This window comes from Lemur catta, chromosome 13 (genome assembly GCF_020740605.2).
Source record: "Lemur catta isolate mLemCat1 chromosome 13, mLemCat1.pri, whole genome shotgun sequence".
Classification (NCBI taxonomy): Eukaryota; Metazoa; Chordata; class Mammalia; order Primates; family Lemuridae; genus Lemur; species Lemur catta.
This window is the reverse complement of record NC_059140.1, coordinates 34,295,390-34,583,747: the sequence shown is the minus strand read 5'-3', so window position 1 is coordinate 34,583,747 and position 288,358 is coordinate 34,295,390. Positions and strand designations below refer to the sequence as shown.

The following is a 288,358-nucleotide window of genomic DNA, read 5'->3' as shown; positions in this document are numbered from 1 at the left end:
ATGATTTTCAGAACCCAAGCAGGTTTCTCGCATTAGCATAAGAATCCTGCCTGGTAGTTTAGATTTCTGGGTGGGGTATAAGTGTGGGGCTCCTGTCAGTCCTGCCTTTGATCGGTTTACCTCCAGAGTTGGTAAGTGCATATTTGCGTGAGACAGGAAAAGTGTGGTTCGTGCTTCAGATTTCCTCCTGACCCTTTTGAAATCACCAGTATGTTGGTAATTCTTGGCCAGTTCCATAGAGTTTTGCACCGTAATAGTCATGGGGTCGGTCTCTGCATCCTGAAGCCTATGATGCTTTTCGCAGAGAAACCTCTGCTGAGGCCCAGGTAACTTGGTATTTCCCATACATGGCACCGGACCTTGGAAGATTGGATTGTTTTCAGTATTATTTGACCATGCTTTCACCACTGTTTCAAGAACGGGAGCCCTTTTCAACCATTAGCGTAGGAATCCTTCTTTGGAGATGAGATATTTTTCTGGGGTGGCAAGTGCAGGGCCTCTGTCAGTCCTGGGGTTGTTGGACTGGTGCCAGACATGAGAAGTGCGCCTTTGTGGGAGAGGTGAATAGTGCGGATCCTGTTTCAGTCTAAAGACTGAAACAGGATCCGCACTTTTCACCGTTCCTTTCAGAATCATTTGATTCATCAGCTAGGAACGGCGATTCCTTCTCTAGACCAATCGAAGGCTAGGCCAAAGTAACTCGATCTTTCCAAGAGGTGTGTGGCACAACTTTTGAAAGAACCGCTAGGTGGAGAACTATTTGGTATTTTTCCGTAGCACTTTTCACCGTAATTGTCATAAGGTTGGTCTCTGCATCCTAAGCATACGAGCGTGTTCACAGAGGAAAGTAGGCTGAGGCCCAGTAAACTTGGCATTTCCAACAGTCGGTCCTAGAGACTACAAAGAAAGTGTTCTTTTAAGTATTATTCCACTGTGGTTTCACCATGATTTTCAGAACCCGAGCAGGTTTCTCGCATTAGCATAAGAATCCTGCCTGGTAGTTGAGATTTCTGGGTGGGGTGTAAGTGTGGGGCTCCTGTCAGTACTGCCTTTGATCGGTTTACCTCCAGAGTTGGCAAGTGCATATGTGCGTGAGACAGGAAAAGTGTGGTTCGTGCTTCAGATTTCCTCCTGACCCTTTTGAAATCACCAGCATGTTGGTAATTCTTTGCCATTTCCATAGAGTTTTGCACCGTAATAGTCATGAGGTCGGTCTCTGCATCCTGAAGCCTATGATGCTTTTCGCAGAGAAACCTCTGCTGAGGCCCAGGTAACTTGGTATTTCCCATACATGGCACCGGAGCCTTGGAAGATTGGATTGTTTTCAGTATTATTTCACCATCCTTTCACCACTGTTTCAAGAACGGGAGCCCTTTTCAACCATTAGCGTAGGAATCCTTCTTTGGAGATGAGATATTTTTCTGGGGTGGCAAGTGCAGGGCCTCTGTCAGTCCTGGGGTTGTTAGACTGGCGCCAGACATGAGAAGTGCGCCTTTGTGGGAGAGGTGAATAGTGCGGATCCTGTTTCAGTCTAAAGACTGAAACAGGATCCGCACTTTTCACCGTTCCTTTCAGAATCATTTGATTCATCAGCTAGGAACGGCGATTCCTTCTCTAGAATAATCCAAGGCTAGGCCAAAGTAACTCGATCTTTCCAAGAGGTGTGTGGCACAACTTTTGAAAGAACCGCTAGGTGGAGAACTATTTGGTATTTTTCCGTAGCACTTTTCACCATAATTGTCATAAGGTTGGTCTCTGCATCCTAAGCATACGAGCGTTTTCACAGAGGAAAGCAGGCTGAGGCCCAGTAAACTTGGCATTTCCAACAGTTGGTCCTAGAGACTACAAAGAAAGTGTTCTTTTAAGTATTATTCCACTGTGGTTTCACCATGATTTTCAGAACCCGAGCAGGTTTCTCGCACTAGCATAAGAATCCTGCCTGGTAGTTGAGATTTCTGGGTGGGGTGTAAGTGCGGGCCTTCTGTCAGCCCTGCCTTTGATTTGTTTACCTCCAGAGTTGGTAAGTGCATATTTGCGTCAGATGGGAAAAGTGTGGATCCTGCTTCAGGTTTCCTCCTGACCCTTCTGAAATCACCAGTATGCTGGTAATTATTTGCCATTTCCATGGCGTTTTTCACCGTAATAATCATGCGGTCGGTCTCTGCATCCTGAAGCCTATGATGCTTTTCGCTGAGAAACCTCTGCTGAGGCCCAGGTTACTTGGTATTTCCCATACCTGGTACCGGAGCCTTGGAAGGTAGGATTGTTTTCAATATTATTTCACCATCCTGTCACCACTGTTTCAAGAGCAGGAGCCCTTTCCAACCGTTAGCGTACGAATCCTTCTGCGGAGATGAGATAATTTCCTGGGGTGGCAAGTGCAGGGCCTCTGTCAGTCCTGGGTTTGTTGGACTAGCGCCAGACATGAGAAGTGCGCCTTTGTGGGAGAGGTGAATAGTGCGGATCCTGTTTCAGTCTAAAGACTGAAACAGGATCCGCACTTTTCACCGTTCCTTTCAGAATCATTTGATTCATCAGCTGGGAACGGCCATTCCTTCTCCAGACCAATCCAAGGCTTGGCCAAAGTAACTCGATCTTTCCAAGAGGTGTGTGGCACAACTTTTGAAATAACTGCTAGGTGGAGAACTATTTGGTATTTTTCCGTAGCACTTTTCACCGTAATTGTCATAAGGTTGGTGTCTGCATCCTTAAGCATAGGAGCGTTTTCACAGATGAAAACAGGATGAGGCCCAGTAAAAGTGGCATTTCCAAGAGTTGGTCCTAGAGACTACAAAGAAAGTGTTCTTTTAAGTATTAGTGCACTCTGGTTTCACCATGATTTTCAGAACCCAAGCTGGTTTCTCGCATTAGCATAAGAATCCTGCCTGGTAGTTTAGATTTCTGGGTGGGGTATAAGTGTGGGGCTTCTGTCAGTCCTGCGTTTGATCGGATTACCTCCAGAGTTGGTAAGTGCATATTTGCGTGAGACAGGAAAAGTGTGGTTCGTGCTTCAGATTTCCTGCTGACCCTTTTGAAATCACCAGTATGTTGGTAATTCTTTGCCATTTCCATGGCGTTTTTCACCGTAACAGTCATGAGGTCGGTCTCTGCATCCTGAAGCCTATGATGCTTTTCGCAGAGAAACCTCTGCTGAGGCCCAGGTAACTTCTTATTTCCCATATATGGCACCGGAGCCTTGGAAGATTGGATTGTTTTCAGTATTATTTCACCATCCTTTCACCACTGTTTCAAGAACGGGAGCCCTTTTCAACCATTAGCGTAGGAATCCTTCTTTGGAGATGAGATATTTTTCTGGGGTGGCAAGTGCAGGGCCTCTGTCAGTCCTGGGGTTGTTGGACTGGCGCCAGACATGAGAAGTGCGCCTTTGTGGGAGAGGTGAATAGTGCGGATCCTGTTTCAGTCTAAACACTGAAACAGGATCCGCACTTTTCACCGTTCCTTTCAGAATCATTTGATTCATCAGCTAGGAACGGCGATTCCTTCTCTAGAATAATCCAAGGCTAGGCCAAAGTAACTCGATCTTTCCAAGAGGTGTGTGGCACAACTTTTGAAAGAACCGCTAGGTGGAGAACTATTTGGTATTTTTCCGTAGCACTTTTCACCGTAATTGTCATAAGGTTGGTCTCTGCATCCTAAGCATACGAGCGTTTTCACAGAGGAAAGCAGGCTGAGGCCCAGTAAACTTGGCATTTCCAACAGTTGGTCCTAGAGACTACAAAGAAAGTGTTCTTTTAAGTATTATTCCACTGTGGTTTCACCATGATTTTCAGAACCCGAGCAGGTTTCTCGCACTAGCATAAGAATCCTGCCTGGTAGTTGAGATTTCTGGGTGGGGTGTAAGTGCGGGCCTTCTGTCAGCCCTGCCTTTGATTTGTTTACCTCCAGAGTTGGTAAGTGCATATTTGCGTCAGATGGGAAAAGTGTGGATCCTGCTTCAGGTTTCCTCCTGACCCTTCTGAAATCACCAGTATGCTGGTAATTCTTTGCCATTTCCATGGCGTTTTTCACCGTAATAGTCATGCGGTCGGTCTCTGCATCCTGAAGCCTATGATGCTTTTCGCTGAGAAACCTCTGCTGAGGCCCAGGTTACTTGGTATTTCCCATACCTGGTACCGGAGCCTTGGAAGGTAGGATTGTTTTCAATATTATTTCACCATCCTGTCACCACTGTTTCAAGAGCAGGAGCCCTTTCCAACCGTTAGCGTACGAATCCTTCTGCGGAGATGAGATAATTTCCTGGGGTGGCAAGTGCAGGGCCTCTGTCAGTCCTGGGTTTGTTGGACTAGCGCCAGACATGAGAAGTGCGCCTTTGTGGGAGAGGTGAATAGTGCGGATCCTGTTTCAGTCTAAAGACTGAAACAGGATCCGCACTTTTCACCGTTCCTTTCAGAATCATTTGATTCATCAGCTAGGAACGGCCATTCCTTCTCCAGACCAATCCAAGGCTTGGCCAAAGTAACTCGATCTTTCCAAGAGGTGTGTGGCACAACTTTTGAAATAACTGCTAGGTGGAGAACTATTTGGTATTTTTCCGTAGCACTTTTCACCGTAATTGTCATAAGGTTGGTGTCTGCATCCTTAAGCATAGGAGCGTTTTCACAGATGAAAACAGGATGAGGCCCAGTAAAAGTGGCATTTCCAAGAGTTGGTCCTAGAGACTACAAAGAAAGTGTTCTTTTAAGTATTATTGCACTCTGGTTTCACCAGGATTTTCAGAACCCAAGCTGGTTTCTCGCATTAGCATAAGAATCCTGCCTGGTAGTTTAGATTTCTGGGTGGGGTATAAGTGTGGGGCTTCTGTCAGTCCTGCGTTTGATCGGATTACCTCCAGAGTTGGTAAGTGCATATTTGCGTGAGACAGGAAAAGTGTGGTTCGTGCTTCAGATTTCCTGCTGACCCTTTTGAAATCACCAGTATGTTGGTAATTCTTTGCCATTTCCATGGCGTTTTTCACCGTAATAGTCATGAGGTCGGTCTCTGCATCCTGAAGCCTATGATGCTTTTCGCAGAGAAACCTCTGCTGAGGCCCAGGTAACTTCTTATTTCCCATATATGGCACCGGAGCCTTGGAAGATTGGATTGTTTTCAGTATTATTTCACCATCCTTTCACCACTGTTTCAAGAACGGGAGCCCTTTTCAACCATTAGCGTAGGAATCCTTCTTTGGAGATGAGATATTTTTCTGGGGTGGCAAGTGCAGGGCCTCTGTCAGTCCTGGGGTTGTTGGACTGGCGCCAGACATGAGAAGTGCACCTTTGTGGGAGAGGTGAATAGTGCGGATCCTGTTTCAGTCTAAAGACTGAAACAGGATCCGCACTTTTCACCGTTCCTTTCAGAATCATTTGATTCATCAGCTAGGAACGGCGATTCCTTCTCTAGAATAATCCAAGGCTAGGCCAAAGTAACTCGATCTTTCCAAGAGGTGTGTGGCACAACTTTTGAAAGAACCGCTAGGTGGAGAACTATTTGGTATTTTTCCGTAGCACTTTTCACCGTAATTGTCATAAGGTTGGTCTCTGCATCCTAAGCATACGAGCGTTTTCACAGAGGAAAGCAGGCTGAGGCCCAGTAAACTTGGCATTTCCAACAGTTGGTCCTAGAGACTACAAAGAAAGTGTTCTTTTAAGTATTATTCCACTGTGGTTTCACCATGATTTTCAGAACCCGAGCAGGTTTCTCGCACTAGCATAAGAATCCTGCCTGGTAGTTGAGATTTCTGGGTGGGGTGTAAGTGCGGGCCTTCTGTCAGCCCTGCCTTTGATTTGTTTACCTCCAGAGTTGGTAAGTGCATATTTGCGTCAGATGGGAAAAGTGTGGATCCTGCTTCAGGTTTCCTCCTGACCCTTCTGAAATCACCAGTATGCTGGTAATTCTTTGCCATTTCCATGGCGTTTTTCACCGTAATAGTCATGCGGTCGGTCTCTGCATCCTGAAGCCTATGATGCTTTTCGCTGAGAAACCTCTGCTGAGGCCCAGGTTACTTGGTATTTCCCATACCTGGTACCGGAGCCTTGGAAGGTAGGATTGTTTTCAATATTATTTCACCATCCTGTCACCACTGTTTCAAGAGCAGGAGCCCTTTCCAACCGTTAGCGTACGAATCCTTCTGCGGAGATGAGATAATTTCCTGGGGTGGCAAGTGCAGGGCCTCTGTCAGTCCTGGGTTTGTTGGACTAGCGCCAGACATGAGAAGTGCGCCTTTGTGGGAGAGGTGAATAGTGCGGATCCTGTTTCAGTCTAAAGACTGAAACAGGATCCGCACTTTTCACCGTTCCTTTCAGAATCATTTGATTCATCAGCTAGGAACGGAGATTCCTTCTCTAGACCAATCGAAGGCTAGGCCAAAGTAACTCGATCTTTCCAAGAGGTGTGTGGCACAACTTTTGAAATAACTGCTAGGTGGAGAACTATTTGGTATTTTTCCGTAGCACTTTTCACCGTAATTGTCATAAGGTTGGTGTCTGCATCCTTAAGCATAGGAGCGTTTTCACAGATGAAAACAGGATGAGGCCCAGTAAAAGTGGCATTTTCAAGAGTTGGTCCTAGAGACTACAAAGAAAGTGTTCTTTTAAGTATTATTGCACTCTGGTTTCACCATGATTTTCAGAACCCAAGCTGGTTTCTCGCATTAGCATAAGAATCCTGCCTGGTAGTTTAGATTTCTGGGTGGGGTATAAGTGTGGGGCTTCTGTCAGTCCTGCGTTTGATCGGATTACCTCCAGAGTTGGTAAGTGCATATTTGCGTGAGACAGGAAAAGTGTGGTTCGTGCTTCAGATTTCCTGCTGACCCTTTTGAAATCACCAGTATGTTGGTAATTCTTTGCCATTTCCATGGCGTTTTTCACCGTAATAGTCATGAGGTCGGTCTCTGCATCCTGAAGCCTATGATGCTTTTCGCAGAGAAACCTCTGCTGAGGCCCAGGTAACTTCTTATTTCCCATATATGGCACCGGAGCCTTGGAAGATTGGATTGTTTTCAGTATTATTTCACCATCCTTTCACCACTGTTTCAAGAACGGGAGCCCTTTTCAACCATTAGCGTAGGAATCCTTCTTTGGAGATGAGATATTTTTCTGGGGTGGCAAGTGCAGGGCCTCTGTCAGTCCTGGGGTTGTTGGACTGGCGCCAGACATGAGAAGTGCGCCTTTGTGGGAGAGGTGAATAGTGCGGATCCTGTTTCAGTCTAAAGACTGAAACAGGATCCGCACTTTTCACCGTTCCTTTCAGAATCATTTGATTCATCAGCTAGGAACGGCGATTCCTTCTCTAGAATAATCCAAGGCTAGGCCAAAGTAACTCGATCTTTCCAAGAGGTGTGTGGCACAACTTTTGAAAGAACCGCTAGGTGGAGAACTATTTGGTATTTTTCCGTAGCACTTTTCACCGTAATTGTCATAAGGTTGGTCTCTGCATCCTAAGCATACGAGCGTTTTCACAGAGGAAAGCAGGCTGAGGCCCAGTAAACTTGGCATTTCCAACAGTTGGTCCTAGAGACTACAAAGAAAGTGTTCTTTTAAGTATTATTCCACTGTGGTTTCACCATGATTTTCAGAACCCGAGCAGGTTTCTCGCACTAGCATAAGAATCCTGCCTGGTAGTTGAGATTTCTGGGTGGGGTGTAAGTGCGGGCCTTCTGTCAGCCCTGCCTTTGATTTGTTTACCTCCAGAGTTGGTAAGTGCATATTTGCGTCAGATGGGAAAAGTGTGGATCCTGCTTCAGGTTTCCTCCTGACCCTTCTGAAATCACCAGTATGCTGGTAATTCTTTGCCATTTCCATGGCGTTTTTCACCGTAATAGTCATGAGGTCGGTCTCTGCATCCTGAAGCCTATGATGCTTTTCGCTGAGAAACCTCTGCTGAGGCCCAGGTTACTTGGTATTTCCCATACCTGGTACCGGAGCCTTGGAAGGTAGGATTGTTTTCAATATTATTTCACCATCCTGTCACCACTGTTTCAAGAGCAGGAGCCCTTTCCAACCGTTAGCGTACGAATCCTTCTGCGGAGATGAGATAATTTCCTGGGGTGTCAAGTGCAGGGCCTCTGTCAGTCCTGGGTTTGTTGGACTAGCGCCAGACATGAGAAGTGCGCCTTTGTGGGAGAGGTGAATAGTGCGGATCCTGTTTCAGTCTAAAGACTGAAACAGGATCCGCACTTTTCACCGTTCCTTTCAGAATCATTTGATTCATCAGCTAGGAACGGCCATTCCTTCTCCAGACCAATCCAAGGCTTGGCCAAAGTAACTCGATCTTTCCAAGAGGTGTGTGGCACAACTTTTGAAATAACTGCTAGGTGGAGGACTATTTGGTATTTTTCCGTAGCACTTTTCACCGTAATTGTCATAAGGTTGGTCTCTGCATCCTTAAGCATAGGAGCGTTTTCACAGACGAAAACAGGATGAGGCCCAGTAAAATTGGCATTTGCAAGAGTTGGTCCTAGAGACTACAAAGAAAGTGTTCTTTTAAGTATTATTGCACTGTGGTTTCACCATGATTTTCAGAACCCAAGCAGGTTTCTCGCATTAGCATAAGAATCCTGCCTGGTAGTTGAGATTTCTGGGTGGGGTATAAGTGTGGGGCTCCTGTCAGTCCTGCCTTTGATCGGTTTACCTTCAGAGTTGGTAAGTGCATATTTGCGTGAGACAGGAAAAGTGTGGTTCGTGCTTCAGATTTCCTCCTGAACCTTTTGAAATCACCAGTATGTTGGTAATTCTTGGCCATTTCCATAGAGTTTTGCACCGTAATAGTCATGAGGTCGGTCTCTGCATCCTGAAGCCTATGATGCTTTTCGCAGAGAAACCTCTGCTGAGGCCCAGGTAACTTGGTATTTCCCATACATGGCACGGGAGCCTTGGAAGATTGGATTGTTTTCAGTATTATTTCACCATCCTTTCACCACTGTTTCAAGAACGGGAGCCCTTTTCAACCATTAGCGTAGGAATCCTTCTTTGGAGATGAGATATTTTTCTTGGGTGGCAAGTGCAGGGCCTCTGTCAGTCCTGGGGTTGTTGTACTGGCTCCAGACATGAGAAGTGTCCCTTTGTGGGAGAGGTGAATAGTGCGGATCCTGTTTCAGTCTAAAGACTGAAACAGGATCCGCACTTTTCACCGTTCCTTTCAGAATCATTTGATTCATCAGCTAGGAACGGAGATTCCTTCTCTAGACCAATCGAAGGCTAGGCCAAAGTAACTCGATCTTTTCAAGAGGTGTGTGGCACAACTTTTGAAAGAACCGCTAGGTGGAGAACTATTTGGTATTTTTCCGTAGCACTTTTCACCGTAATTGTCATAAGGTTGGTCTCTGCATCCTAAGCATACGAGCGTGTTCACAGAGGAAAGTAGGCTGAGGCCCAGTAAACTTGGCATTTCCAACAGTCGGTCCTAGAGACTACAAAGAAAGTGTTCTTTTAAGTATTATTCCACTGTGGTTTCACCATGATTTTCAGAACCCGAGCAGGTTTCTCGCATTAGCATAAGAATCCTGCCTGGTAGTTGAGATTTCTGGGTGGGGTGTAAGTGCGGGCCTTCTGTCAGCCCTGCCTTTGATTTGTTTACCTCCAGAGTTGGTAAGTGCATATTTGCGTGAGATGGGAAAAGTGTGGATCCTGCTTCAGGTTTCCTCCTGACCCTTTTGAAATCACCAGTATGTTGGTAGTTATTTGCCATTTCCATGGCGTTTTTCAACGTAATAGTCATGAGGTCGGACTCTGCATCCTGAAGCCTATGATGCTTTTCGCAGAGAAACCTCTGCTGAGGCCCAGGTAACTTGGTATTTCCCATACATGGCACCGGAGCCTTGGAAGATTGGATTGTTTTCAGTATTATTTCACCATCCTTTCACCACTGTTTCAAGAGCGGGAGCCCTTTCCAACCGTTAGCGTACCAATCCTTCTTTGGAGATGAGATACTTTTATGGGGTGGCAAGTGTAGGGCCTCTGTCAGTCCTGGGGTGGTTGGACTGGCGCCAGACATGAGAAGTGCGCCTTTGTGGGAGAGGTGAATAGTGCGGATCCTGTTTCAGTCTAAAGACCGGATCAGGATCCGCACTTTTCACCGTTCCTTTCAGAATCATTTGATTCATCAGCTAGGAACGGCGGTTCCTTCTCTAGACCAATCGAAGGCTAGGCCAAAGTAATTCGATCTTTCCAAGAGGTGTGTGGCACAACTTTTGAAAGAACTGCTAGCTGGAGAACTATTTGGTATTTTTCCGTAGCACTTTTCACCGTAATTGTCATAAGGTTGGTCTCTGCATCCTAAGCATACGAGCGTGTTCACAGAGGAAAGCAGGCTGAGGCCCAGTAAACTTGGCATTTCCAACAGTTGGTCCTAGAGACTACAAAGAAAGTGTTCTTTTAAGTATTATTCCACTGTGGTTTCACCATGATTTTCAGAACCTGAGCAGGTTTCTCGCATTAGCATAAGAATCCTGCCTGGTAGTTGAGATTTCTGGGTGGGGTGTAAGTGCGGGCCTTCTGTCAGCCCTGCCTTTGATTTGTTTACCTCCAGAGTTGGTAAGTGCATATTTGCGTGAGATGGGAAAAGTGTGGATCCTGCTTCAGGTTTCCTCCTGACCCTTTTGAAATCACCAGTATGTTGGTAATTATTTGCCATTTCCATGGCGTTTTTCACCGTAATAGTCATGAGGTCGGACTCTGCATCCTGAAGCCTATGATGCTTTTCCTTGAGAAACCTCTGCTGAGGCCCAGGTAACTTGGTATTTCCCAAACCTGGCACCGGAGCCTTGGAAGATAGGATTGTTTTCAGTACTATTTCACCATCCTTTCACCACTGTTTCAAAAGCAGGAGCCCTTTCCAACCGTTTGCATACGAATCCTTCTTTGGAGATGAGATAATTTTCTGGGGTGGCAAGTGCAGGGCCTCTGTCAGTCCTGGGTTTGTTGGACTAGCGCCAGACATGAGAAGTGCGCCTTTGTGGGAGAGGTGAATAGTGCGGATCCTGTTTCAGTCTAAAGACAGAAACAGGATCCGCACTTTTCACCGTTCCTTTCAGAATCATTTGATTCATCAGCTAGGAACGGCCATTCCTTCTCCAGACCAATCGAAGGCTAGGCCAAAGTAACTCGATCTTTCCAAGAGGTGTGTGGCACAACTTTTGAAATAACTGCTAGGTGGAGGACTATTTGGTATTTTTCCGTAGCACTTTTCACCGTAATTGTCATAAGGTTGGTCTCTGCATCCTTAAGCATAGGAGCGTTTTCACAGACGAAAACAGGATGAGGCCCAGTAAAATTGGCATTTCCAAGAGTTGGTCCTAGAGACTACAAAGAAAGTGTTCTTTTAAGTATTATTGCACTGTGGTTTCACCATGATTTTCAGAACCCAAGCAGGTTTCTCGCATTAGCATAAGAATCCTGCCTGGTAGTTTAGATTTCTGGGTGGGGTATAAGTGTGGGGCTCCTGTCAGTCCTGCCTTTGATCGGTTTACCTTCAGAGTTGGTAAGTGCATATTTGCGTGAGACAGGAAAAGTGTGGTTCGTGCTTCAGATTTCCTCCTGAACCTTTTGAAATCACCAGTATGTTGGTAATTCTTGGCCATTTCCATAGAGTTTTGCACCGTAATAGTCATGAGGTCGGTCTCTGCATCCTGAAGCCTATGATGCTTTTCGCAGAGAAACCTCTGCTGAGGCCCAGGTAACTTGGTATTTCCCATACATGGCACGGGAGCCTTGGAAGATTGGATTGTTTTCAGTATTATTTCACCATCCTTTCACCACTGTTTCAAGAACGGGAGCCCTTTTCAACCATTAGCATAGGAATCCTTCTTTGGAGATGAGATATTTTTCTTGGGTGGCAAGTGCAGGGCCTCTGTCAGTCCTGGGGTTGTTGTACTGGCTCCAGACATGAGAAGTGTCCCTTTGTGGGAGAAGGTGAATAGTGCGGATCCTGTTTCAGTCTAAAGACTGAAACAGGATCCGCACTTTTCACCGTTCCTTTCAGAATCATTTGATTCATCAGCTAGGAACGGAGATTCCTTCTCTAGACCAATCGAAGGCTAGGCCAAAGTAACTCGATCTTTCCAAGAGGTGTGTGGCACAACTTTTGAAAGAACCGCTAGGTGGAGAACTATTTGGTATTTTTCCGTAGCACTTTTCACCGTAATTGTCATAAGGTTGGTCTCTGCATCCTAAGCATACGAGCGTGTTCACAGAGGAAAGTAGGCTGAGGCCCAGTAAACTTGGCATTTCCAACAGTCGGTCCTAGAGACTACAAAGAAAGTGTTCTTTTAAGTATTATTCCACTGTGGTTTCACCATGATTTTCAGAACCCGAGCAGGTTTCTCGCATTAGCATAAGAATCCTGCCTGGTAGTTGAGATTTCTGGGTGGGGTGTAAGTGCGGGCCTTCTGTCAGCCCTGCCTTTGATTTGTTTACCTCCAGAGTTGGTAAGTGCATATTTGCGTGAGATGGGAAAAGTGTGGATCCTGCTTCAGGTTTCCTCCTGACCCTTTTGAAATCACCAGTATGTTGGTAGTTATTTGCCATTTCCATGGCGTTTTTCAACGTAATAGTCATGAGGTCGGACTCTGCATCCTGAAGCCTATGATGCTTTTCGCAGAGAAACCTCTGCTGAGGCCCAGGTAACTTGGTATTTCCCATACATGGCACCGGAGCCTTGGAAGATTGGATTGTTTTCAGTATTATTTCACCATCCTTTCACCACTGTTTCAAGAGCGGGAGCCCTTTCCAACCGTTAGCGTACCAATCCTTCTTTGGAGATGAGATACTTTTATGGGGTGGCAAGTGCAGGGCCTCTGTCAGTCCTGGGGTGGTTGGACTGGCGCCAGACATGAGAAGTGTCCCTTTGTGGGAGAGGTGAATAGTGCGGATCCTGTTTCAGTCTAAAGACTGAAACAGGATCCGCACTTTTCACCGTTCCTTTCAGAATCATTTGATTCATCAGCTAGGAAAGGAGATTCCTTCTCTAGACCAATCGAAGGCTAGGCCAAAGTAACTCGATCTTTCCAAGAGGTGTGTGGCACAACTTTTGAAAGAACCGCTAGGTGGAGAACTATTTGGTATTTTTCCGTAGCACTTTTCACCGTAATTGTCATAAGGTTGGTCTCTGCATCCTAAGCATACGAGCGTGTTCACAGAGGAAAGCAGGCTGAGGCCCAGTAAACTTGGCATTTCCAACAGTTGGTCCTAGAGACTACAAAGAAAGGGTTCTTTTAAGTATTATTCCACTGTGGTTTCACCATGATTTTCAGAACCGGAGCAGGTTTCTCGCATTAGCATAAGAATCCTGCCTGGTAGTTGAGATTTCTGGGTGGGGTGTAAGTGCGGGCCTTCTGTCAGCCCTGCCTTTGATTTGTTTACCTCCAGAGTTGGTAAGTGCATATTTGCGTGAGATGGGAAAAGTGTGGATCCTGCTTCAGGTTTCCTCCTGACCCTTTTGAAATCACCAGTATGTTGGTAATTATTTGCCATTTCCATGGCATTTTCACTGTAATATTCATGAGGTCGGACTCCGCATCCTGCAGCCTATGATGCTTTTCCTTGAGAAACCTCTGCTGAGGCCCAGGTAACTTGGTATTTCCCAAACCTGGAACTGGAGCCTTGGAAGATAGGATTGTTTTCAGTATTATTTCACCATCCTTTCACCACTGTTTCAAGAGCAGGAGCCCTTTCCACCGTTAGCGTACGAATCCTTCTGCGGAGATGAGATAATTTCCTGGGGTGGCAAGTGCAGGGCCTCTGTCAGTCCTGGGTTTGTTGGACTAGCGCCAGACATGAGAAGTGCGCCTTTGTGGGAGAGGTGAATAGTGCGGATCCTGTTTCAGTCTAAAGACTGAAACAGGATCCGCACTTTTCACCGTTCCTTTCAGAATCATTTGATTCATCAGCTAGGAACGGCCATTCCTTCTCCAGACCAATCGAAGGCTTGGCCAAAGTAATTCGATCTTTCCAAGAGGTGTGTGGCACAACTTTTGAAATAACTGCTAGGTGGAGAACTATTTGGTATTTTTCCGTAGCACTTTTCACCGTAATTGTCATAAGGTTGGTCTCTGCATCCCCAAGCATAGGAGCGTTTTCACAGACGAAAACAGGATGAGGCCCAGTAAAATTGGCATTTCCAAGAGTTGGTCCTAGAGACTACAAAGAAAGTGTTCTTTTAAGTATTATTGCACTCTGGTTTCACCATGATTTTTAGAACCCAAGCTGGTTTCCCGCATTAGCATAAGAATCCTGCCTGGTAGTTTAGATTTCTGGGTGGGGTATAAGTGTGGGGCTTCTGTCAGTCCTGTGTTTGATCGGATTACCTCCAGAGTTGGTAAGTGCATATTTGCGTGAGACAGGAAAAGTGTGGTTCGTGCTTCAGATTTCCTCTTGACCCTTTTGAAATCACCAGTATGTTGGTGATTCTTGGCCATTTCCATAGAGCTTTGCACCGTAATAGTCATGAGGTCGGTCTCTGCATCCTGAAGCCTATGACGCTTTTCGCAGAGAAACCTCTGCTGAGGCCCAGGTAACTTGGTATTTCCCATACATGGCACCGGAACCTTGGAAGATTGGATTGTTTTCAGTATTATTTCACCGTCCTTTCACCACTGTTTCAAGAACGGGAGCCCTTTTCAACCATTAGCGTAGGAATCCTACTTTGGAGATGAGATATTTTTCTGGGGTGGCAAGTGCAGGGCCTCTGTCAGTCCTGGGGTTGTTGGACTGGCGCCAGACATGAGAAGTGTCCCTTTGTGGGAGAGGTGAATAGTGCGGATCCTGTTTCAGTCTAAAGACTGAAACAGGATCCGCACTTTTCACCGTTCCTTTCAGAATCATTTGATTCATCAGCTAGGAACGGCGATTCCTTCTCTAGACCAATCGAAGGCTAGGCCAAAGTAACTCGATCTTTCCAAGAGGTGTGTGGCACAACTTTTGAAAGAACCGCTAGGTGGAGAACTATTTGGTATTTTTCCGTAGCACTTTTCACCGTAATTGTCATAAGGTTGGTCTCTGCATCCTAAGCATACGAGCGTGTTCACAGAGGAAAGCAGGCTGAGGCCCAGTAAACTTGGCATTTCCAACAGTTGGTCCTAGAGACTACAAAGAAAGTGTTCTTTTAAGTATTATTCCACTGTGGTTTCACCATGATTTTAAGAACCTGAGCAGGTTTCTCGCATTAGCATAAGAATCCTGCCTGGTAGTTGAGATTTCTGGGTGGGGTGTAAGTGCGGGCCTTCTGTCAGCCATGCCTTTGATTTGTTTAACTCCAGAGTTGGTAAGTGCATATTTGCGTGAGATGGGAAAAGTGTGGATCCTGCTTCAGGTTTCCTCCTGACCCTTTTGAAATCACCAGTATGTTGGTAATTATTTGCCATTTCCATGGCGTTTTTCACCGTAATAGTCATGAGGTCGGTCTCTGCATCCTGAAGCCTATGATGCTTTTCGCTGAGAAACCTCTGCTGAGGCCCAGGTAACTTGGTATTTCCCAAACCTGGCACCGGAGCTTGGAAGATAGGATTGTTTTCAGTATTATTTCACCATCCTTTCACCACTGTTTCAAGAGCAGGAGCCCTTTCCAACCGTTAGCGTACGAATCCTTCTGCGGAGATGAGATAATTTTCTGGGGTGGCAAGTGCAGGGCCTCTGTCAGTCCTGGGTTTGTTGGACTAGCGCCAGACATGAGAAGTGCGCCTTTGTGGGAGAGGTGAATAGTGCGGATCCTGTTTCAGTCTCAAGACTGAAACAGGATCCGCACTATTCACCGTTCCTTTCAGAATCATTTGATTCATCAGCTAGGAACGGCGATTCCTTCTCTAGACCAATCGAAGGCTAGGCCAAAGTAACTCGATCTTTCCAAGAGGTGTGTGGCACAACTTTTGAAAGAACCGCTAGGTGGAGAACTATTTGGTATTTTTCCGTAGCACTTTTCACCGTAATTGTCATAAGGTTGGTCTCTGCATCCTTAAGCATAGGAGCGTTTTCACAGACGAAAACAGGATGAGGCCCAGTAAAATTGGCATTTCCAAGAGTTGGTCCTAGAGACTACAAAGAAAGTGTTCTTTTAAGTGTTATTGCACTGTGGTTTCACCATGATTTTCAGAACCCAAGCAGGTTTCTCGCATTAGCATAAGAATCCTGCCTGGTAGTTGAGATTTCTGGGTGGAGTATAAGTGTGGGGCTCCTGTCAGTACTGCCTTTGATCGGTTTACCTCCAGAGTTGGTAAGTGCATATTTGCGTGAGACAGGAAAAGTGTGGTTCGTGCTTCAGATTTCCTGCTGACCCTTTTGAAATCACCAGTATGTTGGTAATTCTTTGCCATATCCATAGAGTTTTGCACCGTAATAGTCATGAGGTCGGTCTCTGCATCCTGAAGCCTATGATGCTTTTCGCAGAGAAACCTCTGCTGAGGCCCAGGTAACTTCTTATTTCCCATATATGGCACCGGAGCCTTGGAAGATTGGATTGTTTTCAGTATTATTTCACCATCCTTTCACCACTGTTTCAAGAACGGGAGCCCTTTTCAACCATTAGCGTAGGAATCCTTCTTTGGAGATGAGATATTTTTCTGGGGTGGCAAGTGCAGGGCCTCTGTCAGTCCTGGGGTTGTTGGACTGGCGCCAGACATGAGAAGTGCGCCTTTGTGGGAGAGGTGAATAGTGCGGATCCTGTTTCAGTCTAAAGACTGAAACAGGATCCGCACTTTTCACCGTTCCTTTCAGAGTCATTTGATTCATCAGCTAGGAACGGCGATTCCTTCTCTAGAATAATCCAAGGCTAGGCCAAAGTAACTCGATCTTTCCAAGAGGTGTGTGGCACAACTTTTGAAAGAACCGCTAGGTGGAGAACTATTTGGTATTTTTCCGTAGCACTTTTCACCGTAATTGTCATAAGGTTGGTCTCTGCATCCTAAGCATACGAGCGTTTTCACAGAGGAAAGCAGGCTGAGGCCCAGTAAACTTGGCATTTCCAACAGTTGGTCCTAGAGACTACAAAGAAAGTGTTCTTTTAAGTATTATTCCACTGTGGTTTCACCATGATTTTCAGAACCCGAGCAGGTTTCTCGCACTAGCATAAGAATCCTGCCTGGTAGTTGAGATTTCTGGGTGGGGTGTAAGTGCGAGCCTTCTGTCAGCCCTGCCTTTGATTTGTTTACCTCCAGAGTTGGTAAGTGCATATTTGCGTGAGATAGCAAAAGTGTGGATCCTGCTTCAGGTTTCCTCCTGACCCTTCTGAAATCACCAGTATGTTGGTAATTATTTGCCATTTCCATGGCGTTTTTCACCGTAATAGTCATGAGGTCGGTCTCTGCATCCTGAAGCCTATGATGCTTTTCGCTGAGAAACCTCTGCTGAGGCCCAGGTTACTTGGTATTTCCCATACCTGGTACCGGAGCCTTGGAAGGTACGATTGTTTTCAATATTATTTCACCATCCTTTCACCACTGTTTCAAGAGCAGGAGCCCTTTCCAACCGTTAGCATACGAATCCTTCTGCGGAGATGAGATAATTTCCTGGGGTGGCAAGTGCAGGGCCTCTGTCAGTCCTGGGTTTATTGGACTAGCGCCAGACATGAGAAGTGCGCCTTTGTGGGAGAGGTGAATAGTGCGGATCCTGTTTCAGTCTTTAGATTTCTGGGTGGGGTATAAGTGTGGGGCTTCTGTCAGTCCTGCGTCTGATCGGATTTCCTCCAGAGTTGGTAAGTGCATATTTGCGTGAGACAGGAAAAGTGTGGTTCGTGCTTCAGATTTCCTGCTGACCCTTTTGAAATCACCAGTATGTTGGTAATTCTTTGCCATTTCCATGGCGTTTTTCACCGTAATAGTCATGAGGTCGGTCTCTGCATCCTGAAGCCTATGATGCTTTTCGCAGAGAAACCTCTGCTGAGGCCCAGGTAACTTCTTATTTCCCATATATGGCACCGGAGCCTTGGAAGATTGGACTGTTTTCAGTATTATTTCACCATCCTTTCACCACTGTTTCAAGAACGGGAGCCCTTTTCAACCATTAGCGTAGGAATCCTTCTTTGGAGATGAGATATTTTTCTGGGGTGGCAAGTGCAGGGCCTCTGTCAGTCCTGGGGTTGTTGGACTGGCGCCAGACATGAGAAGTGCGCCTTTGTGGGAGAGGTGAATAGTGCGGATCCTGTTTCAGTCTAAAGACTGAAACAGGATCCGCACTTTTCACCGTTCCTTTCAGAATCATTTGATTCATCAGCTAGGAACGGCGATTCCTTCTCTAGAATAATCCAACGCTAGGCCAAAGTAACTCGATCTTTCCAAGAGGTGTGTGGCACAACTTTTGAAAGAACCGCTAGGTGGAGAACTATTTGGTATTTTTCCGTAGCACTTTTCACCGTAATTGTCATAAGGTTGGTCTCTGCATCCTAAGCATACGAGCGTGTTCACAGAGGAAAGCAGGCTGAGGCCCAGTAAACTTGGCATTTCCAACAGTTGGTCCTAGAGACTACAAAGAAAGTGTTCTTTTAAGTATTATTCCACTGTGGTTTCACCATGATTTTCAGAACCCGAGCAGGTTTCTCGCACTAGCATAAGAATCCTGCCTGGTAGTTGAGATTTCTGGGTGGGGTGTAAGTGCGGGGCTTCTGTCAGCCCTGCCTTTGATTTGTTTACCTCCAGAGTTGGTAAGTGCATATTTGCGTCAGATGGGAAAAGTGTGGATCCTGCTTCAGGTTTCCTCCTGACCCTTCTGAAATCACCAGTATGCTGGTAATTATTTGCCATTTCCATGGCGTTTTTCACCGTAATAGTCATGCGGTCGGTCTCTGCATCCTGAAGCCTATGATGCTTTTCGCTGAGAAACCTCTGCTGAGGCCCAGGTTACTTGGTATTTCCCATACCTGGTACCGGAGCCTTGGAAGGTAGGATTGTTTTCAATATTATTTCACCATCCTGTCACCACTGTTTCAAGAGCAGGAGCCCTTTCCAACCGTTAGCGTACGAATCCTTCTGCGGAGATGAGATAATTTCCTGGGGTGGCAAGTGCAGGGCCTCTGTCAGTCCTGGGTTTGTTGGACTAGCGCCAGACATGAGAAGTGCGCCTTTGTGGGAGAGGTGAATAGTGCGGATCCTGTTTCAGTCTAAAGACTGAAACAGGATCCGCACTTTTCACCGTTCCTTTCAGAATCATTTGATTCATCAGCTAGGAACGGCCATTCCTTCTCCAGACCAATCCAAGGCTTGGCCAAAGTAACTCGATCTTTCCAAGAGGTGTGTGGCACAACTTTTGAAATAACTGCTAGGTGGAGAACTATTTGGTATTTTTCCGTAGCACTTTTCACCGTAATTGTCATAAGGTTGGTGTCTGCATCCTTAAGCATAGGAGCGTTTTCACAGATGAAAACAGGATGAGGCCCAGTAAAAGTGGCATTTCCAAGAGTTGGTCCTAGAGACTACAAAGAAAGTGTTCTTTTAAGTATTATTGCACTCTGGTTTCACCATGATTTTCAGAACCCAAGCTGGTTTCTCGCATTAGCATAAGAATCCTGCCTGGTAGTTTAGATTTCTGGGTGGGGTATAAGTGTGGGGCTTCTGTCAGTCCTGCGTTTGATCGGATTACCTCCAGAGTTGGTAAGTGCATATTTGCGTGAGACAGGAAAAGTGTGGTTCGTGCTTCAGATTTCCTGCTGACCCTTTTGAAATCACCAGTATGTTGGTAATTCTTTGCCATTTCCATGGCGTTTTTCACCGTAATAGTCATGAGGTCGGTCTCTGCATCCTGAAGCCTATGATGCTTTTCGCTGAGAAACCTCTGCTGAGGCCCAGGTAACTTCTTATTTCCCATATATGGCACCGGAGCCTTGGAAGATTGGATTGTTTTCAGTATTATTTCACCATCCTTTCACCACTGTTTCAAGAACGGGAGCCCTTTTCATCCATTAGCGTAGGAATCCTTCTTTGGAGATGAGATATTTTTCTGGGGTGGCAAGTGCAGGGCCTCTGTCAGTCCTGGGGTTGTTGGACTGGCGCCAGACATGAGAAGTGCGCCTTTGTGGGAGAGGTGAATAGTGCGGATCCTGTTTCAGTCTAAAGACTGAAACAGGATCCGCACTTTTCACCGTTCCTTTCAGAATCATTTGATTCATCAGCTAGGAACGGCGATTCCTTCTCTAGAATAATCCAAGGCTAGGCCAAAGTAACTCGATCTTTCCAAGAGGTGTGTGGCACAACTTTTGAAAGAACCGCTAGGTGGAGAACTATTTGGTATTTTTCCGTAGCACTTTTCACCGTAATTGTCATAAGGTTGGTCTCTGCATCCTAAGCATACGAGCGTTTTCACAGAGGAAAGCAGGCTCAGGCCCAGTAAACTTGGCATTTCCAACAGTTGGTCCTAGAGACTACAAAGAAAGTGTTCTTTTAAGTATTATTCCACTGTGGTTTCACCATGATTTTCAGAACCCGAGCAGGTTTCTCGCACTAGCATAAGAATCCTGCCTGGTAGTTGAGATTTCTGGGTGGGGTGTAAGTGCGGGCCTTCTGTCAGCCCTGCCTTTGATTTGTTTACCTCCAGAGTTGGTAAGTGCATATTTGCGTCAGATGGGAAAAGTGTGGATCCTGCTTCAGGTTTCCTCCTGACCCTTCTGAAATCACCAGTATGCTGGTAATTATTTGCCATTTCCATGGCGTTTTTCACCGTAATAGTCATGCGGTCGGTCTCTGCATCCTGAAGCCTATGATGCTTTTCGCTGAGAAACCTCTCCTGAGGCCCAGGTTACTTGGTATTTCCCATACCTGGTACCGGAGCCTTGGAAGGTAGGATTGTTTTCAATATTATTTCACCATCCTGTCACCACTGTTTCAAGAGCAGGAGCCCTTTCCAACCGTTAGCGTACGAATCCTTCTGCGGAGATGAGATAATTTCCTGGGGTGGCAAGTGCAGGGCCTCTGTCAGTCCTGGGTTTGTTGGACTAGCGCCAGACATGAGAAGTGCGCCTTTGTGGGAGAGGTGAATAGTGCGGATCCTGTTTCAGTCTAAAGACTGAAACAGGATCCGCACTTTTCACCGTTCCTTTCAGAATCATTTGATTCATCAGCTAGGAACGGCCATTCCTTCTCCAGACCAATCCAAGGCTTGGCCAAAGTAACTCGATCTTTCCAAGAGGTGTGTGGCACAACTTTTGAAATAACTGCTAGGTGGAGAACTATTTGGTATTTTTCCGTAGCACTTTTCACCGTAATTGTCATAAGGTTGGTGTCTGCATCCTTAAGCATAGGAGCGTTTTCACAGATGAAAACAGGATGAGGCCCAGTAAAAGTGGCATTTCCAAGAGTTGGTCCTAGAGACTACAAAGAAAGTGTTCTTTTAAGTATTATTGCACTCTGGTTTCACCAGGATTTTCAGAACCCAAGCTGGTTTCTCGCATTAGCATAAGAATCCTGCCTGGTAGTTTAGATTTCTGGGTGGGGTATAAGTGTGGGGCTTCTGTCAGTCCTGCGTTTGATCGGATTACCTCCAGAGTTGGTAAGTGCATATTTGCGTGAGACAGGAAAAGTGTGGTTCGTGCTTCAGATTTCCTGCTGACCCTTTTGAAATCACCAGTATGTTGGTAATTCTTTGCCATTTCCATGGCGTTTTTCACCGTAATAGTCATGAGGTCGGTCTCTGCATCCTGAAGCCTATGATGCTTTTCGCAGAGAAACCTCTGCTGAGGCCCAGGTAACTTCTTATTTCCCATATATGGCACCGGAGCCTTGGAAGATTGGATTGTTTTCAGTATTATTTCACCATCCTTTCACCACTGTTTCAAGAACGGGAGCCCTTTTCAACCATTAGCGTAGGAATCCTTCTTTGGAGATGAGATATTTTTCTGGGGTGGCAAGTGCAGGGCCTCTGTCAGTCCTGGGGTTGTTAGACTGGCGCCAGACATGAGAAGTGCGCCTTTGTGGGAGAGGTGAATAGTGCGGATCCTGTTTCAGTCTAAAGACTGAAACAGGATCCGCACTTTTCACCGTTCCTTTCAGAATCATTTGATTCATCAGCTAGGAACGGCGATTCCTTCTCTAGAATAATCCAAGGCTAGGCCAAAGTAACTCGATCTTTCCAAGAGGTGTGTGGCACAACTTTTGAAAGAACCGCTAGGTGGAGAACTATTTGGTATTTTTCCGTAGCACTTTTCACCGTAATTGTCATAAGGTTGGTCTCTGCATCCTAAGCATACGAGCGTTTTCACAGAGGAAAGCAGGCTGAGGCCCAGTAAACTTGGCATTTCCAACAGTTGGTCCTAGAGACTACAAAGAAAGTGTTCTTTTAAGTATTATTCCACTGTGGTTTCACCATGATTTTCAGAACCCGAGCAGGTTTCTCGCACTAGCATAAGAATCCTGCCTGGTAGTTGAGATTTCTGGGTGGGGTGTAAGTGCGGGCCTTCTGTCAGCCCTGCCTTTGATTTGTTTACCTCCAGAGTTGGTAAGTGCATATTTGCGTCAGATGGGAAAAGTGTGGATCCTGCTTCAGGTTTCCTCCTGACCCTTCTGAAATCACCAGTATGCTGGTAATTATTTGCCATTTCCATGGCGTTTTTCACCGTAATAGTCATGCGGTCGGTCTCTGCATCCTGAAGCCTATGATGCTTTTCACTGAGAAACCTCTGCTGAGGCCCAGGTTACTTCGTATTTCCCATACCTGGTACCGGAGCCTTGGAAGGTAGGATAGTTTTCAATATTATTTCACCATCCTGTCACCACTGTTTCAAGAGCAGGAGCCCTTTCCAACCGTTAGCGTACGAATCCTTCTGCGGAGATGAGATAATTTCCTGGGGTGGCAAGTGCAGGGCCTCTGTCAGTCCTGGGTTTGTTGGACTAGCGCCAGACATGAGAAGTGCGCCTTTGTGGGAGAGGTGAATAGTGCGGATCCTGTTTCAGTCTAAAGACTGAAACAGGATCCGCACTTTTCACCGTTCCTTTCAGAATCATTTGATTCATCAGCTAGGAACGGCCATTCCTTCTCCAGACCAATCCAAGGCTTGGCCAAAGTAACTCGATCTTTCCAAGAGGTGTGTGGCACAACTTTTGAAATAACTGCTAGGTGGAGAACTATTTGGTATTTTTCCGTAGCACTTTTCACCGTAATTGTCATAAGGTTGGTGTCTGCATCCTTAAGCATAGGAGCGTTTTCACAGATGAAAACAGGATGAGGCCCAGTAAAAGTGGCATTTCCAAGAGTTGGTCCTAGAGACTACAAAGAAAGTGTTCTTTTAAGTATTATTGCACTCTGGTTTCACCATGATTTTCAGAACCCAAGCTGGTTTCTCGCATTAGCATAAGAATCCTGCCTGGTAGGTTAGATTTCTGGGTGGGGTATAAGTGTGGGGCTTCTGTCAGTCCTGCGTTTGATCGGATTACCTCCAGAGTTGGTAAGTGCATATTTGCGTGAGACAGGAAAAGTGTGGTTCGTGCTTCAGATTTCCTGCTGACCCTTTTGAAATCACCAGTATGTTGGTAATTCTTTGCCATTTCCATGGCGTTTTTCACCGTAATAGTCATGAGGTCGGTCTCTGCATCCTGAAGCCTATGATGCTATTCGCAGAGAAACCTCTGCTGAGGCCCAGGTAACTTCTTATTTCCCATATATGGCACCGGAGCCTTGGAAGATTGGATTGTTTTCAGTATTATTTCACCATCCTTTCACCACTGTTTCAAGAACGGGAGCCCTTTTCAACCATTAGCGTAGGAATCCTTCTTTGGAGATGAGATATTTTTCTCGGGTGGCAAGTGCAGGGCCTCTGTCAGTCCTGGGGTTGTTGGACTGGCGCCAGACATGAGAAGTGCGCCTTTGTGGGAGAGGTGAATAGTGCGGATCCTGTTTCAGTCTAAAGACTGAAACAGGATCCGCACTTTTCACCGTTCCTTTCAGAATCATTTGATTCATCAGCTAGGAACGGCGATTCCTTCTCTAGAATAATCCAAGGCTAGGCCAAAGTAACTCGATCTTTCCAAGAGGTGTGTGGCACAACTTTTGAAAGAACCGCTAGGTGGAGAACTATTTGGTATTTTTCCGTAGCACTTTTCACCGTAATTGTCATAAGGTTGGTCTCTGCATCCTAAGCATACGAGCGTTTTCACAGAGGAAAGCAGGCTGAGGCCCAGTAAACTTGGCATTTCCAACAGTTGGTCCTAGAGACTACAAAGAAAGTGTTCTTTTAAGTATTATTCCACTGTGGTTTCACCATGATTTTCAGAACCCGAGCAGGTTTCTCGCACTAGCATAAGAATCCTGCCTGGTAGTTGAGATTTCTGGGTGGGGTGTAAGTGCGGGCCTTCTGTCAGCCCTGCCTTTGATTTGTTTACCTCCAGAGTTGGTAAGTGCATATTTGCGTGAGATAGCAAAAGTGTGGATCCTGCTTCAGGTTTCCTCCTGACCCTTCTGAAATCACCAGTATGTTGGTAATTATTTGCCATTTCCATGGCGTTTTTCACCGTAATAGTCATGAGGTCGGTCTCTGCATCCTGAAGCCTATGATGCTTTTCGCTGAGAAACCTCTGCTGAGGCCCAGGTTACTTGGTATTTCCCATACCTGGTACCGGAGCCTTGGAAGGTACGATTGTTTTCAATATTATTTCACCATCCTTTCACCACTGTTTCAAGAGCAGGAGCCCTTTCCAACCGTTAGCATACGAATCCTTCTGCGGAGATGAGATAATTTCCTGGGGTGGCAAGTGCAGGGCCTCTGTCAGTCCTGGGTTTATTGGACTAGCGCCAGACATGAGAAGTGCGCCTTTGTGGGAGAGGTGAATAGTGCGGATCCTGTTTCAGTCTTTAGATTTCTGGGTGGGGTATAAGTGTGGGGCTTCTGTCAGTCCTGCGTCTGATCGGATTTCCTCCAGAGTTGGTAAGTGCATATTTGCGTGAGACAGGAAAAGTGTGGTTCGTGCTTCAGATTTCCTGCTGACCCTTTTGAAATCACCAGTATGTTGGTAATTCTTTGCCATTTCCATGGCGTTTTTCACCGTAATAGTCATGAGGTCGGTCTCTGCATCCTGAAGCCTATGATGCTTTTCGCAGAGAAACCTCTGCTGAGGCCCAGGTAACTTCTTATTTCCCATATATGGCACCGGAGCCTTGGAAGATTGGACTGTTTTCAGTATTATTTCACCATCCTTTCACCACTGTTTCAAGAACGGGAGCCCTTTTCAACCATTAGCGTAGGAATCCTTCTTTGGAGATGAGATATTTTTCTGGGGTGGCAAGTGCAGGGCCTCTGTCAGTCCTGGGGTTGTTGGACTGGCGCCAGACATGAGAAGTGCGCCTTTGTGGGAGAGGTGAATAGTGCGGATCCTGTTTCAGTCTAAAGACTGAAACAGGATCCGCACTTTTCACCGTTCCTTTCAGAATCATTTGATTCATCAGCTAGGAACGGCGATTCCTTCTCTAGAATAATCCAACGCTAGGCCAAAGTAACTCGATCTTTCCAAGAGGTGTGTGGCACAACTTTTGAAAGAACCGCTAGGTGGAGAACTATTTGGTATTTTTCCGTAGCACTTTTCACCGTAATTGTCATAAGGTTGGTCTCTGCATCCTAAGCATACGAGCGTGTTCACAGAGGAAAGCAGGCTGAGGCCCAGTAAACTTGGCATTTCCAACAGTTGGTCCTAGAGACTACAAAGAAAGTGTTCTTTTAAGTATTATTCCACTGTGGTTTCACCATGATTTTCAGAACCCGAGCAGGTTTCTCGCACTAGCATAAGAATCCTGCCTGGTAGTTGAGATTTCTGGGTGGGGTGTAAGTGCGGGCCTTCTGTCAGCCCTGCCTTTGATTTGTTTACCTCCAGAGTTGGTAAGTGCATATTTGCGTCAGATGGGAAAAGTGTGGATCCTGCTTCAGGTTTCCTCCTGACCCTTCTGAAATCACCAGTATGCTGGTAATTCTTTGCCATTTCCATGGCGTTTTTCACCGTAATAGTCATGCGGTCGGTCTCTGCATCCTGAAGCCTATGATGCTTTTCGCTGAGAAACCTCTGCTGAGGCCCAGGTTACTTGGTATTTCCCATACCTGGTACCGGAGCCTTGGAAGGTAGGATTGTTTTCAATATTATTTCACCATCCTGTCACCACTGTTTCAAGAGCAGGAGCCCTTTCCAACCGTTAGCGTACGAATCCTTCTGCGGAGATGAGATAATTTCCTGGGGTGGCAAGTGCAGGGCCTCTGTCAGTCCTGGGTTTGTTGGACTAGCGCCAGACATGAGAAGTGCGCCTTTGTGGGAGAGGTGAATAGTGCGGATCCTGTTTCAGTCTAAAGACTGAAACAGGATCCGCACTTTTCACCGTTCCTTTCAGAATCATTTGATTCATCAGCTAGGAACGGCCATTCCTTCTCCATACCAATCCAAGGCTTGGCCAAAGTAACTCGATCTTTCCAAGAGGTGTGTGGCACAACTTTTGAAATAACTGCTAGGTGGAGAACTATTTGGTATTTTTCCGTAGCACTTTTCACCGTAATTGTCATAAGGTTGGTGTCTGCATCCTTAAGCATAGGAGCGTTTTCACAGATGAAAACAGGATGAGGCCCAGTAAAAGTGGCATTTCCAAGAGTTGGTCCTAGAGACTACAAAGAAAGTGTTCTTTTAAGTATTATTGCACTCTGGTTTCACCATGATTTTCAGAACCCAAGCTGGTTTCTCGCATTAGCATAAGAATCCTGCCTGGTAGTTTAGATTTCTGGGTGGGGTATAAGTGTGGGGCTTCTGTCAGTCCTGCGTTTGATCGGATTACCTCCAGAGTTGGTAAGTGCATATTTGCGTGAGACAGGAAAAGTGTGGTTCGTGCTTCAGATTTCCTGCTGACCCTTTTGAAATCACCAGTATGTTGGTAATTCTTTGCCATTTCCATGGCGTTTTTCACCGTAATAGTCATGAGGTCGGTCTCTGCATCCTGAAGCCTATGATGCTTTTCGCTGAGAAACCTCTGCTGAGGCCCAGGTAACTTCTTATTTCCCATATATGGCACCGGAGCCTTGGAAGATTGGATTGTTTTCAGTATTATTTCACCATCCTTTCACCACTGTTTCAAGAACGGGAGCCCTTTTCAACCATTAGCGTAGGAATCCTTCTTTGGAGATGAGATATTTTTCTGGGGTGGCAAGTGCAGGGCCTCTGTCAGTCCTGGGGTTGTTGGACTGGCGCCAGACATGAGAAGTGCGCCTTTGTGGGAGAGGTGAATAGTGCGGATCCTGTTTCAGTCTAAAGACTGAAACAGGATCCGCACTTTTCACCGTTCCTTTCAGAATCATTTGATTCATCAGCTAGGAACGGCGATTCCTTCTCTAGAATAATCCAAGGCTAGGCCAAAGTAACTCGATCTTTCCAAGAGGTGTGTGGCACAACTTTTGAAAGAACCGCTAGGTGGAGAACTATTTGGTATTTTTCCGTAGCACTTTTCACCGTAATTGTCATAAGGTTGGTCTCTGCATCCTAAGCATACGAGCGTTTTCACAGAGGAAAGCAGGCTGAGGCCCAGTAAACTTGGCATTTCCAACAGTTGGTCCTAGAGACTACAAAGAAAGTGTTCTTTTAAGTATTATTCCACTGTGGTTTCACCATGATTTTCAGAACCCGAGCAGGTTTCTCGCACTAGCATAAGAATCCTGCCTGGTAGTTGAGATTTCTGGGTGGGGTGTAAGTGCGGGCCTTCTGTCAGCCCTGCCTTTGATTTGTTTACCTCCAGAGTTGGTAAGTGCATATTTGCGTCAGATGGGAAAAGTGTGGATCCTGCTTCAGGTTTCCTCCTGACCCTTCTGAAATCACCAGTATGCTGGTAATTATTTGCCATTTCCATGGCGTTTTTCACCGTAATAGTCATGCGGTCGGTCTCTGCATCCTGAAGCCTATGATGCTTTTCGCTGAGAAACCTCTGCTGAGGCCCAGGTTACTTGGTATTTCCCATACCTGGTACCGGAGCCTTGGAAGGTAGGATTGTTTTCAATATTATTTCACCATCCTGTCACCACTGTTTCAAGAGCAGGAGCCCTTTCCAACCGTTAGCGTACGAATCCTTCTGCGGAGATGAGATAATTTCCTGGGGTGGCAAGTGCAGGGCCTCTGTCAGTCCTGGGTTTGTTGGACTAGCGCCAGACATGAGAAGTGCGCCTTTGTGGGAGAGGTGAATAGTGCGGATCCTGTTTCAGTCTAAAGACTGAAACAGGATCCGCACTTTTCACCGTTCCTTTCAGAATCATTTGATTCATCAGCTAGGAACGGCCATTCCTTCTCCAGACCAATCCAAGGCTTGGCCAAAGTAACTCGATCTTTCCAAGAGGTGTGTGGCACAACTTTTGAAATAACTGCTAGGTGGAGAACTATTTGGTATTTTTCCGTAGCACTTTTCACCGTAATTGTCATAAGGTTGGTGTCTGCATCCTTAAGCATAGGAGCGTTTTCACAGATGAAAACAGGATGAGGCCCAGTAAAAGTGGCATTTCCAAGAGTTGGTCCTAGAGACTACAAAGAAAGTGTTCTTTTAAGTATTATTGCACTCTGGTTTCACCAGGATTTTCAGAACCCAAGCTGGTTTCTCGCATTAGCATAAGAATCCTGCCTGGTAGTTTAGATTTCTGGGTGGGGTATAAGTGTGGGGCTTCTGTCAGTCCTGCGTTTGATCGGATTACCTCCAGAGTTGGTAAGTGCATATTTGCGTGAGACAGGAAAAGTGTGGTTCGTGCTTCAGATTTCCTGCTGACCCTTTTGAAATCACCAGTATGTTGGTAATTCTTTGCCATTTCCATGGCGTTTTTCACCGTAATAGTCATGAGGTCGGTCTCTGCATCCTGAAGCCTATGATGCTTTTCGCAGAGAAACCTCTGCTGAGGCCCAGGTAACTTCTTATTTCCCATATATGGCACCGGAGCCTTGGAAGATTGGATTGTTTTCAGTATTATTTCACCATCCTTTCACCACTGTTTCAAGAACGGGAGCCCTTTTCAACCATTAGCGTAGGAATCCTTCTTTGGAGATGAGATATTTTTCTGGGGTGGCAAGTGCAGGGCCTCTGTCAGTCCTGGGGTTGTTAGACTGGCGCCAGACATGAGAAGTGCGCCTTTGTGGGAGAGGTGAATAGTGCGGATCCTGTTTCAGTCTAAAGACTGAAACAGGATCCGCACTTTTCACCGTTCCTTTCAGAATCATTTGATTCATCAGCTAGGAACGGCGATTCCTTCTCTAGAATAATCCAAGGCTAGGCCAAAGTAACTCGATCTTTCCAAGAGGTGTGTGGCACAACTTTTGAAAGAACCGCTAGGTGGAGAACTATTTGGTATTTTTCCGTAGCACTTTTCACCGTAATTGTCATAAGGTTGGTCTCTGCATCCTAAGCATACGAGCGTTTTCACAGAGGAAAGCAGGCTGAGGCCCAGTAAACTTGGCATTTCCAACAGTTGGTCCTAGAGACTACAAAGAAAGTGTTCTTTTAAGTATTATTCCACTGTGGTTTCACCATGATTTTCAGAACCCGAGCAGGTTTCTCGCACTAGCATAAGAATCCTGCCTGGTAGTTGAGATTTCTGGGTGGGGTGTAAGTGCGGGCCTTCTGTCAGCCCTGCCTTTGATTTGTTTACCTCCAGAGTTGGTAAGTGCATATTTGCGTCAGATGGGAAAAGTGTGGATCCTGCTTCAGGTTTCCTCCTGACCCTTCTGAAATCACCAGTATGCTGGTAATTATTTGCCATTTCCATGGCGTTTTTCACCGTAATAGTCATGCGGTCGGTCTCTGCATCCTGAAGCCTATGATGCTTTTCGCTGAGAAACCTCTGCTGAGGCCCAGGTTACTTGGTATTTCCCATACCTGGTACCGGAGCCTTGGAAGGTAGGATTGTTTTCAATATTATTTCACCATCCTGTCACCACTGTTTCAAGAGCAGGAGCCCTTTCCAACCGTTAGCGTACGAATCCTTCTGCGGAGATGAGATAATTTCCTGGGGTGGCAAGTGCAGGGCCTCTGTCAGTCCTGGGTTTGTTGGACTAGCGCCAGACATGAGAAGTGCGCCTTTGTGGGAGAGGTGAATAGTGCGGATCCTGTTTCAGTCTAAAGACTGAAACAGGATCCGCACTTTTCACCGTTCCTTTCAGAATCATTTGATTCATCAGCTGGGAACGGCCATTCCTTCTCCATACCAATCCAAGGCTTGGCCAAAGTAACTCGATCTTTCCAAGAGGTGTGTGGCACAACTTTTGAAATAACTGCTAGGTGGAGAACTATTTGGTATTTTTCCGTAGCACTTTTCACCGTAATTGTCATAAGGTTGGTGTCTGCATCCTTAAGCATAGGAGCGTTTTCACAGATGAAAACAGGATGAGGCCCAGTAAAAGTGGCATTTCCAAGAGTTGGTCCTAGAGACTACAAAGAAAGTGTTCTTTTAAGTATTAGTGCACTCTGGTTTCACCATGATTTTCAGAACCCAAGCTGGTTTCTCGCATTAGCATAAGAATCCTGCCTGGTAGTTTAGATTTCTGGGTGGGGTATAAGTGTGGGGCTTCTGTCAGTCCTGCGTTTGATCGGATTACCTCCAGAGTTGGTAAGTGCATATTTGCGTGAGACAGGAAAAGTGTGGTTCGTGCTTCAGATTTCCTGCTGACCCTTTTGAAATCACCAGTATGTTGGTAATTCTTTGCCATTTCCATGGCGTTTTTCACCGTAATAGTCATGAGGTCGGTCTCTGCATCCTGAAGCCTATGATGCTTTTCGCTGAGAAACCTCTGCTGAGGCCCAGGTAACTTCTTATTTCCCATATATGGCACCGGAGCCTTGGAAGATTGGATTGTTTTCAGTATTATTTCACCATCCTTTCACCACTGTTTCAAGAACGGGAGCCCTTTTCAACCATTAGCGTAGGAATCCTTCTTTGGAGATGAGATATTTTTCTGGGGTGGCAAGTGCAGGGCCTCTGTCAGTCCTGGGGTTGTTGGACTGGCGCCAGACATGAGAAGTGCGCCTTTGTGGGAGAGGTGAATAGTGCGGATCCTGTTTCAGTCTAAAGACTGAAACAGGATCCGCACTTTTCACCGTTCCTTTCAGAATCATTTGATTCATCAGCTAGGAACGGCGATTCCTTCTCTAGAATAATCCAAGGCTAGGCCAAAGTAACTCGATCTTTCCAAGAGGTGTGTGGCACAACTTTTGAAAGAACCGCTAGGTGGAGAACTATTTGGTATTTTTCCGTAGCACTTTTCACCGTAATTGTCATAAGGTTGGTCTCTGCATCCTAAGCATACGAGCGTTTTCACAGAGGAAAGCAGGCTGAGGCCCAGTAAACTTGGCATTTCCAACAGTTGGTCCTAGAGACTACAAAGAAAGTGTTCTTTTAAGTATTATTCCACTGTGGTTTCACCATGATTTTCAGAACCCGAGCAGGTTTCTCGCACTAGCATAAGAATCCTGCCTGGTAGTTGAGATTTCTGGGTGGGGTGTAAGTGCGGGCCTTCTGTCAGCCCTGCCTTTGATTTGTTTACCTCCAGAGTTGGTAAGTGCATATTTGCGTCAGATGGGAAAAGTGTGGATCCTGCTTCAGGTTTCCTCCTGACCCTTCTGAAATCACCAGTATGCTGGTAATTATTTGCCATTTCCATGGCGTTTTTCACCGTAATAGTCATGCGGTCGGTCTCTGCATCCTGAAGCCTATGATGCTTTTCGCTGAGAAACCTCTGCTGAGGCCCAGGTTACTTGGTATTTCCCATACCTGGTACCGGAGCCTTGGAAGGTAGGATTGTTTTCAATATTATTTCACCATCCTGTCACCACTGTTTCAAGAGCAGGAGCCCTTTCCAACCGTTAGCGTACGAATCCTTCTGCGGAGATGAGATAATTTCCTGGGGTGGCAAGTGCAGGGCCTCTGTCAGTCCTGGGTTTGTTGGACTAGCGCCAGACATGAGAAGTGCGCCTTTGTGGGAGAGGTGAATAGTGCGGATCCTGTTTCAGTCTAAAGACTGAAACAGGATCCGCACTTTTCACCGTTCCTTTCAGAATCATTTGATTCATCAGCTAGGAACGGCCATTCCTTCTCCAGACCAATCCAAGGCTTGGCCAAAGTAACTCGATCTTTCCAAGAGGTGTGTGGCACAACTTTTGAAATAACTGCTAGGTGGAGAACTATTTGGTATTTTTCCGTAGCACTTTTCACCGTAATTGTCATAAGGTTGGTGTCTGCATCCTTAAGCATAGGAGCGTTTTCACAGATGAAAACAGGATGAGGCCCAGTAAAAGTGGCATTTCCAAGAGTTGGTCCTAGAGACTACAAAGAAAGTGTTCTTTTAAGTATTATTGCACTCTGGTTTCACCAGGATTTTCAGAACCCAAGCTGGTTTCTCGCATTAGCATAAGAATCCTGCCTGGTAGTTTAGATTTCTGGGTGGGGTATAAGTGTGGGGCTTCTGTCAGTCCTGCGTTTGATCGGATTACCTCCAGAGTTGGTAAGTGCATATTTGCGTGAGACAGGAAAAGTGTGGTTCGTGCTTCAGATTTCCTGCTGACCCTTTTGAAATCACCAGTATGTTGGTAATTCTTTGCCATTTCCATGGCGTTTTTCACCGTAATAGTCATGAGGTCGGTCTCTGCATCCTGAAGCCTATGATGCTTTTCGCAGAGAAACCTCTGCTGAGGCCCAGGTAACTTCTTATTTCCCATATATGGCACCGGAGCCTTGGAAGATTGGATTGTTTTCAGTATTATTTCACCATCCTTTCACCACTGTTTCAAGAACGGGAGCCCTTTTCAACCATTAGCGTAGGAATCCTTCTTTGGAGATGAGATATTTTTCTGGGGTGGCAAGTGCAGGGCCTCTGTCAGTCCTGGGGTTGTTAGACTGGCGCCAGACATGAGAAGTGCGCCTTTGTGGGAGAGGTGAATAGTGCGGATCCTGTTTCAGTCTAAAGACTGAAACAGGATCCGCACTTTTCACCGTTCCTTTCAGAATCATTTGATTCATCAGCTAGGAACGGCGATTCCTTCTCTAGAATAATCCAAGGCTAGGCCAAAGTAACTCGATCTTTCCAAGAGGTGTGTGGCACAACTTTTGAAAGAACCGCTAGGTGGAGAACTATTTGGTATTTTTCCGTAGCACTTTTCACCGTAATTGTCATAAGGTTGGTCTCTGCATCCTAAGCATACGAGCGTTTTCACAGAGGAAAGCAGGCTGAGGCCCAGTAAACTTGGCATTTCCAACAGTTGGTCCTAGAGACTACAAAGAAAGTGTTCTTTTAAGTATTATTCCACTGTGGTTTCACCATGATTTTCAGAACCCGAGCAGGTTTCTCGCACTAGCATAAGAATCCTGCCTGGTAGTTGAGATTTCTGGGTGGGGTGTAAGTGCGGGCCTTCTGTCAGCCCTGCCTTTGATTTGTTTACCTCCAGAGTTGGTAAGTGCATATTTGCGTCAGATGGGAAAAGTGTGGATCCTGCTTCAGGTTTCCTCCTGACCCTTCTGAAATCACCAGTATGCTGGTAATTATTTGCCATTTCCATGGCGTTTTTCACCGTAATAGTCATGCGGTCGGTCTCTGCATCCTGAAGCCTATGATGCTTTTCGCTGAGAAACCTCTGCTGAGGCCCAGGTTACTTGGTATTTCCCATACCTGGTACCGGAGCCTTGGAAGGTAGGATTGTTTTCAATATTATTTCACCATCCTGTCACCACTGTTTCAAGAGCAGGAGCCCTTTCCAACCGTTAGCGTACGAATCCTTCTGCGGAGATGAGATAATTTCCTGGGGTGGCAAGTGCAGGGCCTCTGTCAGTCCTGGGTTTGTTGGACTAGCGCCAGACATGAGAAGTGCGCCTTTGTGGGAGAGGTGAATAGTGCGGATCCTGTTTCAGTCTAAAGACTGAAACAGGATCCGCACTTTTCACCGTTCCTTTCAGAATCATTTGATTCATCAGCTGGGAACGGCCATTCCTTCTCCAGACCAATCCAAGGCTTGGCCAAAGTAACTCGATCTTTCCAAGAGGTGTGTGGCACAACTTTTGAAATAACTGCTAGGTGGAGAACTATTTGGTATTTTTCCGTAGCACTTTTCACCGTAATTGTCATAAGGTTGGTGTCTGCATCCTTAAGCATAGGAGCGTTTTCACAGATGAAAACAGGATGAGGCCCAGTAAAAGTGGCATTTCCAAGAGTTGGTCCTAGAGACTACAAAGAAAGTGTTCTTTTAAGTATTAGTGCACTCTGGTTTCACCATGATTTTCAGAACCCAAGCTGGTTTCTCGCATTAGCATAAGAATCCTGCCTGGTAGTTTAGATTTCTGGGTGGGGTATAAGTGTGGGGCTTCTGTCAGTCCTGCGTTTGATCGGATTACCTCCAGAGTTGGTAAGTGCATATTTGCGTGAGACAGGAAAAGTGTGGTTCGTGCTTCAGATTTCCTGCTGACCCTTTTGAAATCACCAGTATGTTGGTAATTCTTTGCCATTTCCATGGCGTTTTTCACCGTAATAGTCATGAAGTCGGTCTCTGCATCCTGAAGCCTATGATGCTTTTCGCAGAGAAACCTCTGCTGAGGCCCAGGTAACTTCTTATTTCCCATATATGGCACCGGAGCCTTGGAAGATTGGATTGTTTTCAGTATTATTTCACCATCCTTTCACCACTGTTTCAAGAACGGGAGCCCTTTTCAACCATTAGCGTAGGAATCCTTCTGCGGAGATGAGATATTTTTCTGGGGTGGCAAGTGCAGGGCCTCTGTCAGTCCTGGGGTTGTTGGACTGGCGCCAGACATGAGAAGTGCGCCTTTGTGGGAGAGGTGAATAGTGCGGATCCTGTTTCAGTCTAAAGACTGAAACAGGATCCGCACTTTTCACCGTTCCTTTCAGAATCATTTGATTCATCAGCTAGGAACGGCGATTCCTTCTCTAGAATAATCCAAGGCTAGGCCAAAGTAACTCGATCTTTCCAAGAGGTGTGTGGCACAACTTTTGAAAGAACCGCTAGGTGGAGAACTATTTGGTATTTTTCCGTAGCACTTTTCACCGTAATTGTCATAAGGTTGGTCTCTGCATCCTAAGCATACGAGCGTTTTCACAGAGGAAAGCAGGCTGAGGCCCAGTAAACTTGGCATTTCCAACAGTTGGTCCTAGAGACTACAAAGAAAGTGTTCTTTTAAGTATTATTCCACTGTGGTTTCACCATGATTTTCAGAACCCGAGCAGGTTTCTCGCACTAGCATAAGAATCCTGCCTGGTAGTTGAGATTTCTGGGTGGGGTGTAAGTGCGGGCCTTCTGTCAGCCCTGCCTTTGATTTGTTTACCTCCAGAGTTGGTAAGTGCATATTTGCGTGAGATAGCAAAAGTGTGGATCCTGCTTCAGGTTTCCTCCTGACCCTTCTGAAATCACCAGTATGTTGGTAATTATTTGCCATTTCCATGGCGTTTTTCACCGTAATAGTCATGAGGTCGGTCTCTGCATCCTGAAGCCTATGATGCTTTTCGCTGAGAAACCTCTGCTGAGGCCCAGGTTACTTGGTATTTCCCATACCTGGTACCGGAGCCTTGGAAGGTACGATTGTTTTCAATATTATTTCACCATCCTTTCACCACTGTTTCAAGAGCAGGAGCCCTTTCCAACCGTTAGCATACGAATCCTTCTGCGGAGATGAGATAATTTCCTGGGGTGGCAAGTGCAGGGCCTCTGTCAGTCCTGGGTTTATTGGACTAGCGCCAGACATGAGAAGTGCGCCTTTGTGGGAGAGGTGAATAGTGCGGATCCTGTTTCAGTCTTTAGATTTCTGGGTGGGGTATAAGTGTGGGGCTTCTGTCAGTCCTGCGTCTGATCGGATTTCCTCCAGAGTTGGTAAGTGCATATTTGCGTGAGACAGGAAAAGTGTGGTTCGTGCTTCAGATTTCCTGCTGACCCTTTTGAAATCACCAGTATGTTGGTAATTCTTTGCCATTTCCATGGCGTTTTTCACCGTAATAGTCATGAGGTCGGTCTCTGCATCCTGAAGCCTATGATGCTTTTCGCAGAGAAACCTCTGCTGAGGCCCAGGTAACTTCTTATTTCCCATATATGGCACCGGAGCCTTGGAAGATTGGACTGTTTTCAGTATTATTTCACCATCCTTTCACCACTGTTTCAAGAACGGGAGCCCTTTTCAACCATTAGCGTAGGAATCCTTCTTTGGAGATGAGATATTTTTCTGGGGTGGCAAGTGCAGGGCCTCTGTCAGTCCTGGGGTTGTTGGACTGGCGCCAGACATGAGAAGTGCGCCTTTGTGGGAGAGGTGAATAGTGCGGATCCTGTTTCAGTCTAAAGACTGAAACAGGATCCGCACTTTTCACCGTTCCTTTCAGAATCATTTGATTCATCAGCTAGGAACGGCGATTCCTTCTCTAGAATAATCCAACGCTAGGCCAAAGTAACTCGATCTTTCCAAGAGGTGTGTGGCACAACTTTTGAAAGAACCGCTAGGTGGAGAACTATTTGGTATTTTTCCGTAGCACTTTTCACCGTAATTGTCATAAGGTTGGTCTCTGCATCCTAAGCATACGAGCGTGTTCACAGAGGAAAGCAGGCTGAGGCCCAGTAAACTTGGCATTTCCAACAGTTGGTCCTAGAGACTACAAAGAAAGTGTTCTTTTAAGTATTATTCCACTGTGGTTTCACCATGATTTTCAGAACCCGAGCAGGTTTCTCGCACTAGCATAAGAATCCTGCCTGGTAGTTGAGATTTCTGGGTGGGGTGTAAGTGCGGGGCTTCTGTCAGCCCTGCCTTTGATTTGTTTACCTCCAGAGTTGGTAAGTGCATATTTGCGTCAGATGGGAAAAGTGTGGATCCTGCTTCAGGTTTCCTCCTGACCCTTCTGAAATCACCAGTATGCTGGTAATTATTTGCCATTTCCATGGCGTTTTTCACCGTAATAGTCATGCGGTCGGTCTCTGCATCCTGAAGCCTATGATGCTTTTCGCTGAGAAACCTCTGCTGAGGCCCAGGTTACTTGGTATTTCCCATACCTGGTACCGGAGCCTTGGAAGGTAGGATTGTTTTCAATATTATTTCACCATCCTGTCACCACTGTTTCAAGAGCAGGAGCCCTTTCCAACCGTTAGCGTACGAATCCTTCTGCGGAGATGAGATAATTTCCTGGGGTGGCAAGTGCAGGGCCTCTGTCAGTCCTGGGTTTGTTGGACTAGCGCCAGACATGAGAAGTGCGCCTTTGTGGGAGAGGTGAATAGTGCGGATCCTGTTTCAGTCTAAAGACTGAAACAGGATCCGCACTTTTCACCGTTCCTTTCAGAATCATTTGATTCATCAGCTAGGAACGGCCATTCCTTCTCCAGACCAATCCAAGGCTTGGCCAAAGTAACTCGATCTTTCCAAGAGGTGTGTGGCACAACTTTTGAAATAACTGCTAGGTGGAGAACTATTTGGTATTTTTCCGTAGCACTTTTCACCGTAATTGTCATAAGGTTGGTGTCTGCATCCTTAAGCATAGGAGCGTTTTCACAGATGAAAACAGGATGAGGCCCAGTAAAAGTGGCATTTCCAAGAGTTGGTCCTAGAGACTACAAAGAAAGTGTTCTTTTAAGTATTAGTGCACTCTGGTTTCACCATGATTTTCAGAACCCAAGCTGGTTTCTCGCATTAGCATAAGAATCCTGCCTGGTAGTTTAGATTTCTGGGTGGGGTATAAGTGTGGGGCTTCTGTCAGTCCTGCGTTTGATCGGATTACCTCCAGAGTTGGTAAGTGCATATTTGCGTGAGACAGGAAAAGTGTGGTTCGTGCTTCAGATTTCCTGCTGACCCTTTTGAAATCACCAGTATGTTGGTAATTCTTTGCCATTTCCATGGCGTTTTTCACCGTAATAGTCATGAGGTCGGTCTCTGCATCCTGAAGCCTATGATGCTTTTCGCTGAGAAACCTCTGCTGAGGCCCAGGTAACTTCTTATTTCCCATATATGGCACCGGAGCCTTGGAAGATTGGATTGTTTTCAGTATTATTTCACCATCCTTTCACCACTGTTTCAAGAACGGGAGCCCTTTTCAACCATTAGCGTAGGAATCCTTCTTTGGAGATGAGATATTTTTCTGGGGTGGCAAGTGCAGGGCCTCTGTCAGTCCTGGGGTTGTTGGACTGGCGCCAGACATGAGAAGTGCGCCTTTGTGGGAGAGGTGAATAGTGCGGATCCTGTTTCAGTCTAAAGACTGAAACAGGATCCGCACTTTTCACCGTTCCTTTCAGAATCATTTGATTCATCAGCTAGGAACGGCGATTCCTTCTCTAGAATAATCCAAGGCTAGGCCAAAGTAACTCGATCTTTCCAAGAGGTGTGTGGCACAACTTTTGAAAGAACCGCTAGGTGGAGAACTATTTGGTATTTTTCCGTAGCACTTTTCACCGTAATTGTCATAAGGTTGGTCTCTGCATCCTAAGCATACGAGCGTTTTCACAGAGGAAAGCAGGCTGAGGCCCAGTAAACTTGGCATTTCCAACAGTTGGTCCTAGAGACTACAAAGAAAGTGTTCTTTTAAGTATTATTCCACTGTGGTTTCACCATGATTTTCAGAACCCGAGCAGGTTTCTCGCACTAGCATAAGAATCCTGCCTGGTAGTTGAGATTTCTGGGTGGGGTGTAAGTGCGGGCCTTCTGTCAGCCCTGCCTTTGATTTGTTTACCTCCAGAGTTGGTAAGTGCATATTTGCGTCAGATGGGAAAAGTGTGGATCCTGCTTCAGGTTTCCTCCTGACCCTTCTGAAATCACCAGTATGCTGGTAATTATTTGCCATTTCCATGGCGTTTTTCACCGTAATAGTCATGCGGTCGGTCTCTGCATCCTGAAGCCTATGATGCTTTTCGCTGAGAAACCTCTGCTGAGGCCCAGGTTACTTGGTATTTCCCATACCTGGTACCGGAGCCTTGGAAGGTAGGATTGTTTTCAATATTATTTCACCATCCTGTCACCACTGTTTCAAGAGCAGGAGCCCTTTCCAACCGTTAGCGTACGAATCCTTCTGCGGAGATGAGATAATTTCCTGGGGTGGCAAGTGCAGGGCCTCTGTCAGTCCTGGGTTTGTTGGACTAGCGCCAGACATGAGAAGTGCGCCTTTGTGGGAGAGGTGAATAGTGCGGATCCTGTTTCAGTCTAAAGACTGAAACAGGATCCGCACTTTTCACCGTTCCTTTCAGAATCATTTGATTCATCAGCTGGGAACGGCCATTCCTTCTCCAGACCAATCCAAGGCTTGGCCAAAGTAACTCGATCTTTCCAAGAGGTGTGTGGCACAACTTTTGAAATAACTGCTAGGTGGAGAACTATTTGGTATTTTTCCGTAGCACTTTTCACCGTAATTGTCATAAGGTTGGTGTCTGCATCCTTAAGCATAGGAGCGTTTTCACAGATGAAAACAGGATGAGGCCCAGTAAAAGTGGCATTTCCAAGAGTTGGTCCTAGAGACTACAAAGAAAGTGTTCTTTTAAGTATTAGTGCACTCTGGTTTCACCAGGATTTTCAGAACCCAAGCTGGTTTCTCGCATTAGCATAAGAATCCTGCCTGGTAGTTTAGATTTCTGGGTGGGGTATAAGTGTGGGGCTTCTGTCAGTCCTGCGTTTGATCGGATTACCTCCAGAGTTGGTAAGTGCATATTTGCGTGAGACAGGAAAAGTGTGGTTCGTGCTTCAGATTTCCTGCTGACCCTTTTGAAATCACCAGTATGTTGGTAATTCTTTGCCATTTCCATGGCGTTTTTCACCGTAATAGTCATGAAGTCGGTCTCTGCATCCTGAAGCCTATGATGCTTTTCGCAGAGAAACCTCTGCTGAGGCCCAGGTAACTTCTTATTTCCCATATATGGCACCGGAGCCTTGGAAGATTGGATTGTTTTCAGTATTATTTCACCATCCTTTCACCACTGTTTCAAGAACGGGAGCCCTTTTCAACCATTAGCGTAGGAATCCTTCTTTGGAGATGAGATATTTTTCTGGGGTGGCAAGTGCAGGGCCTCTGTCAGTCCTGGGGTTGTTGGACTGGCGCCAGACATGAGAAGTGCGCCTTTGTGGGAGAGGTGAATAGTGCGGATCCTGTTTCAGTCTAAAGACTGAAACAGGATCCGCACTTTTCACCGTTCCTTTCAGAATCATTTGATTCATCAGCTAGGAACGGCGATTCCTTCTCTAGAATAATCCAAGGCTAGGCCAAAGTAACTCGATCTTTCCAAGAGGTGTGTGGCACAACTTTTGAAAGAACCGCTAGGTGGAGAACTATTTGGTATTTTTCCGTAGCACTTTTCACCGTAATTGTCATAAGGTTGGTCTCTGCATCCTAAGCATACGAGCGTTTTCACAGAGGAAAGCAGGCTGAGGCCCAGTAAACTTGGCATTTCCAACAGTTGGTCCTAGAGACTACAAAGAAAGTGTTCTTTTAAGTATTATTCCACTGTGGTTTCACCATGATTTTCAGAACCCGAGCAGGTTTCTCGCACTAGCATAAGAATCCTGCCTGGTAGTTGAGATTTCTGGGTGGGGTGTAAGTGCGGGCCTTCTGTCAGCCCTGCCTTTGATTTGTTTACCTCCAGAGTTGGTAAGTGCATATTTGCGTCAGATGGGAAAAGTGTGGATCCTGCTTCAGGTTTCCTCCTGACCCTTCTGAAATCACCAGTATGCTGGTAATTCTTTGCCATTTCCATGGCGTTTTTCACCGTAATAGTCATGCGGTCGGTCTCTGCATCCTGAAGCCTATGATGCTTTTCGCTGAGAAACCTCTGCTGAGGCCCAGGTTACTTGGTATTTCCCATACCTGGTACCGGAGCCTTGGAAGGTAGGATTGTTTTCAATATTATTTCACCATCCTGTCACCACTGTTTCAAGAGCAGGAGCCCTTTCCAACCGTTAGCGTACGAATCCTTCTGCGGAGATGAGATAATTTCCTGGGGTGGCAAGTGCAGGGCCTCTGTCAGTCCTGGGTTTGTTGGACTAGCGCCAGACATGAGAAGTGCGCCTTTGTGGGAGAGGTGAATAGTGCGGATCCTGTTTCAGTCTAAAGACTGAAACAGGATCCGCACTTTTCACCGTTCCTTTCAGAATCATTTGATTCATCAGCTAGGAACGGCCATTCCTTCTCCAGACCAATCCAAGGCTTGGCCAAAGTAACTCGATCTTTCCAAGAGGTGTGTGGCACAACTTTTGAAATAACTGCTAGGTGGAGAACTATTTGGTATTTTTCCGTAGCACTTTTCACCGTAATTGTCATAAGGTTGGTGTCTGCATCCTTAAGCATAGGAGCGTTTTCACAGATGAAAACAGGATGAGGCCCAGTAAAAGTGGCATTTCCAAGAGTTGGTCCTAGAGACTACAAAGAAAGTGTTCTTTTAAGTATTATTGCACTCTGGTTTCACCAGGATTTTCAGAACCCAAGCTGGTTTCTCGCATTAGCATAAGAATCCTGCCTGGTAGTTTAGATTTCTGGGTGGGGTATAAGTGTGGGGCTTCTGTCAGTCCTGCGTTTGATCGGATTACCTCCAGAGTTGGTAAGTGCATATTTGCGTGAGACAGGAAAAGTGTGGTTCGTGCTTCAGATTTCCTGCTGACCCTTTTGAAATCACCAGTATGTTGGTAATTCTTTGCCATTTCCATGGCGTTTTTCACCGTAATAGTCATGAGGTCGGTCTCTGCATCCTGAAGCCTATGATGCTTTTCGCAGAGAAACCTCTGCTGAGGCCCAGGTAACTTCTTATTTCCCATATATGGCACCGGAGCCTTGGAAGATTGGATTGTTTTCAGTATTATTTCACCATCCTTTCACCACTGTTTCAAGAACGGGAGCCCTTTTCAACCATTAGCGTAGGAATCCTTCTTTGGAGATGAGATATTTTTCTGGGGTGGCAAGTGCAGGGCCTCTGTCAGTCCTGGGGTTGTTGGACTGGCGCCAGACATGAGAAGTGCGCCTTTGTGGGAGAGGTGAATAGTGCGGATCCTGTTTCAGTCTAAAGACTGAAACAGGATCCGCACTTTTCACCGTTCCTTTCAGAATCATTTGATTCATCAGCTAGGAACGGCGATTCCTTCTCTAGAATAATCCAAGGCTAGGCCAAAGTAACTCGATCTTTCCAAGAGGTGTGTGGCACAACTTTTGAAAGAACCGCTAGGTGGAGAACTATTTGGTATTTTTCCGTAGCACTTTTCACCGTAATTGTCATAAGGTTGGTCTCTGCATCCTAAGCATACGAGCGTTTTCACAGAGGAAAGCAGGCTGAGGCCCAGTAAACTTGGCATTTCCAACAGTTGGTCCTAGAGACTACAAAGAAAGTGTTCTTTTAAGTATTATTCCACTGTGGTTTCACCATGATTTTCAGAACCCGAGCAGGTTTCTCGCACTAGCATAAGAATCCTGCCTGGTAGTTGAGATTTCTGGGTGGGGTGTAAGTGCGGGCCTTCTGTCAGCCCTGCCTTTGATTTGTTTACCTCCAGAGTTGGTAAGTGCATATTTGCGTCAGATGGGAAAAGTGTGGATCCTGCTTCAGGTTTCCTCCTGACCCTTCTGAAATCACCAGTATGCTGGTAATTCTTTGCCATTTCCATGGCGTTTTTCACCGTAATAGTCATGCGGTCGGTCTCTGCATCCTGAAGCCTATGATGCTTTTCGCTGAGAAACCTCTGCTGAGGCCCAGGTTACTTGGTATTTCCCATACCTGGTACCGAAGCCTTGGAAGGTAGGATTGTTTTCAATATTATTTCACCATCCTGTCACCACTGTTTCAAGAGCAGGAGCCCTTTCCAACCGTTAGCGTACGAATCCTTCTGCGGAGATGAGATAATTTCCTGGGGTGGCAAGTGCAGGGCCTCTGTCAGTCCTGGGTTTGTTGGACTAGCGCCAGACATGAGAAGTGCGCCTTTGTGGGAGAGGTGAATAGTGCGGATCCTGTTTCAGTCTAAAGACTGAAACAGGATCCGCACTTTTCACCGTTCCTTTCAGAATCATTTGATTCATCAGCTAGGAACGGCCATTCCTTCTCCAGACCAATCCAAGGCTTGGCCAAAGTAACTCGATCTTTCCAAGAGGTGTGTGGCACAACTTTTGAAATAACTGCTAGGTGGAGAACTATTTTTTTCCGTAGCACTTTTCACCGTAATTGTCATAAGGTTGGTGTCTGCATCCTTAAGCATAGGAGCGTTTTCACAGATGAAAACAGGATGAGGCCCAGTAAAAGTGGCATTTCCAAGAGTTGGTCCTAGAGACTACAAAGAAAGTGTTCTTTTAAGTATTATTGCACTCTGGTTTCACCATGATTTTCAGAACCCAAGCTGGTTTCTCGCATTAGCATAAGAATCCTGCCTGGTAGTTTAGATTTCTGGGTGGGGTATAAGTGTGGGGCTTCTGTCAGTCCTGCGTTTGATCGGATTACCTCCAGAGTTGGTAAGTGCATATTTGCGTGAGACAGGAAAAGTGTGGTTCGTGCTTCAGATTTCCTGCTGACCCTTTTGAAATCACCAGTATGTTGGTAATTCTTTGCCATTTCCATGGCGTTTTTCACCGTAATAGTCATGAGGTCGGTCTCTGCATCCTGAAGCCTATGATGCTTTTCGCAGAGAAACCTCTGCTGAGGCCCAGGTAACTTCTTATTTCCCATATATGGCACCGGAGCCTTGGAAGATTGGATTGTTTTCAGTATTATTTCACCATCCTTTCACCACTGTTTCAAGAACGGGAGCCCTTTTCAACCATTAGCGTAGGAATCCTTCTTTGGAGATGAGATATTTTTCTGGGGTGGCAAGTGCAGGGCCTCTGTCAGTCCTGGGGTTGTTGGACTGGCGCCAGACATGAGAAGTGCGCCTTTGTGGGAGAGGTGAATAGTGCGGATCCTGTTTCAGTCTAAAGACTGAAACAGGATCCGCACTTTTCACCGTTCCTTTCAGAATCATTTGATTCATCAGCTAGGAACGGCGATTCCTTCTCTAGAATAATCCAAGGCTAGGCCAAAGTAACTCGATCTTTCCAAGAGGTGTGTGGCACAACTTTTGAAAGAACCGCTAGGTGGAGAACTATTTGGTATTTTTCCGTAGCACTTTTCACCGTAATTGTCATAAGGTTGGTCTCTGCATCCTAAGCATACGAGCGTTTTCACAGAGGAAAGCAGGCTGAGGCCCAGTAAACTTGGCATTTCCAACAGTTGGTCCTAGAGACTACAAAGAAAGTGTTCTTTTAAGTATTATTCCACTGTGGTTTCACCATGATTTTCAGAACCCGAGCAGGTTTCTCGCACTAGCATAAGAATCCTGCCTGGTAGTTGAGATTTCTGGGTGGGGTGTAAGTGCGGGCCTTCTGTCAGCCCTGCCTTTGATTTGTTTACCTCCAGAGTTGGTAAGTGCATATTTGCGTCAGATGGGAAAAGTGTGGATCCTGCTTCAGGTTTCCTCCTGACCCTTCTGAAATCACCAGTATGCTGGTAATTCTTTGCCATTTCCATGGCGTTTTTCACCGTAATAGTCATGAGGTCGGTCTCTGCATCCTGAAGCCTATGATGCTTTTCGCTGAGAAACCTCTGCTGAGGCCCAGGTTACTTGGTATTTCCCATACCTGGTACCGGAGCCTTGGAAGGTAGGATTGTTTTCAATATTATTTCACCATCCTGTCACCACTGTTTCAAGAGCAGGAGCCCTTTCCAACCATTAGCGTACGAATCCTTCTGCGGAGATGAGATAATTTCCTGGGGTGTCAAGTGCAGGGCCTCTGTCAGTCCTGGGTTTGTTGGACTAGCGCCAGACATGAGAAGTGCGCCTTTGTGGGAGAGGTGAATAGTGCGGATCCTGTTTCAGTCTAAAGACTGAAACAGGATCCGCACTTTTCACCGTTCCTTTCAGAATCATTTGATTCATCAGCTAGGAACGGCCATTCCTTCTCCAGACCAATCCAAGGCTTGGCCAAAGTAACTCGATCTTTCCAAGAGGTGTGTGGCACAACTTTTGAAATAACTGCTAGGTGGAGAACTATTTGGTATTTTTCCGTAGCACTTTTCACCGTAATTGTCATAAGGTTGGTGTCTGCATCCTTAAGCATAGGAGCGTTTTCACAGATGAAAACAGGATGAGGCCCTGTAAAAGTGGCATTTCCAAGAGTTGGTCCTAGAGACTACAAAGAAAGTGTTCTTTTAAGTATTATTGCACTCTGGTTTCACCAGGATTTTCAGAACCCAAGCTGGTTTCTCGCATTAGCATAAGAATCCTGCCTGGTAGTTTAGATTTCTGGGTGGGGTATAAGTGTGGGGCTTCTGTCAGTCCTGCGTTTGATCGGATTACCTCCAGAGTTGGTAAGTGCATATTTGCGTGAGACAGGAAAAGTGTGGTTCGTGCTTCAGATTTCCTGCTGACCCTTTTGAAATCACCAGTATGTTGGTAATTCTTTGCCATTTCCATGGCGTTTTTCACCGTAATAGTCATGAGGTCGGTCTCTGCATCCTGAAGCCTATGATGCTTTTCGCAGAGAAACCTCTGCTGAGGCCCAGGTAACTTCTTATTTCCCATATATGGCACCGGAGCCTTGGAAGATTGGATTGTTTTCAGTATTATTTCACCATCCTTTCACCACTGTTTCAAGAACGGGAGCCCTTTTCAACCATTAGCGTAGGAATCCTTCTTTGGAGATGAGATATTTTTCTGGGGTGGCAAGTGCAGGGCCTCTGTCAGTCCTGGGGTTGTTGGACTGGCGCCAGACATGAGAAGTGCGCCTTTGTGGGAGAGGTGAATAGTGCGGATCCTGTTTCAGTCTAAAGACTGAAACAGGATCCGCACTTTTCACCGTTCCTTTCAGAATCATTTGATTCATCAGCTAGGAACGGCGATTCCTTCTCTAGAATAATCCAAGGCTAGGCCAAAGTAACTCGATCTTTCCAAGAGGTGTGTGGCACAACTTTTGAAAGAACCGCTAGGTGGAGAACTATTTGGTATTTTTCCGTAGCACTTTTCACCGTAATTGTCATAAGGTTGGTCTCTGCATCCTAAGCATACGAGCGTTTTCACAGAGGAAAGCAGGCTGAGGCCCAGTAAACTTGGCATTTCCAACAGTTGGTCCTAGAGACTACAAAGAAAGTGTTCTTTTAAGTATTATTCCACTGTGGTTTCACCATGATTTTCAGAACCCGAGCAGGTTTCTCGCACTAGCATAAGAATCCTGCCTGGTAGTTGAGATTTCTGGGTGGGGTGTAAGTGCGGGCCTTCTGTCAGCCCTGCCTTTGATTTGTTTACCTCCAGAGTTGGTAAGTGCATATTTGCGTCAGATGGGAAAAGTGTGGATCCTGCTTCAGGTTTCCTCCTGACCCTTCTGAAATCACCAGTATGCTGGTAATTCTTTGCCATTTCCATGGCGTTTTTCACCGTAATAGTCATGCGGTCGGTCTCTGCATCCTGAAGCCTATGATGCTTTTCGCTGAGAAACCTCTCCTGAGGCCCAGGTTACTTGGTATTTCCCATACCTGGTACCGGAGCCTTGGAAGATAGGATTGTTTTCAATATTATTTCACCATCCTGTCACCACTGTTTCAAGAGCAGGAGCCCTTTCCAACCGTTAGCGTACGAATCCTTCTGCGGAGATGAGATAATTTCCTGGGGTGGCAAGTGCAGGGCCTCTGTCAGTCCTGGGTTTGTTGGACTAGCGCCAGACATGAGAAGTGCGCCTTTGTGGGAGAGGTGAATAGTGCGGATCCTGTTTCAGTCTAAAGACTGAAACAGGATCCGCACTTTTCACCGTTCCTTTCAGAATCATTTGATTCATCAGCTAGGAACGGCCATTCCTTCTCCAGACCAATCCAAGGCTTGGCCAAAGTAACTCGATCTTTCCAAGAGGTGTGTGGCACAACTTTTGAAATAACTGCTAGGTGGAGAACTATTTGGTATTTTTCCGTAGCACTTTTCACCGTAATTGTCATAAGGTTGGTCTCTGCATCCTAAGCATACGAGCGTTTTCACAGAGGAAAGCAGGCTGAGGCCCAGTAAACTTGGCATTTCCAATAGTTGGTCCTAGAGACTACAAAGAAAGTGGTCTTTTAAGAATTATTCCACTGTGGTTTCACCATGATTTTCAGAACCCGAGCAGGTTTCTCGCACTAGCATAAGAATCCTGCCTGGTAGTTGAGATTTCTGGGTGGGGTATAAGTGTGGGGCTTCTGTCAGTCCTGCGTTTGATCGGATTACCTCCAGAGTTGGTAAGTGCATATTTGCGTGAGACAGGAAAAGTGTGGTTCGTGCTTCAGATTTCCTGCTGACCCTTTTGAAATCACCAGTATGTCGGTAATTCTCTGCCATTTCCATGGCGTTTTTCACCGTAATAGTCATGAGGTCGGTCTCTGCATCCTGAAGCCTATGATGCTTTTTGCAGAGAAACCTCTGCTGAGGCCCAGGTAACTTCTTATTTCCCATATATGGCACCGGAGCCTTGGAAGATTGGATTGTTTTCAGTATTATTTCACCATCCTTTCACCACTGTTTCAAGAACGGGAGCCCTTTTCAACCATTAGCGTAGGAATCCTTCTTTGGAGATGAGATATTTTTCTGGGGTGGCAAGTGCAGGGCCTCTGTCAGTCCTGGGGTTGTTGGACTGGCGCCAGACATGAGAAGTGCGCCTTTGTGGGAGAGGTGAATAGTGCGGATCCTGTTTCAGTCTAAAGACTGAAACAGGATCCGCACTTTTCACCGTTCCTTTCAGAATCATTTGATTCATCAGCTAGGAACGGCGATTCCTTCTCTAGAATAATCCAAGGCTAGGCCAAAGTAACTCGATCTTTCCAAGAGGTGTGTGGCACAACTTTTGAAAGAACCGCTAGGTGGAGAACTATTTGGTATTTTTCCGTAGCACTTTTCACCGTAATTGTCATAAGGTTGGTCTCTGCATCCTAAGCATACGAGCGTTTTCACAGAGGAAAGCAGGCTGAGGCCCAGTAAACTTGGCATTTCCAACAGTTGGTCCTAGAGACTACAAAGAAAGTGTTCTTTTAAGTATTATTCCACTGTGGTTTCACCATGATTTTCAGAACCCGAGCAGGTTTCTCGCACTAGCATAAGAATCCTGCCTGGTAGTTGAGATTTCTGGGTGGGGTGTAAGTGCGGGCCTTCTGTCAGCCCTGCCTTTGATTTGTTTACCTCCAGAGTTGGTAAGTGCATATTTGCGTCAGATGGGAAAAGTGTGGATCCTGCTTCAGGTTTCCTCCTGACCCTTCTGAAATCACCAGTATGCTGGTAATTCTTTGCCATTTCCATGGCGTTTTTCACCGTAATAGTCATGCGGTCGGTCTCTGCATCCTGAAGCCTATGATGCTTTTCGCTGAGAAACCTCTGCTGAGGCCCAGGTTACTTGGTATTTCCCATACCTGGTACCGAAGCCTTGGAAGGTAGGATTGTTTTCAATATTATTTCACCATCCTGTCACCACTGTTTCAAGAGCAGGAGCCCTTTCCAACCGTTAGCGTACGAATCCTTCTGCGGAGATGAGATAATTTCCTGGGGTGGCAAGTGCAGGGCCTCTGTCAGTCCTGGGTTTGTTGGACTAGCGCCAGACATGAGAAGTGCGCCTTTGTGGGAGAGGTGAATAGTGCGGATCCTGTTTCAGTCTAAAGACTGAAACAGGATCCGCACTTTTCACCGTTCCTTTCAGAATCATTTGATTCATCAGCTAGGAACGGCCATTCCTTCTCCAGACCAATCCAAGGCTTGGCCAAAGTAACTCGATCTTTCCAAGAGGTGTGTGGCACAACTTTTGAAATAACTGCTAGGTGGAGAACTATTTGGTATTTTTCCGTAGCACTTTTCACCGTAATTGTCATAAGGTTGGTGTCTGCATCCTTAAGCATAGGAGCGTTTTCACAGATGAAAACAGGATGAGGCCCAGTAAAAGTGGCATTTCCAAGAGTTGGTCCTAGAGACTACAAAGAAAGTGTTCTTTTAAGTATTATTGCACTCTGGTTTCACCATGATTTTCAGAACCCAAGCTGGTTTCTCGCATTAGCATAAGAATCCTGCCTGGTAGTTTAGATTTCTGGGTGGGGTATAAGTGTGGGGCTTCTGTCAGTCCTGCGTTTGATCGGATTACCTCCAGAGTTGGTAAGTGCATATTTGCGTGAGACAGGAAAAGTGTGGTTCGTGCTTCAGATTTCCTGCTGACCCTTTTGAAATCACCAGTATGTTGGTAATTCTTTGCCATTTCCATGGCGTTTTTCACCGTAATAGTCATGAGGTCGGTCTCTGCATCCTGAAGCCTATGATGCTTTTCGCAGAGAAACCTCTGCTGAGGCCCAGGTAACTTCTTATTTCCCATATATGGCACCGGAGCCTTGGAAGATTGGATTGTTTTCAGTATTATTTCACCATCCTTTCACCACTGTTTCAAGAACGGGAGCCCTTTTCAACCATTAGCGTAGGAATCCTTCTTTGGAGATGAGATATTTTTCTGGGGTGGCAAGTGCAGGGCCTCTGTCAGTCCTGGGGTTGTTGGACTGGCGCCAGACATGAGAAGTGCGCCTTTGTGGGAGAGGTGAATAGTGCGGATCCTGTTTCAGTCTAAAGACTGAAACAGGATCCGCACTTTTCACCGTTCCTTTCAGAATCATTTGATTCATCAGCTAGGAACGGCGATTCCTTCTCTAGAATAATCCAAGGCTAGGCCAAAGTAACTCGATCTTTCCAAGAGGTGTGTGGCACAACTTTTGAAAGAACCGCTAGGTGGAGAACTATTTGGTATTTTTCCGTAGCACTTTTCACCGTAATTGTCATAAGGTTGGTCTCTGCATCCTAAGCATACGAGCGTTTTCACAGAGGAAAGCAGGCTGAGGCCCAGTAAACTTGGCATTTCCAACAGTTGGTCCTAGAGACTACAAAGAAAGTGTTCTTTTAAGTATTATTCCACTGTGGTTTCACCATGATTTTCAGAACCCGAGCAGGTTTCTCGCACTAGCATAAGAATCCTGCCTGGTAGTTGAGATTTCTGGGTGGGGTGTAAGTGCGGGCCTTCTGTCAGCCCTGCCTTTGATTTGTTTACCTCCAGAGTTGGTAAGTGCATATTTGCGTCAGATGGGAAAAGTGTGGATCCTGCTTCAGGTTTCCTCCTGACCCTTCTGAAATCACCAGTATGCTGGTAATTCTTTGCCATTTCCATGGCGTTTTTCACCGTAATAGTCATGAGGTCGGTCTCTGCATCCTGAAGCCTATGATGCTTTTCGCTGAGAAACCTCTGCTGAGGCCCAGGTTACTTGGTATTTCCCATACCTGGTACCGGAGCCTTGGAAGGTAGGATTGTTTTCAATATTATTTCACCATCCTGTCACCACTGTTTCAAGAGCAGGAGCCCTTTCCAACCATTAGCGTACGAATCCTTCTGCGGAGATGAGATAATTTCCTGGGGTGTCAAGTGCAGGGCCTCTGTCAGTCCTGGGTTTGTTGGACTAGCGCCAGACATGAGAAGTGCGCCTTTGTGGGAGAGGTGAATAGTGCGGATCCTGTTTCAGTCTAAAGACTGAAACAGGATCCGCACTTTTCACCGTTCCTTTCAGAATCATTTGATTCATCAGCTAGGAACGGCCATTCCTTCTCCAGACCAATCCAAGGCTTGGCCAAAGTAACTCGATCTTTCCAAGAGGTGTGTGGCACAACTTTTGAAATAACTGCTAGGTGGAGAACTATTTGGTATTTTTCCGTAGCACTTTTCACCGTAATTGTCATAAGGTTGGTGTCTGCATCCTTAAGCATAGGAGCGTTTTCACAGATGAAAACAGGATGAGGCCCTGTAAAAGTGGCATTTCCAAGAGTTGGTCCTAGAGACTACAAAGAAAGTGTTCTTTTAAGTATTATTGCACTCTGGTTTCACCAGGATTTTCAGAACCCAAGCTGGTTTCTCGCATTAGCATAAGAATCCTGCCTGGTAGTTTAGATTTCTGGGTGGGGTATAAGTGTGGGGCTTCTGTCAGTCCTGCGTTTGATCGGATTACCTCCAGAGTTGGTAAGTGCATATTTGCGTGAGACAGGAAAAGTGTGGTTCGTGCTTCAGATTTCCTGCTGACCCTTTTGAAATCACCAGTATGTTGGTAATTCTTTGCCATTTCCATGGCGTTTTTCACCGTAATAGTCATGAGGTCGGTCTCTGCATCCTGAAGCCTATGATGCTTTTCGCAGAGAAACCTCTGCTGAGGCCCAGGTAACTTCTTATTTCCCATATATGGCACCGGAGCCTTGGAAGATTGGATTGTTTTCAGTATTATTTCACCATCCTTTCACCACTGTTTCAAGAACGGGAGCCCTTTTCAACCATTAGCGTAGGAATCCTTCTTTGGAGATGAGATATTTTTCTGGGGTGGCAAGTGCAGGGCCTCTGTCAGTCCTGGGGTTGTTGGACTGGCGCCAGACATGAGAAGTGCGCCTTTGTGGGAGAGGTGAATAGTGCGGATCCTGTTTCAGTCTAAAGACTGAAACAGGATCCGCACTTTTCACCGTTCCTTTCAGAATCATTTGATTCATCAGCTAGGAACGGCGATTCCTTCTCTAGAATAATCCAAGGCTAGGCCAAAGTAACTCGATCTTTCCAAGAGGTGTGTGGCACAACTTTTGAAAGAACCGCTAGGTGGAGAACTATTTGGTATTTTTCCGTAGCACTTTTCACCGTAATTGTCATAAGGTTGGTCTCTGCATCCTAAGCATACGAGCGTTTTCACAGAGGAAAGCAGGCTGAGGCCCAGTAAACTTGGCATTTCCAACAGTTGGTCCTAGAGACTACAAAGAAAGTGTTCTTTTAAGTATTATTCCACTGTGGTTTCACCATGATTTTCAGAACCCGAGCAGGTTTCTCGCACTAGCATAAGAATCCTGCCTGGTAGTTGAGATTTCTGGGTGGGGTGTAAGTGCGGGCCTTCTGTCAGCCCTGCCTTTGATTTGTTTACCTCCAGAGTTGGTAAGTGCATATTTGCGTCAGATGGGAAAAGTGTGGATCCTGCTTCAGGTTTCCTCCTGACCCTTCTGAAATCACCAGTATGCTGGTAATTCTTTGCCATTTCCATGGCGTTTTTCACCGTAATAGTCATGCGGTCGGTCTCTGCATCCTGAAGCCTATGATGCTTTTCGCTGAGAAACCTCTCCTGAGGCCCAGGTTACTTGGTATTTCCCATACCTGGTACCGGAGCCTTGGAAGATAGGATTGTTTTCAATATTATTTCACCATCCTGTCACCACTGTTTCAAGAGCAGGAGCCCTTTCCAACCGTTAGCGTACGAATCCTTCTGCGGAGATGAGATAATTTCCTAGGGTGGCAAGTGCAGGGCCTCTGTCAGTCCTGGGTTTGTTGGACTAGCGCCAGACATGAGAAGTGCGCCTTTGTGGGAGAGGTGAATAGTGCGGATCCTGTTTCAGTCTAAAGACTGAAACAGGATCCGCACTTTTCACCGTTCTTTCAGAATCATTTGATTCATCAGCTAGGAACGGCCATTCCTTCTCCAGACCAATCCAAGGCTTGGCCAAAGTAACTCGATCTTTCCAAGAGGTGTGTGGCACAACTTTTGAAATAACTGCTAGGTGGAGAACTATTTGGTATTTTTCCGTAGCACTTTTCACCGTAATTGTCATAAGGTTGGTCTCTGCATCCTAAGCATACGAGCGTTTTCACAGAGGAAAGCAGGCTGAGGCCCAGTAAACTTGGCATTTCCAATAGTTGGTCCTAGAGACTACAAAGAAAGTGGTCTTTTAAGAATTATTCCACTGTGGTTTCACCATGATTTTCAGAACCCGAGCAGGTTTCTCGCACTAGCATAAGAATCCTGCCTGGTAGTTGAGATTTCTGGGTGGGGTATAAGTGTGGGGCTTCTGTCAGTCCTGCGTTTGATCGGATTACCTCCAGAGTTGGTAAGTGCATATTTGTGTGAGACAGGAAAAGTGTGGTTCGTGCTTCAGATTTCCTGCTGACCCTTTTGAAATCACCAGTATGTCGGTAATTCTCTGCCATTTCCATGGCGTTTTTCACCGTAATAGTCATGAGGTCGGTCTCTGCATCCTGAAGCCTATGATGCTTTTTGCAGAGAAACCTCTGCTGAGGCCCAGGTAACTTCTTATTTCCCATATATGGCACCGGAGCCTTGGAAGATTGGATTGTTTTCAGTATTATTTCACCATCCTTTCACCACTGTTTCAAGAACGGGAGCCCTTTTCAACCATTAGCGTAGGAATCCTTCTTTGGAGATGAGATATTTTTCTGGGGTGGCAAGTGCAGGGCCTCTGTCAGTCCTGGGGTTGTTGGACTGGCGCCAGACATGAGAAGTGCGCCTTTGTGGGAGAGGTGAATAGTGCGGATCCTGTTTCAGTCTAAAGACTGAAACAGGATCCGCACTTTTCACCGTTCCTTTCAGAATCATTTGATTCATCAGCTAGGAACGGCGATTCCTTCTCTAGAATAATCCAAGGCTAGGCCAAAGTAACTCGATCTTTCCAAGAGGTGTGTGGCACAACTTTTGAAAGAACCGCTAGGTGGAGAACTATTTGGTATTTTTCCGTAGCACTTTTCACCGTAATTGTCATAAGGTTGGTCTCTGCATCCTAAGCATACGAGCGTTTTCACAGAGGAAAGCAGGCTGAGGCCCAGCAAAATTGGCATTTCCAAGAGTTGGTCCTAGAGACTACAAAGAAAGTGTTCTTTTAAGTATTATTCCACTGTGGTTTCACCATGATTTTCAGAACCCGAGCAGGTTTCTCGCACTAGCATAAGAATCCTGCCTGGTAGTTGAGATTTCTGGGTGGGGTGTAATTGCGGGCCTTCTGTCAGCCCTGCCTTTGATTTGTTTACCTCCAGAGTTGGTAAGTGCATATTTGCGTGAGATGGGAAAAGTGTGCATCCTGCTTCAGGTTTCCTCCTGACCCTTCTGAAATCACCAGTATGTTGGTAATTATTTGCCATTTCCATGGCGTTTTTCACCGTAATAGTCATGAGGTCAGTCTCTGCATCCTGAAGCCTATGATGCTTTTCGCTGAGAAACCTCTGCTGAGGCCCAGGTTACTTGGTATTTCCCATACCTGGTACCGGAGCCTTGGAAAGTGGGATTGTTTTCAATATTATTTCACCATCCTTTCACCACTTTTTCAAGCGCAGGAGCCCTTTCCAACCGTTAGCGTACGAATCCTACTGCGGAGATGAGATAATTTCCTGGGGTGGCAAGTGCAGGGCCTCTGTCAGTCCTGGGTTTGTTGGACTAGCGCCAGACATGAGAAGTGCGCCTTTGTGGGAGAGGTGAATAGTGCGGATCCTGTTTCAGTCTAAAGACTGAAACAGGATCCGCACTTTTCACCGTTCCTTTCAGAATCATTTGATTCATCAGCTAGGAACGGCCATTCCTTCTCCAGACCAATCCAAGGCTTGGCCAAAGTAACTCGATCTTTCCAAAGGTGTGTGGCACAACTTTTGAAATAACTGCTAGGTGGAGAACTATTTGGTATTTTTCCGTAGCACTTTTCACCGTAATTGTCATAAGGTTGGTGTCTGCATCCTTAAGCATAGGAGCGTTTTCACAGATGAAAACAGGATGAGGCCCAGTAAAAGTGGCATTTCCAAGAGTTGGTCCTAGAGACTACAAAGAAAGTGTTCTTTTAAGTATTATTGCACTCTGGTTTCACCATGATTTTCAGAACCCAAGCTGGTTTCTCGCATTAGCATAAGAATCCTGCCTGGTAGTTTAGATTTCTGGGTGGGGTATAAGTGTGGGGCTTCTGTCAGTCCTGCGTTTGATCGGATTACCTCCAGAGTTGTTAAGTGCATATTTGCGTGAGACAGGAAAAGTGTGGTTCGTGCTTCAGATTTCCTGCTGACCCTTTTGAAATCACCAGTATGTTGGTAATTCTTTGCCATTTCCATGGCGTTTTTCACCATAATAGTCATGAGGTCGGTCTCTGCATCCTGAAGCCTATGATGCTTTTCGCAGAGAAACCTCTGCTGAGGCCCAGGTAACTTCTTATTTCCCATATATGGCACCGGAGCCTTGGAAGATTGGATTGTTTTCAGTATTATTTCACCATCCTTTCACCACTGTTTCAAGAACGGGAGCCCTTTTCAACCATTAGCGTAGGAATCCTTCTGCGGAGATGAGATATTTTTCTGGGGTGGCAAGTGCAGGGCCTCTGTCAGTCCTGGGTTTGTTGGACTGGCGCCAGACATGAGAAGTGCGCCTTTGTGGGAGAGGTGAATAGTGCGGATCCTGTTTCAGTCTGAAACAGGACTGAAGACTGAAACAAGACTGAAACAGGATCCGCACTTTTAACCGTTCCTTTCAGAATCATTTGATTCATCAGCTAGGAACGGCGATTCCTTCTCTAGAATAATCCAAGGCTAGGCCAAAGTAACTCGATCTTTCCAAGAGGTGTGTGGCACAACTTTTGAAAGAACCGCTAGGTGGAGAACTATTTGGTATTTTTCCCTAGCACTTTTCACCGTAATTGTCATAAGGTTGGTCTCTGCATCCTAAGCATACGAGCGTTTTCACAGAGGAAAGCAGGCTCAGGCCCAGTAAACTTGGCATTTCCAACAGTTGGTCCTAGAGACTACAAAGGAAGTGTTCTTTTAAGTATTATTCCACTGTGGTTTCACCATGATTTTCAGAACCCGAGCAGGTTTCTCGCACTAGCATAAGAATCCTGCCTGGTAGTTGAGATTTCTGGGTGGGGTGTAAGTGCGGGCCTTCTGTCAGCCCTGCCTTTGATTTGTTTACCTCCAGAGTTGGTAAGTGCATATTTGCGTGAGATGGGAAAAGTGTGGATCCTGCTTCAGGTTTCCTCCTGACCCTTCTGAAATCACCAGTATGCTGGTAATTCTTTGCCATTTCCATGGCGTTTTTCACCGTAATAGTCATGAGGTCGGTCTCTGCATCCTGAAGCCTATGATGCTTTTCGCTGAGAAACCTCTGCTGAGGCCCAGGTTACTTGGTATTTCCCATACCTGGTACCGGAGCCTTGGAAGATAGGATTGTTTTCAATATTATTTCACCATCCTTTCACCACTGTTTCAAGAGCAGGAGCCCTTTCCAACCGTTACCGTACGAATCCTTCTGCGGAGATGAGATAATTTCCTGGGATGGCAAGTGCAGGGCCTCTGTCAGTCCTGGGTTTGTTGGACTAGCGCCAGACATGAGAAGTGCGCCTTTGTGGGAGAGGTGAATAGTGCGGATCCTGTTTCAGTCTAAAGACTGAAACAGGATCCGCACTTTTCACCGTTCCTTTCAGAATCATTTGATTCATCAGCTAGGAACGGCCATTCCTTCTCCAGACCAATCCAAGGCTAGGCCAAAGTAACTCGATCTTTCCAAGAGGTGTGTGGCACAACTTTTGAAATAACTGCTAGGTGGAGAACTATTTGGTATTTTTCCGTAGCACTTTTCACCGTAATTGTCATAAGGTTGGTGTCTGCATCCTTAAGCATAGGAGCGTTTTCACAGATGAAAACAGGATGAGGCCCAGTAAAAGTGGCATTTCCAAGAGTTGGTCCTAGAGACTACAAAGAAAGTGTTCTTTTAAGTATTATTGCACTCTGGTTTCACCATGATTTTCAGAACCCAAGCTGGTTTCTCGCATTAGCATAAGAATCCTGCCTGGTAGTTTAGATTTCTGGGTGGGGTATAAGTGTGGGGCTTCTGTCAGTCCTGCGTTTGATCGGATTACCTCCAGAGTTGGTAAGTGCATATTTGCGTGAGACAGGAAAAGTGTGGTTCGTGCTTCAGATTTCCTGCTGACCCTTTTGAAATCACCAGTATGTTGGTAATTCTTTGCCATTTCCATAGAGTTTTGCACCGTAATAGTCATGAGGTCGGTCTCTGCATCCTGAAGCCTATGATGCTTTTCGCAGAGAAACCTCTGCTGAGGCCCAGGTAACTTCTTATTTCCCATATATGGCACCGGAGCCTTGGAAGATTGGATTGTTTTCAGTATTATTTCACCATCCTTTCACCACTGTTTCAAGAACGGGAGCCCTTTTCAACCATTAGCGTAGGAATCCTTCTTTGGAGATGAGATATTTTTCTGGGTTGGCAAGTGCAGGGCCTCTGTCAGTCCTGGGGTTGTTGGACTGGCGCCAGACATGAGAAGTGCGCCTTTGTGGGAGAGGTGAATAGTGCGGATCCTGTTTCAGTCTAAAGACTGAAACAGGATCCGCACTTTTCACCGTTCCTTTCAGAATCATTTGATTCATCAGCTAGGAACGGCGATTCCTTCTCTAGAATAATCCAAGGCTAGGCCAAAGTAACTCGATCTTTCCAAGAGGTGTGTGGCACAACTTTTGAAAGAACCGCTAGGTGGAGAACTATTTGGTATTTTTCCGTAGCACTTTTCACCGTAATTGTCATAAGGTTGGTCTCTGCATCCTAAGCATATGAGCGTTTTCACAGAGGAAAGCAGGCTGAGGCCCAGTAAACTTGGCATTTCCAACAGTTGGTCCTAGAGACTACAAAGAAAGTGTTCTTTTAAGTATTATTCCACTGTGGTTTCACCATGATTTTCAGAACCCGAGCAGGTTTCTCGCACTAGCATAAGAATCCTGCCTGGTAGTTGAGATTTCTGGGTGGGGTGTAAGTGCGGGCCTTCTGTCAGCCCTGCCTTTGATTTGTTTACCTCCAGAGTTGGTAAGTGCGTATTTGCGTGAGATGGGAAAAGTGTGGATCCTGCTTCAGGTTTCCTCCTGACCCTTCTGAAATCACCAGTATGCTGGTAATTCTTTGCCATTTCCATGGCGTTTTTCACCGTAATAGTCATGAGGTCGGTCTCTGCATCCTGAAGCCTATGATGCTTTTCGCTGAGAAACCTCTGCTGAGGCCCAGGTTACTTGGTATTTCCCATACCTGGTACCGGAGCCTTGGAAGATAGGATTGTTTTCAATATTATTTCACCATCCTTTCACCACTGTTTCAAGAGCAGGAGCCCTTTCCAACCGTTAGCATACGAATCCTTCTGCGGAGATGAGATAATTTCCTGGGGTGGCAAGTGCAGGGCCTCTGTCAGTCCTGGGTTTGTTGGACTAGCGCCAGACATGAGAAGTGCGCCTTTGTGGGAGAGGTGAATAGTGCGGATCCTGTTTCAGTCTAAAGACTGCAACAGGATCCGCACTTTTCACCGTTCCTTTCAGAATCATTTGATTCATCCGCTAGGAACGGCCATTCCTTCTCCAGACCAATCCAAGGCTTGGCCAAAGTAACTCGATCTTTCCAAGCGGTGTGTGGCACAACTTTTGAAAGAACCGCTAGGTGGAGAACTATTTGGTATTTTTCCGTAGCACTTTTCACCGTAATTGTCATAAGGTTGGTGTCTGCATCCTTAAGCATAGGAGCGTTTTCACAGATGAAAACAGGATGAGGCCCAATAAAATTGGCATTTCCAAGAGTTGGTCCTAGAGACTACAAAGAAAGTGTTCTTTTAAGTATTATTGCACTCTGGTTTCACCATGATTTTCAGAACCCAAGCAGGTTTCTCGCATTAGCATAAGAATCCTGCCTGGTAGTTTAGATTTCTGGGTGGGGTATAAGTGTGGGGCTTCTGTCAGTCCTGCATTTGATCGGTTTACCTCCAGAGTTGGTAAGTGCATATTTGCGTGAGACAGGAAAAGTGTGGTTCGTGCTTCAGATTTCCTGCTGACCCTTTTGAAATCACCAGTATGTTGGTAATTCTTTGCCATTTCCATGGCGTTTTTCACCGTAATAGTCATGAGGTCGGTCTCTGCATCCTGAAGCCTATGATGCTTTTCGCAGAGAAACCTCTGCTGAGGCCCAGGTATCTTGGTATTTCCCATATATGGCACCGGAGCCTTGGAAGATTGGATTGTTTTCAGTATTATTTCACCATCCTTTCACCACTGTTTCAAGAACAGGAGCCCTTTTCAACCATTAGCGTAGGAATCCTTCTTTGGAGATGAAATATTTTTCTGGGGTGGCAAGTGCAGGGCCTCTGTCAGGCCTGGGGTTGTTGGACTAGCGCCAGACATGAGAAGTGCGCCTTTGTGGGAGAGGTGAATAGTGCGGATCCTGTTTCAGTCTAAAGACTGAAACAGGATCCGCACTTTTCACCGTTCCTTTCAGAATCATTTGATTCATCAGCTAGGAACGGCGATTCCTTCTCTAGAATAATCCAAGGCTAGGCCAAAGTAACTCGATCTTTCCAAGAGGTGTGTGGCACAACTTTTGAAAGAACCGCTAGGTGGAGAACTATTTGGTATTTTTCCCTAGCACTTTTCACCGTAATTGTCATAAGGTTGGTCTCTGCATCCTAAGCATACGAGCGTTTTCACAGAGGAAAGCAGGCTGAGGCCCAGTAAACTTGGCATTTCCAACAGTTGGTCCTAGAGACTACAAAGAAAGTGTTCTTTTAAGTATTATTCCACTGTGGTTTCACCATGATTTTCAGAACCCGAGCAGGTTTCTCGCACTAGCATAAGAATCCTGCCTGGTAGTTGAGATTTCTGGGTGGGGTGTAAGTGCGGGCCTTCTGTCAGCCCTGCCTTTGATTTGTTTACCTCCAGAGTTGTTAAGTGCATATTTGCGTGAGATGGGAAAAGTGTGGATCCTGCTTCAGGTTTCCTACTGACCCTTCTGAAATCACCAGTATGTTGGTAATTCTTTGCCATTTCCATGGCGTTTTTCACCGTAATAGTCATGAGGTCGGTCTCTGCATCCTGAAGCCTATGATGCTTTTCGCTGAGAAACCTCTGCTGAGGCCCAGGTTACTTGGTATTTCCCATACCTGGTACCGGAGCCTTGGAAGATAGGATTGTTTTCAATATTATTTCACCATCCTTTCACCACTGTTTCAAGAGCAGGATCCCTTTACAACCGTTAGCATACGAATCCTTCTGCGGAGATGAGACAATTTCCTGGGGTGGCAAGTGCAGGGCCTCTGTCAGTCCTGGGTTTGTTGGACTAGCGCCAGACATGAGAAGTGCGCCTTTGTGGGAGAGGTGAATAGTGCGGATCCTGTTTCAGTCTAAAGACTGAAACAGGATCCGCACTTTTCACCGTTCCTTTCAAAATCATTTGATTCATCAGCTAGGAACGGCCATTCCTTCTCCAGACCAATCCAAGGCTTGACCAAAGTAACTCAATCTTTCCAAGAGGTGTGTGGCACAACTTTTGAAATAACTGCTAGGTGGAGAACTATTTGGTATTTTTCCGTAGCACTTTTCACCGTAATTGTCATAAGGTTGGTGTCTGCGTCCTTAAGCATAGGAGCGTTTTCATAGATGAAAACACGATGAGGCCCAGTAAAATTGGCATTTCCAAGAGTTGGTCCTAGAGACTACAAAGAAAGTGTTCTTTTAAGTATTGTTGCACTCCGGTTTCACCATGATTTTCAGAACCCAAGCTGGTTTCTCGCATTAGCATAAGAATCCTGCCTGGTTGTTTAGATTTCTGGGTTGGGTATAAGTGTGGGGCTTCTGTCAGTCCTGCGTTTGATCGGATTACCTGCAGAGTTGGTAAGTGCATATTTGCGTGAGACAGGAAAAGTGTGGTTCGTGCTTCAGATTTCCTGCTGACCCTTTTGAAATCACCAGTATGTTGGTAATTCTTTGCCATTTCCATAGAGTTTTGCACCGTAATAGTCATGAGGTCGGTCTCTGCATCCTGAAGCCTATGATGCTTTTCGCAGAGAAACCTCTGCTGAGGCCCAGGTAACTTCTTATTTCCCATATATGGCACCGGAGCCTTGGAAGATTGGATTGTTTTCAGTATTATTTCACCATCCTTTCACCACTGTTTCAAGAACGGGAGCCCTTTTCAACCATTAGCGTAGGAATCCTTCTTTGGAGATGAGATATTTTTCTGGGTTGGCAAGTGCAGGGCCTCTGTCAGTCCTGGGTTTGTTGGACTGGCGCCAGACATGAGAAGTGCGCCTTTGTGGGAGAGGTGAATAGTGCGGATCCTGTTTCAGTATAAAGACTGAAACAGGATCCGCACTTTTCACCGTTCCTTTCAGAATCATTTGATTCATCAGCTAGGAACGGCGATTCCTTCTCTAGAATAATCCAAGGCTAGGCCAAAGTAACTCGATCTTTCCAAGAGGTGTGTGGCACAACTTTTGAAAGAACCGCTAGGTGGAGAACTATTTGGTATTTTTCCGTAGCACTTTTCACCGTAATTGTCATAAGGTTGGTCTCTGCATCCTAAGCATACGAGCGTTTTCACAGAGGAAAGCAGGCTGAGGCCCAGTAAACTTGGCATTTCCAACAGTTGGTCCTAGAGACTACAAAGAAAGTGTTCTTTTAAGTATTATTCCACTGTGGTTTCACCATGATTTTCAGAACCCGAGCAGGTTTCTCGCACTAGCATAAGAATCCTGCCTGGTAGTTGAGATTTCTGGGTGGGGTGTAAGTGCGGGCCTTCTGTCAGCCCTGCCTTTGATTTGTTTACCTCCAGAGTTGGTAAGTGCGTATTTGCGTGAGATGGGAAAAGTGTGGATCCTGCTTCAGGTTTCCTCCTGACCCTTCTGAAATCACCAGCATGTTGGTAATTATTTGCCATTTCCATGGCGTTTTTCACCGTAATAGTCATGAGGTCGGTCTCTGCATCCTGAAGCCTATGATGCTTTTCGCTGAGAAACCTCTGCTGAGGCCCAGGTTACTTGGTATTTCCCATACCTGGTACCGGAGCCTTGGAAGATAGGATTGTTTTCAATATTATTTCACCATCCTTTCACCACTGTTTCAAGAGCAGGAGCCCTTTCCAACCGTTAGCGTACGAATCCTTCTGCGGAGATGAGATAATTTCCTGGGGTGGCAAGTGCAGGGCCTCTGTCAGTCCTGGGTTTGTTGGACTAGCGCCAGACATGAGAAGTGCGCCTTTGTGGGAGAGGTGAATAGTGCGGATCCTGTTTCAGTCTAAAGACTGAAACAGGATCCGCACTTTTCACCGTTCCTTTCAGAATCATTTGATTCATCAGCTAGGAACGGCCATTCCTTCTCCAGACCAATCCAAGGCTTGGCCAAAGTAACTCGATCTTTCCAAGAGGTGTGTGGCACAACTTTTGAAAGAACCACTAGGTGGAGAACTATTTGGTATTTTTCCGTAGCACTTTTCACCGTAATTGTCATAAGGTTGGTGTCTGCATCCTTAAGCATAGGAGCGTTTTCACAGATGAAAACAGGATGAGGCCCAGTAAAATTGGCATTTCCTAGAGTTGGTCCTAGAGACTACAAAGAAAGTGTTCTTTTAAGTATTATTGCACTCTGGTTTCACCATGATTTTCAGAACCCAAGCTGGTTTCTCGCATTAGCATAAGAATCCTGCCTGGTAGTTTAGATTTCTGGGTTGGGTATAAGTGTGGGGCTTCTGTCAGTCCTGCGTTTGATCGGATTACCTCCAGAGTTGGTAAGTGCATATTTGCGTGAGACAGGAAAAGTGTGGTTCGTGCTTCAGATTTCCTGCTGACCCTTTTGAAATCACCAGTATGTTGGTAATTCTTTGCCATTTCCATAGAGTTTTTCACCGTAATAGTCATGAGGTCGGTCTCTGCATCCTGAAGCCTATGATGCTTTTCGCAGAGAAACCTCTGCTGAGGCCCAGGTAACTTCTTATTTCCCATATATGGCACTGGAGCCTTGGAAGATTGGATTGTTTTCAGTATTATTTCACCATCCTTTCACCACTGTTTCAAGAACGGGAGCCCTTTTCAACCATTAGCGTAGGAATCCTTCTTTGGAGATGAGATATTTTTCTGGGGTGGCAAGTGCAGGGCCTCTGTCAGTCCTGGGGTTGTTGGACTGGCGCCAGACATGAGAGGTGCGCCTTTGTGGGAGAGGTGAATAGTGCGGATCCTGTTTCAGTATAAAGACTGAAACAGGATCCGCACTTTTCACCGTTCCTTTCAGAATCATTTGATTCATCAGCTAGGAACGGCGATTCCTTCTCTAGAATAATCCAAGGCTAGGCCAAAGTAACTCGATCTTTCCAAGAGGTGTGTGGCACAACTTTTGAAAGAACCGCTAGGTGGAGAACTATTTGGTATTTTTCCGTAGCACTTTTCACCGTAATTGTCATAAGGTTGGTCTCTGCATCCTAAGCATACGAGCGTTTTCACAGAGCAAAGCAGGCTGAGGAGCAGTAAACTTGGCATTTCCAACAGTTGGTCCTAGAGACTACAAAGAAAGTGTTCTTTTAAGTATTATTCCACTGTGGTTTCACCATGATTTTCAGAACCCGAGCAGGTTTCTCGCACTAGCATAAGAATCCTGCCTGGTAGTTGAGATTTCCGGGTGGGGTGTAAGTGCGGGCATTCTGTCAGCCCTGCCTTTGATTTGTTTACCTCCAGAGTTGGTAAGTGCATATTTGCGTGAGATGGGAAAAGTGTGGATCCTGCTTCAGGTTTCCTCCTGACCCTTCTGAAATCACCAGTATGCTGGTAATTATTTGCCATTTCCATGCCGTTTTTCACCGTAATAGTCATGAGGTCGGTCTCTGCATCCTGAAGCCTATGATGCTTTTCGCTGAGAAACCTCTGCTGAGGCCCAGGTTACTTGGTATTTCCCATACCTGGTACCGGAGCCTTGGAAGATAGGATTGTTTTCAATATTATTTCACCATTTTTTCACCACTGTTTCAAGAGCAGGAGCCCTTTCCAACCGTTAGCGTACAAATCCTTCTGCGGAGATGAGATAATTTCCTGGGTGGCAACTGCAGGGCCTCTGTCAGTCCTGGGTTTGTTGGACTAGCGCCAGACATGAGAAGTGCGCCTTTGTGGGAGAGGTGAATAGTGCGGATCCTGTTTCAGTCTAAAGACTGAAACAGGATCCGCACTTTTCACCGTTCCTTTCAGAATCATTTGATTCATCAGCTAGGAACGGCCATTCCTTCTCCAGACCAATCCAAGGCTTGGCCAAAGTAACTCGATCTTTCCAAGCGGTGTGTGGCACAACTTTTGAAAGAACCGCTAGGTGGAGAACTATTTGGTATTTTTCCGTAGCACTTTTCACCGTAATTGTCATAAGGTTGGTGTCTGCATCCTTAAGCATAGGAGCGTTTTCACAGATGAAAACAGGATGAGGCCCAATAAAATTGGCATTTCCAAGAGTTGGTCCTAGAGACTACAAAGAAAGTGTTCTTTTAAGTATTATTGCACTCTGGTTTCACCATGATTTTCAGAACCCAAGCAGGTTTCTCGCATTAGCATAAGAATCCTGCCTGGTAGTTTAGATTTCTGGGTGGGGTATAAGTGTGGGGCTTCTGTCAGTCCTGCATTTGATCGGTTTACCTCCAGAGTTGGTAAGTGCATATTTGCGTGAGACAGGAAAAGTGTGGTTCGTGCTTCAGATTTCCTGCTGACCCTTTTGAAATCACCAGTATGTTGGTAATTCTTTGCCATTTCCATGGCGTTTTTCACCGTAATAGTCATGAGGTCGGTCTCTGCATCCTGAAGCCTATGATGCTTTTCGCAGAGAAACCTCTGCTGAGGCCCAGGTATCTTGGTATTTCCCATATATGGCACCGGAGCCTTGGAAGATTGGATTGTTTTCAGTATTATTTCACCATCCTTTCACCACTGTTTCAAGAACAGGAGCCCTTTTCAACCATTAGCGTAGGAATCCTTCTTTGGAGATGAAATATTTTTCTGGGGTGGCAAGTGCAGGGCCTCTGTCAGGCCTGGGGTTGTTGGACTAGCGCCAGACATGAGAAGTGCGCCTTTGTGGGAGAGGTGAATAGTGCGGATCCTGTTTCAGTCTAAAGACTGAAACAGGATCCGCACTTTTCACCGTTCCTTTCAGAATCATTTGATTCATCAGCTAGGAACGGCGATTCCTTCTCTAGAATAATCCAAGGCTAGGCCAAAGTAACTCGATCTTTCCAAGAGGTGTGTGGCACAACTTTTGAAAGAACCGCTAGGTGGAGAACTATTTGGTATTTTTCCCTAGCACTTTTCACCGTAATTGTCATAAGGTTGGTCTCTGCATCCTAAGCATACGAGCGTTTTCACAGAGGAAAGCAGGCTGAGGCCCAGTAAACTTGGCATTTCCAACAGTTGGTCCTAGAGACTACAAAGAAAGTGTTCTTTTAAGTATTATTCCACTGTGGTTTCACCATGATTTTCAGAACCCGAGCAGGTTTCTCGCACTAGCATAAGAATCCTGCCTGGTAGTTGAGATTTCTGGGTGGGGTGTAAGTGCGGGCCTTCTGTCAGCCCTGCCTTTGATTTGTTTACCTCCAGAGTTGGTAAGTGCATATTTGCGTGAGATGGGAAAAGTGTGGATCCTGCTTCAGGTTTCCTACTGACCCTTCTGAAATCACCAGTATGTTGGTAATTCTTTGCCATTTCCATGGCGTTTTTCACCGTAATAGTCATGAGGTCGGTCTCTGCATCCTGAAGCCTATGATGCTTTTCGCTGAGAAACCTCTGCTGAGGCCCAGGTTACTTGGTATTTCCCATACCTGGTACCGGAGCCTTGGAAGATAGGATTGTTTTCAATATTATTTCACCATCCTTTCACCACTGTTTCAAGAGCAGGATCCCTTTACAACCGTTAGCATACGAATCCTTCTGCGGAGATGAGACAATTTCCTGGGGTGGCAAGTGCAGGGCCTCTGTCAGTCCTGGGTTTGTTGGACTAGCGCCAGACATGAGAAGTGCGCCTTTGTGGGAGAGGTGAATAGTGCGGATCCTGTTTCAGTCTAAAGACTGAAACAGGATCCGCACTTTTCACCGTTCCTTTCAAAATCATTTGATTCATCAGCTAGGAACGGCCATTCCTTCTCCAGACCAATCCAAGGCTTGACCAAAGTAACTCAATCTTTCCAAGAGGTGTGTGGCACAACTTTTGAAATAACTGCTAGGTGGAGAACTATTTGGTATTTTTCCGTAGCACTTTTCACCGTAATTGTCATAAGGTTGGTGTCTGCGTCCTTAAGCATAGGAGCGTTTTCATAGATGAAAACACGATGAGGCCCAGTAAAATTGGCATTTCCAAGAGTTGGTCCTAGAGACTACAAAGAAAGTGTTCTTTTAAGTATTGTTGCACTCCGGTTTCACCATGATTTTCAGAACCCAAGCTGGTTTCTCGCATTAGCATAAGAATCCTGCCTGGTTGTTTAGATTTCTGGGTTGGGTATAAGTGTGGGGCTTCTGTCAGTCCTGCGTTTGATCGGATTACCTGCAGAGTTGGTAAGTGCATATTTGCGTGAGACAGGAAAAGTGTGGTTCGTGCTTCAGATTTCCTGCTGACCCTTTTGAAATCACCAGTATGTTGGTAATTCTTTGCCATTTCCATAGAGTTTTGCACCGTAATAGTCATGAGGTCGGTCTCTGCATCCTGAAGCCTATGATGCTTTTCGCAGAGAAACCTCTGCTGAGGCCCAGGTAACTTCTTATTTCCCATATATGGCACCGGAGCCTTGGAAGATTGGATTGTTTTCAGTATTATTTCACCATCCTTTCACCACTGTTTCAAGAACGGGAGCCCTTTTCAACCATTAGCGTAGGAATCCTTCTTTGGAGATGAGATATTTTTCTGGGTTGGCAAGTGCAGGGCCTCTGTCAGTCCTGGGTTTGTTGGACTGGCGCCAGACATGAGAAGTGCGCCTTTGTGGGAGAGGTGAATAGTGCGGATCCTGTTTCAGTATAAAGACTGAAACAGGATCCGCACTTTTCACCGTTCCTTTCAGAATCATTTGATTCATCAGCTAGGAACGGCGATTCCTTCTCTAGAATAATCCAAGGCTAGGCCAAAGTAACTCGATCTTTCCAAGAGGTGTGTGGCACAACTTTTGAAAGAACCGCTAGGTGGAGAACTATTTGGTATTTTTCCGTAGCACTTTTCACCGTAATTGTCATAAGGTTGGTCTCTGCATCCTAAGCATACGAGCGTTTTCACAGAGGAAAGCAGGCTGAGGCCCAGTAAACTTGGCATTTCCAACAGTTGGTCCTAGAGACTACAAAGAAAGTGTTCTTTTAAGTATTATTCCACTGTGGTTTCACCATGATTTTCAGAACCCGAGCAGGTTTCTCGCACTAGCATAAGAATCCTGCCTGGTAGTTGAGATTTCTGGGTGGGGTGTAAGTGCGGGCCTTCTGTCAGCCCTGCCTTTGATTTGTTTACCTCCAGAGTTGGTAAGTGCGTATTTGCGTGAGATGGGAAAAGTGTGGATCCTGCTTCAGGTTTCCTCCTGACCCTTCTGAAATCACCAGCATGTTGGTAATTATTTGCCATTTCCATGGCGTTTTTCACCGTAATAGTCATGAGGTCGGTCTCTGCATCCTGAAGCCTATGATGCTTTTCGCTGAGAAACCTCTGCTGAGGCCCAGGTTACTTGGTATTTCCCATACCTGGTACCGGAGCCTTGGAAGATAGGATTGTTTTCAATATTATTTCACCATCCTTTCACCACTGTTTCAAGAGCAGGAGCCCTTTCCAACCGTTAGCGTACGAATCCTTCTGCGGAGATGAGATAATTTCCTGGGGTGGCAAGTGCAGGGCCTCTGTCAGTCCTGGGTTTGTTGGACTAGCGCCAGACATGAGAAGTGCGCCTTTGTGGGAGAGGTGAATAGTGCGGATCCTGTTTCAGTCTAAAGACTGAAACAGGATCCGCACTTTTCACCGTTCCTTTCAGAATCATTTGATTCATCAGCTAGGAACGGCCATTCCTTCTCCAGACCAATCCAAGGCTTGGCCAAAGTAACTCGATCTTTCCAAGAGGTGTGTGGCACAACTTTTGAAAGAACCACTAGGTGGAGAACTATTTGGTATTTTTCCGTAGCACTTTTCACCGTAATTGTCATAAGGTTGGTGTCTGCATCCTTAAGCATAGGAGCGTTTTCACAGATGAAAACAGGATGAGGCCCAGTAAAATTGGCATTTCCTAGAGTTGGTCCTAGAGACTACAAAGAAAGTGTTCTTTTAAGTATTATTGCACTCTGGTTTCACCATGATTTTCAGAACCCAAGCTGGTTTCTCGCATTAGCATAAGAATCCTGCCTGGTAGTTTAGATTTCTGGGTTGGGTATAAGTGTGGGGCTTCTGTCAGTCCTGCGTTTGATCGGATTACCTCCAGAGTTGGTAAGTGCATATTTGCGTGAGACAGGAAAAGTGTGGTTCGTGCTTCAGATTTCCTGCTGACCCTTTTGAAATCACCAGTATGTTGGTAATTCTTTGCCATTTCCATAGAGTTTTTCACCGTAATAGTCATGAGGTCGGTCTCTGCATCCTGAAGCCTATGATGCTTTTCGCAGAGAAACCTCTGCTGAGGCCCAGGTAACTTCTTATTTCCCATATATGGCACTGGAGCCTTGGAAGATTGGATTGTTTTCAGTATTATTTCACCATCCTTTCACCACTGTTTCAAGAACGGGAGCCCTTTTCAACCATTAGCGTAGGAATCCTTCTTTGGAGATGAGATATTTTTCTGGGGTGGCAAGTGCAGGGCCTCTGTCAGTCCTGGGGTTGTTGGACTGGCGCCAGACATGAGAGGTGCGCCTTTGTGGGAGAGGTGAATAGTGCGGATCCTGTTTCAGTATAAAGACTGAAACAGGATCCGCACTTTTCACCGTTCCTTTCAGAATCATTTGATTCATCAGCTAGGAACGGCGATTCCTTCTCTAGAATAATCCAAGGCTAGGCCAAAGTAACTCGATCTTTCCAAGAGGTGTGTGGCACAACTTTTGAAAGAACCGCTAGGTGGAGAACTATTTGGTATTTTTCCGTAGCACTTTTCACCGTAATTGTCATAAGGTTGGTCTCTGCATCCTAAGCATACGAGCGTTTTCACAGAGCAAAGCAGGCTGAGGAGCAGTAAACTTGGCATTTCCAACAGTTGGTCCTAGAGACTACAAAGAAAGTGTTCTTTTAAGTATTATTCCACTGTGGTTTCACCATGATTTTCAGAACCCGAGCAGGTTTCTCGCACTAGCATAAGAATCCTGCCTGGTAGTTGAGATTTCCGGGTGGGGTGTAAGTGCGGGCATTCTGTCAGCCCTGCCTTTGATTTGTTTACCTCCAGAGTTGGTAAGTGCATATTTGCGTGAGATGGGAAAAGTGTGGATCCTGCTTCAGGTTTCCTCCTGACCCTTCTGAAATCACCAGTATGCTGGTAATTATTTGCCATTTCCATGCCGTTTTTCACCGTAATAGTCATGAGGTCGGTCTCTGCATCCTGAAGCCTATGATGCTTTTCGCTGAGAAACCTCTGCTGAGGCCCAGGTTACTTGGTATTTCCCATACCTGGTACCGGAGCCTTGGAAGATAGGATTGTTTTCAATATTATTTCACCATTTTTTCACCACTGTTTCAAGAGCAGGAGCCCTTTCCAACCGTTAGCGTACAAATCCTTCTGCGGAGATGAGATAATTTCCTGGGTGGCAACTGCAGGGCCTCTGTCAGTCCTGGGTTTGTTGGACTAGCGCCAGACATGAGAAGTGCGCCTTTGTGGGAGAGGTGAATAGTGCGGATCCTGTTTCAGTCTAAAGACTGAAACAGGATCCGCACTTTTCACCGTTCCTTTCAGAATCATTTGATTCATCAGCTAGGAACGGCCATTCCTTCTCCAGACCAATCCAAGGCTTGGCCAAAGTAACTCGATCTTTCCAAGCGGTGTGTGGCACAACTTTTGAAAGAACCGCTAGGTGGAGAACTATTTGGTATTTTTCCGTAGCACTTTTCACCGTAATTGTCATAAGGTTGGTGTCTGCATCCTTAAGCATAGGAGCGTTTTCACAGATGAAAACAGGATGAGGCCCAATAAAATTGGCATTTCCAAGAGTTGGTCCTAGAGACTACAAAGAAAGTGTTCTTTTAAGTATTATTGCACTCTGGTTTCACCATGATTTTCAGAACCCAAGCAGGTTTCTCGCATTAGCATAAGAATCCTGCCTGGTAGTTTAGATTTCTGGGTGGGGTATAAGTGTGGGGCTTCTGTCAGTCCTGCATTTGATCGGTTTACCTCCAGAGTTGGTAAGTGCATATTTGCGTGAGACAGGAAAAGTGTGGTTCGTGCTTCAGATTTCCTGCTGACCCTTTTGAAATCACCAGTATGTTGGTAATTCTTTGCCATTTCCATGGCGTTTTTCACCGTAATAGTCATGAGGTCGGTCTCTGCATCCTGAAGCCTATGATGCTTTTCGCAGAGAAACCTCTGCTGAGGCCCAGGTATCTTGGTATTTCCCATATATGGCACCGGAGCCTTGGAAGATTGGATTGTTTTCAGTATTATTTCACCATCCTTTCACCACTGTTTCAAGAACAGGAGCCCTTTTCAACCATTAGCGTAGGAATCCTTCTTTGGAGATGAAATATTTTTCTGGGGTGGCAAGTGCAGGGCCTCTGTCAGGCCTGGGGTTGTTGGACTAGCGCCAGACATGAGAAGTGCGCCTTTGTGGGAGAGGTGAATAGTGCGGATCCTGTTTCAGTCTAAAGACTGAAACAGGATCCGCACTTTTCACCGTTCCTTTCAGAATCATTTGATTCATCAGCTAGGAACGGCGATTCCTTCTCTAGAATAATCCAAGGCTAGGCCAAAGTAACTCGATCTTTCCAAGAGGTGTGTGGCACAACTTTTGAAAGAACCGCTAGGTGGAGAACTATTTGGTATTTTTCCCTAGCACTTTTCACCGTAATTGTCATAAGGTTGGTCTCTGCATCCTAAGCATACGAGCGTTTTCACAGAGGAAAGCAGGCTGAGGCCCAGTAAACTTGGCATTTCCAACAGTTGGTCCTAGAGACTACAAAGAAAGTGTTCTTTTAAGTATTATTCCACTGTGGTTTCACCATGATTTTCAGAACCCGAGCAGGTTTCTCGCACTAGCATAAGAATCCTGCCTGGTAGTTGAGATTTCTGGGTGGGGTGTAAGTGCGGGCCTTCTGTCAGCCCTGCCTTTGATTTGTTTACCTCCAGAGTTGGTAAGTGCATATTTGCGTGAGATGGGAAAAGTGTGGATCCTGCTTCAGGTTTCCTACTGACCCTTCTGAAATCACCAGTATGTTGGTAATTCTTTGCCATTTCCATGGCGTTTTTCACCGTAATAGTCATGAGGTCGGTCTCTGCATCCTGAAGCCTATGATGCTTTTCGCTGAGAAACCTCTGCTGAGGCCCAGGTTACTTGGTATTTCCCATACCTGGTACCGGAGCCTTGGAAGATAGGATTGTTTTCAATATTATTTCACCATCCTTTCACCACTGTTTCAAGAGCAGGATCCCTTTACAACCGTTAGCATACGAATCCTTCTGCGGAGATGAGACAATTTCCTGGGGTGGCAAGTGCAGGGCCTCTGTCAGTCCTGGGTTTGTTGGACTAGCGCCAGACATGAGAAGTGCGCCTTTGTGGGAGAGGTGAATAGTGCGGATCCTGTTTCAGTCTAAAGACTGAAACAGGATCCGCACTTTTCACCGTTCCTTTCAAAATCATTTGATTCATCAGCTAGGAACGGCCATTCCTTCTCCAGACCAATCCAAGGCTTGACCAAAGTAACTCAATCTTTCCAAGAGGTGTGTGGCACAACTTTTGAAATAACTGCTAGGTGGAGAACTATTTGGTATTTTTCCGTAGCACTTTTCACCGTAATTGTCATAAGGTTGGTGTCTGCGTCCTTAAGCATAGGAGCGTTTTCATAGATGAAAACACGATGAGGCCCAGTAAAATTGGCATTTCCAAGAGTTGGTCCTAGAGACTACAAAGAAAGTGTTCTTTTAAGTATTGTTGCACTCCGGTTTCACCATGATTTTCAGAACCCAAGCTGGTTTCTCGCATTAGCATAAGAATCCTGCCTGGTTGTTTAGATTTCTGGGTTGGGTATAAGTGTGGGGCTTCTGTCAGTCCTGCGTTTGATCGGATTACCTGCAGAGTTGGTAAGTGCATATTTGCGTGAGACAGGAAAAGTGTGGTTCGTGCTTCAGATTTCCTGCTGACCCTTTTGAAATCACCAGTATGTTGGTAATTCTTTGCCATTTCCATAGAGTTTTGCACCGTAATAGTCATGAGGTCGGTCTCTGCATCCTGAAGCCTATGATGCTTTTCGCAGAGAAACCTCTGCTGAGGCCCAGGTAACTTCTTATTTCCCATATATGGCACCGGAGCCTTGGAAGATTGGATTGTTTTCAGTATTATTTCACCATCCTTTCACCACTGTTTCAAGAACGGGAGCCCTTTTCAACCATTAGCGTAGGAATCCTTCTTTGGAGATGAGATATTTTTCTGGGTTGGCAAGTGCAGGGCCTCTGTCAGTCCTGGGTTTGTTGGACTGGCGCCAGACATGAGAAGTGCGCCTTTGTGGGAGAGGTGAATAGTGCGGATCCTGTTTCAGTATAAAGACTGAAACAGGATCCGCACTTTTCACCGTTCCTTTCAGAATCATTTGATTCATCAGCTAGGAACGGCGATTCCTTCTCTAGAATAATCCAAGGCTAGGCCAAAGTAACTCGATCTTTCCAAGAGGTGTGTGGCACAACTTTTGAAAGAACCGCTAGGTGGAGAACTATTTGGTATTTTTCCGTAGCACTTTTCACCGTAATTGTCATAAGGTTGGTCTCTGCATCCTAAGCATACGAGCGTTTTCACAGAGGAAAGCAGGCTGAGGCCCAGTAAACTTGGCATTTCCAACAGTTGGTCCTAGAGACTACAAAGAAAGTGTTCTTTTAAGTATTATTCCACTGTGGTTTCACCATGATTTTCAGAACCCGAGCAGGTTTCTCGCACTAGCATAAGAATCCTGCCTGGTAGTTGAGATTTCTGGGTGGGGTGTAAGTGCGGGCCTTCTGTCAGCCCTGCCTTTGATTTGTTTACCTCCAGAGTTGGTAAGTGCGTATTTGCGTGAGATGGGAAAAGTGTGGATCCTGCTTCAGGTTTCCTCCTGACCCTTCTGAAATCACCAGCATGTTGGTAATTATTTGCCATTTCCATGGCGTTTTTCACCGTAATAGTCATGAGGTCGGTCTCTGCATCCTGAAGCCTATGATGCTTTTCGCTGAGAAACCTCTGCTGAGGCCCAGGTTACTTGGTATTTCCCATACCTGGTACCGGAGCCTTGGAAGATAGGATTGTTTTCAATATTATTTCACCATCCTTTCACCACTGTTTCAAGAGCAGGAGCCCTTTCCAACCGTTAGCGTACGAATCCTTCTGCGGAGATGAGATAATTTCCTGGGGTGGCAAGTGCAGGGCCTCTGTCAGTCCTGGGTTTGTTGGACTAGCGCCAGACATGAGAAGTGCGCCTTTGTGGGAGAGGTGAATAGTGCGGATCCTGTTTCAGTCTAAAGACTGAAACAGGATCCGCACTTTTCACCGTTCCTTTCAGAATCATTTGATTCATCAGCTAGGAACGGCCATTCCTTCTCCAGACCAATCCAAGGCTTGGCCAAAGTAACTCGATCTTTCCAAGAGGTGTGTGGCACAACTTTTGAAAGAACCACTAGGTGGAGAACTATTTGGTATTTTTCCGTAGCACTTTTCACCGTAATTGTCATAAGGTTGGTGTCTGCATCCTTAAGCATAGGAGCGTTTTCACAGATGAAAACAGGATGAGGCCCAGTAAAATTGGCATTTCCTAGAGTTGGTCCTAGAGACTACAAAGAAAGTGTTCTTTTAAGTATTATTGCACTCTGGTTTCACCATGATTTTCAGAACCCAAGCTGGTTTCTCGCATTAGCATAAGAATCCTGCCTGGTAGTTTAGATTTCTGGGTTGGGTATAAGTGTGGGGCTTCTGTCAGTCCTGCGTTTGATCGGATTACCTCCAGAGTTGGTAAGTGCATATTTGCGTGAGACAGGAAAAGTGTGGTTCGTGCTTCAGATTTCCTGCTGACCCTTTTGAAATCACCAGTATGTTGGTAATTCTTTGCCATTTCCATAGAGTTTTTCACCGTAATAGTCATGAGGTCGGTCTCTGCATCCTGAAGCCTATGATGCTTTTCGCAGAGAAACCTCTGCTGAGGCCCAGGTAACTTCTTATTTCCCATATATGGCACTGGAGCCTTGGAAGATTGGATTGTTTTCAGTATTATTTCACCATCCTTTCACCACTGTTTCAAGAACGGGAGCCCTTTTCAACCATTAGCGTAGGAATCCTTCTTTGGAGATGAGATATTTTTCTGGGGTGGCAAGTGCAGGGCCTCTGTCAGTCCTGGGGTTGTTGGACTGGCGCCAGACATGAGAGGTGCGCCTTTGTGGGAGAGGTGAATAGTGCGGATCCTGTTTCAGTATAAAGACTGAAACAGGATCCGCACTTTTCACCGTTCCTTTCAGAATCATTTGATTCATCAGCTAGGAACGGCGATTCCTTCTCTAGAATAATCCAAGGCTAGGCCAAAGTAACTCGATCTTTCCAAGAGGTGTGTGGCACAACTTTTGAAAGAACCGCTAGGTGGAGAACTATTTGGTATTTTTCCGTAGCACTTTTCACCGTAATTGTCATAAGGTTGGTCTCTGCATCCTAAGCATACGAGCGTTTTCACAGAGCAAAGCAGGCTGAGGAGCAGTAAACTTGGCATTTCCAACAGTTGGTCCTAGAGACTACAAAGAAAGTGTTCTTTTAAGTATTATTCCACTGTGGTTTCACCATGATTTTCAGAACCCGAGCAGGTTTCTCGCACTAGCATAAGAATCCTGCCTGGTAGTTGAGATTTCCGGGTGGGGTGTAAGTGCGGGCATTCTGTCAGCCCTGCCTTTGATTTGTTTACCTCCAGAGTTGGTAAGTGCATATTTGCGTGAGATGGGAAAAGTGTGGATCCTGCTTCAGGTTTCCTCCTGACCCTTCTGAAATCACCAGTATGCTGGTAATTATTTGCCATTTCCATGCCGTTTTTCACCGTAATAGTCATGAGGTCGGTCTCTGCATCCTGAAGCCTATGATGCTTTTCGCTGAGAAACCTCTGCTGAGGCCCAGGTTACTTGGTATTTCCCATACCTGGTACCGGAGCCTTGGAAGATAGGATTGTTTTCAATATTATTTCACCATTTTTTCACCACTGTTTCAAGAGCAGGAGCCCTTTCCAACCGTTAGCGTACAAATCCTTCTGCGGAGATGAGATAATTTCCTGGGTGGCAACTGCAGGGCCTCTGTCAGTCCTGGGTTTGTTGGACTAGCGCCAGACATGAGAAGTGCGCCTTTGTGGGAGAGGTGAATAGTGCGGATCCTGTTTCAGTCTAAAGACTGAAACAGGATCCGCACTTTTCACCGTTCCTTTCAGAATCATTTGATTCATCAGCTAGGAACGGCCATTCCTTCTCCAGACCAATCCAAGGCTTGGCCAAAGTAACTCGATCTTTCCAAGCGGTGTGTGGCACAACTTTTGAAAGAACCGCTAGGTGGAGAACTATTTGGTATTTTTCCGTAGCACTTTTCACCGTAATTGTCATAAGGTTGGTGTCTGCATCCTTAAGCATAGGAGCGTTTTCACAGATGAAAACAGGATGAGGCCCAATAAAATTGGCATTTCCAAGAGTTGGTCCTAGAGACTACAAAGAAAGTGTTCTTTTAAGTATTATTGCACTCTGGTTTCACCATGATTTTCAGAACCCAAGCAGGTTTCTCGCATTAGCATAAGAATCCTGCCTGGTAGTTTAGATTTCTGGGTGGGGTATAAGTGTGGGGCTTCTGTCAGTCCTGCATTTGATCGGTTTACCTCCAGAGTTGGTAAGTGTATATTTGCGTGAGACAGGAAAAGTGTGGTTCGTGCTTCAGATTTCCTGCTGACCCTTTTGAAATCACCAGTATGTTGGTAATTCTTTGCCATTTCCATGGCGTTTTTCACCGTAATAGTCATGAGGTCGGTCTCTGCATCCTGAAGCCTATGATGCTTTTCGCAGAGAAACCTCTGCTGAGGCCCAGGTATCTTGGTATTTCCCATATATGGCACCGGAGCCTTGGAAGATTGGATTGTTTTCAGTATTATTTCACCATCCTTTCACCACTGTTTCAAGAACAGGAGCCCTTTTCAACCATTAGCGTAGGAATCCTTCTTTGGAGATGAAATATTTTTCTGGGGTGGCAAGTGCAGGGCCTCTGTCAGGCCTGGGGTTGTTGGACTGGCGCCAGACATGAGAAGTGCGCCTTTGTGGGAGAGGTGAATAGTGCGGATCCTGTTTCAGTCTAAAGACTGAAACTGGATCCGCACTTCTCACCGTTCCTTTCAGAATCATTTGATTCATCAGCTAGGAACGGCGATTCCTTCTCTAGAATAATCCAAGGCTAGGCCAAAGTAACTCGATCTTTCCAAGAGGTGTGTGGCACAACTTTTGAAAGAACCGCTAGGGGAGAACTATTTGGTATTTTTCCGTAGCACTTTTCACCGTAATTGTCATAAGGTTGGTCTCTGCATCCTAAGCATACGAGCGTGTTCACAGAGGAAAGCAGGCTGAGGCCCAGTAAACTTGGCATTTCCAACAGTTGGTCCTAGAGACTACAAAGAAAGTGTTCTTTTAAGTATTATTCCACTGTGGTTTCACCATGATTTTCAGAACCCGAGCAGGTTTCTCGCACTAGCATAAGAATCCTGCCTGGTAGTTGAGATTTCTGGGTGGGGTGTAAGTGCGGGCCTTCTGTCAGCCCTGCCTTTGATTTGTTTACCTCCAGAGTTGGTAAGTGCATATTTGCGTGAGATGGGAAAAGTGTGGATCCTGCTTCAGGTTTCCTCCTGACCCTTCTGAAATCACCAGTATGTTGGTAATTATTTGCCATTTCCATGGCGTTTTTCACCGTAATAGTCATGCGGTCAGTCTCTGCATCCTGAAGCCTATGATGCTTTTCGCTGAGAAACCTCTGCTGAGGCCCAGGTTACTTGGTATTTCCCATACCTGGTACCGGAGCCTTGGAAGATAGGATTGTTTTCAATATTATTTCACCATCCTTTCACCACTGTTTCAAGAGCAGGAGCCCTTTCCAACCGTTAGCGTACGAATCCTTCTGCGGTGATGAGATAATTTCCTGGGGTGGCAAGTACAGGGCCTCTGTCAGTCCTGGGTTTGTTGGACTAGCGCCAGACATGAGAAGTGCGCCTTTGTGGAGAGGTGAATAGTGCGGATCCTGTTTCAGTCTAAAGACTGAAACAGGATCCGCACTTTTCACCGTTCCTTTCAGAATCATTTGATTCATCAGCTAGGAACGGCGATTCCTTCTCTAGAATAATCCAAGGCTAGGCCAAAGTAACTCGATCTTTCCAAGAGGTGTGTGGCACAACTTTTGAAAGAACCGCTAGGTGGAGAACTATTTGGTATTTTTCCGTAGCACTTTTCACCGTAATTGTCATAAGGTTGGTCTCTGCATCCTAAGCATACGAGCGTGTTCACAGAGGAAAGCAGGCTGAGGCCCAGTAAACTTGGCATTTCCAACAGTTGGTCCTAGAGACTACAAAGAAAGTGTTCTTTTAAGTATTATTCCACTGTGGTTTCACCATGATTTTCAGAACCCGAGCAGGTTTCTCGCACTAGCATAAGAATCCTGCCTGGTAGTTGAGATTTCTGGGTGGGGTGTAAGTGCGGGCCTTCTGTCAGCCCTGCCTTTGATTTGCTTACCTCCAGAGTTGGTAAGTGCGTATTTGCGTGAGATGGGAAAAGTGTGGATCCTGCTTCAGGTTTCCTACTGACCCTTCTGAAATCACCAGTATGTTGGTAATTCTTTGAAATTTCCATGGCGTTTTTCACCGTAATAGTCATGAGGTCGGTCTCTTTATCCTGAAGCCTATGATGCTTTTCGCTGAGAAACCTCTGCTGAGGCCCAGGTTACTTGGTATTTCCCATACCTGGTACCGGAGCCTTGGAAGATAGGATTGTTTTCAATATTATTTCACCATCCTTTCACCACTGTTTCAAGAGCAGGAGCCCTTTCCAACCGTTAGCATACGAATCCTTCTGCGGAGATGAGATAATTTTCTGGGGTGGCAAGTGCAGGGCCTCTGTCAGTCCTGGGTTTGTTGGACTAGCGCCAGACATGAGAAGTGCGCCTTTGTGGGAGAGGTGAATAGTGCGGATCCTGTTTCAGTCTAAAGACTGAAACAGGATCCGCACTTTTCACCGTTCCTTTCAGAATCATTTGCTTCATCAGCTAGGAACGGCGATTCCTTCTCCAGACCAATCCAAGGCTTGACCAAAGTAACTCAATCTTTCCAAGAGGTGTGTGGCACAACTTTTGAAATAACTGCTAGGTGGAGAACTATTTGGTATTTTTCCGTAGCACTTTTCACCGTAATTGTCATAAGGTTGGTGTCTGCATCCTTAAGCATAGGAGCGTTTTCATAGATGAAAACACGATGAGGCCCAGTAAAATTGGCATTTCCAAGAGTTGGTCCTAGAGACTACAAAGAAAGTGTTCTTTTAAGTATTATTGCACTCTGGTTTCACCATGATTTTCAGAACCCAAGCTGGTTTCTTGCATTAGCATAAGAATCCTGCCTGGTAGTTTAGATTTCTGGGTGGGGTATAAGTGTGGGGCTTCTGTCAGTCCTGCGTTTGATCGGATTACCTCCAGAGTTGGTAAGTGCATATTTGCGTGAGACAGGAAAAGTGTGGTTCGTGCTTCAGATTTCCTGCTGACCCGTTTGAAATCACCAGTATGTTGGTAATTCTTTGCCATTTCCATGGCGTTTTTCACCGTAATAGTCATGAGGTCGGTCTCTGCATCCTGAAGCCTACGATGCTTTTCGCTGAGAAACCTCTGCTGAGGCCCAGGTAACTTCTTATTTCCCATATATGGCACCGGAGCCTTGGAAGATTAGATTGTTTTCAGTATTATTTCACCATCCTTTCACCACTGTTTCAAGAACGGGAGCCCTTTTCAACCATTAGCGTAGGAATCCTTCTTTGGAGATGAGATATTTTTCTGGGGTGGCAAGTGCAGGGCCTCTGTCAGTCCTGGGGTTGATGGACTGGCGCCAGACATGAGAAGTGCGCCTTTGTGGGAGAGGTGAATAGTGCGGATCCTGTTTCAGTCTAAAGACTGAAACAGGATCCGCACTTTTCACCGTTCCTTTCAGAATCATTTGCTTCATCAGCTAGGAACGGCGATTCCTTCTCTAGAATAATCCAAGGCTAGGCCAAAGTAACTCGATCTTTCCAAGAGGTGTGTGGCACAACTTTTGAAAGAACCGCTAGGTGGAGAACTATTTGGTATTTTTCCGTAGCACTTTTCACCGTAATTGTCATAAGGTTGGTCTCTGCATCCTAAGCATACGAGCGTTTTCACAGAGGAAAGCAGGCTGAGGCCCAGTAAACTTGGCATTTCCAACAGTTGGTCCTAGAGACTACAAAGAAAGTGTTCTTTTAAGTATTATTCCACTGTGGTTTCACCATGATTTTCAGAACCCGAGCAGGTTTCTCGCACTAGCATAAGAATCCTGCCTGGTAGTTGAGATTTCTGGGTGGGGTGTAAGTGCGGGCCTTCTGTCAGCCCTGCCTTTGATTTGTTTACCTCCAGTGTTGGTAAGTGCATATTTGCGTGTGACGGGAAATGTGTGGATCCTGCTTCAGGTTTCCTCCTGACCCTTCTGAAATCACCAGTATGTTGGTAATTATTTGCCATTTCCATGGCGTTTTTCACCGTAATAGTCATGAGGTCGGTCTCTGCATCCTGAAGCCTATGATGCTTTTCGCTGAGAAACCTCTGCTGAGGCCCAGGTTACTTGGTATTTCCCATACCTGGCACCGGAGCCTTGGAAGATAGGATTGTTTTCAATATTATTTCACCATCCTTTCACCACTGTTTCAAGAGCAGGAGCCCTTTCCAACCGTTAGCGTACAAATCCTTCTGCGGAGATGAGATAATTTTCTGGGGTGGCAAGTGCAGGGCCTCTGTCAGTCCTGGGTTTGTTGGACTAGCGCCAGACATGAGAAGTGCGCCTTTGTGGGAGAGGTGAATAGTGCGGATCCTGTTTCAGTCTAAAGACTGAAACAGGATCCGCACTTTTCACCGTTCCTTTGAGAATCATTTGATTCATCAGCTAGGAACGGCCATTCCTTCTCCAGACCAATCGAAGGCTAGGCCAAAGTAACTCGATCTTTCCAAGAGGTGTGTGGCACAACTTTTGAAATAACTGCTAGGTGGAGAACTATTTGGTATTTTTCCGTAGCACTTTTCACCGTAATTGTCATAAGGTTGGTCTCTGCATCCTTAAGCATAGGAGCGTTTTCACAGACGAAAACAGGATGAGGCCCAGTAAAATTGGCATTTCCAAGAGTTGGTCCTAGAGACTACAAAGAAAGTGTTCTTTTAAGTATCATTGTGCTGTGGTTTCACCATGATTTTCAGAACCCAAGCAGGTTTCTCGCATTAGCATAAAAATCCTGCCTGGTAGTTGAGATTTCTGGGTGGGGTATAAGTGTGGGGCTTTTGTCAGTCCTGCGTTTGATCGGCTAACCTCCAGAGTTGGTAAGTGCATATTTGCGTGAGACACGAAAAGTGTGGTTTGTGCTTCAGATTTCCACCTGACCCTTTTGAAATCACCAGTATGTTGGTAATTCTTTGCCATTTCCATAGAGTTTTGCACCGTAATAGTCATGAGGTCGGTCTCTCCATCCTGAAGCCTATGATGCTTTTCGCAGAGAAACCTCTGCTGAGGCCCAGGTAACTTGGTATTTCCCATACATGGCACCGGAGCCTTGGAAGATTGGATTGTTTTCAGTATTATTTCACCATGCTTTCACCACTGTTTCAAGAACGGGAACCCTTTTCAACCATTAGCGTAGGAATCCTTCTTTGGAGATGAGATATTTTTCTGGGGTGGCAAGTGCAGGACCTCTGTCAGTCCTGGGGTTGTTGGACTGGCGCCAGACATGAGAAGTGCGCCTTTGTGGGAGAGGTGAATAGTCTTTAGACTGAAACAGGATCCCCACTTTTCACCGTTCCTTTCAGAATCATTTGATTCATCAGCTAGGAACGGCGATTCCTTCTCTAGACCAATCGAAGGCTAGGCCAAAGTAACTCGATCTTTCCAAGAGGTGTGTGGCACAACTTTTGAAAGAACCGCTAGGTGGAGAACTATTTGGTATTTTTTCATAGCACTTTTCACCGTAATTGTCATAAGGTTGGTGTCTGCATCCTTAAGCATAGGAGCGTTTTCACAGATGAAAACAGGATGAGGCCCAGTAAAATTGGCATTTCCAAGAGTTGGTCCTAGAGACTACAAAGAAAGTGTTCTTTTAAGTATTATTGCACTCTGGTTTCACCATGATTTTCAGAACCCAAGCTGGTTTCTCGCATTAGCATAAGAATCCTGAATGGTAGTTTAGATTTCTGGGTGGGGTATAAGTGTGGGGCTTCTGTCAGTCCTGCGTTTGATCGGATTACCTCCAGAGTTGGTAAGTGCATATTTGCGTGAGACAGGAAAAGTGTGGTTCGTGCTTCAGATTTCCTGCTGACCCTTTTGAAATCACCAGTATGTTGGTAATTCTTTGCCATTTCCATAGAGTTTTGCACCGTAATAGTCATGAGGTCGGTCTCTGCATCCTGAAGCCTATGATGCTTTTCGCAGAGAAACCTCTGCTGAGGCCCAGGTAACTTCTTATTTCCCATATATGGCACCGGAGCCTTGGAAGATTGGATTGTTTTCAGTATTATTTCACCATCCTTTCACCACTGTTTCAAGAACGGGAGCCCTTTTCAACCATTAGCGTAGGAATCGTTCTTTGGAGATGAGATATTTTTCTGGGGTGGCAAGTGCAGGGCCTCTGTCAGTCCTGGGGTTGTTGGACTGGCACCAGACATGAGAAGTGCGCCTTTGTGGGAGAGGTGAATAGTGCGGATCCTGTTTCAGTCTAAAGACTGAAACAGGATCCGCACTTTTCACCGTTACTTTCAGAATCATTTGATTCATCAGCTAGGAACGGCGATTCCTTCTCTAGAATAATCCAAGGCTAGGCCAAAGTAACTCGATCTTTCCAAGAGGTGTGTGGCACAACTTTTGAAAGAACCGCTAGGTGGAGAGCTATTTGGTATTTTTCCGTAGCACTTTTCACCGTAATTGTCATAAGGTTGGTCTCTGCATCCTAAGCATACGAGCGGTTTCACAGAGGAAAGCAGGCTGAGGCAAAGTAAAGTTGGCATTTGCAACAGTTGGTCCTAGAGACTACAAAGAAAGTGTTCTTTTAAGTATTATTCCACTGTGGTTTCACCATGATTTTCAGAACCCAAGCAGGTTTCTCGCACTAGCATAAGAATCCTGCCTGGTAGTTGAGATTTCTGGGTGGGGTGTAAGTGCGGGCCTTCTTTCAGCCCTGCCTTTGATTTGTTTACCTCCAGAGTTGGTAAGTGCATATTTGCGTGAGATGGGAAAAGTGTGGATCCTGCTTCAGGTTTCCTCCTGACCCTTTTGAAATCACCAGTATGTTGGTAGTTATTTGCCATTTCCATGGCGTTTTTCACCGTAATAGTCATGAGGTCGGACTCTGCATCCTGAAGCCTATGATGCTTTTCCTTGAGAAACCTCTGCTGAGGCCCAGGTAACTTGGTATTCCCCAAACCTGGCACCGGAGCCTTGGAAGATAGGATTGTTTTCAGTATTATTTCACCATCCTTTCACCACTGTTTCAAGAGCAGGAGCCCTTTCCAACCGTTAGCGTACCAATCCTTCTTTGGAGATGAGATAATTTTCTGGGGTGGCAAGTGCAGGGCCTCTGTCAGTCCTGGGTTTGTTGGACTAGCGCCAGACATGAGAAGTGCGCCTTTGTGGGAGAGGTGAATAGTGCGGATCCTGTTTCAGTCTAAAGACTGAAACAGGATCCGCACTTTTCACCGTTCCTTTCAGAATCATTTGATTCATCAGCTAGGAACGGCGATTCCTTCTCTAGACCAATCGAAGGCTAGGCCAAAGTAACTCGATCTTTCCAAGAGGTGTGTGGCACAACTTTTGAAAGAACCGCTAGGTGGAGAACTATTTGGTATTTTTCCGTAGAACTTTTCACCGTAATTGTCATAAGGTTGGTCTCTGCATCCTTAAGCATAGGAGCTTTTTCACAGACGAAAACAGGATGAGGCCCAGTAAAATTGGCATTTCCAAGAGTTGGTCCTAGAGACTACAAAGAAAGTGTTCTTTTAAGTATTATTGCACTGTGGTTTCACCATGATTTTCAGAACCCAAGCAGGTTTCTCGCATTAGCATAAGAATCCTGCCTGGTAGTTGAGATTTCTGGGTGGAGTATAAGTGTGGGGCTCCTGTCAGTACTGCCTTTGATCGGTTTACCTCCAGAGTTGGTAAGTGCATATTTGCGTGAGACAGGAAAAGTGTGGTTCGTGCTTCAGATTTCCTCCTGACCCTTTTGAAATCACCAGTATGTTGGTAATTCTTGGCCATTTCCATAGAGTTTTGCACCGTAATAGTCATGAGGTCGGTCTCTGCATCCTGAAGCCTATGATGCTTTTCGCAGAGAAACCTCTGCTGAGGCCCAGGTAACTTGGTATTTCCCATACATGGCACCGGAGCCTTGTAAGATTGGATTGTTTTCAGTATTATTTCACCGTCCTTTCACCACTGTTTCAAGAACGGGAGCCCTTTTCAACCATTAGCGTAGGAATCCTTCTTTGGAGATGAGATATTTTTCTCGGGTGCCAAGTGTAGGGCCTCTGTCAGTCCTGGGGTTGTTGGACTGGCGCCAGACATGAGAAGTGCGCCTTTGTGGGAGAGGTGAATAGTGCGGATCCTGTTTCAGTCTAAAGACCGGATCAGGATCCGCACTTTTCACCGTTCGTTTCAGAATCATTTGATTCATCAGCTAGGAATGGCGATTCCTTCTCTAGACCAATCGAAGGCTAGGCCAAAGTAACTCGATCTTTCCAAGAGGTGTGTGGCACAACTTTTGAAAGAACCGCTAGCTGGAGAACTATTTGGTATTTTTCCGTAGCACTTTTCACCGTAATTGTCATAAGGTTGGTCTCTGCATCCTAAGCATACGAGGGTGTTCACAGAGGAAAGCAGGCTGAGGCCCAGTAAACTTGGCATTTCCAACAGTTGGTCCTAGAGACTACAAAGAAAGGGTTCTTTTAAGTATTATTCCACTGTGGTTTCACCATGATTTTAAGAACCTGAGCAGGTTTCTCGCATTAGCATAAGAATCCTGCCTGGTAGTTGAGATTTCTGGGTGGGGTGTAAGTGCGGGCCTTCTGTCAGCCATGCCTTTGATTTGTTTACCTCCAGAGTTGGTAAGTGCATATTTGCGTGAGATGGGAAAAGTGTGGATCCTGCTTCAGGTTTCCTCCTGACCCTTTTGAAATCACCAGTATGTTGGTAATTATTTGCCATTTCCATGGCGTTTTTCACCGTAATAGTCATGAGGTCGGTCTCTGCATCCTGAAGCCTATGATGCTTTTCGTTGAGAAACCTCTGCTGAGGCCCAGGTAACTTGGTATTTCCCAAACCTGGCACCGGAGCCTTGGAAGATAGGATTGTTTTCAGTATTCTTTCACCATCCTTTCACCACTGTTTCAAGAGCAGGAGCCCTTTCCAACCGTTAGTGTACGAATCCTTCTGCGGAGATGAGATAATTTTCTGGGGTGGCAAGTGCAGGGCCTCTGTCAGTCCTGGGTTTGTTGGAGTAGCGCCAGACATGAGAAGTGCGCCTTTGTGGGAGAGGTGAATAGTGCGGATCCTGTTTCAGTCTAAAGACTGAAACAGGATCCGCACTATTCACCGTTCCTTTCAGAATCATTTGATTCATCAGCTAGGAACGGCCATTCCTTCTCCAGACCAATCGAAGGCTAGGCCAAAGTAACTCGATCTTTCCAAGAGGTGTGTGGCACAACTTTTGAAATAACTGCCAGGTGGAGGACTATTTGGTATTTTTCTGTAGCGCTTTTCACCGTAATTCTCATAAGGTTGGTCTCTGCATCCTTAAGCATAGGAGTGTTTTCACAGATGAAAACAGGATGAGGCCCAGTAAAATTGGCATTTCCAAGAGTTGGTCCTAGAGACTACAAAGAAAGTGTTCTTTTAAGAATTATTCCACTGTGGTTTCACCATGATTTTCAGAACCCGAGCAGGTTTCTCGCACTAGCATAAGAATCCTGCCTGGTAGTTGAGATTTCTGGGTGGGGTGTAAGTCCGGGCATTCTGTCAGCCCTCCCTTTGATTTGTTTACCTCCAGAGTTGATAACTGCATATTTGCGTGAGATGGGAAAAGGGTGGATCCTGCTTCAGGTTTCCTCCTGACCCTTTTGAAATCACCAGTATGTTGGTAATTCTTTGCCATTTCCATAGAGTTTTGCACCGTAATAGTCATGAGGTCGGTCCCTGCATCCTGAAGACTATGATGCTTTTCGCAGAGAAACCTCTGCTGAGGCCCAGGTAACTTGGTATTTCACATACATGGCACCGGAGCCTTGGAAGGTTGGGTTGTTTTCAGTATTATTTCACCATCCTTTCACCACTGTTTCAAGAGCAGGAGCCCTTTCCAACCGGTAGCGTACGAATCCTTCTGCGGAGATGAGATAATTTTCTGGGGTGGCAAGTGCAGGGCCTCTGTCAGTCCTGGGTTTGTTGGACTAGCGCCAGACATGAGAAGTGCGCCTTTGTAGGAGAGGTGAATAGTGCGGATCCTGTTTCAGTCTAAAGACTGAAACAGGATCCGCACTTTTCACCGTTCCTTTCAGAATCATTTGATGCATCAGCTAGGAACGGCGATTCCTTCTCTAGACCAATCGAAGGCTAGGCCAAAGTAACTCGATCTTTCCAAGAGGTGTGTGGCACAACTTTTGAAAGAACTGCTAGGTGGAGAACTATTTGGTATTTTTCCGTAGCACTTTTCACCGTAATTGTCATGAGGTTGGTCTTTGCAGCCTAAGCATACGAGCGTGTTCACAGAGGAAAGCAGGCTGAGGCCCAGTAAACTTGGCATTTCCAACAGTGGGTCCTAGAGACTACAAAGAAAGTGTTTTTTAAGTGTTATACCACTGTGGTTTCACCATGATTTTCAGAACCCAAGCAGGTTTCTCGCAGTAGCATAAGAATCCTGCCTGGTAGTTGAGATTTCTGTGTGGGGTGTAAGTGCGGGCCTTCTGTCAGCCCTGCCTTTGATTTGTTTACCTCCAGAGTTGGTAAGTGCATATTTGCGTGAGATGGTGAAAGTGTAGATTCTGCTTCAGGTTTCCTCCTGAACCTTTTAAAATCACCAGTATGTTGGTAATTATTTGCCATTTCCATGGCGTATTTCACCGTAATAGTCATGAGGTCGGTCTCTGCATCCTGAAGCCTATGATGCTTTTCGCTGAGATACCTCTGCTGACGCCCAGGTAACTTGGTATTTCCCATACGTGGCACCGGAGCCTTGGAAGATTGGATTGTTTTCAGTATTATTTCACCATCCTTTCACCACTGTTTCAAGAGCAGGAGCCCTTTCCAAACGTTAGCGTACGAATCCTTCTGCAGAGATGAGATAATTTTCTGGGGTGCCAAGTGCAGGGCCCCTGTCAGTCCTGGGTTTGTTGGGCTAGCGCCAGACATGAGAAGTGCGCCTTTGTGGGAGAGGTGAATAGTGCGGATCCTGTTTCAGTCTAAAGACTGATACATGATCCGCACTTTTCACCGTTCCTTTCAGAATCATTTGATTCATCAGCTAGGAACGGCGATTCCTTCTCTAGACCAATCGAAGGCTAGGCCAAAGTAACTCGATCGTTCCAAGAGGTGTGTGGCACAACATTTGAAATAACTGCTAGGTGGAGAACTATTTGGTATTTTTCCGTAGCACTTTTCACCGTAATTGTCATAAGGTTGGTCTCTGCATCCTAAGCATACGAGCGTGTTCACAGAGGAAAGCAGGCTGAGGCCCAGAAAACTTGGCATTTCCAACAGTTGGTCCTAGAGACTACAAAGAAAGTGTTCTTTTAAGTATTATTCCACTGTGGTTTCACCATGATTTTCAGAACCCGAGCACGTTTCTCGCACTAGCATAAGAATCCTGCCCGGTAGTTGAGATTTCTGGGTGGGGTGTAAGTGCGGGCCTTCTGTCAGCCCTGCCTTTGATTTGGTTAGCTCCAGAGTTGGTAAGTGCATATTTGCGTGAGATGGGAAAAGTGTGGTTCCTGCTTCAAGTTTCCTCCTGACCCCTTTGAAATCACCAGTATGTTGGTAATTATTTGCCATTTCCATGGCGTTTTTCACCGTAATAGTCATGAGGTCGGACTCTGCATCCTGAAGCCTATGATGCTTTTCGCAGAGAAACCTCTGCTGAGGCCCAGGTAACTTGGTATTTCCCATACCTGGCACCGGAGCCTTGGAAGATAGGATTGTTTTCAGTATTATTTCACCATCCTTTCACCACTGATTCAAGAGCAGGAGCCCTTTGCAACCGTTAGCGTACGAGTCCTTCTTTGGAGATAAGATAATTTTCTGGGGTGGCAGGTGCAGGGCCTCTGTCTCTCCTGGGTTTGTTGGACTAGCGCCAGACATGAGAAGTGCGCCTTTGTGGTAGAGGTGAATAGTGTGGATCCTGTTTCAGTCTAAAGACTGAAACAGGATCCGCACTTTTCACCGTTCCTTTCAGAATCATTTGATTCATCAGCTAGGAACGGCCATTCCTTCTCCAGACCAATGGAAGGCTAGGCCAAAGTAACTCGATCTTTCCGAGAGATGTGTGGCACAACTTTTGAAATAACTGCTAGGTGGAGAACTATTTGGTATTTTTCCGTAGCACTTTTCACCGTAATTGTCATAAGGTTGGTCTCTGCATCCTTAAGCATAGGAGCGTTTTCACAGACGAAAACAGGATGAGGCCCAGTAAAATTGGCATTACCAAGAATTGGTCCTAGAGACTACAAAGAAAGTGTTCTTTTAAGTATTATTGCACTGTGGTTTCATCATGATTTTCAGCACCCAAGCAGGTTTCTCGCATTAGCATAAGAATCCTGCCTGGTAGTTTAGATTTCTGGGTGGGGTATAAGTGTGGGGCTTCTGTCAGTCCTGCGTTTGATCCGTTTACCTCCAGAGTTGGTAAGTGCACATTTCCGTGAGACAGGAAAAGTGTGGTTCGTGCTTCAGATTTCCTCCTGACCCTTTTGAAATCACCAGTATGTTGGTGATTATTTGTCATTTCCATAGAGTTTTGCACCGTAATAGCCATGAGGTCAGTCTCTGCATACTGAAGCCTATGATGTTTTGCACAGAGAAACCTCTGCTGAGGCCCAGGTAACTTCGTATTTCCCATACATGGCACGGGAGCCTTGGAAGATTGGATTCTTTTCAGTATTATTTCACCATCCTTTCACCACTGTTTCAAGAACGGGAGCACTTTTCAACCACTAGCGTAGGAATCCTTCTGCGGAGATGAGATAATTTTCTGGGGTGGCAAGTGCAGGGCCTCTGTCAGTCCTGGGATTGTTGACTGGCGCCAGACATGAGGAGTGCGCCTTTGTGGGAGAGGTGAAGAGTGCAGATCCTGTTTCAGTCTAAAGACTGAAACAGGATCCGCACTTTTCACAGTTCCTTTCAGAATCATTTCATTCATCAGCTAGGAACGGCGATTCCTTCTCTAGACCAATCGAAGGCTAGGCCAAAGTAATAGTCTTTCCAAGAGGAGTGTGGCACAACTTTTGAAAAAACTGCTAGGTGGAGAACTATTTGGTATTTTTCCGTAGCACTTTTCACCGTAATTGTCATAAGGTTGGTCTCTGCATCCTAAGCATACGAGCGTTTTCACAGAGGAAAGCAGGCTGAGGCCCAGTAAACTTGGCATTTCCAACAGTTGGTCCTAGAGACTACAAAGAAAGTGTTCTCTTAAGCATTTTTCCACTGTGGTTTCACCATGATTTTCAGAACCCGAGCAGGTTTCTCGCACTAGCATAAGAATCCTGCCTGGTAGTTGAGATTTCTGGGTGGGGTGTAAGTGCGGGCCTTCTGTCAGCCCTGCCTTTGATATGTTTACCTCCAGAGTTGATAAGTGCATATTTGCGTGATATGGGAGAAGGGTGGATCCTGCTTCAGGTTTCCTCCTGAACCTTTTGAAATCACCATTATGTTGGTAATTATTTGCCATTTCCATGGCGTTTTTCACCGTAATAGTCATGAGGTCGGTCTCTGCATCCTGAAGCCTATGATGCTTTTCGCAGAGAAACCTCTGCTGAGGCCCAGGTAACTTGGTATTTCCCATACCTGGCACCGGAGCCTTGGAAGATAGGATTGTTTTCAGTATTATTTCACCATCCTTTCACCACTGTTTCAAGAGCAGGAGCCCTTTTCAACCATTAGCGTAGGAATCCTTCTTTGGAGATGAGATATTTTTCTCGGGTGGCAAGTGCAGGGCCTCTGTCAGTCCTGGGGTTGTTGGACTGGCGCCAGACATGAGAAGTGCGCCTTTGTGGGAGAGGTGAATAGTGCGGATCCTGTTTCAGTCTAAAGACTGAAACAGGATCCGCACTTTTCACCGTTCCTTTCAGAATCATTTGATTCATCAGCTAGGAACGGCCATTCCTTCTCCAGACCAATGGAAGGCTAGGCCAAAGTAACTCGAACTTTCCAAGAGGTGTGTGGCACAACTTTTGAAATAACGGCTAGGTGGAGAACTATTTGGTATTTTTCCGTAGCACTTTTCACCGTAATTGTCATAAGGTTGGTCTCTGCATCCTTAAGCATAGGAGCGTTTTCACAGACCAAAACAGGATGAGGCCCAGTAAAATTGGCATTTCCAAGAGTTGGTCCTAGAGACTACAAAGAAAGTGTTCTTTTAAGTATTATTGCACTGTGGTTTCACCATGATTTTCAGAACCCAAGCAGGTTTCTCGCATTAGCATAAGAATCCTGCCTGATAGTTGAGATTTCTGGGTGGGGTATAAGTGTGGGGCCTCTGTCAGTCCTGCGTTTGATCGGGTTACCTCCAGAGTTGGTAAGTGCATATTTGCGTGAGACAGGAAAAGTGTGGTTCGTGCTTCAGATTTCCTCCTGACCCTTTTGAAATCACCAGTATGTTCGTAATTATTTGCCATTTCAATGGCGTTTTTCACCGTAATAGTCATGAGGTCGGTCTCTGCATCCTGAAGCCTATGATGCTTTTCGCTGAGAAACCTCTGCTAAGGCCCAGGTAACTTGGTATTTCCCATACCTCGCACCGGAGCCTTGGAAAATAGGATTGTTTTCAGTATTATTTCACCATCCTTTCAACACTGTTTCAAGAGCCGGAGCCCTTTCCAACCATTAGCGTACGAATCCTTCTGCGGAGATGAGATAATTTTCTGGGGTGGCAAGTGAAGGGCCTCTGTCAGTCCTGGGTTCGTTGGACTAGCGCCAGACATGAGAAGTGCGCCTTTGTGGGAGAGGTGAATAGTGCAGATACTGTTTCAGTCTAAAGACTGAAATAGGATCCGCACTTTACACCGTTCCTTTCAGAATCATTTGATTCATCATCTAGGAACGGCCATTCCTTCTCCAGACTAATCGAAGGCTAGGCCAAAGTAACTCGATCTTTCAGACAGGTGTGTGGCACAACTTTTGAAAGAACCGCTAGGTGGAGAACTATTTGGTATTTTTCCGCAGCACTTTTCACCGTAATTGTCATAAGGTTCTTCTCTGCATCCTAATCATACCAGGGTTTTCAAAGACGAAAGCAGGCTGAAGCCCAGTAAATTTTGCATTTCCAAGAGTTGGTCCTAGAGACTACAAAGAAAGTGTTCTTTTAAGTATTATTCCACTGTGGTTTCACCATGATTTTCAGAACCCGAGCAGGTTTCTCGCATTAGCATAAGAATCCTGCCTGGTAGTTGAGATTTCTGGGTGGGGTGTAAGTGCGGGCCTTCTGTCAGCCCTGCCTTTGATTTGTTTACCTCCAGAGTTGGTAAGTGCTTATTTGCGTGAGAAGGGAAAGGTGTGGTTCGTGCTTCAGATTTCCTCCTGACCCTTTTGAAATCACCAGTATGTTGGTAATTATTTGTCATTTCCATAGAGTTTTGCACCGTAATAGTCATGAGTTCGGTTCCTGCATCCTGAAGACTATGATGCTTTTCGCAGAGAAACCTCTGCTGAGGCCCAGGTAACTTGGTATTTCCCATGCATGGCACCGGAGCCTTGGAAGATTGGATTCTTTTCAGTATTATTTCACCATCCTTTCACCACTGTTTCAAGAACGGGAGCCCTTTTCAACCATCAGCGTAGGAATCCTTCTTTGGAGATGAGATATTTTTCTGGGGTGGCAAGTGCAGGGCCTCTGTCAGTCCTGGGGTTGTTGGACTGGCGCCAGACATGAGAAGTGCGCCTTTGTGGGAGAGGTGAATAGTGCGGATCCTGTTTCAGTCTAAAGACTGAAACAGGATCCGCACTTTTCACCGTTCCTTTCAGAATCATTTGATTCATCACCTAGGAACGGCGATTCCTTCTCTAGACCAATCGAAGGCTAGGCCAAAGTAACTCGATCTTTCCAAGAGGTGTGTGGCACAACCTTTGAAAGAACCGCTAGGTGGAGAACTATTTGGTATTTTTCCGTAGCACTTTTCACCGTAATTGTCATAAGGTTGGTCTCTGCAGCCTAAGCATACGAGCGTGTTCACAGAGGAAAGCAGGCTGAGGCCCAGTAAACTTGGCATTTCCAACAGTGGGTCCTAGAGACTACAAAGAAAGTGTTCTTTTAAGTATTATTCCACTGTGGTTTCACCATGATTTTCAGAACCCGAGCACGTTTCTCGCACTACCATAAGAATCCTGCTGGTAGTTGAGATTTCTGGGTGGGGTGTAAGTGCGGGCCTTCTGTCAGCCCTGCCTTTGATTTGTTTACCTCCACAGTTGGTAAGTGCATATTTGCGTGAGATGGGAAAAGTGTGGATCCTGCTTCAGGTTTCCTCCTGACCCTTTTGATATCACCAGTATGTTGGTAATTATTTGCCATTTCCATGGCGTTTTTCACGGTAATAGTCATGAGGTCGGTCTCTGCATCCTGAAGCCTATGATGCTTTTCGCAGAAAAACCTCTGCTGACGCCCAGGTAACTTGGTGTTTCCCATACCTGGCACCGGAGCCTTTGAAGATAGGATTGTTTTCAGTATTATTTCACCATCCTTTCACCACTGATTCAAGAGCAGGAGCCCTTTCCAACCGTTAGCGTACGAGTCCTTCTTCGGAGATGAGATAATTTTCTGGGGTGGCAGGTGCAGGGCCTCTGTCAGTCCTGGGTTTCTTGGACTAGCGCCAGACATGAGAAGTGCGCCTTTGTGGGAGAAGTGAATAGTGCGGATCCTGTTTCACTCTAAAGACTGAAACAGGATCCGCACTTTTCACCGTTCCTTTCAGAATCATTTGATTCATCAGCTAGGAACGGCCATTCCTTCTCCAGACCAATCGAAGGCTAGACCAAAGTAACTCGATCTTTCCAAGAGGTGTGTGGCACAACTTTTGAAAGAACCGCTAGGTGGAGAACTATTTGGTATTTTTCCGTAGCACTTTTCACCGTAATTGTCATAAGGTTGGTCTCTGCATCCTAAGCATACGAGCGTGTTCACAGAGGAAAGCAGGCTGAGGCCCAGTAAACTTGGCATTTCCAACAGTTGGTCCTAGAGACTACAAAGAAAGTGTTCTTTTAAGTATTATTCCACTGTGGTTTCACCATGATTTTCAGAACCCGAGCAGGTTTCTCGCACTAGCATAAGAATCCTGCCTGGTAGTTTAGATTTCTGGGTGGGGTATAAGTGTGGGGCTTCTGTCAGTCCTGCGTTTGACAGGTTCGTGAGACAGGAAAAGTGTGGTTCGTGCTTCAGGTTTCCTCCTGACCCTTTTGAAATCACCAGTATGTTGGTAATTATTTGCCATTTCCATAGAGTTTTGCGTCGTAATAGTCATGAGGTCGGTCTCTGCATCCTGAAGCCTATGATGCTTTTCGCAGAGAAACCTCTGCTGAGGCCCAGGTAACTTCGTATTTCCCATACATGGCACCGGAGCCTTGGAAGATTGGATTGTTTTCAGTATTATTTCATCATCCTTCACCACTGTTTTAAGAACGGGAGCCCTTTTCAACCATTAGCATAGGAATCCTTCTTTGGAGATGAGATATTTTTATGGGGTGGCAAGTGCAGGGCCTCTGTCAGTCCTGGGGTTGTTGGACTGGTGCCAGACATGAGAAGTGCGCCTTTGTGGGAGAGGTGAATAGTGCAGATCGTGTTTCAGTCTAAAGACTGAAACAGGATCCGCACTTTTCACCGTTCCATTCAGAATCATTTGATTGATCAGCTAGGAACGGCGATACCTTCTTTACACCAATCGAAGGCTTGGCCAAAGTAACTCGATCTTTCCAAGAAGTGTGTGGCACAACTTTTGAAAGAACCGCTAGGTGGAGAACTATTTGGTATTTTTCCGTAGCACTTTTCACCGTAATTGTCATAAGGTTGGTCTCTGCATCCTAAGCATACGAGCGTTTTCACAGACGAAAACAGGATGAGGCCCAGTAAAATTGGCATTTCCAAGAGTTGGTCCTAGAGACTACAAAGAAAATGTTCTTTTAAGTATTATTGCACTGTGGTTTCACCATGATTTTCAGAACCCAAGCAGGTTTCTCGCATTAGCATAAGAATCCTGTCTTGTAGTTTAGATTTCTGGGTGGGGTATAAGTGTGGGGCTTCTGTCAGTCCTGCGTTTGATCGGTTTACCTCCAGAGTTGGTAAGTGCATATTTGCGTGAGACAGGAAAAGTGTGGTTCGTGCTTCAGATTTCCTCCTGACCCTTTTGAAATCACCAGTATGTTGGTAATTCTTGGCCATTTCCATAGAGTTTTGCACCGTAATAATCATGAGGTCGGTCTCTGCATCCTGAAGCCTATGATGCTTTTCGCAGAGAAACCTCTGCTGAGGCCCAGGTAACTTGGTATTTCCCATACATGGCACCGGAGCCTTGGAAGATTGGATTGTTTTCAGTATTATTTCACCATCCTTTCACCACTGTTTCAAGAACGGGAGCCCTTTTCAACCATTAGCGTAGGAATCCTTCTTTGGAGATGAGATATTTTTCTGGGGTGGCAAGTGCAGGGCCTCTGTCAGTCCTGGGGTTGTTGGACTGGCGCCAGACATGAGAAGTGCGCCTTTGTGGGAGAGGTGAATAGTGCGGATCCTGTTTCAGTCTTTTGCGGATCCTGTTTCAGTCTAAAGACTGAAACAGGATCCGCACTTTTCACTGTTTCTTTCAGAATCATTTGATTCATCAGCTGGGAATCGGGATTCGTTCTCCTTACCCAGGTAATTGGAGTTTTCCAAGTGGTGTGTGGCACAGCTTTTGGAATAACCACTAGGGTGAGAATTATTTGCCCATTTTTATAGCACTATTCACCATAATTGTGATAAGGTTGGTCTCTGCATCCCTAAACCTAAGATAGCTTTCGCAGACAAAGCTATACTGAGGCCCTGCTAACTTCGCATTTCCAGCACTCGCTGCTAGAGCCTTTGAAGAAATCAGTCTTTTAAGTATTATTCCACCATCGTTTCACCATTATTTTAAGAAGCGGAGCAATTTTCACCCATTAGCATAGGAATCCTCCGTTTTAGTTGAGAGTTCTGTGTGGGGTGTAAGCGCAGGGCCTCTGTCAGTCCTGGGTTTGATTTGATTGTCTCCAGAGGTGAGAAGTGCACATTTGTGTGAGACATGAAAGCGCAGATCCTGTTTCAGATTTTAGCCTGACACTTTGGGAATAACCAGTGTGTTGATAGTTAATTTCCATTTTTGATAGCATTTTTCACAATAATAGTGATAGGGTAGGTCTCTGCCTCCTTAAGCCTACGATGGTTGTCGCAGAGAACACTCTACTGAGGCCCAGGTTTCTTGGTATTTCTCACACTTGGTATTAGAGCCTTTGCAGAAACCATTGTTTTCAGTATTATTTTGTTTTCTGTTGCTTGCAACCTAAATGGTTTGCTGATTACATAACATTTTTAAATATAATTTTCAGGAACACAGTCTCTTGAGTCAATTCATCTTGACTCCATTCTTTCCCCACTGTTTTGAGCTATGGGACAATTATCAAGTTGTCAGTCTCTTGGAACCTAAGATTCACTACATGTTAAGTGATGATTGTCATTAAGATTAAAAAGACTATTAAGGTAAGACACTTCTAAGATTAGCTCAAATGTTATAGGCAGAATATTCTAGTTAACTAATGACAGCATTGTTGCAGATGGATACCCTGCCTCAGGCATTTGTCAATAACAGCCTTTGTGCAAAGGTTGATGGCTATTTGTCATGGTACAAATTTATAAGGGTTTCAAACATTAAACATGTCTATGAGACAAAGCACTGTGATTGTCTACCCCTACAGTTGCCTAGCAAATTGAGAGAGTACTTCCTAATATGAATTTTTTATAAGAATTTAAAATTTATTAACTATAATGTTTAATGCTTAAAAAATATATCAGACTACACATATTCTCTGGATTTTTTATGTTTATACATCTCTTTTCACTGTACCTGGTAATGTTCTACATAAAGTAGAACATTTAAAAAAAAATTACTGGGTAGAATTTTTTTCTTAAATACTTTAATTCATCAATAAAAGAGCAATGGTTGATTCAAAAACTGAAAGGGAGCATCTTGTTTTGCTAGGAAATAAGGAAAACAATCTAAATAATAGAAGTGTTTGTTTTGTTTTCTTTATGTGGTGACAGAACTTTACACTATGGCACAAGGTGGGCTATGTCCCCCTGTGTTAGGTGGGGCCTAGGTTCAGCCATGTGGGGTCTGCATCAGCTGAAGGACAGAGGAAGTGTTGGAAAAACAGAAAAGCCAGCTTGAAGGAGCTTTCCATGGCCAAATCTGGGATAATTTGGGAAAATAATGAATACAAACAGTAACAGATTATAACCCATGAGGTAAAATAAACATCCATGAGTCCATTTGGATACAAACAAACAACTGAATAAACAGATATATGGCAGGGAGAAGAGCAGCTTTCTTATAATAAAATTTTGGTAAATTAGTGTAGAAAAAACAATAGAAAATGTCATCAGCATTAATCAAACACCACAATTATAATTGTACAGGCAAAATTCATCAATGAATGTAAGAAAAAGTATAATGAAAAATAGGTTAATCTCAATAATCTCCAAGTATTGTCTTTTAACAACTTATTAATTAGAAATAAAAAGGTAATTTTACAGTGAAGAAACATGGCCGACAATACTTTAAGTGAAGTAAAAAGTCAGCAACACTAGTAAAGTTGATAATATATACTTCCTGATATTATATGCACATTAAAAAGGATGTTATTACTTTGGTCATTGTATTTTGGACATCCTATGGCTGTCACACTAAAGAACCAAAAATTAAATGTCTTAAAACAACAAAATTCTATTATCTCACAGTTTTAGAGGCTAGAAATCTAAAATAAAGTTGTCAGCGGAGCCATACCTAATTTGACACCTGTAGAAGAATCTTTTTTTGCTTCTTTCTACATTCTGATGGTGACTGTCAATTCTCAACATCCCTTGTCTAGCAGCTGCTTCAAGCTAACCTCTAACTCCATCATCACATGGCATTCTCCCTGTATATCTGTCTTCACATGGCCTTCTTGTTCTCTTATAAAGAGACCAGTTATAATCAACTGACCTCATTTTAACTTGATTACATCTACAAAGACCCTATTTTTAAATAAAGTCACATTGATAGGTACTAGGGATTAGTATTTCAACATATAACATGGAGGACACATTTAAACATATAACAATTACATTCTGACAAAAATATACAGATTGAATAAAACTAATAAGATATGACACATAAATGCAATATTGGAACCTGGATTGGTTGTTGGACCAGAAAGCAGACATTAGTGGGAAACCAGTGATATTTGAATAGTATCTGAAGTTTAGTTAATGGTATTGTATCAATGTTGATTTCCTCATTCCTATAATTTTTACTATGCTTACAAAAGATGTTACCATTAGGAGAAACTGGGTAAATAATATACCTAAACTCTGTTTTGATGCTTTTCTTCCCTGGAAATTAGTAAACACTGTTACATGAAAAGGAAAAAAAACATGGCTACCATGAAAATAATTGTTTTACTTCACAGTCTCTTAGTACAGATAAAGAAAGGTAAAATAGATACAAAAATTAGGAAAAAAAATTGTGCTCCATGACTCCATATTTTACTACTGGAAAGTTTTACCTGTTTGCACAAAGATGCACAAAGAACAAGAGGAAAATGGTAGTATAGATGCACATACACTCTGCTTTGTCCAAGTGGCATAAAAAATAAGTGTGTAGTAAAGAATTATCCTTGTTCAAAGAGAAATCAAAGTCTTGCCCTTGGCTCCTGTGATAATCCCTTGGAATATTATGCCTGATGAAAATGTCTTTGTTTATCTTGGGGTAGTGGACCACATTGAAGAGTCTATACTAACAATTATGGTGGGCACTTGGGTAACATGGTATCACTTCAGCATCTGGAGGGACTAAAGGCTGAGGTCAGCCATGCAGGAGCTCAATTATATCTACATGACCAAACCACCTAAAATCTCTGGGCTCCAAAGTTCAAATGAACACCATGGTTGGCAATATCACAATATGTATTCTCACACATCACAGCCAGGAGAAATTATTACTGTATAAGACTCCACTAGGAGAGGACAATTGGAACCTCCCCACACATGGAACTCTCCTGAACTCTTCCCCATAAACCTCTTCCTCTGGGTGATGTTAATGTGTATAATTTCACATTATGACAAACCATAACTGAGTATAAAAACTTTCCATGAGTTCCTTGAATCTTTGTAGTGAATTATTGAACATGATGGTGGTGTTAGAGACCCTTGAACTTGCAATTGGTATCAGAAGTAAGAATGGTCTTGAGGACTCCCTAACATTGCAATACGCTATATAAAAGTAATCACATTTGTAATACCTTTAGAAATAGCATTTTAAAAGATCCTTCACAAGTAATTAATATGAATTAGTGAATGTAAACTCATTAAAATAATGCTTATATAATAATACTTAAAAAATAAATTTAAGAATATTTCCAACAGTAACATTCTAAAATATAGGAAAGGACAGTCACTTCCAGTGTGTCAATGTAAGAACCTCAGAAAACCCACTCCTTCATACAATCAACAAGGCTATGCAAAAATTTTCAAAATCAACTTTTTCAGAATTCTGAAAATTAATCAGAGGTTTGCAACCTTCTGTGGAGCATTTATATAAGAAAAAAAATGGCAGGATCTCAGAAAGAACAGTGAACTTTGCTATGGTTTGACTGACATTATTAACATGCCCCTCTATCAGTTCCAGAGTAGATTTGAAAACCAACAGCTTCACAACTATAGTAGCTCTGAATCCCTGAGGGCTACTAGCCATTAGGTAAAAAGGGGTTTAAATCCCCCCAAACTCTCCCTTTCTGGAAAACTTCCACATTAACCTGTCAGGCCACTATTTCCAGATTGACTTACAGATCTTATATGCATTTGAACTGAGGGCTCACTCAGTGTGAATGGCCTTTTCCTCTGGACATTTGTTAAAATCAACTGGTAGAAAGTGATTGACAATGTACCTCTCTGAGGTAGGTATAGCAGTTGAGACAAACGTGACCTTGGCTAGCCAAAACACATAAAGGGGAACACAGGGGACGGAGATGCCCAAAAGATGCTTTGAAAAATTCCAATATTCCTGGAAATTTTGAAGGCTTTGGATATATACAGGATTTCTACATACTCAGAAAATATCTGAGAGAGCTATACCCTCTCATGTCTAGCTAATCATGAGACTCTGGACAAGCAAAAAGTGATGATAGGGCAGAGTTGCCAATTGCTAAAGTATGGGAGCCATACCCAAATATGCACATAAAGCCCCTTGGCCCAAACTGGGAGACTTATTTGTTTAAGGAATTAAGAAAATCTCTTTTTGATCTCCAAGTGACAATTAAGTTAATGAAGCAGATTGCCCACATACTACAAGAATACAAACTTTAAGGAATTAGTTTGTAAAAACTGATAATAAATAGCAGCATAGGCATCAATAAAAACAATAAGCAGCAATGACAATGCAACCTGGAAGAAGGGCTCTGACTATAAGATTTGCTATATTACTTTATTTAAAATTTCCACTTCAAAAAAATTTAGACAAAGGTAAAAGGAAATTTGCCTCATAAATGTGGAGGGCGGAATGTGTCAATAGAAAGTGTTCTTGAAGGATCAACAGATTAGTGGCTGCTCAAGACATAGCTTCTTATTTTTCCATTCTTGGGATACTTCACTTAGTAGAATGGGTTCCAGCTTTATCCTGGATAATACAAGAAGTGCTAGATCACCATTGTTTCTTACAGTCAAAGAGTATTCCATGGTATACCTATTCCACATTTTGTTAATCCACTCATGTATTGATGGGCACTTGGGTTGTTTCCACATCTTGGCAATTGTGAATTGTGCTGCTATAAACATTCAAGTGCAGATGTTTTTTTTATAGAATGTCTTTTGTTCTTTTGGGCAGATGCCCAGTAATGGGATTGCTGGATCAAATGGTAGATCTACTTGTCTCTTTGAGGTATCTCCATATTGCTTTCAAACAGAGGTTGTACTAGTTTGCAGTGCCACCAGCAGTATATGAGAGTTCCTATCTCTCTGCATCCATGCCAACATTTATTGCTTTGGGCCTTTTTTTGATAAAGGCCATTCTCACTGGGGATAAGTGGTATCTCATTGTGGTTTTGATTTGCATTTCCCTGATGATTAGAGATGTTGAGCATTTTTTAATATGTGTTTCTTGGCCATTATTCTGTCTTCTTTTGAAAAGTTTCTGTTCATGTCCTTTGTCGACTTTTTGATAGGGTTGTTTGATTTTTTCTTGCTGATTTTCTTGAGTTCTAAATAGATTCTAGTAGTAAGTGAAGTATCCTAAGAATGGAAAAATAAGCACCACATGTATTAACCATCAAATTGGTTTTAACTGATTAACACCTAAATGCACATACAGGAATAACATTCATCAGGTGTTAGGCAGATGGGTGGGGGGAGAAGGGGATGAGTATGTACATATATAATGAGTGTGATGTGCACCGTCTGGAGGATGGTCATGCTTGAAGCTCTGACTGGGGTGGGGGGAGGCAAGGGCAATATAAGTAACCTAAACATTTGTACCCCCATAATATGCTCAAAAAAAGATTAATGGTTTCCAAGAATTAGGGGAGAGGGAGGGATGAATAGGTGGAGCACAGAGGATTTTTAAGACAGTTAAACTACTCTGTATAATATTATAAGGGTGGATACATGTCATTATACATTTGTCCAAACCCATAGAACTTCAAGAGTGAACCCTATAAAAAAAAGGACATAGCTTCTGTTTGTGAGTCCCTAGTAAAGGTTTCCTTCTGAAAAAAATGGATTTTCAATCTTTCTGGGGCTAAATTTGCATAAACCCATTTACTACAGAACAATCTTTCCATTTTTGAGACTAGTATTTTTTCTTTTACTTTTTTTTTGAAATTTATCAGAATCTTCCTTGACCACTCTAAGACACCCAGCTTTTTAGTACAAGGCAAAAGATTTATACTATCTGAAGGGAAACCACAATATGACACCTAGCTTTTGCGTTCAACTTGCATTCTTCAAGTGGGATGCACTGTCATCCATCTTTATTTCCTGTGAGACAACTCTCATTTCTAACTGGCAAGGAACAAAAATGTACAAGAGGGTAGTGGATAAGAGTTGTATTTAAATCAGATGGATTAAGGTTAAAATTCTGGGTTTGCTAATTAATAATTTCATGTATTTTTTTTTTTTTCGATATGCTGTTGGATTTTATTTGCTAAGATTTTGTTGAGGATTTTTGAATTTATATTCATGAGGGATTTTGGGCTGTAGTTTTCTTTTTTTTGTTTTGTCTTTTCCTGGCTTTGGTATCAAGGTGATAGTGTTTAACAGAAGATTTGTACCAATAGAGAATTAGCAAACTTGAGGATAGGTTAATTGTAATATCTAGTCAGTAGACAAGAAATAAAAAGAATTTAGACAAATAAACAGAGCCTCTGGGATCTGAGACACCATCAATCATGCCAAACTGCTATTAATGGGAATCCAGAAAGTAAGGAGAGAAAGAAAAGGGCAGAAATAATAGTTGAAGAAATAATGGTTGAAAACATTCAAAGTTTGATTAAAAGCATTAAGTATCTAGCTCAACAAACTACAAGTATAATACATATACAGAGATCCACCCAGTTGCTCATAATCAAACTGTTAAGAGACAAAGACAAAAGAGACTCTTGAAAGTAGCAAGAGAGAAATTACTCATCATGGAGAAGGGGTGATCAGTGAACTCATTGGCTCATTTTTTAAAAGACACCAGGGAGGCCAGAATACAGTGGGATGACAATATTCAAAGTCTTGAAAAGACTATCAACTGCTACCCATCAAAACAATTATTCAAAAAAGAGTGGGTAAATAAGATATTGCCAGATTTAAAATATAACACTAATAATAATCATTAGTTGGCTTGTTATTTTATGAAAAGGCTATATATGCAAAACAACACCCAAATGCATAACAAACCAAGAAACTTCAGACAAGTTTCTGAGGCAAACAAATTTGTTTGTCAATAAAAGGCAATTTATTGGGGAACATAAGGACAGAATCATGGTCTTGAGCAGCAAGAAGTAGATGTCTACACTGTTACCCACTAGACTCAGAGCTTATATACTACAAGAAAAAGATATACATGATCTCTAAGGAATGTGTAGGACAATTAAAGTTGACCTTTCCAGAAAAAGTAAGAATTCTATGTAGTCATAGCCTGTAATTTGTGTGATACCATCAAAATTATTTTGAGCGAAGGGCAGGAGTTATAGTAAGTATGTGTTCTTACACAAGGAACAGTAGACAAAGTAGAAACAGTCCCAGGACTTGGGCTGATCAGAAGTCAACATGGCAGATTAATATCTATATTGAGTTACTTTAGCCTTCACACCTGCCCTATAAGAAATACTAAGTTATAGATGTACTCAAAGAAATAAAGGTCATTGGTAAATAAAACTAGTAAATATGAAAAATATTAGAAATAAATTTTTTGTTTGAAAAGTTTTCTTGTATCAGATTGTAAAAAGAACTTCATAAGGCATTAATTATAACTTTCTGTTAATAAGTTTATAAAGTATAAAATATATTTTGAATGACAATAGTAATATGAGTGAAGGGAAGAAAAATATATATGAATGAGCAAAGCTATTTGTTACATTATTAATATTAAGATTATATTAGTCTGACTATATTGTAGCAGTTAAAATGTTGATAAATGTAAACTGCAATCCCCAGGGCAATCACCAGGAAAAACAAAAAAAAAAACTTAAAAAAAATATAAAAATTGACACGGAAAATAAAGTGCTATAAACACACCCAAAATAATATATTTAGCAAAAATGAAGAGAAAAATGGAGATAAAAAGATGGATAATATAACAAAAATACCAAAATGCCAATGTAAATTCTACCTTAGCAACAATTACATTGACTGTAAATGTATTAAACAATCAAAAGACAGGGGTTTGCAGAATAAATTTTTTAAAAATGGTCCAACTATATGTTGTCTATGAGAGATGCATGTCATCCAAATATAAAAATAGATTGATACTAAATGGAAATAAAATATACACCATATAACCTGTAATCACATGAGCCCTGGAATGGTTATACTAATATGAGAATTTATTTAAATCAAATTATGCTACAAGAGACAAAGAATGGCATTTTATAATGGTAAAAGGATAAATTCATCATAAAGAGATAATGATTATAATCATATATATACACTTGAAAATAAAGTCCCAAACCACAGGAAGTAAAAACTGACAGCACTAAAAAGAGAAGTAGTTGATATAGCTATAAAATTTGTATAATTCAAAACTCTACTTAATAGAACAAGTATGCAGAAGATAATGAAAAGAAGATTTGACTAATGCTATAAACCAGCTAGACTTAGTAGACATCTATACCACATTTTGCCAGACACTTATTCTTATCAAGTACAAACGGAATATTCTCCAGGATAGACCATATTTTAGGCACATAAAAACAGCTTTATTTAAATTAAAATGTTACTAATCATAGAAACTATAAACTCCAATAATAATAGAAAAAAACTAAAATCAATAACCAAAGGAAATTTGGGAATTATACAAATATGTGGAAATTAAACAACACATTCCTAAACAATAAATGAATAAAGGAAAAATTGACAAAAAATTAAAAATAATTTAAAATGATAGAAAACAAAAAATAAGCATATTTCAAAATTATGGGGTACTGTTACAGCAGTACTTAGAAAAATATTTTTAGCTAGGATCACCTATAATAAATAAGAAGGAGGATATCAAGCCAGTAGCCTAACTTTCAACCTTAAGAATCTAAAATGAGGAAGAAAAACTAAACGCACAAAAAGTGGCAGAGAAATAGTCAAAATTAGAGAAGAAATAAATAAAATAGATAATAAAAAGTAAAAAGAAAAAAATAAATCAATGAAATCAAAATTTGTTGGAAATATTAACAAAATTCACAAACCTTACCTAGATGTACCAAGAAAAGAGAAGGAGAAGCGAGAGAGAGAGAGAGAGAGAGAGAGAGAGAGAGAGTGAGAGAGAGAGAGAGAGATTCTAAATCAGGAATGAGAGATCAGGAATGAGACAGTGAACATTACTACAAACTTATCAAAAAAAAAGATTAATAGAGGAAATGCTAGTAATATTATTTGTTGACATATAGTTATTACTAGTATTTCCTATAAATAAGATAACATAGATGATATGGACAAATTCCTAGAAAGAAACAAGCTAACTATCCTGACAAGAAGAAATAGAGAAATAGAGGCAAGGGCTTCAAGATGGCTGACTAGAGGCATCTAGTATTTGCTTCCTTCAAAAAGAAGAAATAAAATAGCAAATAAATAATCCTGCTTTGAATAGATCCCCTAAGAGAGAATGCTGGAATTAAATAAAGTTACAGAAAAAAAACCGAACGCAAGGAAAGAGGGGAAAGCCAGGTGAGCTACTTGGTCAGGATCATTTCGGTAACCTGGAGAGGCTCCTGAATGTGGGGAAAGAGTAAGGGAATGATCCCCAGCAGTCCACCTTCCCACTATGGACTCCAGCAATACAGGAAAGACTGGATTTAACTGTACTTTAGACCCAATGGACTTAGCAGACATGTATAAAACATTTCATCTAGCAGCTACAGAAGACACTTTTTTTTTTCATCAGCAAATGATAAATGTAAACTGCAATCCCCAGGGCAATCACCAGAAAAAAAAAAAAAAAAAAAAACCCTAAAAAAAATATAAAAATTGACAAGGAAAATAAAGTGCTATACACACAAAAAAAATAATATATTTAGCAAAAATGAAGAGAAAAATGACAATAAAAAGACAGATAATATAACAGAATATAGAATATTCTCCAAAATAGACCATATGTTAGGACACAAAACTAGTCTCAAACATTTTTTTAAAAATAGAGATTATTACATATCAAGTATCTTTTCAAACCACAAAGGAATAAAACTAGAAATCAATATTAAGAGGACCTTTGGAAACAGTACAAATACATGAGGATTAAATAATGTGTTCCTGGATGACCACTGGGTCAATAAAGAAATTAAGAAAGAAATAAAAAGTTTTTGAAACAAATGAAAATTGAATCACACCATAGCCTAAAATCTATGGGATACAGAAAAATCAGTGCTAAGAGGGAAATTTACAGCAATACATGCCTACATTAAAAAAGTAGAATGATTCCAAACAAACATTATAATGATGCACCTCAAAGAAATAAAAAAAAAATAACAAACAAAATTCAAAATTAGTAGAAGGAAAGAAATAATATTCAGAGCAGAACTAAACAAAATAGGAACAAAAAGATACAAAGGATCAATGAAATGAAAAATTAATTTTTTGAAAAAATATACTAAATCAATTAACTCCTACTTAGACTAACCAAGAGAAAAAGAGAGATGACCCAAATAAATACAATCAGAAACAAAATAGTAGACATTACAACTGATACCACAAAAATACAAAAATCATCAGAGAGTATTACGAACAATATTATACTAACAAACTGGAAAATCTAGAATAAATAAATACACTCCTGGAAACATACAACTTACCAGTATTATACTGGGAAGAAACAGAAAACCTGAACAGACCAATAACAAGTAATGAGATTAAATCAGTAGTAAAAAGTCTCCTAGCGAAGAAAAGTCTGGGACCAGATAGCTTCACTGCTGAATTCTACCAAACTTACAAAGAAGAAATAGCACCAATTCAGTTCAAATTATTCCAAAAAATTTAAGAGAGGGAAATCTTCCCTAATTCATTCTATGAGGTCAAAATTACTATGAAACCAAAACTAGACAAGACAACAAAAAGGAAAACTATAGCCCAATTTCTCTGATGACCACAAATGCTCAACAAAATACTAGCAAACTGAATTGAACAGCATGTCAAAAAGACAATACACCATGATCAAGTGGGATTTATCCCAGGGATGCAAGAATTGTTTAACACACACAAATCAGTAAGTGTGATATATCACATCAATAGAATGAAGGAAAAAAAGTATAATCATCTTAATAGATGTATAATAAGGATTTGATAAAATTTAACATACTTGCATGATAAAAAGTCTCAAAAAACAAGGCAAAGAATGAATATGCCTCAACATAATAAGGCTTCATATGACAAACCCAGAGCTAACATCACATTGGAATGAGAACAGATTAAATCTTTTCTTCTAAGAACTAGAACAAGAAAAGTATGTCCACTTCACCACTGCTATTCAACATAGTATTGGAAGTCCTAACCAGAGCAATGAGGCAAAAGAAAAAATAAAGACATCTACATTGGAAAAGAGAAGGTAAAATTGTTCTTGTCTGCAGATAACATGATATTTCATCTAGCAATACTTAAAATATTCCACCAAAAACTCTTAGTTCTAGTAAAGTTGTAGGATAAAAAATTAACACACAAAATATCAGTAGCATTTCTACACATCAGTAATGAACTAGGTGAGAAAGAAATCAAGAGGCGATCCCATTTAAAATAGTTACAAAAATTATAATAAAGTACCTAGGAATAAATTTAACCATGGAGCTAAAAGACCTCTACAAGGAAAACTATTAATACAAACACTAATGAAGGAAATTGAAGAGGACACAAATGGAAAGACATCCAATGTTCATAGATCACAAGAATTATCATCATTGAAATGATTATACTATTCAAAGAAATCTATAGATTCAATGCAATTTCTCTCAAAATACCAATGCCATTATTCACAGAAAGAGAAAAAAAATTCAAAATTTGTATGAAACCAAAAAAGAGCCCAAATAACCAAAGTAATTAAGAACAAAAGTATAAAGCTGGAGGCATCACACTATTAGACTTCAAAATATATTACAAGTAACCAAAATACCATGATATTGTTATAAAAGCAGGCATACAAACCAATTGAACAGAATGGAGAACCCAGAAATAAATCCATGTATTTATAGCCAACATATTTTTTAAAAAGGCACCAAGAGCATACAAGGAAGAAGGGACATTTTCTTCAGTGCATGGTGCAGGGATATTTGGATATGCATATGCAGAAGAATGAAACTGGACCTCTATTCCTCACCATATACAGAAATCAACTTCAGCTATATTAATGACATAAGTATAATATCTAAAACTGTAAAACTGCTAGAAAAAATAGTGGAAAAGCTTCAGGACATAGGTCAGGTAAATAATTTTTAGCTAAGACCTCTTTTGTTGCATAGACAACTAAATCAAAGATACACATATGAGACTACATTAAACCAAAAAAATAAAAATAAAAACTTTTCACAGCAAAGGAAACAATGAACAGAGTCAAGGGACACTCTGTTGAATGGGAGAAAATATTTGCAAACTATGTATTTGACAGAGGCTAGTATTTAGAATATACAACGAACTCAACAGTAAATAGACAAACTATTTCATGAAAAGTGGGCAAAGGACATGAATAGACATCTCTTAAAAGTAGACATACCAATGGCCAAAAGGTATATACAAAATGTTCAACATCACCAATCAGCAGGGAAATGTAAATCAAAACTACAATGAGATATCATCTTATACAAGCTAGAATGGCTATAATTAAAAAAAAAATAACACATGCTGGCAAGGATGTGGAGAAAAGGAAACTCATACACTGTTTAAGAGAATATAAATTACTACAGCCACTATGAAAATCAGTATAGAGATTTCTCAAGAAATTAAAAAAGAAAACTGCCAGACGATCCAGCAATCCCAGTACTGATTATTTATCCAAAAGGGAAAAAATTCAATATATCAAAAAGACACCTGCACCCACATGTTTATTGCAGCACTATTCACAGTAGGAAAGATAGCAAATCAACTAAGTGTCCATCAGCAGCCAAAAATGGATGAAGAAAATGTGGTATATATACATAATGAAAAACTATTTGGCCATAAAAATAATGAAATAATTTCCTTTACAGCAATATAAGTGGCACTTTGTTAAGGTCATTATATGAAGTGAAATAAGCCATGGATAGAAAGACAAATATCGTATGTTCTTACTCATATGTGGGAGCTAAAAAAGTTGATCACATGGAGATAGAGAGTAGATTGATGGATACCAGATGCTGAGAAGGGTGTGTGTGTGTGTGTGTGTGTGTGTGTGTGTGTGTGTGTGTGTGTGTGTGTGTGTGTGTGTGCGCGTGCGTGCGTGCGTGCGTGATGGCGGGGGAGGAAGAGTCATTTGTTAATGGATACACATACAGTTAGATAGAGGAAATAAGTTCTAATGTTCCACAGCAGAGTACGATGATTATATTTAACAACAACATATTATAAATTTCAAAGAGCTAGAGGAGAGGTCTTGAAATATTCCCAACACATAGAAATGGTAAATACTTCAAGTGGCATGTAGTCTAATTTCCCTAACTTGATCATTACACAATCTATGCATGTGCAAAATATCACATGCACTCCACAAATGTACACATATTATGTATAAAAAAATAAAAATAATAAGTAGAAAATATGAAAAGACTTTTTAAAAGTTAAGACATCCAAATAGTAATAATAATAATAAAGTCTCACACAAAAAAAGTTCAAGTCCAGATGGCTTCACTAGTGAATTCTATCAAATATTTAAAGAAGTATTAACATTACCTTCTCAAAATTTTTCAGAAAATAGAAATGGAGGAAGTATTAATAGTTCTTAACTCATTTGATATGGATACTGTTACACTTATACAAACCTAAACAAATATCAAAAGACAAAAAACTACACATCAATATCTCTCATGAATATGGAGACAAAACTCAACATAATATTAAAAAACTTAATCAAGTAACATATAAAAAAGATTATACATCATGACCAAGAGAGATTTACCTTTTGAATGCAAGTTTGACTCAAGCTATGAAAATTAATTATGTGACATAGCATATACATAGTTAAATGAAAAACCCACATTGTTATCACAATAGACCAAAAAAGCACTTGACAAGACACATCTTAATTTTCATAAGAACAATAACAAACTAGGAATAGAAGAGAAATTCCTCAACTTGATAAAGAGCATGTATGAAAAACCCATAAGTAATTTTGTACTTAAAGGTGAATGACTTAAAAAAAAAAATTAGAAACAAGGCAGGAAGGTCTGCTTACACCATTTCTAGTCAACATTGTACTGGAGGTTCTAGTATTACAATTAGGTAAGAAAAATAAATAGAAACAGCCAGATTGGAAAAGAAGTAAATCCATCTCTATTTGTAAATGACATTTTCTTAGACAGAGAAAATCCTAAGAAATCTATTAAAAAGCTATTACACCTAACAAATGAGTTAAAAATTTTGCAGTATACAAGATGAATGTACAAAAATTAATTGCTATAACTTGGATAAATTTTGAAAACATTTTGATAAGTGAGAGTAGTTAATCAAAAAAAAAAGCACATGCTGAAGGAAATTTATGTGAACTGTAGTTGAAATATACATGACATGGGAAGAATAGGCAAATCCACAGTAATGAGAGTAGATTACTAGTCCCTAGGGCTGGGAGCAGGGGTTAATGGGGAGTTAGGGCTAAAGGTACAGAGTTTCTTTATGAGGTCATGAAAATGTTCTGAAATGAAGAAGTGGCAATGATTGCACAATTCTATGAATGTACTAAAAACAGCTAAATTGTGAACTATAAATATTAACTCTTATGGTATGTGAATTATATATAATAAACCTGCTCTTAAAATAAGAAAAGTTTATGAATGTCATAATGTATTATGATAAACATAAATATTTTCATAGAAAAGTCATAATTTAACCTTAATTACTTTCTGGTCCTAAATTTGCACTTGTTCTTCTCTAACTATTCATTTGAATATATGTTTATATTTGGAAAATTTATATTAAGTGGATAAGGGTTATTTTACTTCATTTTATATTTGAGAAAGTTTTTTCGCCAAACAGTTGCTATTGATTGTAAAATTGTATTAGTTATATACATGACTGGCATAAAGATTTATGTTCCTACCTCTTTAAATTTCTGTTATATGACTTCTCACATTATCCACTTAGAGAAAGTACAAGAATGGTGAATTAAAATTAAGCTATGAATGTTGAGAGCTTTGGAAAATGTCAAGTTGTTTTGAAGTAATATATTTCTCACTAGTGTTTTTTCTATTTTCTACACTGCTCTGGAGCTTAGTAAAGTCACTGAGGCTTTGCAAGGTAAAATAGATATATAAAATAAGGCATAGTGACTTCTTTTAGTTATGTATTTTAAAAATACTTTATCTCTATCTTTATCTCTGTATCTCTCTCTTGCTATCTATACAGAAACACATGGATATACACATATATACATAGACTCATATGTAAAATTATGAATCCTATTATTTATAATGTTTTACAGTTCTACAATCTCAGTAAACTGTAAAGGAAATAGCATAACCTGGAAGAAACCTTTATATTTATGAGAAGTCCAAACTCTTGTCAAATAAAAACAAATCTGAGGCCGGGCGCGGTGGCTGACGCCTGTAATCCTAGCCCTCTGGGAGGCCGAGGCGGGTGGATCGCTCGAGGTCAGGAGTCTGAGACCAGCCAGAGCGAGACCCCATTGCTACTAAAAATAGAAATAAAAATTATCTGGACAACTAAAATATATATATAGAAAAAAATTAGCCGGGCATGGTGGCGCATGCCTGTAGTCCCAGCTATTCGGGAGGCTGAGGCAGTAGGATCACTTAAGCCCAGGAGTTTGAGGTTGCTGTGAGCTAGGCTGACTCCACGGCACTCACTCTAGCCTGGGCAACAAAGTGAGACTCTGTCTTAAAAAAAAAAAAAAAAAAAGCAAATCTGGACTTATGTAAGCAGAGATTTTTTTAACAAAGATTATTTCAATATACAGTTGTATGTGTTAATTAGCTTGATTTACTCATTCCACAGTATATATACATCAAAATATCATAACAGACCCCATAAATATGTACAATTATTATTTTTCAGTTAAAAATAAAATAAAATTTAAAAATATATTTCAACAAAGGACTATTGCAATAAGGAGAACGCTCTGACCTCATGATCTACAAGCATCTGTAAATCAAATAGAAAAAGCTTTTTTCTTTAATAGGGAGAAGAAAGCAGGACTAGCAGGGACACTGTGGAGTGCAGGAAAATTAGGAGGCCTAAGCAGGTGGCAAAATCAGGGCTTTCCAACAGAAAATACATTTCTCCTATTCTCAGAATAAGCTGACAACTGGGACTGTTTTTGTGCCTTAGTGCTTTTTTTATTATTGGTTATATTATGTTTTTAGTTTAATGGAACAAGAAAAGTTACCATTAGAGAGGAAGGAAAATGCTTTTAGGTGTGTATTTCTAAGTAATCGAAGGGATTTGCTAAATATAGCAGATTAGCAGTGTCACACTTGTTCCAGTAGTTTAAAATGTAGAAAATTAAGTATCAAGGCAAGTATATGAAGAAATGTCGTCTTCCCTTTTTTTTAAACTGTGGTAGAAGCAATGAATTTTCAAGGTGAAAACCTATTTCAGTTACATGTAGTTCATGTTTTCTGGATTTATCTGGATTTCTATAATTAGGAATTAAAATATAAGATTTTGAGTACATTAGTACTTTGTTAAAAAGCCATAAAAGTCAAAGTAATAGAAGCATCCATATGTTCAACACCATAAGACAAAACAGCAAAGATGTTAGAGTTTTTTAAGCCTGAAGAAGTCCCTAGTAGAAGGCCTCTGAGGATAGAAACCTGTCAACATTTGGTCAAGCCCAGTAAGTGGGTATGTTGTGGGTAAGTGTGATCAATTTGAACTCTCAAATATGTTGAAGAGTTAATTATAAATATCAGACCGTGCAGTTAAATGATAGTAGATATCAACTATTCCCTTTGAGGCAACCTATAATTACATGTATAGATAATAATTGGTTAAAAATATTGATCTGCATCTCCCTAGAAGTTTGCCACAATTTATAAGATTTTTCTGTGGTTAATACTCTTACACCTAATCTTTAAATTATTTATCTCTGTTTCATCACTGAAGTATACTATTTATGTATGAAGACAACATTATTATACTTATATTATATAAGTATTTTAATATTTAAAGTATTGTATACTTTAAGTATATAAGTAGTTATAAGCTTATTATATAAGCTTTGCAATCAGAAAGGTCTGGTATTCCAACATCCTTCTATTTAGTAGAAGTAGTAAAAACTTTAGATAAACTAGCTCAGAGTCTAATACCCTAATTATATAATTTTAAGTGATTTAAAAACACCTTTAGAGATTGAAAAAAAATGGCAGATTAATGGTGGCCTCCTGGCCCACTGCTCCCAGAGAAGGCGGTGAAGAACTCGGATGGCTACACATGAGTAGATCACTCCCCCCAGAACAGCTTTGGAAATCTGCAGAGAAACAGCATGGGACATGCAGTGCAGGAAAAAAGATAAAAGCGAGATACATTTGCAAAGACTGGAGAGAGGGAGAAATAGAATAGAAAATAGAGAGCAATGAGGGAGGGCTACGCCCACCTGGCCAGCTAGCATAGTGCGATCTCACTCACAGGAGATTGCCCAGTTCCCCCCACAGACCACCACACCCACTCAGACAGGCATGTGCCTGAGGTCGGTGCCAAGTCATGGCATGGGACAGCAGGCTCTATGGAGAGGAGACAACAATGGGAAACATTGTGGACTCTCCGGTGCACTGTATTGGGACCACAGTGGGAGGGGAAAGGACTGGTCTGAGTGGTTACTTCCTGCAACAATGCAAGGGAGAATGCAGACAGGCACCTCGCCTCTGGTGGTCAGTGGAACCAAAGCACAGGAGGTGAACAACAAAAAGTGGGCTCTGCCCCTGGAAGCCACTGGCAATTCAGCTGGCTTTGGGTGGGACAGAAAGAGCCAGGCCCTCTGCTAAGCAGACATGAGTCTGTGGGACTTTGCTATCAAAGTAACAGCTGGCAGCCTGTTGATTCAGCCCACTGGACCAGCTTCAGCCAACTCTTGAGGGTTTGCCCCCAAAACTAGTTCTCCAGGGATGGCTGGCTGCCATCTTTGGGGTCCCCAGTCCAGAGACACTGCTGCAGTGGCAGTTTTGGGTACCACTCTACCACCAGCCCAGAGACTTTTGTGCCGGGTGTGGTGGACTCCACACTTCGAGGTGGGGCAGAGCAAGGAAAGTCGCTTTCTCCGCACAGCAGGTGTGAATCAACGGAACTTTAGAGCTGAAGAAATAAAGAAATAGTCAGCGGCCTACTGATTTGGCCTACCAGTAAGGCTTAGGCCATCTACTGAGAACACAACTCCAGGGCTTGCTCTCTAGGTCTAGGCAGGCACCAACATTGAGGTTTGTGGACAGGGAAGGAAAAATCTGGCCAGAGACCTCAGCAACTGCACCAACTGACCCCTCCCATCAGGAGCAGCCCTCCAAATGTGGTGAAAGAGCCCTAAATAACATTAGCGGCTCCCTGTAGCAACATGTCAAGCAACCATAGAAGCACGCACACTCACAGGTTTGTGCACATCAGCTGTGATCTATCTTGCTCCTACCCCACCTTAAGGGGGAACAGGGCCAAGATGGGGACATTCATATACTCCATCTGGGGACCAGAGCCTACCACAGAGACATCAGATTACCTCAATAACTGGCTCCTCTATGCAAACTACAACCAACAACAGAGAGCTTAACACAGTGCCTTCCATCTCAAGCTATTAGAGAGCAGTGGAGTCATACCCACAAGTGCAATCCAACAACATGGAGCTTAAGTTGGGGCATCAAACTAACTGGTCTCCACTGGCAAGAGGTGAAGACAACAGGTCAGAGGTAACACAACTTGCTAAAATACCCCTTAGGAAATACAGGACCGGTGCACCTCTCCCCACCTCTGTTAAGGAACAACTCTTGGGAACTTGTAGATAAGTCCCCATAAACCAGTCCTAGCACCCCAAATTCTTGACTAAGAAGCCAGATGAGAAACAATCAGTGAAAGAACACAGGAAACATGAAAGATCAGAGAGAAAATTTACCCACAAGAGAAATCACTAGATTCTCAACAACAGATACCAACTTAAACAAAATTATTAAAATAACAGAGGAAGAATTCCAAATATGGATCGTAAGAAAACTCAATGGAAATGAGAAAATAGAAACCCAACAAAAAGAAGCCACAAGAATAATACAGAAAATGAATGAAAAATTCTCTAAAGAAATTGAAATATTATGGAAGAACCAAACAGAAATACTGGAAATGAAAGAGGCATGTAAGGAACTATGAAACACAGTGGAAAGCCTCAAGAATATGTTGGATCACACAGAGGAAAGAATCTCAGAGCTCTAAGATAACACCTATGTGCTGAACAAATCAGATGAAGAAAAAGAACACAGAAGCAAGAAAAATGAACAAAACACACAAGAAATATGGGATTATGTACAGAAACCAAATATAAGATTTATAGGCATTCCTGAAATAGGAGGAAAAACATAGAGGCTGAAAAATATATTTCTTGGAATAATAGAGGAAAATTTACCTGGCCTGGCCAGAAAACTAGATATCCAGGTATAAGAAGCACACAGCACTCCCCGGAGACTCGATGTGAAAAGGCAATCACCATGTCACATAGTTATTAGGCTGGCCAAAGTAAACACAAAAGAGGCTATCCTTCCAGCAGTAAGATGAAAACACCAGGTAACCTATAAAGGGAAACCTATCAGACTAACTGCAGACTTCTCAACTGAAATCTTACAAGCCAGAAGGAACTGAGGACACATCCTCAATATTCTAAAACAGAATAATGGCCAACCTAGAATTCCTTACTCAGAAAAACTAAGCTTCATATGTAAGGGAGAAATAAAGACTTTCCCAGACAAGCTACCACTGATGGAATTTGCAAAGACCAGATCTGTCCCACAGGAAGTACTCAAAGGTTCTCTACACCAAACAGCTCAATAGATACCCACCAATGTAAAATCACTCAAGAGTTAAAGTCCAGAACCTGAATTCCACAATAGCTCATGAGGTAAAACAAAACAGTAAGAATTTATCCAACAATATGAACAGAAATTTATCCCAAATATCAATTCTCTCAATAAATGTGTTAGGACTTCAAAATATCTTTGTGGTGGACACAATTCAGCCCATTGCAAATACCTTATATAATTTTTTAGTACCTTAAGCATCTTAGCTTTGAAGTGGAAATAATTATTATCAACAGCATGACATTAAATAAATTACTGTAAGTGAAATTATTGAGTTAGCTATTATAATGTTGCTGTTATCATCATATGCACATATGCATTCATGACTTTAATGGAAACATTATCAATTTGTCCTCTGAGAGTGGCAAGAGAGTGAAGGCTATAAATAATTGAAAAATTTCATTAAATATTAAGCACATATCATTGCATTCAACAGTGAATTGAATAAGTTGTAATTTTCCGTTGATTCAACATGCACATTTTCACTTAGTTTTGTTAAAACTGTGTATGTATAAAGTTAAGCTCTCATATTTAACAACCTAAAGAGAAACTAGAGATTTTGAATTAAAATATCTTACACATATGGATAGAAATTCTGAGAGCTTTAGAAAAATGTCAAGTTGTTATGCATTGATTAAAAATTATTGATGTAGCTCTTGACAAAACAAATATAGTAGCACTTGTTAAAACTCATAAAATGTATAATAAAACTAAGTAACAATTAGACACATGTAAGCTGATTTTAACATTACTCAAGAATATTGTAAAGAAAATATCTAACATCTGAATTCCAAATAATACATGCATTCTAATTAATCATCACTGTAACACCCGTGTCTCCTTTCCCAGGCCTCACATTTTTATACATTTGAACAACAAACACACCTGTTATTCTGGTAAAAAGAATCCTTACTATCCTTTAAGAGATTCCTTCCTAACATAATCTATATATTGCCTCAGTGTTCAATAAATGTTTATTATAAGTGCTACCATCTCTCAAGAATTTCATTTTGGCTTTATATCATATCATCATTCATACATTAAATCACTGTCTCCTATATTAAAGATAATCATGATTCACACAAGCCTTAACGCTGAAATATTGAGATGTCCAAAACCAGAAACAGTCATTCACTTACATCCCCGGTAAGATTTATGAATACATTATGGTACATATTATCAAAGTATCACAAGAATGGAAAAACAAGCACCACATGTACTCATCATCAAATTGGTATTAATTGACCAACACTTATGTACACATATAGTAGTAACATTCATCAGGTGGGGCAGGTGGGAGGTGGGAGAAGAGGATGAGTATATTCACACCTAATCAGTGCAGTGCACACCACCTGGGGGATGGACATGCATGAAGCTCTGACTCGGGTGGGGCAAAGGCAATATATATAACCTAAACATTTACACCCCTGTAATAGCTGAAATAAAAAAAGGAAAACTAAATCATAATAAATAAAATTAAAAAAAATTAAGCTAATGATTTTTAAATAGTTCAAACAAAATTATGGTCTCTCATTCAAAATAGAGGAAATACAGAACAATATGAAAACAGGAATTCAGGTCAAATTTCACTTTAGTTTATATTGTACATGTCCCCAAAATAATCAAAAATTATTTCTGAAGAATTTGACTTTATATTTGTCATATACATGTTTACCAATGGATCTAATTCTCACGTATGTTTGGAATATGCAAAAGCAATACTGAATCTCTGGAGAAATTTCATTAATCAATGCCACCATAAAAATAAGTGAGATTTGTTTGGGTTTATTCCTCCTCAATCTCCTTTCAATTGCCAGTTTGGTGAATGTGAAACATGGATAGGTTTTAGAAAATGATTTCAGATTATAGTAGTTTAACCAAGTGGAGACTCCAATGTTGACTGCTCTTTTAGAAGTGATTTCTCTTTTGGAGCAAAGAAATTATCCCCAAAATGTGGTATATATGTGACTAAAAAAAGGTTTCCACCATTTTTTCCATTTTTTTCTTGAAAAATTATGAGGGTATTTTGCAAAAGACTTATTTTATTAATCCATCATAAATTTGATATTGTTTATGACATGAGGTAGAGAATAAGAATTTAATTACATTATTTCATATAAAAATAACCATTTGATGCAGCACAGTATAAAACTGTTTTATTAAAAATTCAGGTTACATTTATATATAGTATTATGACATGATATTTTATATTTGGAGTATCCATAATTTTTACATTTCAGTCTTTTATGTGTTTTCCTTTTTGATCATATGTATAATATATATTAGAGGTCACTGACCTATGGTGAGTTGTATAATTATTTCATTATATATTACAATGTAATAATAATAGAAATAAAGTGTACAATAAATGTAATGTGCTTGAATCATCCCCAAACCATTTCCCCTTCCCCCTGGTGTGTGGAAAAATTGTCTTCCATGGAAAAGTTTGGGGACTGCTGATGTGTAAGAATATTTAGTTAATCTTTTTATTAAACCAGATTATTCATTTATATATTCATTCAAATATATTTGCTGATTGCCCACTATGTACCAGTTGCTGTTCTTATTCTGGAGTTACATGGGCCTAACTCATGGAGTTTAACTTGTGCTAGCAGAGTAAAGTAAAATGGAAAAAATAAATGATACAATTTATTTTTGAAAACTTTTAGTTGTATTTATTAAAAAAAGAAACAGTTACAAAAAATTTGGATCCAAATAGATACTGTGTATCTTATAAATGTTTTTTTGCTTGGTTAGTGTTTTAAAGATGACAGTAGAAATTATTTTTAATATCATAAATAAATGATCATTTCCTTCTTAGAAAGTAGATTTTGTAGTGCAGTATTCACAAAAACTTAGAAAGTGAAAAATGATAGTTTGTAAACTTGCACCACTGGGGGAAAAAATGTTTTAGTTTTATGTAGTGTTGTTACTTGTATAACAGCAAATAAAATCATTTAAGATTATAGTTTTTACAAGGGTGGTTCAACTTTTTTATCGGACTACAATATACATTACATATCCCATTCTGATATTAACATGAAAAAATTATTTGTGAAAAATAGACTTATATTTGCTCCAAAAAAGGAAATATGTCATACAACTATTATTTTTAATATTAAGCTCAATTAAAAGCTTTTTAAAACAAAAATAATTTAAAACAAACTCTTCTAGATATCAGACTAGGCAAACAATTTATGACTAAGACCCCAATGGCAATGGCAGCAACAAAAATAAATAAATGAAACTTGATGAAATTAAAAAGCTTTTGTACCACTAAGGAAATAATCAACAGAGCAAATAGCCTACAGAATGGGAGAAAATATTCACAAGTTATGCAACTGATAAAGGGCTAATAACCAGAATGTACGAAAAACTGAAGGAAATCAGCAAGGAAAAAACAAACAAACAAACCCATTAAAAAGTGGGCAAAAGACATGAATAGAAAATTTTCCACAGAAGATAGACAAATGGCCAATAAACCTATAAAAAAATGCTCAATGTTAGTAATCATCAGGGAAATGCAAATTAAAACCACAATGAGATACCATCTTACCACAATTAGAATGGCTTTTATTTAAAACTCCAAAAATAATAGATGCTGGTGTGGATGCAGAGAGAAAGGAATGTTTATACATCATTGGTGGGACTGCAGGTTAGTACAACCTCTATGGAAAACATTATGGAGATTCCTCAAAGAACAAATAGTAGACCTACCCTTTAATCCAGCAATCCCAGTACTGGCTATTTGCCCAAAAGAAAATAAGTCATTTTATAAAAATGTGCCCCTGTGAAGGCAGATATTTCAGGAAAATATGAAATATAACAGATAAAGAACTTTCTGAGTTGCAGAACATTGATTTTTCGAATATGAGAAGACTGTTCATATGTATTAATTTCAAAGTTTTCTAAATAAAAGGGAATGGAGTAAGAAATGGTTTCTTCAGATACTAATTTGTTGTTGGCATCTTCCAAGTCTAGGTAAGCTGGAGGTGAATCACCGATTACTACTCCTAAAGGGAACTGCTACCTTTTTATATTTTCTATAAAGTTATTAATATCTGTATCAAGGATTCCATTATTTTCTAAGATATCTCTGGAGACAGTAGGCTTGCCTAAATTGCAGTTTTTATGTTGAACAATTAAGCTCGGCCTCAAGGCAGAATGGCATGGTAATATCTAGCAGACTTCTATGGAAATTGGAAGGCAGTAAATCAAGAATACAGCAAACCTGACATTGATAACACTGAATGTGTAGATTTATCAAATATTTCAAAATTTATGCTTTTGTTGATGATAGAGAGTCTCACTGGTGATAATGAAGCAATTCAATTATATTTGCACTCTGATATAATTTCAATATTACATTCTTTTTATGTGCAGTTGAATCAACTCTTACATCTTTTAGCTTTTTATTATCCCTATAGTGAAGCAACTACCTCCGTCTTCCATTTCCATTTAGTTTTCCAGGACTTTGCCAATTTCCATTAGTTGAACTAATGTTAAGTCTTCTAATATCTTGTCCACTGATATCACAAAGCCTCCTGCATGGAATAGTCTTGGTAGGTTTGATCAAGAACATCTCTAGAGCTTTCTACTCCAGCAAAGATGATGCTGGAGAAATTCTTCAGTTTTAGCAAAGAAGGAATTTGATGCACATGTGATGTTATATCTTCATTTCTGATGATGAGTATTAGTGTGTCCCCTTGACAAAATATCTGAGGTCCCGGTTCTGAATTCTGGTTCCAGGAGAACACGCCCCTTTCTGGAAACTGTTGTGCTTGCAGACTTCAGAGCAAGTCAGCACAAGAGAAGCCACACACACAACAATCCGAGCAGCTAGTTCTTCCTCCTTCTGGAAGGAGAGGTGTGGTCACAGTAGAAATCTTACAAATTCTCAAAGAAATCAGACTTCCATTGATGTCACAAACTGAAATGTAACAGTACTTTGAAAGAATCTCAAAATGACATTTACTTATTCTCAAACAATGTGCTGCATTCAACAAGGTGATGATGAATAGCAGCCAAGTAGTTTCCCATCATAAAGAATTAAACGTTGCTTATGGAGAAGCCAAGTCCCAAGGGATGGATCTGCCCAGTACAGTTAGCCTCTTAGGAAGACATGGTCACTGACTTCTGTAAAAATTCTCATTTCAAACTATAAAGTGTTGTGAAAGAGGCTTGTAAAAGCACCTTCCTATTCTACTTTGTTGAAACAGAAAACAGTACAACTTCAAGTAATAGTCAGTGTTGTGGAGAAAAACAAATCAGAACAAAGAGATAGGGAGGGATGGCTGGGAAAGGCCAGGTGTTTCTACTAGAAATCACGACTATCATCTCTGAGCTTGAAGTGACATTTAAACAAAAACTTAATCTATGGACATATATGGAGAAAGCACTCCATGCCAGAAGGCAGCAAGTACAAAAACTTTGAGGTGGAAGTAAGCTTGACATTTTCAAGGAAGAAATAGAAGCAACACAGCTGTAACTAATAGCATAGAAGAAGGATCCTTAGGAAGAGGAAGGTAAACAAGGTTCTAGCAATAACTTTGGGGGTTTTTATAAAGGTATACTCATGTGAGTGTTTCTGCCTATGTATGAGTGTATGTAGTTTTGCACGCTATTAATCTAATGTTGTATGAAGCGATTGGAGCATTTTGATCAAGAAGTGACATGACGTATACAACATAACATCACACAAACTAATTTAGAGTACATACTATAAAGAAAGTAAAGTAGCAACAGGAAAATGAGTGGTAACAGGGAATTCAGATTAAAGGTAAAGAGACTGGTTAAGGTCAGGGATGCTAGTGCTTTGGGATTGGGTTTAGTATTGGAAATGGTATTAAGTGGTTAAATTGAGGAAATATTTTTAATAGACCTGATAGGACTAGTTGATGAGATGTGACTTGTGAGACGAAAATAATTAAGGATAAATTTAATATTTTAAAATGGAGCATTAAAAATGGCTATATTGTTGAACATTTTTATGTGCATGTTGGTTAAACATATATACTCTTCTGCAAGATGCCTGTATATATCTTCTGCCCATTTTCTGATTAAATTTTTTTGAATGCTAAGATGTAAGAATTTTTTATATATTCTAGATGCTAGCCCTTTGTTGTATATGTGGTTTGCAAATTAGGCTTCCATTCTATGACATGTATTTTCATTCTTTTAAGAGGGTCTTTTGCAGAACAAGTGTTTTTAAATTTTATGAGTTGCAATTCTTTTTTGTTTACAGATCAATTATTTTGCATCAGGTCTAGGAATGCTAGTTCCACAAAATTTTTTCCTGATTTTTTTTTCCTATAACTTCGGTAGTTTTATATTTATGTCCATGTTCCCTTTTGTGTTAATTTTTGTATAATGTTTGGTAGTTAGGTCAAGGCTTTTTCTTTAGCTAATTGATGTCCAATTGCTCTAGGATAATTAATTGAAGAGTTTATCCTTCCTCTAATGAGTTGCTTTTACTTCTTTGTAAGAAATTAATTGAACATATTGTGTGCATCTATTTCTGGGTTTCTGGGTTCTGTATCATTAACCAATATGTTTCTCAAATGTGTGGCAAAATTCTCCAATGAACCATCTAGGACTAGACCTTTCTTTTCCAGGAGCTTTTTAATTACAGATTCAAAGTTTCTATAAACTATTATTTTATTCATTACATGTTGGCTGAGAGTAGTAGTTTGTGGGTTTTTTTTTTTTTGAGGAATTGGCCTATTTTGTTATGTTGTCAAGTATGTGTCAAATTTTCTCAGAATTACAATATCATTTTTTAATGTCTGCAGAACTTGTGTTATTTAATGCATCATTTATGGTATTGGAGATTTGTATTTACTCTCTTTTTGCCTTTGTTGATCTTGATAGAGGTTTACCAATTTTATTGATTTCTTTAAAAACCTGCTTTTTGTTTAATCAATGTTCTTTAATGTTTTCCCATTCTTTGCATTATTATTTCCTTCCTTCTCTTGAAATTCTTTTTTTTTTTTTCTATTTTATTGAAGTAAGCAAGTAAGGCCATTGATTTATGATCTTCTTTCTGTTATACCGTAAGCATTTAGTGCTATGAATTTCTCTTTCAGGACTGCATTATTTGCACTCCACAAATATTAATATTTTGTGTTTTCATTTTTACTTAGTTCTGTATGCATGTGTGTTTTGTTCTTCTTTGAGACTTCCTCTTTGACCCGTGGATCATTTTGAAGTATGTTACTTAATTTTCAAGTGTTTGCAAATTATCCTGTTGTTCCTTTGTTATTGATTTCCAGTTTGATCTGTTATATTCAGAAAACCCTGTGATTTAAATTCTTTATACTTGTTAAAGTTTTCTTTGTGACCCAGTAAGTGGTTTGCTTATTGAATATTTCATAGGTACATGATAAGAACAAATATTTTGCTGATTTAAAAAAATTCATTTTTAATTATTATGGGTATATAATAGCCATATATATTTATAGGGCACATGTGATGTTTGATGTAGGCATACAATGAGAATTAATCAAACCAGGGTAATTGCGGTATATTGTTCTATAAATATCAACTAGATTTTGTTGGTTAATGGTTTGTTCCATTTTTCTATATACCTACTGAAAAAATATTAGTATTTTTATCAAATACTAATAAGTGATGTTCATTTATATGATATGCTTTTTCTTATCTTTTTAATTTCAACCTAGCTATGTTGTATTACATGAAGTGAGTTTCCTATAGACAGCAGACAGTTAGGTTGCATGTGGGCATGATGATATGTGCATGTGGTGGCTAGGGGAAGGGGGGGAAGGCTGCAGACTGGCCTCCTAATGTTCCTGTGTGGAGCTATAGGGCCTGACCCCTACTGTTGCTATTGCTGTCCACCAATGCCCCAGTGTGGAGCAGGGTCAAGCATTCTCTAGGTCTCCATCAAGTTTCTTGTTTCCTGGTTCTGGGGACAGAGAGATTAGGTCTTTCTTTTTGTTATTTTTCCTCTCTTTCTTTCCTTATCTCTCTCTCTCTCTTTCTCCTTCCCTCCCTCCCTCTCTCCCTTCCTTCCTTCCTTTCTTCCTTCCTTCCTCCCTCCCTTCCTTCTCTGTCTCTCTCTCTCTCTGTCTCCCTCCCCTTCTCTCTCTCTTCCTTTATTCCTTCCTCCTTCCCTCTCTCTTTCTTTCTCTCTTTGTCTTTTCTTTCTTTCCTTCCTTCTTTCTTTCCTTCCTTCCTTCCGTCCTTCTTTCCTTTTCGTGGTTTTTGTTAGTTTGTTTTTACCTGTTGGTGATTTAGTGTCACAGGCTCCTCCAGTCCAGGGTAAGTTGGAGATAAAAAAGGAAATCTCGGAAACTCACCAAGTTGTTCCTCAAGTTGCTCCCCTAGCCAGTTCATCTTAGTCTTTACAGTTTTCAGAGTCCTTTTATCATTATCTATAGAATAATTTCCAGGATACTGGGCTGTGTTCAGAGGGAAGGAGTCGGGAAAATGAGTCTATATCATTTTATTCCAGACCTGATGTCTATTGTTTTGGAAATGAAAGTCATCTACCTTAGGATTCTCAGGGTGTAACTTGCAAACAACTCTGCACAGCACTTCTTTACACCACTGATATGCCTAATAAAATAGGTTTGCTGGGTCATGTGGCCCAGGTACTTATAACACAATCCATTCTTACTGGAGAGAGATTTTCACTTTTGGGATATACTCAAAGCTAACTACCCTCTGTCAATGTCACTTGGTAAATAAATCAGACTACTACACCCAAGTGGTGAATGTAATGGTTCCAGAATGCAAAGAAGTCTGCAAACATGTGCTTCCTCCTACTAGCAAAAAGTTCAAATTATAATAATTTGTTCAATACTTTGAAAGGGATAAGCCAGCATGTCCCAAATCACTGTGCCACTAAAAACTCTGCTGATGTAATAGTGGTTACTGTAACTTCACAGTAGTTATATTCCACCATCTGGAGCCATGTGTCTTATGATGCCCAGCCACCATACTTGACACTGATATCTTATCTAGACAAATTAATATCATATCATCAATCTAATGAATCAATACGATATTCTGAAGGATATATAGAAACTCCAGTTCCCTTTGAACTATGCTATTTCAGGGAGCAGGAGAATCAACATTGCCCCAGTACAAAAATACAAATCTTATACTCTTGTCCATCTCAAATGATTCCCAAATGTTTCTGGTATTCTTTTCTGACAGTGATAAAAAATAACAATGCCTTGATCAGTGGCCACATACCATGTTTCTAGTGTCATACTAATCTTCTATAGATACAAATGAGCTATGACTTAGATATTAAAAGACCCATCTTGTTTTTGTTGGGGTGAGAATGCTGAATTAAATAGGGATATGATAGCAAGCATTATCCATCTTTTAGGGTGATACAACTCCCTGCTATTACCTTGGGAAATGTTATTTTGAATTATACCCTTGGCTATGGTCAAAAGTAATTTCAAAGTCTTCCACTCAGCATTTTTTATTATAAAAGTTATTAACCCAAAGTCCAAGGAATTAAATTGAAAATTCTGCCAAGACTAAATATGCCTACTCCAATAAGATAGCTTCCCACTACTCTGAACAATGTGTTTACTTCTCTCAGCATTTGCCATAGAGTACTCATATTTCTAGTACATTTGGTGCAGGCCATCTTTTTCATTAAGCTTTTAAGCACCATTAAAATTATAGATTAATTCTTTCTCCTGTGGCTTTTGACAGGGTGTTGATAACTGTTCAACTGTTCATGGGAGAATTCACTCACACAAATAAATTTTTCGTTATCTAACCTTATGGCCCACTCTGACTGACCTTTAGGATCAAGTCTTACACATGATCTCTCAGATCCTGAGAGCATAGTGGCTACAGTTTCATCACTTTGTAGTTTTTTCCCCCTTTTTCTTTATTAGGTCCAACACTTTTGCTGTCTTGTTTTAGTATTATCTAATCAGTTATTGGTCAGGAAGACAGGTGTAAATAAATCTGGAAGGAGTTTGTATTGCCTTGCAAGGCACAGTCATTTGTGGGGAAAAGGAAATAGCCTTTACCAGGGAGGAATGAATCACTTAAGTGAATATATGGTTTATAAAAATCTTGTTTTTAAGATTTTTAAATGCATCAACCCAGATTTCTCAATTCCATGTTTTATGAAATCACTCCTTCCTAAGTAGAATCAAGAACAACTATACCAAGACCTTGACATAGCTGGATTGAAGTGGCTGAAAATTTATTATTCTCTGAAGTTATGCAACTCTATAAATATGTCTTATGCCTAATATTCAGAATTTTCTGTGCTCCACCTATGAAAGATGACTGTCTTTATAAGATGCCACAGTAGCATTTGAATTTCACTTTTAAACTTCAATTGATTACTACTTACCCTCAATCTTTTATTATTTTTCTTCAATGTATTAATGGCACTCAGCAGCAGACATCTGATTTCATTGGCTTCATGAATAATGCAGCTATTATCATGTATTTTCTTCTGCCTTCTATTAGTACACTATACCAGTTTTCCATCTGCACATTGTTAAGCAATTGTGGTGTTCTTCTGTGCTAGGAGCATCTACTGATTTACTGAGTACAATTAATGGAATCTATATTGCCATTATGCTGGTAGGTGAGCCAACTCCAAATTTGTCTAAGAGTCTGTTCTTTTTAGCCACACCTGGAAACAATTATAATAGGCCAATTCTGTAGGAAACAGATACCGGCACAGAGATTTGTAAGCAGAAATTTTATTGAAGAGTACCCTCAGGATCAAGACACGTACATGAACAGGAAAAAGCAGAATAGAGCAGAGTGAGTAGTTGAACTGCACAGTTTTAACAAAGACTTCAACAAATCCCACAGGAAGATCTGCAGCTGGGATAGTACTTCTTCTGGATCGTCCTTTCTAAAGTCAAGGAGACTGGTATTTATACCCACAGGAATACCAGTTATTAGATAAGGGCTACCCCTAGTAGCGACTTTGGCTATGGGTGAAGTGCTTTGGTAGGCTGAAGGCAATTCCCAGAAAGGGACATACTAGAGAGTGCTCAACTTCCAACATTCCCAAAAGCTGAGAGAAAAAGTGTTTCAGACCTGAAGAGGAGATCTTCTAGGTGAACTACTACATCCACTTTCCCTAGTATTATCCAGATTCTTTGTACCCATTCATTACAGATGGGACATACTTCTCTCCATTCCTAGTACAAACATTATTTCACCATCTGTGATAATAATAATCCATTCATGTCAGTCAGAATGATTTCTGCCATACCAACAATGTGCCCTAAATCTTAGTGACTTAAACAATAAGGAGCTATTTCTTTTATTTATTTATTTATTTATTTATTTTATTTCAGCTCATTATGGGGGTATAAAAGTTCAGGTTATATATATTGCCCATGCCCCCCATCCCCCCGAGCCTGAGCTTCAAGCATGTCCATTCCCTAGACAGTGCTCATCACACTCATTTGTGGCATATGTCCAGAATAGGTTGCTAGAGAATTTTTCTCATTTCAATCATTCAGCGGCCCAGACAGAAGGAGAATGTATTTGCTTAATATATTAGGTTATTGTAGCAGGAAAGGATGGAGGATGGTGAACTGTGCATTAATTCTAAAACTTCCACTTTGAAATAAAATGTTATTTTTGCTTCTTCTTCATTGAGTAAAGCAGATTTTATGACTACTCAAAACTTCATAGGACCCAGAAATGAAATCTTACTATGTACCCAGAAATAATAACCAAATGATCCATGAACAGCATAAGTGAATAAAACTGTTTAACACCTTTGAGCCTAGGGTCTAGTATCTTAGTTTCCTTATCTTCTATTTTCTAATAGTTTTTTTCATCCACTCCCTTCAATGGAAAATATGTAAGACTATTTATTTACATAATTATAGTAATTGTTACTATACTATTACTAATAATTGTATCACATTTCCTCCAAAATCTTGATTTTAAGTGTTCCTTTCTTATACCACAATCACTTATCTTAAAGCTCACATATTCTAGTACAGACATCTTGGCATTCCTTTATCCTATCAGGATGTCCAAATCATGCACTCTAAGCTCTTACCCAACTTGGATTCTGTGAAACAAACCAAAAGTGCTCTTGGGCATACTCACTCAATTGTGGTACTACTCAGTCTTTTCACTGAAGTCTCCTGGAAAACTCCATCTGCATTTGTTTCTGCAAAAGAGGAGTTGAAGTTATTTTTTGAAAAATGACAGCAACAGCAACAGTAACAAAGAACATTCAGAAGTTTTTAAATTTTAAAACAAGACCACAAATTTTAAGTGCCTTATAATAAAACTATAAAACATACTTTTCTAAGCACTTTAAATGTGTAAACAAAATTAATCATCACAGAAATGTTATGATGTATTACTAGTACTGTCAGAAATTGACAGAGAGGAAAATGAGGTATAGAAATATTAACTAACTTGTGTCAGATAATTGTGAATAGAGAAGCCAAAAGAAAAACACAAGTGAATTCCCAGCAAAGTAAACATTCTAATCTGTGTCTCCATTAATAATATATTTCCCCTGTAAATTCACTCTCAATTTTCATATTCTACCCTTTTATTCTATGATATTCTCTGTCTTCTCTTCAGTTTCGACCAATTACTTGCTGCTCCTTTCACCAAGAAAATAGATGTAATCATGAGCCAACAAACTCCTATTATCAAATCTATGCCATCTACACAAACTATCTACTGCTGCACTTATAATGTGTTTCCTGTAGTGTTAATTGTTTAAAATTGTTCTGCCTGTCTGTATTCAGTCCTGTCATCAGTGAAATCTTTCACTCTCATGCACTACTAAGGGAGTTTTCTGCTGAATTTATTCCCTTTCTGTAATATGTCATGTTTTCTTTTTCAACTTACTGGATTATTCCCTTTAAGCTTTAAAATGTGCCCTAATATATCACATTAAAAGAAAAAGACACAAACATTTATCTTGATGATATATCTTTGTACAGCTACTACATTATTTCTCTCCTCCAATTTTCAGCAAAAATCTTAAAACAATTTTCTAAACATACTACTTCTCTGTCTCCATATACCAATACCATCCTCCTCCCCAATTATCTCATTCTGCTCAAATCAGGGATTTGTGTTTAAAATTATCCTGAACAATATTAGAAATGACAAAAATAAGGCCAGAGAAGTGGGGCTTGAAATAGTTGTTACTATTTTTATTTAGCAATCTCAATTTGGAGATTTTTTTTTTAAATAAAAATATCTGGCAATGGAGCCATGTTCATAAATGACAAAATGGACTTGAGTTGAATTGTGTCTGTCGCCATCAGAGAAAGGGCTATGCTTTACAATTTATAACAGGCTCTGCAGGTAGCTTTGTTCACTTAATTCCCCAACCTAGCCATTGTCTTCTGAATCAGGGGCAATGATCATAACAGAGGCAATTTATTCATTTTGTGACTCAGAGGCTGATTGGTTTGTTTCTCATTCAAAAAATGAGTAGGTTATCTGACTATTGTTATCACAGTGCTCATTCTACAAATCAAACAGTTGATTTTTTTCATAAGTTGGATTTTAGCTCCGGATACTTTTGCTTTGGAAAGAATCTTTGTTAGTATTTTTGTGGAAAGTTGGAGACACTGACAAGTACTGCTAGTCACATACTGTTGTAGAAATTCACAAAAGTATATTTCAATTGCAAGCAGCACAATCATAAAAGTCAACTATTAGAAGAAAATAGGAAAATTTCAAAGAAATAAAATAAAACTGAAATATAATTTTACAATTGACTTTTATTTTCTAAAAAAAACAGTATATAGCAATTGCATTAAAACCTGGCTACATGTTAGAGTTACTAGTTACTGTGAAGTGTATTAAAGTAGATATTCTGAATCTGTGATTGGGTCATAGATCCACTCACAAAAGGCTCTCTGTATGATAATATAATGCATAGTGGACTATCCAGTCTGCAAAGAGCTACTTGTAATGCTGCTTTTATTTCCTCAGGTACATGTTTGTTCACATTTAGAAATATAAGTTAAATGGAAGAAAATCAGGTGATGAAATGATCCCATCATATTTTCTTGAGAAAACATGGTTATGTTTTCAGAACTAAAATTTTTATTTTCAGATAAAAATTTTAAAAGAAAAATCAAAGTATAAACATTTTTCATAAAATAATTATAAAACTATCTACATTACTACAAGTGCATGTATGGTATTTTTCCATGATCAGCAGAAGTAAGTTAATAATATTATTAATGATATCATTCACTATGTTTAGGTTATGTAAATTTAAAAAGTTATTGTGTTCTCTATTCAAAGTACTTTTAGGCCTTTTCTTAGTGGGGATGATATATTTATACATTATTTATATATGTGTCAATTTATATATTTATAATTCAGGTAAACCTACTTTTTAAGTACCATTAATTGTGGCAGATAAAATTGACACACATTAATTCCATAGTTTCAAAATGGAGTGAGCTATTTTCCAGATTAATATATAAAACGAGTCGTGAGCAGTCAGAGAACTCATCAGAATAAAGACAAATCTTTCCTAAAATCAATGAGACAAGTCTCTTCACCAAAAGAATTTTAGGCTTTTGAGTATGCACAAACAATAAAGTTAACAGGGCTATAAATCTCAAAAAATAATATATTAGCACCTTAGAATGATTGATACTATTAGTATTATTCAACCCAAGCATGAGATGAATTCTAATAGATATGAGAAGATGATATTTTTTTAATCCCAACTTAGTATTCAAATCATTTATGTGCTAAGCAGGAAATACAAGTTGAAAAATCTTACTGTTTTGCATAGTTTAAATTAATGCACACAAATATTGACCCAGTTTATATTTCTAAACATGGTGATCATGATAATTCCCAACTTCAGAACTCATATAGACAAATTCATATATACATAAATGAGGCATATCAACTCTACTTTAAAAATTCAGTATAGATTATAAACATCAAAATAGGATTTTAAAAAAAACAACAAAGAAGTTTCTCTTGTAGGTCATGCTATTACAGAAACATGTTCATGTCTGTGTGTATTACAAATGACAGAATTTTAAATCAGACACAACTTAACTCAATCTTTAAAAGGGGAACAATTTTCTTTAAACCTCAAACATTGAACTAAAAAAGAAAGCAGTATTTTTAGCCAATTGGAGCCAATCCTAAATTAACAAAGGTAAATATAGCATTGAAAATGGAACAGTGCTATATGTTAAACTATGGAAACCAAAACACATGCCTGATTTTTTTTTTTTTTAGTTGCCTTACTTTCGTCTTTCTATTGAACCAATGTAAACTTTTAATAGATTCAACATCTGATTGCCTTAGTAGGAGGACTGTTAAAATGGCAGTTTTACATAATTATATAATTTACAAATTATATCTATAAATTTAAAGAACTAGTACATTGACTCAACTCTTTGTTATATGCTGCTTATTAAGCACTTTATCTGCACTGCCTTGGATTGATTCAAACAGGGGAGCCTTATCTTCCCAACTAAATACTAACTTCTTTGGGTGAAAAACCTAATCATTTAATCATAACCCTACAACAAATAAGCATTTATTCAGTAAATGTTCTAAGACCGGCTCTGAATTAGTTGCTAGGGATACAAGCCTAAACAGAGGTATAAACTCTGTCCTTAAGGACAAAACATGTAGGGGATAGACACATGAGCAAATAAGTACAATACCATATAGTAAATGTTCTTGCAGAGGTGGGTATGGCAGTGTGGCAGGGATCTACTGGGATGTATCAGTTAGACAATAAAAGTCTTAAACTCTTTGTCATCTTTTATAATGCTCAACATATAATTATTCATTAATCCTCACTACATACACATCGATGGACAGAATATCTTTGTTGTTGTTGTTGTTGTTGTTTTTTATAAAGGCAGAAACCGTATTTTATTCAATTTTGTTGATTTTAATCAAGCACATTTCCTGACCCAAAACAGAGATGCAGTAAGTCTTTTGTACTGCTTGAGTCAAAGTTTTAAGTGTGCCCATCACCCAGATAGTGTACATTATACAAAACAGTACAAAACAGATATGCAGTAAGTGTTGAATGAAAAAAAATCTGAATATTTTCCCTAAAAGGTCTAATCAAAACTGCACATTACTGAAATAGTTTGAATAAAGTTCAGGAATCTTTTACCCCAACCTTGGTCAAATAGTAGTTCTTCTTTTACTTCTCTGAGGTATCTCCATACCACTTTCCATAGAGGTTGTACTAGTTTGTAGTCTCACCAGCAGTGTGTAAGCGTTCCTTTCTTTCTGCATCCATGCCAGAATCTGTAGTTTGGGGATTTTTTGACAAAAGCCTTCTCACTGAAGTTAGGTAATATCTCATTGTAGTTTTGATTTGCATTTCCCTGAGGATTGAGAATATTTTCATGTGTTTATTGGCCATTACTCTATCTTCTTTTGGTAAACTTCTGTTCATGTCTTTTGCCCAATTTTTTTTTATTTCAGCTTATTACGGGGGTACAAAAGTTCAGGTTATATATATTGCCCATGCCCCCCCATTCCCCCGAGTGGCCTTTATCAAAAAGTCCCAAAATAATACATGTGGGCGTGGATGTGGGGAGACAGGAACACTCATACACTGCTGCTGGGACTGTAAACTAGTTCAACCCCTGTGGAAAGCAATATGGAGATACTTTAAACAGATTTAAGTAGACCTACCATTCGATCCAGCAATCCCATAATTGGGCATCTACCCAGAAGAACAAAAGTCATTCTATAACAAAGACACCTGCACCCGAATGTTTATAGCAGCACAATTCACAATTGCAAAGATGTGGACACAACCCAAATGCCCATCAATCCACGAATGGATTAGTAAACTGTGGTATATGTATACCATGGAGTATTACTCAGCTATAAGAAATAACAGTGATATGGCATCTCTTTGGTTCTCCTGGAGAGAGTTGGAACTCATTCTATTAAGTGAAGTATCCCAAGAATGGAAAAATAAGCACCACATGTACTCATCAGCAAATTGGTTTCCCTGATCATCACCTAAGTACACATTTGGGAATCACACCAATTGGGTATCAGACAGAGGTGGAAGGAAGGGGGAGGGGATGGGACAGAATATCTTTGTTATAAAGGTATGGGAAGAGAAAAATCAGAAATTTCCACCATTCTTGCCTGTTTATCAACATCTTTATAACATTAAAACTCTATAAACCATTCATATTCATACATACTACCAATACATACTTCCCTACACATATATTACCTTATAGCTATACTTCCATTAGATAGTAGTAGTGCGCAGGTAAAATATAAAATGGAATGAAACACAAGCAGGTTGTAATTTTATCAGTTACTCTAAATCGTTTGAAAAGTTCTTTTGTGGGTAAGGATTCATCGTTAGCTAAATACCTAGAGAGTTTATAAACATTTATGTTGGCAAGAGAAGATAAAATAAACCTATTTTCTTTGTCCCTATACTGCAATTCCTTGTTACATTTGTTGTATGCATTAAATATTCTATTTATAAAAACAAAAAAACAATTGAACAATGTCTATATAGCAAGTTAAAAATATAAGGTTTAGAAATAGTGTTAAATGTTTTCCAGTGTAATTATTTAACTTTAAAAAAACTGACCTATTCCATTCCTTTTTTACTGTTTCTAATTGAAGACATTCAATAAAAGTTTTATCTCTGAATGGTTATGCATAAACACATCTTTATTGTTCTTGAAAAGTTTTGACACTATTAATGATTAAAGTTTTTACATCTCAAAATAATAAATGTGAATTGATTTAAGTGCTTAGCTGAAAATCTCATGCCAATATTTAGATTGCCATTGATTTATGCTAGTAAAAGAAATGTTTTCTTAATATACATTGATCTTTTAGTAAAAAGGAATTGAGGAGACAGAGCTGAAAATTCAGAGAGAAAAAGCTGGCCAAAAATTTCAACACAGAGTACTGAAGATATCTTCACAGAGAGATAACGCTGCATACCTAAAGAGAGTATGAATACTGATCAACATACATGTTTGAGAAAATTACCGAAGGCTGGGTAAAAACAAAAACAAACAAGCATTAGAGAACAGTGTCCAGTGTTCACACAAGGCTGAGAAATTGCCTGTTTCTATCAGCCCAAATTAGGAAAAACTAGTAATTTAAATGATTTGCTATGGTCTGAACGTTTGTGTTCCCCGGTAATTCATGTTAAAATTCTAACCCCCAAGGTAATGGTGTAAGGAAGTGGTTCTTTTGGGAAGTGATTAGGTCATGAGGGTGAAGCCCTCACAAATGATATTAGTGCCATCATAAAAGAGACCCCAGAGATCTGCCTTGCCTCTTCTACTATGCAAATACACAGGAGAATACACTGTCTGTGAACCAAACAAAGGTCCTTCACTGGACCCGGAATCTGGAGGTACCTTGATCTGGGACTTACCAGCTTCCAGAACTGTAAGAAACAAATTGCTGTTGTTTATAAACTACCCAGCTTATGATATTTTTTATAGTAGCCTCAACAGAATATGACAATGTTGGCTAGAATACTCGGGAAGGTCTTGCCTCAGAAGTTAGGAAGAATATGCCCTACAATGAGAACTATTCAGCACTCACCGAAAAAAAATCATAAAATCATAATGAACCTGAAACACTCAAATTTTGAATTAACTGTATCCCAGAATAAATCTCACAAGGATTTATAGAAAATTTCCTAGTTGTACTATATCACTGTATTACCCAGTAATAGGTGAGGAAAGTGTCTTTTTATGAAGGCATTCTAAACAATAAGTGAAAAATAATGATAGAATTACAATATCATCATTTTTGCAAACCCCAGTAAATGAAAAGCTTACAGGCATTAGGCATCAATTGTTGCTAAGAATAAAACAAGAGAGAAAACCAGCCACGATGACCCCTATATATACTTGCCAACACCATCACACCAGAATGTGACCTAATCCCTGTACACAGCTGCCAAGTTACAGGAAGTCCAGAGGGCAAAAATGTATGTAAAATTGTAGCAACATTATTCAACCAGCAAAACCCAGAGTTTGGAAAACTTTACAGGTCAACCAAAATGGTCAAATTTTCCAAATATACATTTTAAGAAAATTTGAGAGATAAAAGGAAAACCTGTAGATTAAAACATATATAAAGTTATATTAAAGTTTTATTAAGCAAGACTAAACTCTAATGTCAAAGAAGCATATTTGTATGAAAATAAAAATACTAGCATTTATAGTATAAGTACTATAAAGTCCAAAAATAATGGTTACTTACTGGAGGATGGAGGGGTCTATGATCAGCACAGCTTCTGGAAAAAGGCCTCTAAAGTAATCTGCAAAGCTGTATTCCTTAACCTAGTGATAGTTGCTTTATAATACTTGATTGAGCTATATATTTGAATTCTGTGGTTTTATGTTTCTGTGTTTCATTTTACATTAAACATATTTTTAAAAGTTATTGGGGACTTTTTGATAAAAGCCACTCTCACTGGAGTTAAGTGATACTGTGTTTTTGATTTACATTTCCCTGATGATTAGAGATGTTTAGCGTGGATGTGGAGAAATAGGAACACTAATACAACCTCTATGGGAAGTAGTATGAAGATGCCTCAAAGAACTAAAAGTAGAACTACCATTTGATCCAGCAATCCCACTACTGGGTATTTACCCAAAGGAAAAAAAAAAAGGAAATTCTATAAAAAATACACTTGCACTTGAATGTTTATAGCAGCACAATTCATAATTGCAAAGATGTGGAAACATCCAAGTGTCCATCAGTACATGAGTGGATTAATAAAATGTGGCATATGGAGATCATGGAGTACTACTCAGCAATAAAAATGGTGAACTAATACTTTTTGTATTAACCTGGATGGAACTGGAGACCATTCTTCTACGTGAAGTATCACAAGAATGGAAAAAAAAACACCCCATGTAGTCACCATTAAATTGGAATCTATGCACATATGGAAATAATATTCATCAGAAATCAAGTAGATGGGAGGAAGGAGGAGAGGATGGGTAAATTCACACCTAACGGGTACAATGCACACTATCTGGGAGATGGGCATACTTATAACTTTGACAAAGGCAATTTATGTAACCACAATGTTTGTACCTCCATAATATTCTGAAATAATACAAAAAGATCAAAGAGACATTGATAACCTAAACATAAATAAATAAATAATAGTTGTTTGGGAATTGAGTACTGAAAAATAGTTTTAAAAAACTAAGCTGATTTCTCTGGTTTTTAAGAGCTTTGTGTTACAAATAGAAAACTAAGAGAAACTGATAAGAATTAGAAGCAGAGTCTGGAGTAGAACTGGTGAGAATATCATTATATCAGGTGAATATTAACTTACATAAAGTTCACAGGAAAAGTAATATAATACGTTCATATGCATACTTTTCAAGTTCGTGGACTCGTTATGTTATTTTTATATACAAAGTGGGCCAGAGGAAGAGTATGTGTCATGAATGTGAAGATGCACCTGGAATAAGAACATTCTTTTTCATTAGCAGCATCTTCAATGTGTAAAAAAAAGCAACACTTCACGGATATGATTCACGGGAATTATTTGAGTATTGACTTTTCTGAACATGTTGGAGAGGATGCGGGTGAGATAATCTTGTTCCAAATATGTATATATTTATGGATCAAAGCTAAGTCTTTCACATGCAGCAATATAGATTCATGATTCCCATGGGGTTGTTCTCTGATTTTTCCTTTGTATGCCAATTAGTTAACGCTGAATCCAAACCTTATCGAGGATTTATGAATTTTCAAATAAATTATGCTCCCAGAAACCTATACCTTCTTATTAACAAGGTTTTGAATTCTGCTTTATATTAGATTCATGGCATTTGTAATCCATTTATTTTCTCTCAAGAATCTTTGTACTGTTTGTACTGTTATTTCTTGTGAGAGGTTTAATGATTTTCTGAGTTCAGTGTGAGCATGACATACCAAAGAAATGTTTTTATTCAGAAAATGACTAAAAAGGCAGACGAATGAGCAACTATGAAAAAATGTAAAACATCTCACAATTTTACCATAGGTCAAGGGCATTGAAGTGAGAAATATAGTGGAGGAAGCAAATGCATTTGATGATGTAAAGGCCAGGACTTTGAGATGTCCAAGAACAACTTGAGAAAGCTTATTAGATAGTAATACTTTGGTTCTAACAAAGTTTCTATATTGGAGCATAAATATTGATCAGTATTAAAATCAATAAATACATAGGGTACATTGCTCTCTTCTTTTCCTGATTTCATCAGATAGCAGAAGGAATACCAATTAGATATCTAAGAAATATCTAAAATATTTTTAAAACTCAAGTAGAATATCTAATTTGATAAAGGAATTATCATCTGCATCTAAGGTTGTGTCACTCTATGGGAGATTAATTCTTTCTCACCACAATTTGTTTTCAGTATTTCTTCAAGCCATTTTGTCAGGCCCAGATAATTTTCACCTTCGAAGTACAAAGTCATGAACTGTACCAATGAACTTATTTCATGGAAGTTCTCTTGTTTCTCTTTACTCAAGCCCCTTCCTAAAGTTGTAAAGCAGCATCTATACATACTTACTAATCATGATAATAAAAAACAATTATTTAACAATATATTAGTAGCTTTCTATTTCCCAGAACACCATGTCATCTTGAATTAGTAGCCCATATTTTCCTTAATACAATGCCTAGTATTAAATAATTTTTAAGTTCATTAAGTCTATTTCACACTTTAAAAACTAGTCTACATTGTCTGAAAATTATCACATTTGTAACTTTGACATGATTATAACATTATAACCCAATGTAAATGAAGTTTAATTACTTTAACTTTGGATAATATACTATTTCTAATTTTATATTATATAGTTTAGGTAATCTAAATAGAAATTACTCTATTTTAATGGAATAACATTCCAGCAACACAGAGTACTCCCAAGGAGAGTAATAAGCAGAAGAGAGATCCAGGGGTCTCTTCAATATCACCCGAAATCCACTAGATAGAATTTCTCTCAAGATTTATGTTTACTTCTCTAATTACATCTGCCCTGTGATAAATGTAGAAGTCAGATGCTCAGGTGAGATAGTGTCTTCAATCATGTGCATGACAGTTTTCTGTTACAGCTACGTTTTCCTCAAATAAGCTTGACAGACTAGAATGATTTTTTTGAAATTTCAAAAAGTTGATTGAGCAAAGCAGAGGAAACCAAAAGGTTCTTCATGTATTCATTTACAGAAAAGATTAAACTTAAGCTGTTGAAACTTTACAATTCAGCTGTGTGTGTGTGTGTGTGTGTGTGTGTGTGTGTGTGTGAGAGAGAGAGAGAGAGAGAGAGTGAGAGAGAGAGAGAGAGAGAGAGAGAATTCCTAGCTGTTTCCCTCAGTCTTACCACCTAGAATTTGAATCCAATGATGATCTCAGCCTGTAAGAACAGGCCAAATTACATCCCTGGCTGACTACTGAATGGACAGTAAATATAGGAGTAGTGTTTATATTCCTCTAGCATTTAAAAGGACCAATAGTCACTGTGGAAAATAGTATGGCAGTTCCTCAAAAAACTACAAATAGAACTACTCAATGACCCAGCAAACCCACTGCTGGTATATGCACAAAAGAAAGAAAATCGACATAGTGAAGAGATGTCTGCCCTCCAAAGTTTACTGCAACACTAGTCACAACAGCTAAGATGTGGAGTTAAACTAGGTGCCCCTCAAAGGATGAATGGATAAAGAAAATGTGATACACACACACACACAATGGAGCATTACTAAAACATAATAAGAATAAAATCCTGTCATTTTCAAAAACATGGATGGAACTAGAAGACATCATGTTAAGAGAAATAAGCCAGGCACAGAAAGACAAATATTTGCATGTTATCACTCACATGTAAGAGCTAAAAAATTTACCTCATGGAGGTAGTGAATAGAATAGTGGTTACCAGAGACTGGGAAGGGTAGTGGGCAGAGGAGATGAAGAAGGGCTGATAATTGGTACAAAAATAGAGTTATATAGAAAGAATAAGATGTAGTGTTTGTTACCACAATAGGGGGGCTATAGCCAAAAATAATTTAGTGTATATTTCAAAATGGCTAGAAGAGAAGTTTGAGAATGTTCCCCATACAAAGAAATGATAAATGTTTGAAATGATGGATAACCCAATTACCCTGATTTGATCATTGCACATTGTATGCTTGTATCAAAATGTTACATGTATCATATAAACATACACAACTATCATGTATCCATAAAAATTAAAAACAAAAAAAAATGAATGGTGCCTCCTGTGCACATTCTTTTCCTTTTTGAATCTTTCAGGACCAATTACTAACAAAGTTCAGTATCTCATAATAAAACTGAGATGGCTGTGTAAGCAAACTTTGGTATCCCTATTATGACCAGCCTACTTTTTCTTTTTTTTCCTTTTATTTCAGTATATTACATGGGTACAAATGTTTAGGTTACATATATTACCTTTGCCCGACCCTAGTCAGAACTACAAATATGTCGATCCTTCAGACGGTATGTACTGCAACCATTAAGTGTGAATATACTCCATACCCCATCAGGTGACCTGCCTGACACCTGATGAATATTACTACTATATGTGCACATAAGTGTTGATAAATTAAAACCAATTTGATAGTGAGTATATGTAGTGCTTGATTTTCCATTCTTGTGATACTTCACTTAGTAGAATGGGCTCCAGCCTTATCCAAGATAATACAAGAGGTACTAGATCCCCATTATTTCTTATAGCTGAGTAGTACTCCATGGTATACATATGCTACATTTTATTAATCCACTCGTGTATTGATGGGCACTTGGGTTGTTTCCACATCTTTGCAATTGTGAATTGTGCTGCTATAAGCATTCTAGTGCAGATGTCTTTTTTATAGAATGTTTTTTTTTCCTTTGGGTTCTGAGTTCCAAGTGTCCCCCACACCATCTCCATCTCCACACATAAACCACACATAAAATCATGAACGCGACTTCTTTAGTTGGGATCTGCTGATTTGATTAGCTCTTGCCAGCCCACTTCCCTTGGACTGGAGCCTCTTCCCATTACTCACATTGCTTTCTGTCATGTCTGGAAATGTCTCTCTATTCATTTTGACCTTTGTCATACCCTCAATTCTTATCAACAGTTTAAGGATTTCCCCCCTGCTATTTGAGATGGGTGGACAACTCTTGATGACAAGGTCTAGAACAAGGGTATGGAGTGTAATTTTTCTGGGGCACTTTGTTTCAACTACATAGCCTTTTTGCTGCTGGAAGAAGTTTATGTGTTTGTGTCTGTTTTCTTTTGGTCATATTTTTACACATGGCTACTGGTACATTCCTGTACCTCTTCATTTATTTGCTATGATAGATTACTAATGGAAAGTGCATGGTGTACTGGGAGTAGATTCTGAGAGCAAGAGAAGGAATATGAATCTGGTGAAGACCAGTGAATGGGAAAAAAAACATAATTAGGGTGCTGGGAACTCTTTGTTTTAACAACTTGGCAATTTACTGTCCAGGAAGATTGTTTTCCATTAGTTTTTGGACTTTGTCATTCAATGTATTAGACTTTCTTATCATAGGCTCAGTAATATTTAATTTAGGTCTATGTGAAAATATACAACTCAAAGAAAATAATATCACTATAGAAATGTTTCTATTTCAGGAATATCCATTTCACAAGTAAAATACATGTAAAAACTTATGTAAAAAAAACTTAATGGCTTAAGGAATCATCTTGTGGGAAAATGAGAAATATAAATTTGAGGAAAGCCAATCTGTTTTAAAAAAAAATCTCAATTTTATCTCTTTTTTTTTTGTCTTGGACTTGAATCTCATGTGACAGCAATAATGACCTTAAAAGTGATTGCTTTCTTGTTTCTTTTAGTTCAACTTTTAAATTAATGTGTTACCTTAGATAAAATATAGATTATTTTAGATTATTTTGTTAATTATATTTTAGATTCACATAAACTAATGCATCACTATTAGTAGTAATTTTTTTCAAATTAATATTTTTAAATGTATACAATTATAAAAATTCAATGACTACAACACTTTTATAATTTCTGGTTCTATCTTCAGAAATGTTTTGTCTGTGCAGATTGATTTTGTGGTATTCATAAAAGAACAAGAAAGAATTCATCTTTTGCTTCTCGCAATTTGAGCTTTTTTTATATTGAAAGGTTACATCACCAATCACCATTCAATTAGAATTGAACAATCTCCCAGTCTATTTTAAGATGTAGTATATCTCTGTTATACTAAATCTATGAATTTTCTTTTACTTCAGGAATATAGGCTGTTCTTGACTTTACCAGTGTGTGAAGGACAAATCCTTAGTTAGAACCTCTTACCTTTCTTTGACAAAAACTCTTTCTCCGAATGCTTTCCAAAATATTACCTCTAGGGTGCCCAGATCTATCTTCCTAGTACTATTTCCAGAAAGTGTTAGGGCCCTAACTGAGACTGATAATGATCAATCTAAGTCATAGTTTTATTTCAATTCATGTGATTTTTTTATTTAGAAGCACCTTACTTCATGCATATGGATAAGACAGATGGTTGCCTTTAATAGAGTCAAATTAAAGTTAGATGATAAAAATGTAATATTTTGTCAGAAAACCAAGCATATTCAGAGGATATCAATAAAGTGAGCTTTTAAAAAAATAACCATACAATTGAAATTGGTGATGGATAGAGTGTACACAGATTTGTTAGAGGACGAAATAACCTGGTGAAGCAAAATAACAATTGGAGAGAATGTAATTGAATAAACATGTTGCAAGTTAATAAGTTGCAGTTGGAAAACAGCATATTTGAGTTTGTGATATAAGAGATGATTCAGTTTTGGATGATAAAAAGTTCCAGTTTGAGACAGGATATGGTTTGCTGAAGTGGAATGGAAAAGTAGACATCCAATGGATGGGCCATTCACATGGATGTTTAAATAATATATGTTGATGATAGGAGTTTTAAAGCAGTACAGGAATGTGATGCAGGAGCTTAGCTGTTGGTGGCTGACGATTTAACAGAGGTAAATAGATAATCTTTACTTGAAGGGCATAGGATGCAATAGACATATAGCATATAACATGATCCTGAGAGGAACCAGAATTTTTTACTACATAATAGAAAAGCAATATTTTGAAAAATTGTTTGCAAGTAAAGGTGATACCAACTCTATCTCCATTCTCTGACTTATATGTAGCATTAAAGAAAAATTATATTGCTAAGTGATAAGAAAAAAAAGAACCACATGTGATAGTAATATCTTAATAACAAGAGAGCTAAAGCAACATTCAGAGGGACATTGCCTGACCATAAATAGAAGTTTCAAAGTACATTCTAGAAAAGTTGATCAGTTGGATGAAAAAGAGCTATTAAGTCTAAATGTGCACATAATGCAAAAAGTGCTCAACATCTCTAATCATCAGGGAAATGCAAATGAAAACCACAGTGAGGTACCACTTAATTCCAGTGACAATGGCTTTTATCAAAAAGTCCCCAAACAATAAATATTGGTGTGGATGTGGAGAGATAGGAACACGCATACACTACTGGTGGGACTGCAAACTAGTTCAACCTCTGTGGAAAGCAATATAGTATACCTCAAAGAGCTAAATGTAGAACTACCATTTGATCCAGCAATCCCATTACTGGGCATCTACCCAAAAGAACAAAGAACATTTTATAAAAAAGGCATCTGCACCCAAATGTTTATAGCAACACAATTCACAATTGTGAAGATGTGGAAACAACCCAAGTGCCCATCAATACATAAGTGGATTAATAAAATGTGGTATATGTATACCATGGAGTTCTACTCAGCCACAAAAAAACGGTGATCTAGCATCTCTGTATTATCCCAGATAGAGCTGGAGCCCATTCTACTAAGTGGAAGTATCATAAGAATAGCAAAACAAGCACCACATGTACTCACCATCAAATTGGTATTAACTGATCAACACTTATGTACACATTTAGTAGTAACATTCATCAGGTGTTGGGTAGGGAGGAGGGGGATGAGGGGAATGGGTATATTCACACCTAATAGGTGCAGTGCACACTGTCTGGGGGATGGACACGCTTGAAGCTCTGACTGGGATGGGGCAAAGGTAATACATGTAACCTAAACACGTGTACCCCCATAATATGCTGAAATAAAAAAAATTAAAAATAAACTAAATGCATAACTATGAATATGATACAGGTACCAAACAATCAGAATAGATCTTGAGTGAAAATAACGAGTAGAGCTACCTATACTTGTTATTAGCTGCTGAACATCAGCGTTAGAATTATAATGTAGAGATAATAGGTAGAAACCTTGAATTTAGGGCAGAATAATAAATAAAAAGAGGTCTCAGGCACAGATATTGTAGTGGAGAAGGGAACACACAGATTTCAGGTCATGGATCTTGTATTGACTGTCCTCAGATGGTGTTGATGGTTGCAATGATTGTTGTTTTTGTCAACAGTGTGCAAATGCATTAGTCAGATAGTTTATTTACTCTTGAGAGGCACTGGCAGTAATCCTAAATGAAACCACCCAAGCATCTACTAGGAAGCTATTCACATGATCACAGAAAGAATAATTCTAAAGGCCTATTGATTTATGGAGAAACATAGGTGGAGAAAAATAGGTGTGAAGTTATTCCCTGTGGAAAACTAGGTATTCTGTCCAGTTTCACCTCCTCTATGTGTGTGTGTGTGTGTGTGTGTGTGTGTGTGTGTGTGTGTGTGTGTCTTGGGGTAGGGGGTAGACGATGGACAGTCCTGCCTTTAGCTTTGGTGCTTATCAACATTGATTCTCTCCTCTCATATCTTTCCTTTTCACTCTGGGGGTAAGTTGTGAGGACCTTCTGACTTTTGTGCTCTTCTGTACGGGAAATGGCATTCACTATAAAGGCCAGGCTATCAGAAGACATTGCTGTTTTCAGAAAGAGTTTCTGAAATCTTCTATATTTACGTTATGCTTCTTGAAATAACATCAGAAATTCTCATCCTCAGGTTGATTCCTGTGATCTATAATTCCACTATTTTTAGATAATAATTTTGAAGCAGCCTTTCTCATAGACAGGTACCAAACTGAGAGCACAGCAGATGTAGTTTGACCTATTGTTTTGGACTCACTCAGATTTTCAGGTTGTCATTGCATTGTTTCAATGCCTGCCTTTACTCTGAAGGCAGAGTGAGTCTAAGAAAATGAAGCTAAGAATTGATTTACCATTCAGGGCAGTCGTCTATGGAGATAACCTTTACTGGATTCATTTATTTACAAATGGCATATGCCAAAATGAGGCATATATTATATGTTTGGTTTACAAAAAGGGGAAAAATAACCTTGAAACATTCTAAATATTAATCAGTCTTATAGTCTACCTTTTTCAGATGTACATCTCATAAGTTAATAACTATTAGTCATGACTTCCGATACATGATTTCTAATATTTGCAGGGCAATTGGTGCCATTCTTCCATCATTTTATCCTTTCATGTCCTTTACTGATGTTTGCACATCTCCATTCTTCTGTGGATATCAGCACTCTTCCTGTCTAACCGTATCCTACTCCCTTCAAGAAAATTGAAACCATTGGACAAGAATTTCATCAGTTTCCATACTTTTGCACTCAAAATAAATTTTATAAATGCACACACACATTCTTCTCGGGGGGATCTCTCTTTAAATCCAATTTCCTCACTGGTTTTGTTAATTCAATCAGCACCTACCTCATTTAAAACCTCATTAAATTCATAGAATTGATAATCGATTGCTCTGTTTTAGCAGTGTAACACAATTTTATAATAAAAGATACCCAGGTTTTTCCCAAGAATACAAGGAACCCTCCTAGATCTCTTTACCCTGCTATAGCATTCCATGAAATGGAAGTCACCATTGTATTACTTTATTACTTACCCTCACCTATTAACATAACTTCAGTCAGAATTTTTCCTCATCTCTCATGTAATATTTTCACAGCTAAATCATATTTATCTTGTGACTTGTTATTCTAGTAAATCTTTTCTCATATTTCTCCTACAGAAAGATCAAAGGAATATTTTATGTTGTTCATCACAGCCTCCTTACAAAATTCTTTATATCCTTGGATTCTCTTTGAATATTTTTAACTGGATTTATTTCTGCATCTTACAACTTCATTCTAGATATATTTTGTCAGAGCATTATTTAAAACCATTCTTTAATGGTCAGTCTTTCTACTTTCCTCTCTAAATTTCCACTTATTTTCCCATCTATACATTAAGTTTTCAATCCATTTTGAGTTGAATCTTGGATAAGTGGTAAAAAATGGTTCATTTTCATTTTTCTGCATGTGGATATCCAGTTTTCCCAATATCATTTATTAAAGACACTGTTCATTCTTCATTAAGTGTTCTTGGTACCTTTGTTAAAAATCAATTGACTGTAGATATCTGTGTGAGCTTATTTCTGGACTCTCTATTCTATCCCATTGATCAATGGGTCTATTTTTATTCCATTATCATGCTGTGTTGATTGCTGTAGCTTTGTAATATATTTTGAAATCTGATGGTGTGATGCTTCCAGTTTTGTTCTTTTTGGTTAAGATTGTTTTGACTATTTGCAGTTCTATTCAAATTTTAAAAAACTTTTTTCTATTTCTGTAAAAAATGAAACTGGAATTTTAATAGGGATTGCATTGAATCTGTAGATCACTTTGAGTAGTATTGTCATTTTAACAATATTCTTTCAATCCACAAATAAGAGATATATTTCCATTTCTTTGAATCATCATGAATTTCTTTCATCAATGTTTTACGAAAACACTTGTATGCTATTGGTGGTATTGTAAATTAATACAGCTATTTTGGTAAGCAGTATGGAGTTTTCTTCAAAAAACTAGAAGTTGAATTACCGTATGATCCAACAATCCCATTTCTGGGCATATACCTATAAGAATTGAAATCAGTATGTTGAAGAGATGTCTGCATTCCCATGTTCATTACAGCATTATTTATAATAGCCAAGATATAAAAACAACCTAGGTTTACAGCATTATTTATAATAGCCAAGATATAAAAACAACCTAGGTACCTATCAACGGATGAATGGATTTTAAAAATGTGGCATATGTACACAGTGAAACTCTATTCAGCTTTAAAAAAAAAACAGAACAGAAAATTCTGTTATTTGAAACAATATTAATAAACGTAGAGGACATTAAGTGAAATAAGCCAGGCACAGAGAGGCACATGCCATATGATCTCACTTACAATTGAAATCCAAGAAAGTCAAACTTACAGAAGTAGAGAGTAAAATGGTGGTTACAACAGACTGGTGGGAAGGAGGATGGATGTGGAAAGAGATGATGGCGAAAGGGTTCAAAGATTCAGTCAGATCAGAGGAATAAGTTATGGTGATCTATTACACAGCATGGTGACAATAATAATGTATATTTAAAAACAGTTAAAAGAGAGATTTTAAATATTCTAACCACAAAGGAATAATAAATATTTGAGGTGATGAAAATAAGAATTAATCTGATCTAATCATTACACAATGTATGCTTGTATCGAAAAATACATTATATCTTATAAATATACATAATTATTATTTTTCAATTAAAATAAAAGAAAAAAAATTGAAATGAATCAGTTGCTAAACACACACACACACACACACACACACATTTGGTAATGTCATTCCCTTTCCTAAATCATTTGATGGTTTTTATTGCACTATGTATAAAGTCTAAACTATCTATCATCACTTAAAAGCTCTGTATAATCTACTTTCAACTCTTTTTCCAAAATCAGCACTCAAACTCTTCCACTTGGTAAGCCTTTTCTTGCCAAAAGGCCATTTTCTATTACTTGAGCATCAACTTCTACACTCTACAATCTGTGAATTTGCTATTCTCTGCCTTAAGAATACCTTTACAATATTCTGATCTTAGCTGACACCTAATTTTATAGCTGTTCTTGCCTGTGTTGTCTTCTAAGAGATTCTAGCCCTCTACAGAGTGCAGATCTATTTAAGTAGGTCTCTCTTTTTGTTTTCTCCCTACAGCCTGCTTTTCTCTCTCTTCATAGATATTATCAACTTAATTATGCTTCTTTGCTTATTTCTTTATTTCCTTTCTTTATTTCTAAAATTAAACTTTTACAGGACAAAGAGCCCTTTCTGTCTTATAGTTAATTGCTAACAGCTAGCAATGATCCTTGTATATAGTAGATGAGTTAGCTTTTTATTTCTGCTGTATAATGTTACCACAAACTTAGTGGCCTAAAACAACACAAGTTTATTACCTTATAGGTCTTCAGGTCATAGTTCAAAATGAGTCTCACTGGACTAAAATCATGGTTTTGGTAGGCAAAACTGCATTTTTTTTCTAGAAGCTTTGGGGAAATCTATTTATTTGCTTTTTCTGGCTTCAAGGGACTGCCCACATTCTTTATTTCATGGTCCATATTCCATCTACAAAGCCAGCAAGGTTTAGTGGAGTGTTCATCACAATGCCATCTCTCTGGTTCTTCCTCTTTTGCCTTCCTCTTCCATTTCTAAGGATTTTCGTGATTACAGTAGATCTCACTGGAAAATCCAGGATAATCTCACCTCAAGGTCGGCTAATTAACAACCTTATTTTAATCTGAAACTTTAATTCCCAATTGCCATTTAATTTAACAGATTCACTTGTATTGAAAAATAGGCCATGGATACATTAAGGGCCCATTATTCTGCCTATCATAGTAGGTAATCATACATTTGTTTTTAACTAGTGACCAAATGATAAATTTTCCTTTAACTTTTTATTTAATCTCTAGTCTATATGTTTGCATAAGTGAGTTAGGTGACATTTTACTCATAAGCATAGATTGAAAATATGACTTTTTAATTACACATTGTTTATTGACCATATACTTTCCATACAAATAGAACAAACACAGACAAAAAAAAAAAGTTATTAGCATAGTTCTCTAGACGTTGTTGGCTCTTTGGAAAAAATAGAGCCGCAACTTTAATCAGAAATTCAAGTGATTTGTAAAACCATAGGAAACCCATATAACCTCTCTATTTCTAACTATTTCTTAATACACAAAATAGGGAGATTATTATTTTTTAAATATTTCAATTCTATTTATAGGAAATATTTTTGAAAGGGTAGGTGTCACTAAATAAGTATTACTATTACTTGTTGATGGTATATCTTGTTATTATCATTACAGAATACCTGCCTGCAGAAATGTCTCTCCTAATTAGGATAACAATAGTTAGGACTGTTCAAATGTCTCCAGTCAAAGCAAACATTTCATACAGCCATTGATATGGGAAGGGTGTCTATCAAAAGTGGACTACAAGAAAGGGTGCTGAAAAGATTATTCTAGTTCTCTAATACTCACTGTTTCCTCTCAACTGTTGGTTTCCTCCTTTAACATCTGCTCTGAAATCATTTACCATTTGAGCTCGGTTGTACTTCCAGCATTTGTGACTCATTGTGCTTTTCTTAATCACTTCCAAAAAAGTAGTCATAATCTCCCTCAATTGCTTGGGGGAGAGGAAGTCGAACACATCTATTCCCTTTCATCAAAATTGAACTGGATGCTATATTATTCCTAAAATATATCAAATCTTATTTATAAAACTAATTTCCAAATGATGACAAATCAAAACACTTATTTTACAACTCCTCTGATAAGAATATATTGTATCCATAAGTCTTTAAAAACATAAAGGAGACAAATTTTATGATAATTCCTACTACCCAGGCCATCCTTTGGTAGCTTTTTCCTGTGAACTGTGAAACATTTGATATGCCATCAAAATTGCTTTCGTCTATAGGCATCAGTGTTATTTTATTAAGTTTGTGTTTTCACTACATTTGTATCTGAAGTTTTTTCCGCTTTATCTGTTCTTATTGATTGGATAATTTGAGGGGTTTTTGGTCTCCTTTTCTTTCTTAAGTTGTTTTTTCTTTATATCTGAGTAATAAATACACATAGTTTTAATGTTATATAGTGCTATAAAGTTATTTAAAAAATAGCAGAAGCTCCCTGGCTTTTTTTTTCTCCAAACACCATCCTGCTTTCTAGAGGCAATACTTTTTACTATTTTGACTATTTTCATACACTGTTGTATCTTTGTTTACCATGTTATACATTGTTTATTCAACTTCCTATTATAAAATATTAAGATTTTAGCTTGTTTATACTCTCAACACTTTCCCACCTCATAATTATGTCAACATTTTTGTTTGAAAAGAAAATCACTTCTTTCATTATTATCACTCAATTAACAGTACTTCATTATATTTTCTTTTTTGTACAAGATTTTTTAAATTGTCTAATTTAAAAAATATATATATCTTATTATAACACTGTTCACTCACCATAATTGTTTAAAATGTACTCAATATAATTTTATATCTAGTCAATCATTTCAAGAAGTATCAAAGGTTTTATTTTTGTTTTGTTTTTCAAGGAAAGGGTTGTTTTTGTTTTTCTTTTGTTTTATTGTGTGCTAAAAAAATCCACTAGGACTTTCAGGCTTCTGCCTCCAATCAACTTGAGTTTATAATAGGATATTTGTATAACCACTCATCTCGGCATTTCCCTTTGCTGATAGTATTTCAGTTCTCTTCATTTTTTTATAATTGTGCTGATAGTCACAACAAAACATATAATAGTTCATAATAGAGAATAGAGTCTGAGACATTATCATTTTTCTTAAACATAACCACATGTATACTTTACAAATTTATACTATTTATTTGAAATTGTTTTCATTAGCCATAATAGATACACCTAATTAGCAAAACTAATATTATAACTTTACATATATATGGAACTACTTCCATAAGAATGATGTAATCTACTCACATTTTATTATCATTACATTTAGAATCACATATCAATATGAGCCATGTGCTTTCAACTTGAAGCTTATGTAATGTTACCTTCAGTAACTTTATTAGTAAAACCCCCAATCTGTATAAAGCCAGCTCTTCACTGATTTGTTTTCTACGCCCAACCCAGATACACACTTAGGACCCTTGAAATCTTTTTTTTTTTTTTTCCTCAATTCTTTCACACTTCCATTCTCTGAGACAGCAAGTTCAATACTTCTATTTTCAAATCTTCAAAGTCTTCCACCACCACCTTGCTCACAACCACTGACTTTGCTTCCCACTTTACTAAGGTGATTGAAGCCATAGAAAAGATATTCTAAGGGCTTCATCTTCCAAATCTACTCACTTACTTTCTTACAAATATACTTTGTATTTCTTTCTGCTGTTTTTGTTGTGTAACTCTGCTTATATCCAAGGCTAACTGGATATTGTGGCAACATCAATCCTTTCTCAATTTTAAATTATCCGTTTCTTACGTTTTTCTCAGTCACTTCCAACAGCATGCATAAATGCAATATTTCCCCACCTTAATTTTTAAAAAGCACTTTTTCTGTCTACATCTTCCTCCAAATATCACTTTCTTCTTCCATTCCTCCTTTGTGGCAAAACTCTTTGAAAAATCTTTTCTATAATTGCTGTCCCTCAATCCTCTCACCCCTTACTTTCTTAAACTTACTTCATTAGGCTTTTGTTCTAATGATGTCCTCATATGAAGATCATATATGCCACATGGAGCTAAATAAGATATGGCCCATTCTTAATTTTCATATTCTCTGTCCCCTCTGGAGGATTTTACAGTGTTGTTCACTCTTACTTTCTTTACCTATCTTTCTAGGCTTGGCAATATAATGATTTTCTCCTATTACTCTTACTGTTCTTGTCACATCTATTCCTCATTTCCCTGAAGGCCACAAATTGGAAAGGTTTAGTACTTATTTATCACAATTCACATCTGTTTTCTCTTTTTTTTTTTTTTTGAGACAGAGTCTCACTCTGTTGTCCAGGCTAGAGTGAGTGTCGTGGCGTCAGCCCACCTCACAGCAACCTCAAACTCGTGGGCTCAAGCGATCCTCCTGCCTCAGCCTCCCGAGTAGCTGGGACTACAGGCATGTGCCACCATGCCCGGCTAATTTTTTCTATATATATATATGTTTTTAGCTGTCCATATAATTTCTTTTCTATTTTTAGTAGAGACAGGGTCTCGCTCTTGCTCAGGCTGGTCTCGAACTCCTGAGCTCAAACAATCCGCCCTCCTTGGCCTCCCAGAGTGCTAGGATTACAGGCGTGAGCCACCGTGCCCGGCCTCTGTTTTCTCTTGAGGCTATAAATATCATCTAGATGTTGATGACTCCTAAATGTGTATTTCTATGTTTGACCACTGGAGTGAATTTTAACCTTGTGTTTCCAACTGCTTCCACAATACTGTCACTTGAACTTTTTAATTACATCCAAACTTAACATGTCAAAATTGAACTTGGGTTCTCATCCCTCACCCACCACAACATGGTTCTCTTGAAAACTCTCCCATATCAGTCAAAGGCCATACCCTTTTTCCAGTTTCTTAGGTAACATTAGAAAATCCTGTGGGTTTAGCTTTTAAAATACATCTAGATCCTGATAATTTATCACCGTCTTCACTGCTTATGCCCTTCTTCCCTTAGCACAAGCCACTATGATCTGTAACTTAACTCAGTACTTTCATCAACAATCTGTTCAAAAGTGATATGTTGTTTATTATATGTCCCCATATTGGACTTTAAATACCATGAGACCAGAATTTGTTTTGATTTGTTCAGGGTGAAATCTCAAGGGCCTAGAACAGTCTGCACTAAGTGTCCCATTAATATTTGTTTGATGAAGGTTTTGTTACTATTGTTGCTTTGTTTAGTTTTGATTGTTTGTTTTTATGTGTATGCAGGTGTGGACAGATGTCCAAAACATTAAATAACTTACCTCATTTAATCCTCCTCAACATCCACCTGAGCAAAAAAAAGAAAAAGATATAATTATCTTCTTATTATAAATGAAAAACAGAATTTTGCCTAAACAAAGTTATTTGATAGGTTCTAGATTCAAGATTCAAATTTGGTCTATGTGTATCTAGTACATCCCGCACGATTACTCTATGACTATCACTTTATTATATGAACATACTTTGATATATCATGAAAGCCTCACATTAAACACATAAGATACATATAATAAATTCCCCTTTTACAGATGCAAATTCTAACTTTGAGAGTCTAATTCAACTGCAAATGGTCACAGAAGTGATTAAACCAAGATTTCTACATAGGATTTTTGGCTTTAAATTTGAAACGCCATCCATTACAGTGGCAATATGTACAAGAGGAGATAATAGACATTATTATCTAAGTAGAAGCAGTCAATAACCTGAGGCTACTGGTAATTTTATTTTGCGGCTATTTGTATTTCCAAATTCTTGTTTATAAGCACTATTTATGGACTAAAACAAATACACACTCTATTATTACAAATGTAGGATGAGTTTCTCTCAAACTGTGCTGAGTCATCTGGCAATCAGGCAGATCCTAGCTTTACGTAACAACCCAGATCTGTGGCCTTCCAATATTTTGCTTAACTGCCCCTGAAAATATTTTGAAAAACTGTGGTATCTAAAGTTTTGAAACATCAGTGGTTACAGAGAATATAACTGTGACATGCTTTAAATACTGTTTTAATACCAGGGGTCTATATATCAAAAGAGAAATGAAACAGAGTGATATTTCTGATGGGTAAAAGATACACGCTTTTATTACAGAGTACTAGCAGGGTGACTGTGAAAGAGGATTTATAACAACAGTCCCAGCCTGTTGCCTCCATTATAAATACATTTTAGATACTTCAGTTTTAGGAAAACTATGAGATTCTGAAATTATATTCCTTCTTATTGTTTATACTGCAGACACCTGGCAAAGTCTTGATGTGCTTTTAGGGGTATCTATGTTCCAGTTTAAAGAAGCTGTTGAAGAATATAGAGACTTTCCAACTTTTAAGAATGAATAGTTTCTTGCACTCAAACTCTTCAGGAAGAGGCAATAACAGAATCAGAAAGCAAAGAAAAGATGCCTTTGTTTGTTCGACTTCGAAAAAATTTACCTGAAGTGGATGAAGAATTGGGAAAAAAAGAGAGAAATATTTGATCTGTGAATTACTCACTTGTGTATTTAAATATCCCTAAGCAATTTGAAGATCAGTTGAGAGGTGGGGAATTATAACAAACTAAAAGTATACGCAAATAGGGTTATAATAAATAGCTTATTAGGATTCTGACAGAGATTTTACTTAAGAGAAAATAAACCACACTGAGAAATTGCCCAAAGATAACTGGCATTAGGAGCTTTTCCCAAAAATCTAATGGCTTTGCCTTCAGTAAATCTCACTCTTTGAAAGCATCCTACATGCTGAGATATTTTCCAATAAAACTTTTAGGCACTAAGAAATATTAAAGCATAACTAAAAATCACCAAAATTTTGAGGAAATCTTTTCTGAAAGAACAATACAAAAAAACCAGTGAACAAAAACAAAATAGGTGATTCATTGGAAATATGAAAGTAAAGAAGCTAAAGAATAATTAAAAGTAACTATTTTCAGAGAGATAACAGAATAAATGTCATTCATAAAACAAAAATAAGAAACTATGCAGCAGAAAATAATCAGAATACAAGGTATAGCTCCTATAAATTTATATATTTATACACACACACACACACACACTCCATTGCTGTTTTGGTAAATAAATTTCAAAAATATTCCCTAAAATAGATCAAAAACATACAGATAGAAAGAAGAATAAAATAGATGTCGGCGTGGATGTGGTGAAAAAACAATGCTTATATACTATTAGAGGGACTGTAAATTAGTACGTCTATAGAAAACAATATGGAGATTCCTTGGAGAACTAAAAGTAGATCTAACATTCAACCCGTCAATCCCACTACTGGATATCTACCCAAAGGAAAAGAAGTCATTATATTAAAAAGATACTTGCATTCATATGTTTGTCAAAGCACAATTCACAATAGCAAAGTTACAGAATTAACCCAAGTGTCCATCAACTGAAGAGTGGATAAAGAAAATGTGATATACGCACGCACAGACACACAAACACACACACATTCCCACCATGGAATACTCCTCAGTCATAAGGAAGCATGAATTAATGTCTCTTGCAGCAACTTGGATGAAACTGGAGGCCATCATTCTAAGTGAAGTAACTCAAGAAAGGAACATCAAATACCACATATTCACAATGATAAGTAGGAGCTAAAATATGGGTATGTGTGCTCATACCTAGTAGAAAAAATAGACATTTGAGACTCCAAAGGTGGGAGGGTGGGAGGGAGCTGAGGGAGATAACATTACCTATTGAATAAAATGTATACTATTCAGGTGATGGGTACTCTAAAAGCCCAAACTTCACTACTATGCAATATATTCACGTAATGAAACTGTACTTGTACCTCTTAAATCTATAAAAATTTAAAAAAAATAATAAATTTAAGTGCCTTGCTTATTGAACAAGGAGACATGTAACATTAAGTTCATTTTATGTACGCAAATTTCAAAATGTTTATGATATATAGCAATAAAGAGGTAAAGAACTTTTAGCAGAAATCAGACTTACATAGCAAAATTAATCATAAAGCGAATTAATATATAACTGGTCTGTTTCAATTTCAGAATCATTTAGATTTTTCTCATATAGATGATGGACAATTCTGATTCAATTCTATTTTAGGTATAGACTATTTTTTCATTTTAAACAAAATCTGTGAGCTAGGCCTTCTCATGTTTATTGCATCTCACTTTGTCTTCATTTCTATTCCCCACTGAGTTCTAGACATTGAGACAAGAAAAGATTCTAATACTAATAAAATAGATAAGAATTAAAGAAAAATGCTCCATCTTAGTGGTTAAAAATAAAAACTTGCTCTGAAATGTTTGTGGCCTGAATTATAATTAAATGAAATAAATTGAAAATTATTTTTTAAGAAATACAAGTGAAAAGAAGGAGAGAAATGTTACAAGGTGCCTGAATAAAAGAATTTCCATGTTTTCATCTAAAAACAAGAACAGATCAGAATCAGTGACCCCAAACCAAGAGCAAACAAGTCTGCGACAAAACTGAAACTGATTATAAAATAAACTATTCAAAGAAGTTAATCAAGCAAAGGAACTTCTCAGATATAGTTTGGAATAAATTGAGTTCAGTTTGTTTTACATGACTTTCTGATAATTCACTAAGTTAAAGCAGAGCACTTCTGTATGAATAGAATCGGTCATATTGAAGGATGAAAGCAATGTCCTTGATATGTGAATATTTGTGTAGGAAGTAACTATATAATTATTTATTATAATAAACTTATAATTAATGGTATTTTTAATATCTTTCAAAATTAATTATAAATTAAAGTATCCATTTAAGCATTGAAACATAAGTTACAAAGGGTAAAATTAAGTGATGACACTATTTTTCAAATAAATATCATTTGATTCTTTGTACCTATTTTTCTTTTAGCACAAATTGACTTTTTCTTTGTTTTCTTTTTGTTTTATTTCATTTTATTTTGTTTTGTGTTTGGTGGCTAGACAAGCTTTCTAATCTCCTAGGGAAAGTCAGAAGAATTAGTTATTTAAGACTATAAAAAGAGCATGATTTCTACTCAGATAGGGTCCCTAAGTAATCATTCCTGCACAATAGCATTTTCTTCAAGGTGGCAAGAGTACTATAATTGATGATTTGGGTATGGAATTATTATGTACTAATAACAGTACATAGCCTATTACTATGTGATATCTCCTGCTGCTTTATAATTAGCTCTGTGTGTGGTATGGACAAGTTGCCGAGTACTTCACGGACTGTTCACCAGGTAGAACATAACAGCTCCTTGGGAACCAATTAGCTGGGCCTGTCAAGGCCAATTTCAGCAATTTTTAGTTGCGGATTATAACCAAAAAAGCTGTAATTGTGAAAAACATACAGAGGATTTGATGGGCTAAAAAGAATATCTGCATTGACAATACAAATTCTTTGCCATTCATGTTTGTTCATTATTATAACAAAGAATCATTGCTTAGGATTGTCTACGATTCTGAAATTGCTGGAGTGTTTAGCCTACAATGAGTAATTACTAACAGTTTTTATTTTCAGGATAGATTCTTCATTTTAAATGAAAATGGGAGAGCAAAAAAAAGTGAGATGATGTATCATTTCTCAAAGACAATAATAATTACACTTCATAGAATATATTAATATTAAAAGGATCCCTTTAAGAATTGAATTGATCACAAAGCAACAAACACAAAAATACATTATCCTACGAGAAGTATTTCAGGAACGGAAAAACAAACACATATTCTCACTAATAAGTGGGAGCTAAAGGATGGGAACACATGGTCATAAAATGCTGTAAAGGACAATGGAAACTACGAAGGGGGGAGCGCGAGAGGGGAGTGAGGGATAAAAACTTACCCATTGGGTACAATGTACACTATTCTGGTGATGGGCACACTAAAAGCCCTGACTTCAACGTTGTACAGTTTATCTGTGTAATAAGAACACTTGTACTCCCTAATATTTTGAAATAAAAATTATAAAAAGGCATGTTTGATAATGTATTTTGTTGTTGTTTTGTTGTTTTGATTTCTAGACCAGTATTTGATTAAATTCAGGGTCATTCTATGTGAATGCTGAGTCTAAATTTTATGTAGGTCTGCATTAGTAAAATCTGGCAATTTTATATGTAGGGCAAATATTTTATCAACCCCTTTTTCTCCTAACAGCAAGAAATTGATAGTGAATGTTCCCTTGGTATCTCCTGCTGTTGCAAATGGAGAGAGGACATATCTAAAAACTAGGCCTCACTCTATTCAGAGTCAGAATATCACCGCCCACATGGTTTGAATTAAGGGGTGCCACAGGGAAGTAGGCAACACCAAAAACTTCATCAAAATATCTAAATTTCTAGTGTTAGACAAATTTATGGGTAAAGCATTGTCTTATAATATTGACGAATGCAAATATGCCAGTAGAGATATGAAAGGCAATTTCTTAAAGGTACTTATTGTCTAAACGGTTAGTCTCTTGACTAGTTAATATGTAAAGCCAAGCTTTATTACTGAGGTTATATAGGAGAACCCCTGCCTACGTAAAAAATAATCCAGACACCAAAATAAGCAAATATGATCCACATTTACATATAGAATAGTCAAAGTGTATGCTTTGTTACATCACATATTCTGTAAATTACTGAAATTGTACAAAAATTATATTGTAATGATTAGAATCTTTTCTAAGAAGTTTCTTGAGTAGTTGCATATCATAAATTAATTTCTGCAAATAAAGAGGTGTATTTGTTTAACTATCTTCTACATAGCAAGACAGCATGGCTATTTTTGACAGTCATATATTATTTTTTTCTGTAAACAGTACCATGAATTTCATAAAACTTTTAAATATAACACTCATAAATAATACTCATAGGTAAGAGTGTAGGAAAAATCCTCAAACTATTCTGTAACTATCTCATACTTGCATTCTTTTAAAAAAGAAATGAGCTACAATGAAATAGTATTTTTCCTGGAATACAGTTTGTAAGGTTGGCTATGGATAAAGTAGACAAAACAGTACAAGTATGGACAAGTTATATAAATTATTGCATTTTAAAAGTTATGCTTGGAGTTAAGTGAATAAAAATATTAAAGTTTATTTGTTATTCTTTAAATCTGGTGCAAATAGTATTACATAAAAAGATCTCAATTAAAACATTGTCTGCATTATAAAATTGTCTTTTATTCTGGCTATATAAATTTAAATTTATAGGAAAAATTCCAATGTATGAATTTAATTGTTAAACTTCACAAAAAAATGACCAATGCTGGAAGTGAAAGATATCCCAAGTGCTCTAATTTGATCATTACACATTGTAGGCTTGTATAAAAATATCACATGTACTCCAAAAATGTGTACAACTATTATGTATCCATAATAAAGAGAAATAATTTAAAAAATTTCAAATTATTAAGTCAATTACATTTATTAAAATAATTTTGTGTGCAAAGAACTAAATAAATAATAACAAATTTATGTTCTGTATCATCTTCTTTTTGTATTTCAATAGAATTATTTAAAATTGCAATACCTTGGAAACAATAATGTGGTATTAAGATGCTAACAGGGATTAAGGCTTATACCCGACTTTCAACTTTAATATTGTCAAATTATTAGTTAAAAATATAACACAGGAAGATGTACAATATGCTTGTTCACAAAGCAAAGCTACATAAATTGGAAAGAATTAAATGCATACATAAAGCATACATACAGTATACTCTAACATTCGATAACATAAAGATATTTAGAAAACCCCAATGATTTTGAAATAGAGAATCACATTTTCACATAACCCATGAGATAAAGAAGATGCCATAACAGAAACTGTAAAAAGAAAAGAAATTGAATTATAATAAAAATATAACATCTCAATATGTGTTATATGAAGCTAAAACATAAATGAAGATAAATTTAGAGCATTTAAATAATAAACTAGAGGAAATGTTTAAATCAACAATCTAAGCTCCTACCTTAAATAGTAAGTTAAAGAGAAAAAAATTAAATACTAAGTGGAACAAGGGGAAACAATAAACTTAGAGCAGAAATCAATGAAATAAAATCAACAAATCCCAAAATTTGCTCTTCAAAAAGGTTAATAACATTGATTAACCTCTAGTAGATATGATAAAGTGAGAAAAGACAATGACTAATAGGAATAAAAATGAAAGAGAGGATAAGAAGACACTGCAGGCATCAAAGAAGGATAACATGAAAATATTACATAAAACTTTATGCCAAAAATAGTCAACAGTTTACGTTAAATGGAAATATCTATTATAAAAATAAATTGCAAATATACACATAGAAACATACCTAAATGAATATATGAAAACTAAAATTAACAGGTACATTAGATGATTAGATTATGAAAAACTTGGTCAGTAGAAAATAATCTAGACTGAAACAGTAGATAAAAATGATGGAAAATATAAATAAATGAGAAAGATGATAGAAAATTTTGAAGATTTCTATAACTATTAAAAACATCAGATTTGTTATTTACACAACATCTCATAAAGAATACACTGCTCATAATGGCGTTATTGGTAAAGTCTATCAAACCCTGGAGAAGGAAAAATACCATCCTGACACAACCATTCACATATAGCTTTTATGTTACCATCAGAACCTTGGAATTAAAAATTGACAGACAGTGCCATTACCAGAAAAGAAAATAATCTTCCAGTATTTCTCCTAAACAGACATGCAAAATTCTTACCAAAATATTAGCAAATCAATTTCATTTAATTTTATTTATTTATTTTTTTTGGAGACAGAGTCTCATTCTGTTTCCCTGGGCTACAGTGCTGTGACATCAGCCTAGCTCACAGCAATCTCAAACTCCTGGGCTTAAGCAATCCTTCTGCCTCAGCCTCTCAAGTAGCTGGGACTACAGGCATGCGCCACCATGCCCAGCTAATTTTTTCTATATATTTTTAGTTGTCCAGCTACTTTCTTTCTATTTTTAGTAGAGATGGGGTCTCGCTCTTGCTCATACTGGTCTTGAACTACTGACCTCGAGTGATCCTCCTGCCTCGGCCTCCCAGAGTGCTAGGATTACAGGAGGGAGCCACCACACCTGGCCACAAATCAATTTTAAAAATGCAGATAGTGCATATTCTCATCACCTAGAAAATTTCCTCCATGCTGCCCTTTACCCATGAATCTTCATGCTGGATAAGTCACTCTCTAATGTGTAGCACCACCAACTAGTTTTGACTTTTTTTAAAATTCATGCTAATAGAATCATACAGTATGTACTATTTTGGGTCTTTTACTTAGCACTATGTTTTGGAGAGTCATCTGTGTTATTGCACAAGTAATATACTCATTTTCTTTGCTATGTAGTAACTCCAGTGTTGGACTTTTGTGAAAAAAGCTGGTTTGAACAATCATGTATACAACTATTTGAAGCCATATGCTTTCTTTTTTATTTATTTATTTACTTGGAAAAATAAATTCCTGGGTCATAGGTGTATTGTTTACTTTTTTTATTTTTAATTTTTTCAGAAACTTCCACTTTCCAAAAATGTTTGTTAACATTTTACACTCCAACTAGCACTCATTTGCTCTACATCGTCCCAATATTTGACAGTATTATCCGTTTAAATTTGTATTAGTTATAATAGTGGTTTTAAAGTATTTTCTCCTTGTGGTTCTAATTTGTCTTCCCTGTTATCTAATGGTGATAATTATCACTGTTATTACCTATTGCTACCTCCTTAGTCTTAAACTGTTCAAGTCTCTTTGCATATTTTAAGTGCATTATTTATCCTTTTAATACTGGTTTTGAAAATTTGTATATTCTAAATAAGTACATTATCAGATGTGTATTGATATTTTTCCCTCAATTTCTTGATTCCCTGGTATGTTAGTCTATTTTACACTGCTATAAAGGAAACACCTGAGGCTGTGTAATTTATAAAGAAAACAGGCTTATTTGGCTTATGGTTCTGCTGGCTGTACAAGAGGTATTGCATTGGCATCTGCTTCTGGTGAGGGTTTCAGGGAGCTTTCAATCAAGGCAGAGGTGAAGGGGGAACAGGTGTGTCACATGGCAGAGAGGGAGCAAGAGAGGGAGGAGGTGGTGCCAGTCTCCTTTAAACAACCAACACTCCGGTGAACTGATAAAGGGAGAACTCATTATCTGGAGGAAGGAACCTAGCCATTCATGAGGGATCTGCCCTATGACCCAAACACCTTTCACCAAGCCACACCTCCAATACTGGGGATCACATTTCATCATGAGATTTGGAGGGGCCAAACATCAAAACCACATTACCTAGAATTTTCTTAATGATGACTTTGACAGATGAACTTTTTAATTTTGTTGAATTCTAACTTTTCATTTTCTTCCTTTATATTGTTAATGCTATTTCATGTCTTCACTAATACATATTTTCCTATGTCAAGATATTCCCCTTTATTCTGTTCTGGAATTTATTTATTTATTTATTTTATTATTTTATTTTTTGTTCTTGCATTTAATGCTGTGTTGCATGATGTATTGATTTTTAACAACTTTATTGAGATATAGCATATGTACATTATTGATTACCCATGTACAGTATACAACTAAATCAATTTTAGCATATTTACAGAGTTGTACAATCATTGTCATATCTAATTTTAGAACACTTTTATCACAGCAAAAATAAACTTTGGAATGTTTAGGTCTCACTTTCGTTCCCTGTCAGTCCTGTCCCTCTGAAATAATCCTTGTATACTCCCCTGTCTTGAGCGTGGTGGGTTCAATCTGTGAATTGCTCCTAACCACTAGGATATGGCAAAGGTGATAGAATATATCTGCTGTGATTAGGTAACATAATATAACAAAAGTGATAACATGTCAATCACATTGTTACTGATCAACTGGGAGGGTGCTCTATCTTGCTAACACTGACTATTTTCCATTTCTCGCATTGTGAGAGGGCCTCTTGGCTTCAAACAACTGAGAACAGCCTCTGGCAATAGGCAGCAAGATCAGAAGGAACTCGTCCTCCAACCAAATCACAAAGATATAAATTCTACCAACAACCTGAGGGAGTCTGGAAAATGGATAAATCTTTCCCCAGTGAAGCCTCCAATAAGACTTCAACCACCTTGGTGACACTTGATTTGTGAGACCCTAAAGCAAAGAACGTAGTTAAGCAGTGTCAGGATTTCTGACTTTTAGAATTTTGCAGTAATAGATACGTGCTATTTAACCTGCTCAGTTTGTGGTAATTTGTTTTGCAGCAGACAAAACTAATACCATATTATACTTTCATTTTCTAATTAGAAACTTATTTAAAAGATGATTAACTCTATTATAAAAATAATCATTTATTTTTGTTTTTTTTTGTCTTGTTAAAATCTTTTTTTAAGATAGAATGATTAGCACTCTAAGGAATAAAAATGTGAATCAAATTGGATTAAACAATAAGAGATTTCAATGGTTTACAGCAGTGGAAGTACAGTAGTATATTGGAACTCATGTGCAACTTGATCGGGAAACCATGAGCTCTGCCTTCTCAATTTGGATTCTTTCCCTTATCGTTTTAGATTGCTATAGCAGCAGCCTGGAACTCAAGATCTGTGATTTATCCAGAATTCTATCTTAATAGTAAAGGGGCTTACCTTCTTGATGCCCCTGAGAAACCTCTCCTTCCTTTCATTGAATCAAATTTGCTTAGGTGTTCCCATTCCTGTATCAAAATAGCAATGCAGATGAGATAACCATGATTGCTGAAGACTGATCAGAACCCCATTCTGGGCTGTTGGTCAATTCTCCAAATCTACTTATTGCTTTTTTTTTTTTTCTTTTTTGGAGGTTGGTGGAGGTACTGGGGATTGAATAAACCTAGTTATTGCTACACAATGAAGAAAAGTGATATGGATTTGGAGAATCATACCCAATGCCCCTCAAAATATTTTCTACCAATGCTCCATATCTTGCAAGATAAAGTTCAAATACTTAGCATGTCATTCATAGCTATTAATGTCATGATCCCTACTTAGCCCTTTAAGTTTACCTACTTCATGTTATTTCCTTCCTATTCTTTCTTTAACACAGTTTGCATTCATTGCTTTCAGAGGAATTTACTATGTAGAGCAATTGTGGTGCCTATGCTGGACTTGTTTAACGCCTAACACTTAAAAAATATTGATAGTTTTATTGATGCTGGAACGAGTTAAGAATTTTTAGGGCATTTGGATGGAATGAACATATTTTGTATGCAAGAAGAACATAAATTCCAGAGAGTCCGGGGCAGAATGCTAGGGTTTGAGTATTTATTTCTACACAAATTTCATATAGAAAATTCATCCCCAGTACAAAAGTATTGGGAGGTGTGGACTTTAGGGAGGTGTTTAGGTCATGAGGGATCCACCTTTATGAATGGATTAATGGCATTATTAAAAATGGCTTGTGGGAATGGGTTTGCCTTTCTTCTGCTACTCTACCATGTAAGAACAGAGTGTTCTTCCTCTCTTGCCCTTCCACCATGTGGGAGCAGTAAGAAGGCTCTGAACAGATGTTGGCACGTTAATCTTAGACTTCAGAGACTCCAGATCTGTGAGGAAAATATACCTGTTGTTTATAAATTATCCAGTCTCAGATATTCTGTTATTACACCACAAACTAACTAAGAAAGCAATGATCAAGTGGAATTTTTCCCCGGGGGTGCAAGGATGATTCACTCACATGCACATGTGATATATTATATTAACAAAATGAAGAACAGAAACATATGATCATCTCAATAGATGCAAAAAAAAACATTTGACAAAATCCAACATTTTTCATAATTAAAAACACTCAAAAATTAGGTATAGGAATTTACATGAATACAATAGAAGCCAAATATGACTTTTCTTAATTAGGAAAAGTTGAAAGCTTTTGGTGTAGGATCAGGAACACAGCTAGAATGCCCAGTCTTGCCATTTCTAATCCGCATAGTACTGGAAGACACAGCTAAAAAAATTAGACAAAAGAAAAAATCAAAGACATCCAAATTGGAAAGGAGGAAGGTAAATTTTTCCTGTTTGCAGATGACATGATCTTATATATAGAAAACCCAGAAGACTCAAGACTCTACCAAAGGCAAAAAAAAAAAAAAAACCTATAAAAACTAATAAATAAATTTAGTACAGTTACAGGGTATAAAAGCAACATATAAAACTCAATAGCATTTTATATTCTAACAATGAACTGTCAAAGAAATCAAGAAAATAATTCTATTTAAAATAGCTTAGAAATAAATCTTTAGGAATAAATTTCACCAAAGAGGTAAAAGATCTGTACACTGAAAATTATAAAACATTGATTAAAAATCTAAAAAAAGACACCAATGGAAATATATCTCATGTTCATGAATTGGAAAAATATTATACTTAAAATCTCCATACTATTCAAAATGATTTAGAAATTCAGTGCAATCCCTGTCCAAATTCCAATGAAATTTTTCACAGAAATAAAAAAAAAAAATATCCTGAAATTCATATGAAAAACAAAAGACCCTGGTCAGCCGAAGAAATCTTGAACCAAAGAACAAATCTGGAAGCATCAGATTGCTTGATATCAAAATGTACTAAAACATTAAACACAAAACATTAAAACAGACTGTGGATTGACTACTCTGAAGCCATTCATAGTCTCTTTCTTTCTTGGTTTCATCTACCACGGACATTGAATAAATAGACTGGCCACCTAAACTAGTTCTGGCTAATAAGACACCAGCAAAATCACTGTCAATTTCCAGGAAGTTAATTAAAAGAAAAAACTTACTGGAATGACTCTTTGAAACTGTCAACATTTATTACCACTCCCCTTGTACTGCTACTTCAGAAAGAAATATTAATGGGGTTTTGTATACTTATCTTCATTGTCCTAACTATTTTTGTCATAGCTATGTGTGGAACATGTTAAGAGAAAAACAACAGCAAAAGCAGTAGCACCAACAACATATTTAAAATGGCAATTAAAAATAAATTTTAAATGATTTCAAATTTGAGAATGTTTATTAAAGACCTTAAAGAAGAAGAATTTACCAAAATGGAAGATTAATGTTATGGGAAAGGCATTCAGGTTAAGCTCTCTTTGTAGAATGGAAAAAGAAAATTATCCCACTATTATGCATTTGTAACAAAATCTGTTGAAAAAAATTAAACGAGACAAGTAGAACAGGTAAAGAAGACATTATTCAATTCTACTGCAATATGGGAGAGAATTAACTCAACTCCTGTGAAACAAAAAACAAAAGAGCTTTTAAGAGCTGGAGTGACTTTTTAATAAAAGCCATTCTAACTGGGGTAAGGTGACACTAATGGAAAAATACTAGAGGACTAGAGGGTAGACTTTAGGGGTGAAATTGTTCAGTGTGATTAGGCCATCTTTGTTTGCTAATTGGAGCTTATTGAAGTTAGGCTTCTATTTTCCCCGAAGTGACTGATAGATAGGTATACTCCTCCTTCATGATTTCATTTCAAAGGGATGCCTCCAAGGTCCCTGAAAAAGATATTCTATTCATGTGTTGTAAAACTGGCAAGAAGCTGAAAGAAAATTTACATCTCAAAGGAGAAGAGAAAGAATTTAAAATTGCAAGTTTTCTAAAGCCACTGCACTAAGGAAACAGGGTGGTCAGAGGCCTAGAGCCAGTAAGAAACCTGTTGAAGCTGTCTTGGTCAAATCCAACTCGATTTATGGGTTGGAGACAGCTCACCATTATACCATCTGCTAATACATTTTGGATGAAATGAGAAAGAGAGCAGAATTAGGGTTCTTCTTCTTTCAGTCATGGCCAGTGTATGCTTCTCATCAAAATTAAAATGTACAGATTTTAGCCTGGCTAGTGAATTACTGTTTTGAGCACAGCTAGAGACTAATGCTGCATTTGTCAGAAATATGCACAGCTCCCTTCTCCCAATAGTTGATAACTAAAATTCAATTTTCAAGTATTTTTTATTTTGGTATGCTTACTACAAATACTCATACTGTTTAGGAAAAACAGAGTATATACCATCAAAGTCCCTTGTCACTGAATAAGAAATGGGAGAACAAGTGCGTATTAGCTGGAGGATAAGACAATGGGATAAAATGTAAATTATGATGACTGCACTAAAGTTAAACTTTTTGTGCTTCCCTCTTGCATGATAAAGTGTTTTACTCTTGCATGGCAAAGCTTTAAAACAGATCTAGTCTGGTTTATTCTATCTTGGCCTGCAATCATCTGAATTTTTGTCAGTCTTGGCAACGAGATTTCTGGTACCTGACCTAGACTCATTCTGTCTTCTTGGTGCTGCATTGGCCTTAAAGGTGATAAAAATTTCACACTAAATTTATCTCAGAGTACTAATGCTTTTTTTCCTGGTATCTGTGCGTTATCTCTTAGCTTAATTTGTCTGAAGTCAGCAAGGCAGTAAAGGGTTTTTAGTTGCCAGGAATACAACTAAAATATTCATAACAAATATTTATTATTTCTTTAATGTAGTGATAAATTATATCCTAAGGGTTAAGGGAGTGCATTCTTAAATCAGACTCACCAGATCTGAACTTCTGCCTACCCACTTCAAAGTTGGGTAACTGTGGATAAGTAACTTTAACCTCTCTGTGCATCAGTTTCCTTTTTTATAAGTAGAATATAAACAATAACACATACTTTGTTGAGTTGCTGTATTAAATATGTTTGAGACAAAATATGCACTGTATGAGTGTTCATTATTATTATTATTATTACAAATTCAGTACCCTATTACTAAAAACCAATTCTCATGTATAGGCAAAAATATAATTACAAAGAACAACCTTCTTATCTGTTTTCTTCTACTCCAGAAAAAAAGATGTATAAAGCAGTGAAGGCTGCATTACATGTTTCTTATCATAAAGGGTGAAATTTTGCTGAACCAGCAGCTATTGGAGTCTGGCTTGAATTAGTAGGCTCAGCAAAAACGTATAAGATACTCTTTCTCTCTTATTATTTTGAATATCACACGCTAGAGAAGTGTTTTTTCTTTCTTTTTTTCATAGCTTGTATATGAATAATGGAATAAAACTGGAATAAATAGAAACTAAATGGCCCTCATCTTTAACTGTTTTCAGAGTTTTAGATGACCTCTAATGTATTTTTCCAGGGTCAGGAAATAAGATAAGTTTTTTGAATACCTTACATAATACCTAATGTAGTTCATTTTAAAGGTCATGCTTAAAAAAAAAAAAAAAAAAAAAAAAACCTTTGTACAAAGTTATTGGCTCATCTCTTATCTTCTCTACATTTCCTCAAGGGCTTCCTCAAGGGCCAGCTCCCTGACCTCCCCTCTCACAAAGAGTGCAGTGTTATCTAGTTATCCGATTTGTGCATATAATTTTTGAGATGGTATCCTTGGAACACTGTGAATAATGAGAATTGGAATTCCTGTAAATTCTTTCTCTGTATCTTTCCCCTGGAATAAGTTCAGATAAATCATAAGGTAAAAATGCAGTAATGGTAGGAAAGCTACTCATTCTCTGAAGCCAACATGGAGGCCCCTGTGTCCTACTTTTGGTTTCTGTTAATACTTATCCATCATTAAAATATTCAAAGGGAGATACGGTACTCCACATTTTACAGCTATTATAAATTTACTACAATTGAAAAAATAGAGAATATTGCATTCACTTCTAAACTTAGTTACCTCAACATAATTTAAAATGTATTGATTTACCATTGATTATGCAATCTTGTTTCTACCATTGTGATTTTGTCACATACTGAATGCAAACTTGTACACCTTAAGGGATGCATAAGAGAAAGTACAAATCAAACCTGCTTTTCAAAATTTATGATTATTTTAGTTTTTATTGGTAAAAAGTAATAGTTTTAAAATCCTATTAATTACCGATTTGTTTTAGAAGGGCAGACTTGGAATTCCTGTAAATTCTTTCTCTGCATTCAAAGTCATTATTATTTATTCTTGTGAGTTTTTTTAACATTTGCTAAACTATTTAAAAATTTTGAATTATTTTAGTTTTACAAAAATGTTACAAGAATGTAACATAGAGTTTCTGTATATTCCATGCTCAGTTTCCTCTTTTATTACTATGGGATATTTATTAAAACAAATGAATTAATATTAATACATTATTGTTATGTAAAATTCAAACATTTTTGGATTTTAGATTTCTTTAGTTTCCACCTAATGTCCCTTTGCTGTTCAAGAATTGCATCCAAAAAGAAAAATTTCAAAAAGATATGACATTACATTTTGTTGCCATGTCCCCTTAGGTTTCTCTAGAGTATGACAGTTTTCTTTGATTTCCCTTGCTTTTGATAATATTGATCATTTTTCAGAGTACTAGTCATGTATTTTGTAGAATGCCCTTCATTTGGGTTGGCCAGATATTTTCATCACGGTTAGACAGTGGTAATGGGTTTTATACATGAAGACCACTGATGTAAAATACCATACTCATTAATTGTTATAAAGATTATATGCTGTAATATCTACACGATTTGTCACTGGAAGTGTTAGCCTTTATTACTTGGCTGAAGTAGTCTTTGTCAGGCTTATCTGTTATAGAATTATTATTCTTTTAAAAGAAAGTTACTTTGATCATCCAATCCTCACATGGTGTAATATACTAAAGGAGGAATAATATGTACATAAAATTTTTGGAATTATCTTGTGCTGGAAATGTATTGATTTATCCATATTTAATAATATTTATTCAATTATTCATTTATATCATTTTGAACTAATGGATATTTATTTTATACTTTGTGTTATAATTTAATACCACATGAATTTTTGTTATTCCTCAGATTGTTTCAGGTTTGTGCATTTGGAGCTCACACATAGCTCCTCTGTCTCTTTGATATATCCTCATTATTGTGTTTTGCTTTGCTTTTGCTTTTTTGCTACCACTCAATTACTTTCTGGCACTATGGAATGCTCCGGAATCATCTCTTATATTTGCTACCTTAATCCTAGAATCAGCCAGTTCTCTGAGGAAGCTAGGTTCCTTTCATTGAAGAATGGAACTAGAAACCAAGATGTGGGAACAGGGTATGCATGTTGCTAGTAGGATTTTGGTGCTTCTAGGACCTCTCAGTAGACAGAGATAGAGAATATATTCATGTATAATAATTTGTCCCTATACATATTTATGTCTATATGGAACTAAATACAAGTTGATTTGAGGTTTGTAGCTCTTCTGAAGTACCACGATTCATTTTAGCTTTTGTCCCTTGCTTATCTGTAACCTCCCACGCAAACAATGAGAAACATGTATTCTACCATTTGCCATCCATTTATTTACTTGTTCAATTCCAATACATATGTATAGTGATTTCAGATTTAACATATACCTTTATAGGAAAGAGCTTTACCACCTACAGTATTGTGTTTATATACACTTCATTTTGTGTTTAGTCTTAGAGTCTCTACTCATTTACAGAGTTACTTAAGTCAGGATCCTTTTCACTTCCCCTCTGTCATGGAGGTTATGCATGTTTATGTTGGTAATACACTGAGATTATGTTGTTATAGTCTCCATTCTATATTGTGATCCTCCAACTCCCTCAATGATATTTTTAAAATTTCCATACATTAAGGTTCATTATTTTTAAAAAATATGTATTTTCTTAATTTTGTTTTAGTCTGCTTTTTTCTTTCTTAGCTATCATGACTCTCTCAGTTTTATTGCCTATATAGAGAGGTGATTGGATTTTAGTGAGAGAGCCATCTCTCCATTCTCCATCTGCTCAACGGAAAGTATCAACTTTGTACACACTTACTCAAGGGTATCTTATTCAATTCAGACATATTCACTCTAGGATTTATGACCACACCCATGGTTTAATCCTGAGGATAAATCCTAAGGCTGAATTTTACTCATACATTGTAGCTCAAGTGGATTTTCACTTTCATATTGTACTTTGGTGGTGGAGATATAGTTGTTTCTTCCAATCCCTTAGGTTTCCAAATTAATGGACATGTAAAATTTTATTTATTTTTTGCTTGTAAATCTAGCTAGTTATGTTCATCTTTTTTTAAATGTCATACTAACTTGACAAATATATACTATCACAAACACATATTTATTAATATTCTGTCTTCCTAGACCTATAATTTCATTAGGCACATGAACTACCTTATGAGAAATCAGTTTATACAATGCTTGTCTATTATCTAACTCTATAAACATTCTTCTAATCTTCCATATTTATTTCCTCAACAGTTACCACTCAGCCTTAAAACAATTATATACATAATTTAGTTTAGATGTGTTTGTATGTGTGTGTTTACACAGAAGTTCATTTCTAAGTTTCTAAACATTTATATATTTTATAGCCTGTTTATAGTACAATAAAAATCAACCCCCACACTAGTGACTTATATAAGAGACATTTATTTATTACTCAGATTACAGGTCCAATGTGGATCAACAAGTTGGCTCTCCTTGGCATACTGACTCAGGAATTAAGACAGAATTTCCTTTGAAATAATAAATTTCAACAGCTTTGTTTTCTAATAAGAATATTCAGTCTAGGATATCTTAATAACTTTTCCAAAAATCACTGAATCTTCTCTGATAAGATTATAGAAAACTTTGGCCTTCCAGTGGAAATGAAGTTTCAGAACAAAGTGGGACTTCTGAAAATGTCTCAGCTGCCCATTAAACGGGAAACTTCCTTCTGATTCCCTCTTTTTGCTTATTTGCATTTTGAAGGCAGTCTTCAGGAACTGATGCTATTCAATCGTCGTTGCCTATGACAAGCTCTTTGTGACCAAATTTGAGACAGGTTCCTCTGAGCCCTCTTTTCAACTTGGCCTCAACTTTACCCTATACATGTGGCAGACTCTCAGCACCTCCTCCCTCACCTTCACACTAATCCTTGAGCAAAAACATTAACATGTTTACCAGCAGCTCAAGACCATATCCCTAGGATGGATTTTATTCTCCTTAAAGTGCTGCATGAGGAAGTTCAAGGATGTTAGATTTCTAACTTTCTCCAGTCAAAAATCTAGCAATAGACAGTTTCTTGCACCCCCTCTTCAAGCAGTTACTTTAGAAAGCTTATAGTTGTAAATCTTTTCTCTCTCCTTTTGAGATACAGATCTTCCACCACCTAGAAGTATCTTTTCAAGGACTTGAGAAGCCATTTCCTCACAGTGCAATCATTCAGGGAAATAACTCCAGCTTTCTCTCCCAGCCTGGTGAGTTTCTTATTCTAACTTGCACTATTACTTCCTGTCATAAAGCTATCTCTTCCAGATAAACACAAATTAACAAACCCAGTCTCTGCTTGAACACCCTCTTTGTTTCCCCTCCTTCTTTCTTTAAAACACATAACAATCTTAACACCAATTGAGGTTGATTACAGTTCAAGCTGGACCCTTTTCCATGGTGCACTAATTATTACTGAATAAAGTCTATCCCTACTGCTTTAATTGGTGTCCAGCTTTACCTTTCACACATGTCATCCTAATCCATATAGAAATACCCTCTTTGATGACTTGGATTTTTGGCATTTCAGCACTCATTCTCTGATCTTTCCCCAACATGTTATTTCCATAAGAGATGAATCCTATACAGGAATGGAGATAAGAAAGTCAACTAACCTCTCCCATGTAAAGCATATGCCTAAGAGAAGAAAAAAAGTAAAAATAAAAATAAGGCCCATTTTCAGAGTGCATCAGAAGAACAACATCTTCAGGGAAGAGCTTGGTTCTCCTTAGGGCAAAAGAGGAAGGGAACATTAAGTTAAGTGCTTTGAGATAAAGAATGGATAATCTTGTGAAAGAACCTCAGCTGTAAAATAAGACGTGAAAGGGTCTGTGAAAGGAGACAGGGTTGAGAAATGGATTCTGATTAGGGTCTCTACAGAGAAGGAATAAAATAAATAATCCTATAGTACACAGTGATGGAGACTCTGACAGGCTGAAATTCCTAACAGTGACTCAGGTAAATAAGGATAAGATACACTTTTGGGAGAGCAGCACAGATATCAAAAAACATAACTATCTTTGATATTAGGGTTGTTGGTTTCTCCAGTGAGAGATGGAGATGACTTTTCAGGACTCACAAACTAAATATCCCTGGAACTCTTTTTGCCTCCTTTTTGCCTTGCAGAGTGTTTGACATAAAATTTGCTCAAAAAATATTTGTTAGATGAATAAATCCAGGAAACAATTCAGATAAGGACATCAATGACAATGACATTAAATGGAAACAAAGAAATGATATTGCCACATGGAAGGCTGGTTTCTGATCACAGACCCGGGGCTTCCAGGCCTCCTGATCTAGAATGTGTGACTATATCCTACTGGAACATGTCACAGTCTGGAAATGAACAAAAGGAATTACATTGTCTCCGAGTTGCTTTCTATTATGAACATATTGCAGTTTTAATAACTGCTCCCTGAAAGTCATTCCAAAGGGAATGACTTTTCTTTCAGTCTGATATTTATTATGTTTAGGTAATAAGTGGGGAAGATCTGCACAATTGGCATCTTTCCCAACCTTCAATTTACTGACACACATTCCTCCATCTACCATGGTGCTGTATACCAGCAATTATCTTTATAACAGCAAACCCCACTGTGAGTCTGGCATGGAGATACTAACCCACAGTGCTTATAATTGTTGATGCATTTTTCCTTTTTCAAAATGTCAGACAGTTTTGTTTATGTGTAATCACTTGGTTACCACCTGTGGCTATTTTATCAGCTAGTACAAATATGGACAACAGCCACTCTCTCTCTCTTCTTTTTTCATTTAGGCTTCTGAGTCCCATGAATAATCCTTAGAGCAAAAATACCGGGTCTGTACAATATTTAAATTGTGTTTCCTAATTATCTCAATGAATTATGCATCTGGTTGTGATTACTAAGCCTAGAAAAATGTTGCCTGATTGGTGATTATATAGCAATTCAACATTTTTCCATTGATTATGTTAAATTCTTTTATACTATATTTGATTATTGGGCTGAGTTAAAAATTGCTAGTGCCTGCCTTCATATCATGAAGAATACTTGGCAAATATTAACCCAGACAGTAGATTTTGTATAAAATACTTTTAAAAGATACATTTTTTTGACAATAGAATTGTTTTGTCCTTGGGCATTCTTATTCTATGTAATTTGGTTTATATATAATTGTAGGTAATGATGCTCCGGGAAGAGAAAAATAATTTGTATAGAGTAAATAACTGGTTTGGAACTATGTCCTTTTTTAATTGTATTTTCACTTATATATAGCTTTTACTCCTTGTTTCCTGCTTTCCTAGTTCAAATTACTACCTTCTATTTTTTTTTTCTGGAATGTTTTTCATTGGCTTCATAAATAATTAATTACAGTGTCACCACAAAAATAAAATATGACTTCTACTTGTACTCAAGTATTTTTCATGTGTTGTTATTCACCCACCCATTTCCTCTTTATCTGTAAAGTGCTCATGAAGCATTTTTTTTAAATCTGAATTTATTCCCTTTTGTCATATTGTTTCTTTAGCATAAGAGACCATAATTTGAAGTGAAATTCAGGTATCAGCAGTTAACTAGCTAGGTAACCTTGACCCCAAAATGCTTGGAACTTTCCTGCTTCACTTTCCTCGTCTGTTCAATATAGATGATGGTAATGGCAACCATCTAATGTGAACAACATAAGAATTAGAGAATTTAAAGCTTAACAGTTTAAAAAAAAACTCTGGCACATAGCACTCACATGAATAATTTACTAAGATTTAATCTTCTCTAGCACATTTCAATGTGATAGATCAGTAGATAAATAAATAGATCAGTAGATAGAATTTGCCATTTTATCTGTTATTCCATTTAAAAAGAAGTACAGTTTAAGTTTGCATTTTTGGAAATGATATATAAAACAAATTTCCTTTTGGAAGTGGCTATAAATACATAAATGAATCAGTAGAATAACTGACTAAGTATATCATCTACAAATTTTCTCTAAAAAGTAAAATATCAATTTTTAAATTTTTTGAGGGTAAAACACTTATAATCTACTCTCTTAACAGTTTTAAAGCATATAATATTTTATTATTAACTATAGTAAGAAAGACATTAGTCAAATTTTGGATATAAAATTTCAGTTACAACGGAGGAATAAGCCCATCATGATCATGTGATCAATTTTCAATCTATGCTTTTTAACTTTGTGTCTCATATCTAGTCTCCAAATTATATGTCAGATCTTATAAATAAAACTTTTTTGTGAAATTTAATGTTTGAATTTGACTCTCAAGATTGTTACTATTTCTGTTCATCTACAATGAGAAGTCTGCTTGCTTTATTGGTTCCCATCACTAGTAATATTGTTTCTCCCCTGTGTTCTTCATTTAATGTAAGACTTCTCTGATACTATTCAGGTACTATATCTGGATTGTCTATCACGCATATTCTTTTGTTGGAAAATATAATGACCTAGTTTATGTTGCTTTATTTTCAATTTCTAAATCAAGTTGATTTCCTAACAACCTTCTATTTAATATTTATTATTATTTTCCTCCCCTAACATAATCTACTTGGTGATTCTAGCTGGTTTCACAGCAATAACATTTTCTTCTCTCTGATGAGCCATACCTAGACATCCTGATCTGCCCCATTTCATTCTAATGGGGTATGTATGCGTGCCTTTATAAACATATATTCAGTTTACAAATCAAAGATCATTTCCTAATAAGATTTTTATATCTCCAATTTTAAAATGAAATGTTGCCTCAGAAGTAATGATGTATCTGAACACTGACCCTCTCCTTTGGTTAGGGAAGGGAATAGAGTGAGAACATCTTGTAATCTGTAGCTTTTTATCTGTACAAGTGAACTGCTATTATGAAGAGATATAGCTACAAGTTTGAATGTAAGTCAATCTATTACGTTAGTGAAAATTTGTCACATATTAGTATCATAAATTTTTTTGGCAATGGAATTGGAGGAGCTGTATTAATACCTTTATAGTCATCTTCAAGGTCCTATCCTGCACATGTACACACCTCCAGACTCTACAACAGCTGTGCTCACTTTATGTGCAATTTATCAGTATCAATGTGACCCTGAGATTTGTTTATCAACAGTGAATACTTTCAATCTCTAGCCATTAGCTGTAATTATTTTTTTTGCTCTTTGCCTAAATGGATTGCATGAATTTGCTATTAATAACAAGGCTAAGTTAACTACTAGAGCAAATATAAATGGTTAAAGAAAATCTTATGTCATATATAATAAAAATGATTGATTATATTAAATACCATTTATTAAGTTACTCTTTATTGACAGATACAGGGGTTGGTGGGGTTTAGATGTAACTCAAAAGATCTTCACAACAACCTCATAAGAGAGCTATCTTATGCTTACATTATACATGAGAAAACTGAACTTTTTAAAACTTAATTACCTTATCCCCAAATGACATGATAAATTAATATTCAATTTGCTATTATTCTAAGATCTCTACATTTTCTATTCTTTTAAGTTTTGTTGTTTTTAAAATCTAAGCAGTTGTTGATAAAAGAACTATAAGCTAATGAAAAATATGATAGTGTAACAAGATGCTGATTTTTTATAAAGATACATCCAAAGTTTATCATTATAATAATCATAATCATTATAGCCTATTCAATTAAGTGTGCTTTTTCTTTTACTTCAAGTATTTTTGAACTCTTATTTGGGCAGCACATTCAGAAACCATTTACCAGTTACCAGATAAAATTTGTCTCATAGCAATTCATTTTTACCAAATTTACTGTTATACTAAATTCTAAAACCAATTTTTTTAAAAATATAATTGGGTTCAGGTACAATAGGCTTTGGGAGACCTTTATATACCTTTCTCCAGTGACTACAGATAATGTCCTTACAATAATAACCTTGTCAAGGAGCTGTAAGACTCCTTCACTGCAGATAATTCTTTGGAAAAAGAACTAAAGAAAGATTTTAGGTGGTATCAGTTTTTCTAAAGAAATAGAAGCAGATTGAATGTAGTCTTATGGGAACATAGAAAGTGACAAATCTCAAAACTGGGGCCAAGATTTAAAGAATGAAGCAATGAAAGTTAATTGCAAGGAGGTCTTGTGTGGTTAGTTTTGTTCCAAGTTCATGAGCTATACTTCACATATAATACAATCCTAGTTAAAAAATGGTTAGTTCCATGAGTTTTGACAAATGTATGTAGTCAGGTAACTGCCAACACAATCACACTATAAAACATTTTTATCATCCCCCAAAAAGTTACTTCATGCACTCCTGCAGTCCTTACCAATTCTCACTCCATCCTCTGGCTACCACTGATTTTGATAGATAAAATATATCAAGTACTTTCTCTAAAGCCACTCCCTTTTTTATTTTTCTCAAGTACCCTGCTATCTCTCTTGATCATTTACTTTAGAAGAGAGGAAAAACTTTCATAATCTATAGTGTATATGTGTTCTTTGATATTTTTATTAATATGGGCCACTTATTTATAATTTTGTTTCCAGAAAATACATATTAATTAATTTTGCCTTAGGGATTTCCTATGTAATACATTTAACACAGTTGAAGCTCTGATGCTCTGGTCCCAATGTAAGCATGCATGACAAGATAGAAACAAACAATTATTAATAAATTTCTAAATAACACATGCAATTTATATATATTGATCAAATAATATGAAAGGAGGAAAAGTCCAAAAAAAATTTTATAATTTCCATGTACAAGCATATCTATATCTTCTTTGAACTGTTTTATCCTTTGAAGGGAATTTATATTGACTGAATATATATATTCTTGCTTATTTTGTGACCATAAATTTAAGAATTGTTTTAAGCATAAGGGATGCAGCAGTGAACTATTAAGACAAAAACCTTTGCCCTCAGGAAACTAGCATACTTTTGGTTTTAAAAACATGTGTTTTCAAAGACTGTAGTGTTTGTGTTAAAAGCATGGCCATCTCAGTCCGAGCGGCCTGAATTCCACTGATATTAACTTCCCTAATAATAACTCTAAGACACTGCAAAGTCATTTTCCCTTTACTAGCCTCTGGTTTCCTGCTATAAAATAGAAGTATAGATACTTATATGGTTATTGAAAAGAGTAGAGATACCATATGAAAAGCTGTTTGTGTGATATTAAGGATATAGTGTGTGCTTAATAAAAGGATAATCATTATCATTTATTATAATTAAACAGATTACATCATTTAATACCCAGTAAAATGCTAAGCAAAATTACTCAAGTTTACAGTTAAAAAAAACTGAGGATTTCTAATATAAATAATTTGAAAAAGATTGCATGGGTTATCAGGATTAGAATTTAGAACTGCCTTGAAAATCCTTTGCCCTGCATCACATTGGCTTTCAAAGATCACAGGCTATCTATAATGGCATTAGTATCTATATATAAGGCATTGAATTTAAAAACAATTTGATGACCTCAGTTCTTTCCACTGAGTTTAGGGTTAAAAAAAATTCTCATATCAGAATTCATAAGGATGATAAGCAATAACACATTTTCTGATACAGAAAATTAGTAGTTTCTGTGGGATAGAGTAGATTGTAATCTGTATAAATTTACAAGTTTTATTCAATTGCATCTCTATATATATTCCTTTTATCATTATTAAAAATAAGGAATCATTATATCAACATTTTAATAAAAATAGCACATAATCCCAAAACAAACCTCATAAATTTATTTGTATTTCCCATACCATCAGTTTGGCATAATATACCAAAACTAGTGATATTTTCCATAGCATCAGTTTCATAAAAAGTTTGAATGAATTATATAAATGATAGAAAAGATTTTGTATACAGTTTTAGTATTTTTTGGATGATAAATTGTAAGCTCCATGAGCTACATAATGTCCATGAATCTCCTGTGTTTACATTGAATAGAAAGTAAAAAAAAATAAAAAAATAAAAAAATAAATCCGTTGAATGAATGAGTAAATATGTTCTAAGAATCAATTGGTGGGTATTAAATTTTAATGATAAACCAATATGTTACTTAAATGCAACACATTCTTGGTTCATTTTATAAAGCTTAAAAAAGTTATTGAATGTTTCAAATTATACGTAGCACCTTTTTCTAGTGCTGCTTTGTAAACTAAGTAGAAATATTTCCTGTAATTATTTCAGGCAAAATAATTTAAGAGGATTAGGAGGCTAGATAAAATTAAACATATTCTGAAATACCCTCTCTGAAATAAACTAATTGCCTTGTGTGTCAAGTATTATAAATGAAAGCTATTAAAGGCTTAAGCCCCTTCTTTCATTTGCTTTAAATGAGCATAACCATTTATATGCAAAACCTTCTAGTGACTTTCCAGCACACTTAGGAAAAAAGAAGTCAAATATTTCATTATGACTATTGAGGTTCTAAAATAAATTTTGCTACTACTCTTGCTTCATTTCCAACATTCTCCCTACTCTCTTATATTATTACCCTGGTGTAAATAGACTTCAATTTTTCTATGCTGTCAATTTACAAAATTATTTTTGTGTAAAGACTTTTGAATTTTTGTTCCATGTACCTGGAATTCTCTTCTCAATAAAATTCCATGAACCTTGTTTCTTTTTATATGACAAAACTCTTCTGAGAGGCATTCTTGACCCACTCTAGGCAAAATTGGCACCTTTTCTTTCAAATTTATCTGCACTTACTTTTATGTATTTTTAAATGAATGCTTGAAATTATATTATAGATTTGTTTGCTTATTTGTTAAATATTCTTTTCCTCATTGGAATGTAAGCATTTTGGGGGGGTCAGGAATATTGATGTTTCAGAGCTTTCACATCAGAACTTAATAATGTAAAAATGTGCATAACAGATAGGAAATAATTATGTTTTAAACTGAGTAATAAAATAATTTTAATAACATCAAACTCTATTTATAATTAAATATTTGTTTTATTTCTGTATTTATTCATTTAGGTAAATCTGCATAGTAGCCAAATAATACTTATTTTAAAAAGGAAAAAAAAACCAACATATGCATGAGCACATCCATACATATACATACATTTTATATTTATTTATTTTAAAAATAAAATGCTAACCAACAAAATTTTGCTAAATATTCATGGATATGTTTGCATTTTCAATAATAAAACTTTAAAGATAAATCCATTTTAATATCTATGTAATCTCTGATGGATTTTCTTTTACTTATGTATTAATTCTTATTTGATTTATTAAAATTTATAATAAGGTGATTTTTATCACAAGAACTCTTTCATAAATGCATAGCAGGTAGAAATCCTTTTGACCATTGCCATGAGACAATGAACTTGAAAAACTACAAGCCCACAAAAGGTACTGGTAAACTCTAATTTGGAGACATAATGTTAGTCTTGGGCAATTCATTCCTAAGGGGGAAAATATATCAGTTATAACATGTGAAAGGAATGATGTATAGATATTCTACACTTATAACACTTTATTTTATGAGGATGTTTGCATGTTGGCAGCTTTGCAATAGCTCTATGTATTAGTTTGCTAGGGCTGCCATTTTAAAATAACCACAGACTAAAATTAAACCACAGTAGTATATTTTCTTAAAGCTCTGAGGTTAAAAGTTCAAGATCAAAATATCATCAGGTTTGATTTCTCCTAAGACCTCTGTCCTAAGCTTGCACATATCCCACTGCATCCTCACATGGTCTTTCCTTTGCACACATCTCTGATGCTCCTGTGTCCAAACTTTCTTTCATTATAAAGACCCCAGAAAGATTGGATTCATGCTCATCCTAATGGCCTCATTTTAACTTATTCACTTCTTTAAAGTACCTATCTCCAAATACAGTCAAATTCTGAGATATTTGGGGGTTGGGTTGGGACTTCAACATGAATTTGGAGAGGGACACACTTCAGTTCAAAACATTCTATTACGGAATAAAGAAGAAAATCTCTGGATATCTCAGTTTATAGAATATGAGAGCAGGCCGGGCGTGGTGGCTCATGCCTGTAATCCTAGCACGCCTGTAATCCAGCCACTCTATGAGAGGCTGAGGCGGGCGGATTGTTTGAGCTCAGGAGTTCGAGACCAGCCTGAAAAAGAGCGAGACCCTATCTCTACTAAAAAAATAGAAATAAATTAGTCGGACAACTAAAAATATATAGAAAAAATTAGCCGGGCATGGTGGCACATGCCTGTAGTTCCAGCTACTTGGGAGGCTAAAGCAGTAGAATTGCCTGAGCCCAGGAATTTGAGGTTGCTGTGAGCTAGACTGACATCATGGCACACTAGCCTGGGCAACAGAGTGAGACTCTGTCCAAAAAAAAAAAGAATATCAGAGCAAATATTTATTTGTTGTCACAAGAATCATTTTCCTTTAAAGTTTAAAAATTTTAGGAACGTTTCCCTAAGATAGAGACACAGACACCAATCACAACCATGATTATTAAACATATCCTTTAACCACTCCTCTAAAGATGATGTCTGAGAAAAGTCTGTTTTGCTGAGGACAATCTTAACAGGTCAAGCAGAGAAACTTCACCAGTAAAGTTGAGAACAGAGCATGGATTTGAAATGATAGCTACTTAATGGTATTTTCCATAAATAATTAAGAGTATAGGGAAAATAAATAGTTCTGATTCTTTAACATCTGATTTCTTAGAATTTTAAACCATTTACTTCCTTTACTATAACAGTATGAATCTATTAATCAATTTAAGCCTAGAAAAAATGAAAACCTCTCCCAATATTTGTTTATATCTTTTATTTCATACTACTCAACCCCACCAAAAAAAACTTAATAATAGAAATTTCATTCATTGTTATATAAAAGATGACCGTGTTATTAATGAATATTGTGGGTACAAAGTTTTTTAAAGAGCAAATACATTTTTTTCTCTTATTTATTCCAATTTGTTTCAGTCATTTTCTGGTTTGGAGAAATCCTCTCCTGTCTACCCAGAAAATGTCGCTACTGCTAAACAAACATTCCAGAAATTTATGGATGATAATAATGGACAAATTTTAAATTCACATGCAGTGCACTACCAATTGTTTCATTTATCAACCAGATTCAACTAATATAAATTTACTACCTGTTATTTGCCAGGGAGTGAGAATAGAGCAGTGAAGAAAAGATAAAGCTTCTGTTCTCCTCATCCAAACATACTATTGTACACGGGGAAGACAAATTTTAAACACATAATTGAAGAAAAATCAAAATGTCTGCTAGTGCTGTGTTACAAAGAACAGTGCAAATGATAGTTCATGAAAAACGTGACAAAGAGTAGTGCTAGTTTACATAGGGTGGTTATGGAAGCACCTCAAATATAGGAAACTTTGAATCAAGTTCCAACTAAGGGTGGGAAGAGAATATCACAGAAGAAACAGAATTTGTTCAGCCTCTCAGGCAGGGTAACCTAGGCATGTCCAAGGATTAATGAGGAGGAACAGAGTAAACAAGATGGAAGATAAAAAAGATGATGCTGCCAAAATAGCCAGAAAATGCATCATAAGTGACAGTATAGGGCTCAGCCTCAGTGATTTCTTTGGGTTGCACTGAATGAGATGAGTAGAGTCAAGGTCTCCATGGTCTAAGTTGTAGTTTTAAAAGGATTCTTCCAGTCGTTGTATGAAGAATGTACTTTGGGAAGCAATTATAAATGCAGAGAGATCACTTATGCGATTATTTGCATAGTCCGAGGAAGAGATTATGGGCTCGGAGTATAGATGCAAAAAGTGAAAATTTTTCTTTCTTGATATATTCAAAAAAAGACTTGACAAATTTGTTAGTGGTTTATTGTATGACAGGGAGGAGTCAAAATGTCACTACCAAAGTCATTAACCTGAGTAACTGAAATAGTTATGTTTCTTAAAACTGAGATGGGGAATAAGGGAGGAAGGAAAAACATAAAAGTGGTGGACAAAAAGCAGGAATTTGTGTTTATAAATATGAATTTTGAGATGCCTATTAGATATCTTGGTGGAGATATTGAGTAGGTGATGTGATGATGTTTGTGTGAAATTCCTGTTTGCCTTGAGACAATGCACTGAAGAAACTGACAATATTATGCTTTTATCTAACCAAGGTAAACATATTATAAAATTGCTGGTTCAGAAACTATTTATGATCAATACTACCTGAAAAAAATGCTCCCAGATAATACATTATATATATGTAAATTGATTTTAACATGCAACTTGAAAATAAATGGAGTGTATCTCAGAAATATTTAGGTAGATGGCATTGGGTTTGTTTTAGGGGCAGAAGGATGGTTCCAATGGTCATCCTTTAATATATACTATTCCCAACTGATCAGAAATTAGAATAATTCCCACAGGGATAGTAGAAACTTTTCCACCAACTTCATGGCAGAAGATTCTAGTATGTTGTGGGCACGCAAGTTGAGGTTTGTCATTTCAGAACACTAGATGTGGTGGTAAAGAAGAAATATTTGTAGATTATTCATGTAGTAGAATAGGTAACATCACGAGATTATGATAGTGGCAATATCTGCCCTATTAAGTGAACCTAGTCATGATCCCACTACTTCTGGAAATACTAACACAAGAGACAGACATGAGCATCTATTTGGGTAATCTCCCCAAAAGAAGATATTGATCAGAATTCTTTTCTTAAGAGCCCTTGCTACAGAAGAAAGAATTCTTAGATTCCTGCCAAGTCAACTGTAATTCTTTTAAATTTATTTAGTTCTTATGCATCTATACAGACATGAAATATTAGTGAATAGTATAAACCATAAATAACCTTTACAAAGTCATGTTTTAGTGAGGGATTCAGACAATTGTTATAGTAGAGTTCTTTTTTTAATTTTTAATTTTGTTTTTATTTCAGCATATTATGGAGATACAAACATTTAGGTTACATATATTACCTTTGCCCAATCGACTCAGAGCTTCAAGCATGTCCATCCCCCAGATGGTGTGCACCACACACATTAGGTGTGTATATACCCATCCCTTCCTCCCCCCTCCCATTTGCCCGACACCCGATGAATGTTATTACTACATGTGCACTTAAGTGTTAATCTGATGGTGAGTACATGTGGCGCTTGGTTTTCCATTCTTGTGATACAGTTCTTATAATTAATGTCATGCGCTTTTTGGGAATGGTTTCCAGTATCTGTCTGTAAACGTTGTCTTTGTGATATAAGGTTGGTAGATGAACCACAAAAAAAGTTTAAAAAGTGTTTCCGTATTATAATTCTTACTTGTAATTATCAGTATCATAATGACAGTACCTATTTTAATGCTTTACATTGTGAATGTACAGCAATGTGGCCACGTGTATTAATAAATTTTATATATGCTAAACTGGGAAAATTTGTTACACCATGTCCCAGCTCTAAAGAATGCACTGACACACAAACATTTTGTCTATTTATGTGTTATTTGATAATTGAGGATAACATTATTCCTGAGAATTCCTTTCAGCCTCTGAAATATTAAAACTAGATGTAGGGAAATGAAGTCCTCAAAGTCACATTTTTTTCCTAAACTGATAAAATTTATTTTTGATTCAAATTACACCTATATGGATAGACTATATATATGAATATATATATATATATATATAATGCATACTAGGCACCTACAAATGGCCTTCTAGCATATTAACACTAAATTAGTTTTAAAATTATAAGTTATTGTATGGGTTGTTACTTATGTACAACACTAAGAAAGACTCTAGAGCATACTTAAATGTTGAGTTTTAGTTAAAACTATGTCCTTAGCCAGGGAATATCCATTCTCTAATAAGTAATTGTCTTTTAGACAGACCATTAACATAGGCAATGATTAATATTACACCATAAATGATTTAGCAGCTGGCAAATATAAAGTATCTTAACAGGATTTAACTGAATTGTAAAAATTTAAAACCTCAAATAGTGTTCCATAATGACTTTCCAGTAATTGTGCTAAATGATTAATTTAATATTAGCTATCTTTCAAATTAAACTCAGGTGTGAAAATGTGAAAGTTTACAACTTTTAAAGATCTCCCTTAGATTTAGCATTACATCCATTTATTTATTTCTTTCATTATACCTCCTCATAACATTTCCTTGCTTTCAAAATTATTAAACCAAAATGTAATAGATCAAACTACAATCTTATTTTCCACTAAATTTCACATGAGGTACTGGAGGAAATTTTTAAAACACCATATAACTTTGTTGTATTTTGATTTATACCTATGGAGTGTAATTTTTAATAACAGAAATTCATAAAAATAATGCTGGTCAGCATTTAAAATGCAATACTCTCTGGTTCCAGTTATCAAATATATATGTGTAAGCAGACTTCTGTGAATGTATATGTACATGTATACATGCACAAAACACAAACTCAAAAACTGACACATGTATCTAGTTTTGCATATTTCAAACTGTATATAAATTGTATAAACAACTCTATATAACCATCCACAATTTATGGTTTTTGACTCTGTTATTTGTGAGATTTATCCAGTTCCTATGTGCAACAACAGTTTATTCATTTAAACTCCATATGTTATATCATTTTAAGTACATATTTCAATGCATTTATTTATTTTACTCTTTGTGGACATGTATGATTTTATCCAAAGTTTTGCTATCAATCAACATTTGTTTTTTTGGTTTTTTTCCCCCTTTTTGGCTAAAACAACAGATATTTATTTCTCACAATTCTGGAGGCTGAGAAGTCTAAAATCAAGGTGTCAGCTGATTCACTTCCCAGCAAAGGGCCACTTCCTGGCTTGCAGACAGCCACCTTCTTGCTGTGCCCTCATATGGAAAAGAGAAAGAGAGCTTACTCTCTTCTCCTCTTCCTATAAGAACACTTATCCCATCATGGAGGCCTCCACCCCCATGACCTCATTTAAACCTGATTATTTCCCCAAAATCCCACCCCCAAATACCATCCACTGGGGATTAAGAGCTTCAACATATGAATTTTGGGGGGACACAAGTCTTCAGTCCATAACAGTTGATGAAAGGTACATGAAAGGGGCATCCTAACAAGGATAATGCAAAGACGAGGTGTTTTGGTTATTTTTTGCTTTCCAATATCCACTTCAAACTTAGTGACTTAAAACAACAACAGTTTTATCATATCTCATGATTCTGTCTGTGGGTTAACTGAGAATTGGCTGGCAGTTCCTCTACTGGTATTGCTTGACTTCTTTCTTACAGTTGTAATCAGTTGGCAGCTGGGGCTGCTACTGGGCAGAATGTGTAGGCTTCAGGTACTAAGAAGGCATCTGGACTCTCTGCATGTTGGCTCATCCTCCAAAGCCTCTCTATGTGGCCTCATTCTGCAACAGGAGAAATCAGACTTCCTCCATGGTAGCTCAAGGCTTGTCCAGACATTTCAGTCTTTCTTAACTCCTGGGCACAGAAATCCAGAAACATTACTTCTTCCAAATTCTATTGGTCAAACAGTCATAGGCCCCATCCAGATTAGCTGGCAGAGAATGTATAAACATATGAGAGTAGCTTTAATGCTGCGAGTGTCACATGAAACAGAAGAAAAAGCACGGGACAAAATTTGCCTATGTTGCACAGCTTGGCTTGGAGCCAGTACCAAAGTCCCACAGCAGATTTATTTAGGAGACAGCCTTGACTTTGGGATCTGGGTTGTGAAATAGGGTTGTGTAAGATTTTGGAGTCAGGTATAGAACCAGAGAGAATCTCAATAATTCATTCATTTCCTCTCCATGGCTTTGTATATGTTTTTAATAATCTGTTCCTTGGAATGAAGATAAGGCCTATTTGAAAGCATTTGAAAAAAATACAGAGAAATGGCCTTATCCTGCTATGGCCGAGGAAGATTATCTATGTGTGAGACATACAAGAAGACAATATAAGATGGTTTTCAGAGATATATATTCAGGAGTAGAACTTTTTGAATAAATGATACATGTGTCTTCATTTTTCCTAAGTGTTACCAACTTGCTATTCTAATTAGATGTATCAATTTACAGCCCAATCCACAATGAAGTTTCAACTTTTCACAACCTCACCAAGGCCTGGTAGTATCCCTTCCTTCCTTCCTTCCTCTCTCTATACCTTTCTTCTTACTCATCTTCTTTCTTTTTCTGCCTTGCTTCTTCTTTTATTAAATCTTGTCATTCTGGTGAGTGGGAAAATGTATCTTCTTGCAGTTTTAAGTTTAAGATTAAGTCCTTAAACTACAGTGAGTTAAAACATCTTTTCAGTATTTCTTATCCACTTTTTTGTCCTCTGAAAGTTTCCTGTTCACACCTTTTGCCTTTTGTCATATTGAATTTTTGATCGATTTGGTATGGTTTGTATGTCCTGTTACTATTTTGTATATAATCTTTTTTTCAGTTTTCTGTAGCAAATGTCTTTTCCTAAATGTCTACTTATCACATTACATGTTTTATAATATCTTTTTTCACATAGAGGTTTTCATTTTAACATTATAAGATTTATCATTCTTTTGTGTATAATTCTACATTTTTTTCTTGTTTTAGTAGACTCCTCCATCTTTGAGGTTTAAGGAAGTTTCTATATTAGAAACACAGTTTTAATGTATTTTATACTACAGTTTTAGGGTTTTAGAGAAGATTGCCGAGCTGCTGAGCCCACAGAATTTTTGTAACAAAAAGTCTCAGAATTTTATCTTTAACAATCTTCATTATAAATTATTCTGAACTATAAAAGAAAATATTAAGGTGTCTTTTTAAAATAAAAACCATAGAAATCTATAATTTGACACTGTTATATATATTTTTCATTACATATGTAATTCATACTGTATAAGAAAGATATGCCAGTTAAGTATTTTTTTTCCATCAAAGCATAGGGGCTTTGTTGAAATATTACATTTAAATAGCAAACTTTCATCTTTGAAATATGTTTTCTTTCACCCACTGGTAAACTATTATAGAGTTTCAAGTGAGCATTGGTCTCATGGTTAAATATTTACTAATTAATTAAATCCTATTTTGAATTTTTTTCTCTAGGATTAAACTGAGAACACATAAAAACAAAACTTCTCACTACCTGTAGGCGAGAAATTATTTTTCCACCTCTGTTTTCCACCTGTGTAAAAATTATTGAAATAAATTGGCTGTTTACTGATAATAATTTAATATATGTAAACAAGAAAAATACAGAGATAATTAAATGTGGGACAGGCCTACATTCTTAAATACATAATTCTTATTTGCAAATAAATTCCGAAACAGAAGGTATATGATTTTTATAAAATATAATTCTAAAACACAAAATAAAACTGGAAATTTTAGAATTCTAAATAAAGTGTTCACTGAAGTAAGCCTTAAGAATACATTTTCCTATACAGTCAATGCATATATTTTTAGGCACCTAATTACATTAATGATTCCTATGATTCCTGACCCTAAAAGTGGTATTTGTGTAGACCCATGAATTTCCACTGAGTTACTTAGAATAAAAATCTAAGGACACTAGAAAACCTGAGAGGCTATTTTGTATATTAACATTTTAGTGGTTCAGATTTTTCCATGGTTAAAGATTTAGTCGTTGGAATAATCAGTATGCAAAGGCCAAAGGAGGAAATGTCAATGTTTAAAATGTGAATGAAATAATGAACAATTGCAAGGTTGGTGTTTGACTACTAAATGTGTTTATTTGTTTAAATAATTATTTATTGGTTTCCATAGTAAATTTTATTGAATTTAGGACCAAAAGCAAAAAATGCAGATTAATTTAATCTTTGTTATTAATGGTGCATAAATGTGTGTATAAATAAGACTTTTGCGTATTATTTATAATTCGTTTATGCATTCATTGTTTTGCAAAATTATGAGCATCTGTTAACCCACTGTCTAATACAAGAACTAAAATACCACACAGTTACATTAAAATACTTGTATACTCTTCCTGTAGCCTACCCAAAGCATCCTCCTTGGTGGTTAGTACTATCTTGTATTTAAAGTTTATCATCTCCCTTTTTCATTTTCCAATTGTCTTATCACATACCTATCCATGCTTATACAATATCTTAGGTAAATATTTTTTTGAACTAGAGATATGGAATATGATACAACATATAATCTTCTGAAAGTTGCTCTTTTTACTCAATATTTTGTTCTTAAAATCCAACTATGCTGCTGCATATTGCTACCATCTTTTATTTTTACTGCTTTATATTATTCCATTGTTTGAGTATATTACAGTTCATTTATCCATCTTTTAGGAGTGGATGCTATGTGACACCTAAGCTTGTTCTATTATGAGAAGTAATGCTATGAAATATCTCTCAATATCTTTTTTTTCAGGAAGTTTATTTGTCTGATATTAGTTTCTTTTTTTAATTAAACTTTTTATTTTAAGGCAATTATAGATTTACATAAAACTGTATAAGATAATGCAGAGAGATTCCTAATAATGACATCTTGCAAAACTGTAGTACAAAATCACAACCAGTATATTGACATTGATATAACCTATACATCTTATTCAAATTTCTCCAGCTTAGCATGCACTTATTTCTCTGCAAGTGTATATGTGTAGACCTTTACAATTTTTTCAGATGTATAGGCTTATTTATCTACTACCAGAGTCAAGATAAGGAACAATTTAATGATCATAAGGATTCATGGTGTTTCCCTTTTATAACCACACCCACCTCACATTCCCTCTCTCCCACTCTGGTCTCTAATTCCCAGAAAACACTACTCTGTTTTCCATTTCCAAAATTAGTCATTGCAGAAATATATAAGTGGAATCATATAATATGTAACCTTTTGTGGTTATCTTTTTACTCAGCATATTTTCCTTGAGCATCTTCTGAAGTCAGGTGTCCATTTAACTGATAAATAGTATTCATGGCACAAATGCACCAACACCAGTTTAATCACTGAACCAAGGAAGGACATCTGGATAATTAAATGTTTTTGTCATTGCAAATAAAGCTGCTATGAACATTTATATTATTTATGTTTTCTTCAATTTCTTTCATTAATGTTTTATAGTTTTTATAATTTTCACCTCCCTGGTTAAATTCGTTCCTAAGCATTTTATTCTTTTCTATGCTATTGAAATTTGGAAAGTTTTCTTGATTTTCCTTTCCTCCTATTAGAAAACACTGGGGAAAAGCTCCTTGACATGGGTCCTTGTAATGATTTTTTAGATATGATACCAAAGGCACAGGCAACAAAAGCAAAATAAACAAGTGGGACTCTACCAAACTAAAAAGCTTCTGCACATCAAAGGAAATAATAAAAAAAAAGATAGCCAATTAAATTGAAGAAATTATTCATAAACCACATATCTGATAAATTGTTACTATCTCATAGATGTAAAAAAAATACATACACCATAATAGCAAAACAAAATAAATAAAGCAATTAAAAAATGGCACAATTAACATATCCATTTTTTCACATAGTTACCTTTTGTGTGTGTGTGTGTGTGTGTGTGTGTGTGTGGTAAGACTACCGTAATAAATTTACCATATAAAATATAGTATTATTAACTATAGTCATTATGTTGTACATTAGATTTCTAGACTTATTTAGCCTACATATTTGTGAACTATACATCTGACAAGGGATTAATATCCAAATTATATAAGAAACTCACCCAATTTAACAGCAAAAATATAAAATAACAAAATAGAATAAAATAACCCAGTTAATAGTATACAAAAGACATATACAGACTTTTTTTTTCAAAGAAGACATAAAAATGTCCAAGAAGTATTTGAAAAATTGCTCAACATCACTAATCATCAGAGAAATGCAAATCAAAACTACAATGTCATCTCATGTGCTTGAGGATGGCTATTATCAAAACAATAAGAGGTAACAAGTGTTGGTGGGGATGTGGACAAAAGGGAACTCTTGTTCATTTTTTGTTAGGAATGTAAACTGGGCAGCCATTATAGAAAACAGTGTGGAGGATCTTCACTGAATTAAAAATGACATAGCAATCCATCTTCTCTTTATACAGTATATCCAAAGGAAATGAAAATAGTATCTCAAAGAGATATGTGAACTCTCATGATCATTACAGCATTCTTTACAACACATAAGATATGGAAACAACCTAACTGTCTCTCATTGGATGAATGGAAAAAGAATTGTGAAAAAATGGAATATTATTCAGCCTTTAAAAATAAGGAAATCTAGCCATTTGTGATAACATAGATGAATCTTGAAGACATTATGCTAGGTAAAATAAGTTAGAAGCAGAAAGAAAAATATATGAAGGAAAATACTGACTCTCAAACATAAGAAAGATTTAAAGCAATACTCATAACTGATTCTATAATAAAAGTACTAATTGTTTTATGGCATTCCTTAAATGATAACCCTTAAGAAAGCATTTTCCAGCATATTTATAATTAAAATGTTTTTATCTGTATTTGAAGTTATAAACGGTTTTTATTCAGAAATGATTTCAGACTTTATTGCATCTAATAGCAGGAATCTTACTAGTTGCTGAACCATGCATACATTTAGGAATATGCCTTTCGCTCATTTTATTTAATTTTTTTCCTTCTCTCAAACTCTGCATATTTTAAGTGACAGCCATTTTCCTTCTTCATGGAACTATTTTTGCCATCTCCCCAGTGATAACAGCAAAGTCAGTCTCATTCATCTTCATGTTGTGTGCAGGTGCCCATGTGAGCTTTTCATTGCCAAAAAAAAATGCAGATTTTAGATGTGCCATATATTTCTGAAATGCTAAAGCTACTCTTGTATTTTAACATGGTCTGGGTTCTCTAAGATGTCTATAAATGGCAGTGAATCAAATGAAAATGTAAAAACAAACGAGCAAATACAAACCCCAACTTAGCAATTTTAACCTTACATCAGTAAAAATTACTTTAAAATGATTCTAAGATTGTTCTTTCCAGTGAGACAGCATGCTATCCTTTCTGTTGCCTGTTAAACATTTATGCCTACCATATCACATTTCATTGGACACTGCTGCTTTACCAACTTCAAGAAAAATAATTTATATTTGTGGAATTTTACTAGTCAAGTATAATACATTTGATAGAAAATATACTACTAGTACCAAATATCTGTTTATTCCAATCTTAATTTGGCATAATTATAACATTATAATCTATGACCTTCTTTGTATTCCAGGAGATTTTGCATAGAGGAATGAATAAAATGCTAAAAGTGGGAAATAATATATTCAGAACTAAAATCTTAGCAAATAAGAAGGCATAGTTCTAATAGAAGTATGGAAATAATTCTAAACTATATGGAAAATGTGGAATTATATTTCAATCTGAGTCTCTTCATAATGAAGATTCAGTTGTGTTTAAGTTTAAATATTACAAGAGAACATCAGCTTATAAATGTGACACATTTTTTTCTGCATTTTTAGTATCAATTTTCTCTAAAAAAAAAATTCCTGTTTCAAAGATATAAAAATTTAGTTTTCTTCAGCAATCCTCAAGGGTGACATTGATACGTAAAATAATTATGCCTATGGAAGCTCAAAGATATTTTTATATTACAACTGAGTTTATAATTTTTATATAAGCATTAAGTAGAACTATATTTCCTGCAATATAAATTTCAATTTGAGGCTTCCTTTCTTGAAAAATTTACACAGGCACACGTGCACAAATGCAAATAATTTTATCTATGCATATAGATACATATTATCTATTCTTACCTATAACCAAATACTAAACAAAGAACTCAACTTAAATATGCATTAGTATTATTAAATCCTTATAAATTATTCATTATATTAATTGAACATGTTATAAGTAGCTAAGAAAACCATTGGGCATCATATATTCTTCTAAACTATATCAACGGCAAATAGGAGTAAAATACTATGGAATGGGTTGTAGCTGATTTGTTTTTTTTTTCTGAATCTACTCCAGAGAAAGTCACAAATATTAATAAAATACTTTATACCTCTTAAAAAAGGAATATCTTTAACAAATAATGCTTTCAACCTACATCCATTATTTAATTCTGTTTCTGGGTTTTCTCTTACTGCATTTTTTCTTTCAAAGGCAAATGAACTTAACTTTCAAACCATTTTTTCCAGCTAAACTTAATGGCAGAAAATCACCAGTAGTATGTTAATGGAATATAAAATTGCATACCTTCATATTTGTAGTAAAGGCCTATATGATATATGGGCCATAATATGATGTATTTGCTGTAGAGAAAAATGTATATTCTACAATTATCAAATAGAATGGTCTATAAATGTCACCTAGATCAAATTTACTGATAGTGATGTTCAGGTCATATATATCCTGATTTTATTCCTACCTGATCTTTTAATTACTGAGGCAGGTATTTTAAAGTCTGCAATTAAAATTGTATCTTGAAGTTTCCAACCATAATGTGGATTTATCTATTTCTCCTTTCAGTTCTATAAGTTTTATATTACGCATTTTTAAACTCCGTTAACTATATTGTACATCAAGCATTGCTTACTTTTCTGAAACTTGACCCCTTCATCTATTATCACTTGCCCTTGTTATCCTTGATAATATTCCTTATTCAAAATAATATGGGTACTTTAGCTGTCTCTTTATTAGTGTTAGCATGATAAGTCTTTATCCATTTCTTTACTTTCAACCTTTCTAAATCTTTGTATTTAGAGTAGCTGTTTCTTGTATACAGTGGTTTTCTTTTAAATCTGTATGACAATCTCTGTTTTTTAAGTTGTGCTTATACTATTTATTTTATTTATGTTTTAAGTGATTATTGATATAATTGGATTAAAATATACCATCTGACTATTAACTATTTTATATAAGATGTATTTTTCTGTCTTTTTTTCCTCTTTTTCTGTCTTTTCAGATTTTAATAGAGCATTTTTATGATTGCACTTTATTTCATCTATTAATGTATTTTTAATGGCTGTAGGATCTACTAATGTACATTTCAAAATATTCTAATTATCCCTAAAAACAAGGTCTTACCACATCATGTACAGTGTAAACATCTTCTAATGTAATAGCTCCATTTTCCTCCTTCCCTTGTGGAATTGTTGACATTAATTTCACTTTCACCCATATCATGAGCACTCAATTCATTGTTTCTTTTATTGCATTAAATCGCTTACGAACAAAAAAATAAATATTATATTTTTCCTTCATTGATTTATTTTCTGATGCCTTTCCCTTCTACATATACATCTAAATTTCTGAACCTATGTTATTTTCCTTCTTAAAGATTTCATTTAAATTTTTTATTAGTTATTTTTTTATTTATAATTGAAAAATAATAATACATATTTATGGGGTACAATTTGATGTTTCAATGCATGTATACTTTATATAATGATCAAATCAGGTTAATTTCTATATATGTCACTTTAAACATTAATCATTTCTTTGTTTCTTTGTGGTGACAACATTCAAATGTTTTCTTCTAGTTATCTTGAAATATATACTATATTGTTTTCTATAGTCACCCTACTATATGATAGAACACCAGAATTTATTCTTCCTGTCTAAATGTAACATTGTACTTGTTGATTAACCTCTCCCAGTCCCCCTCTCCCTATTGCACATTCCCCAGCTTCTGGTAACCATTATTCTACACTCAACTTCTATGAAGTCAATTTTTTTAGATTCCACACATGAAAGCAAATACTCTAATAAAAAATGAGCAAAAGACCTGAATAGACAGTTATCAAAAAACACAAACAAATGGCTAACAGATACATAAAAAATTTGCAACATCACTAGTTATCAGAGAAACATAAATAAAAAACACAATGAGATTTCACCTCACCCCAGTTAGAATGACTATTATCAAAAAGAAATCAATAAGTAATGCTGGCATGGATGTGAGGAAAAGAGAACTCATTATTGCTGGAAATGTAAATTAGTAAGCCATTATAGAAAACAGTATGGAGTTTCCTCAAAAAATTAAAACTAGAACTACCATATTATCCAGCAATCCTATTACTTGTATATATCCAAAGGAAAGGAAATCAGTATGTTGAAAACACATCTGCACTTTCAATAGTTATTACAGTGCTATATTCACCATAGCTAAAATAGGGAATCAATCTAAACGCCCATCTACAAATGAATGGATAAAGACAGTGGAATACTATTCACTCATAAAACAGAATGAATGAAATGCTGCCATTTGCTACAATATGGATGAACCTGGAGAACATTATATTAAGTAAAATAAGCGAGGGACAGAAAGACAAACATCACATAATCTCATGTATATATGGAATCTAAAACTTTTTTAGGATGTATTTGCTGGTAATGCAAATCTTCAGATTTTTTTTGTGAGAAAGTCTTTATTTTTCTTCACTTTTGATGGATATTTTACTGGATATAGAATTTTGGGTGGACAAACTTTTCTCTCAATACTTTAAAAATTTTAATATTCTTGATTATGTGACTCGTGATGTGACATCTGTTGTAATTATTACTGCTGTTTCTATGTAGGTAAGATGCTTCATTTCTTTATCTACCTTCAATATTATCTCTTTGCATTTGCTTCTCTGAAGTTTGAATGTGTTATGACTTATTTAGTGTTTTTTAATTTTTATTTATACTTTTTGGTATTATTTTGATTGGTGCTTTCTGACTTTCTTAGATTTGTGGTTTATCGGCTATTGCTAATTTTGAAAATATTTAGGATATTATTTCTTCAAACAGTTCTTCTGATTATACTATCTTTAATATCCTTTTGGTATTCCAGTTACAGATATTTTGCATTATTTGATGTTGTCATTCAATTTTTTTCCATTCTTTTTTTTTTTTTTTGGCATTCAATTTTTTAGTCCTCTGCTTTTTCATAAATTATGTTTTTTTTTTTCTTTGTATGTTTGGTTAATTTCATTGACCTGTATTCAAGTTTACTGATTTTTCTTTTTTTTGGTTGTGAAGTCTGCTGATGAACCTATCAAAAGCATTCTTCACTTCTCTTTGTTTTTTAAGCAATTCCTTTTAATTTTTTCTTATCATTTCCATCTCTTCTGACATTATCCATCTGAGCTTGCATATAGTCTAACTTTTACATTGGAGCCTTTATACACTAATCAATTATTTTAAATTCCCTGTCTGATAATTCCAACATCTGTATCTTATCTCTTTCTAGTGATTTCTTTTCTCTTCAGAATCTCTAATGATTCTTTTTCCCTTGCTTTTTTTTATGCCTTCTATTGTTGATGTTGTTGTTGAAAGCCAGAGATACTACACTGGCTAGTAGATTTTGAGGAACATATGTCTTTACTGTGTGGATAAATGCTAATAGGAATTTAGCTGTGTTTGACCGTCAATGTTGTTATCATTATCAGTATTGAGATTTCTTCTTGTTGTGGTCATCGGGGTCTTCAAATTCCTGTACCTTGCTTGTTCTGGCCTTACCTTTTGGCTTTGAGTCTTCCTTACGTGATGATCCTCAGTTCTCACTGTCAGTCTTAGAGGATAAACCCCACACCTAAATATTCTCTTCCCTCAACTGCAGCAGGTATCTACCATTGTTCTCTGCCCTAAGAACTTCCACTCTGCAGTTTAAGGTATTTTTCTCCTTAGGAGAAACTGGGTCAATTATATCAGGGTTAACTTCCCAACACAGCATTGGTAATGCTAATTACTTTCCTCCCGCACATATAGGGATATGGGATAGGTTTTGTAGCAGCTGCTTTTCCTTTCAGCTAGCACAGTGAAGATCCTTTTTCTGAATTCTCTCCTATCTTCCATGTGGGGTCCTAGAGGAATAGTTTGTGAAAGGATAGCAATCTCTTTATGACTGCAACTCCCAGGAGCTTCCACTCACACTCTAGTTTACACTCAGCCTGCAGCAATTTCTCATAATGTCTAGCTCAATGTCCTTTTTGGCTCATATAAAGTCTGACAGTCATCTGCCCAGGAAAGCAAATGTCTGTTTACCAGTGTCTATCTCTTTCCAGATTTGAAGATGATTATCGGTCCTGTGAACTCAGTCCTCTGAGGAATTTCACAAAAAGTCATTAATTTGCTACCTGTGCAATTTATCTTGTAAAGATGGGAACTTTATTTCCCCATTTTTGTGCAAGTCCATGTAGAAACCAGAGGTCCTCTTTTCTCTTTGTTTTTATCTTTCTCTGATTCTCTGTAGCAATTACAGATAGAATCCTCAAAGAATAGCCTTCTCTCAAGAAAAGGGTTGATAAACTAAATGATGTAATAAACACCAGAATATAGTTAATCATGGAGTAGAGCTTGACTTGGAAGAGACTTGAAGGATTTTTTGGGATAATTAAAACATTTTATATCTTGATTTGGGAGGTGGTTACATAGAATGTCCTTACGTAGCTGTACATTCAAGGTTTGTATACTGTCTGCAAATTATGCTTCAATAAAAATAATTTTAAAATAATTGCAAAACATTCTATTTCTTAATCCTTATATAGCTTTCTGTGTCTCTTTTCTCAAATTTTGGATCTTTACTATGATAAATTATGCAGAAGCAACCTATGACAGTAAATCTTAGGCAGTAGATGGCAACATTTTGTGAAAAAAAAAAAAAAAAAAAGATGGCATCACTTCTTCTTTTTTTCTGCAACCATAAACCATAGGCCCAAAACTTGAAGAACAAAACATGGGTTGATATCTGCTCCTGCTACCCCCTATGGCAGGGCACAAATTGCTGAAAGGATGCAGCTTCCCTAATCAATTGTCTGAAGACTGGGAAAAGAAGGAGGGAAACATATTGAATCTAATATTGAGAATATCAGACAACATAGCAAACAAATACATACCACTACCAGTGTGCAGACTTCTTCTGTTTTATCTGTATTTTAATGTAAAATATTTTTATTTTCATAGTAAGTTCAGTATAAATTGACATTTTTATGAAGAAAGGAATTATGGAGCTGTATTTAGAGATTCAAAAGGAGAAAATGCTATGATTTTATCAGTGTTAAGTGGAGATGTCTCCCCTTGCCACATTATTGCCACTGTATACTAGGGCCAGATTTTTTACAATATTTTTGTGTGTGTGCTTGAAAATAATGCCTGTGTTCTGGACAGATTCCTGTGATTTTATGGAAAATATATTTGAATAGGAAATAAATTCACATCATTAAAAATATTCTGTAAATAGAAATACTGCCCTTCCTTGATGATAAATTCTTGTGTATTCTTTCAGTGTCAATTAATGCTTATAGAAGTAGATCTAGAAATAAATTTTTATCTTCACTCACTTTTTATATAAAAAGTAGGAAACCAGATACTCTGTTGCCCCCATAGGTTTTTGCCTAACAATAAGTCTTAGAGAAAATTCAGTATCTTCCATAGTGCTTCCTCATTCTTTTTCTTTTGCAGCACATATTATTACATTTGTTGATATACCATGATTTATTTAACCAGTTCTCCATTGCTGGTAATTTGGGTTGCTGACAATATGTTGCTATTTCAAGCATGCTAAAATGAATAAAATAGTACATATGTCATTTCACATGTGAAAGAACGTCCATAAAATAAATCTTAGACATAAAATAGCTGAAAAAAACTATATATACATGTGTAATTTTGATATATACTGCCAATTTTCTATCCAGGATATTTGTGCCAATGTACACTCTCAACAGTAATATATCAGACTTACTATTTCCTTAGTCTCACAAAGAGTCTTATCAACATTGGATTTTATCAAGTGGATGGATGGAATATTGTATGTAAGAGTAATTTATTTTTTATTGATATGAAATTTACAGATAGTAAAGTACATAAATCTTAAGCATACAGCATGCTGATTTTTCCCATATAAATGCATGAATTCTCACATATTTACCATGTTAACATCACCCCTGTCAAGATATAAGGCATTTCCAGCACCTTATAATGACAATGGTCCCTTATGCTCCCCCAGGCAGTACACTTATAAGGATAATCACTAATATGGCTTCTACCATCAAAATATAGTTTTCCCCATTATGCATTTAACATACATGGAATATAATGCCATTAGTCTTCTGGGGTGTCTGGCTTTTTCCTTCAATATTATGTCTATGATATTACATATACAAGTTTCTTATTCATGTTCATTGATATGGTGGCATCCATTGTATGAATAAATCTTAATTTATCTATTTTATAAATGAATATTTGAATTGATTCTTATTTTTTGCTATAAAAAACATCATCTAGGCACTGCTTCATGCGTAAGGCACATTATTTAATGTTGCAATTTTTATAATCATTTCATTGAAAGCATTTTCTCATTTATATTTTGATTTCCTCTTTGACCCATGGGATATATAGATTTGTGTTGCTCAATTTTTAAACATTTGGAGATTTTTCTCTTAGCTTTATAATGCTCTATTCTTATCTGATTCCACAAGTTCAGGGAATAAGCATCCAAATTACTTCAAAGCTTTGATATTGGTTGCTATATGCTCCATAGTTGAGCATGTTAATTTCAGTGTGTACATGAAAAGACAGTACTTTGCAAATGCTGGATATAATGTTCTGCAGAACATTTGAGATATGTATATCTCAAATATATCAACACTTAAGTGTTATTTAAATTTCTATTTTAAATGATTTCTTTGTTTGCTTTTTTTAATCAGTTACTGAGAGGGGTCTGTTAAAAATTCAGTTGCAAATTTGTCTACATCATTATTTAGTTCTGTTGAATCTACATATTTGTGGAAAAAATGCTTTTAAGTGTGCAAAAATTTATGATTGTTACATCTTGTTATAGAGGTAATATTTTTAATCATTAGAATATATCTCTGTCATCTTTTTTGAAAGATATTTTATTGAAATATCGTCTGACATTTAGATAGCCATCCCTGCTTTTTGGGGGGTAATGCTAATGGTATAAATCTTTTTCTATACCTTTCTTTCAATCTTGCTAAATCCTAATATTGTAAGTGGGTGTGTGATTTATAAATATGTGGCCTATATTTTCATTAATCTACTTTAGCAATTTCTGTTTTTTATCCAAAGTTTAGAAATTTTATATGTGATATAGATACCAATCAGTGTAAAAAAACACTTAAAGTTCACAGCTCTCAGAAAACAATATCACCAAAGGGAAAGCAAAACAACAAGTTTTGTTATCATTCAACATGACAAACAGAACAGTATCCCACATATCAATACTAACACTAAGCATGACTGGTGTTACTGCTCCACTTAAAATACATAGACTGGCTGAATGAATGAAAAAACATTGCCTAAGTATATTCTATCTCTAAGAAACACATCTATCCTGCAAGGACTTGCATAAACTCAAGGTAAACAGATGGCAAAAAACATTCCATGCAAATGGAAACCCAAAGTGAGCTGATATAGCTATTTTCATGTCAGATTAAATTGACTTTAAATCAACAATGGTACAAAAAGACAAAGCTGGTCATTAAATAACAACAAAGGGTGCAATTCAGCAAGAAGAAAACATAACAATCCTAAATATATATGCACCTAACACAGCATGACTTGGATCTATATTAAGTAAAAAAAAAAAAAAAATTAACTGAGGCAAAGAGGAATAATGAGCTGTATATTTATTTAAATAGTTTAGATCATCCTGAAGCACATTTCTGTTTAATATATTCCATACTTGACGATCACTTATGTTTCATATGTCACACACAGTCCACTTATTAACGTATGGGAAAACAATAATATCAGCAATTAAATCAGACCACTATAATCAATAAAGTCTCATGAAAAAAACTCAGTCAAAACCCAAAGTCTAATGTTGATTAAAACATAAAATGTTAAGTCAAGTCATTTACTCCAAATTCAATCAATTTATTATTACAGTTCTCAAAAAATGGCTAAAAATTTATTCAAGTTGTTTGCCTCATATAACAAACCTTTAATATGGTCATATGTATAAGTAAATTTACATATTTTTCTAGGTTTCTTAAATCCTTTGAGCCTTTTCTCAAAACATACTTAATTTTCATGAGTTTTATTTGGAACATATCTGAAATTTATCTGCTTTCTTAATAAATTCCATCCCCACACAAATAAGAAATTTTCCTTTAGCCTCACTAATATTTCCCAGCAAAAAGTCTTCCCATACTAAAAATTCCCTCCTTCAACAAATAAATAAGGTCATGGAATTGTCACTAAACTCATTGCATTTGTCCATATCCTACACTAAAGGACCTCTATACAATAGTAACTGGATAATTCCAGGCAATAAAGTGAAAGCTATGTGATTTTTTTTTTCTTCCACTAGCTCAAATGCTTTATTGTGTGTGTTTTATAATTTATACTATAAGAAAGAAGATCCAAAATAATTTCATTTATTATTCAAAACAAATTTGTCATTAAATAACACCAATTTATATGCAACTGAAAATATCAACCTAGCACAAAGTGATATTTCACTTAAAATTAATATTTTATTTCTAAATCAATGAGACATTTTTATTTACAATGGTAAGATTACTTTTGGTTCTTAACTAAAATAAATATCAGTACTAGATATACTCAAAAATCCTTTCAACAAGCTTAAGACAAGCAAGTTACTCCTATTCCCTCTGTCAGGCCTAAGTTTCCTAACTTGAATGAATTGAATTGTTTAGTCCAGCTTATTTTTGAAAAGCCAGTTATAAATAAAACCTTTTTATTCATCTAAGCATTTACTGTTCATAGGAATATTTTAGTTTATTTCACTTTATTTAAAAAGTTATTATGCAATGTAATATATTAATGTGGCAAAATTACATTTATGTTCTATGAATATACGCAAATAAAAATAAATGAAAAAAGTGATTATACATACACACTCACACATTCTAAGTATTCCATTAATATTCTATTATAAAATAGTTTATATTCAAAGAAACTTTTATTGTATGAAATGCACTAAAGTTTGTTGTTCTTTTGAAACCTTTATTAATGGGTGTTAACTGTAATAGACATACATTGCGTTAACTTTTGTTAGCTGAAAACAAAAAGTAAAAATGTCAGTTTTTGAAAATTTTATTTATATTGTAACTGCTCAATTTAATTTATTTAGGTTTAATTGAATGTCATTTATTGTCATATGTCAGTTTAAATATAAAATAGGGTTATTATTGATACTAGCTGAAAAATATCAACTCTATAAAGGACATGAGTCCTTTTTCTTATTCAAAGAAAAAATTTTAATACAATGTTTATGTTTTAATAAGCATTTAAGAACTATAAAAAGCCAGCAGATTAGAGATGATTAGCATTCACACAAACACTCAGAGCAGTCCTGTCAACTAAAAACTAAAAATGATCCTACCAAATTTTTGGTCTACCTTCTCTACAATTTCATGAAGACCTTAAAGCTCATATTTAGAAATTTTATCAATAAAAAAATAACTGTATGAATAGAACTGTTCAATTTACAGCATCAAGTAGACATAATAATGCTGCAAACTATATATGTGTGCCAAGGACTTCCATACACATCCTAAAAGCTACCTTATCCCCTAAAGAAGAATGGTATCTCCACTTACGAAGCTGACATTTGCACGTGGTCCCCTATGACATATGTTATTCCTAAATGAACTGCATCGTTTTCTCCACCAAACTGGTACTTGAAAATTAAGACTGTTTTAAAACTGAATGAAAAATGAAAATCAAATCATGAAAAAATTCATTGTGGTTCGTAAGAAAATCTACATCATTCAAAACATGTGGAATTGACTAAAAATCTTACTGAACAGATTGCTAAATAATTAGTGATATTCCGTATGAATTACTCCTGTCAAAATTATTGGTTCCTAACTGAAAAATTTCTTTTGTCTAAAGAAGTAAGAAAAATACTGAATTCATTCTTCTCTTTGTGCTAATTGCTCCAAGACCAAATTTTATCTATAACTTTTTACAAATCAGATAATGCTCAAATATCCCATCACTTTATCAAATACCATTTTCTAAGTAGCTTTTATGTATGCAAAATTACTCTGGTACCCTGATACAACACAACACTACTTGTTGGTTCACAATGAAATTTCCAATAACAAGTCAGTTTTTTAGACATCACATTTCCAGAACAGACTGTTGCCCAAAGTATCATCCTAGCCAATTTCTCTTTAGCAAGCACATACTGCTTTTCACTTTCCCAGTAGAATATAATATATGAAACATCAATAAAGATACCTACATTAATTAGAGTCAGTCACCTACTATTCTAGAAATCTTCTATAACGATATAAAAGAAATTACACTTAAGTTTAAACTATATTATATTTAATATTTTTTAAAATAGAAACAATTTGAAAGTCCAGTTAAAAAAATTCATATTGAATTAAAAGAAATGCAGGAGTTTTCATAGTTTCTCTACACATATTCACATCTGCAGAAATATGGGCTGTTTTGCACAATGATATAGTTCATGGATATTTTCTTAAATCAGTCCAATTACTGAATTAGAGCTCATGCCCATTTCATGTGAGTCAAGTCCTAGCTTCCATCAATGTTTTATCCAGTTTGCCCTGGGTCTAGACTGACTTGAGTTTCCCAAATATATTGATGTGGAATAAGACAGTCCCATTGAACAAACCAATGCCCGTTGAGAAGTGGGACATTTTGTCTTAGAACTGAAGCCCCATTTGTGTATACAGAAAAAGGTACTCCTAAAAAAAATATTGGAATAGAACAATTGTAGAACATTTCAGCAAGAGTGAGAAGAGCATTTTGCTTGGTTATTTCCAAATTTGACTTAATGACTCTATCTTATGTACCGCTAATGAAGGTGATGCACTGTTCATAAACATGCCATGCTTGCAAAATCACACCAGAATGTAAAATCTATTACAATTTACCACTTTTCCTTACCCCAACCTATAGAAGGAAGGATTGTATTGGTATTTTAGCAATAGGGCTTTTAAAGTATCATGTGAATTAGAAAAATACATATTTAGTGGATAAATTACAGCAAGGGGCATGTAATATGTGAAATAATACAAGGTGACTTCATGTATTATAAAGAAAGTTTATTCTAAAACAACAACAAAAATTATTAGACAGCAGAAACTTGAGTTTAAAAACCATGAGAATACTGATAGCAGTCTTAAGGATAAATTGGAGAAGGCACTCCAATTTTGTTCACAGATCATATTGCCACTACAGACACTATGAGGTCCTTTTAGTTAAATTGAAAGCCCAATAGAAAATAAACACACAAAATCAAATAGCACTTTGTTATCTGCTAACAGCTAAAGCAAGACTCTGTTTTAATTAACCAAATGGTTTGTTCTTTTAAATCTTGGTAAGTATATTAAACCAGTCTAATAAAAATTCAGATTGCTGTAAAGTTACACTAATAGGCTCTATAGACCAGGGGCTTAGTCTTTGAGTCAAAGGCCAGCCAGGGGCTCTACAAAAAAGGGAAAAAAAAAAAGCTGCTTAAACATTAATAATGCACCATGATGAGTTTTCTTTTTTCCTTTTACATTTCCCTCCCTCCCTCTATTTCTTTCCTTTCCTTCCTTCCTTCCTTTCTTTTTCTTTCTCTCTCTTTTTTTTTGGAATAAAGCATACCATTCATGCTTACATAGATAAACAGAATAATCCCTGTACATATGTGTAGTTTTAAACCAGTCTGAGTAAATTGAGTAGGTTATGGTAGAAATTCCCATAGATAACAATCACCCTGTGCAAAAAAAAAAAAAGAAAAAGAAAAAAAAAACCAAGGTGTTTTCCAGAGGTAGGTATCTAATACCAGCAAAAATTTTTCTAAGAACATAGTTAATCCATAAAATAGTTAAATTATCCAGAAAAATTATATCTTAATGTATACTCATAGCATTTCATTATTTTACATAATATATGACATTGAGACACCTGAATTTGCTTTTTTGACTGGAGTGTTTTCTAGGCCAAAGCCCTGATTCCATTTTTAGCTTGATGACCCACACTCCTATAATAATACAGCAGTAAAGCTTCTGCTTACAGACCACTTACCAATGTGCACAGGTATCTGTGTCATATGTTGAGATACAGAAAAACAAGCAAACACACAAGCAAAAATATAGAACATGATAAGAAGAAAGAAAAAAATTGAACTTATTTTAATTAATATATTTAGAATCCTCAGGAAAGTCCACAGTGGACCATATAGACATTTGTGGCAGTTATTTCTGAGACATCAACAACTGAAAAGGTCCTGACTATGTATATTGTTTTGAGAAGTAACAAGTAGGTGAGTGAATCTGGAAAGATGTGAGAAAAAGGGAGCATGGGAGATGATCCCATGTCATATAATTAGTGCATTTGGATTTTACTCTGACTGAAATGGGAAGCATTTGTAGCTTTTTGAGTAGAGGTAGTAAGTGATATGATGTATTTTAAACACAACCATTCTGTATGCTCTGTGAGAAAAGTTTCTCCTCCCTGTCTCTATCTCTCTCTTTTTCTCTCTCTTTTCTCTCTATAGGTAGTTTAATATATAAGTCACTGCATATATATAAAATTACATATATAGTTCTATGTGCATAGTTTTTATTAAAATAATACATATTTAATAAGCATTAGAGTAAATGAAAATTCTGATATCAAATTAGACAGAAAGCATTAAAACTCCCAGGTCACATTAGTAGAAATGATATCCTTTCAATATATTATGAAAACATATCAGACATAAACCACTCGAAGAAATCTTTACATTATTTTATTAAAATACTACGTTAGCTACTATTTAAATTTTAACCTTTTTTAGTAGGTAACATAAGTTGATATTAAATGGTTTTTTTAAAGATGAATATTGTGAATATTATAGAAAAGCAAGTGTTTAGAATACTGTAAACACAAGCTACATCAAATGAATGAATGAAAAAATGAACAAATGAATGGATAAGCAAATTAATAAATAATCTGGGCATATATTTACATATTATAAATATTTTGTGGTGTAGATAACATGATGTATTATGTAGTGGCTGAGATAAGTATTACAGGGCAATTAGTTTGAAAGAATAATTTTCCTAATTTACATGCATTTGCACTTAGAGTTTAGGAGAATCTAAATACTGACACAGAAAACAATTAGCATGTTGAACTTGTGTTCAGAGTCAATATTTACTGCATAACAAAAATTAAGTCACATTTTAAACTAAGAAATTCTATCATGTGCTTAGAAAGAAATTCTCCAACACAAAGTGTTGTTTGTAAGTTCTTACTTTAACTCTTATGGATGAACTAGTATGCTATTTGAAAGGCTTTATTATGTCATGAGTCTGAAAGTTATTCACCTGCTACTGTAATTGAGCAACATGGATGGCTTATTCCATTTGGCTATATGACAAAATATCATAAACTGGGTAGGTTATAAACAAGAGAAATTTCTTTACCATAGTTCTGGGGGCTGAGAAGTTAAGGATCAGGGCACCAGCAAAATCAGTGTCTGGTGAGGGCTTACTTGCTGGTTCATACATGGCAACTTGTTATGTCTTCAAATCGTGGGAGGGAATAACCTTGTGTCTTCATCTCCTCATAAATTCACTAATCCCATTCATAAGGGCTCCGCCCTCATGACCTAATCACCCCCTAAAGGCCCCACCTCCTAATACCATCACTTTGAGGATTAGGTTTTATCATATAAATAGAGAGACTTAAACATTCAGAGTAGAGTAGTAGACAAATAAATTTTACTTCTTATTTCTTTGTCGAATCTACATTTGGTAATATCTGAATACAACTCTTAAATCTTTACCTTCTAATTAATTTTCTTCCCAGTATAACTATCATCCAGAAAAATAGTAAGATCAAATTAAATACCTATGATTAATAAAAATAGAGAAATTTTCAAAATGCTCATAAATTCATCACTAAATACAGAAATAGTTTTTCATTTTTATCAACTAATTAATTATAAATGATTACATCACCTTAGCATTTAAATATATTGCTTTGTTTATATATGCCACTATATACTATATTATAAACCCATAGAAAAATATGCTAATATTTTCCCTGACTTTGTATCTTTTACATTTTCAAAATATTTGATCTAAATTAGTAGCTATCCATTTTTAACACTTGTATTGAGGTATTATTTATATACCATAATAATCATCTCCCTTAAGTATAATATATACAATAAAGAATTTTAGTATATTTATATCACCACAATCTGATTTTAGAACATTTCCTTGTTGCCACCACCATTCCTACCCTCATTGCTAAGAAAATATTAATTTATTTTCTGTCTCTATAGAATTGGCATTTCTGGGTATTTCAGATAAGTGAAATAATACTGTATGTGCTTTTTGTGTGTTTTGTTTCTTCCACTAAGCAAAAATGTTTTTGAAATTCATTCATGTTGTTGTACATATCAATTCTTCATTCCTTTCTATAGCCAAGTGATATGCCATTGTATGAACATGCCATGTTTTTTTTTATTTATTCACCAGTTGATGACATTTAGCTGGTTTTCACTTTTGGCTATTGTGAATAATGCTGCTATAAACATTATTGTACAAATATGTGTAGAAGTATATTTCATTTTTCATGGAGAGATACATAGGAGTGGACTCTTGGTCTTAAGTAGGTCTATTTTTAACTGATTAAGAAACTGCCACAGTATTTTTAAAAATGGCTTTACTCTTCTACTTTCCTACCAGCAATATCTGAGTATTCCCAATTTATGAATCCTTGCCAATATTTGTTAATGTCTGTCTATTTCTTTTAAAAACCCTCAACAAAGCATGAATAGAAGGGATCTTCTTCAAAATTATAATAAGCGTCTATGAAAAATGTGTCAGTGACATCACATCTAAAAATGAAAGATGGAATTATCTCTCCCTAATATTAGGAACATGACAGACATATCCTCTCACATTACTTCTATTTGTCATTTTACTGGAGGTAATATCTAGTAGTACAATAAGTGAAGAAAAAGGAATCAAGACATACAAACTCCAAAGGAAGAGTGAAAGTTCTTTTTTTAGGCAGATGGCATTATCTTTTTTACAAAAAATCACATGAAATCTTCAGAAAAGTTATAATAACCAAAAATAAGTTCAGCACGTTTGCAGCATAAATTGAATATACAAAATCAATATTATTTCTATAAATTAGCACTAAAGAATCAGATATTATTTTAAATATCAATTATAATCCCATCAAAATATGAAAAACTCAAGAATAAATCTAACAAAAGATATATAAGAATTTTACTCTGAAAACCACAATATATTTCTGAAAAAAAATTAACATAAATAATTGATAGATATATTGTGTTCATAATCAAAATATTCCATATTGTTAATATATCAATTTTTCCCAAACTAATCTATATGTTTATGGCCATTTCAGTAAAAATCCCTGTGAAATTTTTTGGATAAGTTAATAAACTAATTTAAAGATTTAAAAATTCATTTCAAATTTACAGAATATATAACAGTCAAAACAACTTTGAAAAAGAAGATCCATGTTGGAGGATAGGCTATGTGTTATGAAGATCAATTTCAAAGCTGGAATAATCACCATGATGTGGTATTAGCATGTAGAGAAATAGATTTATAGAATAGAAAAGAGAGACTACAGATAGATCATGCATATATCTTGTGATGGTTCATTTTATGTGTCAACCTGACTGAGTTAAGTGATATCCAGATAGCTGGTAAAACGTTATTTCTGTGTATGTCTGTTGCTGGTATTTACAGAAGACTTTGACATTTGAATCAGCAGACTAAGTAAAGATGATCAGCCCTTCCATTTTGGGCCACCCATCTAGAACAAAAAAAGAGTAGAAATGTGAATTTAGTAGAAATGTGGATTGAACAAGAATTTCTTAAGCAGAAAACCAAAAAATACAATCCATAAAGGGACAAAATTAAGAACTGTTGATTCCTTCCCATCTGGAGTAGCTATTCCTTCTTACCTTTAAATTTTTGTTTGGATAATGACATGCCCAGCTTAGTCTCTAACCCAGTAGGTGGTGTTTGGGTGAGATTTGACCACACCCTGTGTGATGAGTCAGTAAATGCATAAAAAGGCACACAAATTGACCTCCCTGTCAGTAGGTGGTGCTTGCTAGAAGAAGCAAGCTGCAGTGTTGTTTTTGGGTCCTGTAACCAGCTCTCATTCCTCTGGAGAGGCACTCTAGTGTCTCAGGTGATGGGTGGGGCCCTGGGACTTCCAGGTGTGACCTTATTCTCCACTTCAGCAGGGGCAGGTGGGTGAGTGAGGCTGGGCAGACCAGGCTGGGTTGGGTGAGCCTGCCCTCCAGCTCCACAAGTGACACTCTGATCTGTACTTGAAGGCACACACACCTCAGTAGACTTGTTGACAAATATCCCTTCTCTGCCCCAGGCAAGGCAATCGAGACCTGGGTGTACGGGATCTGGCTTGCAAGTCTGTCCCCCTGGGCCCTGGAGATCAATCCCTGACCCTGCCAGGGAGAAGGATGCTGCTTTCAAGTCAACCACAGGGTGCCCAAGCCACATGTAGAAGAATGAAACAAGATCCCCACCTCTCACAAAAATCAACTCACAGTGGATAACAGATTTAAACCTAAGGCATGAAACTATAAGAATTCTAGAAGAAAATGTTGGAAAAACTCTTATAGACATTGGCCTAGGCAAAGAATTTATGAAGAAGACCCCAAAGGCAATCACAGTAACAACAAAAATAAATAAATGGAAATTGATCAAATTAAAAAGCTTCTGCATGGCCAAGGAAACTATCACGAGAGCAAACAGACAACCTACAGAATGAGAGAAAATATTTGCATGCTACACATCCCATAAAGGGCCAATATCTAGAATCTATTTAGAACTCAGGAAAATCAGCAAGAAAAAAATCAGACAACCTCATTAAAAAGTGAGATAAGACATGAACAGAAACTTTTCAAAAGAGGACAGACTAATGGCCAAGAAACATATGAAAAAATACTAAACATCTCTAATCATCTGAGAAATGCAAATCAAAATCACAATGAGATACCACTTAACTCTAGTGAGAATGGCTTTTATCAAAAAGTCCCAAAACAACAAATGTTGGCATGGATGCGGGGAGATAGAAACACTCAAACAATGCTGCAAACTAGTATAACCTTTGTGAAAAGTAGTATAGAGATACCCCAAAGAATTAAAAGTAGAACTACCATTTGATCCAGCAATCCCACTACTGGGTATTTACCCAAAGGAAAAAAAGATATTCTATAAAAAAGACATCTGCACTAGAATGTTTATAGCAACACAATTCACAATTGCAAAGATGTAGAAACAACCCACATGCCTATCAACACATGAATGAATTAATAAAATGTGGTATATGTATACCATGGAGTTCTACTCAGCCACAGAAAACAATGGTGATCTAGCACCTCTTGTATTATCCTGGATAGAGCTGGAGCCAGTTCCACTAAGTGAAGTACCACAAGAATGGAAAAACAAACACCACAGGTACTCACCATCAAATTGGTATTAACTGATCAACACTTACGTGCACATATAGTAGTAACATTTGCTGGGTGTTGGGCAGGTAGGAGTAGGGAGGAAGGGGTGAGTATATTCACACCTAAGGGGTGCAGTGTGCACCGTCTAGGGGATGGATACACTTGAAGCTCTGAGTCGGGTGGGGCAAAGGCAATATATGTAACCTAAATATCTGTACCCCCATAATATGCTGAAATAAAATATATATATATATATGTATATGTATACACACACATACACACACACTCCAAAAAAAAGAAAAAAGAAAAAAAAGAACTGCTGCTTTATGAAAGACATTTTCAAAACAACATAAAGGAAAACCTCTGACTGGGAAAAACATTTACAAATAACATATCTGATTATGTATTTTTACCCAGGATATTTAAAGAACTCTAAAAAAATCAATCATAAGAAATAGACAACTGATTTAAAAATATCAGTGAAAGTAGAATGGAAAAAGTGAAAATGTGTAACTAAAGAAATAAGGATGACAAGTATGCATATTAAATGTGTTGGACTACATTTAATGTTGGGATTTTTAACAATTTGAAAGATAAGAAAGTATATCCTTTTATAATTAATTGAATAAGTGTGGCAATGGTTTTAGAAGTAATTTTTATAAACTATATTAATATATTCTCTAGAAATATTATATTATTTCTGTATATTATTTCCTTCTTTGTGTCAATTTTGATTTGTATTTTTAAAAGCCCATGATTTGTACTGTTTTGCAAGTTTATAAGTACAGTTACAGTTACATAAATTATGCTTTTTAGTGTTAAAAACCCACATCTAACATCTTTTATTCAAGTCTTTTTTATTTTCTGTATACTCTCTACAATTGATATATGCAATAATTTTATTTGAATTTTATTTGGTAGGATTTTAGTAATGTTCTTATTAAAAATAGCATTCTAAAAATATATATCAAAATTATTGCTTATTTTATGGTAAATTTAATGATATTATTATATTCTTACATGTGATCTACATTGCAACAAAAACAAGGTTTTTTCCTCAGAGAATATACCCCAATATTTTCTTATCTGCAAATGAACAAAAGTAGAACTCATATTTTTTTTTCCTTAATGAATCATTGCCAGCATAATTTCTTTCAAACAGCAGAGGTAACACCAATGATAATGATTCCAAATATCTCAAATTTTCTATTTGCAGTCTAAGTCAAGAATCTTTATTTCTTTTTGATAAACAGGTTTTCAGATGTGTAACTAATGAAAATTTTAAGTTGATATTGTCACACTTATTAAGATATTGTAACACTCTTCCAGATTTTACATTAACATATTTCAAGGTTTTTTTTTTTTTCTCTTTAAATGAAATAATTCTGTATGAACAAAGCACTGTCTTTCAAGTGAGTCATAACAATTTTGGAAGGAAATCATCAATAAAATCAGAACCTTAGGAACTACTTTTGAATAGTGCACTATTTTAGAGTTAATGAAATACACTTACTATGCAGACCAAAGTATAGCAATTACAATGCTGGGAAAATGCTTCCTGCGAATTGCAATCATGGAATAATTGTTTTCTACTTTCTTTTTCTCATTGGCCTGAAAACTAAAACAATCTTCTCATTAACATGTGTTGTCCATATATTATACTCATTGAAAGTTTTTAACATTTTTGATTTCTAAAATTTATCTTAAATGATATTTTGTTTCCTCTTTGGTTTAGCAACTAAATTCACTTGTCCAGAGGAAATAAAATAGCATGATTATAATTTGTTTTCCTTAACATCAGCCCATGCTGTAATTTTAATCTCTAATTGAAAATACACCCATGGAGATAGTGTGTTTGAGTCAAGAAGGAATGATAATCACAACAGTATCTAAACTTGCATAGAAGTTACATTAATTATTTTTGTTCCCATTGTATTAAGAAACTACAGTTAACTTTTGTGAGAACTGACATGATTTCTATAAAATGGTAACATGGAGCAATAAAAAAATCAGCCTTTAATAATTATAGTTTACTTGTAAGGTAATATTTACAAGAGGGATTTTGTAAAAAAAAAAAAAAAGGCATATCAAAGAAAGTTTAGCAGATTATTTTATTCCTTATATTGTTTAATTGCTTTGCCAAATAGAGCAGAGTGTCACAAATTTCTCAGGTCATAATTGCTATTATTGTCAATATATAATATGAATAACACCCAAAACTTATTCTTTGGTGAAGAAGTAGAGTTGGGTCTTTTAAAAAATAAATTATCATATGACATGTATGGAATATATACACAAATTTTCTCACATTCTATTATCAAGGTTCAAGTCTACATTAAATGCATCAAGCCTAGATATGGAAACTATTTTTTCTGATTTGGGCAGAAATTGGCTCTACTGACCTTATGCTATTTTAAAATCAAGACTTGTATTGCAACTTACCATAATCAACTAACATTTAAAGGCTTTAAATAACATATTTTTGAAGAGTGAATGAATTGCAGTGAAACAGACTGAGTAATTTAATTTGAATCGACTAGTTCCATTATTTTAGAACAAAATAGAGTTTATTATGACAACTTAATTTAAAATTGTCTAGTTAAGTGCAGTGTGAGAATCTCAATTGAAAACTCTATTTCAGTGTTTATTGAAGACTTGTAAAAATTCTTTAGGCTAAAACATGATAGACATTTTTGATATATTTGTTAGTTTACTGTTCTCTAATTGAATAAGATGATAATATTAAAGCAATTTCAGATTAAGGACCAAACCTTAAATAACTGACTAATAGGAATAATTTCTATACATCTTTTCTGTCCCTTTTTCTATTTTTCCTAATCAAAGCTGAGCAATTGCTGAAGACTGAATTGTCAAGCAACGGTGTGAAAAATGAAAGCCTCAGGACTGAGCATAAAATACGTTCAGTTCCTTCTAAAACAGGCAATACTTCAGAGCTATCAAATCTAGGAAGGAAAGTGTAATGATCTATGATGTAAAATCAGCCTAATTCCATATGAACATTAACATTATTTTCTCACTTCTGTGAATGGGTCATTATTTTAAGGTTAATAATTTTAAAACTTCCAAGAATATCATAGAAATTGATTTTTTCCATTAAGATACTCTTTGGAAGAAACCGATTTATGTATAATGATACTTGTACTCCTGTCAGGTCCAACTTACAGAGTTGATTGTTCAGTGTATATAGCAGATTCTATTTAATATAGTAATTCTTCTACTGTACAAGGTAACTTAAGCAATGTCTTGTCTTCTCAGCTCTCTGGTGTCTTTGGAAGTTTTTCTCACTAGTGTATGAATTTTTCTTAATAGAACAGTCCCTATTATCTCTGTTAACCAATAACTGAATTTTAGTGACTGCTTGGATTTTAAAATGTCTTATGAAAATAAAACCCAGTTATATTAACTGGGAAATAAAGGAAATCACATTATGTACAAAATCAATTACATGGAAATATAATCATAATTGGACCTGCATTTTTTTACAACATTCAGGTCATAGCAGAACAGCATGTGAGAATCAATCAATATAACCAACTTTCAACATGTATCAATAATTTGTATTCCAAGCTCCATTTGGACACACAAATAGTACCTGAATCCTCCTAAAAATATAATTTATTTACATACTGTGATTTCAATATGACCACAATTTTATAAAACAAAGGTAATGATAAACTTTTATCCTTAACATTATCTTACCCATATTTTTGCTTATCCCAATAGACTTTATCAGAATTCTGCAGGGAAAAAAACATGTATAACCTCATTGTTGTTGTAAATTTTTCACTGCAACATGCAAATATATTTATTACAATTTGAGGATAGCTAAAAGAATGCTTTATCCCTGCACTTAAGTTTTCAGAATTTTATAAAATTTTACTTGGTATATATTTCAGATGTCTACTGAGCAAAACCATTTCACATTCCAATCCTGAATGGCATTTTGCTTAGAACCTAATGCTTTGTTGTTGAATGATTGAATATCTGTGCACAATTTTAACCACATTCTCCCAGTTTTTTGTATCTCCCTATTTTTCCATTGGCCTATCTATATTCTTTTAGAGTGAAAATCTGTTTAGTTCACAATAAATTGTTAGTAAGGTATATGGGTTATGGTTATGTTCAATAAATACTCCACTTAATAAATAATTTTTATATAGATTATTGATTTCCAAAAATTTGCAAATATATTAAAAAGAACAAGAAAACTACTAAAAATTGAAAATACTGAAGAATTACAGTTGGTAATATAAGGTATTCTACTATTGAGTATGTGTAGAAATACATATTAGCAGTGAATTCAATTTGCCAGACTTAATTTTCTAGGAAATTACATTTGAAAACATGAACATTTCATGAAAGATCATTAAAGAGCATAATTAACTGGGGTCTGAGGAATGTAAAACTTTGCTTTCTTTAATACAGCAAGCAAGACTTCAACAAGTAAATAATGTGAATGATTTAACATATGTTATAGACAGAATGTTTATGTGCCCCCCAAATTCATATATTGAAACCTAAACCCCCAACGTGATGGTGTTTAGAGATAGAGCCTTTGAGAGCTAGTTAACTTTAGAAGAGGTCATAAGAGTGAGATCCCCATGATGGGATTAGTATGTTTATAAGTAGAGGAGTAGAGACCAGAGCTCCCTCTGTAAGCCATGTGAGGACACAGTAGGAAGTTAAGCATCTACAAGCTAGGAAGAAAGCCCCAACAAAAACCCATCCATGCTGGCACCCTGATATCAGACTTCCAGCCTCCAGAAGTGTGAGAAATTAAATCTTTTGTTTCAGTCACCCATTGTATGATATTTTCTTATAGCAGTCCAAGCTCGACTAAGACGATCTTCAAGAGTAAGTTTATTTTACATTAAAGTGGATATGATGTCTGTACTCCCTGCCAGACTTCCAGATTGTGTTAAAATATCAAATTATCTCACTGTGGTTTTGATTTGCCTTTCTCTGATGATTAGTGATGTCGAGCATTTTTTCCTGTCTGTTGGCCATTTGCTTGTCAAGTTTCAAGAAATGTCTATCCAGATCTTTTGCCCATTTTAAAAATTTTAATTGGATTATCTATTCTGTTGCTATTAAGTTGTTTGAGTTCCTTATATATTCTAAATATGAACTCCTTGCCAGAATGTATAATTTGCAAGTACTTTTTCCTATTCGGTACGTTGTCTCTTCACTTTATTGATTGTTTCCTTTGCTGCAAAGAAGCTTTTTAGCTCGATGTAATCCCATTTGTCTATTTTTGCTTTTGCTACCTGCGTTTTCAGGTCTTATTAAGAAAATCCTTATCTCATCCCAGTTAGAATGGCTATAATTAAAAATACAAAAAATAACAACGGCTGGCAAGGATGTAGAGACAAAGGAACTCTTATACACTGTTGGTGGAAATGTAAATTAGTATATTCATTATGGAAAACAGCATAGAGATTCCTCAAAAAATTAAAACTAGAACTACATTATGATCCAGCAACCCCATTAAAGGGTATATATTCAAAAAATTGAAATCAGTATGTTGAAGAGGCATCTGCACATCCATGTATATTGCAACACTATTCACAACAGCCAAGATACAGAATCAACCTTAATGCACATCTAATGATGAATGGATAAAAAATGATCCATTTATATGTATATAACACATAGGGAGACTATGTGTTACATTTTCACAATGGAATATTTTTCAACCATAAAACAGAATAAAATCCTGTCCTTTGTGGCAATGTGGATGAACTTGCAAGACACTAAAGTGAAATAAGCCCAGTACAGAGAGACAAACATTATATGAGCTCACTCATATGAGGAATCTAAAAAAGTTTGTTTTATAGAAGTAGAGAATAGAATAGTGGATACCAGAGGATAGGGAAGGCAAAGGCAATGGGTGGGGGGGGTGCCACAAGGACAAGTTTGTCAATGGGCACAAAGTTATAGTTAGACTGGGTGAATAAGTTTGGGTGGTCTTTTATACAGTAGGGTGACTGTAGCAAATAATAATGTACTGTATATTTCAAGATAGATAGACGAGAAGATTTTGAACATTGCCACCAGAAATAACCATAAATGTTTAAAGTGATGGATATGGCAATTACTCGAATTTGATCATTATACTATGTATAGATGAATTGAAATATCATACTACCCCATGAATATGCACAATTATTATTTGTCCATTATAAATACAAAAGTATAAAATTAGTATATGTATAAAATTACTTTAAAATTATGAAATTATGTGTACACTTTTAAGATGAATATCTTAATGTTATTCAGAATATTGGTTAATATGAGAAAATGATGGAAAAGAATCTAAATAAAAACTAATTGTATAAATTTGACATATCTATTTGTAAAATATCTTTCGGTCATAGCACTCTGCCATATATTGTTCTTTATTCCTAGTTCCACCAGTCATTTTTAACCTTTTTTGCTCCCAAATTATTTTGGCTATTTATATCATTATCTATCTCAATGTTGCCTTCATCAGGTCATTATTTCAACCAGAACAAACTACTTATTATTTATTTATTTCTTAATTTCAGAATATTACGGGGGTACACACATTTTGGTTATATAATTTGCTTCTGTACAGTTTAAGTCAAAGGTATACGTGTCCCCTTCAAACAAACCCATTAAAAAATCTGCAAAAGACATGAACAGAAACTTTTCAAATGAAGATTTACTGATGGCTAGCAAACACATGAAAAAGTGCTCAATGTCTCTAATCATCAAGGAAATGCAAATCAAAACTACAATGAGATATAATCTAACTCTAGTGAGAATGGCTTTTATCAAAAAGTCCCAAAACAGCAAATGTTGCCATGGATGCAGACAGAAAGGAGCACTTATACACTGTTGGTGGGATTGCAAACTAGTACAACCTCTATGAAAAGTAATATGGAGATACTTCAAAGAACTAAAAGTAGACATACTTATTATTTTTTAAAAATATGTTCTCTCAAAGAAATTCTAATGCCAAATTTTCCATATTAAACATGTATAATTTGAGAACCTTGAAGATGTATTGGATGATTGCTACTTCAGCCCACTCTTCTCTGCTTGGTTTACTAAAAAGGAAGTGTAACTCCTCATCAAAAATAAATGTTTTTAAAACATTTAAGGTTAACTACTACTTAAATTGATGTAAATTACAGTGGAGCAAAAGTGAAACGAACTAGATTTTATTAATACAGAAGGAGCCAGGAAAGGAATAAAATGAGAAAATAGCAAAAAAAAAAAAAAAAAGACATAGTAAATGAAAATAAAAAATAATGCCACAGAAGTGTTTGGATACCCTCAGTTTTCTCCTTCAGATCCACTCTCTAACATTCTTCTCCACCTTTCACCTTGTCTCTGGGTACTAGGAATCTGATCTGTATGCCCACGGTCTCTTGTGTAAACCAATGGAAACCATACCAGTTCCCTAGGGACAGGTTAATTTTATTGATTCCAGAATGTGGAAAACAATACTTGTCAGACATAAATATGCAGATTTTCATTTAATTTCACTATTCATAAACCACTTCTATTGCTGATCTACACATATTTACTAAATGTCTTATCCAACATTATGGTATACTAACATTGCTTTTGAATACCTCACTTCATAGTGTAAACAAGTAAAAATGAGCTAATATCTAAGAATATCACATCTTCCTGTTAAGGGAGATCTCCCACACTATTATGAGAAACAATTGGTCCTGAGGTAGGAGACATGTACTGTTGAAGATTAACTTATGATGACAGCTGTTAGATAATATCTTGCAAATGTGGCATATTGCTCTGTCCAATGTCATGTTTTCTGTACCATAACCAAGAATATAAAATTTTCTCCCATAGGCATCATATGCAGCTAGTGTATATAATTTTTGTTCAAAATTAAGTTAGGCTCCTTTTACTTTGTTACAATGGATATTTTCTACAAGCCACTGTGAGAGCATGTTAATGTATTAGAGCTAAACGCTTGTTAAAGGGCTTTTCTTGGTCAACTTTTCAATATAATATTATTAAGATACTATTACTTATGTTTTGAAAAGATATTACAATTATGTTTTTATTTCCTTTCCTGGGAAAGGTTCACTCTTGACAGACTTTGTTAAATCTATCTCATGATTTGAATCCCTCTGTCTTAAAGAAAAAAAAAAAAAACGTAAATCATTGTTATCTGGGCATTGCTGCTCATACAGCAGAACCTACTCTGTCTTGAATAATCAAAATTATTACAGTGACAGAATCCAATTACATCTTTTTTTTTTATTAGAGGCATTGGAGATAGGCTTTCTCCATTGTCTTACAGAAATATACAGAACTGACCCATTTTCTCTATTCAAAATCATTACAGAGAAAAGGTCCAATTAGATACACTTTTCATTATGTGAAGAATGAGAGATAGGCTTCCTCTATTCTCTCACAGAAATATGCACACATTAAAGGACCAAACATTCTCATTAAACTAAGCACACTAAACAGTAACACTTGCCCCTACTCTATTCCTTTGTTATAACTTAACTAAATTGTCATATGGTGATAAAACAGCATAAATCTTGAAATATTTACTGTACTTAAAGAGATCATAAGTCAACAGAACTTGTAAGCCTGAGGAATTTTGAGCAGGATCTCCCATGAATCTCTTGTTGCCCCTAATTTGAAAAAAAGAGGTAGAATTTGAGATGCTATTTCTCATAATAAACTGCATGGTCCAATGATTCTGAGTTTTGCTGAATTGGAGGATTTAGCTGCCACCACTGGATTACAAACTCAAATGACTATTGGTTATCTGAGATTCCTTGTAAAACTGAGCAAACAGGCAAAAATAACTCACTATGATGCTGGGGCAATTGGTTTTGACTGTTGTGGGAAAATAAAGTTCTTGCTGGACAAAGGTGTAATGAAAACCAAGAGTATGTGTAGAATTTCGGAGATTCTCTGTAGCACCTCTAATACTTGCCCACATGATTTAAAATAATAAAGTCCTTTTACACCTTCATATAGGCAGCATAAAACCAAAACCAAAACCTAAACTCTCTTTTCTTTTACTGTAAGATTTAAGTCATGCTACTGGGTCAACTCACTGACAGCAAGGAACACATAGAATGGGTGGTACAGAAAGAAAAGTAATAAATTTCAATAAAGCCCTTGTAATTAGTTTCAGAAATGAAAAAAATGAGGTCTTAAACCATACTGAATTTTTTGTGTCATATACCTTTACATATTTAAAATAATTTTTCTTGATTTTTTTCATCTCCTGCTGTTTTTTATAAAATATCATAATAGGTGGCAAAATTATAGTTGATGTCTAGATTTACAAATGATAATTATAGGCAAAATAACCTAGAGAAGGAATGGTCATCAGACAGAGACATAAACATGAAACTACAATGATGACTTAGCTAATATTAGAGCTAGTATTGCAGTATCTTCTTTTGGGGATTGGATAATACATTTGGGGCGTTTTATGGGAGAGCCTAACTTAGGTTGGATAGAACATTTAAGGATATGTCAAAATTGGTTATAAAGTTGTGTGTGTGTGTGTGTGTGTGTGTGACAAAAGAATTGTTATGGACTATAGAAAAGCTTTGTATTTTTTTTAATTATCTTAGGCCACCCATATTTCGATTTGAGAAACTACATTTTCTCTATACTGTGTAACATTGTTAAGATTATAATCAAGATGTTCTTCTTTGCTGTCTTCAAGTGAAATGTCCATGACTGAGGCTAAAATAAACATCTCATCTTTCTTAAGATGCTGAATCTCAAGTGGAGTCATAGGGGGAAAATAGTCAATGGAGAATAAGATATTCTAGTGGACAACATTGTTTCTAGTTGCCTTCGCTCTTGCAATCGTTCTTGTTTGTTTCTGAGTCTTGATCTAAACTCTCTCCATTATTAACTACTGTTTATATTTCTGCAACCATATAAGCCAAACTGATAATCATAGTCAAGGAACATTAATCCATTCCTATTTTACTATAGAATTTGTAATATTTTTAATAAGATTCAACATTGAGTTATATTCATTACCTTTTTTCATCTATGAAGAAAACTATTATAGTTTTTTCCTCTAACATATTAATTTAGCTAATTTTGTTATTATTCTGAAAAGGTATTCTTGGAATTATGTCCATTCTTTTGTAGTGTTTGATAATTTAGTGGTAATATTTTAGGGGTTTAGGGGTTATGGATTAACAATGCAATTGCATATAGTTTTTTTTTTTTAGTATGGTTGTTTTGTTAGATTTTGATAAATACACTAATTTTATATAACTTTGTATCTTTATATTATCTTAAATTGATTAAATGTCATTGGAGTTGACTATTCTTGAAAAGTTGACCAAGTTCACCTTGTTGCATATGCCTGGGACTTATCTTTAAGTGAGAACTATTTATTAACTTATCAGGTTTTCAGATATTTATTTTATGGCTTCTTTTGCGTTCATTTTTGAAAACCGATATTTTCCTAAGCAATCATATAATTGAACTCTTAAATAGAACTTTAGAAGCTCTACATTACATTTAATAATGTGTTATCCTAACCCCCATTAAGTATTTTTAATGTCAAGACTTGAAAATACAATCCCTTTTACCATGAAAACCAAAACAGTAAGATTGAAGAAACTTAAAACTATGTTTTATTTTAATACAGTTGTTAAAGCATTGTTAAAACTCATATTGTGAATTTTAATGTATCTCAACAAGACCTGAATGAGTCATATACTTATTCAACCGGTATGTATTGATTATATCTGTGTTCTAGCCCTCTTCTCATTAGCAAGATTCAACAGTGAACAAACCAGACAGAATTTTCTAACTTCCAAAGATTATATTTGTTAAAGAAAACTAAAAATGGAGGCTACAGTTTAAATATACCCCAAGACCAGCCACAGATAGCCACATAGCTGAAGCATGTCATACTAATTTTTCTGAAATGCTATCTGTGATCATAATGAAACACAAAATGTAAGTGTTGCATTCTTGTCAGCATGAATCAGTGAAATTAAACCAATCAGCTATAGACAAATCAGCTTAAACAGCTTTGCTTGCCTTAAACAGAATGTTAATATATAACAACCAATCACAAAAAAGGTCAAAATGTATTCTCCTTTATGTTTTACAAATTGTGCTGTAACTGCTGTGAGTGGGGCCTCCTGCCATGTTCAGTTTCAGTCTTCTCAGTTCTCAAACTGCTCTGTTTGCACAATAAACTTTTACATCTTTCCTAACTTGATCTGATTTTATTCTTGATGCGTTCGTGGCTATGGGCAACAAAGAAGTAAATAAGCGAATGTGTAGTAGTAAAATGAAAATATGTGCTATGAAATAAAGCAAAGAAAGAAATGGGAAGTGTTCCAGGATGGCAAAGTTCGGGGTGATCAGAGAAGGTCTCACTGAGAAGGGAGTAGTTGAGCAAAAATCTGAAGATGACAAGTAAATCAGCCATCTTGTTTTCTAAGGTAAGAAGGTTTCCAGCAGAAGAAACTACACGTGTAAGAGACAGTCCTAAGGCAGGAGCATGTGGTGTTTTTCATGCTTGAGAAGTGTAAGGAGGCTGATAGACTTGAAGTAAGGGAGGAAGGAAATGATTAGTTGGAGATGAGAGCAAAGAGGACAAAGTGTGTTCACAGAAGGTGGAAGGCTGTCGGACATCTCAGGTCTTCAGCTTTCACACTGAGCAAGATGGGAGGACATTTAAGCATTTTGAGAAGAGGATGACATCTAATTTATATTTTGAAATTACTACCCTGAATGTTGAGATATTTTTTAAAAATTTCTTTCTATTCAATCCAATATTTTATTTCTATTAAATTCAATGTTAACATATAATGTCAAATATGTTCTTTAGAACACAAGATTAAAAGAAACAAATTTGAGGATGAAGAAGGCAGATGTGTTAATAAATTTGTAAAAATTATTTCTAAATAGTTAAATTCCATCATTATTAATAGACTTTCTGAATCTTAGAGGTGGTTGTATGCTTTCAAAAATCTCTGAAGTGATGTGCATTTTTTCCAAAAATGCATTTAATCACAGTTCTTTTCTTTTCTTTAATTCTTCTTAACTAGTTATTTTATTTAACGTAAGTGACCATAGGACATGATTCCCATAAAGATCCTAGGTATTACTTGAATATCATAAATTTTAAAAATGACTGAGAGAAAAAAATCTAAAATATGGGTAGATAAAACAGCTACTTTAAATGTATTGATATTTGCATTAATGAGATGAATAAAGTTATCAACCAGAACACATTATTAAATATGAATCTAATTTACCTAAATGTATTTATGTAAGTATATATCTTTGTTTATACTTTATCATTACAAAGCAGTTGAAATTTCTGAGTCTGGATTTACTAAGGAAAGTTCTACCCCCTCAAGGTCTCAGTCATGTCACTTTATGCAAATGGAAGATTCAAATTGTTTAGTTCTGACTAGTTGAAATAGTAGAGCCCTGTTTAGGTAATTTCTAATCCATAAACCATAAGTCTCTGTTGGATGTTTTCGAGGGCTGGTTGGGGAGTCACCAGCAGTAATTAATGTTTAATGTGATTATAGGAACTGTTCTGGTTCAGCTTTCATCAAGTGCTGCATTTCCCAAAAACACAGGGTACATGGCTACTCTCTCACCCTGCTATGGCTGCCTGGATCTGCTTTTAAATTCAGAGCATCTCTGTTAGCCACAGGCAGTCCTTCTTGACCAAGAACTTGGGGTCTTATTTTACAGTTTTATCTCACAACTAGTATATAATTAAATATCATCCTTCAATTTCTAGATTGTTATCTCAAGAAAAGAATATTTCAAACACCTGAAATTACTTTCACACTAGTTTTAAAAAAAAATTCTTTATACTTGCCATGAAAAATGAGCATCATAAAAACCTTTGCACATAATAGGGGAGAATTTTAAAATAGCCATTTTAAATAAACTTCACTATCACAATCATTCTCTGTGAATATTTGTAAAAATATGTGTTAATCACCTCTATAACTACAAAGAAGCAAAGGCTTTGTTTAGATACTCAAATATCCCAGTGTGGAGATTTAAGCCAAATCCAAACCTTTCACAGAAGACAATAAAATAATTAAAAATATGCCTCTTACTTTGGAATATTTTTCACGCATCGGTAAAAATCTTTTCAGCAAAGTAATAGAATAAAACATAATTATAAAATGGCAGTCAATTACTCTTGGAAGTATTTCTGTTTATCACCATTAAAATATTACTAAGCCTAAAGTCAAATAGTATGTGAGTGTGCATTTGTCAGATAAGAATTCTGAATAATTAGTGCTCCTAAGATTAGCATAAACAGCCTAAGGGAATGTTATACATAAAATAACTCAAGAAAGAAAGGATAAAAGAGAAAGGAAGTAAAGTAATGCCATTAGGCTAATACATAGTAGTTAGAATTCTTTCCTATTTTTCTATTTATTTTAAAACGCAAACACAGAACTGATCTTTTTTTTTCTCCCTCTCTGGCACAACCTGTTCTTACTCTACATAATGAGCTAACATATTTTAATGAGGTTACATTCATTTATATCACATCATACTTTCTAAACCACTTTGAGTTATTTTTCAAAGAAAAATGATCACAACGTTTTAAACATTTTTAATTATCTACATAAGTCTGTTAATATTATCAACAAAGTAGACAAAGTCAGAAAGCAGCAATTTACTGGTTAATCTGACATAGACAGCAGCGCCATCATAAACTTCTTCTAGTCATGCCCATTCTTTCTTTGAATACCTCTTTTGTAAAAAGAAATCTTTTCTACTGTTTTACTTTTCAATTCAGAGTACTTGTCTGTCATTTTGCTGATCAATGCCTACTTCCTTCACCCCTTCTCAAAGAGATACATCTTGGTCTTTTCTCTCCTGAAGGTTTCTAGAAATTTTATTTCTTCCCAACCACTGAAACTCTACCACTTCTTAATTAGGTTTCTTTAGCCACATTTTTGAAGATCATCTCACTTATTTTTCCATCCATATGCTACAGAGCATTAATCATGTGCATTCAGGGTACCCGGCTGCAATTAGCAACGTATCCTTTGGCTGGTTTTAACAAAAAATACACTTTAAAAAAGATGTTCACAAGATTTCCAGAATAAATTTTTCCAGGCTTACAAGCTAAGAATACTGTCTGATGGAACCAAGATAGGGGTTTCTCCAGCCAAAGTGCCTATGTCACCATCACTTTGAGCCAATACTTTAGCATGAAGAGTCTGCAATCTCTGGTGATTATTGGGACCCTACAAAATTGATGCTCTAAATAGAAATAACACTTATCAAGAGAGGATTCCCTGAACAGCAACTTCTTAGTGTTGTTTCTTTATGATTTAAGTACTGTTTGACTAAAATTGTTTGTGAGAGCCTAGTCATACCTCTGCCTCTTAGCACTGAGGTAAAATGGGATCTATGTTTCAATGTGGGGAAGTGGGACCTATAATGACAGAAATTTACATCCACACAGAATATTTTTATAATGTTGGGTAAGGAAAAGTGTGCATGATAGTCACTAAAAGTCCTTCCAGATAAGTTCTGTTTGTTTCTTAAACAGCTTGTCAATGTTATGTCTATAAAGGCTGTGTTTTAGCAGAATGAATATGAGAAGAGGGTAGTAAAGTCAAGTTCTTTTTATAATGGTTATCTCTCTTATAAATTATCTATTTATAAAAGTATAATGCAACTGTGTCAAATAAAAACAAATGGGACTAGATAAAGAGAAATTTAAATTACAAAGACTATTGTAATTGGGTGAATGCTTTAATTTCAGAAATCTGCAAGAATTGAAACTGTCCTTTATAAAATTAATAAAGGGCTGCAAAGTAGGAACTGCGGTAGGGGCCTGAACTCTGCAAAATTATTTACATAGTTTAAAAAATTAACCAGCAGTTGCTTCATAGCTTGCCTTTCTGTAATTGCTTACTGCTTAAGAGTCACGTATCCTTGACTGATGTAAGTTTTGTGACTTCCCCAATCACTTCTATGGATAGCATCACTATTGCAAAACGTAAGTTTGGCCTTTGAGATACCTTCCAGACTTTGCATTCAGAGGGACCAATGATGCCAAACAGACCAGTGGCTACATATGGGAACCGACCCAACGGGTCCTATAACTCCTTATCCAGAAACTGTGTCAGCACAGGAGAAAACTTTTAGTTCCCAATCCTATGAGTGCATCCCCAGCCAATCAGAAGACCCACTTTCCTAGCCCTTTGTCTACCAAATATCCTTTTGAAACCTTAGCCCCAAAATTCTCAGGGAGATGGATTTGAGAAATTTCTCCTATATTCTCACTTGGCAACCTGTGATATTAAACTCTTTCTCTGCTGCAACATCTGCTGTCTCGGTGTTTTGGCTTCTTTCTGAGCAGCAGGTAATACAACCCAGTTGGGCTGTAACAGGATCTCATAATCAAAGAGATGAAGCTTTCCTTTGATAGCGTAGAGAGGGATAAACAAATACATTAGCAGGAAATTTTAAAAGGAAACTGAACAAGCAAGGGGAATCACTACTGGGATCTGGCAGAGAAAGTGTCTTACTGTGGCCAGTGAATTCTCAGGATAACCTGGTAAGTGGCATCTTCCACATGTTAATTCTTGCTCAGACATGGAGGCAAGCAGAATGTTAGGAAGTAAAGAAGCCTGGTCAAGACAAAGCACAGGTCAAGCCTTTGGTCAAGACAAAGCACAGGATGAAAAATGGGCAATTGTAAGTACCTGGTCAGTTTCTTATCTTGTTTAAGATGAACTCCGTCCTTAAACACTATTAGGAATGGAATAAGAGACATTGTGAAATGGAGGTTGGTCTAAGTATTTGTCAGGAGTAACTGCTTTTTGTGTACTTTTTGTCCCTGAAAGACTTGCCATATATCTGTTGAGCATGTTTTTGGACTGATAGCTATGGGAAAGTGTTAGTGATCAGGCTTTTAATAAGAATAACATAAAATAAAGAAAGTAATTAATTATTACAGATTGATTAAGGGAGTAAAACCAGGATTTAATGTTTAGAGAGAGCCAGCTGAAAAGATTTCAAGACATTTTGTCTGAAACATCTTTAGATTGTGGATTAGGGCAGCCTTGGTAATCCAATGCATTTCCCAGGTTTCAGTTGAGTTGTTTTGGTGATAACACATGCACCAGAGAGGTTTCAGAGAACATACGTTCATCAGTTTCTTCCAACCAGTGTAAAAATACTTCTCTGGGAAGCAAGAATAATATCCAATGCCAGATAATTACAGAGGACCTCTCAAAACAGTTCCTATAGTGTTCTAGTGAAGGAAATTAGAAATATTTTACCCCAAAATATATTTCTTTGACATATTTTGTGATGTCTACCATAGGTCCAACAGACAGAAGTAACTCAAAGCTGCCTTCTGTGGGGAGAAATTGCATCTGTAGAGAATCTCCATTTATGCAACCAGGTCTTCTCTTATCTAATGTAGAAAAGATTAACTGAGAGTATGACACCCTTAAAGGTCTACCTAGATACATTTACCATCCATTCTCTCTGAGGACTGTTACCTGAGAGGCTTTATCTGCATAACAAGACCACTTTTGCTAGCCAAGCTTCCTTTCTCTCTCCCATAACGTGCCTTGCCATCAAAAATTTGTTTTGTCACAATCCTAGCCTCCATTACTTAAAAAGTTCTGGTACCTTATTGGGTAATAGAGTGTTCATTCTGGAGGCTCCTGTGTATAAATAATATTTTTAATAACAAAATAAATTTGTATTTCTTTTTCTCCAATTAATCAATGTGTCTCATGTCAGTGATTTTTCAGCAAACCATTATGGGGCCCAGGGCTTTGGTCCCTACACTGGTAATAATGTTGGAGGTTTTGGCAACTGAAAATTGACAACACTTCTTGATCCATCAAAGAACTGAGTTCACAGGCCAAACTGATGCTCCCCAAAATTGGTGAGACAGGAAGATACAGGGAAACACAAACTTATTGGAGAAGAACTAACAAGCAGAAACCTCTATGGGAATAAGTACCAAGGTAAGAAAACATAAACTGTAATTGACTGATTGCTGGATATTGAGTGCTGGTGAGTTTGGGAGTTGAAGATTCTAGGGTGGCCCAGGCTAGGTTAGGGGCATACAGACATTTTTGGCTTTTACCTGTAAAATCTTTACCAGGATTTCACAATAGAGACTGGAGAAAAATTCCATTGTGTTTCCAGTAGGGAGAGGGGAAAATAACCATTTAAAATATTCCCAGAACATTCTGTCTTCAAAAAGATCTCCTTCAAGGGATACTATATTACTAGATTCTAATCTACTGGGGTTTTACCAAAGCCTACGGGACTTTAGGCAAAAAGAACTACTCAATCACTACTGCTCCACCCCTACTAAACTTCTATGTAGGGGAAGGAAAATACTCAACTTCAGCTCACTCTAGCCTTCCTACTTCAACTAAGGGAGTAAAGGGGTTCTCAGAATTGCTTATGAAGGTCACAGTCTAGGGGCACAGAGTCACTAAGACCTAGTCATAAGACTATACAATAGTTCTCCTCCCCTTATCTTACCACATCAGTTGGGCTGCTGTATAGTAACAGAGGAATGCAACAGAAATAACTGTACATCTCAAACTGTATTGAAGTCTAGAGGAACCCAAAGACAACAAGGGAGACAAAACCAAGGACATCAGAGGCAATACTAGCTTTTGACACCTACAGCTATAGTAAATAATAAACACAGACAAAGCTTGAGCCAGATAAACACAAACCTTCACATTAAAGACCTATTCACTTCAGTTCTTTTTACCCAGTATAAACCATGTCCAGCCTTTAACAAAAAATTACAAGTCATAGGAAAAGACCAAAAAAAAAAAAGACAACCACCCACAGAGTTTTTAAATAACTATGATTAATATGTTAAGACCTCTAATGAAACAAGTGGTAAACATGCAAGAACAAATGGGTGATGTTAGCAAGTAAACAGAAAATAAGAAAGAAAGAAAAAGGTGCTAAAAAGTAAAAACACTGTAACAAAAATGAAGAATTTCTTTAATGGAATCATCAATGAACTGGACATAGCTGCTGTGGAAAGACTTCATGAGTTTAAATAAATGTCAACTGAAACTTTCAAAACTGAAATGCAAAGAAAAATAATAAAAGACAGAAAGTTGCAATGAGGGGCATTATGTGGATAGCAAAGATGATGCCGGAGGGAATAGAGAAGAAGAATACAGCAAAGTAGAATAATATAAATAACTAGGATAGAAAGTAGGCCATGGAATCCTAGGGAGTTTTGTTTCAAAATCTTGGGCAGAAGATGATCACTTCATATTGTCATCTACTTGTTCTGTACTTCTTGGCAAACCTGTCTACCTCATAGTGCAATATGCTTCTGGGGGCTTTTGAGAGAGCCTCAGTTTAAAGTGTCTAATTGGGATGGCCATTTTACTAAAGTAGTTTTTGTGCCTTTGTAATTGAGAGACATAAATTCAGGGTTTGTCCCCTGGAGTCTCACAGCAGTATTGGTGGTAAGATGTATGTGGTAAGGGCCTTTTCAAAGGGTTTTAAGATTAGTGTTCCAGTGATGTCACTTCCAGAGAACAAAGTCTCTAATACTAGAGCATAAGCAGCCCTGATCTGTCGGTGATAAGTACAGGTATAATTAATAAGTCCTAATAAGTCCTTTGCACTATTTTAGGGTATCTGAATGGAACAGAGTGGAATCTTTGAGAGCCCTGGCAGAATAGGGAATATTCATGGTTTGGCCAGTTATTCTCTCATATCCAACACTTGGTGTGACCCAGCAGGAGACTGGAGGGCATCAGGGCTGAAGGTTTACCAAGAGGGCCTTAATATTTCCCAAATCTTGACTCAAGGTTAGATAGGCCTCCCTGCCTCTAGGGCTCTGACCTCCCTCTCTTACTAAATTCAGATGGCCTAACCTGAAAAGTCCTTCCTCTCCCTGTCCCTTTGAGATGTGAACCTTTTTAAAAGCCTTTTTCCAGTTTACAACTCAGGATAGTCTTTCTCAGGGACCAGGAGCCATCCCTTTAAAATGTATTCATCAAGAAAAACAAAGCCTTTATCTCCCAGTCTCTGTAGGAGGGTAAGAGCCTATTTAGGTAGGTAGTTTGCTCCAGAAAATACCTTCTGTCATGAAGATATAAAAAAGTTTATTTTTCTTCCGGGTGAGTACAACTAGTATTTCAGAAAGGCAAAATGTCAAAAGTTGCCAGGAAGTTTGAACATTTGACTGTAAAGATTATGTGTTGTGAAACAATACTTGGCCACCTATTTAACCAAAGTGACAACAACAAAAATTGAAGTTATATGACTTCAATATATAGGCAGTTATATGACTATACAAATTCTTCGCTCTTTTAAAAGTAAAAAGACTTGGTTCTCTTGATAATCAAGGAAATTATAAAGTCAACATAAAGTACACAAAATTATTCTGATAAAATGAAGATAATTTGGCTTCCAGGCAGATTACTGAGAAGGTAAAGGGAAACAGATTAAACTCTCTTATTAAGAGTAGACCAATAATCCAGAAAACATTTTTGTCCTTTTTTAACAGACAGAAAATCATATTCTAGTTTTCTATCAGTATGCTATTGATACTAAATCTCCCTTTTATAGACCCTTTTAAAATTTTATAAAGGCATAAGTATGAATTTTACCCCAAAATGACCAGTTTTTACTACAAGAAATAAAATTCCTTTTCCATTGAACCTTCTACAGCTTTCCATAGCCATTCCGATTTTTTCCTACATTTTCCTCTTTCTCTTTCTAAATCAACCAGTCATTTTACTTTATGATGAAATTACTCTTCTTTTCTTAATGAAAATATATTTGGCATACCTTGCATACAAAGTTGTTTCCTTTTGCCATTACAAATCCTATGAAATGTGTCTGCTTGGGCTATGTACCTTCAATTGCACTAACATGAAATGGCAGATGTATTGAATGCCCTAAAATAATTATATATCATCTGTTAGGCAGCTGGTAGAGTTGCGGGAGAAATTTTGCACCAGATGCTTTTGGCTGTGAAGCTTTGTCATTTTTTGTACACCAGACTTGTAAGTAGAGATATTTTCTCTTGTTTTCTTTTTTAAAATTTGCTTAAGAAAAAAAATTCTTTTCACTGAATTTATTTTGGATAAGTGCATAACTATCATAACTAGATGAAAGTGTTCAAAATTGAATATTTTTCAATGATATTTTCATTTAAAAATCATCATTTATTCCAAACAGTCTGTTTCATTTACCATATATTTTACATCAATTCTACTACCATGTTTTCTGGCAGTATAATAGCTTTCCAGCATTGCTTAATTATTGATATGTATTTGACCAACTTTTTTGTCTGCATATTTAGTAAGATTTTTAAATCATAAGTAATTTCTGAAAAGATAGAATTGCTAATACACACGGATTTAATGAAAATTAAAGAATATTTTATTGTGAATTGCTATCGTAATTAGGTAGTAGTAATATAAAAGTTAACATAAGTCCTATTAAAGGTATTAAAACTTTATGATCACTTTGATTATATATTCTAATGTAGAAAAATATCCTGAAACATATATGGCATTTATTTATTGATTGATTTATTGAGACAGAGTTTTACTCTGTTGCCCAGGTTATGGTGCCATGGCATCAGCCTAGCTCACAGCAACCTCAAACTCCCAGGCTCAAGCAATCCTTCTGCCTCAGCCCTCAGCCTCCCAAGTAGCTGGGACTACAGGCATGCGCCACCATGCCCGGCTAATTTTTTCTATACATATTTTTAGTTGTCTAGATAATCTGTTTCTATTTTTACTAGAGACAGGGTCTTGCTGTTGCTCAGGCTGGTATCGAACTCCTGACCTGGAGCGATCCTCCCACCTCGGCCTCCCAGAGTGCTAGGATTATAGGCATGAGCCACCACGCCTGGCCCATACATAGCATTTAAACCAGTATCCTTGTTAGGTTGGAAGGAGGACAAACAGGTGGAAAAAAAGTGGCTAAAGGTGGAGAGTGGAACCGAATTGTAGCTAGGAACCAAATTGTGGCTAGGAACTATTCCCTGGTGGGAACATGCACGATAAGGAACTCCTAGTGATCTTTAACTAACCTGGGGCTCATTACCATCTAATTAGCATAGTATGGGTGGAGTTTTCATGAAGGATTCTGGGGATGAATGTGTGGTAAGGAAATTGTTACAGTAACTCCAGCCCATTATGTAATCTGTTATGGAACCCCACCCTGTCAATCATCCCAAAGGCAGGAAAGGCATCCAATCCTGCCAGGAGAAAGGCAGGACAAACTAGTGAGCATATAAAAGAGTGTGTGCTTTTGACTTCAGGTTCTTCTCCACTCACAGAGAATGACTTGTCTCTCCCTCTCTGATGTACTTTTGTATTGCATTAAATGTGTGTGGGGTTGCTTTGTATTTGTGATCACTCGGTCATTGGCTCCACTCGGTACCAGTACTCATTCTTGACACTGGAAACCTGGGATCAAGGAACATCCATACAGACCTAACATCTTCTAAAGATAAAATAATTTTCACCCATTCTAGCCATAATTTTTTATCAAGGAAAAGGCATATAAACCCATTTATCTTTTATGACATTCATTCTACCCTGAGCACCTCTAAGATGATTTAAATTTTTATCTTTATGGGTTTCTAAAATAGCAAGCAAATTTTTCAAAGTATCACAAAAAGTTATTTTGCCTTGCTTAACTTGTATACATTTTTAGTTTACAAACTGAAAATCTTCTAAATTAGAAGGTGATTAAATGAACTACTGAATTAACACTGTCATTCATTGTAACATGGGTTATGCGCTCCAGCCAGCACAATTCTAGTTAAATAAAAATGAATACTGTTCATTTATATATTCTTTCCATTTTGATGTAATATGTATAATATTTGCTCTTATGTTCTGTTCTATTATTATGATATACAAAACACCATTAAATATTAAAGTTTCATTCTGTTTGAGTTTATTAAACCACATGCATATTCTGGTAACCTCAGATTCATTTGTTTATCTCTGTGAGACAAGTGGTGTTTTGCTTGTTTTTGGCTTACATATTTATCCCAGACTGAATCCATTTGAAAGCCACAGATGAATGATTAAAAAATAAACACTGAGCATATTTAGCATTTCATTTCTGTATTACAAATTTGAGATAGGTGGGAAAGAATTTTGGAAGTGTATTTAGAGTTTCATAAATAATGGAACAACATAATTGTTGTTTGTTTTACTTTTAACTCTGCCTTACCTTTCACAAAAGTTACTATATCATAGTGAAATTATGTTTGAATCTTATATTAATTAAAAAAAAAACTCTCTAAAATAATTTAAGATTTATTCTGAGCCAATGTGTGTGCACATAGCCTAGGAAGCCGTGCCCAAAATGTCTTGAGCAAGTAGTCCTGAGGTGGCTGGATTACAGTTTGGTTTTATACATTTTAGAGAGACAGGAATTGCAGGTAAAAATCACAAATCAATACATGGAAGGTGTACCTTGTTTTGGCCCCAAAAGGCAGGACATCTCAAAGTGGATGGTTATAGCTGAATTCAATTTTTTTTATTATTTATAATTGGTTAAAGAAACAAAGCTTTGTCTAAAGACTTGGTTGGAATGCAGAATAAGGAAGTCTGTTAATCAGAGACAAGCCACAATATACTGACTTAAGAGATTTGTTAAGCAAATTGATGGCCTGCAAGTGATTTAACCTTTGTCCTGCATGGCCTTAGGTCCTATTAATAATTTAGTATCTTATTGTCACAGAGTCCGTTTTGTCAGTCTCGTGGTCTCTTGTTTTAATATTAATGCTGGTCAATTTTTGCATCTAAATTCCAAAAGTGAGGAAGTGTAACAAGATGTGTCCAACCTCCCTTCTCTTTGTGACCAGGAACTCAATTTTAAGGATTTTTTAGGGTTCCCTTGGCCAAGAGGGGGTCTGTTCAGTCAGTTGGGGGCCTTAGGATTTTATTTTAGTTCACATTTATAATTTTTTTTTCTACATTTATAAACTGACATTCCTCTGCAAAGAATAACTTTCATTCATTAGCTGGGGCTATTTCATGACTATCTAGTAGAATTCTTAGACAGGGAAGATAAAGTCTTAATATTTTCTCATGATTTCCCAGATTAAGAAGCTGGTATAAAAACTATTTCTCATATAGAAAAATGAGATTTTCAGCTTTACTTTCTCTTTCTATAGTTATCATTGTAAACTCATGGATTTTTTATATTTGATGTATTTCAAATGCTTCCATTTTTAATATAAAATTTTCTCTCATTTGACCTGTAGGAGACAGTTAAGCTTGCTTCTTTTATTATGTTGACAAATGCTCATTAGTTTTGTTTCTTGGCACAACATGTTTCAAGTGCACTTATATATTTTCTATCCCAAATCTATTAATATATTTAGTTATTTCTCCAAGGAGCTTGGAGCACTTTAAATGTATGCCACATTGGACATTTAGTCAAAATTCTGTGTTATAAAACCACTTAAACGTATTCTTTTTTCATTATCCTTATGGAACCAACCTAATGTAGAGTTAGCATCATACGTTTTAGTTTGCTTTAAGTTTTAATTATCACTTGTTTTATATTTAATTTTACATTTGAATATAAAAACAGCTTACATGGTTCAAATTCAAATTCACACAAGGAGTTATACTACTAATACAAATAGATTTTTTCTAGTCTGGTCTCCTCTATCCCATTCCCCAAACCCACTCTAAAAGGGATACAATTTTATTGGTTTCTCATTTACTCTTTAGGTGATTTTTTAGAAAGATAGGTATATTGTGAGTTGAATTTTGTCTTTATGGATACAATAGATATGCAGATAAATAGATAATCAGATACACACACACACACACACATATAAATGGTTGAGTTGTGTCTACCAAAATATATGTCCATGTCCTAATACCTGATGTCTCTGAATGTGACCTTGCATAGAAATAAGGGGTTTAATTTAAATATCTCAAGATGACAGCATACTGTATTTAGAGTAGGCCTTGATTCCTATGACTGGTGTTTTTTAAGATAAAGAAGAAGGAGACTTGAGACACAGAGACAAAAGGTAAAAGGACATCTAAAGATCCACGTGAAGAGAGAGGCAGAGATTAGAGTTTTGGTACCACAAGCCAAGAAATGCCTGGTGACACCAGAAGCTGGAAGCAAGAAAGTGTTCTTACCTAGAAGCTTTGGTGGGAGATTGGCCTCCCGATAACTTCATTTTGAACTTCTGCCCTCCAGAATATGAAAGAAAATAAATTTCTGTTTTTTTAAGCTATCATGTTTGCATATTTTACAAACATATAATAGCAACCCTAAGTAACTAATACTTTATGTATATACATGTATACACACACATACTTTTTTATAGCAAGACCAGTAGCTATATAAAATATTTTCTATTTTGCTATGTTCATTAACAAGTCATTCATCTTATTTAATATTCAAAATATGGTATTATCCTTAATTGTATGTCTTTTTAATAGCTGCAGAGTAATCCACTTTGAGGATATGCCATAGTTTAATAATTAGTGTCTTATTTTCTATAGGCTAACAACAATGATCCACTGTCAAACTGTAGAATTTTGCAAATATTATAAGGTAAATATTACCAAAATGTAGTAATAATTTACATTTATATTATTACACATAGGAATAAACATGTTAAGAAATGCTTTCTGTCATTTAACTCTGAACTATATGTTCATACATTTTGGTCAATTTTTATTGAGTTGTTGCTTTTTTATGTTTCAATTTCTACAGCTATTATTTTTAGTGATATTAGTTGAAAATATTTTCTAATTTTTCATTTTCATTTTGACTCCACTTAGAATGTTATTTTGCTATATCAGTGCTTTTAGTCTTTATAGGGAAAAATTATACATCTTCTACTTTGCTGACATTGACTTTCATGTAATAGTTAGAATGGATTTTATCACTCCCATGTTAAAATTGTCCTTTTTTTTGACCAATAATCTGAGATGCTTTTTTCATATAGAAAGTTTCCATATATATTGGATTATTTTCTGTTCCATTATTTTGTGTGTGTATGCACAAACATAAACAATGTGTGGATTTGTGCACACACATTCATAAGGTAATACTTCACTGTTTTAAATATAGATCTACTAGGGTGGATTATCTGCTGTAGATTTTGTATCATGAATAATCAGTCCCTTGCAAGTCTGCTATGTTTATCACAATCCTTTCAACTTTCTAGTTTTTTGTTTAGAGTTATCAAATGAGAGGAAATTAGATGAACTTTGGAAAGCAAAATTAAATGTATTTATTCTTGAATGGCTGTTTGGCTAGGTATAGCAGCTTCACAGGTCTCTCCACGATAGGAGCCATGAGACATGGAAGTTTTCCCAAGTCTCTTTGACTCCCTCTCCACAGTCACAGTTGCCATACGTGGTTTCTGGTATACATTCTCTGAGCTCTGGCTTCTCTATCTTCTCCAGTGCTTCAACCTAAATTTATTAGACCTTCTCTTCTCCATATTAATTCACTCAGTTCTTCCCATATTTCAGTCAGCTTTAGTTTCTGCATTAAATACTTTAATACGGTATATTGTAACATAGTACAATCTGAATACTTTCTAATATGTTTTAGTATCTAAAGGGGCTGCCTCCTCTTATTGTTCTTTTTCAAGTTTTCTTGACTAGTTATAACATTTTTATATAAATCTTTGAGTTCGCTTAGATAGCTTAAAAAGAAATATTTTGAGAATTTATTTGGATTTGATTTAATTTATAAATTAATCTGGGAAGAAGAGACATCTGTATGTTATTGCACCTGGTATGAATTTCCAATCATTCAAGTATACTTTTCGATCTCCCACAAGCATTTTGCAGTTTCAGTCATGTAGAATTTGCACTTTTCTATTATACTTCATTTTATTGCTAAATTTTTAACATTTTCTTTTTATAGATCATCTATTACATTTTTATGACTTATTTACATACATTTAGGTAATTTATTTCTGTATGTAGATTTTATATCCTATTACCCTAGTGAAACTTATGATATTTAATATCTTGCCTATTGATTTTGTCTTTTATTTATTTTTTTCCTGTATCTCCTACTTTGTTATCTGCAAATAGAGATGTTTTTTCCTCCTTTTCTACTCCTTATGCCTCCAGTAGCTGGTCTTATCAAATTTCATCGCCTAATTCTTTATTTTTTTTTTTTTTTTTTGAGACAGAGTCTCACTTTGTTGCCCGGGCTAGAGTGAGTGCCGTGGCATCAGCCTAGCTCACAGCAACCTCAGACTCCTGGGCTTAAGCGATCCTACTGCCTCAGCCTCCCGAGTAGCTGGGACTACAGGCATGAGCCACCATGCCCGGCTAATTTTTTTGTATATATATTTTTAGTTGGCCAGATAATTTCTTTCTATTTTTAGTAGAGACGGGGTCTCACTCTTGCTCAGGCTGGTCTCGAACTCCTGACCTCAAGCGATCCACCCGCCTCGGCCTCCCAGAGCTAGGATTACAGGCGTGAGCCACCGCGCCCGGCCCATCGCCTAATTCTTTAATATAATGCCTAATAAGAATCAGAATTTACATGCTTTCCTTTTTCTTAACCTATAGAGAAAATATATTACCCAAATTGGTAAGATTTTGTTTGGAGAATATTAAAGAAATAATAACTCAGTCCTACTTCACTGAGAAATTTCCTTAGAAATGAATTTGAATTTAACGAAATATTTTTTCAGGATTTATTAATAGGTACATGCTATTTCTCCTTGGGTCTATTTAAGAAATATAATTTACAACATTAAATCATGCTTCCATCTTTGGAATTAATCTCACTTGTGCTGAGGATATATCCTACCAGTTATGAAGACATATATCTATTGTAATTAAGAATTGAACTGTGGGTATATGGGCAAAAGATTTATTTAATTTTTTTCCTCTTTAGTATTTTTTATTATTTTCTCTTAAATATTCACTTCTTCTTGCCATTGTCTTCCTAAATGTTCATGTATGTTCACTTCTGCTCACTTGTGGTTAGCTACAGGGCTCCACTTTCGTAGGGACTGGACAATGAGCAGTACATGTAGATATTTGGAAAGCAATAATTATCTCAATAATAACTACCTGCTTCTTCCTTTTTATCATTGATATCCTTTCTACTCACAGTGACAAGTAGCAGGTGATAGCAAAATTCATCTTCAATGCAGACTTCTATTTTATTGCTATGGTCAGCTGGCAAGCTCAGTTTGCTACAGCTTCTCTTACACTATTTAATTCCTCCAATCGTGGACCTAGTCTAGGGTTCATGTTTGAAATCAAGTCTAAAGGATGATGTTGTAGGGGAGGGAAAATGGCCTCCCTCCAATGTACCAGGTTCTTTGGCTGGTCTACAAATTAAATTGACATAGATAGATTAACAAAAGCAAATTCATATTTAATTGCCTAAGGGCACACAAGAGTCCCACAAAATATGAGACTTAAGGAAGGAGCAGATAATTAAAGCTTATATAACATCCTAGGCTACCGAATGGAATAGGGATGTGGGGTTTGCGGGGAATTGGATGGTGGAGACCAGTTATGAGACAGTGAAGGAAGGAAAATGTACAAAGATTATCTGGTAAAAATATAAAAATCTGTCAAGTAATGAAAGTTGTCTGGGAGCAGTGTTCTTCCTGATACAGATAATTTTACTAATGTAGATTTCCTTTATAGAGGAAAATTTCCTTTATAAAACAGCAGCTTCTCAGAGCTACTCCTGTGTCTGCAGATGCTCAAAATAACCAGCTGGAAATATGACTAAGAAGTGTATTTTTGGTGGCATATCTGCTCTCCTATAGTCACATTTTGGGGTTGTGTGTCCTGAGTCCCAACAATGACAGCCTATATCCAAATCTCCTTTACACTCCTTTTAACAATAATGCAGAGAGATATGGGGACAAATTAAAACATAAATAAGTGTCAAAGAAAATTAAAAGTCACAATTTATTCCATGCATTATATTTTTTTATCCCACCAAAAGTTTATGGATGAACACAGAATGCAAAGGATTCATTGTATTGAGGAGAAGCTATAAAAATTCAACTATGGTCTATTCTCACAAAGATAAGGCTCCAATCTGAGTGGGAACAGCTCAAAGCATAAATAAGGCCTGGAGCATCAGATCAATAGAAAGTGAAAAGAAAGGGTTTGAAAGAAAATACAAGGAAACAACTTGGAACTAAGTACTGTAACAACCTACATGTTTAATATTGTTTGCTATCCATGTATGTTTGTAATAATCTTCATAATAAAAGTCCCAAACCAAAAATAATCATAAAACAAAAATAAAATAGTATATTATAAATGCTAAGAAAATATAAATATGCTAAGTAGATATTGATTTTCTCTGCCTTGCAAATGTTTATTTTTATTTAAACATTTGAAGGAACTTTAGAATTTTAGAAGGAATTTTAGAGATGGTATAAAGGAAAGGCTGAAGCACTGCAGATATGATCATTTCCTTGTGAATATAGTTTAGCTATAGTTTAGCTCAAAATCTAAGTACAAATTTCAATTTGGCTTATGGTTTTTCATAAATATTATTTGTTTGGAATGACTTACATAAAAATTCATTCAGAATGGGATAGTTTTACAAATGCAGATTAGTGTCCATAAACAATTCCTTTTTACCTCAATAAGGGACCTGTATATTGACTGTTCTAAAAAAGAAAAAAATTCCACAGGCAAGAAATTTGAAAGCTATCTGGTATTATTACCAAGATTGCCAGCACCAAATCAAGTCAAGATTACTTTGGACAATTGTTAAAGAAAACACAAAAAAGCTATAGTTATTTTTAAATAGCTATTTTTTCAGTGTCAGGAGCCATAAGCAGATGCATTAGTTAATCCCTGAATATTTTTATCTTGCTTTCTTCTTCAGGGAAATCTTGAATTAATTTGGTACTGTGTGAAACAATGTTGAAATGCAGCTTGCATTCTCATTTTCCTAAAGGTGAAGCAATTCTTAATTTGAACAGGTCTCATTTATCAATCTTTTCCTTTACTTGAAGCTTTATCATCTACTGATAATTTTTCCTTTTTAATTTCAATTTCACTGTCTTTCAGGACCATCCTTGAATGTAACTGTCAATTTTAAACTTGCACACACATATTGAGCCAATTCACACTATTAACAGAATAAAGAACACATTCACACGATCTTATCAATACATGCAGGAAAAGTGTTTTATAGAATTCAAAATCCATTTATGATTAAAGTAGATCTTTAAATCTTAGGAACAATCTGTACAAGAATTCTCCAGCACACATCATACAAAATGAGAAAATGTTGAAAATTTTTTTGAGACGATAATGAATCCTTTCATTAAACATTTAATAAAAATCTTGGAGAGTGAAATTAGGTGAGGGAGGAAAAAAGAGAAAACGTCTAAGTGATGAAAATAAATAAGGCAATCATAAAGAAGAGATGACATAATTTTGTCATTCTTTGCATTATAATCAATACATAGTATGATTGCAATTATAGATAATAGAAAAATCTATCAAAGTTTTTGGAATTCATACATTATGTAGTAAGGTTACTGTGTACACAGAAAAAAAACTGTATGATTTTAAAACAATTAGAAATAATATAAAAGATGTCCTTTACAATATTAAGATTTCACATATCAATAAGTAATTGTAACAAAAGTATGTGTAGCAGACATATTTGTTTCCATATATCATACTCTCTTGGTCACCTCAAATATTAGCTGCAGTGGTGATGGATATAGTCTTGTGCACATAGACTAGGTTACACTTCAAATATGTACCATACTCTTTTTTCACTTTTCTGCCTCATAGTCTTCTTCAAAACTGTTAAGAACCTGCTCAGCTCTGACCCACTGGAGACCTTGACATGAAGAAGTATTCTAATCACTGACAAAATGTCTAAATAAATGAACAATTTCTGGTGTATTTATGGGCTAGACTCCCATTCCTCAGATGGACAACCTTGGCAGGATTCTGTTTGTTTTCCAAGTTCTTACAGAACCCCCATTGCCTATACCAGTAACTTCCATAATTCCTGCTTGCATTTACTTTTATCATTACCAGCCTCACCTTGCCCACTCCCTTGCCTCTCCTGCCAGGATTAACTCCCAAACATACTTTTTGCATTCAAGTCTTTTTTTGGTGGAACTTAACAGGTTTATTCTAAACCTGAAATGACAATTTAAGAGGCCAAATGTAGGCAAGATCCTCTAAAAGGAGAATAACAACATTGGAAACTTATGTTTGAATGTACTTTACTCTTTGTGGTCATTATGTTTAAGAAATTATTCATGGGATTTTTAGGTTTGGGATGAAAGTAAATTTCTTAATGAACATTTGTGTTTTAATTTGCTAGACATCTGGAGTACTGCTAATCTGGAATAGCTCAAAGAAGTTAAGATTCCCTGCATTACACTGATTGTGTGGATGCAGACTCCAAGTTCATGTGGGGGAAATGCCTTGATCATCAATTCTCAGAGACAACTATGTCCTTTTGTCTCCTCTTTTCCCTTAGTGGCAATTCATCTTTCTCTGCTATTTTTCTGTGGCATAGTGTGGGGTGGATTTTTTTATGTTCAAACTTAACCTGAGCTAAAATTGTGATAATTTTCCTGTTAGATTCTCATTATATGAAAGATCTATAAAGTTGACTTATAGTATGTTTCCTACACTAGATGATCAAGAAAACTAAAGCCCAGTGTTGACAGTACTGGCAAATTCCATAGCTGCATGAAGAGCTGGTTTAGTTTTCCTATGCATTGCTGATTTCTCTGTGTTTCTGTTTCCTCTGAATTGTACCCTGGTTGTTATGGTCAATCTTGTATAGTTTGTCTTTTTAAATATTTTAAAATACTTTGGAGCATTTAAATTTTTTTTGCCAGATTCTTCTGAATAATCTAGCCATTAACAGAAATAAAATGAATAATGTTCATTTTACATTTTGTGTGTTTGTTTGTTTTCTCAGGTTTATTCATCACCCTTCTTATTCTCTCATTTCTGGCGCAGAAGGCTTGAACCGTACCGACTATATTTTCCAGACTTCTTTTCCCTGAGCCTTCCTCTTGAGTTTGGATAACAGTAGGGACTAGCAGTAGAGAGTAAGAAGAAAGGAGAAAAAAAGGTATTTCTCTTCCTCTCCTCTCTTTTGAGTAGCATTTTTAATAAGTTACTACATCTCCTCCACAATTCTAGCTTCTGCCAGACAACCTGGCTCGTCAGCTCTTACAACATCACAAACTTTTTCTGACCCTTTAGTTCTAGGAGTACCAATGGCTTTTTGATATTGCTAATCTCTGAGTTATCTCACCATTCGTTTTCCTTTAGTTCTTCAACATCATTGTCACTAGTTTTCCATATTGAATTTCCTCTATTGTACTACCAGGTAGGACACCTTCCAAGGGTATTTCTTACTTATGCAGCCCTTATGTATTTCAGATAATCCCCAAGTGGTACATTTTTCTGATCTGTTACACTAAGCCCTGATAGTCATGCAGGTTTCAATTTCAAAGAGGTACCAAAAAGTTCCCACTACAATTCTTCAGAATTTTTCCTGTCAAGGTGAAAAGAAGAAACTAAAAGAAACCATAAAAAGAAGAAAAAATTCTCAAGAAGTGACTAGGCTTAAAAAAGAAAGATTACAGACCTAAGTCGCAGTGTCTATTTCTGCTGCTTTGCAGCTTATCTTGCAACTAAATCGAAGCAAGAAATATCAGCACGTTGTAGCAATATTGGAGTTATTTTCTGTTTTAATACACTGAAACTCTTAACAAAGCTTTCTACAGAAAATATGAATTTCTAAATTTATTAAGCCTAGAATCCCAGTGTTCACTGAAAACTAAAATATTAATATTATTTATCTAATATTTCTTAGCTTCCATTAAATTGTTTGTTTTTTCTTTATGATTCTTATCTGGATGTGACATTGTACATTATCATTCCATTAATGATCTTTGTGTATCTTCCTGTTTTTAGTTTGTTTACAATTTTCCAGGATAAATTTTAGCGAATCAACTTTGAATTATTTTTATGGTAAAATGATAATGTAAATTATGACAGAAGCTCCTTATGAAAGAGAAACCTGTTAGAACAATTTATGTTGTTGTTAATATTTTCAGAAGTGTTTTATAGTCATTAGTAAGCCATTTGATTTTTATATAGTTTCATAGCTTATGATTATACTGATCTTTTAAATATATTTTATTTTCCCAAATAACTCATTTTTTATTAAATTTTTCAATATTTGTAAAGACATAATAATAGCATATGTAGAAGTGTACCGACAATCAAAATAAACTGCAAAACTTGAATGATTAAGCTAAAATTTTAGGCTTAATTGTCTTATTTATAAAAAAGACAATGTGAAATTCAGGAAGATACAAATAGGTGACCAAAAACTTGTGTGACTGCTCAAAATATAGCAATAATTTATTCTCTTTTTCAAAGATAATATATAACTTAAAATTTTGGGTGGGCCAGACTTTTGGGGAAATGAATGGTCAAACATTATTTGTCCTCTTCATTCACTTTCATTCAGTAGCATGAAGATGCTATTGGTTTCAAATAACATGAAAGCCTCTAATGATGTTCTAGTCTTCTTTGGTTTTAGGTTAAGTGGCCTAGGCTGATGATAGCATTAGGAATGGCAGGTTAGATCTTTCCATGACACACATAAGGGAAGAAAACCATTATAAAAAGCTCTGTTTGTAGGATTAGAAGGCACTAATGTGCTACGATTAACTGTACTTTATATCATAGAATGGTTGCAGCCAACTTTTCCGCTCTAATTTCAGTATTTTTTAACATTATGTCAAATATAGCAGCATTATTAACATTTTTTATATTCTTAAAATGTTGGGGCATATTCTTTGTGTACTCTTTCTCAATTATAATCTAGATTTAAATGCTTTGTTTTTTCTGCTTAAAGAATTTTGATGTTTTATGAAACTTTTGAAAGAGTTGACATTTACTATTTTTATTCAAATTTATTGTAGTTTATTTTTTCATTTCACTGGTTTTGGATCTTATCTATATTATTATATTCTTTAGATTTATCCAGTCTTATCTTTCTAATTTCTTAAGGTGAAGGTTTCTTCTATATCAGAATAATAAAATAAATATTTAGAAAATTGTAGTTTATTTGCTCATGTATTTTATATACTAAATCCTTTTTTTTTTTAACTAAAATGTTATATAACATAGAAGAAGGACAGACTCAACTCTTTTCCTCTTCTAGCTTTCCTTTCTCAGTAATAGACTGGGCAAGGAAACACCTGTCAAGTCTCATCTAGACACACAAGACCACTGAAAGACTGAGATTTAAACAAAATGCTTTCCCCCCCCACCCCTTAGCACCCTATCAACAGGGGTCCATTATGATAACAGTGGACTACAGCTGAAAGAGTCACAAGGTGCAGTCTGTACTTAGGAAGGAATTTTTACAGAAATATAAACACAATGATGGATAAAAACAAACAAGCAAACAAGGATATTAGAAGAATTTGAAACCTCTGGCACCCATATCCACAGCAAAACTTAAACAGCCTAACTCCTAACAGATTAACATCAAATGTCATGCTGAAAATGAATTAATGACCTCTGTTTCTATTACACAATAATGTCTAATTATCAATAGAAAATTATATGGCATTGAAATAAGCAAGAGAAAACATAATATGAAGAAACAAAACAAACATCAGAAACAGGCTCAGATATGACACAGATTTTGGATTTATTAGCCAAAGAATTTGATATGATGAATACAGTTTTAATGAAAAAAGTGGGTAACATACAAGAACAGATGGATAATTAAAGAAGAGATGTGGGAATTCTAAGAAAGAATCAAACAGAATTAAAAGAGATAATTTAAAAATGCAAAAAAAATTAGAATGTCTTTGATGGGCTCTTTTGTCTATGGTAAAAGAAAATATCAGTGAATTTGAAGATATATCAATAGAAACTTCCAAAACTAAAATGGAAAGAGAAAAAATAATTTGAAACACACAACAGAATGTCCAAGAACTTTGGGTCAATGTCAAAAGAAGTAACACACAATTAATTGATTAATTGAAATACGAGAGAGAGAGAGAGAGAGAGAGAGAGAGAGAGAGAAGAAGAAAGAGAGAGAGATGGAGATGCTGACCAAGCAAGATGACGTACAAAAAATATCTAACTTAAGTATCCCATATTCAAATTGTAAAAAACAAAGAATGGATAAAATCTTGAAAAAAAAAGAAAACAGAAAGAAAAAAAAAAACTAGCCATAGAAGAAAAATAATGATAACATCAGACTTCTCATCAGAAACCATGTAAGCAAGAACAAAGTGAAGTAAAATATTTAAACTGTAAAAGAAAAAAAACTATCAATATAGAATTGTATATCCCATTAAATTATTATTCCATAGTGAAGGAAAAATAAAGACTTCCTCAAATAAAACCTGAAGGAATTCTTGCTGTGTCCTCACATGAGGGTGAGATGGAGAGAGCAAGCTCTGGTGTCTCTTTCTTTTCTTATAAGGGCATCAGCCCTATCACATTAGGGCCCCATTTTTATAGACTCATTTAACCATTATCACCTCATCACAGATCCTGTCTTCAAACAGAGTCACATTAGGGATTAGCATTTAAACATATAAATTTTAGGGGGGCACAAACACTCATTCCACAACAAACATAAATTCAGTAATGTAAAAAGAAAAATTATATGCCATGAACAATCATGATTTTTTGTCAGGTATGCAAAGTTGCCTCACCATTTGAAAATCAATTAATTTTAGACACCATATCAACAGAATAGAGAAAAATAATTACAAGAATATATCAAGCGATGTAAAAAAATCAACAAAAATTGAATACCAATTCAAGATTTAAAAAAATCACCTCAAGACAGAAGAAAATAAATAATAAAAATTAGAGTAGAAATCAATTAAATTAAAAAAATAAAATCAATACAGATGATCAATGAAAATAAAAGCTGTTTTTTTAAAAAAGATTAATAAAATTGACAAACCTCTTGCCAGGCTAACTAAGAAAAAAGAAAAGGAAGACACAAATTACTAACATTAGATAGGAAGAGGAAATATCACTGCAGATATTAAATATTAAGACATTAAATACTGCAAAAATCCCAAGGATATTAAAAGGATAGTAAACGAATAGTAAAGGAATATTATGAACAATTCTATGCTCCAAAATTTTATAACCTGGATAATATAAACCAATTTTTTGAAAGACACACTATCTTATAAAACGCTCAAGAAGAAATAGACAATCTGAATAGGCCTATACCTAGAAAATAAATTGAATCCATAGTTATTGGCAATTGTGCTATTAGATATTTACACAATTGCTTTGAAAACTAATATCCACAGAAAAACCCAAACCTATTTATAGCAGCTTTATTAATTATCATAAAAAATCGGAAACAATCAAATGTTCTTTAATAGGTGAATGAATAAAGTGTGGCAAATCTATACAATACGTATTACTTGGGGATTAAAAAGAAATGAGATATAAAACAATGAACATGTAGGAATCCTCACGGTTCTGCAGACCAGAAGCCTAAAATCACTAAAATGGGGTCAAAAATTAAGGTGTCTGCAAGCCTGTGATGCTTCCAGATTCTCTAGGGTAGAATTCACTCATTGCCTTTTCCTCCTACTGGGGGATGTCCAAATTGCTTGATTTGTGACCACATATTCCAATTTAAAACCAGAATCTTCAAATCTCTGTATGCTCCATTCTCACATCACCTCTTCTGTGTGTTATCAAATCTCTTGGTCTCCTCCACATAAAAGGTTTATGTGATTGCATTTATACTGCCCTGATAGTACAGAATGACCTCATGATTTCAAGATTTTAATTTAAAAGCATCTTCCAGTCTTTGCCATATAGGAAACATTTACAGGTTCCAAAGATTAAGACTACATATCTTTGGGGACATTGTCTAGCCTACTACAGTCCACTGTTATTCAGCTATAATTTTGGATACATGACGTTATATAATTGCCAAAACCTATATGGAACTTTACAGCACAGAGTAAATCTATGTATTTGTGATACATATGTATATATATATATATATATATATATATATAAAATTATACTTAATATTTGTTACATATATAATTATATTTATATTTGTTATATATAATCACATATAATTATATTTACATTTGATATATATATATATAATTTAAGAGATCAGAAAATAACAGGAAGAAATGCAGACTATGATAAGAGAATCTAACTATACCTCAAATGTAAGAATAACCCTTACTAAAGAGGGAGGTGAGAAAATGTGCTGACCTAAATTCCTTTGGAAATGAGTGGGGATTATAAAATTAAATGATGAAGGACCTAGACATAATCTCTGTATCATACAAATGTACTATATTACTGTAAAATATTCATAATAGTTGCAACTGAGTGCATGTTATATAGTAATGCTGTACTGTATTCTCAATTTTTATGTAAATTTAAAACTGTTCTAAAACATAATGTCTTTTAAAAAATTATCAACTGCAGAATACACCATCTTTTAAAGTGCACCTAACATATGTTATCTTTAACAAAAATTAAGCACATTCTGGCCCATAACACAAGTTTTAACAAATTTCAAATGACTCAACTCATGTTTACCACTGGAAAATTAAGTTGGAACTCTATGAAAAAAAGAAAATTACAAAGTTTCCAAATGTTTCTAAATAACAAGATGAATTTCTAAAATCTCATGGGCCAAAGAAGAAATCAAATTAGAGTTAATGAAATATCTTGAGCTAAAGGTTAATAATAATTCAACATATGAAAACATAGTGTATTATTTAAAAAGACGATTTAAAATTATTAAAAAGAAAGCAAAATCTTACCCAAGTTTCCCAAATCAAAATACCAAAAAAAGGAAATTTAATTAAAAATGGTAGGAAAAAATGAATGAATAAAAATCAATAAAATTTAAAACTGACACAAAATAGAGAAACTCCATAAAGCCAAATTCAGTTAATAGAAAAGATTAATAAGAGTGATGAGCCTTGAGAAATGTTAATAAAAAGAAAGAAAACTCAAATTAAAAATGCCAAAATTAAAAAGGGAAATGCAGAATCCTATGACCATTGAATAAAAAAAGAGATGATATTATGAAAAACCTTTTCAAAATTAATTTGTTAATTTAGGCAAAATTGTTAAATTCCTTTAAGAAAAATATTATCATATGTGAAAAAAGAAGATATGGAAAATCTACATATTTATATATTTATTAACATATTTGAATGCATAATTCAAAACTTTCACACACACACAAAACATATATATATATGCCTGCCTAGAAGGCTTCACTGGTGCATCATTTCACACATTTGAAGAAAATATAAATCATATATTATATTTACATCCTTCAAAGGAAAGAAAACAGACTCTCTAAATCGATGTCATGACACCACAATAATATTGATATCAAAACCTGACTAGATAGTACAGTATTGTATTTTTCAAAGATATAGATGCAAAAAATCCTAAATAAAATATTAAGAAAAATGGAGATTCTTTTGTAAATTCAAGGTTGTTTTTAACATTAAAAAAAAAGAATGTTTTTGTTGCCTGTGCTTTTGAAGACTTAGTCATGAATTCTTCACCTAGCCTTGACCAATGTCCAGAAGAGTTTGCCCTAGGTTTTCTTTTAATATTTTTGTACTTTCCTATAATAAATTTAATTCTTTAATCCATCTGGAGCTGAATTTTGTATATGATGAGAGATAGGGATCCAGTTTCATTCTTCTGCATATAGTAATCCAATTTTTCCAACAACATTTATTGAAAAGAGTATTTTTCCCCACTGGATGTTTTTGTCAACTTTATCAAAGATCAGTTGGCTGCAATTACGTGGCTTTTTGTCTGGGTTCTCTATTCTGGTTCATTGATCTATGTGTCTATTTTTATATCAACACCATGCTATTTTGCTAGTATAATTTGCCTTATCGTATAATTTGAAGTGAGCCAATGGGATGCTTCCAGCATTGTTCTTTTTGTTCGAGATTGCTTTGGCTATTCAGGCTTTGTTTTGGTTCCATATGAACTTTAGAGTTTTTTTTTCCAATTCTGTGAAAAACAACATTGAGATTTTGATAGGGATTGAATTGAACCTGTAAGTTGCTTATTCAGTAGAGTCATTTTAGCAATATTAATTCTTTTGATCTATGAGCATGGGCAGCTTTTTCATTTGATTCTGTAATCCACAATTTATTTCATCAGAATTTTGTAGTTTTCCTTGTAGAGCTCTTTCATCTCCTTGGTTAGATACATCCCTAGGTATTTAATTTTTCTGAAACTACTGTAAATAGGATTGCCACCTTGATTTGTTTCTCAGCTAGATTGTTGTTGGTGTATAACTGATTTCTGTACATTGATTTTACATCCTGAAACTTTACTGAGTTCATGTATCAAATCTAAGAGGTTTTTTTGGTGGACTCTAGGGTTTTCTAGATATAAAATTGTAACATCAGTGAACAGGGACAACATGACTTCCTCTTTTCCAGTTTGGATGCTTTTTATTTTTTTCTCTTGCCTGATTGCTCTACTGAGGACTTCCAGTACTATGTTGAATTAAGAGTTGGCGAAAGCAGCCATCCTTGTCTTATTCCAGTTCTCGGGGGAGATGCTTTCAACTTTTCCCTGTTAAGTATGATGTTGGCTGTGGGTTTGTTATACACAGACTTTATTATTTTGAGGTATAGTCCTTCAATGCCTAGTATGTTGAGAATTTTTATCATGAAGGGATGCTGAATTTTACCAAATGCTTTTTCTATGTCTGGTGAGATTGATAATATGTTTTTTTCCTTAATTCTGTTTACGTAATATATCACATTTATTGATTTGCATATGTTAAACCATTTTTGCATCCCTGGTATAAAACCCATTTAATCATGTGTATTATATTTTTAATGTGCTGTTGGGTTTTATTTACTAGTATTTTGTTGAGGAACTTTTGCATCTATGTTGATCAGAGGTATTGGTCTCTAGTTTTCTCTTTTTGTTCTGTCCTTGTCTGGTTTTGGAATCAGGGTGATACTAGTCTCAGAATGAATTGGGGGGAGTTCCTTCTCTCCTCAGTTTTTTGGAACAGTTACGGGATGATTGGTATTAGCTCTTCTTTGTATATTAGAATTCGGCTTTGAGTCCATCTAGTCCTGAAATTTTTTGGTTGGGAGATTTTTTTATTACTAATTCAATCTCATTATTTGTCCATTAAAGAGTTCTGTTTCCTCCTGGTTCAACCTTGGGAGGTTGTATTTTTCTATTTCCTTCAGGTTTTCTAGTTTGTCAGTATACAGTTGTTCATAATAGTCCCTAATAATCTTTTGTATTTCTGTGGTGTTAGTTTTATGTTTCCTTTTACATTTCCAATTCTGTTTATTTGGATCTTTTCCCTTCTTTTCTTGGTTAGTCTAACTAATGGTTTATTGATTTTTGTTTACCTTTTCAAAGAACAAAAATTTTTTTTTGTTGATCCTTAGTATTATTTTTTGGTCTCTATTTCATTAGTTCTGCTCTGATCTTTGTTATTTCTTTTCTTCTGCTAACTTTATTGGTTTGTTCTTGTTTTTCTAGTTCCTCAGGGTGCAACTTAATTAAACTAAAAAGCTTCTGTACAGCAAAAGAAATAATCAACATAGTGAACAGACAACCTACAGAATGTGAGAAAATATATGCAAACTATACATCCACCAGGGAAATAACATCCAAAATTTACAACGAACGCAACAACAACAAAAAAACCAATTAACCTCATTAAAAAGTGGGCTAAGAACATGAATAGACCTCTTTCAAAAGAAGATAAATGGCTAACAAGCATATGAAAAAATGTTCAACATCATTAATCATCAGAGAAATGCAAAATTTAAACCACGATGAGCTATCATTTTATACCAATCAGAATGACTATTATTAAAAAGATAAAAAAAATAACAGATGTTGACAAGGATGTGAAGAAAAGGAATGTCATGTACACTGTTGGTAGGAAAGTAAATTAGTACAATCTCAATGGAAAGCACTACAGAGATTTCTTAAGGAACTAAATAGAACCACCACGTGATCCAGCAATTTCACTTCTGGGTATCTACCCAAAAGAAAATAAATAATATATAAAAAAGATATTTGCATTCTTATATTTATCACAGCAATATTCATAATAGAAAATATATGAAATCAACCTAAGTGTCCACTAACAAGTATTTGTATAAAGAAAATGTGGTAATGTACCCAATGGAATACTATTCAGCTGTAATAAAAATAATGAAATCATGTTTTTTGCAGCAACATGGATGAAACTGGAGGCCATTATCTTAAGTGAAACAACTTAGACACAGAAACACAAATACTGCATGTTCTCACTTACAAAGGGGACTTAAGTAATGGGTAAAAATGGAAGCAGAGTATAGAATGATGGACAGGGGAAACTTGAAGGTGTTGGGGGTGGAAGGAGATGGATAACGGGACATTGCTTGGTGGCTACAAGGTGTGTTGCTTCAGTGATATATGCACTGAAAGGCCTAACTTTTACCACAATGCAATATATCAATGTAACAAAATTGCACTTGTATCTCACAAATACATACAGATAAAAAATAAATGGGAAAAATGAATGCATTTAACCATAATAAAAACTAAAGCAGAGAAAATGTTTAATGATATTCAAAGCCTGTTCCTGATAAAAACTTTTGCCAATTGAAGAGGCCAGCTTCAGGCACAAACTCAATGTGTGATAATTTAGACCCAATCTTAGGCAATTTCAAAAGCCTTGCATTGCAAGCAAATAGTACAGGGTGTCATTTATACCTTTTATACTAAATGTTCATAGATGTTCCTGAATAGTAGTTTCTTCACTTGCTCTTCACCCTTGGTACCATTTCCAGAGGTTTCAACAGTTTTGTTTGTTGGTTTGTTGTTTTTACCAGTATCCCTGGGATCACTGGAAGTGATCACTAGTGTCACTGGTTTTGGGTCCCTGGGGCTCTTTGTTATGTCACATGTAGATCATTAATTCTGTTTGCATGGGCTTCTAAGATGCTGCTTCAGAAACATAGATGGGAGAGAATGTCACGTTGTAACTACCGATTCAATTATCAAAGTTAAGATAAGGAAATCACAAATACCTTAAAGAAAATAAATGTTGATCTTATTGATATTCAGAAAGAGAAAGTTACATTTAGCCTACTACAGATAAAGCCCTGACACTAGAATGAAGCTCTAGATTTGACTTCATAAAAAACTAAACAATGCTCTTCTCTGAAAATGATAAAAATAAAAGGCAATTAGGTGAGCATATCAGCACAAATGTGTCAAACCAGGCACTGACAGCTAAGATAGTAAATTGTGCTCAAAATTAGAGAAAAAAAAATCTTTAACATTCCAGGGAAAGAGTGGACAAACTACTTGATCAGATTATTCAAATAATAAACAAAAAATACTAAAAATTATATAAAGACACATTCTCCACTTTCATGTAATTTATAGGTACACAGTGAAGGCAAGTAGTTTTCAGTGCCATCTCTAGTGCTTTATACATATTGTTGTTCTAACATAGGCTACATTAACATTTGTCCTATACTTTTCATTTACCATAGCTATTTGTATCCAGTTACTAAAAAAGTCATTCTGAGGATTAAGGGAGACCCCTTAAGTGAAAAAGAAGGTAACTATCTAGAAAAGCAAATAAAAGTCATAAAGGAAAAAAAGAAAAATAGTATTGGCAAGAAATATAACAATAAGGACTATTCTCTTGGTGGAGGCAGGCATGTTTTTACAAGTTTTGTGAAGAACAAACAAGGCAGCTGAGTGCAGCTGAAAGCTACTGCAAACCCTAGGGATTCCAAGAGCAGATCAAAATTTTAATTCTGAGATGATAGGAATTAAAATTAATCACCTAGTGAGCATAAGGAAAAGACAGAAATTCAAATTTGTAAAACTGCAGCTACCTCTAATGAGAAAAAGGCCACATTCATGTGGAGAGAAGAAAGAGGTTTTGTCAGTTTTTACTTACAGAACTTGAATTAGATCCAAATGCAGATTAAACCTATTAAAATTTTATTATACAAAGGTTTTTCCAGAATGATGTTATAGGCATAACTAATAGTTTTTTATTATATCTAAGAAAAATTAAATATTCCTAATAATCATTATTAAAACTATAGTTGCCTCCTTGAATGTTCATTGTGTGTCAAGCTTGGCATTTGCAAATGATTATACAAAATATCATTTAGCCTTCACAATTTCTCTACGAGGCAGGTAATTTTATTCTAACATATAACAAATGAGATTATGAGAGATTAAATAATTTGTATAATATTCCAGAGATATTTGTATAATAAATCAAGTATAGTGATACATATCTTGATCATGTACTTTTAAACAATGAAGGAATACATTTATTTTCCAAATAAATAATTGAAATGATATAATTGTTTTACCACATGATCTATGTGACATTTCCAATCAGCAGGGATGAAAATGGAGTACACAATTGAAGAAAGTAGCTAGGCTTTGAGGGAACAAAAGAAAAAAAAACCTGGAACCTTCTAATTACAACAGAATAAAATCCTGATGAAACTAGATTTAGATGTCCACTAACAGCATTAAAATCTTTTAAGAGCATGGACAATTTCTCTTATATTCTTGATACATGTAAAATATTTTCAATTTTGGCACAATCTTCAAATACCAAGAAGGTAGAATTTTTAAAAAACTGACTACAAAATTAAAATGTCTGTATATCCAATATGTATAAACAAAATTCTAACTCAAAACAAAAAATACATATATGCCTGCAGAAATATGACAAATATGTAGCAATCCAAAAATATTATGTGCAGTATATAAACAAGTAGCTATAAAATAGACATATATAGTAATTAAATATGTGAAGATTGCGTCAACATCACTTATAAATAGGGCTAAAATAAAAATAAATAAAATGTTTCTTTTTATATGAGATAAGTGATATACAAGATTTAAAAATATCACGACCCTTACATATGGTGTTGGTGGATAATTAAATAGTTGTAATCTATTTGGTATATACTTTATAATAACTTTCAAAATGAAAATGCAAGAACAATTTTATATAGCTCTTATTTTGATTGGAAGTGTCCTAAAAATGTGTGCAAAAACTTATTGCAACATTTTTTGTGTTAAAAAAATAGCATGAGTAATATTTAATAAGGAATGGAATAAATACAGTGTGTGTCATAAATAAAATGGTGTTGAAAAGACACAGGTAGATCTGTATGTGGGATATGAAAAAATATGTGGTCTCAACTACTAAGCTACACCCAAGTTAGAAAAAAGAGGGTAGAACCCTAATACTTGGAATATTTTCTGGAAGATTATATAAGAAATTTAATCACAAACACACACGGTCTTGAAGAATCAAACAGGAGTTGCAAGGAAGAAACAATTATAATTATTTTTAAATCTTGGCAATATTTAAATTTTAATCATGAGATACCCTTTGTTAAATACTTAGGTATCAAAAAAAGTATTACCATCATCAACATGTAAACAACTTACTTGCCTTCAGAAATTGTAAAGATATTTTTCTAAAAAAGTATATCTGTCTTTATCTATCTACTATTTACCTTTTTAATCTACCTACTTATTTATAATTTTAATTTTTTTTTCTTTTCTTCCTTGGCATGATAAGTACCTACTTAGCTATTTAAATGTAGAGGTGTCCAACGCACTCGTCATGTAGGCATACACCCATCCCCTCTGGGGAATGGTCATGCTTGAAGGTGCAGACTCGGGGAGGTGGGGGGGGGGAGGGGATGGAGGTATGAATACATGATGAGTGCCAGGCGCACTGTCTGGAGAATGAGAATGGACGCGCTTGGGACTCTGACTCGGGGGGATGGGCAGGACAAGGACAATGTATATGACCTGAACTTATGTACCCCCATGATGAGCTGAAATAAAAAAAAAAATAAAATAAAATAAATGTAGAGGTGTCAATTTTAAAAATAAAAATTTATAAATTGCATATTAAAAATATATTCTATAATTTATAGAAAAATTGACTTTTCTATTTTTATAATGTAGCTATTTTGAATATTTTTCAAAATATTTAAATATATAATATTACATGTTGAAATAAAATGTTTTCTTAAAATTATCAATTTTATTGATTTTAATAGATTTTATTAATAATCAAAGTTAAATTGTTAATTATACTATCAAGTCTATGGCACTCTCTAGGTTAAAATGTTGAATCCATCGAAATTTAATGATTATTAATTTAATCAACAATAAACCTACCCATGTACAATACAACAATAAAAACACAGAGAACCATTGCTTTCTTTACCCAGCTTCAGTATACTTAAAAAGAATCACTGCTTAACTATTCTGTTTTGTTGAAACAACTATATGGTACAAATAGCTGTTTGTATCCTTCCATAATGAAGGTGTCAACAGAAATCAATATAATCTGTTATCTCCTGTTCAAGAATTAGTTTAAATCTGTTAATTAAAAAGTTAATTAAATCCGTAGGTACTGCATGTGTTACATACAAGGCCATTCATAATTTGTGAAATAATTATTCTATGTCATTTATAAAGAAAACCAGTTTTGATTACCTATTAAGATTTGCATTTTTAGCATTTAATGTGACAAACATCAAAAAGAATTAGAAGTTGCTTTAACAATATCTGATATGGTAATATTATTTTTCTTTTTTTCTTTTTGAGACAGAGTCTAACTCTGTCACCCCAGCTAGAGCATAGTAGCATTATCATAGCTCACTGCAACCTCAAACTCCTGAGTTCAAGCGATCCTCCTGCCTCTGCCTCCCGGAGTAGCTGGGACCACTACCAGCACATGCCACCACGCCTGGGTAATTTTTTCTATTTTTTGGTGGAGACAGGGTCTTACTTTTGTTCAGGCTGGTTTTGAACTCCTGACCTCATGTAATCCTCCCCCCTTGGCCTCCCAGAGTGCTTGGATTACTACAGGCGTGAGCCACCATGCCTGGCCGGATAATGGTAATATTTCTAAAAAGTTTCTAGAAATTTAACTTTAAAAATTTATAGAATAGATGAAAGCCACAATTTCTTTGTTATATAATTTGTACATTTTTGTGAAAACACATTACTTCTCTAAGTTGTAAATACTTTTGAACACAATGTTTTTTTCTATCACTAGCGAAGATTTAATACTAATTCACTTTAGCAATATTAATAATTTTTTCTTTATGGGGCTTTGGATGATCCAAAAGCAATAAATCAGAGAAATGATTAGGGAATAAGATAAGAATTGGATAAGCATTATCCTTCATCCTTACTGTTTGGAATCTACCAGGAATCAACTTTTACATTTCTTCAAGTTACCTAATTTTCAAAACCTTATCTTTCACATTTGCTTAAAAATCTGCCAAGTTTTTGACTTAATATTTTTATACCACGTTGCCACACACAATCAGTATCAAGCAATAATCACTAACAACCTTTATTCTCAGAATTGCTTATCATGTGTTTTGTCTGCCTCCCAAGTTATTACAGGTTAGTTTTATTAACTGTTTGCCAGTGCATAAAATTAAAAACTTACCTTCCAGCTTAAGGTATTCATTTTTTTTCCTGCCCATAATCTGACTGTTAGGCTACTATAACACATTTTAAGTATTTCTTACAAAAACAGCCCACAAATGATACTATATTATACACTTTTTAGGATAGAATAGAGAATTGGGGGGCAATCTTTTAGTGATTTATGAAAACAAAGGTTTGTTTTTAGTTCATCTTTTATATGTTACATAGTTCAGCAGACTTTTTGCCTCCAAAGTTGCCTAAGAACCCAGGCTGATGAAGGCTTTAAAATAATGTAGCTGTACCATATAGAAAATAATTCCTTCACGGTTAGAAGAAAATAAATCCTTGATTTTAAAAAATCTACCCGAACACCAAAGCTTTCCTACTTTAGATTTTTGATCACATCAGTAAAATTCCAGTCCTCTCTGTTCCTTCAAATCCAGGATCACATGTCATGTACTGTGCATTTTTTTCTTAAAATCATAGTTCTTGTCATGTATGTGTCATGCATCAGTCAAATGTTGTTGCTTTATAGCACTCCAGCAATTATTACCAAAGAAATTCTCTCTCATAATTTATGACAATTGAGCAAGCTGGTGGTTGTTTCTTTCTTTCTTTCTTTTTTTTTTTTTTTCTGGGACACGGTATTTTTATTAAACACACACATACTTTCAGGAGATAAAGCAAAGAACTAAAACATGACTATAAATGATTGGTCATTCCAAAACTTACAAGGATAAATACTATAAACATAATGAATGCAATTAAACTTCAGATAACCAAACTAAATATATGTTGTCCTACCCTCAGTAAAAGGCAAACATAAAAAAATTAAAAACACAAATGGAAAAAACAAAACTTTTCAATGTGCAGGAAACACCAGGAGTGTTTTTTGGCCAGGTGCAGTGGTGCACACCTGTAATCCCAGCACTTTGGGAGGCTGAGGCAAGAGGATAGCTTGAGGCCAGGAGTTCAAGACCATCCTGTACAACACAGCGAGACCCTGTCTCTACAAAAAATAAAAAAAAAATTAGCCAGGCACAGTAGCATGTGCCTGTGGTCTGAGCTATTCAGGAGGCTGAAGTGGAAGGATCCCTGGAGCTCAGAAATTCAAGGCTGTAGGGAGCTATGATTGTGCCACTGTACATCAGCCTGAACAACAGACTGAGGACTTGTCTCTTTTTAACAAAAATTATATAAGTATGTGTGTATGTATTTTAAGACTAGTCAAGTGTAGTAGTGAGAAGGAGGGAAAGAGTTGAACAAAGAGTGTTCAACTCTGTGACTGTGAACAATTGAGATAACCTACTACCTTCGGACCTGCCGAAACCCTGTCTCTTAAGGAAAAACAAAAAACAAGAAGAAAGAAAAGAAAAAAAAAGAAAAGAAATGAAACACCAAAGTGTTTTAGATTAGCTGGTCTTAAGCCTGACCCAGGCCTGGAGATTCTGATTCAGCTGGTCTGGTAAAGGGCATAGAAATCTTTTTTTTTCTTTTTTTTTTTTTTTTTAAGATACTCGATGACCCTGATGATCAGTGAGGTCTGAAAGCTGCTATCTTAAACAACACAGACAAATATAAGGCTTATATAAATTTGGCTTGTATTAAGGCTAGTACGCCTTGTATAGCAAAGGCACTTACATTGAGCTTGAAGAATACTGAATCATCTTCTAAGGTTAGAAGATACTGATAAAACTTCTTTCACGAGGCCAAGAGTAGTTCTCAAGTGAGGGTCACAATGTATCAGGAAAGGCTGGTTTTCTTTCTTTCTTTTCTGGTTTTTTTTTTTTTTTTTTTTTTTTTGTGAGAGACAGGGTCTCGCTATGTTGACTAGGCTGGTCTTGAACTCCTGACCTGAAGCAATCTTCCTGCCTCAGCCTCCCACCGTTCTGGGATTACAGGTGTGAGCCACTGTGTTCGGCCCCATGGAAAAGCAAGTTTTAAATATTATCCCAGAGGGCTGACAATACCCCAAACCAAATAGGAAAAGATGAGCATCACGATGCTGGGTGACGGGTAGTGTAATGCAAAGTTGGTTACCTTCTCAGAGTGCAGTGGAGACAGAAGCCCCGAGCTGTTGGTTGAGGGACTCCCGTTTTAAGAGGGTCAGTACTTACCAGGATCTCTCCAGTCTGGGAGCCGCCGCTGGCCCTGCCGATCTTGATGGGCACCAGCTGTAGTGAGAGCGTCTCTGGGTAAGGGACAGGACTTTCGCCCACACATTCCTCAACACTGTCTCTCACAACCTTTGTATCACAAACCATAGGAAACGGTTTATATATCTCAAATATTAGGTCTACTGCTTTAGTCACAGCGTTCTCTTTCGAATCCCATAGGGCCCCGTACTCCCTCAGAGCATGGCCGTGGTTCTGTGTCACCAGCAGCTCTAAAGTCTTGCCCAGGAAGTTCCATCAGGACAGGGATTTGCCGGTTCGGCTGACCACGCAGGCCGCTGTCTAGCTCGGTGCGAGGCGTTAACTAGAGCATTAGGAGGCGCTCCATAAACATGGGACTGAAAGCAAGGAAACAGTTTCTCAAGGAGGATGATTTCATTGGCTTAATAGTTCAGCCAAGAAAGGGAAGAGGTATCCGTGGTCACTCGTGAAGCCACCAGCTCCTTCCGCGGGGTGGCTCGGTGCCCCCGTCCCAGTCCTTCTCTCGCCCCCGCTGAGGTAAGCGCTCCACGCCGGCACCGGTAACTCGAGGACGGCAGGCGGCCGCGACTAGGCCGGCGGGGCCGGGAAACCTGCCTCCTCTCCGTCCGCGGCCGAGAAACCTGCCTCCTCTCCGTCCGGCCATCCCGTCGGGGCTCCTCGCCTCCCCGCGAAGGTTCCGGGGCCCCCAGGCCCGACCTGCCCTGCTGCAGGCGGCCAGCCGCGCCTCCTCGCCGCTCCCCGCGTCTCCTCCCCTCCGCCCGTGTCCTCAGACTCGGCCGCCCCCGCGACGCCTCACGTCGGCCCCGCCACGCCTCACGTCGGCCCCGCCACGCCTCACGTTGGCCCTGGCGGCCTCCTAGCGCCTCCTGTCGACGCCTCCCTCCGGCCCCCAGCCCTGCCCGCCCCGCCTCGCCTCACCTCCGCCCAACCCTGGCTGCCCCGTGAGGGCCCGGGCTCACCGGTGGCCACCCCGCGTCGCCTCAGCCTGCGCTCAGGTCGCCCCGTTGCCTTGCGGGGCCTCTGCTCACGTCCGCCGTCCACCGAGCTGCACCCCAGCGGCCGGCGCTGTCCTGGCGGTTGTTGCTCAAACAAGCTCTACCATGTGTCTCCAGGAAATCATACGCTCCACTGTTGCTCAGAATTCTTTGGGAAGAATTTGTTGTATGGCCGACTAATTTGAAGGTGATGGGAAGCCGTGAAGAACAAAGGTACGTTCTATTAACAGTACATATCGCAGCCATTTGATCCTAAGCTTAAAATCTACATGAAGCTTAAAATCCACAGGCAGGGCCAGGTGTGGTGGCTCACACCTGTCATCCCAGCGACTCCAGAGGCTGCGGCGAGAGGATCACTTGGGCACAGGGGTTCGAGACCTGCCCGGGCAACATAGCGAAAATTACCCACCCCACAAAAAAAAACAAAAAAAAATTAGGCAGGCATGGTGGCATGGGCCTGTGGCCCCAGCTACTCAGGAGCCTGAGGTAGGAGGATTTCTTGAGCCTGGGAGTTCAAGGCTTTTGAGGCTGCAGTGGTCTATGATTGTATTCCTGCATTCCAGCCTAGGTGACGGAGCGAGAACTTGTCTCAAAAAAAAAAAAAAAAAAAAAAAAGACAGAAAGAAAAATCCGAGAACTTGTCTCAAAAAAAAAAAAAAAAAAAAAAAGACAGAAAGAAAAATCCGAGAACTTGTCTCAAAAAAAAAAAAAAAAAAAAAAAACCCACACGAAGAGAATAAAATTATTGAATATGAAGAAACCATGAGAGAGAATCTCTTTGGAGATAATTACTGGAGTACTATGAAGCACTGAAATTTGACGTATGCACAGGAAATGTGACTGTTGGATTTGGGGGAACAGAGGATTGGAATTTAACTGATCCCTTAGAAATCTAAAGCTGGGAAGTTTTGGTGATTGAGTAGATTTTTCAAAATCAAGCGAAAGAAGCTTTAATGGAGAGTGAAATATGCTTTCATGAAATAATCGGGAGAAGGATACAGAAGAGTTTTAAATAAATTATAGGTATTCTTTTTTGTGTTCATATTAAATTATATTTTTCTAAGAAAATGTCCATATATCTAAATTTTTAAATTTGTTTCCTTAAGTTTGTTTGAAATCTCTTACATATCACTTTACTCAGTATTCATTCTTTTTCATTCTTAGTATCTGAAATTTATTAGTACAACAATAATTTTAAATGGAAAAGAAAACATGTATTTTGTGATATGTCAATAAGATGACTTGGATACAGTTGTGTAGATAATATTTTTTAAAATGCCAACTTTCTGTTCTCTCTAAGATTTAAGGAGAATTATTTCCCCCCAATTCTATCCCCAAACTATTTTGTGAGTAAATACTGAATTGTTAAATGCAGTTCTCATGCATCAAAATGGTATATTTCATTGTCAAATGTTATTTAAACATTGTTTTAAATCAATTTTAATTTATATACTTGTGTCAACCACTTGATAAATAATTGGACTTGTGTTACTTCATTACTGATTCTAATCATTTTAGAAATATATTATCTGATTAATTTTCCTTGAGACTATTCAACAGTGCATACAGCATCACTTTTATTTGTTTTATGTATTGTTATTTAGCTTGAAAATAAATCATTAGGTTTATACAATTAGATTTCAATCTTAATCATTTATAAAAATATTTAGAAGTTTTTAGGCTTTCAGATGTCTTGGATGTGTCTTCTAGTTAGGCCACTTAATGGTGTAGAAGTGTTTTCACTCATCATGTGTCATTTTATTTATAACCAGGCTCTTAAGACTGTGGCAGTACACTAGGCAGCATTAATAAAGCATGTCTTGGAGCAATGTATTTGTTTTCACAGACTGAAATCAATTCACCTTGAAAGTACTGCTCATACAGGATGAATAACTCTGCAGATAAGATCTATCCTATTAGCAATGAAAAAATAGCCTCAGAGAGTTATAAATTTAAAAGAAAGTATGTTTGTTGGTATTCAGTGCCTCTATACATCTTAAACTGGTTTGGCTATTAGTATATTACATGGAGAGTGGAGAGTAAGTTTTTTTTTTTTTTTTTTTTTGTAGTGTCAGAGAGGCAATCTGGCACTGCTGGACACCAGTGCAGGAGAAGTGAAGTTAAATCACCTAATCCCATCAGTACACTGAAGGAAGGAACATATGAAATTGTATACATAGGAATTAAGATGCAAAAAAAGAGTTTTATATTCAGAAATAATTTAAACAATGTGCAAATAAGATTCAATAAGAATATTTTTTTTCTAGAAGGGAATAAGTGTGCAATTGGTGTTCAGAGCAGTTAAGAATATTTTATTATTCTTTTTTATAGCCTAAATGGAGCCATGAAGAAAATATCAACATATTTGGTAAGCACTATCTTGTCAGCTGGAATATTACTGTGTAAACATGCTTAGATAGATCTTTTCTATCTTCTCCAAAGTAATGTAATAATTTCCCTGATTCCTCTCCCCACTCTTGATTATTTCCCAAAAGGCAATACAATATTTTCTTAAGAGAATTTAACCATAAATTGAATGAAGTTAACATTCAAAGTGTATTTCCACCCTCAGCTTCACTATTAATTAAATCAGTTTGATAAAGTCTTGAAATAAATCAAATTTTAAATGAGTATTAAATTTCACAGAAAATAAATTCCATTATGTTCCACAGCAATTAGCCATTGAGCCATCTCATGTTTCTAACCATTTGAAATGTAGTTCCCATTCCCCAATCCTTCACTCAGAGGGAGCATCACAACTGTGTAAATCAGAATTCCTGCTATGTTTCTACAAAACATCCAGAAGTGAAACCAGAATTGCAATAAATGGTGGTTTACATGAATACTAATACATTTAAAAGTACTCTAATATATCTTCCAAAGTCTGGAGTAAATGATCCAAAACAGATACTTAAGTATGTATGTTTTAAATATCAATGATAGATATTGCTGAGCTACTGTCCTAAAGCTTTACATGATTTTAGCAATATATTAGAATAGATAACACTTCTTTTTCATATTATTGTGTTATGAAAATTTTCAGAGGCCAAAGTGAAAATATTTTACAGTGAACATCATTTAATAACCACCTAGCATCTACTAGTACTATTATATTACTTCATTTGCTTTGGCACATATTCACCTCTCTATTCTTTCTTCCATATATCCATCAACATAACTTATTTTTGTTGTATTTAAAAGTATATTTTCACCAAATACTTCATCCTGCATGTAATTCACTAAAGCTCAAGTTTTGTTTTCCATTGTAATACATTTATGTAATTAAATGCACTGTACTTTGACTAATGCATACACACCTGAGTGTCAAGAATAATTAAGGGTCTGAGATTTTATCCTAATTGCAAGATCACAGGTTTCCTGGATGCTGATAGAAAGCAGGAAACTCATTGTTCAGAAGAAAAGAATTATTAAATGTTTATCACATAGCAAGAGCAATAACAATAGCCAGAGTAATATTGTTTGTGCTGATTCCCTGAGCCAAATTTTCCATATGAAAGGAGGCTAGGTGGTCTTGCACACACAGTGGGTTGCATTATAGCAAAGGAACCCTGCTATGGACTATACATTTGTCCTCCCAAAATTTATATGTTAAAATTTTATCCCCCAAAGTGATAATATTAAGAGATGAGGTCTTAGGAGGTAATTGGGTCACAAAGATGGAGCACTCATGAATGGGATTACTGCTCTTATCCAAAGACAAAAGAGAACTTGCTTTGTCTCTCTGTTCTCTGCCATGTGAGGAAATAATAATGAGAGCTATCTGGAAACCAAGGAGTAAGTCCTCACTAGACACTGGATCTGCTGGCACCTTGATCTTATAGCTCTAAGCCTCCAGAGCTCTGAGAAATAAATAGTTATTGTTTAAGCCAAGCAGTCTATGGTATATTTGTTATAGCAGCCCAAATTGATTAAGACAAACCCTGAGCTTAGGAAACTTCAAACTTTTGCCAATCTTTGCCATACATGGAGATATTGTTATGCTGGACAGCAAACAAATCTGCTCTCTTTCCTGGAGAGAGGTGTTATCTTTATTGTCTAAAGATGTTTGCTCTACATACGTCCTTATATGGAACAAAAACATCATCCACATCTTTATTAGAAAGCAAGTGATATTCCTTGTAATACTGAACCCTTGCTTCTGTACTGTTGACTTCTAATGAATTTTTTTCTTTGTATAACACTTGTTAATCATTCTGATTAACCTGACCAACACAATCTGAGTTAAAAACCTTTAGATTTATTTTATGTACCATTTAATTACGTCTACTATTAACAGTTCTAAAAGTAGCAAGAGAAGACCAAATTTCAGTTAGCTATGCCCCTTGGAACCCCAGAGGGGAAAAAAATCTCATAAACAATCACAATAAACCTTAGAAGGCTAGGCACTTTCTCCTTAAATTTCTGTGTGGACTTTTCCACTTTGCCCAAGGCAATAATCCAGGTACAACAGTATATATTAGTGATTACACAGACTTAAACTTGGCCCACAAAGAGTAAGTATAGGGTACTTCCATTATCTGTAACTACTCTGGCCAATTGAAGCTGATAGTAATGCCTTCCAGGGTGAGATCCTTTCCTGTTAAAATCATTGAGGTCTTTTATGATCATTCTTGAAGTGTAAGTAACCTTGCTTGGTGAAGAAGACAAGTAAAATCATGGATTTCACAAAAGAGGTACAATTGTAAAGATGTCCATGATATCTTTGGAAATAAAGTTTTTGCACTTTTGAGTCCCAGGTAGGACTTACATCATCATGAAGCAAAGGTTGACAGTGCTTCCAGTTGATGATAACAGCTGATCAGCACACCTTAGGGCTCACAGTCCAGTTCACATAATTGAGCCTAGCCCTATTTTCCTGGAGGAATTGCTTGAGGGAAGTCAGTCCAATCTGTCCTGGTTGTCAATTAGATCACATTTCTCTGCCTCAAGTAAAGATTGAAAATGTGATTGGGGAAGGTATCCAGAGGTGCTGATAGGTATTGTGGATGGAAAATGCAGTTGCTGGTACCATTTTCTGCTATTGCACATAGGCTTCTTGATAAGATTAATGAAAATATCGTACAAATTGTGATTGAGTTCCTCAGCAACCTGAGGTTCCACAGCACACTCAGCTTTCTCCTCAAAGTGGCTGAGTTTGGAATATAGGAGGAAGAAAGGTTAAGATAATTTATAAGTTACAAAGAATCTTTGCTTTTATAAAAAAAATCTTGATTTTTAAAATCTTATTATTGATTTGTAAAAAAGAAAAAAAAACTTTACATAGAATTCAGTTTGTCAAATATGAGGTTTGCATATATTTCCTCCAAATACGTGCATCTTGGCTTTTCATTAATTTAGCAATGTATTTCAAAGAGCAAACATTTATAATTTTGAAGTAAATGTTATCAATTCTTTTTATAATGATTCACTGATTTTGAGTCATAATTAGGAAATATTCATCTAAGCCAACATCTTATTTCCTATATGTTTTATTCTAAAAATATGAAAAATGAGATTTTAGCTTTTATTTTTATTTCTATGATCTATGTCAATTTTTTTTTCTGTATCATGTCAGGTAAGATTTAAGATTTCTTTTTTTTACTCTACATGGCATATAGATATTTCACTATCACTTATTAGAAAAACTTTCTTTTCTCAATTGAATTACATTGACAACTCTGTGAACAAGTGATCATACGGCTGTGCATTTATTTCTGAGCTATTTATCCTTTGTGTAGTCAATCACTCCCCATTTTCTTCCTCCTACTGACTCCTGTTAAACACTGATTTGTTTGACATTACCATAGTTTTCTTTTTCCATAATGTCAATAAATGAAATCATATAATAACTGTAGAGACTGACTTGTTCACATTAGTGGAATGAATTTAAAATTCATCCTTGTTACTGAAAGAATGGTCTTACTAATGGGCTAACAAGAATATACATTTCTAACTGGCAGTGACTTGGAGCAGCACAAATCCAGCCTCTAAGGTTAGTAACATGAATATCTCTCCTACAGAGAGATGTTTACCTAGCAACTAAAAGAATCTGAGCAGACAAAAGAAGTTATAAATCCTCATTAACTTTCATAGAGCTGGTCAATTCACATTCCAAAAGGGAAGTTTCTGGGAAAGAGGAAGAAAAGGTAGACTATCTGATGGACCCTCAACAAAATTCACTGCCTGTAAAAAGGTTTTTTTGAGGATTGTTTCAGCAGCCTTGGAAAAGTTTTTCTGAGCAGACACTAGGAGGCAGTACCAGATGCCTCTCACTACCAAGAAGAAAAAATAAACTAATTTCTACTATCAATCTGCTAAGTGAGAAATAGAAAAAGCCAACGCAGCAATTTTTCAGCTGTCTTCAGCTAATTGGGCTACAGTCATAACCTCCCTACCCCTCCTCAGCCTGCCCTAATAAAAAGTCAAAGTCACTTGGCTTCAGGGCCAACGCCTCTCTTTATTTCTGGTGCTGTGTCTTGTCTCTCTTTGGAGAGAGAGAGTAAATAAAACTCTGCTTTTCTGTCTATCCTAAACTTTGGTAACTCTTTCTCTCCTGCGTATGGACTTCACACTCTAATAGCTATATGAATTAGTTGCTTATTCTTTTCATATTACTGAATCCATTGCATAGATATAAAACAGTTTGTTTACTCATTAACTTGTTTAAGAACATCTTGGTTGCTCTCAGGTTTTAACAATTATGAATTAGGCTGCTATAAATATTTAAAAGCAAGTTTTTTTTTTTGTTTTTTTTTTTGGTTTTTATGAGAACATGTTTTTAAATTAACTGAATAAATACCAGGAAGTGAATTGCCGAGTCTATATTCTACTTTATTAGAAATTGCCAAATCTTATTCCAAAGAGGCTTTATCATTTTTCAACTCCAACAGCAATAAATGAGATCCTTGTTACTCTACATCTTCACCAGCATTTGGTATTGTCAGTTTTGGGGCTTTAGACTTCCAATATGTTTTAGACTTCTGTATATAGTGAGTGATATTGCATTGTGATTTTGCAACAATGATGAGTGATGTTGAGGAACTTTTCATGTGTGTTTTTGCAATCTATACGCTTCTCAGTTGGAGTGGCAGTCCTCTTTTTCATTTCTTCAATGGATCTTTTGTTCTTCATGTTGAGTTTTAAGTGTTATTAATAATTATATGTTTTGCATACAAGTTCCTTATCAGATGTAGAGTTTGAAAATATTTTGTCCCAATCTGTGGCTTGTCTTTTCATTTTCTTCACAAAAGAAAAGTTTTTGATTTTGATAAATTCCAATTTATGATTTTTTTCTCAAGTTATACTAATGGTTTTATATCAAAAAATTTAGTGCCAAACCAAATTCACATTATTTTATTCTATATTTTCTTCCAGAAATTTTATAGTTTTGAATTTTTATATTTAAAATATAAATTTTATATTTTATATAAAATTATAATTATATATAATATGTATATTATATTATATATTTTATATATAATATGTATATTATATTATATATTTTATATATAATATAATTATATATTAACATGAGCTGTATTTTTACACAAATCTTATACTATTATAATTTTTATAAGGTGTGTGGTATGCATTGAGGTTCAATTATTTTTCTGCATATGGATATCCAATTTTCCAGCACCATTTTTAAAAATATTATCCTTTTTCCATTGAGTTGCCTTTACACCTTTGTCAATGTCAGTTAGCTATATTTGTGTGGGTCTATTTATGGGTTCTTTATTTTGTTTCATTGATCTGTGTGTTTATACTTTTCAAATACTATACTGCTTTGATTATTTTAGCATTATGGTAAGTATTAAAATTGGAAAATTTGAGTCGTCTAACTCTGTTCTTTGTTATTCAGCATTTTAAACTCTATTTATTTTGCTTTTTTATATAAATTTTAGAATTTGTTTGTAGATATCCATGAGAAAGTTTATGAGAATTTTTAGAAGTAAATTTATAAATGGATGAACTTAGTGTACTAATATTAGTCTTGTAATATACTTGAACGTGCTACATATATATCAATTAATTTAATTTTTTATTGTTTTATAGCTTTTGTATAGTTTTGCACATTTAAATCAAGCATGTGTTTCATTAGAGTTATATATAATTACTTCAATGTCCTGAGGAGGGATTACAAAATGTATTTTATTAATATTCTGATTCAAATTATTTAATGTTGGTATATGGAAATGCAATTTACTTTTGTATATTGACCTTGCAAGTTGAGGCAAGGTAAATTTGCTTGTAAGTTCTAGGGGTTTTTTTTCCTTATTTTTTTGGATATTATTCATAGACAATAACATTGTGCACAAATACAGTTTTATTTATTTCCTTCCACTGTGTGTTCATGTCTTTTATTTATTTTTCTTTCTTTATTGTGTTACCTAGTACTTCCAGGGTGACGTTGAATAGGAATGAGATGAGATGACATCTTTGCCTCATTCCTACTCTTAGGAAGGAAACATCCAGTCTTTTACCATTAAGTATAATGTTAAATGTAAGTTTCCCACAGATCATCTTCATTAGAATTAAGAAAGTTCCCTTTAATTCCTAGTTTGTTGAGTTTTTTTATCATGAATATATGTTGAATTTTGCCTAAATTTTTCACTCACATATAAATACAATGGTATATTTTTTCCTTATTTAGTTCATTAAAGTGGTGAATTACATTGACTTATTTTTGAATTTTTGAAAGTTTCTGTCTTTTAAATGGTATATTTAGCTTGCTCACATTTAAAATGATTATAGGTATAGCTAGAATATAATCTGCCATCTTGCAAGCTTTTTTCTATTCTTTTTATTTGTTTTTTGTTACATCGTCTTCTTATTCTGCCTTCTCTGATTTCCATTGATTTCCTTAGGATTCTACCCTGTCTCATCTATTTAAATATCATAATCACATTTTAAAACTTTTTAAAAATAGATTTTACAATAGTGTGTACAGAATCATCAGACTCAAAATTCAAATTCTTTTTTTTTGTTTTGTTTCATGTGTAGTGTAAGGTCCTTATACCACTATATTCCCTATTCTTCCCTCCAATCTCTTGTCACTTTTGTTTTTACATACACTATAAATACCCAAAATATTTTTACTGTTGTTGCTTTCAGCATCCTGTTATCTTTTATAGAATGTAAAGTAAGAAGATTTCCTTCATTTATTCCATTTCTGATTTTGTTCATTTCTTACTGTTCCAGTTTCTAATCGATAAAATTTTCCTTCTGCCTGAAAAACATTTCAATATTTGCTGAGTGGGTTTCCTTGCAATTAATTGCCCCAGTGTTTTTGTTTTTCTAGGAATGCCTTAATTTTCCCATTACTTTTGAAGGATATTTTTACTGGATATGGAATTCCCGGTTGGTGTAGCTTAGTTCCTTCTTTTAACACTTTAAAGATATCACTTTACTGTGTTCTTGCTTATGTGATTTTTGAAAAGAAGTTGCTATAATTCTAATTCTTTTTCCTCCATAGTTAAGGTGTCTTTTTTCCCTTCCCTCTTGTGGCTTTTAAGATTTTGTGTTTACCTTTGATTTCAGCAGTTTGGATATGATATACCAAGCTCTGTGTTTGTGTGCACATGTGTATGTGTGTTCTGAACTTTATCCCACGCTGTTTTCTGTGCTTCTTGAATTTGTGGCTTGGTCTCTGCCATGAACATTTTAAGTTATCAATTATTATTTTTTCATATATGTCTCTTGTATTCTTTCCATAAAATTCCAGTTACATACATGCTGAAATGTTTAGTATTTTTACACAGTTATAGGATGCTCTGTAATCTTTTTATATAGCTTTTTACACTCTTTTTTTAAAATGTTTATTTTATTTTTTTGAGACAGAGTCTCACTCTGTTGCCCAGGCTAGAGTGCTGTGGTGTCAGCCTAGCTCACAGCAACCTCAAACTCCTGGGTTCTATCCTCCTGCTTCAACCTCCCTAGTAGCTGGGACTACAGGCGCTCAGCATGATACTTGGCTAATTTTTCTGTTTTTAATAGAGGCAGAGGTCTCGCTCTTGCTCAGGCTAATCTTGAACTACTGACCTCAAGCAATCCTCCCACCTCATTCTCATTAAAAGCCTCATTCTTGGTTTTTAATGTAAGGATTTTCATTAATCTATTTTGTTAATGTTGATATGTTTAAATTTTATTGTTGCTATGATTACCAGAGTGAATTTTTTTGTTGGAATGGGTAGCAAAATATTAAAGTTCCTTTAGTGAAATCTTTTTCTGTCTCCTTTTTGGCTTTATGTCTTTCCTTAGTGTTTCTTCCCAATGAGAATCAGTTCCTTGCAGCACTCTGCTGTATTTCCAGCAATTTTTATGCAAAGCTTGTTAGTGCCATTAAAAGAGAAGTAGTAGAGAGTTTAGTTCTCTGACCTTTTCCTTTAGCTTCACACTGAGGCATGTGTCCTGGGCTTCAGAAATGTGGCTTTCAAAAAAATTTCTTTCCATACTCCAGTGCTGGATCACCTCTTTCCCCTTCCTGGTTTCTCCCTGGCACTGTCTTTAGTCTAAAGGTTTACATCCCTTTCCCTCTCTGATGAAGGGTTTGTTACTTAGAAGAAAGAGACAAGGTGGCGTAGGTTGACATCCAGGCTTTCTCCCTTTCCCTGAGCTTCAGATAGGATTTTATCAGTTTTCTCCAGGTACACAGTTTGATAAATAGCACCCCCTGCATATTAATCCTTTGCATCTTTCTAAGAGAGAGAAGGAAAATGAATCTAGGCAAGTTTTTTTCACTGACTTCTTTTACCTTCTCTCAGCCATCAGTCTAAGGGTAGCTTTCCCTGGATTCTATCTAATCCTCCCCCTTGAGAGCCTATTAGGGTTTCTGGAGAAAAAATCTGAAAGATAACAAGAATTACCTTATGACTGTGGTCCCTCAGAGCTTAACGTTCTCACAATAGCCAACACTCAGTTTCTAGCAGTTCATAAAAAAATCTAGTTTAGTCTTCCTAATGGCTTACATTTCTTCTAGTTGTGTGTGCCTCAGGTAGATAGATACTAGGTCTATTCATGTATCTGTCTCTATATTTGGGGATGATAGTTTTTCCTGTGACCTCATTTTCTAAAGGCTCCAAGCAAATCATTGATTTTTTGTTAGTCCATTATTTTTCTGGTTGTTATTAGGGTCAGAGCAATATCTTTCCAGCTTGCTATATCTCCAGGTTGAAAAGAGAAGTTAGATTTTTTTTTAATTACAGAAGAAATAATGATTTATTTTTTATAAAATACCAATCGGAAGTTCCAGAAAACCTTTCATCAATTCAGTGCATGATAAAGTCTGTGTTTTTAAAACACCTCTCGGGATGGTATTTGAATGAGTAAATGATAGAAGTCAGAAGTTTAAACATAAGAAAATTTCACTGGTCATGTTGAGAGATGGTAGTTTGGAAGGAATAGTAGTGGGAAAAGTTGATTTGGAGCAATTAATACATATTAGAAAGGTTTGTGATAAATTTTGTAAAGAAAATGTAAGAATATGTTTCTGATAGATCATCTACTAAGAGTGAAAAAGAATAGGGGGCAAAAAGGGCTCCCAGTTTTCTGCCACTAAATTTGTACTGTTTGTGAAGATGGATAAGGCTGGAGCAGCAGACTTGGGATGCATGATATAATTATTCCCTTTTGCCAAATATTTTTGGATCCAACGCTTCCACACAGGAGATAGAATTATATTCCCTAATCCTCCTGTGGTTGGTTGGAAACAGCAGAGGTAATATTTCCAGGGCTAGGACATTTTAATTGTCAATAAAAAAAACACTCTAGAGCTGTCTTTTTTCATAGGAATAGCATTAGCGAAGTTTAAGATATGTTTGAGGTTGTATCTGTCATTCCTTTTTATCTTTTATTTTCTATCTTTCTTACTCTTTTTTTTTGCTTTGTTTTGTGAAATACGTACTTACTGACTATAGTTTGCACCGTTGAATGGTTTTCTTTCAATGATTTTGAAATAACACTTTATTTTTAGTAATTATTAATTTGTTATAATTTAACTTATAATTTTGTGATTGTCAGTATCATAACTGGATCCACTATTTTGTCTAACATGTATTAAAAGAAGCGATTTACTTTTTAGATAATTCTTCACACTACCTAGTAGTTAGTTTACTCTTCTCTATGAAAAATAATACCTTTACATTCTTCAATACCATCTTAAAGAAGAACCTTTTGTTTTTTTAATATATATGTTTGTGTATATATGTATTCTAAATATAATATATTTAGAAGCTTAATATAGTCTATTTTTTATATTTAACTTATTTGAATTTTATGGTGCTACATGTAAACAGGAAATCTTTACTTTTAATTTCAGATTGATTCACGACTTAATTGTTTCAACTGCATTGGTACTTTATGCAAAAACTATATATATAATTATATATTATTGTCTAATATTTATGCTATTACATTTGTATATATGTTTATATTTATATATACAATTTGAGACTCTGAATATCTGAGCGTATATTTTGGTTTTCTTCAACATGAATAATAACCTGACTCAATATAAACTTACGGAATTTACAGATTTTTTGTTGTTGTTGTTGTTGTTGGAGACAGATTCTCACTCTGTCACCTGGGCTAGAGTGTGATGGCGCCAGCCTAGCTCACAGTAACCTCAAACTGCTGCCTCAAGTGATTCTCCTGCCTCACACTCCCAAGTAGTTGGGATTACAGGCACAAGCCACACCTGGCTAATTTTTCCTGTTTTTAGTAGAGACAGGTCTTGCTCTTTACTCAGGCTGGTCTCTAACTCCTGACCTCAATCTATCCTCCTGACTCAGCCTCCCAGATTGCTAGGATTGCAGGCGTGAGCCACTGCTCCTAGCCTACAGATTTTTGAAGTTCTATAAATTGTGTTGCATTGCTTTCTATTTTTAGTGGGTTTTTTAAGTTAATTTTATTTTTTTAATTTCAAAATATTAAGGGGATACAAATCTTTTTGGTTACATGGATGGTGTTAGTAATGCTTGAGTCACACTTATGTGTGCCCATCACTCAAATAGTGTTCACTGTACCTGTTAGGTAGATTTTCATTCTTCCCCTCCTCTCTCCCCCATGTTTGAGTACAATGATTTTTACTTCTTTCTGTGCACATGTATGCTCAAATATTAGTTCCAATTTAAGAGCTAGTACATGTCGTGTTTGTTTTTCCTTTTAGATACTTCACTTAGGATAAAAGTCTCCAGTTCCATCCAAATTGCTCCAAAAGGCATTGATTTATCTTTTTTATGGCTCAGTAGTACTCCATGGTGTACATATACCACATTTTTTAATCCATTCATGAACTGATGGGCACTTGGATGGACTCCACATCTTTGCAATTGTGAATTGTGCTACAATGAACATTCTAGTGCAGGTGTCTTTTTGATAAGATGACTTCTTTTCCATAAGGCTAGTAACCCAGTAGTGGGATTGCTGGATCAAATGGTAAGTCTACTTCTAGTTCTTTGAGAAATCTTTATACTATTTTCCATAGAGGTTGTAGTAATTTTAAGTCCCACCAACAGTGTATAAGCATTCCTTTTTCTCTGCATCCATGCCAGCATCTATTGGACTTTTTAATAAAAGCCATTCTAACAGGGGTAAGGTGATATCTTAATTTGCATTTCCCTGATGATTAGTGATGTTGAGCAATTTTTCATATGTTTATTGACCATTTGTCTATCTTATTTTGAAAAACTTCTGTTCATGTCTTTTGCCCACTTTTTAATGGTGGTGTTTGTTTTTCTTCGTGCTGATTTGTTTGAGTTCTTTGTAAATTCTAGCTATTAGCCCTTTATTGGATGTATAGTTTGTGAATATTTTCTATAATTCTGTAGGTTATCTGTTTGCTTTATTATTTCCTTAGCTATGTAGAAGCTTTTTAATTTAATCAAATCCCATTTATTGATTTTTGTTGTTGCAACAAACCTCCCCCAACGCAGGGACTTTTGCACCAGTGGCAAATTCTGCCCTTAGAGGTGGGGAGAAGCAAGAAGAGCTGCTTTCTCTGTGTGTGTGGCATGAATCTGTGGGACTTTGGTGCTGAAAACTCGTTAGAGACCTGTTGATTCATCTTGCCAGGCTAGTGTCAGCGGTGAATCTTGAGTGCTCACCCTGAATGCTAGTTCCAGGCCTGGGTTGCTGCCATTTTGGGGGTCGCCAGCCTGGAGATGCTGCGGTGCATGGCAGTTTTGGGCAACACTCCTCCCCTAGCCCAGGGACTTTCATGCTGGGTGCGGTGGACTCCGCCCTTGGAGGTAGGAAGAAGCGAGAAAAGCTGTTTTCTTTCTGCGCCATTGGTGCTAAAAAATAGTTGGTGGCTTGTTGAAACAATATTCTTTCAGCTGTTATTTATGTAAAACAAGTTTGTTAAGTTATGAAAGTAAAAGCATGTTAGTTATTTCTCAATCTGAAAATATGTGGTATAAAATTCGCCTTAGATTTTGACAATGTAAGCCTTCACATTGCAGAATTATTTAGTTTTACAAATTTTGTGTGTATTCATTAGTATTTTATAGAAGAAGTAAGTGGAGTTTACATTAGTGATAGCTAGCCAAATTCTGTTTTAGCTAGGCTTTTTGTATGCTGTTAAAGAAAGCAAGGAGGAAATGTGTAGATAAATTACTGTTTTCTATTTGTTTGAACCATTTAAACTAAATAATTTTATCAGTATGGGTTCAGTCGTGTGATTGTAGTATTTAGTTCTATAGTCAAACATGTTTCCATGAAGTTATAATGGGATTTATGTAATTCATCACAATCATTAAAAATGTTATTAATACCAATTTCTTAACAACTTCACTTGGTATGATGTCATCTTCTAATTTAAAAAATAGTCTGACATCATTTTTTTGCTATTAGACTTCTGGTAAGGTACCTAAGTGACATCTCTTGGTTCAACTATTTTGATACCTTTTAAATATATTGCCTGAGTTTGACAGGGTCATTGATTACTACCATTTGGCTGTGACCTTCCTGTATACATTCTACAATTTATCAAGAATGTTGATGAGAATACCATGTGAGATGATATCAAAAGGTCTTAGTAAAATACAGATTTATTAGATTTTTTCTTTCTCCTTATCTAAGAAGTCTGTCATCCTGTCACCTTGCATGAGCAATGCTTTCAAGTTGAATGAATTTGAGATAGAAAGAACAAATATGCTGCCACTTACCATTCTTTATAAAAGCTTGACTAATGCTTAATGCCGAATGTAGTGGAAGGATTGCTGACATGAACTATTTTCACCTTGTAGAAATTTAATTCTTCCTTTATTTTTTTCTTTGCCTTTAGTGGAGATTGAGAATTAAATCTTCACCTATAGGGTACAAAATTTACGGTTCCCTAAGCAAAAGGTGGTGGCCATAAATTTTTTTCTCATTACTCTCTGTTCCAATATCCTGGTCACTTACATCTGTGAATGCATTATGCTTTCAGTATGACACATATTGGTTTTCTTGTTTGACAGCTACAGCTGACAGATGAGGACAATCTGGAGATCATTCAAGGGCTGATGCCCTTGGGTGAGGCTGAGAGGTAGATGGCTTGCAGTGTATGGAAATTGTTTTATATTTCTATTGGAGACCATGGAAACAATCACTGCCCTAGATTTGTAAATATCCCATTTTCCACCACTGTAATGGACAACCTAATAATTAACATAACATAGACTTTAACAGCACACCTACCATGTATAAAAAGTGTTCCAATTTTTTTATTACTCTATCTTCTTCAATTTAGATATTTTCGTCACTTGCCAAATAACACAGAGAAGAGGCTATTATTTATTGCCAAAAATCTGATCAGAAAATTTATTTGAAAATACTATTGGCAATACATAGGAATGCATGGTCTGAGGACACTACCAAAAGGTAAATTCCTGTATTTAAATATCTTATTTTGGAAAATGTTCAAGTGAAAAAAATATATGAATATTTTTATCTCAGAATAACACAAACATCTTCATTGATGACTTACTTTGTTGTTTTTTTATATAGCTTCATCACATCACAATATTTTTTTCTTTAAAACATGCCTAATTCATATTTTTCCAATTTACATACACTCCTTGGTATTTCTTCCTTGCCTTAAAACCCTATTAGATCTATTTTGAACATCATTTTTTCTTATGTGACCATTTTTGCAACAAAATTTTTTATTTTAGTTACAATTAATCCAGTATTGGTCATATTGTTCTTAACTAAATATGTATGTTTGCATGTACATGTGTGAGAAGCTATGGTCTTTTATTAATTTATAGTATCACTAGGAAAATAATTATTCATATTCTCCAAACTTCCAAAAGAAAGATTGAAAACTTTTGGCCATAAATTATGAATTCTGAATTTTAATTTTTATGTAGTCATGTTAAAATCATGACTATGGGTTTTATAATGTTTTTGCTCAATTTCTTACCTAAAAAATCAATGTGTAAGTAGAAGAGTTAGTATGTGGAAACATGTTAATAGTGATTTTAAAGAGAATGGTAAGAGAGGTTTATAAATAAGGAAATCAAAGAATATGTATTAGGTCATTATATATGAAATGTCCAATTTCGAATCTAAAGTGTAGTTTATTATAGCTTAAACAAGCAGCAGTACAATTAATCAAAGTATGCAACTAAACTATTAACAAAGTTTTGCTATCTTAACAGTAGCGTGTATATGCCAGCATCAAAGAAGCCTGGGGAGCGAGTGGTGATGAAATTGCAAAAGCCATTTTCCACAGCTTGTAGAGAATTGAATGTTTGCTCACAAGAAGTGGCCCAAAGCCTGGAGAAAGTGGTAGTCAGTTGGTGCAAGGTCTAGTCAATATGGTGGATGACAGAGTTTCCAAGTCCAGGCTTCTGTAGTTTGAGCAGCATTGTTTGTGCGACATGTGGTGGAGCATTGTCTTGTAAGAGGATTGGCCTGTCTCTATGACCGATCTCAACTGCATAATCACAAGCATCCTCATCATTTCACCCAGTTGCTTGTAGTAGACATCTGCTGTAATTGATTGACCAGGTTTCATGAAACTGTAGTGAATAATACCAGTGCTGGGCCACCAAACAGACACCATTAGCTTTTTTTTTTTATGAATATTCATAAAATATTCAGTTTTGGATCGTGTTTCAGCACTTCTTTATCTAACCATTGTGAAGAACACTTGAAATTGTCAAAAAGAAGCCATTTTTCATCACATGTCACAATACGGTGTAGAAATGGTTTACCTTTATTTCATGACAGCAAAGAAAGACAAGCTTTGAGATGATTTCTTCTGATACTCATTTAATTCATACAGAATGCTTCTATCCAACTTCTTTACCTTGCTGATTTGTTTCGAATGGTCCAAAATTGTTGGAGAAGTAACGTCAAATCTTGCTGCTAATTCACACATAGTTTGAGATGAATTTGCTTTCACTACAGCTTTCAGTTCATCATTATCCGCCTTGGTCTAAGGTCACCTAAATGGCTCATTTTCAAGATTAAAATCACCAGAACTTCTCAAACCATTGATGTACTGTGTGTTCATTAGCCATATCCTTCCCAAATACTTTGTTGATATTTTGAGATGTCTGTGGTGCTTTGATTCCATGGTGGAACTCGTATTCGAAAATAACACAAATTGTTGACTTATCCATGGTTTCACAAAAATTGCTCTAAAATAAGGTAAAAGATAATCATAAGCCAAACCATGTGTTTGAAAGAATGAGGATGTACCTTCACAATAAAAATAAAACAAGAGGTGTCAAAGTGAAATGTCAGAGATAACAACTGTCCAGCTTAGTACTTAAGGAAATCGGACATTTCATAATTAAAACTAAGTGTCCATATCAAGAAGCATGTTTTTGTTATAGGTAATAGTTATTATACAAATGTTCATAGAAATAACAAGGTACAATATTTCATTAAAAATACTTTTTTTCTGTGTAGCATCAGCTTTGAATTACAGAAAATGCTACCCAGTTAAAATTCATATTTGCTAAAATTGAAAGAAAAAAAGTTAACTTGGGCCAAATTCTGTTATAGAATTGGGATTCGTGGATAAGTAACAGTATTTAATAGTATCAATTTTTATATTAATTTTAATTTCAAAAAAAGTGCATTTAATGAAGATACTGTTTACCTACAGAGGGCTAGTAATAAAGTTATGGAGATACATCAACTTAGACTGTGTAGCTCAGTAGGAATAACAAAGTTCAAATAAAACAAAATAAAAACCATTTTGCATCAAATAAGAGGAACAAATCAAAATTTAGAAGTTTATCACAATTCAGTGGCTTTTAACTATTACACTAGAAGATAGGATCTAGGCCTCAAGTTTAACTTCTTTGAACCTGCAATTTAGAAAGTTCAGATTGCAGATTGGTTGAGTTTTTGATGTTGAAGATTTTCAACTCTGGAGTTTGAAATAATAAGAATAGTCAAAAACTGTCAGTTCTTGGTTTTTGTTGTGGTAGGTATGCTCTCTATCACTATTAAGATAATAAAAACCAACAATAATCAAATATTTTGTTTAAAGAAACATTGTTTCTGTTATCTATCCTGATAAAGATTTTGAGGAAGTTTTTATGAAAGGGATGTTTCCTTTTCTCAGCAGAATTTGCTATCTGATATCTACAACAGTGAGCAAAATAAAATTGAATTTTTGGAAACATTGTTCATCGTGAAAGGTTTTACAAAATATGTAATTATATGCCAAAAGCTACTGTAATTATACACCAAAAGTTACAGTTAAGAAAACTTGATCCCAAAACATATTTAACAAAATTGAATAAAGGAGTAAAATTGACACATACAGATTACTAATATCTTCTAAATATTTTGAATTATAGTCCATTATTAAATAAATAACAGCATAATGTTCACTTTGACTTTATAATGTGACATATGAACGGATGACTTTCATAACTAAGAGACATCACTCAGTGAAAGATACTTTGTTCACAAACCACATACATTTTTAGCATATTGTTTTGTTAATGTGACCAAAGAGTGTTCTTGGCTGTTTCAGACACAGAAAACAATTTAACAATCTCTACCATGTTTGATGCAGTTAGTGGGGCTGTTTGGTAATTATGAATAGTATATGAATCACATAGATCCTTAAAGAATATTTTTCTAAGAAAAGTCAAATGAGGTAAAGTTAATTGACATAAAATACAAAATCAGAGAACAGAGCAAAAAAAAAAATCAAGAAAATTAAACATGCTGTTGATAGTATTGAAAATGGTTCTATCCTCAGTCTTCAAAAAATAAATAAATTTTAATAATTGATAACATAAATAGGCTAAAAATTAGTTATCAATAAAACACCCTTTTTATAAAATCAACACTGAAGTATATAGAACTATATATATTACTAAGATTATTATATATAAATATCAAGGTGGGTTGAAAAATCATACTGGAAATCAAAGCTGGGAAAATACATTTTTGCTTGTGTTAATTAGTTTCTGTATAATGTATTCTCTACAAGAAAAAATTATAATTATTATTAAGAAAAAGACAAACTCCCAAAGAAGAGTAATGTGAAATAAAAATGGATGAGGAATGCTGGGTCTGATAGAGGAACCAAGAGATTATGCCCTAAAGGAACTGCAAGAATTATCTATCAAGTACCAGTAGGAGACATGTGATTACCAATAGGATTGGATTTTGAGATTTTTTTTTTTAATCACAAAGACTGGAAAATAATGCCAAATAAACAAGAATTCTTTGATTTTAGGATGCCATCTTAGGACATGGGATTTAAAACCTGGAGAAGATTCCAGGAGATGGGAAAAACTTGCTATTAAGGAGGCTCTTATGAGCCTGGTGGAAGCCAGAGCCTATACTGAGCAAAGTGGAATTATCCAAATTGCCCTGGATGATGATAGAGGAAGGGAGGTGTAGGCCCCTTTCCATGGGATCTATAGGCCTTATCACATAACATACTAACTAGAAATAACTAATCTGATAGAGTATTGAAAGGACCCATAGAAGGTCATGCTGATGTGCCATCTCAGAGGAAATATTAATAGTCTGTAAGGAGGTAGCTTAATATATACTGAATTAGAGACATCCATCTATGTGAGAGGTCCAGTTTTTCTACATGTTTGCCAGTATTTGGTGTTGTCACTTTCTTTATAGCCGTACTGATGCATGTGTGTGATATCTTATGGTTTTAATTTGAATTTCCCTGATGGCTAATGTTAAACATCTTGTGCTTATTTGCTATTCATATTCTATTTGCTGAAATATCTGTGTCTTTCACCTATTTCCTAATTTGGTTGTCTATTTCTTTACTGTTGTGCTTTGAAAGTTCTTTATATATTCAAAATATTAATCCTTTTTCAGCAATAGTGTTACCATAAATTTTCCCAAAATCTGTAGCTGATCTTTTTTAGATCTTCTTTCCAAAATCTTTTGCAAGAAATATATTTTAATTTTGATAAAGTACAATTCATCTATTTTTTTTTTGTTTTACTAATTGTGCCTTTGATTTCTAACCTAAGAATTCTTTTCCTATAAGTAGATACTTAAAGTTTTCTCCTATGTTTATTGCTAAAAATTTTATAGTTTTACATTTTATATCTAAGTCCATGATCTATTTTGAACTACTTTTTGCATAAAGTGTAAGATAGGTCAAGGTTCATTTTTGCCTAAGATTATTCAATTGCTCAAAAAGGGTTTTTGAAAGGATATCTTGTCTCTATTGAATGGCTTTTGCACTTTTGTGAAAAATCAATTGGATTTACCTGTAGGGGACTATTTCTAGATTCTCCATTCTATCTCTTTGAACTAGATGTCTATACCCCTGCTAATACCAGAGAGTTTTGATTACTATGGCTATATACTAAATCTAACAGACCAATAATAACTAATTTTTTTTCAAATTGTTCAGATATAATAGTTCCTTTGCCTTTTCATATACATTTTCAAATAGTATTTTCTATATATACCAAAATCTTGCTGGAAATCTTGCTAGAAATTACATTAAAGTGTATATCAACAAAGAGAGAATTGAAACTTTTACTATATAGAATATTCTTATATATTAACAAGGTATCTCTCGTCATTTTGTTAGGACTTCTTTTATGTCTTTCATCAGTGTTTTCAACATACAAGTCCTGTGTGTTTTACTACATTTGCACCCAAATACTTCATTTTTTAACAATCGTATATGGTATTATAATTGTATTGTATCCATGTGTGCATTGCTAGTATATGCATATACAGGGTATTTTTGTATGTTTATCTTTTATTTTGTGGCCTTGCTGAATTCACTTATTTTCTTGTAGGAGAGGTTTTTTTTTTTTTCAATATTACTTGGAAATTTCCTACATAGATAATCATACCATCTACAAAGAGGTCTTTTCCAATGTATATGCCTTTTATGTTCCATTTTCCTCTTACTGTATTAGTTATATATTCTAGCCTAACATTGAACAAATATTAAAATTGAACACCCTTGCCTTGTTCCTGATTTTAGAGAGAAGGCATTCAGCCTTTCATCATTAAGTATAATGTTTGATACATTTTTTTTTTGTCAATGATCTTTATCAAGTTAGGAAGTTTTCCTTTATTCTGTTTTCTTTTTTTTCTGAGAGATATTATCAAGAATGAGTATTGAAGTTTGTCAATTTTTTTTTTGCCTCAATTCATATGAACATGTGCACTTTCTTATTTAGCCTACTATTATGGTGGATGACATTGGTTTTCAAGCCTACTATGATGGTGGATGACATTGGTTGGTTTGCAAATACCAAATAGTCTTATATCTTTGGAATGAATTGTAATTGTTTATGTTTTCTAATTATTTTTACATGGTGTCAGATTCTATATTAGCATTAATGTTAAACATTTTTGTGTGTATATTCATGAGCAGTATTATTCTGTCTTTTCTTTCCTTCTTTCCTCCCTTTCTCCCTTGTCTCCTTCCTTCCTCCTCCTCCCTTTTCCTTTCTCTTTTCTTTTCTTTCTTTGCACAGCCCATAACTGGTTCTGGAATCAGGGTAATTTTCTGGAATAGATTTATAAAATTGGTATATAACTCCTTGTTAAATGTTTTCTAGAATTCTCCAGTGAAAAAATCTGAGCTTACAGCTTTCTTTTTTATTATTATTTTTGGACATGTAAAATTATAAATTCAGTGTCCTTAATAGTTATTCATATAAAATATTTTTTAATGTTCAAATTAGGGTAGTATGAATTTTTTAAAGAATTGGCCTATTTCATCTGTCATTCAATTCATATGTTTAAAATTGTTTATAGTATTCTCTCATTATTTCTTTAATATTTACAGCTGTAGTAATAGCTTCTATTTCATTCCTGATATTAGTAATTTCGATTTTCTATCTTTTTTTTGTCAGTTTCACTAGAGATTTGTCAATTATATTAATATTAATCTTTTAAAAGGACAATCTCTTTGTCTCATTGATTTTTTTATTGTTTTTTTCTGTCCTTAATTTCATTAACTTTTACTAGCATTTTTCATTTCCTTCCTTCTGCTTGTTTTGCTTTAAAATTTTTCTTCATTTTCTGGGGTTTTTATTTGAGAACCTACTTTATTTATTTGAGAATTTATTTGCATTTGTTATTATAAATGTCTGTTTCATCAGTGCTTTATCTGTGTAGCTACATTCCACAAATTTTGATATTTTGTATTTTTATTTTCATTCAATTCAAAGTGTTTTTAAAATTTTCTTTGAGACTTCTTTTCTGACCCATGATCATAATCATGTGGTTTATTTGCCAAGTATTTGGAGATTATTATGTTATCTGTTGATTTCTAGTTTGATTCAATTTAGGTTGAAGAATACATTTTGTATTTTTTCAATTCCCTTATGTTCATTCAGGTTTATTTTATGGCATAGGACATAATCCATCTTGGTACATATTCTTGTCACACTTAAATTAGAGTATATTTTGTTATTATTCAGTGGAGTGTTCTACATGTATAAATTAGATTCTATTGATTGATACTATTTTTGAGTTCTATGTTTCTACTCATTATGTTATATAATTAACTGATTGTAATTAATTATTCTATAAAGTGTCAAGAGATTGGTGTTAAGTGATTATAATTGTGAATTTGCTATATCTTCTTTCAGCCCTATCAGCTTTTGTTTCAGATATATCACGGCTCTTTTTGTGTGCATGTGCATACATATTTAAAATTATTTTGATTCTTAGTGAGTTGACGTTTTTACAGGTATCTACCTATCTATCCATTCATCTTTTAATTTGCACTGGTCTACTCTAATATTAATAAAGCCAATCCCCATTTCTATGATACAAGTGTGCATGATATACATGATATATCATTTTCTTTCTCTTTACTTTCAACTTGCCTATATTGTTATATTGATTTTTTTATTGATGTTGGCAGCATAGAGTTGGATATTTCTTTATAACCCATTTTACAAGTCTTTGTCTTTTAGTTAGTGTATTTAGACCATTTATATATAATAAAATTCTTTATGTATTGGAGGTTATATCTCACATTTTAAGTTTTATTTTCTGTTTATTCTGTTTTTTAATTTTTTCTCCTCTCTTTCCCTTTTTTGTGGGTTACTTAAACATTTATTAGAATTTCACTCTGATTTATATGTGATTTTTCTGTAAAATTATTTTACTAATTGTTCAAGGTATTACATTATAAGTACATAACATCACAGTCTACTAGTGTCATCATTTTATCAGTTTCAGTAAATTTAGATACCTCACACTTTATGTCCGTTGGCCTTCCCTCAGATTTATAATTTTCTTAAATGTTTCTCCTACCTATGATACATTTAACATCATATCAAATAGTGTTATAATTTTAGTTTTAATCTTCAAAAATGATTTCAAAAACTCCAGAGGAGAAGAAAGTCTATTGTATATACCCATTTTTTTTTGGGGGGGGGAGGACATATGCTGTGTTCTTTCTTTCATTCCTTCTGTCATTGTTTCTTTTATATTTAATGAGTATCCTCTAGCCATTCTTCTAGGATAAATCTGCTAACAACATATTTTTTTTAGTTTTCCTTCAGCTAAGAATGTCTTAATTTCTCTTTCATTCTTGAAGCATATAATTGCGAGTTATTTTCTTTCAGCATTTGAAAAATGTCCCACATCCTTTTCTGCTTGTTTTCCAATGAAAAGTCTATTGCCATTCATATTGCTTTTCCCTTGTAGTAAGATATCATATATCACTAGATGCTTTAAAATTGTTCCTTTGTCGTTAATATTTAGAAGATTGACTATGTTGTGTTTGGTGAAGTTTATTTAGATTTAGGTTGCTCGGCATGCATTCATTTTCTTGAACATGTATATTTACACTTTTTGCTGAATTGGGGAATTTTTCAAACATTATCTCTTCAAGTACTTTTTCAGTCCCACTTTTTGGAATGTGGAGAGGAAAAGTAAGATTGAATAGAGGTATCAGGAATGGCATAGTCATGAGTTCCCATGGTTTTCTTTTTGCCTCGTATATCCAGGATTTGACTCCAAAGAAGCTGGTAACCTGAAGTGTCAACAGTCACAGATGCAGAAAGTCTGTTCTCCCTAGCTAAAGAATCACAATGGAGCAGACTAGCAAGACAGAAAACGTTTAGAAAATAACCACTTTACTCCAGCCAAATGCCACACACATACATGCACACAAACCCCGTGGGCTCATATTCACCCACATTAGCAAAGGCTGTGTGTGGAACTTAGACTTTCACTTGCACTAGGCCATAATGGTGTAAAGAGGAACTGCAATAGGCTCCACCCCACTGGGGAGAAGTCAAAGAAGGCTGAGGAGGAATCTGAGATTTTCATCTTCATTGAGTACTAACTATATTTTTAAAACAGCTAATATACTGTTTCTTTGATTGTTTGACTTGATTTTCAATTGTTCTTCATAAAAATGATAATTTATATCCTATTTCAACTATTAAGACAATTATTTCAAATCTATCAAATTGCCTTTCAAAAAAATTCAAAAAAGCAGTTAAATATAAAACATATAATATCTACATAATAATTAAATATGATGATAGCTGTAAATTTGAGAAAAAAGTTTTATAATAATTCAAAACTATGCTTCAATCCTACCTTCCCCAAAATACTCTTACCACCAATAAATGTTTGATTTCATGAAAAGCTTTCTTACTGCCTACTACAATTTATTAAACATATTCCTTCTTATTAACTATTCATTGATAATGGGTGCTACTTGCATTCCTACATTGAAACTCTCTAAAAAATTTTATTTTAAAGCATGGCTAAAATATAAGTGTTAATAATTATTTTTAACACAATTTTTTCTTTTGGTTTGCCTGTGCACAAAGGAATATACTGTTTTATTAAATGTTTGGAAAACTGAAAGTTCTGTTGAATGCTGTTGAAGACAAAAAATTGTTCCAGAAAACAGGTTCCAGTGTCATGTTTGAGGAATAGTTTTAAATCTTTAGAGAGCAATTAAGTTAGGGCACACAAATGGAGGTAGAGGGAGAGATGCCAAAAAGAATATGAAGAAGAAAAAGAGAAGAGGAAACAGAAACAGAAGCCAAAAAAGCAGAAGGAGAAGCAGAAGAAGAAGACAACGGCAAAAATGATGACACAACAGGGTATATCTGAAAAATTTCAACAAGAATTAAGATATATCCATAAAGTGCCATATTATAAACTATGATGAATAATTGCATATTCCTCATTGGATAAGAGAAATTTAGAATATAGGAAAGGACAGGAAAGGATTCTGATAGAGATTCTGATATCAAAAGCAGTCAGGAGTCAGCCATGGTGGTTTCTGTCTGTAGTCCCAGCTACTCGGGAGGCTGAGGCAGGAGAATCGCTTGAGCCCAGGAGTTGGAGGTTGCTGTGAGCTATGATTTTACCACTACACTCCAGCCCTGGTGACAGAGCAAAAATCTGTCTCAAAAACAAAACAAAACAAAACAAACAAAAACCAGGTCATACAGAGTCAAAAACAAATAAGTAAAAGTAACAGGGAAAAATATTTTGGTTCAAATATTAGGAAGACTACCCTAAGAGTTATGATGTTCACCAGTGGAAGTAGCTGTGTTGTGCAGTCTCAATTAATGTTCTGAAAATTCAGGCTTTGGCATTGAATGGTAAATCAAGCTGTGTTTGCAACCATAGACTACATGTACCATGTATACATATATCTTAATATATATGTGTATATATGTATACAACTAAATATATGCATATATCTTGATCTGAGAGGCCAAAGTAGATGCTTACTTATCAACTAAGAGAGACCTTAAAGTTAAGGAAACAAAGAGTTACCTGTGGGTGAAGGGCTCAGGGCTAGGCTGGCATGTAGACTTCCCATTCCTACGGCTAGGAGAAAAACCCTGCTCTTGCTGAATTCCCTCACAATAGGCACTATCAGAAAAAATGTCAGACCCTTGCTAGCTCTAATTTATGACACAGACCACTACAACTCTGATTGGACAGAGGACCGACTTTACAAACATTCCTTCCTGATAAGCAACTGCAGATCTCAATCCAGTTTCAGCCAGTTTATAGAGACTGTGCACAAACTGTCTTTGTGTTCTGTATTTCTCCTTTTGAGATAAAAAGTCAAATCCCACCTTATTCTAATGCTAAAACCTTACTCCAAAGTGAACATGGGATGCATGCTACCTATATGTTTACTTATCGTGCCTGGGATCTACTCTCTTCATAAATATGTATCAATTTTCCCTTAAACCTACTGAATGCATATGTGTTACTCTGTTGTGTAATACAAACTTTGTGAGGCCTAACAGCCAACCTTCCCTTTCCCTCTTCAGAGAGAGAGCACCTTTGTTTCAAACCAGAGACTGTTGTTTTCTGCTTAGAAAACTGATTATCTCCAATAAAAATCTCCTTTCTACTGTTTAGCCACCCTGGCAGTCTTTTGGATGACAATATTTATTTGGTAAACGATATTTATAATTTCTCAGATGTTGGTCTAGGATTCCTGCTTTGAACAGGTCAAATTTGGTTTGTGCTTACTCTCAGTTCTGACCTTCTTGATTCAGAAATGGAGGCTCTGAGGAAAACCAGTCTCCTCACATTCCAGCAAGCACATCCCTAAGTCTGTCAAGCACAGATGCATGATGATTTCACTCTAATCTCCAGTATCATCTCCTATTGTTATTCTAAGCCTCTTTAGAAATGAGACCATAATGGCTATAATTTTACTTGAATAGAACTTGATTTAAATAAGGGCTGCATCATTGCTTTCCTACACTTCCTTGAATATGTAAAGATCATTTTGATTCAGGCCTTTGCATTGCTCTTCTCTTTGCTGAAAACTTGACCTCTTCCAATTCACTTGTTGGGCTCTTTCCTGGAAGCCTCCCTGACCTCTACCACTGCCCCTTGAAACTGTATCATATTACTTTGTTATATTTTACTCACATGTAGCCATCTGAATATTTTGTTTATTTGTTATTATATATCTTCCAGAGTAATTCAAATCTTTGAGAACAAGGGCCTAGTGTTGCTTATTCACTACTTTAAAGCCCAGTATAGTGCCCTTAAAAGTGTAAGTGCTCAACATTATTGGAAGAATGAAGAAAACTCAGTGCCTATAATGATTAGCATATAACCAGTATAATCTACTTAGTAAAACTTCTTTGAAGAAGAGTAATTTTTATCATTGATATTCTAATATATTAGGAGTATACATCACAGGAAGGTTTTGGCTTTTTCTTGAAGATTCTGCTCACTTGAGAAAGAAATCTTAATTTTCAGTAAAAAATTAAGTGCATAGGCCAGGTGCGGTGGCTCACACCTGTAATCCTAGCACTCTGGGAGGCCGAGGCGGGTGGATTGCTTGAGCTCAGGAGTTTGAGACTAGCCTGAGCAAGAGTGAGACCCTGTCTCTACTAAAAATAGAAAGAAATTATCTGGCCAACTAAAATATATATAGAGAAAAAATTAGCCGGGCATGGTGGCGCATGCCTGTAGTCCCAGCTACTCGGGAGGCTGAGGCAGTAGGATCATTTAAGGCCAGGAGTTTGAGGTTGCTGTGAGCTAGGCTGATGCCATGGCACTCACTCTAGCCCGGGCAACAAAGCAAGACTCTGTCTCAAAAAAAAAAAAAATTAAGTGCATAAATACACAAGTAAATATATAAATATCCCAGGCTTACAAGTATATCTTTATTTATAATGGTTTACTCTGTGTAAAAAACAGTAACTTTTCTAATATTCCAACTAGGACTTGTTCCACAAAAGATCTACTAAGAGAAACATGTTTCAATAAATGAGTGGCATTGTTATTATATAAACTTTCAAAGAGTGAGGATAAGGTAAGCTATTCATGCTAAATCAATATCAAATTATCTTCACCAATTCACTTTAGCAAATATTTCTGTGTATGTCTGGAAGAAACTATTCAAACACTTTTTATAAAGTTTTCTTTCTTTCTGCAAGTAGATACACTTTTAAAAACATAAAGCCATCTCAAATTCAACCAGGAAATTAACTAATTCATTTTTTATCTTCTTTGTGTGTTGAGAGCTTACTGAGATGAAGACATTGTACAAATCAGGTAACAATTCTTTTCTTAAAATCATTCAATATTTTTTCATCATCCTTGGGATAAAATTAAAACATAATTGCATCGTATAAAAGACTGTCAATGTCACCTTTGCCTACCTTTAGCAATATCACCTGGCATACTCATCTCCCCCAAACCCCCATGCCCACTCTGTTCCCCTCATGCCAAAGTATATCAAGCTGCATGAACATAGAATAATTATTTTCATCTCTACCTGGATTTCACTTTGGCTGGAATCATTTTTGTTCCTCAACTATTCATCCTTCAGGACTTCAATTAAATTAATCCTCATATACGAAGGAACCCTAACCTGCATAAACTTCTGCTTATGGGATAGAACTTTAAGAAAGCTTATTTGAAAATGCTTACAGGTCAGTCTCTCTCAACACCATAAGATCTGAAGAATAAGGAACTTGTTTAGTTCTTTACTGAATACTCAAGAGTAATGCATAGTGAAATGAATGATCTTAAAAAATGAATTTCTACAAATGTTTTAGTACTAGATCTACAAGGATATAGGTAGGCTTTCTGTCCCTTAATGACTTACAATCCTGACATAGGAGAAAAGAGAGAGATGGAGAGAGAAACACCAAAAACACTAAGATGCATATATTATGCATTAGTGGCAAATTTAGTCATACAGAAATTCAAAGGAATATTTTACACAGAGGAAGTATAAATTCATTTCTGAAAAAATTATGAATTAAGCAAAAAAGAAGAAGGAGGGCATATCTGGGGCCAATTTGAGGGAAAGCATGAGGAAACAAAGTTTTACATGTAGAGTTAGAGAAAAATTACTATTTGACTAGGGAGTAATGACGGATCAACTAAATAATAATGAGGAATTGGCCAGACTGAAGGGTTTTGTATCATGAATTAAGAAATTTTTAATAAAAAATGATTGACTGCTTATTAATAAAAGAGTGATATAGGCTACTCTGGAAATCATACTTTGAAGGTAACATATCAGATTTTATTATACATAATTTTTTCTCTTTCTTCATAAATATATTCTTCCTCACAACACTATTGGATGTATCATCCTTAAATTCTAGTTTATAGGCATAAATATCAAGAGCATCCCATTCATATATGAAAACCCTGGAGATTTATGTCAAGCCAATCCGCATCCAAAATTATTTTAAATAAATTATTCTCTAAGGCAAAGCCAATGAGACTTCAATTATCTGCAATTTATTATATAAATTAAATGTGGATAATTTATTTTTGCTTTGAAATATGTTAACTAAAAATATACACAGCTTTTAAAATTCATTATAGTTTGTTTTTAAAATTCTGTATTCACTCTGTGAATTCACTCTGAACTAGGCAAATGTACTCTTATTTAAACAAGAAGAAATGTTTTCCCAAATAATCACTTTAATTATCCATTACATAAAAAAGTCGAGATAGAATATATTTTTTCTATATTCCCACATAAGGCAAATTTTTAATAATATAATCATTCTGTAAACACATATAAATTAAAACTGGTCTATACTTTAAGCTAATTTTCATAATATTTAGAATATACATTTTTTAAATTTGTGTTGTTATGACATACAGCTTAATATAAGAAAAAGCAAATTAGTGCTTTGTCTTAGACTTAGAAGAAAGTATTAATAGTTGGCAATAATTAATTTGCTGAGAAACTCTTTAATATGGCAAAAAACATGAATTGATCTTTACGTGCTTAGTGACTTTTGCCACTTTTTACTATTATACTTAGACCATCTATATTTATTTACCATATTGGCTTGCTAGGGCTGCCATAAGAAAACACTGCAGATGTGGTGGCCAAAACAGCAGAAATTTATTTTGTCACACTGTGAAGGCTAGAAATCCAAGACCAAGGTATCAGCAGGTTTGGTTTCATATGAGGCCTCTGTCTTTGGCTTGCAGGTATCTGCCTTCTCACTATGTTCTCATATGGTCTTTTCTCTATACATGTACTTGTCTGGTATTCATTCCCTTCCTATAAGGGCACCAGTCATAGGATTAGAACTTTGGATTAGGGCACAACTTTATAGCCTCATTTTACTTTAATTACCTCTTTAAAGGCCCTATCTCCAAATACAGTCACATTCTGAGGAATTGGGAATTAGTACTTCAACTTACAAATTTCGGAGGACACGATTTAGCCCAATACACTTTACTCTGTGTCCCCACATAATTTATGGCCTCATAGGTAAAATACATTTACCCTATCCCAACAGCCCCCCAAAGTCTTAACCCATTCTAACATCAATTCTAAGTCCAAAATATCATCTAGATATCACCTAAGACAGGCATAGATGATACTGGAGGCATGATTAATTTTGAAACACAACTTTCCTCTAGCTGTGAATCTGTGAAACCAGACAAACTACAAAGCTTCCAAATTATGATGGTGGGATAGGCATAGGATAGATATTACTATTTCAAAAGGGAAAAAATAAGAAAGAAATCATGGATCTCAAGCAAGTCTGAAATCTACCACAGCAAATTCTACTAGATTTTTAATGCTTGAAAAAAATCATTTGACTCAATGTTCTGTTCTCTGAGTCCACAAGGACCTTGCCTTTCTTGGTGGCCCTACTCCCTTGGTGCTGGGCAGCACCTTCAAACCTTCAATGCTTTGCATATAAGTCTCCTCAGCTTAATATCCAAGTTAATCACGTAAACAAGGTCTATCATCCACAAAACACTAGAATACAATTCCCCATGTTCTATGCAACTTTAGAAGAAGGATTATCTTTCATTCAGTGCCCTAAAACATGTTTCCCATTTCCATGGAGGCCTCAGCACAAGTACATTTAACATCCATATTTCTACCAAAAGTTTCTTCAAGGAAATCAAGGCTTTTTCTAACATGCAGCTCAACACTTTTCTAGCCTTTACCCATGAACTGATTTTAAAGCGAGTTCCACATTTCAGGTAGTTGTTACATCAGCACCCCATTTCTCAGTACCAAAATGTGTAATTAGTGTGCATACACATGTGCGCACACACACACACACACACACATACAGAGAAATTTATTTTTAAGAGATTGTGTCACACAACTGTGGAGACTTGGCAAGCCCAAAATCTCTACAGTACGCCCACAGGCTGCAGATACAGGAAAGAGTTGGAGTTTGAGTCCAGATGTGGTAGGCTGGCAGAATTCCCTCTTCTTGTAGAAGGTCAGTCTTTTTCTATTCAGGCCTTCATTCATTGGCTGAGGATTATTTACATTATGGAGGATAATCAGCTTAACTTAAACTACTTTGATTTAAATGTAGACCTCATTTAAAAAATTCCATCACAGAAACATCTAGAATAATGTTTGGCCAAATAGCTGGGTCCTGTAGCCTACCCAAGTTGACACATAAAATTAACCATTGAAATCTCTGTGTTGGTTCTCTATTTACCCTACTGAGCTCCTTCCATCATTCAGAGTGTGATTACTAGCATTAAAACTACACCCCTAAGTGCAAAGTATCATTTGGAAATGAAATATGTTGTCAAATCAAATGAACTATTCAAAAATCAGGTTTTTTTGGAGAAAAAAAAATTTGAGATAAATTTACAACTTTAAAATCATAAAAGACCCTTTCTAATCACTTGATTTATTAGTTACTATATGTGTATTAAAAAGGCTTTTACATGAAACTTATAATCATTTGGCAAAAACAAACATTGAATCTAATTTATTTTTTACTCTGCTAAACTATACCTATGAGATAGATAGGAACTGATTGATTTAGATATTGGAAAGTATTCATAAATAATATGCTTTTACTGAATTAGTCAAGTAACCCAAATTTGTCTCTGATACATTGTTACTTTTTATTTTCATTTGTGTTTATCTACTACTTGATTACTATAATTTCTTTTCATTATGCTATCATTTTAAAGCTCATGTTAGCTTTTAAAATAATTTTCTCTTTTATTATTTATTATATGGTTAAAAATAGTTTTTTATTATTTATGTTGATAAGATGATGACAGTAGTCAGTGGTGTTTAATGCATTTTTCTAACTTGTCCCTCATTATTCTTGTAGTGTGTTCTGACACCTGATAAATGCAAAACATCTTCAAAAGCACTTAGCCATGTAAATAGTCTATACTAAAAGCATTATTAAAATTTCTGAAATCCAGAGCTGCATTTAGTCACAACTATAGAATGCAAAAATTATCAACCCTATC

At 37.1% G+C, this 288,358-nt stretch overlaps 1 pseudogene; it reads right to left on the bottom strand.

Annotated features, from left to right (window-relative positions):
- Positions 1-118,220: 118,220 nt before the first annotated feature.
- LOC123649067 lies at positions 118,221-254,795 on the bottom strand (annotated as a pseudogene).
- Between the last annotated feature and the right edge of the window lie 33,563 nt (positions 254,796-288,358).